Source organism: Microtus pennsylvanicus, chromosome X (assembly GCF_037038515.1).
Source record: "Microtus pennsylvanicus isolate mMicPen1 chromosome X, mMicPen1.hap1, whole genome shotgun sequence".
Classification (NCBI taxonomy): domain Eukaryota; kingdom Metazoa; phylum Chordata; class Mammalia; order Rodentia; family Cricetidae; genus Microtus; species Microtus pennsylvanicus.
Genome location: NC_134601.1, coordinates 82,801,816 through 83,068,145, shown reverse-complemented (window position 1 = coordinate 83,068,145; position 266,330 = coordinate 82,801,816). Strand labels below are relative to the sequence as shown.

General features: G+C 37.4%; 1 protein-coding gene and 1 pseudogene across 1 annotated transcript; both read right to left on the bottom strand.

The window, feature by feature from the left end:
- Positions 1-82,927: 82,927 nt before the first annotated feature.
- On the bottom strand, positions 82,928-83,548 carry LOC142840383 (V-type proton ATPase subunit d 1 pseudogene; annotated as a pseudogene).
- Positions 83,549-100,092: 16,544 nt separating this feature from the next.
- Positions 100,093-265,952, bottom strand: Abcb7 (ATP binding cassette subfamily B member 7). The gene is made up of 16 exons (XM_075957046.1): positions 265,756-265,952; positions 189,827-189,904; positions 187,768-187,854; positions 158,067-158,186; positions 129,955-130,087; positions 128,828-129,096; positions 127,806-127,894; positions 127,629-127,716; positions 126,460-126,634; positions 125,412-125,569; positions 124,436-124,599; positions 124,155-124,284; positions 118,960-119,131; positions 110,553-110,656; positions 108,227-108,334; positions 100,093-101,864 (listed from the first exon to the last, which is right to left on the bottom strand). The coding sequence occupies exons 1-16, from the start codon at positions 265,924-265,926 to the stop codon at positions 101,649-101,651; spliced, it is 2,262 nt and encodes a 753-aa protein (XP_075813161.1). The 5' UTR covers positions 265,927-265,952; the 3' UTR covers positions 100,093-101,648.
- Positions 265,953-266,330: the final 378 nt, after the last annotated feature.

The following is a 266,330-nucleotide window of genomic DNA, read 5'->3' as shown; positions in this document are numbered from 1 at the left end:
TATTGCCCCTGCCATTGTTTCCTCCAACACGGCTGTTCTTGTTGGACGCGCTCCCCTCCCTACCCTTCTTCCCCACCACAACCCTCCCTTTCCTGCTTGCTCTCTCCTTACCCTCACTGCGGTCCCTTCCTCATGTGTCCCCCCCTCCCACCCTGTCCGTCTGTCCCTCCTTGCGGTCCCCTCAGACGTCCGGGAGCGCGCACTGCGCGGCCACCTGTCATAAAGGGCGCGCACCCCCCTTCCCCACCCCCACCCCGCCCCCCACTCACATTCTTGCAGCCCGCCCAGTCCACCGCGCCACTGGTTCCTTCTTCCCCTGGCAGACACGCAGCCGGACAACACTCTCCCACGCCTTTGAGGGCAGTTATGTGTTCAGAGAGGGGCGCTCTGAAGTTTCAGGAAGATATCTGAATGGCTCCACGCATTAAGCATTTATCCATCCAACCTACCCTTAACTTCAGGGACCAAGCCCTGGGAAGGTGGGTTGTGCTGGAAGGGTGGGAACAAGGCAAAGAATTGGAGAGGGGTGAGTTTTTTAGGAAACGAAGCAGAGAAAAGGGGAATCTGAATATGGCCGGGAAGGAAATGGGATCTGACTGCTGTCACTGAAAAATTCCTTAGGTGGTCATTTCCCTTCTGACGTTCTGGGAACCCAACAGAAAACAACACAGGATTGGAAAGCGACCCACTGGGAATATGTAGTATTTGTGAAGCCCTAGGTGTAAGGTTGGGGTCTGAGAGCCCTAGTCATTGCCACTAGAGACCAGGGTGAATGACTAAACGTTGACGCTAGAACACAGAGAATAAAGCTAGCTACTTTGTGTGCACTTGCTCTAGCAAATCATTGCCACAGCCCAGCTTCCTCAGTCACGCAGGGCTCAATTTCAGATTTCTCTGCATCCACTGCCACAGCCTCATTTTCTAAGGTCAGACTGGGATTTCCAGTGTGTAACTTCTATAACCCTTCACAAAGCCTCTAGCCAGTCACCTAACTCCTCCCAAGAAACAGCAGAGACACAGAGAGTGCGAATGGGGTGGAGGAGATATTTTTCCTGGCAAAGTAAAAGCTACAGAGGTTTGTATCGAGTTAAAGGCACACGTCCATGGCTATTTTATCCTTGAGCCATGGAGTGTCGGTATGAGGTTGGGGCAGGCTTTTACATCCTAGACTCACCCAGGAGTGTGTTTTCAGGGAGATTTAGCTGAAGTCTATCACCCCACCTGCTTGCAATACACTTGTTCTTGCCCTTCTTTTATATCGCAGAGACTCATCCACAAATAATGGCTCATTCATCAAGGAATTCAAACTTAGGGAGTGCATACCTATGTGCCAACCACTATATGGTGAGCAACCTACATGAATTCTTATGTTTAATCCTCATAATAAACACAGTTACTGCCATTTTACAGGTGAGACTATTGAGTCAGAAAAAAAATTCACGCCTTGAAAATAGAAAACTTGTCTGATTTACCTTGTATACTGTGCAAATACATTTGCCTCTTCTAGGCATTGAGAGAAATAAAAGAATAAAATAAAATTTAAAACAAAACAAATATTAAGCATGTAAAGTGCCACCATCTTTGGCTGACTTTAAATTGCCAGAATGAATTGCTCTTTGCCCATTTGATTGCACCTTTAACAAACCACATATGCTGTTCTCCTTTTTAAAAGGTAACTGCTAGACAGTGAGATGGCTCAGTGGGTAAAAAGCACTTGCTTGAAAGTCAGATGACCCAAGTTCCATCCTCAGCTCTGACATGGTAGAAGAAGCAAATCAACACCCAAAAGTTTTCTTGTGACTTCTACACATGTGCCATAGCATGTACAAGTGTGTCCACACACATGCACACACAATAAACATACAAAGGTTGTTCATTAGCTATCAGTTATTATCTTTGTGTCTCCACTCAAACACACCCAGGAACACACATTTATAGTGGAACAATTTCAGTTTGTTACTAGTTACAGTGAGGGAGTACATACATCACAAGTCCACTTATGATTGAATCATGCAATTGTATGCTGTAGTTCTAACCCTCGGTAGTATCTCAGGCTGTGGACATGTTTGAAATGGTGTTTCAAGAAGTGATTAAGTTAAAATTAAGGCTATTGCCCTACAATCCAATCCTACAAGTGCACTTAAGAAGAGGACATTCAGACACACAGAGACACATTGAGCAAAAGAGAGTGTGAAACACCTTTAGAAGAAGCCATCTGCTAGCCAAAGAGGCCTCAAGAAATCAAACCTGCCAACAGCTTTCTCTCAAAATTTCAACCTCCAGAATTTTGAGAAAATAATTTTTTTGTTTAAGCCACTCTGTCTGTAGTATTTTGTTATGGTACCCTCAAACAAGCTAATACAGTGGGTAACTATGGTGTAAGAGTAAAGGGCTGGAATTAAAGTGTCTATTAGATAATTTCGGTGTTGGTAAATTGGAGGGAGGTCTAAGGAAAGTGGGGGTTTGTGACATGTCCAATGCTGTCATAAAGGAAGGGAAATGTATGACATGTCATTTTAATAAGTCTTATCTATATAGAGGTCAGACTAAATTCGAAATAAGGCTTCTGTGGGTGGCACAATGACCTTTTTGTCTGTGTTTAGACAACACTATGAAGTGGCTTGTTTTGTCTCTATTGTGTTCTCAGAGGAACTTCATCTGGTGTTGGTATTTTCTAAAGATTGTTTTGTCCAAGAGAAAACCATGGCTTATCTATACAAGCTGGGTCTGGTGGCACAAGTCTGTAATATCAATACTTGGGAAGCTATGGAAGGAAGATCAAAAGTTGAAGGCCTGCTTCAGCTACAGTATGAGTTCAACAATGGCTTGGGAAAGTTATTGAGGTCCTGTCTCAAATTAAAAAAAAAAACTAAAAATGTTTGGGATATAGATAAGTGGTAGTGTGTGCCACATATACACAGAACCCTAGCCTCAATTAATCACCAGTACCAAAAAATAAAAATAAAAATGATGTTAAAGGCTGCTTTTGCTTCTTTCTCACTTGTGACATCTTACACCATCCATTAGCAATGTAGCTTTAAGCAAGTTCTTTTACCCCTTATGCCTCAATTTTTTCATTTGTGATTGAGGGAAAAGAGTAAATATAAGGTTGTTATGGGAGCTGAATGAATACATACAATCATATGATATAGTCATATATTATCTACTATACATTTATTATATAATTATATATATGCATATATATTTAAGGGCTACATATTCTTTAGAAAAATGTTTGACACATAGCCAGCATTTATTAACTATAAACTATTTTCTTTTTCTTTTTTTTAAAAGATTTATTTATTATGTATTCAGTGTTCTGCCTGCATGTATCATTGCAGGCCAGAAGAGGGCACCAAATCTTATTACAGATGGTTGTGAGCACCTGTGGTTGCTGGGAATTGAATTCAGGACCTTTGGAAGAGCAGGCAAAGCTCTTAACCACTGAGCCATCTCTCCAGCCCCCCTATGAACCATTTTCTATGTCTATTTTTCCTCAACAGACAATCAACATGAATTACATGATTACACTTTTGTATTAATACTTTCTTCTGTGCTAGGCTGTGAACTCTTTGAGAAGAGCGAGACTGTATATTGCTCCATTAATAATAGCTGATGATGATGGTTAATTTTGATTGTCAACTTGACTGGACTTAGAATCACCTAGGACACACATGCGTAGATATGTCTATAACTGTATTCCAAATGAGTTTCACCGAGAAAGAGACCCACTTTCCAGCACCATACATGGCCTGGAGTCTCAGGCAGAATAAAAACAGAAAAGGGAAGCAGGGCACCCTCATTCATCCTGCTCTGCTTCCTCATAATCTTTTCACCATGTATTACCCACAGTCATGGAAAGTATCCCCTAAAAATTGAGCCAATCTTTTTTCCCTAATTTGTTTGGAGGGGATTTGGTCACAGTGATGAGAAAAACAGCTAATAAGCTAATTTTTACTGTGCTGTTTCAATGTTGTTGGCATTGATTTAAATGTTATTCCAAGCAAACTTCTGTGACCCCATCCCTATCTAGAGAATAGCCTGGGTATCCTCCTATGGGCCCATATAACATCTGTGTTTACCATAATCTGCACACTAACATGGGATACTAACACTGCTTCTGTTTCTTCTTCACTTTCTAAACTATTCCTTTTTTTGAGCAGAGAGCAAGCACTTTCAACTTCAGTGCTCATGTCTAAGTACAGCGCCCAACACAACAGAAATATTTAATCTAAAGATAATGTGTGCGTTTTCAGCATGTTCTTTGCTTTGCCTAGGATGGATCTCACAACAGGTCGGTCTTTGCACCATTCATTCATTGTTTTAAACTGAGGAGGTAATGGAGAATCTCATAAAGTGATCAGGCACATCCACACTCAGACAGAATCACTGTGAGACTGTAAATCAAGATAGTTTCATTTGTGAGCAAATGGACCCTGTTAGTTTAGAGATATCAGCAATAGATCTATTAGGGTTAGGTAGGATAAAGAGAGTATGAGACTTAGATTTTGACCTTAATTCCATCATAAACAAGCTGTGTCGTGTTCAATTAATCAAATTTCTTTGAGCCTGTGTTTTTTCTATGAAGGATGTAGAGAGCACAATCCATTTAGTCACTAAAAACTAGAGGTTGGTAACAAAATGTAGACTTTACTGCAATTTATTTTGAGGTAAAATTATTTAACTTCTTTCTTACCTTTCTAATGCATATTTAGGTGATTCCAAGCCTCTGGAACTCTGAAACAAGTACTCCAATGTAGCCAAATCCTTTCAAAATGTTAACCAAAAGCCATTAGTACTGTGGTTCCCTGCTGGCTTTATTACCTCCCCAACAGTCCCACGTACCACTTATTCTTAGTAAAGGAAGGTACAGTGCCTGGAAATGTTTGAGGGCACAAGAAGTGCTGCCATCATGCAGATAAATCCAGAAGCATTTGTTCTACCGTGCTGAGTACATAAACAGGATGTTATTCAGCCCAATTTAATGTTATGCCAGAAGGATAAAAGGTGAATGGCAGAAATACATTATTTCTCTATCATATGTAAATATAAGGAAAGGAACCATCACATTATTTTTCATATAATGTACTGCCATGGTGCCCAGAGACTGTATAGTAGTCATAATAATGGCCTCTGGCCATTGGCTTATTGGACCTTTCCCTGGTTAATTTCAAAGAACAAGAAAGTAACTCAAAACATCCAGATCCGGGAGGTCAGCATGTTGAGACCAACATCAAATCTTCCAGTGTCTTGACCTGAAACACCTAATATGTTGAGAGATTCCATTAAATATAGTGGAACCAATAAGCTGCCTCAATACTCCCCGCTTTGTCTTAAAGAACATTGGGAAAGTATGGACCTTGTCCTCCTCACAATGGACAAAAGTTCATTTTTTTTTACTTTTAGCATCCCCTGGGTGGGACAGAGTATCTCTACTCTATGAGTTATTTGGCTACTATTTGTCTGAGTTCTGGTATTAGGTCTCCAGAGTTGAAAGAAATAACTAAAGTACCCTTTTTGTTCCAAAGAGGCCTATGTTCTAGTGTGGGATATGTAAACACAGGAAAGCTGTAAGAATGGGCTATACAGAAAGAGAGCTTAGTGAGAAGTAAGAGTAAGTCAGTACTTCACCGGAACAAAGAGGTTTCACGATCCTTGAACATACAGGAAGTGTAATAGCCTCAGGGAAGTAGCAGTGAGAAGAGCCTGGAGCGTGCATGCGTGCAAGAAAGCACGGGCTTAGGAAGTGCTGAGGCAGGGTCATGAGCAATGTGTTTGGGAATCTGTGACATTTCCAGCATGGCTGAAACCAAAGACTTGCTCCAGGGAACAAGCAAAACTTGGAGGGGATAATGAGACCTACTTGGTGAGGCTTTGGAAGCCTATATACTTTACTTTTAAATTCTCACACCTTGCTTTATAAATGTGTAAAAGAAAAGCCATGGCCACACACTAGATTGGTGGTTACGCCAGTGAGGAACCTTTAGATTCAGATAATAGCAATAATGAACTTTCTGATTTATGGTGTGTTTTTACAGACATCATGTTTTCTTTTCCTGACCAGCTTATTCAATGGCCCTGGTGCAGAGAATCTAGTCCCCTCCCTCCTGCTTCCTTAAAACAAACAGCCATAATTATCAGGTTGTGCTCACTGTCCTAAGCTGTTAAGTCTGTCTTAGTTGCCAGAGGAGGAGAGAATAGCAGGGTCCACAAATCAAGGCAGATAAGAAAAGCAATGATACTTATCAAGTGCGTGGAATGCCTATCCACATTTTCTTAGCTGATTTGAAATCTGTGTTAGAAATCAGCCTGAGAAAGAACAGCTCCTGCTACTTGAAACCTTTCCCTTGCAGGATGGGACTTTGAAACATACAGGAGCAGGCTGAGTGACCCAAAGTTAGAAAATTGAGGTCTGGAGAAAATGATTTCCATCTTCAGCAGCAAATGGCCACAGGGTGAATCCCCTGATGAAGCCAGCACAAACAGTTCAGTATGTTGGGCCCTGTCTCAGAACCCCAGACACTGTTCAAGATGTTTGTGGTCTAGCTGCACTAAGAAATTTAGGAGCAGGGGTAGGGGTGGGGTGTGGGGGGGGACTATCAAGACCCACGCCAGGACCATGGACAGAGATCAGCAGGCATTATTAGCTAGTTCCCAAGGAGATGTGCATGCGTAACCCTCCATCCACCATGCAGCCTTGTGCCTCACTGGCACTGCAGTTCTGGAAAAAAATGTGTGCAATGTGTGGTGTCAGTTTGGGGCTTTCCTAGGTTGCACAGTTCCATAACACCCTGCACAGGGTGAGATCTTTCTTTCTCAGGCAAGTCATGGGCTTTATTTGGTGTAGAAGGTATTCATTCATAGTGCTGGTTGTGCACTCGTGGGAATTGCAATGTTATATCATGGTTTGAAGAGTAGTCCTAAAGTGAAGAAACAGACTAACTTCAGTTAGCTCTATTTCTGGCCTGGGGTTTCTATCCCATTAAAGGATGGACCTCAAAATACTTCTTTTCATGTAAAAACAAACACCTCAAAAAACAATACCTCAGTCTTCTTTACACTAACAACCCCCATGAAGGAAAGGAGAATGAGCTGTTTCAATGGCTTGGAATTAAATAACCTGGAGTCCTTGTGAATATACTCTTGAGCATTTACTGTGTCTTCCCAAAGCTATGTAGTCCCTCTACCAGTAAAAAGGGACCAACTGAATGATCTCTATATTGCAGAGAGCTTATAAAAGAAGCTCAAGAATTATGGTTATAAAACATCTCACAAGGAGCTGGGGTGATAGCTCAGTCAATAAAGAGCTTGGCACTCAAGGATGAGGACCAGAGAAAAATCAGGGTAGGGCGATATATACCTGTATTCCCACAATTCAGGAGGCAGAAGCAGGACTGTTCCTGGGACTTTCTGACAGCTCATTTTAGACAAATTGATAAGCTCTGTGTTTACTGAGATACCCTGTCTCAAAAAAGACGTGATGGTAATGAAGAAATTGTTCTGTAGTTGAGAGATCATACTTCTTTAGTAGAAGGCCAAGCTTATTCCCTGCTTCAGGAGACCAGCACCCTCTTCTGGATTCTGTGGGCATCTTCACACATGTGCACATACCCCCCCCCCAAACACACACAAGTGCACACAATAAAAACCAAAATTAATCTTTAAAAGTTAAAATGGAGAGTGATTGAAGAAAATATCTGATATTGACATCTGATCTGCAAACACACCCGCACAAGGGTATGTACGTGCATGCTCACACCCACACGTCCATGTGAACTCACATATACCTACCTGCATATAATAATTATGTCTATTTATACAATGATTCCTGATGCTCCTGAAATTTTTCTTCCTGCAAGAAGGTCTCCCCAACACTTCTGTGCAGAAGGTGTGAATTCGTTTCTAGCTACACTTGAAATTCTTAGTCTGTTCTCCTTTTACTCTGTTGGTAGCTGCTGATGTTGATAATTGGGATAATGATGATGGTATAATCCGGAGGATAAGGACTGCCTGATACTATGGAATAAACAATACCAGGTAGAAAGACAGGAAGAGATTACTTTACAAAGGAAACAGAATTTCTGCCTAGCTTTAAGGTCTGATGTTCGCTGAACTAGCCTCCCAGATTCATTTACATAAGTATTCAAGCCAAAGTCCCCAGAATATTATGCTAGGGATTACAAAGCAAAATGTGTGCTAAGAAACCCCTACCAGGAATGGTGTGATTCAAAAGAGTTAATGCAGGACAAAGTAAGGGAAAATATGTTTTTATTCCTCCATAATAAATAAACCATTTTTTGGTCCATACACAAGCCAACCTACTGGCTCCTAAGACATGTGGAGTCAACACATACCCAATATGACTATCTGCTTAGAAAAGTCAGTACTTGTCTGTAACTTGGTTAAGTTACAGGAAATTCCTTTTTCTTATTTCGTACCTCCCGAATCTTCAATGGCTCTTTAAAGCCTGAAAAACAAATGTCAAAATCCCTAAGCTAATAATCATGAAACAGCCCTAACCTGTTTTTCCAGCTCCACACAGCTGTTGCTCCAAATACAGGGACATTCTCCATTTTCTATCTCCATGTCTTTGTTCTGGTTATTCCTTCAGTCTAGAAAGCCCTTCTCCTTTAAGATTTAACTGAAATATCATATCCTTTCTATGGCCTTTCTTTGATTTTCCCAGGGCTATCACAAATTACTTCAACTTTGGTGACTTTAAATGACAAAAATTTGTTATTTCACAGTTCTGAAGTCCAGAAGTCTGAAATTAAGTTGCCAGAAGGGCCACTCCTCCTCCAGTGTGTCTAGGGAAGAACCCTTACTTACCCCATCCAGCTTCTGGCAGTTCCTGCTATTCCATGACTTAAGGTAACATAACTACAATATCACTGTTTGTCTTCCTGGCCTCCTTTTTGCTTCCATATTTCTCTCCTTATATTGCCATTTTTATTGGATTTAGCAACTACTGCGTTAACCTAGAGTGCTCTTATCCAAAATATCCACTTAATTATACCTGTGAAATCTCTTTTTCCTCAATAAGTTTATACCCAAAGTTCCAGGAATTAGAACTTGGATACAACTTTTAAATGTTCATTGTTCAACCTATTACTCTTTCCAGAACAAATTAACATTCTTTTTTTGACCTAATACAGCACTCATAAGATTTTCACATTCTTCATTACAGGTGTGTGAATACAATCTCTTTGTCTGTCTGTCTGTCTGCCATACATACCAAGTCCTTCAGGAAAGAACTATCTTATTCATCTCTATATAACACATTGATAATCCCAGTACTTGGCACATGTGGATGTTAATTACTATTTAAATTTTAAAATGGCTGGCCTTCTTTTCTGTTTCAGGATAGAAGGAAACAGCTGTAAAAAACAGAAAGTAGCAATAATGTGCCAGTTTAGCATATAGAAACAAGCAGATTTTCTATAAAAGGCATTTCTAAGTTTTTTCTAATATTATAACCCAAATAAAATGTGTAGTAGGAGCTGCGGGCCTCTTCCCACAGCCCAGCTCCCGGCCACCTGGCTAGCTTATACCCTGAAATAACAACACACAAACTGTATTCTTTTAAACACTGCCTGGCCCATTTCTAATAATGTGTGTAGCACCTCAAGGTGTGCTTACCGGGAAGATTCTAGCCTACGTCCATCCTGGGTCGGAGCTTCATTGCATCTGCTCTGGCAATGAGCTGTCTGGTGTCTGTCTGAAGCATCTTACCTCACTTCCTCTTCCTCCCAGCATTCTGTTCTGTTTACTCCACCCACCTATGTTCTAACCAAAGAGGGCCAAGCAGTTTCTTTATTTTTTAACCAATGACCTTCCTCCATCAAAAATGGGTTTCTAGAGAACTCCCAACTTAAACTATCCTGTCTTTAAATGTTAGTATATCTTTCAATGTTGATTTATGAGTAGCTACAGAAATGATCATTTATCCACACACCTTCAAGCACCCGGTTTTTGACAAAGAAGCAAAAAATATCAAATGGAAAAAAGAAAGCATATTTAACAAATGGTGCTGGCATAACTGGATATCAACATGTAGAAGAATGAAAAAAAAAGATCCATATCTATCACTATGCACAAAACTCAAGTCCAAATGGATCAAAGACCTCAACATAAAACCATAGAAGAGAAAGTGGAAGCACACTCGAACGCATTGGCACAGGAGACTACTTCCTAAATATAACCACAGCAGCACAGACACTGAGAGAAATAATTAATAAATGGGACCTCCTGAAACTGAAAAGATTCTGTAAAGCAAAGGACATGGTCAACAAGACAAAACAACAGCCTACAGAATAGGAAAAGATCATCACCAACCCCACATCAGAATGAGGTCTGATCTTCAAAATATACACAGAGTTCAAGAAATTGATCGACAAAAGAACAAATAATCCAATAAAAAAAATGGAATACAGGCTTAAACAGAGAACTCTCAACAAATGAATCTAAATTGGCTGAAAGACACTTAAGGAAATGCTCAACATACTTAATCATAAGAGAAATGCAAATCAAAACAATTCTGAGAGTCCATCTTACACCTGTAAGAATGGCCAAGATCAAAAACATTGATGACAACTTATGCTGGAGAAGTTGTGGGGCAAATGGAACACTTCTGCATTGCTGGTGGGAATGCAAAATGGTACAGCCCCTTTAAATATCAGTCTGGCAATTTCTTGGAAAATTAGGAAACAACCTTCCTCAAGACTCAACAATACCACTTTTGGGTATATATCCAAAGGATGTTCAGACGTGCCACAAGGACATGTGCTCAACTATGTTCATAGCAGCATTGTTTGTCATAACCAGCACCTGGAAACAACCTAAATGCCCCTCGACCAAAGAATGGATGAGGAAAATGTGGTACATTTACACAATAGAGTACTACACAGTAGAAAATAATAACGACATTTTGAATTTTGCAGGCAAATGGATGGAGCTAGAAAACATTATTTTGAGTGAGGGAACCCAGACACAGAAAGACAATTATCATATCTACTCACTCATAAGTAGTTTTTAAATGGAAATCAAAGAAAACCAGCCTACAAACCACAATTACAGAGAACTTGGACAACAATGAGGATCCAGAGAGAGACATACATAGATCTAATCTACATGGGAAGTAAAAAAAAGACAAGATCTCCTGAGTAAATTGGGAGCATGGGAACCTTGAAGAGGGTTGAAGAGGAGGGGAGAGGCAGGGAGGAGAGCAGAGAAAAATGTAGAGCACAATAAAACTCAATAAAATAAAAAAAGAAATGATGATTTATGAAAGGACAATGCATATGATATTTATAGAGAAATATATGATCATCTATCAATAGGTACAGCTAATAAAATACTGTCAATGATAAATGGAAAACTTCATTGTTCCAGTAACAGTTAAAACCATAGACTTGGTCAGGAATATCTACCATTTTTTCCTAAAAGTATCCACATTGTGGGTGGAGCTTCCCATGAAAATACTAACTAGTTAGGGTATGTATTCCAGACTCATTGAATAGATCAGAAAACATATTTGCTTACCAAATTCTATCTAATCAACAATCCTTTAAACACAAGAATAATCCAACCATTCATTCTATACTGAAACCAGGGAAGCATGAAGAAGACCACCAGGAAGTATATTTGATGATGTCTGCTAGACTCATAACATCCTCATAAAATTTTAGAAGAATATTGTGAAAAGAACTTTGGAACTGACCATAGGGATTCCAGATGCCAGAATCAAGGCACTTAAATAAAAGAGGAGAGTTAAAGGTTTCCTGGCATTCCCAGAGTGGAAGAGGTAGAACAAAGAGAAGAGTGTTAAAGTATCTTCATGCAAAAAAACTAAGGAGTAAGAACAGAATACTTGGACAGGAGAAGGGAAGTAGTCTTGTTCAAATATTCTCCAAAATATACTGAAGAAAAGTTCCCATGGGTGTGAGAGTATGGACTGATGAGCACCAACACTAAGCTTAGTAAGAAGGAATTGGAGCCAAGAAGCTGAAAACAAGAAGCTGTGTACGTTCTTACGGAACTTTGGTGGTGGCCCAGAAGATCTGTAGCATTACCAGTGCACATGCATATAGTGCTTTTCAATTATAGTTATTTCACCCTTATTTTTTATGTAGCTTTTAAAAAATGGAAAGAATAGAGAAATCCACACCCTCACACAGTACTAAAATTCTATGTTAACCACTGCATTTGTTACTTATACAGTCTTTATGAGATATAATGTAGACAAAATTATTATTATTTTCATCATCATTATAACACTTACCAGTTAACAGAAAAGGAAGCCAAGAGGAGCAAGTGGTTTATGCCCAGCCACACAGTTGATAAGTGATAGAATTGAACCTTTACCAGAAGTACGAACTCCTGCTGCCAGAAGCTGCATGCTATTTCATACTGCTGTACTTTTGTAAAGCTCTTTGCTCTGCCTGGAAAGCTTTTTCTTTGGTGATCTGCTGCTCAGTGTCAAGGCTTAGTTTGAATGCCAAGGCCTCAGTGAAGCTTTTTTTGGCTTTTTACACCTTCAAGAAGAATAAATGAGAAAAAAGAATAATATGTTCAGGTTTTTGAAAATAGGACAATGAGTGGCTATTTCCTCAGGGCTCTTATGCCATCTTGTATACTATAAATACCTATTATGCGTTTGGTTATATTTTCTAGGCAAAGAATTCCTAAATCCCCAAGGGTAGGGGACCTTGCTTCCTTTTTTTAACTTCTCCATTATTCAGACATTATTAGAAACATTTCAAGAATGAGGTGTCTCAATAAGTGAATGAACTGAATATTTCATGCACGCTCTTAAACTAGCAATAGCCCACAGAAGACTGCTTTTAAGAGATATCTCTAGAGAACAGCAAGTTCTTCCTTGTACATGACTCAATCAACAAATTAATAAAAAGATTGGACAAATCTAGGACAATTGCCAGGTTCCTCATTCAATATGAGGTCACTATGTCCAGGACCACTGTCTCTGTAAGAGGTTCATTAAGTTTCAGGGTTGATGTGAACCTGATGGCAACTCATCCCACAGAAGACGTCTCCATGTCTCCTTGCCTGAATTCAGATGGCCCTAGAATTGGAGAGAGTTTAGGGGTACAATCAGAAAGGAAAGACAGCAGAATAGGAAAGGAAAGAGAAAAGAGACAACAATGGGTATAAGGATGGCAGAGAACGGAAGAGATACCAGAAAGTGGCAGATGTACCTCCTTAATTCACAAGGTGGACACTATAGGAGTTTGAAGGTGTCAGCTAGTTGATACCACCTCCATGTAAAATAGTATTAACTGAATTTCCCAAAGCATAGACTTGATGCATTTAGTCACACACTCTTACGCACATAGCACTGGTGCTGACCTCCTGGGCTCTTCACCCTTCAGATGATCGGTAGCAAGGTGCAGTAAACACGGGCCACGGTGTGAGGCAGATGCAGATTTATATCCCGAGCTGTGTGGTCTTTTCAAGTCACTCTCTGAGGCACATTTTCCTTTTCTGTCACATGAGGATAATATTTACCGTGTAAGGTTGTCTAGATTCTGAAGATTAGCAGTACTCTAATGAGGTACTTAGGAAATATGAACGCAACAAATGCTAGCTACCGTGATGATGCTGTCAAAAATTAGCACAACAAAAAAAAATCACAGACTTTGGAATCAAATTTTATTTGAACTCTGTTTCTGCTGTTTATTAGCTGGATTTCATATCATCTCAGAGAAATTCACTCCCTCCTCCATTTAAATTGCTACCTGTGCAGAGCTGTATGAGAGTTAGGAGCACAACTTACGGAGTTTTAATCTTAGCTCTGCCTCTTACTGTGCCGTATTATGGAAATGACCTAATCAGCCTCGCTCTTCCTCTTTCTGTGTTGGTGCTAGGATTTAAACCTTAAGCTGCGTGATATTGTCAAGTAATACTCTGAGGTTCATGTTCCTCACCTGCCACATGAGGATAATAATATTTACCGTGTAAGGTTATCTACATTCGGAAGATTAGTGGTACTGTACATGAAGTACTCAGGGAGTAAACAAGCAACAGATGAGAGCTACTATTAGGATACTGTCTTGCATGACCCGAGTTCTGGTATTGTAAGTAAGCATCACCATGTCTGGTGCCCTGTCCTCCACCCTGAGCCCTGGTATTATTTCTCAGTGATTTTCTTTGAATACCATGCACTGTGTCAGGAACTCATTCTGGACATGCAGTATACATTCACTCAATAAACATGCTGATGGGCTCTGACTCTCCTGCTTGTTGAAGGAGACGTGGCTTCTGAACTCTGAGCTACATTTCACTTAGTATGAAAGCCAGGTATACTACTTTTCTGTCTAGCAGAAGTTACAGAATAGTGCCTATCCACAGATATTAAAATTCTCTTCTGCACATTTGGTTGTTCCATCAACATGTTCTAACCTTTGTCTGACCTAATCAACTAAAATTTAAAGTTCTAAGATATTAATGTCTACAAACACATTTGCAAAACAGAAAAGTTTGCTAAAAGCACATTTCTGTACAGACATTCCTAATTGTCTAATTCTCAATAGACTCCTGTTATAAAGTTGAAGGCGTGTTCCCATGGAAACTGTCCCCCAAAATGCACTGAATCAAAAGCTTTTGGTGAAGAAGGGTCAATTCTGCTATGTTGGCAAGGACTTTGTAAAAACTGGGCAATGTGTGAAATGAAGTACATAAAAACAAAATGAGACATAAGAAAACAGTAGAAGGAGTTAGCAACAGGACAAGTTGGTCACACAGCTACGCCTCCCCCCCGTCCAGCCTATAGGAAGGATTAGGAGCCTTTACTTTAGACTCTCATAGACTGCATTCTAACCCGTCTATTACACCAATAGCCTCTACCATCCTTTATTCCTTTCAGTAGAATCTCCATAACACTTGCCACTAAACATATTGTGGTTTTTGCATATTTATTTTTGGTTCCTCTCCCATAAAAATATAAGCAACAGGAAGCATGATTTATGTTTTTTTCTCCACTACTGTATCTTTATCATTTGGAACAATGCATGATTCATAGTAGATACCCAGTAAATAGTTGTTGAAGGAGTGAACAAATTAAAGAATATTATTCACTCTGCCCAAGAAGTATGTTTCTTTCTCCCAACCTCCTTTACTGGGTGAACTCCCATAGATGATACATCATTTCTTCAGGGACTTTCCTGAATCTTACACCTTAGCTTTGGTAGGATTCTCTGCTATAGAAGCCTTTACCTTCCCTATGAAATACAACTAAAGAATAAATTAGATGTTTCCTTGTTTGTTGTCTTTGCCATTCAAGACAGAAGTTCTGTAAAGGTAGGGATTGCATTCATTTGCCAGTACCTACAACAGAGCCTGTCATCTATGGAACAGGACATTTAAGCTCAAATACTTAATGATTATTATTGATTTTGGACATACACAAAAAACTTATGGAGTGGTCCTTTAAGGATTTTTTTTGAAGAGGAACTAAGACTTCTGGTGAAGAATGCCATAAAGAATAACTGTGGAGGCCCACATGGCTGGAAAAACAGGTAAGCAGTCAGGGTAAAATCCACCAGAACACTGGTTGCAGTGCCTTACCACTGTGCTTATTCTTTGATACAGAGTTCGCAAAACTCAAGCCTGAATCAGAAAGAGAATGTGACATGAAGGATAACAATGGAAAACAGGCCAAATATGAAAACATCAGATAGCCTTATTTGGAGATATTTTTTAATTCAGTTTGAAGATGGAAGGATAGCCTGACTCAAAAGAAGAACCACTGCCCAGATGATATGGCCACCAACATCAACATTTTTATGGCAGTGCCATCTTTTAGATATCTACTGGCAGTGGTGGCTGTAGTAACAGCTATTCTGGAATAGAGGAGACCTGCAGATGAGTTCCATAGGAAGGAAGAATATGGTAGATGACAAACCGTGCTGAAGAATGCATCTCCTAACAGTGCTCTAAAAGAACTAAGAAGAGCAAGATGACTCAGAGGATAAGATCACTTGACACATGGGCCCGAAGACATGGCTTCAAACCCTAGATCTTACAGTGAAAGAAAGAATCAATTTCCAAAAGTTGCCCTCTGGACACACATAAACTATGCAACTATGAATCTCTAGTAGGAATCTGTAGATTTGCCTATTCTAGACTTTTTATATGAATGAAATGTGAATGAAATGAAATGTGTGCCCTGGCAATGCTGAAGCAGGCATGAGCCGTCCATATGGCTGTTCCATTGAACTTGTCTATATTGGGTTTCATAGTCTAAGTTGATGAGGACAACTTACCAGGTCTTTTCCTCATGAGAGCACTAGATCTCATTACAGATGGTTGTGAGCCATCATTTGGTTATTTGGAAATGAACTCAGGACCTTTGGAAGAACAGGCAGTGCTCTTAACCGCTGAGTCATCTCTTCAGTGCATGCACCATATTATTTTGTGACTTTCTTCTTTCATTTAACGTGTGTTTCAGGTTCATCCGTGTTGTGCCATCTATTCAAAGCAACATGAAACATAAACTCCACAAAAATACCAGAGAGTCAATTTTGTGTTGGCCAGCTACTCCATAGTGCCTGCCTTGAATATGGTTGATATATCCAGTGACATTTCATTGGAGAAAACAGATTTTCCCTTTCAAGGCAGGTATGAAATACAGATTTATTCTTGGTTAGATATAGGGCTTTGTGTCCACTTCCACTTCTCAGTGCTGGGGTTTTGTCTGGTTTGAATCTGTGTAGATTTTATCCATGTTTTCACTGTCTCTAGGAATTCACGTGTGCAACACCCCCGTTGTGTATGGAAGACATTTTCCTTGGAGTCATCTACCAGCTCTGGCTCTTAGAATCTTTCCACTTCCTCTCCTGCGGAAATCCCAGAGCACGGAGGGTAGTGATTTGATAAAGACCTCTTATTTAGGGCTGAGTCATCTAAAATCTGTCACTCTCTGTACATTGTCCAGTTGTGGATCTCTTTTTTAATTCTAATCTTTTGTGAGAAGAAGCTTTTTGGATGAGGATTGAGTAATGTTCTGCTCTATGGGTATACAATATGTCATCAAGAGTCATTTTATTGCTGTTCCTTTGGCAAAATATTAGTAGTAGGATTTCCCCTAGGCATGTGACTTATATAGTCTCAGGTTCTTGGCCAGTTTAGCAGTGTAATGTATGAATTATGTCTTAAGATGTGGCCTTAAGTTCAATAAAAAGTAGTTGGTTACTCCCATAAAATTTGTGCCACTATTGCACCAACCCAGATAATATCTTGCAGGCAGGTCTCTATGTAGATCACAGGTTTTGTAGCTCAATGAAATTGATGATTACTTTTCTCTTCCAGTAGAGTTCTAAGTAATTTCTAGCACTATGAATGTTAATCTTTAGGGGTGAAGCTTACAGTCGAGCAACAGCTAGATTTGTCTGTTTGATGACATAAGCAAATTCTCTTGTCAGTAATAGGGCCTTACCTTCAGAGCCTTGACAATATCCTGTTATGTTTGGGTAGGTGGTCTATGAAACCCCTTTGACCAACAACTCAACAAAATTTAACCCATTCCTACCACTGGGGATTTTACTTTGTAGAAAAAGTATTAGGCATTATTTACCTCACTGTATGGTGACGGTGACTCTATTTAAATTCATTTCATATATGTGTATATTTTAGGAAGTTTCTATGGTAGTAAGTTTCTATATGGCTTTTTGGAGGGCACTTAGTGTTTAATTGTCTCTCAATTATTCCTTCCATTACCTTGGAATCCTATCTCCTTCTCCACTCAATCCCCCTATTTTAGTTTCTCCGTTATCTTTTTATAAAACTACACTCTATTTCCCCTTCCTTCGGAAGCTCCTCATGCCCCCTCCCTGTTACCTAACTTCTGTAATTATTTACATTGAAACACGCATATATAAAGCTTAACAGCGATCATCCATTTATAAGGAAAAACATGCAATGTTTGTATTTTAGAGGGAGTTTGAGTTACCTAACTCAGGATGTTTTTCTTTTTTTCCTAGCTCCATCCATTTACTTGCAAGTTTCAGGATTTCATTTTTCTTAATAGCTGCGTGATATTCCATTGCAAATATACTACACCTTCATTATCTATTAATCAGGTGATGACTATCTAATCTATTTCCATTTCTTGTTATTATAAATAGAGCAGCAATGAACATTGATGATCAACTATCTCTGTAGTAATATGTAAAAATCCTTTGGATATATGCCCAAGAGTAGAATAGCTGGATCTTGGGGTAGACCTTTTCCCAGCTTTCTAAGAACAGCCACATTGGTTTCCATAGTGGCTGTACCAGTTTTCACTCTCACCAGCAATGAATAAATTCCCTCCTTTCATGCATCCTCACCAGCATGTGCTGTCATTTGTTTTATTAATATTGGTCATTATGACTATGATAAGATAAAATGTCAAAGTAGTTTTAATTTGTGTTTCCCTGATGACTAAAAATGTTGAACATTTAAAAGTGTTTCTCAACCATTTGTGTATCACCTTTTGAGACCTCAGTTTAGTTTTATATTCTGTTTTCAAATTAGGTTATTTGTTTTTTTGAAGTTCAGGTAAGTGTTAGTTCTTTATATATTCTAGTTATATAAACCTTATATCAGCTATATTCTTGGTAAAGATTTTCCCCCTTTCTTTAGTCTACCACTTTGCTTGAATGATAGTGTCCTTTGCTGTATAGAAGCTTTTTAGTTTCATGGGGTCCCATTTAATAATCATTGGTCTTAACGCTGTGTTATCAGTGTTCTGTCCAAAATGTCTTTTCCTTTGCCAATGAACTCAAGCCTATTTCCTACTTTTTCTTTTGTCAAGCTCAGGGTATCTGGTAGTACACTGGAGTAGATGATCCATTTGGAGTTATGTTTATGCAGTAAAAATAGATCTATTTTCATTCTTCTACATAAAGCCATCCAGCTTAACCAGGACCATGTGTTAAAGATGGTATCTTTTATGCGGTATGTATTTTTGGCCATAGGTGTGTGGAATTATGTGTCTTCACTTCTATTCCATTGATCAGCATAACTATAACTGTTGCGGAAGGTCCTTCCGCTCCTTCAGCCAATAGCCGCTGAGATACCAGCCCAGTGGGGTGTGGTCTCTCTCCCTTTAAAAATGCGGCCACTTCCCTCTGCCCTAGCTCTGGCTTCCAGCTCTGCTTCCGGCGAGTAGGTTCCATTCCTGATTGTGCAGAGGGCTGTTGTCTGGGACGGTGATCTGTAAGTTTTTCCCCCTTAAAATAAATAACCTCTCTAATAATCTAATTCCAAACTGGTGTGGGATTGTTTGTGACTTACGCCTTCATAAAACTTTTTTTTTGGGGGGGGGGCTTTCTGTAGTTTTGCATGAGGGCAATGATGATCTCTAAAAATGAATTAAGAAGTGTTCCTTTAGTTTTTACTTTGCAGAACAACTTGGAGGAATATTGTTATGAGTTCTTCTCTGAAGATCTGGTAGAATTTTACAATGATTTTTTTGTTGTTTTTGTTGTTGTTGTTGTTTGGAGATTTTTAAATTACTCATCAGGTCTATATATACTCTTTATCATTATTTAACTTTTGTGGGTTGCATATACTGAGAATTTTACCCATTTCTTTTAGGTTTTCCAATTTGGTGAAGTACAGATTTTTAAAGTATATCCTTATGATTCTCTGGGTTTCTTTTGTGTCTTTAGTAATGGCCCACTTTTCATCTCTAATTGTATTAACTTGGATATTCTTTCTCAGTTTTTTAAAGTTAATTTTGCTAATGGTTTGTCAATCCTGTTGATTTTCTCTAAGAATTGACTCTTTATTTCATTGACTCTTTGTATTATTCTTTTGTTTCCATTCCATTGATTTTAGTCCTAAGATTGATTATTTCCTTATGTAATCTGTTTGGGTGTTAGGTTTTCTTTTTAGTCTGGAGCTTTCAGGAGTACTTTTAAGTTACTAATAAGAGATCTCTTCAATTTTCTTAATGTAGGACTTAGTGCTATGAACTTGCTTCCCCAAACTGTCTCCATTGTGTCATTTTCATTTAATTCCAAAAAGTTTTTAATATGTTTTGGATTTTTTCTTGACCCAATTTTCATTTAATGTGAGTTGTTGAGCTTCCATGAGTCCATATACTTTCTATTGTTTCTATGGTTGATATCCAGTTTTAATCCATGGTGGTCAGATATGATGTTGGGTGCTATTTCAATTTTTTAAAATATCATTTGAGACTTTTTTCTGTCCCAATAGGTGGTCAATTTTGAAGAAAGTTCCATGTGCTTCTCAGAAGAAAATGCATTCTTTAGTGTTTGGTTGGAATGTTCTATAGATGTATGTTATGTCTGCTTGATATATGGTGTTATTTAACTCCAGAATTTCTCTTTTTAGCTCTTGTCCAGATGGTCTATCTATTGGGAAGTGTGAGGTATTGAGATCACACATATCACTGTGTTAGGGTTAATGTGTGACTTTCGCTGTAGTATGTTTCCTTTATGAACGTGTGTGTCCTTGTTTTGATGCATAAATGTTTAGAATTACCATATCCTCTTGGAGGATTTTTTCTTTAATGAATATGTGGTACCATTTCCTATCTCTTCTGATTAGTTTTGGTCTGAAGTCTATTTTGTCAGATACTAAAATAGCTATACTGGCTTGCTTCTTCCTTTAATTTGCTCAGAATATCCTTTTCTATCATTTTACTCCAAGCTGATTTCTGTTCTTGATGGTGAGGTATGTTTTTTGGATGCAGTAGAAAGATGGATCCTGTTTTCTAATCAAACCTGTTAGGCTTTGCCTTTTTATTGGGAAATTGAAGCCATTAGTATAAAGAGTTATTAGTAAGTTGTTTGTTAATTCTTGTTATCTTATTATGTTGTGCCCCCCCCCCCTGACTAAACTGTTCTGGGATTATTTATTACTTGTGTCCTCTTGGGTACAGTTAATCCTTTTTCCAGACCAAACTTTCCCTCTTATGTCTTATGTAGAACTGTATTGGTAAGCATAAACTGCTTAAATATGTTTTTATCATGAAATGGTTTTATTTCTGTTAGTTGTGATTGATAGTTTTGCTATGGTAGCCTGGGTTGGCATCTGTGGTCCCTAAGGCTGTAGAACATCCATCCATTCAGGCTCTTATGGCTTTCCGGTGAAAAATCAGGTAGTACTCTAACGGGCCTGCCTTTATATATGACTTGTCTTATTCCTTTGCAGCATTTAATATCCTTTCTTTGTTCTATACATTGAGCTGACCTGTATGTCATCAGAAGTTTTTTTCTAATCCTATCTACTTAGTGTCCTGTATGTTTCCTGTACCTAGACAGGCATCTCTTTGTTTAGCCTGGGGAAATTTTCTTCTATGATTTTTTTTGTTAAAAATAGTTTTTGTGCCTTTGACCTGAGTTTCTTCTCCTTCCTCTATACCTATTATTCATATGTTTGGATTTTTCATAGTGTCCCAGATTTACTGGCTGTTTTGTGCCTGCATTCTTTTCAGGTTTAATGTTTTGTTTGGCCGAGCTATTCATTTCTTATACCTTATCTTCAATACCTCATGGAAGAAATTCTCTCTTCCATGTTTTATAATCTGTTGGTGAGTCTTACTGTGAAGTTTTAGTTTGACATACTGAGTATTTCATTACCACTTTTATTTCAATTCAGGTTTATATTATTGATTCTATTTCTTTGTTAAATTCTACTTTCATGTCTTGAATTATTTTCATCATTTCATTCAAACGTTTGTGTTTTTATAGTCTTCATTAATGCATTTATTCACATTCTTTTTAAGGTCTTTGAATATATTCATGCTTTTTTGAAGTTCTTGTCTTGTGCTTTGGTTAAATTGTTTTCCTCATGGCCCAATATTGTAGCATTTCTGGCCTCTTAAAGAGGTATATTTTCTTGGATGTTCACGTCTCTGCTCTTGTACTGAATATGGAGATATAATGTGTTGTACTTTATCATCTGGAGTTATGATGTTTGAGGTGTTTCTTGATGTAGATGTTTGGTGTTTCCTTTGTGTGAGTGTTTCATTCTTTAGTCGTTGTTGCCCAATCTGAGTCATAGTCAAGTGTGGTGACTATGGGATCCCTGGTCAAAGAGAAGTTCCGTGGTTGGAAGAGTAAAAAAGAACTGGAAGTGAGCTGGCAGGAAGGATTGAAAGTGGACATCAAGAAGAACTAAGGAGACCCAGGTCCTAACCAAGAAGATGTGTTCCTAGATGATTTCAGTGCATATTGTACTGAGTTCTAAAAATAATCTGATAGAGTCTGACATAGGTGGGCCTTCTGTCTATGTGTTACTTTCATTGGTTAATAAAGAGGCTGCCTTGGCCTTTTGATAGGGCAGAAAATTAGGTGGGCGGAGTAGACAGAACAGAATGGAGGAAGAAGGGAAGTGAGGCAGACGCCATGATTCTTCAACCTGAGATGGATATAGGCTAGAATCTTTCCTGGTAAGCCACCACCTCATGGTGCTACACAGATTATTAGATATGGGTTAAAGCAAGATGTAAGAATTAGCCAATAAGAGGCTGAAACTAGTGGGCCAGGCAGTGTTTAAAAGAATACAATTTGTATGTTGTTATTTTGGGTGTAAAACTAACCATGCGGGAGCCGGGCAGGACGAAAAGCAGGCCTGCTTGCCTTATCACTACAGGATTCAAAGATTTTCAGTGTGAAAATTTCACCTTTGTATGACCTTAAATTAGAAAAACAACAGTCTTTGCTTTTCAAAACTAACCCAAACTTTCTTTAAAACCGAGCAAAACTCCAGAAAAATAAGATGATGGCTTCAGCGCTTGAGGGAATACCAGAAAGATCTCTATAGGTCCTGATTATTTGGAGGACTAGAACTTAATTCTGTCTCTATTGCAACCGTTCAAACCTTGGACTAAAGAGTAGGCACTTACCTCATAGCACTGGTAACCCGACACAGTAGAATACAAATGACAGTTTCTAAATATCTAAAATAGAACAAATTAGAAAACTTTATCAGCAAATCAACAGTTCTCAAAGGTTTGTAAAGTATTGGAACATGTGGCTGGCTCTATTTATCTTTTCTTCTTTCTTCATAGTTTATTCTAACAAAGGTGAAAGACAGACTCTGGCACCAATATCTGCGAACATCTTGCTATAACATTATCTCAAATATATTTCTGAACCAATTAAAAATACTAACATGACTTCTTATCTGTTTCCTACAAGTATACCAGACTGCATTTGTTATCTTTATTATAATCCTACCCTGTGTCCCTGCAACTCCAGAATTATCCTTTCCTCTTTCTATCTTTCCCTCATCTGTCTATTCTATCTCAGAATGCCCTCATACTTATCCACATTTTGTTCTCTTTGCTCAGATTGCCCTTTCCATTCTTTCTGTCTAGTGAAGACCTACTTATCCACTCTCTCAATTCACAAGTCAGTTTCTTCATGATTTCCCAGGGCAGAAGAAGTAGGCAATTTGTCTTTTAGGTTACATACATTTCAATGATAATATATTGTATTATTATCTTTTTTAAATCTCTGACAATTTCACTAAACTCAATGTTTTGGAGTGGATCTAGATTGAATCATCTTTATATTACCAGACCTTAGTACAAAGGCCACTAAAGATAAGGTACCTTGAAAATACTTGTCAATAAGCAATCATTTACTGATACAGTCTTGTAAATGTTTTCAACAAAGTCACACTGGTAAATGGATGGACACAACATAAACACCTGTATTCAGATACCCACAGTGATGGATACAGGATTTAATACTGGAAAACGTTATATAAAAATAAAGGGATTTTTATGTATTAGTTACTTTTCTATTGCTGTGATAAAATGCCATGACCAAGGTAACTTTAAAAAAAAAGAAGCCTAAGAGTCCATGATGGGAGAGTGAAGGCGTCAGAAGCAGGAAGCCGAGAACTCAGATTTTTAACTGCAAACAAGAAGTAGAGAGAGCACATTAGGAATAAGTCAAAGCCTTAAGCTCTCAAAGCCAATCTGCACTGACATACATCCTCCAGCAAGGTTATACCTCATAAAGTGCTCCAAACAGCTCCAAATAGCTAGAGACCAAGTATTCAAATGCTCAAGACTATAGAGTATATTTCTCATTCAAACGGCCACATTTCCCATAATGTTTTTAAAAGCTATAGCCTCTTGTAGCTGGTGTTGAACTCTTGATTCTACCTCTACTCTGCCTCTACCTCAGAATGCTGGGTTACAGGCATGGGCTACCACCTCTTGCTCAGAGAAACATTTTTAACAGATAATTTCTTTTGAAAAATAGAAAAATAGTAATCATTCCTTTAAATGTACAAAAATAAAGCTCTGGGTGAGCTCTAGAATTTTTACATAAAATATATTTAATTTAAGGGATGATAAGTAACTTGATTTCTTCAAAATTATGATTACTACACATACACTTCTCACTAGGTAAACAATTTGAGAGTTCGTATTCATACCTTGTTAAAGTAATTATATATGTTTTAGCAAAGAAAAATTCCATAATAGGTTGGTTGTTTTGATCATGTGAAATATCTTAATTTTCTCTTCAAATATAGTCTGGCAAAAGAACCCTTCACCATTATTCATTATTAACCTGCTGAATAGTAGATGATTTTCCTTGGATGACCTTACAAGTATCTGCTTCAAGTAGCTTTGAAAAAAATCGTTATTTACTCTCCTTGTATAGATATGAAATTAATCTGAAAAGAATAAAAATGAATCATTGCTTTAAGGTGTATTAGTGTGTACCTTCTAAAGTAAAGCCTCCATCCACTGCTGAGTTGAAGAACCTGCAGTAAGGCTACAGCAAACAACAAAAAAAGCACTTTTCCAGGAAAATGTCAGGACTGTTGTAGTTAATAATCTGATTCAGAAGTCGGACTGAAGGTTGGTCTCAATGACCTCTAATTTCCATATCAATGCCAATATTTTATGGTCTATAAAATCAAATCTTCCTAACCTGTGATTTAAATGTATTTACTTTAAATAAAATCTGCCTTACCAGGAACCACATTTGTTAATCAAATCACATTTTCAATGTCTTTCATTAAAAACCTAAAACCAAAGATTCCTTTCATAATAAGAGGAATTAGAAGCAAATGACAAACTTAAAGCACACACTGGGCCTTTGTGGTGGTGGTGGTGGTGGTGGGGAGAACTCTGTAGTAGAACACTTGCAAGTATGTACATAGCAAAGAGTTTCATACCCAGCAACACACACACATGCATGCATGCACACATGCACACATACACACAGAATATACATACACACTGAAGAATGTAAATCACTGAGATGAATGTGGAGGCACACACCTATAATCTCAGAACTTGGAAGGCTGAAGCAGCAGGAAGATCTTTGTGAGTTTGTGGCCAGCATGGGCCACATACAATGAGTACTAAGCATGCCAGAGCTATAGAGAGATTCCGTCTTAAAAAAACCTCACATACCAGGTATGATGATTCAAATCTGCAATACTAACACTTGGAAGGCAGGAGGATGAGGATCACCTCAGGTTTGATGCCTATGTGGTGTACACTGTGAGAACCAAGCTAGCCTGGGCTGTAGAGTAAGACCTTGTCTCAGAAAAACAGTATGGCACGGGGGGGGGGGGGGGGATGGTTCAGTTGGTAAAGTATTTGCCATGCTATCGTGAGGACCTGAGTTTGGATCCTCATACCCACATAAAAGTTAGTCTGGTTGATTCATCTGTAGTGCCAGCACTGGGGCGGGGGGGGGGGGGGGGACGAGGAGACAGGAGGATCCCTGGAACTTACTTGACAATCTGGCTGAAGAGGTGAGCTCTAAGTAGGAGACCCTGAGTGAAAATATAAGGTAAAGGGAAACTAAGGAAGACATTCAACATCAACCTACAGCCGTTCAACACACATGTACATTCACATTTATAGACACCTGTGTGCAAATATGCACACACAGGAACACATAAAAATCATAACACACACACACACCTGCACACACACACACACACACACACACACACACACACAAAGCATGTGGGAACTCTTAAAATGACAGAACTGAAAGTGGGAACTGAAGACCATTTTCTAATAAAATGTTGACAATAATTATCCACATAGGTGAAAAGGTAGAAATATAGCTGAGCATGATGGTGCATGCTTATAATAGCAGCATCTCAAAACCCGAGGCAGCAGAATTGTTGTAAGTGCAAGAATAGTCTGGGCTACTTACTGAGTTGCACGCCAGCCTGCACTACAGTCTTGCCTCAGAAAAATAAGGGACAAAATGAAAAAGAAAAAAGGTACACGGTGATGTCCTGTATTGGGAAAAAAAGCACCAGATCAGAGATTACATAGCTCTAGTATTTTCATTATTTTTGAGGCAGAGTCTCACTATGTAGCTTTAGCTGGTTTGGCACTCTCAGTGTGGACCAGGCCAATCTCAAATTTGTAGACCTCCACCTGCCTATGCCTCCTGACTGCTGTGTTTTAAACATGTGTATGACCATGCTCCACTCCTATTAAATATATTTTTAAGTCTTCTTTTAAACATTACATCCTGAGCACAGATTAAACAGTACATCCCGACCACAGCTTCTCCTGCTGCCAATTCCCCAGTTTTCCCTAACATCCCATAGTCCCGAGATCTACTCCTCCTCCAATTACATTCAGAAAAGAACAGGCCTCCCTGAGATATCAACCAAACAAGGCACAAAGCCTCATATCAAGCCTGAACAAAGCAACCCAATTGGAAGGGGAAGGAGCCCCCAAACAAGCAACGTGTCATAGACAGCCCTGATCCCACTATACTATAATCCTTACTCTCCCTCTTCTGTGGGATTCCCGGAGTTCTGCCTAATATTTGGTTGTGAGTCTCTGTATCTGCTCCCATCATTTGCTGGAGGAAGCCTCTCTGATAATAAATTGGTCTAGGCAGCGATCTAAGAGTATAGCAGAACATCATTAGGAATCATTTCACTGACTTTTTTGCCAGTCATGTTTGGTTCTCTCCTAGGTCTCTGGGTTATTCAACCTCTGTTTCCTGGTCATCCAGGTAGTGTCAGGCACGGACTGCTTCTCATGGCATGGGCCTCAAGTTAGACCAACAATTGGTTGGCCACTCTCACAAGTTCTGAGCCATCATTACCCCAGCACAGGCAGGACAAATTTTAGGAAAAAGGTTTTGTGTCTGGGTTGGTGTTCCAGTCATACCAGTGGAAGCTTTGTATGGTTATAGAAAATGGCTGGTTCAGGATCTGTATACCCCCATTACTAGCAGTCTTCAACAAGGTCAACCTCATAGATTCCAGGAAGTTTTCATCACACTAGGTTTCTACTTCACCTCAGAAATGCTCCCAATTCTGATCGTCTCTCCCTTAATTCCTTCCTGTACTTGATTTCTCCTGTTTCCATCCCCACCCACACCAAGTCCACCAGCAAAATCTATTCAGTTCTTTCCAGGGAGACCCATGCATGAGCCATCCTTGTTACTTAGCCTCTCTGGGTCTGTGAATTGTAACATGATTATCCTTTACTTTACAGCTAGTATCCACTGATAAGTAAATATATACTATTTTTGTCTTTTTGTGTCTGGCTTACATCACTCAGGATGATTTTTTTTTCTAGTTCCATCCATTTGCCTGCAAATTTCATGTCATTGTTTTTGACAGCTGAATAATACTCAATTGTATAAATGTACCACATTTTCTATATCCATTCTTTGAATAAAGGGCATATAAGCTGTTTCTAGTTTTTGGCTATTATGAATAAAGCTGCTATGAACACAGTTGAGCAAGCATCTGTGGTATGACTGAACATCCTTTGAGTATATGCCCAGAAGTGGTATAGCTAGGCCTTGAGGTAGATTGATTCCCAAAATTTCTGGAAAACCACTATAACCGCAAAGTGGCGGTACAAATTTGCACTCCCACCCAGCAATGAAGGAGTATTCCCTTTACTTCACATCCTGGCCAGCACGAGCTATCACTTGTGCTTTTGATCTCAGCCATTCTGACAGGTGTAAGATAAACTCTCAGAATCATTTTAATTTGCATTTCTCCAATGGTTAAAGACGCTGAACATTTCTTTAAGTGTTTCTCGGCCACTTGAGATTACTGTGTTGAGACTTCTCTGTTTAGATCTGTACCTCATTTTTAAATTGGAAAGCCTTCACAATAGCCACAAATAATATAAAATATCTTGTGATAACTATAACTAAGCAAATGAAAACCCTCTATGACAAGAATTTCAAGTCTTTGAAGAAATAAATTGAAGAAGACATCAGAAGATGGAAAGATCTCCCATGCTCATGGATTGTTAGGAATAACATAGTAAAGATGGCCATTTTACCAAAAGAAACCTGCAGATTCAATAACCCCCATCAAATCTCAACACCATTTTTTACAGTCCTTGAAAGGACAATTTTCAACTTCATATGGAACACCAAAAATAAACAGGATAGCTATAAAAATTTGTACAACAAAGGAATTTCCAGAGTTATCACCATCCCTGATTTCAAACTATACTTCAGAGCTATAGTAATAAAAAAACCACAGGGTATTAGAATAAAAACAGACAGATTGATCAATGGAGTCAAATTGAAAACTCAGAACATGAATTCAAACACCTATGGTCATCTGATTTTTGATAAAGAAGCCAGAAATACCTACTGAAAAAAGAAAGTATCTTCAACAAATGGTGTTGGTCTAACTGAATGTAGGTATACAGAAGAATGAAAATAGATCCACATTTATCATCTTGCACAAACCTCAGCTCCAAATGGATCAAACACCTCAAGATAAATCTAGACACACTGATCCTGATAGAAGAGAAAATAGCCTTGAACACATTGGCACAGGAGACAACTTCTTGACCAGAACACCAATGGTACATGCACTAAGATCAAGAATTAATAAATGGGACCTCATGAAACTGAAAAGCTTTTGTAAAGCAAAGGACACTGTAAACAGGACAAAACAGCAGTCTACTGAATGAGAAAATATTTTTACCAACTCCACATATGACAGAGAACTGATTTCCAAAATCCAAAATTGTTATGGGCTAACATTCTTGTACACTGTAAAGATTTGTCACTCATATTAGTTTAATAAAATGCTGATTGGCCAGTATCCAGGCAACCAGACTAGGATTCTGGGAAGAGGAAAGTCAGAGACACAGTCACCAGCCAGATAGAGAGGAAACAAGATAAAAATGCCTCACTGAGAAAAGGTACCAATCCACATGGTTAAACATAGATAAGAATTATGGGTTAATTTAAATTGTAAGGGCTAGTTAATAATAAGCCTGAGATAATGGGCCAAATGGTTTATAATTAATATAAGCCTCTGTGTGTTTCTTTGGGACTGAATGGCTACAGGACCAGGTGGGACAGGAACTATACTACAAATGGTGCCCAAATGTTTGGCAAGAATTTCTACATAAAGCCTGAGAAAGCTTAAAAAAGAATTCTAGACATACAAGAACAGAGTCAAGTGCAGTTTCTTGGTAACTGTCTTTTCTCTGGTATGTTCTGTTTGTTGGCAGCAAGCAGAGGCACTGCTGCTTTAAGAGAGGCTTCCTGACTCAGCATTAGCAACAAAATCCTTGCAGTTCTTTTAACAAGCTCTGCCACCAAATACTTAAATGGTGTTTATGAGCAGCCTGAGGCAGGCTTCTTGGTGGTGGCATGGACCTAGAAGCTCTGCAGTTGTGGCAATAAACATGGTTTCCGCCAATAGTTCAGCCATGAAGTTAGACTCTCAGAATGCTAATGAATGGATGGAGCCAGTTGCCAAAGCTGCCGCTTTAATACTAGCCACGCCGTTTAGTAGATTAAAGATTCATGTAGTCAGAAAAAGATAGAGATATACAGTTAAGACAGATTCAGACAAAAAAAACCCATCTAAATGATGGACAGTGTGTTTAAAAACATATGTAAGCTTGTGAGAGTAAAGAAAGAGGATAAATAAAGTCCTTCAAAATCTCCAATGGGTATAGATGGCACAGATAATCAACGTTTCAGAGGACCTCTGTTGTGATCTCCTCTGAGTTCTATACCCAGAACAGCTTCAAGGCTGCTGGCTGAGATGATCCAGCCTCACAGAATACTCCAGTCAGGACTTGACTATAATCCTAAATTTTCTTTGGGTCCCCCAAAGATTATCAGTGATTGGGGAATCATCAGTAAGCAGCCTAGAAAACTATACCCACATTCCCAAGAAATAGATTATGGATGATTTTCTTTGTTTAGATTGTTGATTACAAATTGTTATAGATTGTGGTCAGGAAAAAGTCTAAACAAAGGAGATTAGATTCAAATTTCTTGTTTTGCAAAGAAAAAGAGAAAAAATTTTGTGAGATAATACTCTTGTGCACTGTAAAGGTTTGTCACTTGTATTAATTTAATAAAATGCTGATTGGCCAGTTGTAGTAGGAGCTGTGGGCCTCTTCCCACAGCCCAGCTCCCAGCTGCTTGGCTAGCTTATGCTCCGAAATAACAACACACAAACTGTATTCTTTTAAACACTGCTTGGCCCATTAGCTCTAGCCCTTAATGGCTAATTCTGATATCCCGATCAACCCATCTCTAATAAACTGTGTAGCACAGGTCTTACCGGGAAAGGTGACCTGGTGGCTTGCTTCATCGTGTATGCCCGGGAGAGGGGAGCATGGTGTCTATGTGAGGCGTCTTTCCTCACTTCCTCTTGCTCCCAGCATTCTGTTCTGTTTACTCCACCCACCTATGTTCTAACCTATGAGGGCCAAGCAGTTTCTTTATTTTTTAACCAATGACCTTCCTCCATCAGCAGTATTCAGGCAGGAAGAATAGGTGGGGTAACCAGACTTGGAGGATTCTTGGAAGAGGAAAAGTTTGAGACACAGTCACCAGCCAGATACAGAGGAAGCAAAATGAGAATGCCTCATTGAGAAAAGGTACCAAGCCATGTAGCTAAACATAAACAAGAATTATGGGCTAATTTAAGTTGTGAGAGCTACATAACAATAAGCCTGAGTTAATAGACCAAATAGTTTATAATTTTAAACAAAGAGCAATATCATATAGAAATGAATACTTTACATTGGTATGAACTTTAATTTATGGATACAAATTTAAAGTCAATTTTGTTGTATGTATATTTCTACTCTTGTTTAAGGTATTATGTTTATACAGCTCATTTAAAAATGTAATGTATAATTTAAAATACAGGCTATTAGATAGTCACCTACAATAATCAAACTTTTAGTCATGGTTTACCAAACTACATAGGTAGTCCTTCTAGATATACAGAGACAAATTCAAGTTAAATAAATAACCTTCAAAGACTTCAAAGACCTACAAAATATGGCATTTAAAACATTTTAAGAATTTAGACTGTTCATGACAATGACAAACATCTGCTCCTGGCAGCACCAATTACTTCAAGAGTAAGATGGGTATCAAAGGGGATCCTTAAGGAGTTTGCTAGCTATTTGGGCAAGAAACTGCTCTTGCCCGAACTGCTTGACTGTATGTTGCATAAACTCGATGTACAGGGCCCACAGAAGAGTGACTGCTAAACTTGCCAAAATAAGACAGGATGGTCCTTCAAGATCCTTGCTTTACAGAGTAAACTACCAGATATTCTGCAGTACACAGAAGAAAACAACTGATGAATTTTACTGGTACAAGTCAAAGCAGATCTTCAAATTTTCTTTCATGAAAAAGTCTGCCAGATTCTCTAGGCCTGTAAGCTAAAGATGAATGCCCAACATTACAGAAGAACTTTGGGTGAGTGTCCAGGCAACACGATGTCTCTGCCAATTCTAGAGTTTTTGAAGCTGCTTACAATGCACTTCCTGTTTATTTAGGTAATATTATATCCTTCTGGAGTCTTTGGTGGTATCAAACCTTAGACAGTTATAATTATAGTTCTCCTTAGTTATGATAAAAGATAAATTAGATATAAAACTTTAGACTCACAACAACAGGATAGATTATAGAATATTTTCTTAATCTTTGCCATATACAAATAGACTAAATATTGTAACTATAATTCTTGTTTGATACCTGTTTTGTTATATGTAATTTTACTATGTTAAAGTTAAAAACATCCTTTTTATTTAGATAGAAAAGGGGAGATGATTTGGGATTCCATGCTGTGAATATGTTTTATAGCTATTGGTTAATAAAGAAGCTGCTTTGGCCTATGGCATGGCAGAATATAGCTATGTGGAAAAACTAAACTGAATGCAGAGAGAAAGAAGGCAAAGTCAGGTAGATGCCATGTAGCTGCCCAAGAAGCAAGATGTGAGGTAACAAACCACGATCCTTGGGGTAAAATATAAAATAATAGTAATGGGTTAACTTAAGATGCAAGAGTTAATTAATAAGAAGCCTGAGATAATAGGCCAAAGAGTATGTAGCCAATATTAATCCTCAGAGTCATTATTTTATAAGCAGCTTCAGTAATAGGCAAGCAAAAAATACCCAAATCAGGGGAACCAGCAAGATGCAGAATATTTCTAGATACAAGGAGGGATTAATCTGGGTCTGATTGGTGGAGGAAAGATTAGTCTGAGGGCTGATTGGTGAGAGCTGACTCAATGACAGTGTAGGGAAAGCTATCTTTAGCTTGCAGAAGGTTGGGGGCATCGGTTGAGCCAACAGAAAGGCTTTGGGGGCCTGCTGAGTCAGCAGAAGACTGTAGGGTGCCTACTGATAGTCACCCATAAGTTGTGGTTTTTCCTGAGACCTGATTGCTCAGCTCTGTCCTATTATAGTGAACCAAAACTGAGGCCTGGACTGTGTCAGGGCTCATGCCTGCTGCCCCCACCCAGGCCTTTTCAGTGATCAGTATTTATTTGGGTGCAGTCTATAGATGATCATTAACTTATGGAGCTGTTTGAAAGTCTTATCAGTGCTCTTTTACTTTAGAAAAAAATTCATTTTTAACTTTTTCATGTGTGAACTTTGCCTATCGTTCTAGCATAAAGAAGAAGCAAAGCAGGGTATGCTGTGGAGTAGCTGTTTAACTAGGCAAAGATATGTTACATTTGTTTAATGATGTAAAGATGGGCTGCTTTGCCTGCCTAAGGCACCTGATTGATCTAATAAAAAGGTGAATGATTGATCTAATAAAAAGGTGAATGGCCAATAGCTAGGCAGTAGAGGGATAGGTTGGGATGTTGGGCAGAGTGAATAATAGAAGAAGGAATCTAAGCTCAAGAGGAGACAAAGAGAGAGAAGAGAACAAAGGAGAAAGAGAGGGAAATGCCTGGAGCCAGCCAGCCAGGCAGCCACTAGACAGATGTGGAAGAAGCAGAAAAAGTAAGACATATAGAATGAAAGGAAGGTAAAAAGCCCCGAGACAAAATGTGGATGAAGAGAAACAGGTTACAATAAGTTATAAGAGCTAGTGGGACAGCATAAGATAAGGATGAGCATTCATGACTAATGAGTTTTCGTGTCATTATTTAGTAGCTGGTTGGTGGCTCAAAAAAAAAAAAACGTCTGTTACAAGGGTAGGGATTTTAAAGGCATTTGGTGGGTGCGCACATGCGCATGCGTCAGACTGTATTTACTGCAGAATTACAGTGCGCGCGCGTGCACACACACACACACACACACCACTACTCTCTCCAGATAGGGAGCCTACAACAGACCAAAGTACAGATACCACAAAAGTCCAGCTTGGTAAACCAATGATTTTTACTGGTGAGGGATTACTTATAGGAGCAGAAAAACTCTAGAGTGCTGTATCACCAAAGCACACCCCAGCAGCTTGCAAAAGCTTCGAACCTGGAGCACAATTCACAGCCTGCAGGCAGATCAATAGATTGGAGAGTGTCCTTTCCAGCGCCTCAGTTTGTCTGAGTATCTTCTAGGCTGTTCAGCTTCTCTCTGCCCCATCTCCCCTATCAGCCTACTTGACTGATCTCTGCTTCCTTTGCATTGCTTGGCTGGTTTCTGCTTCTTCTGGGTAGCAGATCTTGTCTCAAAGTCTTCTTTGCAGGTTGGCTTGTCTGAGATTGACTATCAACTCCCTTTCTTTACTCCTGGGAAGGTAGGGGCCTAGTGAATCTAATCAGTTTCAGGGACTTCCTGAAGATATTTTGAGTTGTTTACTTTTTGTCTTAGGGAGTTTCCAGGCAGGATGGAGTGTTTTGATCTGGTAGGAAACCAACTACAGAACACTAAGCTAAGTAAATGCTTTCCCACTGACCACAATCTACATCCACTCTGCTCTAAGTACAAGGATTTTTATTTTTAGATCTCAAGAGATATTCAGTTAGAGTGAAAGACCCCAGCTTAGCTGCTGTAATGCCATTTTGCAAGGCTTTCACACAAACAAGTATAAGTTCAAGGTAAAGTCGGTACTCCTAGGCTGCCAAACAGGATATCTGTGGTCAGACATCAGGCCTAGGAGGGGAACGAAAAGTTCTGGGAAAAACTACATGTGCCCTAGATAGAGTCAAGTCAGCTATTATCAGATCTTCATGTCCCCAAGGAACTTGTCCCCAAGTGAACCCATCACCTCATTCGAACTGACCAATGGGAACCCTGTAACCATGCATCTGCTTCTGTATGCCTGCTTCTGCCACCTGTTTCCATATAAAAGACCCCCTGCCCAGCCTGAGGGCGCGCAAGTTTTCCAAATAGACTCTGGCGCCCACAGGTACCTGTGTACCGCTCAATAAAAAAAAACCTCTTGCCGTTGCAGCCAGTGGTCTCTGACTGTTCCTTGGGTTCAGGCGTCTCCTCCTGAGGGAAGGTCCTCTCTGAGGGTCTTTCAAGAGCCTCTGGAGATGTTAGATGTCCACCTAGATTTACAAATCAAATTTCACCATATGACTGCTTTTCACTATAGGAGGTGCTAGATAGCCTCATTTCACATACCCAAACTAGAAAACAGGATGAAATTCATTGGTCTAATTTGCATCCTTAAGAAAAGAGCCGGCTAATTCACTGGATGGGTAGTTATTTAATTTGTGTCTGTGCTGTGTGATTATTGTACCTATTATTTTCTAAGTTCAAGGCAGATTCCCATTATAAAAGATCCAATTATTTTAAAAAGGCCCCCTTGCTACTATAAAAGATCCTACAGTTCAATAAAGTGTGATATAAGAAGAAAACATTACTAAATGACAGGTCCTACATGTTGAACAACAAACAGAGTAACCACAAAGAGTGGTCAGTTTTTCCTAATATCTGGAAATAGTTTTTGACATAGCGAAGGTTTTCTTTTTTTTACTCGTTTAAAATGTCCATCCTAACTAAAGACCTAAATTCTCTCTACCATCTTCTTAAACAAAAATAGTTTAGTCTTCTATGCCAATGAAGAAAGCAGAAAGTCCTCAAATAAACAGTGTCCCATTTTTTTTGTAGTGGTTTTAAATGCTTTCGCACAAAATTCTGTTAAACATTACTATTCAACAGAGAGCCAAATAATCTTCCATTTCTCTGGAAGATTCAGTATTCCTTCCTTTTTTATTACCTTAAGCTTATTAACACATTTCTAGGTCTCCAAATGACCAAAAAGGTGAGTTGTGCTGCATAAGGCAAACACTGAACTGGAGACCTAAGTTTAAGAACCAGTTCTATCGGGCTGGAGAGATGGCTCAGAGGTTAAGAGCACTGACTCCTCCAAAGGTCCTGAGTTCAATTCCCAGCAGCCACATGGTGGCTCACAGCCATCTATAATGAGATCTGGTGCCCTCTTCTGGCATGCAACCATACATGGAAGGAATGTTGTATACATAAATAAATAAATCTTTTTTTAAAAAAAGAACCAGTTCTATCAGTAGCCAGCTGAAATGACACAGTAGATAAAAGTCCTTGCTTGCATGGTAAGCCTTTCAGCCTGAGGCTGAGCCCCAGAACCCACACAAAAAACTGAAGGAGACTCCAGAACAGTGGGGGCTTTCTCTTGGACCTCAGATTAGGTACAGGCCACACCCAGACACCTGTTTGTTTTCACAGAGAGACCCTTTATTAAGCAGGGAAGAAAAGTTGAAGTGGCTGCTTTCTGACTCAGGCAGATAATAGCAGCAAATGACCTTGCAGGGGTGATTTTAACGAGGATAAGAACGGGAGGTCAGTGTTAGAATGGGCCAGGGCGTGGTGGTAAAGGAGGTAGGGGATGAGGAATGAGGAGAAGGGAACAAGAGGAAGGGACAGAAATATTTGTCCCACAGGGACAAAGGACTACCTGTGGATAAAGAGGAGACAGATGTGGCACATGGGCAAATGATGGTTTATAAAGGTGTAGGGGGAAACCCTGTGTTAAGGTGAGGCATTTAATATTAATTGGGCATGTCAATTAGGTGAACCAAAGGGGGATTTTGATAGCTGAATCTTGGTAGTCAGCCTCAGGAGGAGGAAGGGACCAAATAAGAGAATAGACCTTGGTGGCTAGCTTTAGAAATGAAATCTAATGTTTTTATGCAAATCAGAGCGAACTGGGGAGAAGTGCAAGGCCTGCCAAGATCACATGCTTGAGTGGACTAGTATCCCTTAAAAAACCTGGATGCAGTGGTACACGCCTGTAATTCCAGCACTCCTAAAGTGAGATTTAAAAAAAGAGACAGGAGAATCAACTGAAAACTCACGTGCCAGATAGCATAGAGCATGCAATTCAGTAACAGAACCAAGAGAGGCCCTGTCTCAAGACAAAAAGCAGTAAGAATCTATATGTGCGCAACACACACACACACACACACACACACACACACACACAAAGTAAATGAACAAAATGGTGATAGTGATACTAATTTTATAAAGTTAATATGAGAACAAATTATGAAAGTTCCTTATAGTCTATACAATTATGTATGGGTATTGGAATTTGTTCTGATTCTTAGAGTAAGCTGACCATCTCTACCCCAGAACACTTGACAATCATTGACTTATGCCCTGATTTTATTTAGATATGCTTGATAAATAAATAATAAATAAGAGTGTATGTGGTATACAAAGTGATATTTTTAGACATGTATATATTGTATAATGATTACTAAAATCAAACCAATTTATCCAATACCTCACCGAGTTTTCTTTTCCTCACTTTGAGAGGAAAACATCTAAGATCTGCTCCCTAGCAATGGATCAAGTATACATTATTACTATAACCCTCATACTGCATATAAGGTCCCATGTAACTACTATTCTGATATTTATTTATTATTAACATGTTTCCTTTATTTTACATACCACAGTTTCCCGTTCCTCCTCTCCTTCCATTCCCTCTTCCCAACTCCCTTATACCCTCTTCCTAATCCACCTACTCCTCCTCTGTGTCCATTCAGAAAATGGCTTCCCATGGACTTGAACATAGTATGACACATCAAGTTGAGATAGGACCTAGCTCCTCCCTCTGTATAAAGACTGGGCAAGGTAATCCAGCATGGGGAACAGGTTCCCCAAAGCTAGCTAAGCAGCAGAGACAGGTCCTGATGTCACTGCTTGGAGGCTTACAAACAGACCAAGCTACACAACTGTCGCATGCCAGCAGAGGGCCTAGATTGGTCCCATGCAGGCTCCCTAACTATTGATCCAGAGTCCATGTACTCCCATGAGCTCAGGTTAGCTATTTCTGTGGGCTCCTCCATCATGACCTTGACTTATATAATGCCCTCCTCCCTCTTTTCAGGAGGACCCCCAGAGCTTGGCCCAGTGCTTGGCTGTGGATCTCTGCATCTGCTTCCATCAGTTACTGGATGAAGGTTGTATAATGACAGTTAGTGTAGTCATCAATCTGATTACAGGGGAAGGCCAGTTCAGGCACCCTCTCCACTATTTCTAGGAGACTTAGCTGGGATCATCCTTGTAGATTCCTGAGAATTTCCCTAGCACCAGGTTTCTCCCTAGCCCTTTATCCCACCTTCTGGTCAAGATGTAGCCAACACCACATCTATCTGCATGTCGTCATGCTCCCCATCATGATGATAGTGAACTGAACCTCTGAAACTATAATCAAGTCACTCCAATTAAATGTTTTCTTTATAAGAGTTGCCATGATCATGCTGTCTTTTCAGAGTAATAAAAACCTTAAGACATTGCTATTGAGTTGTTTGTGCTCCTTATATATTTTAGGTATTAATTCTTATCAAATGTTTGTTTGAAAATGTCATTTGTGTTCCCACCTAAATTAATTATATTCTTTTTTAGAGACAGGGTCTCACTATGTAGCTTGAAATTCACTATATAGGCAAGGCCAGCCTGAAACTAACAGATTCTTATGGCTCTGTCTCCCAAGTGCCAGGATTTGATTCATGCATCACTATGCCTAGCATAAATTAGATCTATTCTTTATTAAATTGAGGTTGTGATTATCCTAAAAGAAGGTTACAGATTTTTAGCCAAAGGCTTCTAGTTTACACATCTGAATGAAATATTTAGGAGACTGGGAATTACTTCTAACCTTCCTCTATATGAAAGACAAAATGCCAACCAACTCAAAGGTAGGATTTTGGATAGTATAGTACAGAAGACTGCAAGAAGATGATGACGACTAACAATATGGAAGAGCAAACCAGAATGACAGTGATGAACTGTTATAGCAGCAGGTAACATTTACTGGCTGTATATTATACACCAAGCACTGTCTTAAGGGCTTGGCGTACATTATCATATTTAATACCCATGGTAATCCCCTAATGTAAGCACTAGTGTGTCAGAACACAGTCCGAGAATGGAGTTGTGTGAAGAGAATTCTGAGCGCTTGTGAGAAAACTCCATTAAAGTAAGACAAATCATGTGACTTCAGATCTTCAAAAACACAGAATTGTTCTAGAAATTGCTCTATGCCCCTCAGGCATAGAGAATGGGGGTGAGTTTACTTCAGATTATTCATTACAATTGGTTATTGTTAATTGTTTATGAGCCTCTATGGGAAAACATATGTTCTCCATGTGCAGCTTGCCTGCCATGGGTGGCTCGTCCACCACACGCATCTTGTCCTTGTGTTTGTGCACTTTACTCACGTGACTCTTCTTAACCTTGAAAGTATAAACCGTCTGCTGCACTGGACGTCATTGGCTCTTGCGTGAGACTTTAGTCCATCTCAGTTATCAGCACCATTCTCCAGGTCCCATTGTCCCACTGACCTTAGAGCAGCAAACAAGTGGTGTCCGAACAGACCTGAAGTCAACTATGAGGTAAGGGAGTAGACACCCTAGGAGAAGGCGGTGAGTGAGAATAACGGAGGCAGAATACAGGGAAGGTTTTGTCTTATGTCAAACTTGTGCATCAGTTTTTTTAAAGGGAGGAGCACAAATATTAAACTCACAACTATTAGATTTATTGCAAGTTGTTCATGGTTATAATCCTGGTATCCAGAAGAAGGAACTCAGATGAATAAGTTTGGTACAGAGTCTAAAAGAATATTGAAAAGGTATATAAACAAGGATAAAATGTCCCCATTCAATTTTGGGTCACTTGGGCATTGATTCAGACTGTTATTAAAATGCTGAAGGAAGAAAGGGAGGATATTAATCATGAGGAAGAGATGCCTAATTTCTTGAATGAATATAAACTGGATAATCAAACCTTAAGTTTGGTAAAAGAGATAAAAAAGATTTCCCCATTCAGGCAAAATTGAAAGTAAAAACAGTGCTACAAATAACTCTTCTGGTAATGACTCCCTCAGCTCCCTTACTGGAGCCTTCTTTAAATAGAGATCCTCCCTCCATTGCCTGAAAATGACCCTGAAGCATGGGGTGGGGAATTTGATAATCAACCTAATCTTAAATTTCCTCCACTTCTTGATGAAGACTTAGGAGAGCCTGTGGAAAAAGCTACCTTTATGCACTAACTAATCTAGTTAAAATTCTAGAAGGAGAGGTAGCATTGGACAGTCCTCAAATATTATCTTGAGAGGCAAGAGGAAGAACTATAGCTATTTGAATCCCAACTAAAAGAAGCATTTGTGTATCATGTGGATACTGCCTTTAAACTTATTTCTTTCCCCCACTGAAATGTCTCTAAAGGTATTACAGCACAAGAGGATAAACCTTTGGAATATTTTTATTTATACCATAAGGACCATCAAATACTAACTCCTTATCTTACTCTTCTTGCTCAGTTAGTAAATCAGGCAAGTACCTGATGTCAATAATTATATAGATATGATCCTTGCAATATAATCTTACCTTAACTAAAATTCGGTTTTTAAGAGTGTTACAGACCTCTATGGATTTTCAAATTTCATTTTCAGATTACTATGGAAGAATAGAAAATTATTATTCACTACCAGCTGGTAAGCTATGAGATGTTTTTTATATAATATGAATTTGTAGTTACAAAAGTTGTCCAACTTTCTCTCATCCCACAGGCAGACACTTATTTTATTGATGGATCATCTAATGGCATAGGAGGGATTAATGGTCCAGATATTCACCAATCTATTAATACTTCTTTTTCTGCAGCTCAACCAGTGGAACTGGCTGTTTTGACTAATCTATTATGGTTAATTCATAAACCCTTAAATATTGTTTCAGCTTCCACTGATGTTGTAGGATTATTCCTAGCAATAAACTCATACTTGTACACTCTAACTTCCCTGGCTTTATTGTAGAAGGAAATAAGCAAGCTGGTGCATTAACCTGTCCTATTTTTATGTCTCCAGAAGACAATTGAGAAGGGGTATGCATCTGTCAATGAAGATGGATTCACAGAAACATTATGGGTTCATCTCTGGCTCCTCCCATCTCCGGCCATCAAGAACAAAACTGGAAGGTGAGGAGACATCGGAAGTCACCAGAAAGATAGCAAACCTCCAGCAAAAAGGCAAAAAGAGATAAGGACCATATCATCAGAAATTAAATCTATCTCCCTGGGCCCTATGTTCTGAAAGAGAAGTTATTCTGTGAAACACACAGAGCTCTATGTCATGAGAGAATCTCTTTCTGGTGATGCTAGTTGCCTCTGGGCACGTGTATTGGTCTCATGTTCCTCATCCTTCTTTGTTTCAGCTCACATATTGGATGTATTCAGCTCCCATTATCTTTATTAATGATACTGTGCTTGTATCTGGTCTTTGGTATTGTAATGGACTCATTCATTCATGAAGGATAGGGGTGGGATTGCGTTTAATTTTTCCTTGGTATTTAAATTACTTCCTATTTGCATAGGACATCATAACATTTGTGTTCCTATGAAAGGCAAATATGGGCTTACATTCTACAAGCTATTCTATACATATTTTTGATAAATATAATAACGTAACCAATAGTACTGGACATAGTTTGTATCTCTGTTCTTGGTGGCAGAGTATTACACATAATGCTTAATGGCAACTAGATTTATCTACACCATCTCAAATCAAAGCCATTCTGGGTATCCTATTATTAAAAACTAAAAAGGCAGGGGAAAGCTTTGAAACATGGGACAAGAATGGATTCTTGTGAGGAGAATTCTGAGTGCTTGTGAGAAAACTCTAAGAAAACAAGACAAGAGTCATGTGACCTCCGTTTCTTCAAAAAATACAGGACTGTTCTTGGAATGTGCTTTGGCGCCCTTCCCAGGTGTAGCAGACAGGAGTGAGTTTACTCCAGTTTACCCATTACAACTGGCTATATTTGTTCATATGCCTCTATGGAAAACAGGTTTTTTTCCACATGCAGCTTGCCTGCCATGTCCTGCTTGTCCTTGTGATTGTACATTTTATTCACATGACTCTTCAGAGTATAAGCTGTCTGATGCTCTGAATAAAGATGGCTACTATATGAGACTTTAGTCTCCATTCTCCCAAGCTTCATTGCCTTTAAAATGATAAATGCTAGTATACCCATTTTATGGATGAAGAAGCAGAAGCCTAGGGAGGGTGACCTGCTTAAAGTCACATTTTTAGTTGAAAGTGAAACAAATGTTGAAAGGGATTTTTCTGGCATATTTGTCCTCTTAAAACTATATTGCCTACTAAAGAAATAAAGATGTCACTTGAAAGCTTCCATGGTCTGGTTCCAGCCTATCTCCCCCTTTGCTTCTTAGGCTTTATCCTCATAAATCTTGTGCTTCAGCCAGCAGTTTATTCACTATGTCAAATCATTTCCTAACTTTCTGTCTTGGTGGTGATAACTTCTGTTTTCTTTCCTGCTACCTTAACAGGTCCAAATGTTACCTATCCTCTTAGTTCTAACTCAAATGTCATTCACTTCGCCTAGAAGTGACTTCAAACTTCTCTGTGCATCTAAGATTCTTCACACTGACCTTTAGCACAGGAAGGGCTTTCATAATGGCTTAGGCAGGGACAGGGAAAAACAATAGAGCTTGTACTTTAGTTGGTTTTCTAAAGCCCTATCAGCCTGCCAGCTTGTCAGAAAAATATGAGACAAAGCATATGAATGGGCCCTGTGAACTGTGTCATCATTGTTTAGCAAAGTAGACATTATTTTCAGATGTCCAAATTTCTATTTTTATCTATCATTAAAGAAAGCTAGAAATGTCAAAATTGGACAAGCAAAGAGGCAAGTAGTAGAAAGCAATGTAGTCAAACAAAATATTGACTTTTTAATTGATGCATAGGTAATCATGGTCCTGAATTTCTATCGTTTTTATGGTAGAGAAACATGGAATGACTAGAAAAGTGAGAACATTTCTTAGAATTAAGTATGTAAACTCATAGCTTGTGTTTAATTTCAAAATCTGTGTTCATTTAAAAACTCTGAAAAGAGGGCTTATGCTCTTTGCTGTTCGAGTGATAAGGCCATAATGCTATAAAATGAAGGGTGGCTACAAGCCCAGGTTTTATTTATGTCTTTGTGTGCAAGTATAAAAACCACCTCCTTGTTAGAGGATGGCACTCAAAACCCTTTAGAGAGACAGTGACATCTGCTATGGGGGAGTCACACTTGGGACAACTTGATTGACCATTTTTGGCATATGCTGGTCTAAATTGGCTCATCTATTGGCTAACAATCTTTTCTGAATTAGTTCCAACTCTCCAGCAGGCACATTTCCATCTGGTTAAGTTTAGAACTCAAGCTGTGTTTTCTTTAAAGGGGGAAAACCCATACCTTACACGGGTACTAGTCTAGGCAAAAGGTTCTTTCTGCTATCACCCCTGTCCTCCTTTAAGATGGATTTTTTCATTTTCCTTTGTTTAAATCCTGGGGTGAATATTGTGCTTGCTGGGATTCTTGGCACCTAGATTTTGAAGAAGAGCAACGGTCGTGTTTTGAGGTTTGCTTTATTTTGAAACGAAGACACAAAATAAGCTAAGAAGAAGAAAATGCACGCATCTGCAAAGACTGGTGAACTTGCAGGTTTGTCAGGTGTCTGCATTCTCCCTGGGGAGGGAGGTAGACCTGATAAACAGCTGCTTACTGCAGACAGAGCCTTCTGCTGTGTGCTTCTCTCATTGTTTTTACCTCATGCACTAGCCTGTGAGACAGGATACCGTAGTGTAAAGCCACACAGATGATTAGAAGAGAGATGACAATAACCAAAGCCATGTGGTGCATGGCATGTACCAGCAGGATAGTAAATCAGAGGCCTGAAGGCTTTGTCTACAATCAGCTCAATAATGAATCTGTTGGTCTTCTCAACACTCTGTTTTGCACTTCTGGGTATAAACCAATTGATTGGTTTAGGGATGGAAGGGAAGGATGAGTTAGAAGCTTGAAAGGCTTTCTTAAGGTTTCTTAAGAATATGTTCACAACACTGCTTGATAAAGCAGCCAAATACACAACTAAGTAATCTGTGGTTCTTTCACAGGGTTGGGGCTTAGTGGGTGTCTCCTAGTTGTTACAACTTTGTAAAAACACTTTTCACTTGCTTTCTCGTCTGCATTAGGCTAGCAATTTCTGGTATGGCTCCAGAAATCTACGAGTGTTCATATTTTTTAATCAAATATTTTTTTAATTGTAAAATAAATTTAGACTCACACAGAGTTTCAAAAATAATGGAGTTATTTTATACCCTTCACCCAGCTTTTTTCCATAACAACATAACCATAGGACATAATCAAAACCAGAAACATGGTACTACTAACTAAACTATAGACATTATTCAGATTTTCATCAAGATTCATTGGGTAGGGTATATTTTTCTACAATGTTGGGACTGTAACACAGAGTCTCACACATAATAGGTAAGTATTCTACCAGTTAGCCCTTGGAGTTATAATTTTTAAATGAAATTTTATTCCCATGTAACTATCGACATTATTGGGAAACAAAAATCATTTTATCACCAAAGAGAAGCCTCCTTTTCTTTTATAATCAGGTGCAATAGGAGTACTCAGTTTGAACTAAGTTTTAATTTCTCTGATGTGGTGGCCTCCATCAGGAAATATTCCCTTGAAGTTATGTTCCTAGTTCAAACAGCCATACCTGACCTCTAGAAGAGCATGTTTTTTTTCTTTAGGTCCCTGGCACAAGCGGGAAGATTTTCTTCATTGCTTGACTTGCCTTAGAAAATCATGAAGTAAATGGTTAATATTCTGAATATTTGAAAACATATATGAAGGATTAATACAAAGAAAAGAAAATACAACACTCATACACACACACACACACAAACACACACCAAGCTTCTGAAAACTTATTTCTCTTTTCACAATTATTAATTTGCTTACACATGTCTCAAACTGTGCCTGGCAGTCTATTCTGTTTTCTCAGATAGTTGTCCTTCAGTCTCTGTCTTCTGCCATTACAACTTCTTAGACAACTGGGCAGCTCTCTTGCTCTCCAAATTTCCATCTGGCAGGTCCAATCTAGCTCCTGCTGTCTGTGAAAGGCTATTCCTTTCTTTCCCTTCTTCCATCAAGTACTCACACTTTTAATCCTATAGAGTCATCAACTAGGTATGGTATCACATTTGACTTTTTAATCTAATACAATATTCTCATCTTGTAGGTGAGGCCTCCAGTTTTAATTAACACAGTAGTGGCATAAGGCTATGTTAAGCTCTCCTAGTATAGACTTCCTTGAAGTAATAGTGGCTCTAAGTTGCAGGGCATATCCTCACTGGTTTGTCACTAAGAAGTTCTTTTCTATACATTTAAACTCCAGGAGAAAAAACTAAACTAGGTTTTGCTTGCAATATAACAACAAACAAGAGCAACAAAACCCTTCCAACTTTACTGCTGAAAACAATACTTATTTATCATTTCCTAGTTTTATAGAAGTTCAGACGTTGTGGAGCTACATTTCTCTGCTTAGAGTCTCATGAGACTGAAATAAGAATGTTGGCTAGGCTGCATGTTTTTCTGGGGACGCTAGGGAATAATTTGCTTCTCAACTCCTTCAGGTTGTTGGAGAATTCATTTCCTTACAGCTGTATGACAGAAGTCCATATTTTCCTGCTAGCTGTTAGCCAGGATTGTTCCCAGCTCCTTCAGGCTGTCCATCTCCATTAGAAACTCACAATATAGATGGTTGTTTTATTCCAGGCCAAATGAAACACATCTTTTTTTACTTCTTCTCCCCCTGCCCCCAGTCAGAGAAAACGCTTTAAAGCATTCAAACAATTAACACAGGGCTACTCTCTCCCTATCCTAAAATCAGATGTGCCACATGATTAGAACCCAATCACAAGAGGAATAGTCACCAACCCTACAGTTCTGGAGATCTTAGAGATGAAATGTACTTGAAGGGACCAGCAGCCAATCTTGCATGATGCATCAACATTCCTGATTTATATAGGACTTGCCCTTTATTTTGGATACAAGGTCTCACCATGCGGGCCTGCATGGTCTGGAACTTGCTATGTAGACTGAGCTGGCCTGGAAATCACAAAGACCTACCTGCTTCTGCCTCTGGAGTGCTAGTAATGAAAAGCATGCACTACCATACTTGAACATTTTCTTTCATTTTTAATCCTTTTTCCCCTTCTCTCTTTTACTAGTTCTTTGAGAATTTTTGTATAATGTATTTTGATCACATTGCTCTACCTGACCTCCTACTTCTCCAAGGCCCATCCTTCCCATCCCACCCAACTGTGTCCTCTTTTTTGTAGGCCCATCAAGTCCAATTTATACTGTCTGTATACTCCTGGATGTTTGGCCTTCACTGTGGAAATCTAACTCTTCCTTTCACAGAAGCTATCAATGCCAATAGTTCCTTACTAGGGTGAGACTTTGGACCCACCTTCTCTTTCCATACTGGAATTTTGTATGGTTTGAGCTTCTACAATTCTTATGCATGCTGTCTCAACTACTATGAATTCATATATGCAATTGCCCTTCTGCATCCAATTTTTTTCTTGTAATCATCCACTTTCTCAGGTTCTTACAGTCTTCTCACACCCTCTCCCACAGTGATCTCTAAGCTTGGGAAGAGGGTGTGATATAGATGTCTGATTTAGGGCTGAGAACTCCAAAGTCTCTTATTTTCTGTACCTTGACCACTTGTGGGTCTCCATGTAAATCACCATTCACTGCAAAAAGAGAAGTCTTTGTTGAAGGTTGATGGATGCATTAATCTAAGGGTATAAAGATGAGTCACTAGAAGTCTAATACTGCATCCATTTAGCAGAATAGTAGTAGATTATTCTCTAGGACCTATGACCTGTCTTGCCGCAGGTTCCTGGCCTTGAGAAAGCTAAAGAAAGATAGGTTCATCTGGCTGCAATAGGCCTGCAGAACATCAAATAGACAGGGCCAGAAAAGAAGCTCCCTATGACATATCATAGTCAAAACATTAAAACCACTGAATAAAGGAATGTTATTGAAAGCTGTGAGGAGAAAGGTCAAGTCACTTATAAAGGCAGGTCTATTAGAATAACACCCGATTATTCAGCAGAAACCTTTAAAGCCAAAAGGTCTTGGAAAGATGTACTACAAGTCCTGAAAGACCACAACTGTCAATCCAGGCTATTAATACCCAAATTAAAGTAAATGGAAGGTGAAAAACCTTTACATAATAAAAACGGATTAAAGGAATTTATTATTACAAAGCCAGCTTTTAAAAATCATTTGAGAAGCCAATTCTTCATCTAGATTGAAGGGTGGACAAAATATAGCATAGCTTCCCATGAGATGTTGTCAACAGGTAGCAAGTAAAATCCCACAAAAGTTATTTCAGCTTTCAGTCTTTGAGAACACGCATCAGAACTTGCAGTGACATGAACTTCTAAACCAGAAGCAAACTGCAATCTGCCTTAACACACTTCAGCAAGCTGTGAAAACACTGAAATTTCCTATGTGTGAATGACACGGAAAAGGTCATGTTTCTACATTTACTCCAGGTTATGTCAATATATTCAAAGATTTGAAGCTAGGAAACCTCAGGTGAGACAAAGCATGTGGCATTTGTCTTTCTGGGTCCAGGTTACTTCACGTGTGCATGACATGAAAATATCAAAACAAACTATAGAAACCAATATAAAATGTGCTAAGAACTTAGATCTGATATCTCTGCATGGGTGGTCATGTTATTGTGATAGTCAGCATGCCGTGGACACACAGGACACTATTTAGAATGTAGACATACTATCTAAGACTTGTGTGAGTTGCTGGAGTGGATGTGGGGAAAAGGGAACCCTCACTCACTGTGTTGGGATTAAAAACTCACACAGTCACTCTAAAAAATCAGTGTAAATAAGTCTTAAAAAGCTAAAAACAGATCTACCATATGACCCAGATACACCACTTCTTGGCATGTGCCCAGAAGACTCGATACAGATACAAGTATACTCTATTCGGGATACTAGGAAATGGGAACAACCAAGATGTCCTTCAGATGACAAAAGGATAATGAACATTTAATGCATATCCAAAATGAAATACTATTCATCTGTAAAGAATAATGAAAATTTCAGGTATATTGATAAAACTAGAAAAGATTATGTTGAGAAAAGCAACCCTGACAAAGAAAGATAAACGTTGCATGTTCTGTCTCATCTCAGGCTCCTAGCTTTCAATTTTCAGATACGAGTACATCTGACCTGGACTATATGCAGAAACCAGGAAAAAAAGGGAATTATTTCTGGAAGGAGGAGAGCAATAGGGACGGGAATAGCACAGAACAAATGATCTGAAGCAGTGAGTGGGAAAATAGAGGGGGGCTAATTGGGAAGAGGAATAAATAAGAAAAATAATGGGGGATGGGATAAAATAACTAAGTATGGCTAAAATTTTCATAAGGAATCAAACTATTAACAATCTACCTAAAATACCTATAATACACATGAATCAGTGGGTAAATAGGCATATGTAGTTTAAATGAAATTTTCCCATCTTGGCTGACAATGAACACTCCCCCGCCCACCCAAAGCCATAGACCACATAACAAAATCCCCAACATTAGGTATGAGGAGTTCTCTTTTGAATTGTTTGTTAGGAATATCCAGGAAACTCCCAAACCATTGTAGGCTATTGTTGTTGTATTTGGTTGCTCCCAGATGTGGAAAATAAGTCATTATTGCTAACGACATTATACACTTTGGACACAGGGCCCAGAGGCTGCCAGTTGGATCTGACCTGAAAGTCTCCTCCCTGAAGACTCTCTTTCATGGCACCAGAAGGCAACATACAAGCTTCCAAAGGAAGGAAGGTTAATGGTCATACCCTGCGATGATGCCTATGAGTCACAACAATTATTGGCATGGCATGATAACCTTAAGGGTGCAATAGTGGCACACATACCTTGGAAGTAATCGAAAGCTTTGTGTTTGGACTTAAAACCCATTTAGCAAGAAAGAAATCATGCCTGATACGAAGAACCTAGCCAACTGCCCAGGGGTAGTGAAATTATGGATCTTGGATGAGAACTTATAGCCACTACTTGACTAAACCAGCATGATTATTGATTTCATCTAATTATTTTTCCTTATACCCACAAGTAAGTGTAGTTCTCATTCATCAACGAAACTTCTTTTTGCAACAGATGGAGACCATTACCCACAACCAATCAAAATGTAGAATTGTGTAGCCCATTCCCAATGGATATATCTAAAATGCAACTCCTACAATTATTATAAAAAGATGGGCATAAAACACTAGAGTAACATGGATTTTGCTGAGGAAAATTATCTTCTAGAAATTTCAGAACTTTCATACATAAAGTCTCACCAACATGGTTATCTAAACTTTACCTAAACAAAGACAACACCAATGCACTTGCTAACATAGGCAGGGGAAAGTTCAGAGGTCAATCCTAGGCATAGAACTATAGGCGACTAAAGAATGCTGAGCTTGGAAAAAATAGTTTTTCCCAGGTAAACAGATTCGTTATTTAATACCACCAAATGTTCAGCTCTGAAAACACATACTTACAAATAGTATCACAGAGACTGATCAGGTTGTATTTATATAGGTGTGTAGGTGCTTGTTTGTAGAGGAAAATAAAAGGGAGAAAAACAGTGGTATTTGTGATTAATATTATGATGACAGGGAAGAAGAGGGGAGGCAATTTTGGTGAAGGTAAATTCTGTTGAGATATAAGCGAAGACACAGCAGCTTAACAACTAATGTACTAAATCATCAGTAGTTACATAAAAGCATAACCGTTAGTTATGAAGATAAACTAACATTTTAAGACACCATAAACTATCCCAATAAAATGTTAGAGAGACTAGAGAGATAGCTTAGTGGTTAAGAGCAGTTCCTACTCTTGCAGAGGACCTGAGTACAGTTCCCAGCAACCTCAACAGGTATATCACAAGGGAGGGCATGGGGAAAGGAAAAGGGGAGGGAGGGAGGAAGGGAGGGAGAGGGGGCAAGAGAAATGCTAAAAAAAAAAGAAGGGCTGGAGAGATATCTCAGTGGTTAAGAGCCTGGATGCTCCCACAAGGTGGCTTACAACCAACTGTAACTCCAGTTCCAATGCCATCTTCTGGCCTCCATAGGCACAAGACATGCATGTGGTACACATTTATAAATATGGACAAGATACTTATACGATAAGACAAAGTAAATAAATCTCTAACATTTTTAATTTAAAAAGAAATTTAAAAAACATTTACAATAAATGGCAAACACAAAACACCTTGAGCCAAAAAATGGGAAATTTTATTAATTTGAGTGTTTTCTCTCTCTTTATCTTTCTCTCTCTGACTAGTTTAACTATGTATTGTGGTTTATCTTTCCAAAGAACCATATTTTTTGCTTAGTTGATTTTATTTATTATTCTTTTAATTAATTTAATTTCTATTTATTACTTTTAATACATTTTAATTTCTGCAGATATTTATTCTTTCTTTTAATTTACTCTTCTTGGAATTTTGTTTGTTCTTAATTTTGTAAGACTTTCAAATATATCATTACATTTTGTACATTTTGTTTGTGATCTAACTGTTTTTTTGTTTGTTTCTTTTGATGTAGGATCTCATGCAGTCCATGAGTCCAGGCTGGCCTCAAACTGCCTCTGTCTTCCAAGTTCTGAGCTACATGCATGGACCAAACATTCATTGCTATAAACTTCCCTCTTAGAAATTCCTTAGCTGTACTTCAGAGTTTTGATAAACTGTACCTTTTACTTTTCATTTGATTCTATAAAATTTTATATGTGTGTGTGTGTGTGTGTGTGTTGTGTGTGATGTGTGATGTCTCGGGGTGGCCATGTCACTGCTTCCATGTTGAGATCAGAAGACAGCTTTGTATTTGGTTTCCTCCTTTTATGTGGGTTCCAGGGATTAAACTCAGGTTACCAGGTTTGGGTGGCAAGTGCCTTTGCCCACTAAACCATCTTGTAACCCCGAATGCAGAGATGAGAGTGGAGTAATAAAGCCACCCCTGATTATTATGTTTGGACTTATGTGACATTTTACATCTATTCGTGTTTGTTTTATGGAGTTGGACCCCAAGTATTTTGTGTACACCAACTGACAAAGTGTTGTGTGTTCTTGATGAATTGTTAACTTCTTACTATGTAGCAGCCTTCCTTATTTCTTTAGACTCACTTTGATTTGATGTCTACTTCTACTTCATCAAATGTCTCAGTAACCATGCAAGCTTGGTTTTGATTTCTATTTACTTTGATAGATTGCTTTTTATCCTTTGACTTCCTGTCTGTCAGAATCTTTACCATTGGGTTATGTTGTTTTTAAAAACAACAGATAGCTAGATCTAGTTTCGTCAATGCAGTCAACTAGTCTGCATTTCTTTATTACTTGAGGTCATTATGTGTAAGGCTACTAATGATAAGTATTGCTTACTATAGTAGTTTGATTGAGAATGGAACCCAAAGGCTCACAAATTTGGGTGCTTGTTTCCCAGTTGGTGGAACTGTTTGGGAAGGATTAGAAGGTGTGGCCTTGTTGGAGTTGATGTGTCACTGAAAGTGGGCTTTGAGGCTTCAGAAGCCCACCACAATCCCTGTTAGAACACTCTCGCTGCCTCTTGCTTGTATGTCAGATGTAAGCTCTCAGCTATTGCTCCAGTGTCGTACCTGCCTAGTGGCATGTTCCTTGACATGATGCTCATGGACTAAGCCTCTGTAACTGTGAGCCTAAATTAAATGCTTTGATCATAATATTTTGTTACACAAAAAAAAGCAACAGACATTAGTAATTACTGAAATGTTGTTCGTTGTTCTTCTGTTTTGTTCTTATTCATTAATGTCTTGTTAGATTTGAATTCAGCATTTCTTGCATACCAACTCTTGATTGTCTTTATCTCTCTTTTATTTTTAAAGTAAGTTTTGTTTGAATATAGATTCCATCATTCTCTGGATTCTCATCCTAAAAAGAAAAAAATCTCTGTTATGTTTAGTTTACAGTATTCTAAGGGTGAAGGAAATAGAGGTAGGGAATATAGCAGGACGTTTCCATTTGAAAAGTTTTGAATATAGTTCAAGGTTTCAGTTAATAAGAGCTTAAATTACAGAAGCACAATGAGAATATAGAGGAAAGGACAAACTGGAGGTCACACAAAAAGAAGGGTCAGGATGAAAAAGCAAGGCTAATTAAATGGGCTGCTTTGACAAAATATTATGTTTTGAGTTATTCTGAAGCTGTCAAGAGGAGAGAGACTAGGACAGTGGGGCTGGTTTTAATCAAGTCAAAGAATAAAGGAGAGAATTGTCTTGTGAATAATCCACATATATAATGCAAGACAGTGATTTTATCGTTCCAAATATGTCCCATTCTGAATGGGTCTTTGCTCACTCAGAGGAGTAGCATCAGGCACTAAAGTTTGAAATAAGACAAGCATCATACCAGTGTTAGTTGGGTACTTCTTGGTTTTCTTTGAAGCTTTTATTTTACAGATATTCCACAGGATGATTTTTGTGCAAAGTTCAAGTATTTTAAATAGTTCTCCATGCAATTTATAATAGGTCTGAGTATCTCTTGAGCATGAATACAGTAGCAAGGAGAACAAGCTGGAATAAGAACAGGAATTAAAATAGAGGTCAGAGCCTTATTTGTTCACTGGAGGTAGGGAAGCCACTTGACAGGCTATTACAGGAATTAAAAGGTAAGGAACTCTACAATCAGTGCTACACTGGGAATCAATTTCATGTGACATTCAGTTACTGACTGTCATAGCAAGAGCCTTACAAGATGCTATGGAAGTTACAATGGTGGACAAAACAGTGCAGAAACAAAATGCAGCATGCAAGTTTGGAAAACTGGAAGGGTGTCTGATGCTTTAATAGAGAGAAAAAAAAATGCTACATTTGTTTGTCATAATGGATCATTTGATTCTGTTGGTCTAGCTCCATACTTTCTTGACTGCTTTAAACTTTATACTTTATTTTAATAGCTCTCAAGCTATGTAAAGAAAATAAATCAAGAAATAAGAGAGAACTTTATTCTCCAGTCTAGTTGTTTCATTGAACTTTTCATCTTAAGAAGCTCAATATGTGCTGGGAGACAATGCTGCCATCTGCTGCGGCCCCAGGCCATGCTGGGAGACAGTGTCACTGCCCACCTCAGATCACAGTGACAGCAGAGGCCTCCAGAAAATATCTGACCACTGGAGCCTCAGCCTTGGTACCTTCTGCACCTACAGCAGCGGTCACCAGAGATGTGACACCACCTGCACCTGGAGGAGTGACCACCAGAGCTGTGGCCCTGCCTGCATAGAGAGAATAGACCATCTGAGCCTTTGGCACATCTACACCTGAAGGAGCATCACTGGAGATTCATTGCTGCCATACCAGTTGAAGGAGAGGGAGCCCCCTGAAGCACAGGTTCCACCCACATTGATTGGAGGAGGAGATGGGTAGACAAGAAGGTAAAAATACACTAAACAACACAAAGAGCAATACGGCATCACTTGAAACTATAGCAAAAAGACCTGAACCACCCAAAGCATAAAAGGCAGAAGAAAACGTCACTAAAAATAAATTTATGAAGATAATTGAGGCCCTTCCTTAAAGAGTAAATGCAAAACTCCCTTAAACAAATGGAAGAAAACACAAACAAAAAATTAAACGAGATCAAAAAAAAATCCCTTAAAGAAAATCAACAAAAAGCAATCAAACAGGTGAAGTAAATGGTTCAAGATTTAAAAGCTGAAATAGAGACAATAAAGAAAACACAAACCAAGGGAAACCTGGAAATGGAAAATCTGAGTAAACGAACAGGAACTACAGACGTAAGCATAAACAACAGAATACAAGCGATACGATAGAGGAAATAGATTAATTGATCAAATCCAACAAATTGTTAAATCCAACAAATTCTTAACACAAAATATCCATGAAATCTGGGGCACTATGAAAAGATCAAACCTAAAAATTATAGGGGTAGAAGAAGGAGAAAAACTCCAGCTTAAAACACAGAAAATATATTCAACAAAATCCTAGAAGAAAATTTTCTGAACTTAAAAAAGACACACACACACACACACACACACACACACAAGAAGCTTACAGAACACCAAATAGACTGGATCAAAAAAAAGTTCCCTGACCACATAATAATTAAAACTAAACGTCTAAACATACAGAATAAAGAAAAATATTAAGAGATGTAAAGGAAAAAGGCCAAGTAACATATAAAGGCAGACCTATCAGACTTGCACCTGATTTCTCAATAGAAGCAATAAAAGTCAGAAGGTCCTGGTCAGACATTATGCAGACACTAAGAGACCATGGATACCAGCCCAGACTATATCCAGCAAAGCTTTCAATCACCATATATGGAGAAAACAAAATATCCCATGACAAAACCAGATTTAAACAATACCTGTCCACAAATCCAGCCCTACAGACAGTACTAGAAGCAAAACTCCAACTCAAGGAAGTTAGCTATATCCACAAAAACACCGGCAATAGATAAACCCACACCAGGAAATCCTTAAGAGAAACACACAATATTAAGAACAACAACAAATTCAAAAATAACAGGAACTAGCATTCACTGGTCATTAGTATCTCTTAATAACAATGGACTCAATTCATTATAAAAAGACACAGGCTAACATATTGAATATGAAAACAGTATCCATTCTTCTGCATACAAGAAACACACTTCAACTACAAAGATAGACATTACCTCAGAGTAAAGTGTTGGGAAAATATTTTCCAATAAATGGTCCTAAGAAACAAACTAGTATAGCCATCCTAATATCTAATAAAATAGACGACAAACTAAAATCAGTCAAAAGAGATGAGGAAGGTCATTTCATATTCATCACAGGAAAATCCATCAAGATGAAGTCTCAATTCTGAACATCTATGGCCCAATAAAAGGGCACCCTTATTTGTAAAAGAAACATTACTGGCTGGGTGATTGTGGCACATGCCTTTAATCCCAGCACTTGAGAGTCAGAGGCAGGTGGATTTCTGTGAGTTTGAGGCCAGCCTGGTCTACCAGAACAAGTTCTAGGACAGGCACCAAAGCTACACAGAGAAACCCTGTCTCAAAAAACAAAAGAAAAAAAAGAAAAGAAAAAGAAACAATGCTAAAGCTTAAGTCCTACAAGTCTCACACACTAATAGTGGGAGACGTTAATACCCCATTTTCACCACTAGACAGGTCTGCCAGACAGAAACACAACAGAGAATGAAAGAACTAACAAACGTTATGACTGAAATGGGCCTAACAGACATATGTAGAACATTCCATCCAAGAACAAAAGAGTATATTTTCTTCTTAGCACAATGGAACCTTCTTTAAAGTCAACCACATACTCAGTTGCAAAACAGACCTCAACAGATACAAAAAAATTGGAATAACCCTCTTTATCTTATCATATCACCATGACTTAAAGCAGTAATTCAACAACAACACTAATTGCAGAAAGTCCATAAACTTGTGGAAAATGAATAATGCTCAACTAAATTACCACTGGGTCAAGGAAGAAATAAAAAAAAGTAAGCATTTCCTAAAATTTAATGAAAATGGCATTACAACATACCCAAATTTATGGGACACTATGATAACAGTCCTAAGAAGAAATTTCATAGCACTAAATGCCAACATGAAGAAACTAGAAAAATGCCACACTATCCAATTAAGAGAACAACTGAAAGCTCTACAACAAAAAAGAAGCAAAGTCACCGAAGAGGAGTGGATGGCTGGAAATAATCAAATTGAAGAATGAAATCAATAAAATAAAAACAAAGAAAACAATACAAAGAATCAATGAGACTAAAAGTTAATTCTCCAAGAAAATCAACAAGATAGACCAACCTTTATCTAAACTAACCAAAAGACAGAGAGAGAATATCCAAATTACCAAAATCAGAAATGAAAAGGGAATATAACAGCAGACACTGAAGAAATCCAGAGAATCATCAGGTCATACAGCTGTAATAAGGATTGATTTTTGCACCAATTCTATCATTGCTATTTAAAATGATTACAGGGATTCACTTTCCCATTTTTCTCTTTTCTTCCTTCCTCTCTCTCTCTCTCTCTCTCTCTCTCTCTCTCTCTCTCTCTCTCTCTCTCTCTGTGTGTGTGTTTCTCTCTGTCTCTCTCTTTCTTTCTTTTTGTGGTACACAGGAATAAACCTAAGGCTTTGAATCCACCAGGGAAACATTCTACCACTCTCAGTTGGGAAATTATTTCAAATTTGTCTTAAATATTAAGCAATAAAATTATTCTCTACTAAAAAAAATTAAAAACTCATACTCCACAAAATTGGAAGATTTAAAGGAAACGGACAATTTTCTGGATAAGTACTACATACCAAAATTAAATCAAAGCTATATAAATTAAGTAGACCTATAGCTCCCATGGAACTAGAAAGGTATCAAAAGACTCCCATCCAAAAAAATGTCCAAGGCCAGATGGTTTCAGTGCAGGATTCTACCAGAGTGCCAAAGAGCTAATACCCATACTCCTCAAATTGTTCCACACAATAGAAACAGAATGCACATAGCCAAACTCTTTTTACAAGGCTATAATTACCCTGATACACTTAGTAACACAAAGACATTACTAAGAAAGAGAATTACAGACCAATCTCCCTCATGAACATGGTTGCAAAAATACTCAATAAAATACTCGCAAACTGAATCCAAGAATATATCAAAAAATCATACACTATGACCAAGTGGACTTTATCTCAGAGATGCAGGGATGGTTCAACATATGAAAATCTGTCAATGTAATACACCATATAAATAAACTGAAAGAAAAAAACACATGATCATCTCATTAGATGCTGAAAAAGCCTTTGACAAAATTCAACACCCTTTTAAAATAAAGGTCTTGGAGAGAGCCGGGTTACAAGGAACATACCTAAACATAATTAAAAAAATATACAGGAAGCCAACAGTCAATATCAAAGAAACACAGTGATCCCCCTAACATCAGGAACAAGACAAGGTTATCCAATCTCTCCTTATCTATTCAATATAGTACTCAAAGTTCTAGCTAGACCAATAAGACAATAAAAGGTGATCAAGGGGATACAAATTTGAAAAGAAGTCAAACTTTTGCTATTTGCTGATGATATGATAGTATACATAAGTGACCCCAAAATTCTACTAGGGAACTACTACAAATGATAAAACACCTTCAGTAAAGTAGCAGGATACAAGATTAACTTTAAAAAAAAATAGTAGCTTTCCTATATACAGATGACAAGTGAGCTGAGAAAGAAATCAGAGAAACACCACCCTTCACAATAGCCACAAATAACATAAAATATCTTGGAGTAGCTCTAACCAAACAAGTGAAAGACCTGTATAATAAGAACTTAAAGTCTTTGAAAAAAATATTGAAGAAGACATCAAAAAATTGAAAGATATCCCATGCTCTTGGATAGGTAGCATAAACATATCAACTTTATATTTACAAACAAAAACTCCAGGATAGCCAAAACAATCCAGTGCAACAAAAGAATTTCTGGAGGTATCATTATCCCTGACTTCAAGCTCGACTATAGAGTTATAGTAATAAAAACAGCTTGGTATTGGCACAAAAACAGACAGGTGGACCAATGAATCGAATCAAAGACCCTGATATCAATTCACACACTCATGAACACCTGATTTTTGACAAGGAAGCCAAAACTATAAAGTGGAAAAAGACAGCATCTTCAACAAATGGTGTGGACATAACTGGATGTCAACATGTAGAAAACTACAAATAAATCCATTCCTATTGTCATGAACAAAACTCAAGCCTAAATGGATCAAAGACATCAACAAAAACCAACCACACTGAACCTCATAGAAGAGAAAATAGGAAGTATCTGTGAATTCATTGGCGCAGGAGACCACTTCCTAAATATAACACCAGTAGCACAGACACTGAGATTGACAATTAATAAATGGGACCTCCTGAAACTGAGAAGACTCTGTAAAGCAAAGGACACGGTCAACAAGACAAAACAGCAGCCTACAGAATGGGAAAAGATTTTCACCAACCCAACATCTAACAGAGGAATGGGGCATCATTTAGGGGTTGAGAGGCTGGGGGAGAAATTTTATAAGCTCAGGGATCATTTTGAAAAAAAAAGAGGGAATTGATGGGATAATAGATTTATAATTGTGAATTACTGTTTTTAAACAAATATATTGGTATCGATTCTTGTATATTGATACAAAGTTAAATTATATTGACTATTGTATGCATGCTTGTTTCTACCTCTGTTTAAAACATTTTTTATGTATTGACATATATTGCATTGATATATATAGTATATATTTACTATATTGCAGTGTACATTTCTACCTCTGATTAAGATGCTTATATACTGTTTGTGTATTGATATATATTTACCATATTGCAATGTATATTTGTACAGTGTTTATATTTGGAGGTCATTATCCTCATTTGTTACATAGTTGTTTATTGTCTTAGTCTTTAAGTTAGATAGATATTGAGAATTATACAGATTAATAGTCATCTAAGTTTGTCATTTATAATTAGACTAATCAGGTTCTTTAGATATATAGAGATTATACTCAGTATAGATAAATAATCTTCAACCTCTTCAAAGAGCTGTAGAAAATGGCCTTTAATCTAACTCAGAGTTTCGTGATAGTGAGACACAATTGCTCCTGGCAACACCGCTCTATTCCCGAGAGAATGTTGAGCACCAAAGACACTCCACCTGGAGCCTTTCTTTTTGGCAGAACTGGCCTTTGGGCAAAGAAATGTCCATACCTCAACCACTGACAGAAATACAGAGTGTGCATCAATGGATAAAACAGGACTGTCATATCCTGCCAAGACAGGGTAAGATAGTTTTGAAAAGTTCCTTGCCTTTAATAATGGTATGTCAGTTATGTTAGGCCTTAGCCAAAGTTGGTTGACTCAACATTGCAAACGAGACTTTGGGTGATTGCCCAGGTAGTCAGTTGTCTCTGTCAATTGTTGCACATTTTGGATATATCTCGTTTGTTAAGTAATATTTATTCCCTTCTCAGATCTTTGACGGAGTTGAAGATTATATAATTGTAGTTACTCTCTACATTATTTAGACTCCTTGAGATAGAATGTTTAGCAAAACTTTTGTTCTCAATATTGTTTGTTATATTTATTATTTGTTATTATTGTATATAGTTGTATTTGGTTTAGTTCTGTCTTATTTAGACAAAAAGGGGAGATGTAGGGATAAGTCCCGCCCCTTAGGGGGCGTGTTCGCCTAGGGCTAATGTTTACCTATAAATCTGGCGAGCATGCTCCCAGCGGTCGCTTCTGCTTTCCTGGTCTCCGCTGGAACGGTGATTCTGTAAGTCTATTTCGCCATTAAAGCTGTATATATTTTTACAATCTGTCCGCCGTTACAACGAGGAAAAAAGACAAGATCTCCTGAGTAAATTGGGAGTGTGAAGGGCAGGGAGGAAGGTGGAAGGGGAGGAGGAAAGGGGAGTGGGGAAATGTATAGTACATTCCTATCCAAACAATTAAAATTAGAAGGATTTTTAAAAAAAGGAGTCTAATTGGGTTCCAGGCTGTCCTATGTGCTTAGAGGATGATGACATATTTGCATACATTCTCACTCTCCTATGGCAGCTCTGTAAGGCTCCAGGAAACAGACACAATCCAAAGTATGCAATGAAGTCATCTCTCTAGGGATCCTCAGAAACAATCAACAGCAGAGCCTGAGCCAGGACTGGAATGCACGCTTCTTAACTCTCACTTTAAAGTTCACTTCCATTATTTTCATAGATGATACTTTTAAAAAGTTAAGTTAAACCACAGCTATTAGGAACTGTTGACTCTAATTTGTTTAGGACAGTTTGTTTTAAACCTTAATCCCCTGAAACATTTAAAATGATATTACATCAGCATTTACTGGAAGCAGGTTCCTGAGCCTCAGCAGTCTATAGTCTAAATTCATAACAAGTTTCACTATTAACTGCGACTTTTAAAAGTCTGAGGTGTGTGCTATTCTCGGCGAATTTACTGAAGGGCAGGGTAAAATCTAACCTTAACAGCTGCTTTCTCTTAAAAGTTGGATCCCATTTTGATGCAGGGAATTATTGTCCAGATGCTTTTGTTAGTCATGCTCCCATGAGACTACTCACTCAGACAACAAATTGAGTTTCTATTACCTGCTGGGTGTGATATAAATTATAACCTGCCAAGGATAGCTGTAATTAAAGAGGAATAGGAAACCTACCTCTGGGTTACAAAACATTTGACCCTTTCTTAGGCTGACAGTTCTTGAACATGCTATAATTTGTGTATGCTTATGGGTGTATATATACTATATATACATATACAAACATACTTGAAATATTATTTCTGATGATATATATTGGTATATTTTGATATAGCACAGACACAATAAGACTTAACTGAACAAAATGGCAATTCCAAGTAAGAAGGAGGAGAATAAAGTATAAGTTTCATGTTTTTGCCTCTTTAGAAGAGAGACACACTTTATATTTGTTTTTGTTTTGTTTTTTTCTTTGAGACAGGGTTTCTCTGTAGCTGGAGCCCGTCCTAAAACTAGCTCTTGTAGACAAGGCTGGCCTTGAACTTACAGAGATCCACCTGCCTCTGCCTCCCAAGCACGGGATAAAAGACTAGTGTGGACCTTAAATTATCCAAATGTGTTTTATTATTAATAATATGTCTTACCTGCTAAAAGTGAAGAATATTTACTCTTGTTTTGCCATTTTATAATGAAATCATTTAAGAATAGGAAAATACATTTATTTTTAAGAATGAACTTGCATTTACGCAGCACTCATATGTGATACTCGAAGTCCCAGGTGAGACTCTGACTCTGCCCAGAAGCTCTATCCATATTGGACAAGAGGCTAAATTTCTAACAATGCTTGGAGCTGCAAGTCACAAATACGCATTATACAGTCTTCCAATGTTTTGTTCCCATGACCCGTTTCATAGTCTTAAAACTTCTTGACAATCCCAAATAGCACTTGTTCATATGGATAAATCAATATTGTCTGTATTGAATAGTAAATTTTAGAAAATTTAACTTATCTGTTTATTACTTTGGTTAAAATAAATCTATAACCTAACAAAGATACAGAGTTTTTAAACATTTAAATAGAACATTTCAATGGGAAAGATGATCATTTACAACACATTAGTAAGAAAAATGTTAATCTTTTACTGTTTTTCAACTCTTTTACTGTGTAGCTTGATTTCATGTCTACTTGTGAATTCAACCTTCTAATTTTTTTTTATTCTTTGGGGGCCTACCACCAAACTCCCAAATAAATACACACAAACGTATTCTTACTTATAAATGGTCAGTCTTAGTTTGGTTTATTTATAGCCAATTTTTTTATAAATTATTCCATCTACCTTTTGCCTCTGGGCTTTACCTTTTGCTATTCTTTATACCTTTCTTTCCAATACTTCTTATTCCATAGCTAAATGTATGGTTAGGTGGCTGGCCCTTGGTGACCTCCTCTCCCCTTTTCTCACACCTCTCTCTTTTCTTCTTTTTCTCCTTCTATTTATTCTCTCTGCCTGACAGTCTTTCCTATCCCTTTCCTGCCTAGCTATTGGCCACTCAGTTCCTCATTAGACAAATCAGGTGTTTTAGGCAGCCAAAGTAGCACAGCTTCGTAGAGTTAAACAAATGCAACTTAAAAGAAGGCAACACAACTTTGCATAATTAAAAATACGTTCCACAGCATAAACACATGTAACACATCCTAAACTAACATTTCACACCATAACCATTTCCTGTTTTGTTTGAAGAAAATTGAGATTTAAATAACTATATGGTTGGAAAAGTGATAAACATTATAATAGCTTTTCTAATAATTTTGGATATTATTTTTGATTCTGTAACAAACTTGACAATTGGTAATGGTTTTTAAATTAAAGATTACAGCATGAACTCTGATATCCTATGAACCATAGTTCAGATTCTATTACAATTCAATATAATGGTCTGTCTTGTGCCTTGAGTGGAATTTTTACCATGTGTGACTTTGCAATGATATATATTAATTATATAGAAAATATTGGAAAATATTTCATGGCTTTAGGCAGGTCTTCCAAATTCTGATGCATTAACTTTTAAAATTTCCGTAATACCATATGTGTTACCATCAGTGATCTCTTCAGAAAAGTCAGACTCATAGAGAGAGGTAGACCCAGATTTTTCAATGTTCCACTTTTCCCTGAAAGGTTAAATGTTATCATTAGTGGCAAATATTATCTCTTCTTTTCCTTACAGTAACATGGCTACTTCATTCATTTTGAGGCAATGCCTGCTGTCTAGCCATGGTTCTTTTGCCAGTTTTCTTTTCAAATGAAAATGGTGTTCCATTTAAAAAAAAGAGGCTATCATTCAGCTTTCTGATCAAACAAGTGCTTTTCCATGAGACCTATGTCATATTTCAGTACATAATGAAAGTGTCATCCCACAGAATTTTTCTTAATTTAATTAAAGCAAAAGACTTAATAGAATAACATTGTCCTAATCTGGTCTATTGTTGTAATAAATACCATGACCAAAAGCAGCTTAGGGAAGAACGGGTTTATTTGGCTTACATGCTCCAATCACAATCAATCATTGAAGGAAGACAGGATAGGAGCAAAGTCAGGGGTGATGGGAAAATTGGCTTACTGGTTTGTTCCCCATTGCTTGATGGGCTGCTTTCTTATACTACCCAGGCCTATTTATTCAGAGGTAGCACTGGCCTCAGTGGGCTGGGCCCATCCACATCAATCATTACTTAAGAAAATACATATATAGACTTGCCTACAGCCCCGTCTGATGGAGGCATTTTATCAATTGAGTTTTTTCCCCTAGGTGACCCTAACTTGTGTCAACTTAACAATAGCTAACCAGCACAAATTCCAATTGTTTTGTCAAGGACATTATTAAACTAAACTATAATTTAAAAAATTTCCTGTAAATACACAGGGGTGAAAAATACAGTGACTAGTAGTACAATTTGGTGCAATTGTCTTGACTAAAGGACCAGAATCTTTTCCACCACTGTTTTTGCATCATCATACTGTCAATGATAACATAGCTGTTCCAGGATATGCCATACGATTCAAAAAGTGGAGTAGCTTTCATATTCCAACAGCGTGTGTATTTATTTCCAAGCAGTAACATCAACTTCAGCTATATTTATGTATTTTTTCCTTTTGTAAGCGAAAAGGATTCTCTGAATGGCATTCTTCACATTCTTGGATAAATATTTAATTGAATGAGTTACTATATTATTGAAAAATATCTTACTTACTTCCATTCATGTTATGTCTAAGATGTATAAAGCCCTAGGTGTAATACCCAATATCACATAAACCAGGTCTGATGATACAAATCTATAGTCCCGACACTTAGAGGTGGAGGCAGGAAGATCAGAAGTTCAAGATCAACCACAGCTACTTACTGAGTTTGAGACTCCCTTGGCTAGACCTTGTCTTAAAAATTTACTCTTTTTTTCTATAAATTCAAGTGACTAATCTCAAAATTATATCAAATTCAACTAGCATAGTAATTCTATCAAAACATATTCTGTTATAAAATGTACAATAGAAAATATGGTGTTTATAATAATTTAATTTACAGCTTTTTCCAATTTCGTATTTTTTTCTTTTTAATTTTCTTTATTTCTTGACTCAAATAACTGTATTCTAATATATTAGTTGAAAGATGAAAACAGTTTTGTTAGACAGGGTCTCATTGATCTGAAATTTGCCTTTTTTCAAGACATGTTTTTTCTGTGTAGCCCTGGCTGTCCTGGAACTCACTCTGAAGATCAGGCTGACCTCAGACTCATAGAGATCCATCTGCCTCTGATTCTCAAGTGCTAGAATTAAAGGTGTACATCACCTTGCCCGTCCATGAAACAGTTTTTTAAGTCCTTTTTAGTTGTTGGTTTCAACTGTGGGTTAGAAAATTGGTTCTTCTTATCTCCTTTAGTAAGCAAGAGATCTATAAATAAATATAAGAAAATAATGAATATATAAAACATTATATCCATATAAAATAATTTTAAAATAATTTCAGCTAAAATATTAACACTTTGCATTTTTGAAAAGAAAATCGAAAGAATATTATCTGAAAACAAGACAAAGTATGTATTATATGTTCAGATGGGTATGAGAGAAATTAGAGTTCTAAAATTTTAAAGTACTAATTCATTAGGTATTAGGGAAGTTAAAAGATTATAGATTATCTATAGTTTTAACTATAGATATCTGCTAATAAAATAGTGGGTATAACAAGAAAACAATAATTATATATGTATATGACTATATCCATATTCATATTTTACCCTAAATCTTAAACCTATCACCCTTAGAAAATTCTAGAAAATATAATAACTAACATTAGGAGAACAATGATACCATCCTTTATTGGGTAGCTTATACAAAATGTATACTTATGAAAATAAAGGTGAAGGAAAATTAGACAGCTATGTTCTGAGATTGCTTAGAAATCTCCTGAAAGTGAGTGATGAACACTATGATTGTTCACCAGATTCCCCAGATTTACTTTTTTCCTCAATACTACTTGCTTTGAGCTAAAATTTAGCTTCGGTTTAAATGTGAACTGTCAATAAGATCAGAACAGCAATAGAAAAATGGAACCTTTACACTTTGTATCAGTTAGCTTTCTGTCACTGTAATTAAATACCCGAGTCAATACAAATTATAAAGAAAATATAGCCATTTCGGTTAATTGTTCTAGAGCTTCCAGTGCAAGACTGAGTCACTGACCATGGCTTTTGGATTTTGATGAAGTTGGCGCATCGTGGTGGGTGCTTGTGGTAAAAACAAACCACTCACCTAATCCAGGAAACAGAAAAAAGAGGAAGGGACCAAGGTATCACAGCTCTTCTTTAGGGGCATACCTCCAGTAACCCAACAAGAGCCCACTTAGCTCCATCTCTTAAAAGTTAATTGCACCCCCTAATATCACCAACCATGCCCTTAACACATGGATTCACCCAAACAAAGCCCATCCCTTGCTTCTACCAGATAACATACAGAGTTTTTAGTCTTGGGCTAAGGAATGAACCTTAGTGCTAGAATTCTTGCCTAGAGTTCCCATTCATTCTCTATTTTCATTTAATGTTGGACAGTTCAGGAGACACATATCTGGGCTTGTCTGTTAAGGTATTTCCAGAAAGATTTAATTGAAAATGGAAAATTTACCCTGAATATGACCAGCACCACTCCATGGGCTGGGTCCCAGACTGAACAAAAAGGAAAGTTGTGTGTGTGGGGGGAGGGGTTGAGTATCTGCTTTGATCTCTCTGCTTTTTGGCCACAGATTCAGTGTATCCAGCTGACCTACACTCTAACCACTGCAGCATCTGTACCACAGTTGTTTGTATCTCCTCAAATCATGAATTAAAATTGACATTTCCTTAAGTTACTTTTATTAGGTACTTTTGTCACAACAAGAAAAGCAATTAATGCACTTGCTGAATGTGTTTCTAGCACAGAAAAAATGACCTACCTGAAAATGGTCCTAAATGGCACAATTAAAATCAGAATATGCCATGGCATTGTGAATAAATAAAAAAGTACCATCTGGTGTGAAAACACACACCATAAGTTCTTTATGGTAAGTAAAAAAATCTTTTTCCATTATCAACAAAATAGAAAACCTGGAACTCAAGCATTCCTATACAGTCAGAAAAGTGACTTAATGAGATACCTTTTATAAACTGCTTTTTTCTTTTTCTTTTTTTTTGATGACTTATGAAACAAACAAACATTTCTTTTTGATAACTTCAAAGATACTGAGGGGAAGTTTCCTTTCAGAACTCTCAATGCTTCCTCTTCCAGGAATATAGTCCTCACATTAAAAATACCAGCTTTAGTAGACATTTATTATCTAAATTAGATTTCCAACACTGAAAGTAAGTTCAAAATGTTACCTCATCTTGATTTGTAGAATCATGCTCCCTAAAATACTTATGAAGATACATGCCAGCTGAGGTCTTTAAAGCTCTAGGGGAGTGGATTCTATTATATTCTTTAAAATGACATTTTAAAAATCTATTATCACTGTTTTATACAATTCCCATGTGTATAACAATGAAGCCTCAACATACATGATTATTTGAATGACACTTTAGACAATAAACTAACGTTGAGTACTGTTTTTATTTCATCTGTTTTCTTTTAAAGCATTGAACACACAGGCCAAGGACACAGTCCCTGACTCCAACAGGCATTTCCTGGTAATCCACCAGTCAAGTAGGCTGGTGAAGCAGGGAAACAAGCTTAGCTTTTCACTCTCCCTCCTGTCCTCCATATCCAATCCTCTAGTCTCATCCCCAGCTCTGGAGCAGACTACCTGCTGTGGCTTCTCCTCACTCTCTGTACCTATTCTCTGGGGACTAAGCAAATATTTGGTGGAACATCCTGCTTTCCTCCCTTCTGTGTAGCCTCTCAGCCTCATCTCCTGGCCCATCCTCATCCTAAGCGTCAGTCCCCAACACCTAGTACTGCATTCTACCAAGAACCCCCAGTGGCCACACCTAGCAGGATCCGAGATGCCGTCCCTACTAGGCAACAGACAGACACCACATTCTTCTAAGAACCAGAGAGGGCAACAGAAATCAAGAAACAAAACACCTACCCAACAAAGATAAGACCAGATATCACTACCTGGAATTACAATCTTCCCAAACCCAGATGCTAAGAAGACAGCATAAGAACACAATCAATGACAGCAGGACACTATGTCCTGACTAGCGCCTAGCAACCCTACTACAGTTGCCCTGAGAAACCAACATAATTGAAGCACAAGACAAGGACCATAAAATAGCTTCTATGGCTATAATAGAGTTCCTTAAAGAGGAAATGAAATCTGTGAAAACATATACAAACATTAGAAGGAAATGAATAAAAAAGATCAAGGCCTGAAAGTAGAAATAGAATTAATAAAGAAAATACGAATTGAGGAAAATCTAGACAGGAAAAAATTAAGACCTCAAACAGGTACCTCAGACGTAAATCCCACCAACAGAGTAGAAGAGATGGAAAAAAAGAATCTTAGGCATTGAAGACAAAATAGAAAAATGAATACCTTGGTCAAAGAAAATGTTAAATCTAAAAGAAAATCCAGGCACAAAGCATCCAGGAAGTCTGGGACACTATAAAAAGACAAAATCTAAGACTCATAGGAAGCAAGGAAGTACAGAAACCCAGTTCTAAGGCACAGAAAATAATTTTTTAACAAAATCATAGAAGAAAATTTCCCTAACCTAAAGAAGGAAGTTCCTATCAAGTTACAGGAAGCATATAGAACACCAAATAGAATGGATCAGAAAAGAAAATCCTCTTGACATATAATAATCAAAACACTAAATGTATACTGTTGAAGAACGGCGGGTTGCGTCCCCGGCACCCGGCCGCCTGCATGGCTAGCTTATGCCTTGAAATAATTACACAGAAACTGTATTCATTTAAACACTGCTTGGCCCATTGGTTCCAGCCTCTTATTGACTAGCTCTTACATATTGACCTAACCCATTTCTAATAATCTGTGTAGCCCACGAGGTGGGTTACCAGGGAAGATCTTAACCTGCGTCTGTGTTGGGTGGGAGAATCATGGCGACTCACTGACTCAGCTTTTTTCTCCCAGAATTTTGTTCTGTTTACTCTGCCTATCTAAATTCTACCCTATCAGAGGGCCAAGCAAGTTTTCTTTATTACTTAACCAATGAAAGCAACAGATAAGATACAACACCCACCTCCATCATTTCCTCTTTTTCTGTTTAAACAAAAAAGAAGGCTTTTATTTTAACATAGTAAAATTACATATAGCAAAACAGTTATCAAGCAAGAATTACAGTTACAATATTTATATTTATTTTATCTTTTATCATAACTAAGGAAAACTATAACTATCCATTCTTTAACTCCATCAAAGACTCCAGAAGGATATAATATTTTCTAAGCAAACAAGAAATCCAAAACTCTAGGAATGACAGAGACATCTTGTTGTCTGGACAGTCACCCAAAGTTTCTCTGTACCGTTGGGGCATCCATCTTCAGCCTTCAGGCCCATAGTATCCAGCAGACATTTCCATGAAGCAGGAAAATTTAAAGACAGTTCAGTCACTATCTGCTGTGTCCTGCAGCATGTCTTGTAGACTCTTTCATAGGTCAGAAACCCCGAAAGACCATCTCACCTTTAGGCAAGTTTAGCAGTCCTCTCTCTGCGGGTTCTTTGTGTCCAGTTTATACAACAGTCCAGGCAAGAGCAGTTTCTTGCCCAAATGGCTATCAAACTCCACAAGGAGCCCCTTTGATGCCCATCTTCCTTTTGAAGTAGATTGGTGCTGCCAGAAGCAGACGTGTCTCATTGTCATGAAAAGCCCTAAGATATTAAAACATTAAATGCCATATTCTGTAGTCTTTGAAAGATATGAAGAATGCCTATCAAACTGAAATATATCTCTATATATCTAGAAAATCTAACTAACATGACTACAAGCTTGACTATTATTGATGATTTTCCATCAACCACCTATATTTCCTAATTATACATTACATTTTTAAAATGAACTATACAATCACAATGTATCAACTGTATCAAGATCAGAAATACAGGCCGGGCGGTGGTGGCGCACGCCTTTAATCCCAGCACTCGGGAGGCAGAGGCAGGCGGATCTCTGTGAGTTCGAGACCAGCCTGGTCTACAAGAGCTAGTTCCAGGACAGGCTCCAAAACCACAGAGAAACCCTGTCTCAAAAAACCAAAAAAAAAAGATCAGAAATACATATACATATATTGACCTTAAAATCCATACCAATGCAGATTATTCATACCCATATCATTTCGCCCTTTAACTGTAAAAGAACATCTATAAGCAATATTTGGGAACATGGGCACAGTTTTTCAAATGGGCCTAGGCAGTTTCTTTATTAATAAAAAATCACTCCCACATCAGTATACAACAAAAAAAGACTATTAAATAAAGTCTTCAAGGAGAAAAACGCCTAAGTAACATATATAGGTAGACCTATTGTACCTGAATTCTCAATGAAGACTCTAAAGCCAGAAGGGCCTGGACAAATGTGCTGCATATTCTAAGAGATCACAAATGCCAGACCAGACTACTATACCCATCAAAACTTCCAATCTCCATAGTTGGAGAAAGAAAGACATCCCATGACAAAACAAAATTTAAGTAAAATCTATATATAAATTCAGCCCTACAGAAGACACTAGAAAGAAAACTTCAACCTGAAGGGGTTAATCACACCCAAGAAAACATAAGGAATAAATAATCCCAAACAAATAAGTTAAAGGGGTCACCATAACAACAAAATAACAGGAATCAGCAAACACTACTCATTGATAACTCTCAATACCTATGGCTTCAACCCCCCAATAGACTAACACATAGACTAATACATAGACTAACAGAATTGATTCTAAAACAAGATCCATCCTGCTGCTGCATCCAAGAAATAAACACACTTGAGCATCAAGGATAGATATCTCCTCAGGGTAAAAGAATGGGGGAAAATATTTCAAGAAAATGGAACCAAGAAGTAAGCCAGTGTAGTCATTTTTTTAATATCTGACAAAATAGACTTCAAACCAAAGCTAATCAGAAGACAGGGAAGGCCACTACATACTCATCAAAGTAAAAAATCTACCAAGAGGATGTTGCAATTCTTAACATATTTTCACCAATCACAGGGGCACCAAAGTTCATAAAAGAAACAGTTTAAATCTCATTTTGACCATCACACAGAAATGGCAGGTGATTTCAGTGCCCTACTCTTGCCAATATACAGGTCATCCAGACAAAAACTAAGTGGAGAAATGCTGGAGTTAACTGAAAACATAAGCCAAATGGGTCTAACACATATCACAGAATATTTCATCCAAACTCAAAAGAACATTCCTTCTAAGCATCTCATGGAACTGTCTCCAAAGTTGACCACATGCTCAGACACAAAGCAAGTCTCAAACAAATACAAGAAAATTGAAATAACAATAGAAACAATAAAAAGCTTACAAACTCATAGAAACTGAATAGCAATAACTCACTACTGAATGAAAAATAGGTTAAGACAGAAATTAATAACAAATTTAAATATTTCCAGTATTGAATGAAAATAAAAACACTAAATATCCAAACTTATGGGACACAATAAAGGGAGTTCTAATAGGCAAGTTCATAGCACTAATTGCCTACATCAAGAAATTGGTGAGATTTCATAGTAGGAACTTAACAGCACACCTGAAAGATCTGGAACAGAAAAAGAAGAAATCATACCTAAAAAGAGTAGATGGCAAGAATCAATAAAACTCATGGATTAAATCAATAAAATATAAACAAACAAACAAAAACAATACAAAGAAACATTTTTTAAAAGTTTGTTTTTGAGAAAATAAGTAATACTGACAATTTCCCAACCAAATTCACTAAAAGGCAGAGAACAACACACAACTTAACAAAATTAGAGACAAAAGGGAGACATAACAATGTACACTGAGGAAATCCAGAGAATCATTAGGACATACTTAAAAAACCTGTTCTCCATCACATTGGAAAATACAAAAGAAATGGATATTTTCTACTAAAGTTAAATCAAGACCAGATAAGCAATTTAAACAGATCTATAACTCCTAGTGAAATAGAAGCAGTCATTAAAACTCTACCTACCCCCAAAAGCCCAGAGGCAGATGGTTTTAGCACAGAATTCTACGAGACTTTCAAAGAAGAGTTAGTGCCAATACTCCTTAAATTAGTCCACAAAATAAAAACAGAAGAACCATTGTCCAATTCATTTTATGAGGCCACAGTTACCCTGATATCCAAACCACACAAAGGCACACCAAAGAAAGAAAATTACAATTTCCTTATCCAATGGAGTACTACACAGCAGAAAAAAATAATGACATCATGAATTTTGCAGGAAAATGAATGGAGCTAGAAAATATCATTTTGAGTGAGGTAACCCAGACACAGAAAGACCATTATCACATGTACTCACTCATAAGTGATTTTTAATCATAAAGCAAAGAAAACCAGCCTACAAATCACAATCCCAGAGAACCTAGACAACAGTCAGGACCCTAAGAGAGACATAAATAGATCTAATCTACATGGGAAGTAGAAAAAGACAAGATTTGAGTAAACTGGGAGCATGGGGACCTTAGAGAAGGGTTTGAAGGGAGGGGAGAGGCAGGAAATGAAACAGAGAAAAATGTAGAGTTCAATAAAAATCAATAAAATAAAAAGAAAGAGAATTACAAACCATTTTCCCTTATGAATATAGATACAAAAATTCTCTCAATAAAATACCTACAAACCAAATCCGAGAATACATCAAAAAGATCATCCATCATGATCAAGTATACTTTATCCCAGCAATATAGAAATGGTTCTACATATATAATTGATAAATGTAATCCACCATATAAACAGGCTGAAATATGAAAACAACGTGATCATTTCATTAGATACAGAAAACACCTTTGACAAAATCCAACACCTTTCATGATGAAAGTCCTGCAAAGATTAGGAATACAAGGCACATACCTCAACATAATAAAGGCAGTTGACAGCAAGCCTATAGCCTACATAAAATTGAATGGAGAGAAACTCAAAACAATTTCACTAAAATCAGGAACAAGTCAACGTTATCCACTCTCTCCATATCTGTTAATACAGTTGATGTCTTAGCTAGAGCAATAAGACAATTGAAGAAGATCAAGGAGATACAAATTGGAATCTAAGAAGTCAAAGTACTGTTATTTGCAGATGATATGACAGTATATGATGGAGGAAGGTCATTGGTTAAATAAAAAGAAACTGCTTGGCTTTCATTGGGTAGGAGATAGGTGGGAGGAGTAAACAGAACAGAATGCTGGGAGGAAGAGGAAGTAAGCTCAGACTCGACAGCTCTGCTCTCGGTAGCAGACACCTCAGAGAGAGACACCATGCTCCCAGCTCCCAGGCAGATGCACACTATGAAGCTTCGACCCAGGATGGACAGAGGCTGGAATCTTCCCGGTAAGCGCACCTAGGGGCGCTACACAGATGATTAGAAATGGGCTAAATTAATATGTGAGGACTAGCCTAGATAGAAATGGGCCAAGCAGTGAATAAATGAATACAGTTTGTGTGTTGTTATTTCGGGCATAAGCTAGTCGAGCAGGCGGCTGGGGTGTTGGGGATGCAGCCCCACTGCTCCTATTACTACAAGTATATGTAAGTGACCCTAGAAAACACACCAGGAAACTCCTACAGCTGAAAAACACTTTTAGCAAAGTAGCTAGATATAAAATTAAGTCACAAAAATCAGTAGCCTTTCCATACAAATGGCAAAATGGACTGAGAAAGAAATCAAGGAAGCATCATCTTTCACAATAGCCTCAAATATTATAAAATATCTTGGAGTAACATTAATGAAACAAGTGAAAGACTTGTGTGACAAAAACTTTAAGATATTGAAGAGCAAAATCTCCCATGCTCATGGATTGGTAGTATTAACATAGTACAAATAAATGCCCATCCTACCAAAAGCAATCTACAGGTTCTGAGCAATTGCCATCAAAATTCTAACACAATTCTTCACATATCTTGAAAGGACAATTTTCAGTTTCATATGGAAACATACACACACAACAAACAAACAAATAAAAAACAGGATACCAAAACAATCCTGAATGATAAAAGAATTGCTGGGGATATCACTGTCCCTGATTCAAGTTGTACTACAGAGCTATAGTAATAAAAAGAGTATGACACTGGTATAAAAATAGTCATGTTGACCAGTTAAATAGTACTGGACATACATGTATTTCCACACACCTATAGACACTTGATTTTTGATAAAGAATACAAAAATACACTGGACAAAGACAGCATCTTCAACAAATGGTGCTGGTCAAACTGGAAGAATGAATAAAAAAAATCCAGTCTGTAAAAGTATCCAAATAGATTCACACTTATTACCCTGCAAAAACCTAATTCCAAATGGATCAAAGACCTCAACATGAAACCAGATACTCTGGACATGATAGAAGACAAAATGAGAAATAGCCTTGAACACAATGGCATGGGAAACAAATTCCTGAACACCAACAACATGGGCATTAAGATCAATGATTAATAAATGGAACCTCATGAAACTGAAAATCCTCTGCACAGCAAAGGACACTGTCATTCAGACAAAGCAGAAACCTACAGAATGGGAAAAGAATTTTTTTTTTACCAGTTACACATCTGATAGAGGGTTAATATCTAAAACATATAAAGAACTCAAATAAACTTCGATATTGAGAAATATAACCTAATTTTAAAAATGAGGTACAGATCTAAACAGAGAATTCTCAAAAGATGAAACTCAATAGCCGGGCGGTGGTGGCGCACACTTTTAATCCCAGCACTCGGGAGGGAGAGGCAGGCGGATCTCTGTGAGTTCGAGACCAGCCTGGTCTACAAGAGCTAGTTCCAGGACAGGCTCCAAAACCACAGAGAAACCCTGTCTTGAAAAACAACAACAACAAAAAAAGATGAAACTCAAATGGCTGAGAAGCACTTAAATAATGTTCGACATCCTTAGTCATCAGGGAAATGTTAATCAAAACTACTTTGAGATTTCATCTTACATTTGACAGATGACCATGATCAATAAAATAAATGACAGTTCACGCTGGTGAAGATGTGGAGTGAGGGAAGCACTCATCTGTTGCTGGTAAGAGTGCCAATTTGTACAACCACTATGAAAATCAGTATGTTAGTACCTCAGGAAGATGAGAACTGATTGGCATTAAGATCCAGTTGTACTAATCAGGCATATACCCAAAGGATGCTTCATTCTAACACAGAGACACTTGCTTAATGATGCTTATTGTTGTTTTATTCATAATAGTTCGAAATTGGAAACAATCTAGATGTCTGTCAATGGATGGATGGATGGATAAAGAAAATACAATTTAATTTTACTGTAACCTTTTAAAAAATGAATGTCACAGTTCAATGAATGTAAATAGAAAAAAATCCTGAGTGAAGAAACCCAGACCCAGAAGTACAAATATTATATGTATTTGCTTAAATGTCGATGCTAACTGTTAAGTCAAAGATTAGAAAGCTACAGTCCTTAAAACCACAGAGTTTAGGTAAATAATAAGGTACTGAGAGAGGAACAGATCTCCTTAGGAAGGGGAAATAGGATAGTTACCAATGAATGAAGGGTGGGAACTGGAATAGTAGGATGAAGTGGGCACAAGGAGGAAAGAGGGGATATGGAAAGGGACATCTAAAATTAAGGGGCATTTGAAGAGTTGTATAGAAACCTATTACAGTAGAATCTTCCTAAAATATATACATATATGAGAGTGAGCTAAGTAAAATCATCAAATAACAGGAAAGACAGAGCTCCAAATGCGCATCTCTTACCACCATATGAAGTTTTAGTACTGGGAATGGGTTACATCTGATCAAGTTGTGGACCAAAGAGGTCCCATGTGAACTTCCCAAACAACCCAGGCTTCTGCCAAATCTAAAAGGTTGCTCTCTACAAATTTATGGGAAGGCCCTAATGCTCAAAATAATGCATATACAACTCATGTGGAACATGGAGAAATTGAGGTGGTGCCTGCCTGTAGCCTTTACCCCTGTTGGCTAATGTTCTTGATACCATAAGGTACTCTTCATGCTACCAAAGGAGAAAGGTATATATCCAGTTACCAAATCTTGGAATTACAATGGTGTCCTGCTTGCAAGATACAGTGGTGCAATGGTAGCACAAAGCTTGTGGGAGTAATAAGCAAATATCTCAATTGACTTAAGGCCCACTCCATGAGATGGAACCTATTGAGGCTTGGGTGACCAAGAACCCAAGCCTGGAGTTCAAGAACATGTAGATCTCTTGTAGAGCCCAAGAACTCTGAAGCCCCAGCAGCCTACTATGAAGTGAGATTCCCCGGTATATGCTGTGAATGCGATTGGTTAATAAAGAATCTGCTTTGGGCCTATTGCAATGAAGAATAGGGCAAGACGGGACTTCCAAGCAGATAGAGGAGGCATGTCAACATGGGACTGGCTACATCCATGTAAAACCTGAGAAAGCTTGAAAAGGAATTCTAGACACAAAAGAACAGAGTTAAGCATGGGTTATGTTTGCTGGTGGCAAGCAGGAGCTCCGTGGCTCCTTTAATAGAAGGCCTACTGACTCAGCATAAGAATTGGAGGCTTCCTGATTTGGGCAGCATAAACTGTCATTCTCTGAGGAGGCTGAGCACGTAAATGGGGTTTGTGAACAGCATGCTACTAGTTGCTTAATAGTGACACAAACCTGCTGCAACCCTGGAACTGGGGCAGTGTGCATGACTCTCAAAGGCAGCGAACATGCCTCTGCCACGTTGGACTGGGCAGAGCCAATAGGCAGGACCACAGAGTTGGTCCTAGCCACGCCCACTTAGCATTTTTAAAAAAGTGTTCCTGCTCAGAAAATTATTACAGATACTCAATAAAGACAGATTCAGATAAAAATGACCCCTGAATAAGTCAATGTTGAATAAATGTACATAGGCTTGGGAGAGAGAAGAAAAAGAGTAAAAAGACAGTAAAAGTAATATAAAAGAGTACAGACAGTCATAGATTAAAGGAGTAAAAAAATAAGTCATGTAAAGATGGAATATACACAGAGTCTGGATTATGAATATTATTGTGTTTTCTTTGAATAGCTTAAACATATATCTGGCTAAGCTATTGACCAAAAATATTACAGTTAATAAAGTTTGTGTGATTATTTTAGGTCTGGGCAGCCAGGGACAAATGAACAGCCTCCTCCAACACTACTAGACCTGCACAACTGCATACCTGAGAATGGTGATTAACACACACGAGCTCTTGCAAGTCAGCTCTCCTAACTGAACAGATCTTAGGTCTTTGCTTGCTTCTCAACAAGACATGGGTTTACAAGACATCACCCCACCTGGAAAATTCAGCACTCCAGGTGGTATGTTCTGTGGTCTCCAAAGGGTAATATCACCTGCCCATTCCATAGACTGCAAAGCTAACTGTGACCAGAAGAGGCCCCTGGCACACAAAGAAGGGATGTTTACAAAGTGAGCATAGCTCAGTGGACATGAACATTTGTTAAATAAAGTCTTACAAAACACCATAAAGCACTGGAAAGACAGATCCACAGGGTCAGTTGACTATTGTGCCCAGCATATTACAGGCAGGCTCCATTGGCTAGGAACACAGAAAAAAAAGTTTCTCCAACATGTCATCATTTTCTTCTTTTTTCTCACGTTTACCTTTCCACCATTTTTCTTTTTAAATGCACCTTTAACAGTATGTTTTCTTTATCATACTAAAATTTGTATTTTAATTTTATCCACCCTCCTACAGTCATTAATTTCTCTACACATTTTTCATTATTGCATAATTTTCTTTCTTTTCCCTTCTTTTTTCTTCATGGTTTTCCACTTTCTCTTCTTTCTCCTATACACACTTTTAGTAGTATATTCACATTCTTACTTTTTATACTTAAGAACACCTTCATGGGGGCTGGTTGGGGAAAAGGCTCAGCTCATAAAGCATCTGCCCAGCAATCTGTACTTCAGATCCCCAGACCCTACATAAAAAGTCATGTGAAGTTGCAGCCCACTTGAAATTGCAGCAGGCAGAAACTGGGGCTTTCTGTAGGAAGTTGGCTGGCCAAACTGGCTGACCCAAGGAGCTCTGAATTCAGTGAGAGACTCTGAGTCAATATATAAAGTAGAAAGTGATTGAGAAAGACATTGGACATTCAATCTTGAGCTTCTACACAAATGAGGACATGTGCACCTGCCTGCACACATGAAAATGCATACACACCATACCCCACACACATAAAATAGAAAATGAAAAGACCAAAAAATCCTCCCATTTTAATTTTTCTATTTCCTTCTCACATTTGCTTATTTTTTGCAATTTTTCTTCTTAATGGAAAACCCTTTTTCTGTTTTCTAACTTTTTGTTCTATCTTCTCCCTTCTCCAAATATTCTTCTTCTGTCTTCTTTTTCCATTCACTTGTTTACCCTTATCTCTCTTCCATTATTTTATACTAAACAAATTTTAGCTCACTTTGAATTAGTTTTACAATTTATGGTTTATGGTCTTAGGTATTATATTGGTGTGATTTAATCAATGTAAGTGTATTTCTACAAATTTCATGTTTGATGTTGCTATTACAGAAGTTTCTCCTCTCAGGGTGGTACTGGAAACTGAGCCCCCAAGTGTAGGATGCTCAATACCAACAAACATAAACAATATAAGAAGAGATGTCTAAACAAACAGGGGTGCAAATTGTAACCCAAGAACATGAAAAAGTAAGGTAACATGACTCTCCTTTAAGACCAGAACCCCTCAGTTGCTAAATTGAAAAATACTGAAATATATATAATGCTGTGAAATATCTCAAAAGCTTACTAGTCAAAATCATTACTGACTTTAAAGAAAGAGCAGATGAACTCAGTTCAGAACCTGAAGGGGAAGGTTAGAAACATAAAAGAAAAGTGCAGAAAAAATGAGAAATCAGCAATATGGATAAGTTAGCAAAACAGAATAACAATTCAGCAAGTAAACTGAGATTTTAAAAATACTAAAATAATGGCATTGACAAGGGAAGAACTGAGAACTATAATTGGGAAGGAAGTTGGGGAGTCCACAAAGGGAAGGGGATGGATAAAGACAAATATAATGATATGAATGAAAATCTCACAAACCCATTATTTTATATGATACCTTTAAAAGTTAAGAAAAAGCATCACTGCCAATCTACAAGTAGGAAAGGGGCTAGAGTATAAAATTTTTAAGGATTATTTCCTTATCAGTTTTTATATTTCCAAATGTAATCTGTGGCTCAGTTCATAGAGTGTTTGTCTATCATAAATGAAATCCTGAGTTTGCTTCCAAATATCAAATAAAACATACCAAGATGTTGCACACCTATGATTCCAGGACTCAGAGAGTCAGGAGGATTGCTACCAAACTGATCTATATAGAAAGTTCCAGGCCAGGTCTACATAGGAAGACCCTGCCTCAGAACAAACAAACATAGGATATAATTTGCATGGTGTCGGTTATTGCTGATGTATATAGTATTGCTGAAGGCAATTATATCACATTTTCTTTGTTTCTTCTTAAATTTCTTTTCAGTTTCTTTTTTTTTCTGCATGATCTTAGTATTTATTGCATCCTTCCTGGAACTATGTATCTCATGCAGGCATTGATTTTGTGGCAATCTTTCTGCCTCCATGTTGGGATTTACAGTCATGAGACAACATGCTTGGCTTGTACTTTTGATAATTCTATTTTTTTCATAACCTTATTTCCTTGGCTCCTCATCAGCTTACACCTACAGAGAAACTGCCTCCTGACTCCAGGAAACAAGTGACACAGGCCAAGTGACCCAAGCTAGTTTTGTTAATTTTCTTGTTGTCATGACAAAATAGCTGATAAAACAATTTGGGGAAGGATTTCTTTTGACTCAGTTTAAGGGCACAGTCTACTGGGGCACGATGGCATTGCAGTAGGAGCACAAGGCACTGGTCACATAGTAGTCACATTTAGGAGGCAGAGAAAGATGAATGCTAGCATTCAAGTCAGTTTCTCCAATCCAAGACCCCAGTACATGAAATTATTGTCTAGAGTTAGAGTGGGTCTTTTCATCTTAATTAACTCCGAATAGACAGTCATTCACAGACTTGCCCAGAAGCTTGCATCTTAGGTGACTCTATTTTCTGTCAATATGACAATCACTATCAACTACCATGACTCTATCCCCTCTCAACTTGACATACAAACATATCCCTTTTAAGCCATAAATTCCCACTCCTTGTCACTATAGTCTCATGACCAACATCTCGTAAAACAATTGTCTAAACTAGGCAGTGGTGGCACACGCCTTTAATCCCACTCAGCACTTGGGGGGCAGAAGCAGGTGGATCTCTGAGACTTAACCCAGCTTGGTCTACAGATCAAGTTCCAGAACATTCAGGAATATTATACAGAGAAACACTGTCTTGAAAAGCAAGCAAACAAAAAACAAAACAACAATCACATTGCCTAAATTCAAAAGTCCCCGTAGTCTTTTACAGTTCCAACATTGTTCAAAAGGAACAAACTTCTAAGACTTCAGAAATCTATCAACTGTTAGCCCTTATAAGCATCAAAAACAAGTCACAGAGTAAAGATTCTAATTCGATAAGAGAGAAAGGACAATATAGCAAGGAATAACCATATACCTGTCCTCATTAAGTCAACGAAAAACACAATAGTGAAAATCAGAAAAAGATTATTCAACATGGCCGCATAAAGAACAAAGGAACCTTTCTCCTGAAAGGTCATTTGACAAACTATAAACCTTTTTCCAGGAGACAAATTCAACCTCTCACTGACCCCAGGGCCTCAGATATTTCTTTCTCCCAACATAAAATTCTTGGAGAAAATTCCGGTTTCTTTGGGTCCATTGTTTCAATAATCATATAAGCAAAGGTTGGGGCACAATGGTCTCTTTAAATATTGTCATTCCTATCAGGATGACCTATCAGCAGGATCATGGCACAGCTGGTCTTGTGCTTCTGTATTCAGTAAGGAGAGAGACATGAATACTGGTGCTTAGCTTGTTTTCTTTCTTTCTTTTATTCAAATGTGGACCTTAGCCCAGAGAATGCTGCAATGCACATTGATATAAGCACTTTTTAATTAACTGTATCTTAACTGTAGCGGGTCTTTCTTATGCTGCCAGTTCCCAAATAATGTCATGGAGACTTCTTATTAATTATGAAAGCTTGGCCTCTGCTTAGGCTTGTTCCCGATGAGCTCCTAGAACTAAAATTCACTCATTTATATTGATCTACGTTCTGCCACGTGGCTCTTTACCTCTCTCCTCCATTCTGTGTGTCTGACTCCCTCCAAGTCTGACTGTGGAAATCCCACCTCTTTTCTTCCCAGAGTTCCTCTCTCTCCCCAGAAGTCCTACCTATTCTCTCCTGCCTATCTATTGACCATTCAGCTCTTTATTAAATCAATCAGAAGGTGCCTTAGGCAGAGATACATCTTCCCAGTGTACAAAAAGATTATTCTACAATACTTAACTCCCTCACATGCCCAAAGACTTATCTCCTAGGTGATTCTAGATCCTTTCTAGATCTAGAATCTCAATACTCTCAAGTTGACTCTCAATACTAAGCATCACACATGGTTACCTCTTTTCAAATTTGATCACAGATGATACCAACCGGGATTCATTAGGTTAATTGTCAGTGTAAATCTTACGGATTTCTTATCCTCTTCAAATATAGTGTGATGAATTTTCATTGTAACTCTTGGATCTGATATAAAGAGCCTGTGCTGTCTGATGCTGCAGCATAATCATAATGCAAACGTTTCTGTGAATGAGGCAAGAGGACTGTGAGCTTGAGGGCACTCTACGTAGTGAGTCTCAAGTCACCCTGCGTCATACAGTGAGGCAGTGTTTCAAAACAGTGACAAATCAAAACTACAATAGGAAAAAGCCCCATTTCCTCAGATATGGAGTAGCAGTTCTCACATGGCCTTAGTAAGAGAAGGGAAAATAGACATGAAGCTGCATGTGCAAGCTCGGGGTGTTGTTCGGGTTACTTTTAGCTTTATTGTCACAGGACAGCTAAACTGTATAAGCTAGTAATTGCTCCAAAATAGTCAATGAAATAAAGCCCAAGAGAACATATTAGATCACTCATTCCAACTGATGGTCTCATATCCTAGTAATTATGGAACCTAATTAGCTTTGCGGTTTGCTGCCATCTGAACAAATGAATCCTCAAGTGGTTTCTTCTCATACTCATCACTTCTTCAGAAATTAGGACCTGTTAGGCCAAGGTTTCTCATTCTTCCTGGATTCTTCAGCTATGCAATCTGAATTAAGGAGCTAAAAACCATTCTGTGACTCCTATAGAACTCAAGGTCCATTGGGCATTTAAAATTTAGACCAGGTCCTGCATCTGCTCAGTGTGAGTTTGCTTGCTCTGGGCTTGTTACTCAATCTCTCTGGCCCTCTAGTCTGTCAAAATTCTGGAGGTTAGAAATCCAAAGTCAGTGTGTGTGTGTGTGTGTCTTCAGCTTCTTGGTAGTCACAGACATTTCTTGGGTTTATCTTTACAATTTTTCCTCCATGGTATTTACTGAGTGAGAGACATTACTGAAAACTCCTTCACGCAAGCCCCAATTACTAGAGTATGAAAACAGTTCATAGTTAATCAGGAAGAATTTTATTGGAAATCTCTACCATATTCATGTTGTATCTAGTCAATAAAATTAGCATGACACTTAATTTGCACAAATATTTTTAAGAGTCAAATGTTAACCATCACTTCTTAGACTACTAATTACAATTTAAAACATTAAATTAGAATGGCAATAAAGAGATATGCAGAGACCACACAAACGAGTTCTGTTCTGAGCTATAGAATAAATTAATGCATTTTTTTGTTTTGTTTTGGGCCTTTTAAAGAGGGGAATTTTATTTTCACAGAGGGGTATTGCTGAGGAAGAGGCTGCAAAGCTACTTCTGCATGCTCCAAGGACAAACACTCTAATCTTCCCGTGGGCCATGGCTTTGGGGATGACCCACAGAGGGGAAAGAAGGTTCACACTACCCCAGGGGTTCTCAGGTTAGGAAAAAACATGAAAGTGACACATTTCTTAAACATGTCAGTGGCTGTAAACAGGGCGGGGGGGATCTTTGCTCTGCAGGGGATCTTTGACAATTCCTCATCAGGGGAGAGGTCCCTAATTCCTTTTTAGGCCTAAGAGAAGTTTCAGAGAGAGTCATGGGAGTTGGGCAACCCCAGGACAATGCGCCACACCTCACCAGGTCAGACAAGTGAGCCACGGGCTTCACCACAGCACACAAAGACAACGTTGTACTAACATTGTACTAACATTAGGTCAGTACGCTAGAAGATGGGGATAGAGTTCTCCACCTTGGCATGATGGAGCACTGGCCAAAGCATTTAGCAAAAGTGCCGCAGTCCATGCCAGAGGTGCGGCGAGTTGCAATTGAAGTGCAGGTGTCAGCCCAGCAGAAGGGAATCCTAGGATGGGTCAGTCTCATTTAGGCAAGCCCACCGGACTTTAGACCCCTAAATGCCTTTTGCTTCTGCTGTGCCTTTACATGTTTGCTGGGGCTCCCTTTCTCTGGTATCTAGCATGGTGTGAGTGGATGTGGAGATACCACTGCCTGTGATAGAATGTGTTCATCTCTTGGAAACAGCCCGTTCTACTGGGCATTTTTACTTGTGGATTGTCGAGAAGACCCCTCCCTAAGCCGTACTGTCTGACTTAATAATAGTAATAATAGCTTATTCAGAGTTTTGATGAATAAAATATTTCACAGTCAGGATCTGTGAGTCTCACCTAGGGAGCTTCGGAGATTGTAGTTCAAGTTAATGACTAACAGTTGAGTCCCAGCTAGTTTAAATTCTTTTAACCTTAATGTCAGGAGATGTGCTCACAGGTCTCAGAGTGCATCACAGTGGACACAAAGCTTTGAAAGTAACAAAATTAGACTAAGATGCTTCGTTAAATAATTTTGAGGTGAGAAACCCAAGAACACAACCTAAAGTTTTAGAAAAGCACATCGCTGAATGAGGAACTCTTTAAGATCAGGGAACAAGAACAAAGCAGCCCAATTATTACTGGCTGCCGTGCTCTCCTTGCTAGGTTTGGTTGATGACCAATTGTGATAATTAATTCCTTATAACCATTTATATTCTCAATCTATTGATGTGAAAAAAACTATTAACGAATGGATATGTAGCCTAAAGATTTAAGTAGAGCCGACTGATTCTTTTTCATATATAAAAATTTAGGTTTGTGATTCCTTTAAGATTCTTTACAAAATTACCTTTCAAGATAAGTAATAAAGTAATTGGCCCTTTCTTTGTAACTGAAAAAGGCAGCCTGCCAGTAAAAGACCTAACAAAAACACCTTGATTGCCACATGGTTAACCTATAACAAATTGCTTGGGTATGAATGGATGTGGGTTCTTGGGATGATTTGTTTTCCACCTGTAATACATAAAATGTTTAATCAGGTGAGGGAGATGGAAAACATGTTTTTACCTATAATCACTCACTTGAGAAATGGAATGCAACTGTTTTGACTCTTGTACCTGCTTGCAAGGTTCTGTTGGGGTAGAAAAGCTGTAAAACAACATGAGATAAAAGAGAATAAAGGGAGAAAAAATAAAAAAGGAAACCATCAAGAGAGCTTGTGAGTGCCTTTTTCCCTAACCCAGGGTCTTGTTACCTGCACCCTCAAAAAGCAGTTTGTATTCTGGGTAGGAATCAGCTACGTTCTTGACCTGTTCATGGAAATCAGCCCAAGCCAGCTGAGCCAAGCCCTCAGGATTGAGTCAGCCACGGTGTGGAAAGAGGTGGGCATAGTCCTTCTTGAACAGTTCTGTGGTGATAATGAAGGTGTAACAGTCTGCTTCAAACTCTTAAGACAGAACACCTGGCATTAACTCCGGTCTTCCCTAATAAAGTGCAGAATTTGTAGAAGGACTCCAGATAGGCTTTGTAAAGCGTACTTTGGATTATCTCGATGTTCAGCTCATCAAGGTCCTGCTTTGAGATGCAGTCCTGGAAAAAAAAAAAGACACCAGGGGTGTGTCCACCAGAATGGCCCTGTAGAACTCTGTAGGTGTCTGTGTGATGTTCATGACCTTCGTCTTCTCAAAACTGCCTAGTGAGTGGCACTTGAGCACAAGATCAGTGATTGAACAGCAGTGCAATTTGCCTGTGATGAGCAGGATCATGTTGTCAATCATGTAGCTCTAAGTAATGAAGTCCAGGACCACTGCTCCCTCCACCGCCAAGTTGTTTCTCTGGGAGCTATATTTTAACATGGAAAATGGTTACTTGAAGGGATTAGTGTGTGGCTTGAAGGCTGGGATGCTCAGTAAGGCAGACTACCTCAACCTGGTGCCTAGGACGCTAGAGGACTTGAAGCTGCACCTGCAGCCTATACAGTATGACAACTTCCTGGCTCACGAAGCATCACCTATAACAGTGTATGTCATCAATGACAACAAGCTCAAGAAGAAGATGGAAGTAAAGCTCTACTACATGAAAAAAATGAATGCATTGTAAGTCATCTTAAAATACGAAAAACAATATAAGACCTCAAAGACTTTGTGTATGACCATTTGAAATTAATTGAAAGGCTTCATTTGAACATGTTATTATCCTTTTTACTTTTTGTTTTTCCTAAACTCAGACCACAAGAAATGGCAGGACCATAGGAAAACTAAAATTCTGTACTGAAATATGACTTCTGAAAATGATATTCATCAATAAATATAGAAAGCTATTTACATTTTTCTCTAAGTGTTCAACCTAACAAGTCTACATTTGGAATAAAGTGTATCTTCTTAAGAACACCTTTCTACAGTGGTTGCACAAGATTGCATTCTCACCAGCAATGGATGAGGGTACCCCTTCCTCCACAGCCTCTCCAGCAAAGGCTATCCTTGGTGTTTTTGACTTTAGCCATTCTGACAGGTGTAAGATGATATCTCAAAGTTGTTTTGATTTGCATTTCCCTGATTGCTAAGGAAATTGAGCACGACCTTAAGTGTCTTTTGGCCATTTGAACTTCTTCTGTTGAGAATTCTCTGTTCAGTTCAGTGCCCCATTTTTTAATTGGGTTAATTAGCATTTTAAAGTCTAGTTTCTTGAGTTCTCTATATATTTTGGAGATCAGACCTTTGTCTGTTGCGGGGTTGGTGAAGATCTTCTCCCAGTCAGTAGGTTGCCTTTGTGTCTTAGTGACAGTGTCCTTTGCTTTACAGAAGCTTCTCAGTTTTAGTAGGTCCCATTTATTCAATGTTGCCCTTAATGTCTGTGCTTCTGGGGTTATACCTAGGAAGCGATCGCCTGTGCCCATCTGTTGTAGGGTATTTTCCACTTTCTCTTCTATCAGGTTCAGTGTTTTCTGGCTGATATTGAGGTCTTTAATCCATTTGGACTTGAGTCAGTGTTTCGGTTTCTCAGGAAATTCGGGATCAACCTACCCCTGGACCCAGCAATACCACTCTTGGGAATTTACCCAAGAGATGCTCTATCACATGTCAAAAGCATTTGTTCAACTATGTTCATAGCAGTATTATTTGTAATAGCCAGAACCTGGAAACAACCTAGATGCCCTTCAATGGAAGAATGGATGAAGAAAGTATGGAATATATACACACTAGAGTACTACTCAGCGGTAAAAAACAATGACTTCTCGAATTTTGCATGCAAATGGATGGAAATAGAAAACACTATCCTGAGTGAGGTATCCCAGACCCAAAAAGATGAACATGGGATGTACTCACTCATAATTGGTTTCTAGCCATAAATAGGGGCCACAGAGTCTACAATTGGTGAACCTAAAGAAGCTAAGTACGAAGGTGAACCCAAGGAAAAACATATAGTTATCCTCTTGGATAAGGGAAGTAGACAAAATTGCCGGGGAGAAAAGTGGGATGTTGGGGGTGGGGTGGGATGGGGGTAAGGGGAGATGGGGAGAGAAAAGGTAGAAGGAAAGGAGGGGGGACTTGGGGAAACAGGAGGATCGGGATAAAGGAAGGTTGGATAGGGGAGCACGGAACCACAATTCTTAGTTAAGGGACCCACTTTAGGGTGGGCAGGAGACTTGACCCTAGAGGGGCTCCCAGGTGCCCAAGCTGAGGTCCCCAGTTAGTTCCTTGGGCAGCTGAGGATAGGGAACCTGAAATGACCCTATCCTAGAGCAATACTGACGAATATCTTGCATATCATCCTAGAACTTTCATCTGGCGATGGATGGAGATAGAGACAGAGACCCACACTGGAGCACAGGACTGAGCTCCCAAGGTCCCAACGAGGAGCAGAAGGAGGGAGAACATGAGCAAAGAAGTCGGGACCACGAGGGGTGCACCCACCCACTGAGACAGTGGAGCTGATCTACTCGGAGCTCACCAAGGCCAGCTGGACTGGGATTGAAAAAGCATGGGATAAAACTGGACTCTCTGAACATGGCGAACAATGAGGGCTGATGAGACGCCAAGGACAATGGCACGCGGTTTTGATCCTACTTAATGTGCTGGCTTGGTGGGAGCCTAGCCAGTTTGGATGTTCACCTTCCTAGATATGGACGGAGGGGGGAGGACCTAGGACTTACCACAGGGCAGGGAACCCTGACTGCTCTTTGGACTGGAGAGGGAGGGGGAGAAATGTGGGGGGAAGGGGAGAGGGGTGGGAGGAGGGGGAGAAGAGTGGGAGGAGGGGGAGAAGAATGGGAGGAGGGGGAGGGAAATGGGAGGCTGGGAGGAGGTGGAAATTTGTTTTTTTTTTCTTTTCTTTATTCTCCTTTTATCAATAAAAAAAATGTAAAAAAAAAAAAGAACACCTTTCTAGCAGAGATTTATTTGGTGAGGACGTCTGCTGGAAAATCAACTTGTTTTAGGAAAGTTTAACTTGGGCAATTCTAATTATTGCATAAATAAAAGTTCCATTCCCAAGTAGCTAATGCCTCCACTTTTTTCTCTGTATTTTACACCTTTGGTCATTTTGTTGCCCACTTCTACCAATGGGCAAAACCACTACCACCACCACCACCACCATGACAACCACCACCACTAACAACACCACCACCACCACCAACAACAACAACAAAATCAACCAAACAAACAAAAACAATACAGGAAAGGGAAGTAGTGGGGAAGTAGTTTTCTTATGTTAATGATTCTGGTGAATGGGGTTTACTGATTATTTCTGGATTTCTTCTATCTTTCAGGATCAAGTACCATGAGTTCATTTGATAATTGCTTTTGTTATCACTTTTATTGTATGAATGTTTGAGATACTGCATTAAAAGGAGACAACATATATGGCTAGAAAATAAATAAAGTACATTAAGGAAGATAAACATGGTATTATATATTTAGATGAGTTTTCTACAAACAAGAGATCAGATTATGTTTTGAGAAAAAAGTAAAGACAAGACAAGTACCTTTTAATATTAAATCTTATTAGAGAAAAAGAGGGAGGCAATCGGCTTTTTATATATTCACAACACAATGATATTCAATGTTGTACATTAGTAACATTTAATGACGATAGATTTGTTTATAATAGGTAAGCAGCACCTAGGCTGTATTAACTTGATGCTAATTAAGCAGTACCTGGAAATAACTTACTTAGCCCTGTCTTAAAGGTCAAAAATGGAGTGTGACAATAGAGAGTACTTATATTTTAATATGGTATCTGAAAGCTTTGACAAGATATAACAGGACAGCAGGGACAAGTTACTCTTATTGAAAACACAAAATGTTTTCTCATTAAATGTTATGAATTAGTCAGTTTTTTTATTACTAGAATGAAATACTTAAGATAGTGACCTCTATAAAAATATAAGGTTAATTTCGCTTACAGATTAGGAGGTTCAAGGGCATAGTGCTTGCATTGTCTCAGTACTGAGGAGGCAGCTGATGTGTGAATGGCAGCGGTGGAAGCCTTTGTTGGAATAAGCAGATTTTACCTTGATATAGGAAGCAGGGGCCAGGCTTGCTCTATTTATAGCAGTCTTCTCCCAAAGGATTCCAAGAGAACTTAAACTCTCAATTTCCTCTGTGAGTAGGGCTGAAGTACACTTCTCTTCTATTTGCCTTTGTTTCCTAAAAATTGAAGTGGGGGATTTGAAGTTACTTGAAGGTATGTTTTATAAATAACATTTTATTGAAATACAGTAACTTCCATTCATTTCTGTATTGTTTATAACTGTATTGTGGAATAATCTTAGTACACTGTAAATTAGTATTGCTCCCATTGGTAATAAAACATTGACTGGCCAATGGCTAGGCAGGGATTTTGGGGAAGAAATAATGGGGAAGAAGGAGGGCAGAGTGAGAGATGTCACCAGCCAGAAAGGAAGAAAGACATGCAGGGGATGTAAAAGCCACAAGTCTCAGGGTAGCACATAGATTAATAGAAATGGGTTCATTTAAGTTGTAAGAGTTGGTTAGTAATAAGGCCGAGCTATCAGCTGACTGGTCAATTATAATTAATAAGTTTTTGGGTGGTTATTTGGGAAGTGGTTGGTGGAACAGAGTTGATTGTGGTCCTGAGGAAAAACTCTACCTACATAACTGCATTTGGACTATAAAGGTAAAATTAAATAGTTGTGAAAAAGACCAGCTGGTCAGTAAAGTTTCAGTATTACCTGCTCCTTTCTAGAAAAAGTTTTGAACCCTTGACCAAGCTATCTTTGATTTCTTCCTACTGTGATTTCTTTCTACACAACTATGAAAATATTACATACTTTACAACTGCACCCTATCCATAAAATTTTAGTTTCTAATTTATGCAATAGTTCTCCTTTACAGACAACTTGACTTTGTTCTTCACTTTTCATGACTACTGTATAAAGGGTATGATTTAAAAAAATCTCTAGAGGTTTTTCTATTAATTTTTAGTTTTGAGATTATAATAATAAACTTACATAATTTCCCTCTCCCCTTTTCTCTGTTCAAACTCTTCCATATACCCCTCATCACCTTACACTGATTTTTGGTTTTCTTTTAGAACTGGCCTTGAATGCACAATCTTCCTGCCTTAATCTCCAAAGATCTGTAAATAAAATGTGCATTGTTATACTCTGATCCTAATTTTTTTTGATACAGGGTCTTACTAAGTAGCCAGGTTACCTTCACACTAGCTATGGTCCTGTCTCACCTTCCTGAACGCTGGGATTACAGGCATAGACTGGTACAGGGATCTCACCAGAGATGACCACTCACAGAGTCTTTACTCCAGCTGGCTGGGATCCCACCCAAGTGTTTGGGTACCTAAGTGTGGCTCATAGGTTTTTAAGGTCAGAGACCTCATCTAGGCATCTCATGTGGCAGCTTCAGGAGGCCCTTTCCAGAGTAAGCAGCTTGAAGCCGAGCAGTTTAACAGAAGCTGAGATAATCAGTTTCCTGGAGGTTAGTTGGAAGGAGTTCTACACAAACAGGCAGCTAAGATTAACAGATGACCGGAGGGGGTTCAGCACAAACAAGCAGTTTTAACAAAGGCTAATTTAGATAGGCCATCCTGACCTTCGATACCTAGAATAGAGTTGGATAGTTTTTCATGCGATTCTCCATCAAGGAGATCAGATTCTGGTTAAACTTGGAAAAGCCTCATCAAGAATACAAGATGGAGGAACCTCTGCACTGTTTTGCCCCATCACACCACCACCATACCCTGTCAAATGACGATTTTAAGCATTGTAAACAAACTTTGTGATGTAGCATTTAGAGACTCCTATGAATAAAGTAAGGAGAAAACCCTATTTGGGAACTCCGATTTCTTATTTCAATGGCATGACTTTTAAAAGAAATACTAGCAACGTATTACAGTATCAGGATATGTACAAAACAAATTTTGTATCTTGAACAACAGACAACGTGGGTTATTGGCAGCAAGCCGTCATATGCTCTAGCAGTAATCTCCCCACAACACACTCTAACCCAATCCCCAGCCAGATACCAGCACTAAGATATCTTCCAATTCCACAGATCTGTATAGTACAGACTTTAGAAGAATATAGTAGGTGTGTGTTTGTGGCTGGTTTTTCCTTCCTTCTTTCTTCCCTTTGTTCTTGGAGTACCAGAGTCGCAGCAGCAGCACATGATGGGCTGTTACTGAGGGAGCTCGGAGCAGCTGTAGGCAGGGGAGAAGGGCGCCTCTCCACTCCAAGAAGATGGGACAAGTCATAGTGACATATGGTGGAGTGAGCAGAGGGTGAACTTGAAAAATGACAGGAGCCCCACCCAAGCCTGGCTGAAGGGCCAGGAGCCACACAAGTACCTGCTGTATGTTCCCTTCACATTCTTTATGAATTATATGAGTCTGTGTGGGTCAATTAAAAATTATATAAAACTTGTAAATACACTAGAAAAGATCACAGAATTGTCATCTATGTACTACAAGTTGCTAGACCAAAGTATTAAGGGACAAAATTACACATCCCTCATTTTTCAAAACATTTGACATCTTTGAAGCACCTGTGGGCTGCTTTCCACTAGCAACCCCCAAAAAGAAACCAAACAGACCAAGCTTCCCTCAACCCCAGAGACCTTGAGCCACAAGGGGCCCTGCCAGATGACAGTGGCTGTGGTTATATAGCTTGGCACAGCTGGAGAACAGACGGCAGAAACACAGCAAAAAGGGAAAATGTCTTTGATAAAACTGTGGCATTAAAGAATGAAAAAGGATGGAAGCATGCAGCTCTGCCAGTCAGGCTTTCCAAAGCAGGGACACAGATGACCTTGGAAGCTGACTCCAAGATTGCTGGGAACCCGACCTGTCAGAAAGCTGCATGTCAATGGTGGTTAGTTTCTTTGATTTAGCATGTTTACAAGGTTAATCAGTGCTGTGTTGCATAGCAGTGATCCATTCTTTTTCTATTATCAAATAATTATATGTAGGGTTGTAACATAACTACATTTAAATTTTTTTGAGATTGTTTAACAAAGCAATTGCACTTCTCTGTTCCCACGAGCAGTGTGTAAGGGTTCCAATTTGTTCCCATTCTTGCCAATGTTCTCATGATCTGTTTTTTGATTATAGCCATCCTAGTGAACATGAAGTGGCAACTCACTATGGTTTTGATTTGCATTTCCATAATGGTTAATAATGCTGAACATCTTTTCATGTGCTTATTGGCTATTTACATATCTTCTTTGGAAAATTTCTATTCAGTTCTTTCTCCTATTTTTATCGAGTACAATCCTGGATTCCTTTCTATTGCTGTGACAAATATCATAACCACTTTCACTTACATACCACAGTCATTCCCAGGAGGAACTCAAGGCAGAAACCTGACTAACATAGTCTGCTGGACCCTCCTACATCAATCATTAATCAAGAAAATGCCTCCAAGACTTGCCTCCTGGCAATCTGATGGAAACATTTTCTTAACTGAGGGTCCTCTTCCCAGGTAACTCTTTCTTATGTCAAGTTGACAAAAACTAACTAGCATGTGGCTTTTTAGAGTTATGTTATTACACATCATTTATATACTTTATACACAATCTTGTATAATATATATTAGTCACTTTTTTTTTTACCATTTCTAGGGTTGTCTTTTTACATTTTTACTAGTATCATTTAAAGCACAAAAGTTAGTTTGTGGGGCTGGGTAGACAACTCAGTCAATAAGGTGCTTTCTTTCTAAGCATGATGGCCTGAGTTCACCCCTCAGAAGCCATGTTTTAAAAGCCACAGTTGATTTCCAAAGTGACTGTACAAGTTTGCACTTCCATCTGCAATGGAAGAATGTTCTCCTTACTCCAAATCCTCTCCAGCATATGCTGTCATCAGTGCTTTTGATCTTAGCCATTCTGACAGGTTTAAGATAGTATCTCAGAGTAGTTTTGATTTGTATTTCCCTTATGACTAAGAATGCTAAGCAGGTCCTTAAGTGTCTTCTGGCCATTTGAGAATTGTTGGGGGGATTCTCTGTTTAGATCAATACCCCATTTTAAAAATTGGAAGCTAGGTAACAAGAAGAACCCTAAGAGAAACATACATATATCCCTCTGGGAAGGAGAAGTAAAGAAGGTCTGAGAAAATTGGGACCATAGGAGTGGGGGAAGAAGGGAAGGCAGAAGGGGAGGAGGAGAGAAGGAGAGAGGGAAGGAGAACATGAGGGAATGGGATGGTTGAGATAGGGAAATGACAGAGAGGAAGAGCAAGAACAGAGATATCTTAATTGAGGGATTCATTATGGAGCTAGCAAGAAACCTGGCACGTGTGACATTCCCAGGAATCCACAAGGATGACCCTAGCTAAGACCCTAAGCAAGTGGAGAGGGTGCCTGAACTGGCCTTTCCTAGCAATCAGATTGGTGACTACCTTGTCATCATAAAACCTTCATCCAGAGCCGGGCGGTGGTGGCGCACGCCATTAATCCCAGCACTCGGGAGGGAGAGGCAGGCAGATCTCTGTGAGTTCGAGGCCAGCCTGGTCTACAAGAGCTAGTTCCAGGACAGGAACTAAAAGCTACGGAGAAACCCTGTCTCGAAAAATTAAAAAAAAAATCATCCAGTAACTGATGGAAGCAGATGTAGAGATTTACAGCGAAGCACTGGGCTGAGCTCCCAAAGTCCAGTCAAAGAGAGGGAGGAGTGATAATATAAGCAAAGAAGTCAAGGCCACGATGGGGATACCCACAAAAACAGCTTACTAATCAGAGCTCACTAACTCTGGACTGGCAGTGGAGGAACCAGCATAGGACCAAACCAGGGCCTCTGAATGTGGGTGATAGTTGTATGGCTAGGGAAGTCTGTGGGGCCACTGGCAGTGAGACCAGATTTTATCCCTAGTGCATGAACTGGCTTTTTGGACCAATTCTCTTTGGAGAGATACCTTGCTCAGACTAGATATAGTGGGGAGGGCCTTGGTCATGCCTTAAAATGATGTGATAGACATTGTTGACTCCCCATGGGAAGCCTTACCCTCTCTGAGGAGTGGGTGGGGCTGGGATGGGGAAAAGATGGAGGGAGCAGGAGGAGGAGAGGGGGTAGACATGGGATTGGTATGTAAAATGAGAAAACAAACAAATTTTAAAGAAACCACAAATGGTGGTTTCCACTTGCAATCCCAAGTCTTGGAGGTGACAACACAAACATCCATGGGCCAGTCAGAGTAGCCTACTTAAAAAGTTCCAAGCCAACAAGGAACCTTGCTCCAAACTAAAAAGGATGCTATTTTAGGAACAACACTAGAAGTTATCTTCTGGCTACCACATGTACCTGTACACACATGTGCACTTCCCTACCCAAATGCACACACAGACTATGTTCTTGAACACACAAAATTAATTTTGGTCATCAGTTTTTCTTTTGGGTAAATTTTATTGCTAGTCTCACATCCATAAAACCATTGCTTAACCCCAAGTGATGAATATGTACTCACATTTTCTAATTAAGAGTTTTGTGGTTTGGGCATTTACATTTTAGTTTCTGATCTTTCTTGATGATGGCATTTCATAATTATTTTGGCTCTACCTTCATTCTTTTGTATGTAGATATGCAATGTCTTGGCACTCTTTGTTGAAGAGTTCATTTTTTTCCTCATTGAATGACTGTGACAATTTTGCCAGAAATCAATTAACAATTAATATAAGGGTTTCTTTTTGGGACTCTACACTTTATTAAAGTAATTTCTATATTTCTAGCTGTACACCAATAAAATATTTTGGAAGTTTTGCCACTGGGAATTGAGGGTCCTCCAACTTTGTTTTCATACCCTAAATGCTTTAACTAGAATGTTCAGGGAAATATTTAACAAAACGGTTAAGTAGAAATAAACACTCTTCTTGTCCCATTCCTGACTTAGGAGCTCAGAATATAGCTTTTCATCATAAAGTAAGATGGAGTGCTAGAGATAGCTCAGCAGATAAAGGTGCTTGTCATGCAAGCCCTGGCAGCCTGTTTTCAGTTCCTAGAACTTATGTGAATGTGGGAGGCAAGAACTGAAGAACTGACTGTACACAGTCGTCCTCTACCCTCCTTACTCTGCCCTCATCATGCACACATACTCAATATTAATAAATAAAGAGAATCCATGGGCTGGAGAGATGATTTGGCAGTTAAAAGTACTTGCTGATCTTCCAGAAGTCATTTTTCAGCACTCACATCAGGCAGCTCACAACTGCCAGCCACTTGAGCTCCAGGGGATCTGAAACCCTCTTCGGGCCTCTCTGACCAAATGTGCATATACATACTCATAAGTAATAAACATAAATATTAAAAAGATTTTGAAATATGTTATTGTGATCCTGTCAGGTTAAGAAAATTGTCTTCTGTGCCTAGTTTATTAAGCACTGTTTTCAGGAAAGGGTGTTATATTTATTAAATACTTTTTCTGAATTTACTGAAGCGACCATATGAATTTGGTTATTTATTCTATTAACATCATTTGTTACAATGATTTTTAGATGCTGGATTACTCTGCAGATCTGAGATAGACACCACTAGGCATGTTGTACAGTCTTTGTTAAATGTTATAGGACTCTGGTTTGAATTTGCAATGCTCCCCAAATGCTCCTGTTTTAAATGATTGTTTCCACAAGCTGGGTGGTGGTGGCACACGCCTTTAACTCCAGCACTTGGGATGCAGAGGCAGGCCTCTGTGAGTTCAATGCCAGCCTAGTCTACAGAGCGAGTTCCATGACAAGCTCCAAAAGTACACAGAGAAACCCTGTCTCAAAAAAAACCCAACCAACCAACCAACCAACCAACCAACCAACCAACCAACCAACCAACCAACCAAAATGCTTGTTTCCTAGCTGGTGCTCCTATTTTCGAAGACGGTGGAACCATTAGGAAGTGGGGACTAGCTAGCAAACAGGTCACTAGGAGCCAGCCTTTGAAGGTTGTAGCTTGGCTGCTGGTCCAGACCTGGAGTTCTGTTCTGCTATGATGTGAACAGCCATTGCTGGCACAATGGACTGAAACCCACTGCAACTGCGAGCGAAAATAAACTTTTCAGTTCTTGTTTCTGTTGTTTATTTTACTCACAAAAATGCAAAAGCAATACGGGTTCATTTGATAGTACTTTTTTGGTAAATTTATGTACTTATCAGAGACATTTTTCTGTGTGTTTTCCTTCGTTGTGCAGCAGAACGAATTGTGAAAAGTTCCCTCTTGCAATTTTCAGCAAGTTTCGAAAGTATTAGTCAATGCTTCTTTAAATGTTTGGTGGAACTCAGCTGATGAAACTGCCTAGGCCTTGTTTTTCTTAGTGGGTAGTTTCCATGACTCCATTTGTTAAAGATCTATTCATATTGGATATTTCTTCTTGCATTAGTATCTTTCTACACTTTCTCATTTCTTCCCAGCACTCCTGACTCTGGCAATTAATTTCATTATTTGCCATTCACTTAAATTCCACACATGAGACCATGCAATATTTTTATTTGTCTCTGGTTCATTTAAGCGCACTGTTGTTCTGTAAGTTCACTCATGTTTACAGTAAATGGCAGAACCTAAACATACGTCATGAAATTTAGAAAAACTCATGGCTTTGTTAAGTAGGTTTCTGTTCTGTTTCATTAACTTCTAATATTTGTTAATTCATTTATGATTATTTATTTTGTAATAAAATAGTTTCTTAAAATGGAAGTTTATTCATTCCAAATTTAAAAATATAGGCTACTGTGATCCCTAAAAATTATGCAGTGAGATTTCAGCTGAGAGAGCAGAAGGCTGACCCACCAGAATGAATGCATTCTGATGGAGATAAACCCAGTTAACAAGGCGCTGGGCCTATCACCTTTTGTTTATTGGTTGATTCTTACAGTAGATCTCTTGTGAAGCCATAAGCACTCTTCCTTGATATTCGGCAGAATATGGATTATGGGGCACATTATCCCCACCATGTACTGTGATATTGGGTCACCCCTCCTCCCACTCTGTGAGACCTCCAGTAGGAAATTTAGTCATGTAGTCAACAACCTTGGTTCCCACAGCTGTATCTCCGTTCTATTCCCTGAGATACATTAGAAGTCCCTTTTCACAATGTTCTCTGAGCCTTGCATGCATGTATGCTTGTGTAATAGGGTTTGATGGGTATTTTTTAAGATGTCCCATTAAAGATGAGCACTCACTTAGTATTTTGACGAGTTACCAGTTTTCTTTTCAATCACTGACCATTTTAAAAAGAAGCTTCTCTAACTAAGGCTGAGAACAACACAAATATCTAAGAAGGCAGTTTGACAGACTGTCCACTTAGCAAAGCAATAATAATAAGTTCCCCTAGGGCCTATGATCTCAACTAGCCCTGGGTTTTTCTACAAGTTTACAATATCTGGCATGAATTTCTTCTTGTGGAGTAGGTCTTAAGTCTAATTAGAAGGTAGTTTCTTAGTTCCATAGAAGTCATGTCTTTACTGTACAGGGGACACATCTGGCTACAATATTCTTGGTTGAGACTTTTTTCAGCAATTTGAATGTCAATACTCTGTCTTCTGGAGTTCACATGCCTGGCCAATTTTTACTTGTTATAAATCTGGGATTTCTTTGTATGTGATGACTACTGTTCTCTCACACTCCTACTATGGCAGCAATTACTATTATAGCCTCCATGTTCGGGTCACATTCTCTTGTTTGCTTTTGTATTTTACAACATTCTTCTTGTAAATTGGGCATTTTAGACCTACATTTACAGCAATTATAGAAACTAATTTTCTTCTGGATGGTCTGTAGTTTCCCCAATGCCTGTGTCCAACATTTCCAACCCCTAAACTGACTGATCCCAGGAGAGCTTTTTTCCTCTTTCATTTCTGTTCGACTTTCTGGCTATTCTGTTTTGCTTCTGCAAGTTCCTCTTAATTCAGTAGTATTAACTTGTAGTTCACAACTCCTTTGGGGGTCAAATGACCCTTTCTCAGGGGTTGCACATCAGATATCCCGCATATCAGATATTTACATTACAATTCCTAACAATAGCAAAATTACAGTCATGAAGTAACAAGGAAAATAATTTTATGTTGGGGGGGTCACCTAACATGAGAAACTGTATTAAAGGGTTGCAGCATTAGGAAGGTCCTGTCCTAATTGAACTTCTCAAAGACCTCCACACTGCTTTTGATAATGTCTTTACTAAAGGAGTTCGCCATCTTTCTTTCTTTTTTTTTAATTTATTTATTTATTAAGGATTTCTGCCTCCTCCCCGCAACCGCCTCCCATTTCCCTCCCCCTCCCCCGATCCAGTCCCCCTCCCTCATCTGCTCGAAGAGCAATCAGGATTCCCTGACCTGTGGAAAGCCCAAGGACCGCCCACCTCTATCCAGGTCTAGTAAGGTGAGCATCCAAACTGCCTAGGCTCCCCCAAAGGCAGTAAGTGCAGTAGGATCAAAAGCCATCTTTCAAATGAAGTCAGTTCCCACAGGTGGAGCTATGGAGTTCTTTGCCCTAATCACGTGTGATTTCCCCTTGACCAGAAATTCCACCGTACTGAATTGCACTGGAGCAAGGTCAATGCTGAGTGAAATCTCCACCCTATGAATAAGGTGGAGAAGAAAAATTTAGCATGTCATTGTTCTCACAAATGGAATGGAGTTTCCACACAACCATGGTTTAAATGTACACCCAAATTTTCATGTGCTGAAAAAAGTTCATGTTGATGATATTGGTGGCGGGATCTTTGGGAGGTAAAATGAGATGATGACGGTGGGGTGTCCATGGTGGCACCACTGACTGACTTTGTAAGAGACATTAGCTAGTACGCTTCCTGTTTCTCCTTATAGTACCTTCTACCATGCGACGACACAGCAAAAGGGCACTCACCAAATGCCAATCAGATGTTGGCACCACATGATTAGTGCCATAGGCTAATAAAATTCAAATCTTTATAGCTTACCTGCTTAAATTTTGCTATAGCAGCAGAAAATGGGCTATGACACACATAAAGGAGAAAAACAGGATGTAGATAAAAAAAAAACTGCAGACAGCTCTTGATGACAGAATAAAACTGCAGCCTCAAGTTGGGAACTGGGGATGAGGAAGTCCCATGTATCCCCACTACATGTCTTTACCACACCTGCTCAGAGCAGAATGCTCAGGGTAGAGCTTCCAGCACAGAGCATATGGAACATAGCATTTCTTAAAGGCCACAGTCTCTTGCTGTTCTTAAGATTAGACTGTCTTAAATGTTTCTCCATTTCCTATAAGCCCATAGGACATTTTTAGGAGCATTCAACAGACTATTTTTTCTTTCAATTAACTTTCAAAAAGATTTATTTATATTTTTAAAATATGTGCGTGCATGTGTGTCTGGTGGGTATGTGCACATGAGTATAAATGCCTTCAGAGGCCAGAAGAGGGTGTTGAATTTCTAGAACTGGAGTTAACTGCCTGATGTAGGTGCTGGGAACTGAACTTGGGTTCTCTGCATGAGAAGGTTTCTTAACCACTGAGCAATCTCTCCAGCCCTTATAACAACTTTCCAAAAAGCAGTTAAATTGTTGCTTTGTTGGGGAGGCCTGTGGAAGTCATTAATTCTCCATTCTCAACCATGAGCCTTCAATTTATTTCCAAATGTGTGGAAATATGGTACAACACAAGAACTGGGGTTTTCACTCCTGCTTAGCCTCTAGTGGAGTGCTTTCTCTTGAAGTTCAGCTTTCTCAGTTACAGAATAAGAAAAAATATACTAAATGACCTTTAAACCCCTTCCAACTTTAAAACCCCATGGTTTTATGAAATAGGAAGAGAAAGACACCAGTGAACATTTTACTGTATCTATATGAGAACATGAAATATGGAAACAATCTGTATATATTTTTTAAAAAGTTCCAATCTGTTTTTAATTAGAACACATACTTCATTTCCAATTTTACCTAGCTAATCAAAAATGCAGGCAAGACATTTCCCCACCCCAAGGTTTCCCTCCTAATCATACAATTGAGAAACTGGGGATAAGTAAGAAACTAGGGCCTTTTCACTGGTTGGCTATCAAAACTATGACAGCTTAATGATAAATAAAACCACTATAATTTGCTACCATTTTACCTATATCATAACTCTGCAAACATTTACTTTCTTACTGAAAAAAAAGCCAAGTTTTTACCTGCTGTCTAAAGCTGCAAGGCCATATTCCCAAAGTTCTTAGTAATTACCTGTATTTATTCCAAGTGTGTAAGGAACAAAATGTCAGTTTCCCTGAGCATTGCAGAAAACTTATTTCCATCAGACACTCATTTCTAGGCACAAAGATAGCATATTTATTCAGTGATGATTATCTGCACAGGTTGCTACAAACAAGAGAATTGTGGTAAGGTAAATCCTTGGCTGAGATGTTTTGTCTCAATCAGCTTTATCCAGAATGTCTCACTCAATGTTGTAATTTAGCATACAGTTTACTTCCCAGATCAATACACTTAGAAGGGAAAAGAAGGAATTTTTCTATAATTAAAAACAAACTGTAATTACAAACATATTAAACACTTTTAACTGCTAATTCACAACAGAATATCTTGTAATCAAGTTACAAGATGAGGGAATTAGAAATATATACAGAAAAGGCAGCTACTTGGTGATATATTCAGCAAGTAGGAAGGATAGGAACAAGATGGCAGTATGGAAAAGAAGCGATCTAGAAACAAGGAATTATACAGCTTTTAAATACTTGGCCTTCAGAGTAAAACAAGTTTTAAAAAATAGCCATCTTCAAAAACTGAGATCTGTCAACATGGAAGAGAAAGTCAGAATATTCATTGTAAGGTATATAAGAGGTGCAAATCCCTGCAGAGGTATGCATATCTTGAGACTGTTCATGTTCAGATGTGAAGGTCTTCCTGATTCTCACAAGTGACCCTGGCTTGAGCTGTTAAAAATTTTCAAATGAGCCCATCTGCACAAGACAGTTCTATGTTAAGGATGATCAGTAAAGCATCTGGCCCAGTTTTATGATCCTAAATTACCTTGGCTTCAAGCTAATTTTTGTAAAGTGGGATTTCTTTAAGAAGAGAATAAATTTTTTAATCTTTAAAAAAAAGAGATGTTAAGAAATGAACCCCCATTATCTTGCTCTATTTTCAAAGCTCAAATTTTAAAAGTATAACTTACTCTTCCCAATATATTAAAAAAACAATGCTGCAATGCTGCTTTCATTTTTAATTTATACACATTATCCTTTTTGCGCAATTATGTAATATTGTGATGTAAAAATTAGTGCATTATAATTAACTGCCCTTTTCTTGGCATTTCCCATGACTGAATCATCCCAGGAAGCTTGTCTTTCATCTTCATCTGTCTATTATTTCCCTCTATAGAACCACCTGAGGATGATGTAATTTTTAAAAAGATGTCTTTAAGACTTAGTTATTGCCTCTACTCTGTCTTTTTTAGATAATTTTAGCTTTGTTAGCCGAAAGATAGGTTAATGACTACAAATGCCTAAGAACCACCTGCAAACATATGAAAAGAAAATAGTTTCAAAATCTTAGTGGGAATATTATCCCTACCCTGAAAATATTCCTACTTTCTTGGAGTAAATGTTCCCTATATCACAAAATAACTTTCTATGAACACTGTTATGTACACTTCAAGAAGAATTCTTACTAATGATTATTACACTCTGCTTGTCTGTGTGAGTTCCATCATCTCCATCAGCATTGCTGCAAATGAAGGAATTAATAGTGAAGCAAAATTTTTATCTAAATTTAATCACATCTGCAGTAATGTAACTGATTTATTCAAAGGATGTACTCTTCCCCCTCGAGAATAGCACTGATAACTACATCTTGAGAGCAAGATATATCAACAAAACAAACCACAAAACATAGCAGTGTTATTTTCAATTTAAAAAGCAAGATCCTGCAAAAATTACTTTGGCATCAAAGATTAACTGAAATAATGGCTTCAGATCAGCAAAGTATTATATAACAGAAGGTATTTATTCACCAATTACAATAACACAAATCAAAAAATATTAATCTCTCCCACACTAAACTATCATTTAAAACACATTAAAACCATAATGTAACAAGCAGTTTAGGACCTTTCCTGAGAAACAAAGCCACATTATAAATGATTATGTGGCCATTCATGAGATACACATGTTTCAAAATGAATGGGTATTATCAAACAAATTAAATTCCTACTGAAACAAGAGAAGAACTTTTTGTTTCCTTTTTCAGTTTTAAGAGAAAGGGTCTTACTATATTGCCCAGGTTAGCCTCAAATTCCTGGACTCAACCTCCTGATGCTGAGACTCCAGGTGTACTTTACTATGTCTGAATTAAGAGAACATCTTTTTAAGTGAATGTGTATTATCATTTTAATAATTATTTCCAACAGGTAAAATGTTTTTTCTATATCACTTAGTCTCTCTTTTACATTAGACTTAACAAAAATTCATTAAATTATAAATAAGTAAGAAAAAATGTTACAATAAACTGCAATTGTGAAGTGTCAATACAGATTAAGAGATCTGGTCACCTAAAGAATATACCTATAGATGGAATTCTTTCCTATTTATCAAATGTTTTTAATAATTTTAAGGGGACACTAACTTATATACATATATTAGCATGTACATAGACATTCACATGTGTGGATGTACAACATCCTATTTACTTATTTCATTGTATAACTTCAGATAGCAAAAGCAGTGCATTTAAGATAGAAATAGGAAAGACCATTAACTCCTTAAACTTTGGGGATCATTGCCAGTATAATAACTTTCAAATGACATCAAGGTTTCTGAGACTTGAAATAAAAATTAATAAATTTTGGTCCAAAACAAAAACTTGGGTGGGGGGTCAAAATAAAATCCCAATCACTAAAGAGTTGCAGTGGCGATTAAAGATAATATTCTATACCAATGTGAGTTTTTCTCCAAAAAGGACATAACAATAACTCTTACTATAGGTGTCAAAAAGGAAAATGCCCAAAGTATAAGTACAGTTCATTTTGGTAAGATCCAACATTAAATGTATTTGCAAACTAATTTTCAGACTGACAAAGAACTATAATTGGAGGGAGGGAGGAAGAGAAAACCTACACTCTTCTCTTTTTTATTCCTGTTTAAGAGAAAAAAGCCACTCTCTCTAAAACTTGTCAGCACAAAGGAGGTTTAAATACTGCATAAATTTGGAAATCACTCTACTTCATCTGGTTATCAATAGCAAATGAATATGCTTCAAACATGACTATAGGGTCAAATCAAATGGTAACAAGAATTATGCACTGAACACAACTGGGGCAGGAACAAGAAAAATAACTGGGGGGATAATTATAGATGTCACATTCAAAAGGTGGTGAAAGACATAAAAATCAAACCCTCCTTCAAATATATATTATTTAATAAGATTAAAGGAATGAGAATGTAAAATTTGAAAATTTATGAACAAGTTTTGCTTCAGTGCAAATGTATACTCTAAAACCAAACAAGACAACAAAAAGAAAGACAAAAATAGTCTTGTGTTCCTTAGCAGGAACAATTGCCACAGCCTTTCACACTGTTAACAATTTCTTCTTGGAGCTTCTTCCTTTCCTCTTCTTTGGAGAGCCTTTCTTTCTTTGCTCCCCATCCGGGGTTATCATTATTCTGTACACGACTGCTCTGTGTATGCCACATCTCTGAGTAGATACTGCTAGAGTTAGCAAGCAGACCATGGTGGGTACCACGTTCAGCTACCTTCCCCTAAAAAGTAAACACAAGGTACATGTCAGTTAACCAGCATAATACCTAAAACTATATAGTAACTTATAATGAAAGATTTTTGAAGGACCTGTATTCATTAAAAACACCTCTTCTAATTCCTCATTCATAGCTCCACTGGAAAGAACTGAGGTAGGAATGCTTCTCCACTGCTGTACTACCCAGACTCAGTTAACAAAAACTACGAGATTCCCAATCCTACAAACATCATAGTACATAAAGAAATAAAGATTTACTGTTTTATTTTTCATTCTGAAAGGCATAAAGAGAAGATTAAAATTCTAAAAAGGTGATATTTTCTGTAATCAGCAAATGTTCAAATCAAAAGCACTGTTATTTATACAGAGATTTAAAGGATTTAAAAACAATATTGTTAAATCCATGTGAATTCTGAAATAAAATTTCATGAAATAAAGAAGACTTCATGAAAATTAAGCTTACTTCTTCCAGTAGCTCTTTTTGTTAACAGTGCCTATTAAACACAACATTCATTGATTTGGCATGGACTCCAGGCTCTGATCCAGAATTATTTCCTATCTGATGGCTACTGTTAAACATGATGAGAGACAAAAAGAATTTGTCACTTTCATGGGCATTCTTATAGACAGAATTGTTCCAAATAGACACTTTCTGTAACATTAGTGAAGTCAGTCTGTGCCAACGCTCAAGTACTGGATTTGTACACATCTATGGCTATATTGCTTCTAGATTTATGGCATTATTTATGAACTTATTAAGGAAGTTGAAGAGTCAATACTCCAATCATCCCATAATTCCTCTGCTGAATTTTTCACTCTTCTAATAACACCTCCTGTATCACAAATTCTTGCTCTGTTTATTTTGTTATGTCTATGCACGTATTTTATGTTGTTTACTTTATGATTACATGTTTCATGATGAATCATGTAGACACTGAGATTATATACATATTTTTCTTACAGTTTTTTCTTCCTAGACTTAGTAACTGCCTCATTTGCTTAGTTTCATTCCATACTTGCTTTGTCTCACTTTCTATGTATTCTCTCTCATATATTATATGCAATAAGGACATATTTTTACCTGTACATAAAATCATATTCTATCTTGTCAAACAATCTGAGAATGAGCTGTACATACTGATATTATACTTCTAAATATCTCATTAGTACATATCTTTAAAAGTAAGGGACAATTTTACATGCCTGACATAATTATATCACACCCAAGAAATTTAGCAATGCCATGATACTCTTATCTTAACATATGCTTCATTTTCAACCTTTAGTAAATATTACAACAATACCCTTTTTTTTCCACCTAGGAGCTGAAGAAAAGCAAAATACTGAATTTAAATAGTTTTCCCTTTTCAAGAATAGTTTATTGAGTACAATGCAAAGGAGCTGTGGTCTGAGCAGTAACGAGAATACTGCCTGCATCTACACACTGCATTTCTAGCAGTGTCCTACTCTCTCTTTATGACACTGACATTTTTTAAATGTCCAGGTCTAACTTGCTTAGAGGTTTTTTTTAATATAAAGACTGCCCTTCAGTTTGGATTAATCTAGTTTTTCCTGATTATTAAGTCATGTGGGGTCAGAGATGGCTCAGCTATTAGGAGTCCTTCTTCATCTCTGAGAGAACTTGAGCTGGGTTCCCAGTACCCAGCTCATAATGGCCTGTAACTGCTGCTTCAGGGGATTCAAGACCTTCTAATGGACTCTCCTGGCACCAAACTCATGAGCACAACCTCTCTATCCCACAGACCTACACATATACACATAATTAAAAATAAAAATAAAATATTAAAAAGAGTAATATGTCTTCAATGCAGCATCATATCAGAAGGTAAGGAGGTTGGTTTGCTCCATTACTGATATGAAACTTGATCTTGTGGTTAAAGGTATCTAGAAAATGTCTGTATTTAACCATCAAGTTTTATGCTCATAATAAGTAACCTATGGGTTTTACTTTCAAAACGATTGAAAAATCTGTTCCTCAATAGTCTTATCAGCCAGTGGTGCTTGTTTTCTAAACACAATTATTACAATGGTGGTGACAAAATCTGATTTTCTAAATTTATCATTCCTTCTATAGGCTGGCTGGTGGTATTCTTAAAGAAGGGCTTTTCTTTTCCTCTTGGCACTTCTTGTTTTAAAAGTATTATCATGGATGCAAAAATTAGTTTTTTATTCAGTATGTTACAACTCATTAGCACCATTATTCATTTGACTGCTCTAATTATCCCACATTTGGCCAGTGGGAGGTCAAAGTGGTTCCTGTGTCCTTGTGACATGTGTTCATTAGTTCCCCTACCCCAGATCAGCTTTTATCGAAGAAGGTTTGGGTCCTTTTAGTGAGAAATAGTAATTTAGTGTCCAAAATCTGTGTGCTGGGAATGCTCATTACTTTCAGAATTTCATTGCTCCCAGGTTTTTGCAGTAGACAGAATTAGAATACTTTCTGCATAAGGAATTTATATGGGTAATTCTGTTAAAACATAAACCTTGTGAGAGTCTTCCTATCCTCTGATGATTTTTTTTACTTGCAACTTTCTTCTCCCAAGTAAGATCTCTGTTCTAAGAGCAGTGTATTTACTCAGTATATGCTGCTCAGTCTTACTTACATACAGAATAATTTCAAAATGGGTACTTCCATAGAATTACCAACTCTTCCCTTTGGACTATTTATCCTTATAATACACTTGTGTATTATATAATACATGGGGAAGTTGTTAAGTAGGTAGATTAAAAGAACTATAACCTGGTGATATGATGTAATAAATATAATTATACATTTATATTTAATATCCTAATTAGTTTTTTTTGTCAACTTGATACAAACTTGGCACATCTGGGAAGAAGGAACCTCAATTGAGAGAGTGCTTCCATAAGATTGGCTTGTAGGCAAGTCTGGAGGGCATGTACTTGATTGATTAATGTGGAAAGTCCCAGTACTGCGGTGATGCCATCGCTGAGCAGGTAATCTTTGGGTGTGTAAGAAAGCAGGCTGAGCAAGGGAAGGGGAACAAGCCAGCAAGCAGCATCCCTCATGGCCTCTGCATCAGCTCCTGCCTTGGCTTTCCTCAATGAAAGACTGTAACTTGTAAGCCAAGTAGATTCGTCCTTCCCCCAAGTTGGTTTTGGTCAGTGTTTTTATCACAGCAACAGAGAAGAAAATTAGGACATTTAATAAGCGTATATAATTAGAATATTACATTGAAAATTACATGGATAGATTCTATTCTTTTTTGTGTGGTTATCAATGACAGTTTTGCTTCCTGTTAGTATTCAATTTTTGTTTTTGTATCCTTGATTTATTTTTGTTTTAGTTAGTATACAAGATAAAGTGCTTCGCTGTGACGTGTTAATACATATATATTAATCTCTTCCACATTTTTCCCTCCAACTAATCCTTTCCAGCCCATTAAAAATAGTAATGTTCCTTCTGCTTTCATAACATGTCAATATGTTTGGGACTGTGCATACATACATACATACAAACAAACATACACACATATACATATATATTTATATGTATGTATAAACTTTTTCAACACATAAAATAGATCAAAAGCAAAATTAATATAAACATACATATTCAGGAAGATCTTATTTGCTTATGTCTTGCAAACCATTTTCATCTCCATTCTGCAGATAGCCAACTGTTTTAGTTTCTATTTTATCCTTCTTGAATTTCTCTTCAGAATTTAAGCACATATACATATATTCTCCACCCCCATCCTTCTTGCAAAAGACGGCATACATGTTGTTTGTACGCCACTTTTTTTCATTCAATCATATATCTCAGAAACCATGCCATATGCTTCCTTTCCTTTTCTGAATAGCACCTATCATTATTTTAGAAATGTTCAATTTATCATGACTTCTAGAAATATTAAATTTTAAAATATTTATTACAGTTCTTTGTATTGTCTATGTATTTTATTGAACCCTTTTTCATTCTGTTTGCTTTAGATATCTTCATTTATTCTCTTCTAACACTTTATTCTCTCCTAACACCAAAGAATAGAACATTAAAAAGCTAACTGGAGGCTGTGTGCATGGGAATGGCCTTCTCAATTGGCACACTTTGTGATAGGATGAACATTTGGATACCTGGCCATCTTATTGCAGCCTCAAACATTAATTGCTGTGTCTAATCTTCCATGATCAATCAGATGTCTCATAGGCATGACATCTTAACAGAAATATAAACAAATTTTGACAATGCCTGAGGTGGCAGACAAACCCCCAGTTGAAAATGAGGTCATAAAATTAACCAATTAGAGGGCTAACAAACAAAAATACCAAGAAAGTTTATATAGCTACATATGCTATGGCCATTAATACGTTAATTGTAATTCAAAACCCATGGGGCAATGTTGTGACATTTCTGCACAGACATATGTAAATACGGTATTTACTAAGAAATCTTAATATTTTCTATTATTGAATAAAAGCTCTGAGAGCATGACTGCATATAATTTGTTAAGCTTAGTTTAAAAGGTACAAAATTTCAGATTTTATTTTAGATTCTTAAATATCAAAGATATAGTAAGGTTTAAGTTACCATTTAAGATATTTTGGTTTAACCATATTGGGAAAAACAACTTATTTTCTAAAGAATGTCAACATTTAGGAACAAACTAACACATTTAAAGTCACAAACATATAAATCCCTTATAGAATAAAGGGTATAAATATCACAATAATGAATACTGTCTAATTGTTAGTGGAATGAAAAAAAAAACCTTTGTGGGCTGGGAATACAGTTCAACAGTAGAACACTTGATAGCATGTATAAGGCTCTGAGTTCAATCTGTAGTATCACAAAAAAGTCCCTCTTGATAACTCGAACTTTAGAAAGCACACAATTGCTTCCCATCTCTTAACTCTCAGTACACTGGCTTCCAAAACAATAAAAAATAGAAGTATTGATTAGAAGAGAACGATAATGACAGCAAAAGCTCTGTATGTGATATGAAAAACTGAACAGTGTTAGAAATAATCAAATGCTAAGAGGTGAGGGAAAAAGATCCTTACAGACAGGAGTAAAGGACAATTATTAAAAATGTTCAGATCTGCCAATCACAACGATTGCTGAGAACATTTAGATAGTAAGCTTGTATAGTAATTCCCTCAAAAGTGATAAAATAGTATATTTTTACTTTACCTACAATGAAAACAAAATTAAATGGTCACTTTAAAAAAATGATCATTTTTATTTTACTGTAAATTTTAAGATATTAATGATATACACACACACACACATATATATATACATATATATATATATATATATATATATAAAACAATGAAAATACAAAGACACTGTGCAAAGATGTATTCAGGGCAAAACTGAATGAAGCAAAATTATTTTATATAGGCAATCATTGAAAATATGCTTCTATCTTGAAGATTTAATACTTTCCTGATCAAACATTTGCTTTTAGTACTTTAATAAAGAGTGAGTTAATATAGTTTATCCTTCTTGGAAATTTAATGCATTATTTCCTACAAAAGTGACAAAAACCAGAATACTATTAGGATTTAATTTCATCAAAAGAACACAAATTCTGCAATATTTCATTGGACACAATAATTAAACTTTGGGTACCTATAACTATTTCTAAGATTCTTCAAATACTACCATTTTTCCTTTTATAGTTTCTATTAAATTTATTCTTTGATAAGTTCATATAGATATATAAAATTTACTGATTACTTTCACCACTGCCCTTTCTTGTCTTCATTTTACCTCTGTTAAATCTCCTCTTCCCTATAAATGTGTTTCCTACATTCATGTCTTTTTGTTTTGTAATCCACTGATTTTTACCAGGACAGCCTATATGACCATTGGCTTAGAAGTATCCACTAGAGTCTGGTGGCTTCACCTTGGGTACACAAGTGAAGACAATCACAACCCTCCCCTAGAATCCATAAGCAGTTAATAGTTTCTTGGGGGAAGGATATGCCCTGTGACACCCTCCTGTATTCATGACTTGACTGCTGACTGGCTCAGTCTTGTGCACACCCAGTGCAGGAAGCTGCAGTTGCTGAAAGATGATGATTACAATTGCTGTGTCATGGCCACAAAATAGCACCTCACAGTCTTTCTCCTTTTCTTCTGGTTCTTTATCCCCCAATCCAACACCCCTGACCCATTCCTCCATGTTCCCTAAGCATTAGAGGTAGTGGCATAAATGTGCTGTTTAGGGCTGAACACTCAACTGTCAGTTATTTTCTGCATCTTCAGCAGCCATAAGTCCTTTCATTCACTGCCTATCATTGCAGAGAAAAACTTCTCTAATTAAGGCTGATAATGAATTCTCTAATGAATACTATCTTTTAAAGTTCATTTCTTACCTGGCTCAGGACAATGATTTCATCTGCATCAACCACTGTTGACAATCTGTGTGCAATGAAAATCGAAGTTCTGTGCTTCACCACATCCCTCATGGCACTAAGAATAGCCTACAAGTTTGACAAGAGTAGGAGGAAACCAAACCAGAGCTTTCATTAGGTTAATGGAAAGTAAACCAATGCTATCTTTACTAAAGGAACTTAGGAATCCATATCAACACTAAATATTTCACCTCTAATACTAAAAGAAACAAAAGGACAAAAAACAAAGAAAATTGGAAAGTAATCATTAGAATACTAAAATAAAAAATATCACTTAGGCAACATGTCACTAAAACATGGGACAATATGATTTTAAAAAGACAAACTCTGGTGGTATGAGGAACATGGTCATCTATAATCTTATCAATAAGAAGAAAACTAAAATGAGGAAATATGCAAGTAACAGGATGCAGATAAAATACAAAAAAAAAAAACCCTCAAAGAAAGGAGTCTGAAAGCCTGCAGGAACATTTGTTTTTCCTTAGTTCAAAGGCAAAACACATCCAAAAACTTTTTACTTGAGGCAGTCTTTTTTTTTTTTTCCAAAAGCATTTTGAGTTCTTGTTTGTTGTTTTTTTTTTTTTGGTTTTTTTTTTTTTGTTTTTGTTTGTTTGTTGTTTTGAGATAGGGTCTCAGTATGTAGCTTTGGCTGCTACAAGACTTACTATGTAGATCCAAATGGCCTTACACTGATAGAATTAAAGGTGTGCCTTTTCACATTTTGAGTTCTTAATACATTCTAGAAAACAGATTTTGTTTACTGCCTATAAAGTGTAAGACAGTTACATGTGTAATTCAATTATCTATAGAAGTCGTTGGCTAGAGAAACAGTGTGGGTAATAGGGATATGCTTACTGGCTTCCCACAGGTATTTCTAAACATTTCATGTTTTAAAAGCATAAATTACAGGGAACATACAGTTTTCTGAAAAGGAGACCTTATGTTTTTACTAGGACAGACTAATGATCAACCTTATGTTTGTAGAGAGTCTCTCTCCTTTCTTACCTATAAAAGCTCAAATTCTGACTTCCCTTTACCTATTAAAAGGACTCACTGAAATTTATCAAAACTTCTTCTTCTGAGGAATTCTTTGTAAATGCTGAATGGGATATATTCTCTAACATAATTATATTATGTGACTCAAAAACTGCTGTTATAAATTTTATCCTGTTAGCTTATAACTTGTACAACATATATTTAGGCATGAAGTTCTCATAAATAGGTTGCTATTCTCTTGTGAATGGGATCTAGTCCTGTTCAATATTCATTCAAAATGTAATTCTCAAATGAATCTACTTTGAACTGTTTTAAATATGTTGCTAATAAAATAATAATGTTCCCTCAAATTTAATTCCACATGTAAATATTACATCACATTGCCTGTAAAGCTGAAAGAAGACCTCTAAGTTAACATTAGGTTCCTACCACATACTCAGTGAAAAGTAGCAAACTGCAACATTTGCCTAGCTTTAGTTCAAGACTAACCTACAGGAAATTACCATTGTTGCTGAAACTTTTGTATGTAATGTGAAGATGTTATGAGACACAGTGTACTAGTTGGGGTAGTATCATGGCATCATTGTCACAAAAGTTTTGCTGTTACATAACACTTTTGTGAACTGAAACAAATGGTACTATTCTAAGGGTTGGATGGCCTGACTTGCACTTCAATAGTAAGTGAAAGGCATTCTGGTTAGACTGTGTCAGAGTCACTTACATGACTTCTATTAAGGAGTGCTAAACAATAAGACAGTTACTAAAACTTTCTTCCCTCACTAGCATGTCAGGTAATATGTACAGCTTTGCAAGATACAGGAGTGATATAGTAATAGCATAGCGTATCATACACTTCCAAAAGGAAGCACATTTGTAACAATGTATTATCTGGTTCAATGCAACCTGGCTTTTGTAGAATTTACTAACACTTGCCATATAAAAAGACGGGGTTGGCTATTTTACTTTATAATATCTCCCACTGAAATACATTCAAAACACTAAGTCAGTGGTTCTCAACCTGTAAGTTGCAGCCCCTTTGGGGGTCAAAAGTTCCCTTCACAGGGTCACATATCAGACTTCTTGTGTAACAGGTACACATATATTACAATTCATAAAAGTTGCAAAATTATGAAGTAGCAACAGAAATAATTTTATGGTTGGGGGTCACCACAACATGAGGGTATTAAGGGTCACATTAGGAAAGTTGAGAACCACTGTTCTAAGTAATGCGGACATTGCACTGAAGATTCCAAGGAAAAAAGTTTATTTTGTTATTTTCATTGTCATTTACCTCTTCAGTTATTGAGTCTAATGATGAAGTAGCTTCATCATAGAGAATAACTGGGGGGTCCTTCAAAATGGCTCTTGCAATTGCTACTCTCTGTTTTTCTCCTCCTGAAAAAGAATATTTTCATTTAAGGAAACACAATACAGGAATATTCTGTTTCTAGTATTCCTGTTGATTATAACCATCAAATTATACCTGTAACATTTACCTAAATTCTTTATCACTTGCCACTTAACTGAATTGTTCAGTCTAAGTCTACATATGGTATCCTTTGACAAACTATATTCCCTGGAATACAAATTCAATCTTAATGAATCTCTGATTCATGTCAGTGAAATGAATAAAAATGATAAGTAACAACTTTGATTTTTTCAATTGTTCTTACCAAAAGCATGTTTATCATATATGTTACTTTCTATTATGGATATTTCAATATGCAAAACCCTTAGATAAAAAATTCATTAGCAATGAATCAACAAATCAAAGGACAAACCCAATATCTGAAACTAGAAAACTTAAAGACATGAAACCATGAATACCTAATTTATGACTTAACATAAAAAGTCCCAATCTGCTAATATTTAAGTATGTTTTGAGATAAGCTGTTATTTAATAGCATTTTTCAAAGTAAGAGTATATACCAAATACATTTTACCTTCTCTTAACTACAAGGGCAAGTTATATAAACTTTTATAAGGTACACTGAAATGATAAACATATATTACTAAGCTATGACCAAACAATAACCACAAACAAACTTAACTAGAAAATCTTTGCTTAAAATATTCTTAACTTAAATAAAAAATTTCGGTTTTGCGAGCTGCCCAACCAGCACGGAGGCCTGATCTCTCGGCCCCAGGAGAACCAGCCTTGGGCTTCTGTCCAGAGCCCTCCCCACTTGGGCCCCCCCGCCCTCTTTTGGCGCGAGGCATTGGGAGCTGGGTCCCAGTCCTCCCGGCGCCCGGGCGGGCTCCACTGCCTTTGTTTCTGTGGCCTGACTGCACCAAGGAGGGTAGGCGCTTTGTTTGCGAGCTGCCCAACCAGCACGGAGGCCTGATCTCTCGGCCCCAGGAGAACCAGCATTGGGGTGAGTTTCTGGCCCGCGGCGCCAGCCAGGGACGGGGATCTCGGGGGTCCCTTGGCCTCCTGTCTTTCTTGGGCTCTCTGCAGGACCTCTATTCCCTGGTTACTGCCTCTTTCTTCCTGGCCCACCCAGCTTCCGTCCAGAGCCCTCCCCACTTGGGCCCCCCGCCCTCTTTTGGCGCGAGGCATTGGGAGCTGGGTCCCAGTCCTCCCGGCGCCAGGGCGGGATCCACTGCCTTTGTTTCTATGGCCTGCCTGCACCAAGGAGAGTAGGCGCTTTGTTTGCGAGCTGCCCAACCAGCACGGAGGCCTGATCTCTCGGCCCCAGGAGAACCAGCATTGGGGTGTGTTTCTGGCCTGCGGCGCCAGCCAGGGACGGGGATCTCGGGGGTCCCTTGGCCTCCTGTCTTTCTTGGGCTCTCTGCAGGACCTCTATTCCCTGGTTACTGCCTCTTTCTTCCTGGCCCACCCAGCTTCCATCCAGAGCCCTCCCCACTTGCCCCCCCCCCCCCGCCCTCTTTTGGCGCGTGGCATTGGGAGCTGGATCCCAGTCCTCGGGGCGCCCGGGCGGGCTCCACTGCCTTTGTTTCTATGGCCTGCCTGCACCAAGGAGAGTAGGCGCTTTGTTTGCGAGCTGCCCAACCAGCACGGAGGCCTGATCTCTCGGCCCCAGGAGAACCAGCGTTGAGGAGAACCAGCATTGGGGAGAACCAGCGTTGGGACGAGCCAGGGTTGGGCACGGAGACCTGATCCCTTGGTGCCAGGAGAGCCAACATTGGGGAGGCCGCATTGGGTAGGCAAGGAGACCTGATCTGGTAAAAGAAGACCCATAAGGGAGTATTTGGAAGAAGAGATGGGCAGACGTCAAGGCAAGAATTCGCCCAACAAATTGAAAAGCAACATGAAGCCACCAGAATCCAGCGACCTCACAACGGAAGGACATGAACACCTTAATCAAGAAGGAGAAAAGTTTGACTTCATGAAAGTGATTGACGCCCTTAAACAGCATGTAAAAAACGCCCTTATAGAAATGGATGAGAAATATAACAGAAAGTTTGAAGAATTGAATAAATCAGTGAATGATACCCTAGAAAACCAAGGAAAAACAATCAAACAGATAATGGAAACAGTTCAAGACTTGAAAACTGAAATAGAGGCAAAGAAGAAAACACAAACAGAGGGCCGGCTGGACATGGAAAATCTAGGTAAATGAATAGAGACTACAGAAACAAGCATAACCAGCAGAATACAAGAGATAGAAGAAAGACTCTCAGATTCTGAAGATACCATAGAGAAAATAAACACTATGATCAAAGAAAACAGCAAGTCCAACAAACTCTCATCACAAAACATTCAGGAAATATGGGACACAATAAAAAGACCAAACCTAAGAATAATAGGAGTAGAAGAAGGAGAAGAAGTGCAGCTCAATGGTCCAGAAAATATATTTAATAAAATTATAGAAGAAAACTTTCCCAACCTAAAGAAAGATATACCTATGAAGGTGCAAGAAGCATACAGAACACCGAATAGGCTGGATCAAAAAAAAACATCCCCTCGCCATATAATTATCAAAACACAAAGCATTTAGAATAAGGAAAAAATATTAAGAGCGGCAAAGGAAAAAGGCCAAATTACTTACAAAGGTAAACCTATCAGACTTACACCTGACTTTTCCATGGAAACCATGAAAGCCAGAAGGTCCTGGATAGATGTACTGCAGAAACTGAGAGACCATGGATGCAAGCCCAGATTACTATACCCAGCCAAGCTTTCGTTCACTATAAATGGAGAAAATAAAATTTTCCAGGATAAAAACAAATTCAAACAATATGCAGCCACAAATCCAGCCTTACAGAAAGTAATAGAAGGAAAATCACTAACCAAGGAATCCAATAATGACCACAATAACTCAGACATCTAGAGACCCTTCATCAACACAAACCAAAGAAGGGATACACACAAACTCTACGACTAAAAAATAATGACCGGAGTTAACAACCACTGGTCATTAATATCACTTAATGTCAATGGTCTCAACTCACCTATAAAAAGGCACAGGCTAAGAGATTGGATAAGAAAACAGGATCCAACATTCTGCTGTTTACAAGAAACACACCTCAACCACAAAGACAGGCACCTACTCAGAGTAAAGGGTTGGGAAAAGGCCTATCAAGCAAATGGACCTAAGAAACAAGCAGGTGTGGCCATACTAATCTCTAACAAAGTTGACTTCAAACTTAAATCAATCAGAAGAGATGGAGAGGGGCATTTTATATTCATAACAGGAACAGTTCATCAGGATGAAGTCTCAATCCTGAACATCTATGCCCCTAATATAAAAGCACCCACGTACATAAAAGAAACATTGCTAAAATTCAAGGCAGCCATCAAACCGCACACACTAATAGTAGGAGATTTCAACACTCCTCTCTCACCAATGGACAGGTCAATCAGACAGAAACCTAACAGAGAAATAAGACAACTAATGGAGGTAATGAAACAAATGGACTTAACAGACATCTATAGAACATTCCACCCAAATAGGAAAGAATACACCTTCTTCTCTGCAGCTCATGGAACCTTCTCGAAAATCGACCACATAGTCGGTAACAAAGCAAACATCCACAGTTACAAAAAAGTATTACTAACCACCTGTGTCTTATCAGATCACCATGGATTAAAGTTAGAATTCAGCAACAAGGCTACCCCCGGAAAGCCCACAAAGTCATGGAAACTGAACAGCCAACTACTGAACCACACCTGGATTAAGGAAGAAATAAAGAAAGAAATTAAAGTCTTCCTGGAATTCAATGAAAATAAAGAAACAACATACTCAAACTTATGGGACACTATGAAAGCAGTCCTAAGAGGAAAGTTCATAGCACTAAGTGCCCACTTAAAGAAAACAGAGAAAGCTCACATTGGAGACTTAACAGCCCACCTGAAAGCTCTAGAAAAAAAAGAAGCAGACTCACCTAGGAGGAGTAGGAGACTGGAAATAATCAAACTGAGGGCTGAAATCAATAAAATAGAAACACAGAGAACAAGCCAAAGAATCAATGAAACAAAAAGCTGGTTCCTGGAGAAAATCAACAAGATTGACAAACCCCTATCCAAACTAATCAAACGGCAGAGAGAGAATTTGCAAATTAATAAGATCAGAAATGAAAAGGGGGACATAACCACAGACACAGAGGAAATTCAGAGAATCATTAGATCCTACTACAAAAGCCTATACGCCACAAAACTGGAAAATGTAAAGGAAATGGATACTTTCTTAGATAAATATCACTTACCAAAGTTAAATCAGGACCAGGTGAACAATCTAAATAGACCTGTTAGTCGCGAAGAATTAGAAGAGGTTATCAAAAACCTCCCTACCAAAAAAAGCCCAGGACCAGATGGTTTCAATGCAGAATTCTACCAGAACTTCCAAGAAGACCTAATACCTATACTCCTTAATGTATTTCACAATATAGAAACAGAAGGGACATTACCAAATTCCTTTTATGAAGCTACAGTTACTCTGATACCAAAACCACACAAAGACTCAACCAGGAAAGAGAATTACAGGCCGATCTCACTCATGAATATCGACGCAAAAATCCTCAACAAAATACTGGCAAACCGAATCCAAGAACACATCCGAAAAATTATCCATTATGATCAAGTAGGCTTCATTCCTGAGATGCAGGGCTGGTTCAACATACGAAAATCTATCAATGTAATCCATCATATAAATAAACTGAAAGAAAAAAACCATATGATCATTTCATTAGATGCTGAAAAAGCATTCGACAAAATTCAACATCTATTTATGTTAAAAGTCTTGGAGAGATTAGGGATACAAGGGTCATACCTAAATATAATAAAAGCTATATACAGCAAGCCGACAGCTAACATCAAATTAAACGGAGAGAAACTCAAAGCCATCCCGCTTAACTCAGGAACACGACAAGGCTGTCCACTTTCGCCATACCTCTTCAATATAGTGCTGGAAGTTCTAGCAATAGCAATAAGACAGCATAATGGGATCAAGGGGATTCGAATTGGAAAGGAAGAAGTTAAACTTCCGTTATTCGCAGATGATATGATAGTGTACATAAGCGATCCCCAAAACTCCACCAAAGAACTTTTACAGCTGATAAACAGCTTTAGTAATGTGGCAGGATACAAGATCAACTCCAAAAAATCAGTCGCCCTCTTATACACAAAGGATATGGAAGCAGAGAGGGAAATCAGAGAAGCTTCTCCATTCACGATAGCCACAAACAGCATAAAATATCTTGGGGTAAATCTAACCAAGGAAGTGAAAGATCTATTTGACAAGAACTTTAAGGCATTGAAGAAAGAAATTGATGAGGATACCAAAAAATGGATGGACATCCCTTGCTCTTGGATTGGGAGGATCAACATAGTAAAAATGGCAATTCTACCAAAGGCAATTTATAGATTCAATGCAATCCCCATCAAGATCCCATCAAAATTCTTCACAGATCTGGAGAGGACAATAATCAACTTTATATGGAAAAACAAAAAACCCAGGATAGCCAAAACAATCCTATACAATAAAGGATCTTCTGGAGGCATTACCATCCCTGACTTCAAACTCTATTACAGAGCTACAGTAATGAAAACAGGGTGGTACTGGCATAAAAACAGAGAAGTCGACCAATGGAATCGTATAGAAGACCCGGATTTTACCCCACAAACCTATGAACACCTCATTTTCGATAAAGGAGCTAAAAGTATACAATGGAAGAAAGAAAGCATCTTCAACAAATGGTGCTGGCACAACTGGATGTCAACCTGTAGAAGAATGAAAATAGACCCATATCTATCACCGTGCACAAAACTCAAGTCCAAATGGATTAAAGACCTCATTATCAGCCCGAAAACACTGAACCTGATAGAAGAGAAAGTGGGAAATACCCTACAACAGATGGGCACAGGTGATCGCTTCTTAGGTATAACCCCAGAAGCACAGGCATTAAGGGCAACATTGAATAAATGGGACCTACTAAAACTGAGAAGCTTCTGTAAAGCAAAGGACACTGTCACTAAGACACAAAGGCAACCTACTGACTGGGAGAAGATCTTCACCAACCCCGCAACAGACAAAGGTCTGATCTCCAAAATATATAGAGAACTCAAGAAACTAGACTTTAAAATGCTAATTAACCCAATTAAAAAATGGGGCACTGAACTGAACAGAGAATTCTCAACAGAAGAACTTCAAATGGCCAAAAGATACTTAAGGTCGTGCTCAACTTCCTTAGCAATCAGGGAAATGCAAATCAAAACAACTTTGAGATACCATCTTACACCTGTCAGAATGGCTAAAGTCAAAAACACCAAGGATAGCCTTTGCTGGAGAGGCTGTGGAGGAAGGGGTACCCTCATCCATTGCTGGTGGGAATGCAATCTTGTGCAACCACTGTGGAAGTCAGTGTTTCGGTTTCTCAGGAAATTCGGGATCAACCTACCCCTGGACCCAGCAATACCACTCTTGGGAATTTACCCAAGAGATGCTCTATCACATGTCAAAAGCATTTGTTCAACTATGTTCATAGCAGTATTATTTGTAATAGCCAGAACCTGGAAACAACCTAGATGCCCTTCAATGGAAGAATGGATGAAGAAAGTATGGAATATATACACACTAGAGTACTACGCTGCGGTAAAAAACAATGACTTCTCGAATTTTGCATGCAAATGGATGGAAATAGAAAGCACTATCCTGAGTGAGGTATCCCAGACCCAAAAAGAAGAACATGGGATGTACTCACTCATAATTGGTTTCTAGCCATAAATAGGGGTCACAGAATCTACAATTGGCGAACCTAAAGAAGCTAAGTAAGAAGGTGAACACAAGGAAAAACATATCGTTATCCTCTTGGATAAGGGAAGTAGACAAAATTGCCGGGGAGAAAAGTGGGATCTTGGGGGTGGGGTGGGAGGGGGTAAGGGGAGATGGGGAGAGAAAAGGTAGAAGGGAAGGAGGGGGGACTTGGGGAAATAGGAGGATCGGGATAAAGGAAGGTTGGATAGGGGAGCACGTAACCACAATTCTTAGTTAAGGGACCCACTTTAGGGTGGGCAGGAGAATTGACCCTAGAGGGGCTCCCAGGTGCCCAAGCTGAGGTCCCCAGTTAGTTCCTTGGGCAGCTGAGGATAGGGAACCTGAAATGACCCCATCCTAGCGCAATACTAATGAATATCTTGCATATCATCTTAGAACTTTCATCTGGTGATGGATGGAGATAGAGACAGAGACCCACACTGGAGCACTGGACTGAGCTCCCAAGGTCCCAATGAGGAGCAGAAGGAGGGAGAACATGAGCAAAGAAGTCGGGACCACGAGGGGTGCACCCACCCACTGAGACAGTAGAGCTGATCTACTGGGAGCTCACCAAGGCCAGCTGGACTATTACCAAAAAAAGCATGGGATAAAACTGAACTCTCTGAACATGACGAACAATGAGGGCTGATGATACGCCAAGGACAATGGCACGCAGTTTTGATCCTAAGCAATCTGCTGGCTTGGTGGGAGCCTAGCCAGTTTGGATGTTCACCTTCCTAGATATGGACGGAGGGGGAGGACCTAGGACTTACCACAGGGCAGGGAACCCTGACTGCTCTTTGGACTGGAGAGGGAGGGGGAGAGGAGTGGGGGGAAGGGGAGAGGGGTGGGAGGAGGGGGAGAAGAGTGGGAGGAGGGGGAGAAGAGTGGGAGGAGGGGGAGGGAAAGGGGAGGCTGGGAGGAGGTGGAAATTTGTTTTTTTTTCTTTACTCTTTTATCAATAAAAAAAATAAAAAAAAATAAAAAAAAATAAAAAATTTCTAATAGACCACACATTGCTTGACAGCAGGCCCATTTAGCCATACATATTTTGGCACAGGAGCCATGCAGTGTATACTTAATAAATTTTGTAAATAAATAAATTATTCAAAAATCCAGCCATTTTAAAGTTATGATTAAATATACCATCTCATGATTAAACATTTGCATAGAAACATATAAAAACCTCAAAATTTCTTTCAGCAGTGAGCTAAGAAAGATAAGAAAATGAACAGGACAAGTGTAAGGATGTTTAGACATCTAAACCTCACCTAGGAAATAAGATGAGAGATACACTATTCAGTACTAAACTAATTAACTCTACTTTTACTATATTCCAAGTGAGTAAGTCTTGGCTTTCCTTAAAGGTTGTGGATTATACATTACCACTGATATATATGAGATTCCATCAATAATATAAACAGTCCCAACAAATTGGTTTGAGGAGAATATAAAAGTAGAAGCTTTAAAATCTTTGCTCACCTGATAGTTTGAGTCCTCGTTCCCCAACCTGTGTGTCATATCCATGTGGCATTCGAAGAATTGCATCATGAAGACCAGCTAATTTTGCTACTGCATATACTTCCTCTGGTGAAGCACTGATGTTTCCATATAAAAGGTTGTAGTAGAGAGTGTTATGGAAGAGGACAGCATCCTGAAGCAGATTTGTATAGACACACCCGTTGTATATGTGTTCATTATACAAATTTATATAAATTTTAAAAAGTATAAAGACATAAAGTAATTGTAAATAGCAAACCACAACAATCCACTTTACTAGACCTGCAGTCTCAGGTCTCTTTCTGGAGCTAATTACCATGTATAATTTGTTATGTTCATTCCAGACTTATTTTGAGACATTTATATGCTTAACCATATGCTTTTTTTTCCAATACAAGGGAACCCAAATTACACATACTACATTGTAAATTGCTTTTTCTATTTAACATATACTGGATATTTTCTATTCTAGATAATAGAAACATACTTCATTCTTTTAATCGCTATATATTTCCTACTATAATGTGGTTAACATGTTGGGATAAAAGCATTATATAAATGGCTTTACACACTCAAGTATTTATGCAAGAATTCCGGAATCCTAGATGTTAACTGATAGGTCAAAAGTGAAGTTTATATTTATTTTGTAATGTTATTGCTCAGCTGTCCTACAAAAACAGCAGCTAGTAATAGATGAGCATGTTCTACTAAATGGCATGTAAGGTTTCTAGATCTCCATAGCTTTAGCAACCCTGGTACTCATTTTCACTTATGATTTTAGAGTGAAATGTACTTTTTGTTTACATTAGAATTTCCTTAATTACTGATGAGGTTAGATATATTTCCCTGTATTTATAAGAAGCTTTTACTTTGGCCTTGAAACTCAGCAAATAAAGAATTTGTGCATCGTGTGTACTTACTAGAGGAAGTTCAGTGCAAGCTGTCATTTGGTAATTCGCCTTGTTTTGACATGGCATACTAAAGCTAATTTATTTCAAATGAGCACTTATCTCCTATTCTTTTTTCAGTCTCTGAATGGTTGAGAGCAAGGTGAAATAAAATAGCTCTAATTGTTAATATTCACCAGGAGACCCAGTAAAGGTCTTCTTTTACAGTATTTTCAGGTTGAGAATTTCAGATATTATTTCAAGTAATATTCTGATCACTTATATATCCACGACTAACATAAATTTCTCATACTAAATGTACCAAATAAGCTCAAAGTCCTACACACAGAACTATTTTTATAGTACTTTATATTCAGAAAAAATTAAATACTAACCGAAAAACAGAAAAATATAACCAAAAAATGGATAAAATAAAAATTAACTAAACATGTGTAGTGATTCACCCTCGTAATCCCAACACTTGGGGTCAGAAGTAGGAGCACCATGAGTTTGATACTAGCCTGCAGTACAGAGTAAGACCCTATTTCCCAAAACAAAACACAAATGAACTATTTTCATGATTTTTGCTAAATACTCTTGTCACACACTAAATATGAGTAATTATGTGAAATAATGCAATTGTTAATTTATTTTAAATAACCACAGAACTATCTGTAGGTATGACATAACATGGCATGCACCAGACACATAGACACATAGACACACACACACACACACAAAGTTCACAAATTTAAGAAACTAAATAATGTATTAACTTTATCGTCTAGAAAAACACATTAATGCTTTGGTGTCTATTCCATTTTTTTCTCTAATTGCAAGTATTAATCTATGTTGTATAGCCAGAATATTTTGTTTGATATCCTTTATAGCAGGCTTTCTTGGACCGCCAGCTCCCAAATAAAAATGCGAGTCTTAATATTAGTTATGAATGCTTTGCCTTACCTTATGCTTGTCCCAGTAGCTCTTATATCTCAGTTTAACCTGCTTTTCTTCATCTATGTTTTGCCTTAGGGCTTTTCACCTTTCTTTCATTCTGTATGTCCTACTTTCACTGCCTGGCTGGTTGGCCTTGAGTGCTTCTCTCTCTTTCTCCCTAGTTCTCTCCTCTTAAGACTAGATTCCGCCTCCTAATTATTCTCTCTGCCTGCCAACCCTGCCTAACACTGTACTGCCTATCTATTGGCCATTCAGATTTTTATGAGACCACTCAAGTGCCTTAGGCAGGCAAAACAGAACATCGTTACATGTTACAAATGCAGGATAAACAAATGTAACACATCTTTACATAGTTAAACAAATACAGCATAAACAAATGCAACACATCTTTGCTGTGGGATAGTGGATTTGTACTTTGTAAAGATTTGTCACTTGTATGTTAATAAAATGCTGATTGGTCAGTAGCCAGGCAGGAAGTAGAGGTGGAGTAACAAGAACAGTAGAATTCTGGGAAGAGGAAAGCTCAGTCTGCAACTTTCACCCAGATGCAGAGGAAGCAAGATGTGACTGCCTTGATAACAGGTACCAAGCCACATGGCTCACAGACAAGAATTATGGGCTAATATAAGTTATAAGAGTTAATAAGAAGCCTGAGCTAATAGGTCAACCAGTTTATGATTAATGTAGAACTCTGTGTGTTTCTTTGGGACTGAATGGCTGCAGGACCAGGAAAAACAGAAACTTCTGTCAACACAACACACCTTCACATATTTAAAGTAATAGTTTGCAACATTAAACTGATCTAATATTTCTTTACATAGTCGTATTGACTGTTCGTGATACTCAATATTCTTTAAAACTTTAATGCTGAGCTGGAGAAATTTCTCACTGGTGAAGAGCACTGGCTGCTCTTCCAGAGAATCTGGGTTCAGTTCCCAGTACACATTCACATTCATTTGTAACCTCAGATTCAAGAAATTCAAATCTCTCTTCTGGTCTCTTCAAGCACCAGGATGCATGGGGTACAAAAACTGACTAAATGCAGGCAAAATATCTATATTTGTTCAACAAACCAATCATAATATAATTTGATAAAACTTAATGACTACATGGCACTTGAAACTATAATACTTCAAACATTCAGTTATCACTGAATATTTATATGGTATCCACCTTGGACAATTATAAATAATGCTGTAGATAACATTGTATTAAAGACCCATGTTTGTATCTTTTAATTTCTTACTAAAATTTCCTAGGGTCAGAGTTATTAGAATACTTTTGCAGAACTTTATATGTATTGTTAATTTTCTTATGATGAAAGCCATATTCTTTCATGAGCAAAACAATGCTGCCCATGTTACAGAATTATATCTAAATTAGATATTCTGTTTTTCAAAATCTTTATCTGTTGTGGAATATTAGTTAAAGATGAGTTACATTCTTTTATACTATGTAATGTTTATTTAATGATACAAAGATGTGTTGCATTCTTTTATGTTGCATTTGTTTAACTCTATGAAGCTGTTACTTGCTTGCCTAAAACATCTGATTGGTCTAATAAAGAGTTGAACAGCCAATAACTAGGCAGAAGAGGGACATGTGGAGCTGCCAGGCAGAGAAAATAAATAGGAGAAAAAGAAGAAAGGGAGGAGGAGTAAGAAAAGGAGAAGGAGAGGAGGATGTTTGGGGTCAGTTACCCAGCTACACATACAGCAATGGAATAAGAAGGAAATAAAAGATATACAAAAATAAAGGTAAAAAGCCCAGAGGCAAAATGTAGATGGGATAATTTAAGGAAAACCGGCTAGAAACAAGCCAAGGTAAGGCCAGGCATTCATAAGAAGTCTCTGTGTGATTATTTGGGAGCTGACTGGAGGGCCCCCAAAGAGAAATGAATAAAAAGAAGGAACTTCATTTATCAATCTATTAGGTGAAAGTGTTATTTCATTTTCACCAAATTTTGTGTTACTAATGTCTCCAATAAGGATAAATTGCTTTTCCTCCTTTGTGAATTTAAGGTTTTATTTTTCAAAAGGATGCGTGAAATCATTATATAGCCCCCCAAAATGGCAGAAATAAGACATATGAATTAGAACACTTGACCAAATGAAGTCACAGTCCAGAATGCAGTTCACTTGGCAAACAGTATAGGTTACTGTTTCTTAACACAAAGTCAGTCTTAAAGTATCTATCAGAATCATCTAAGATGCATATTAAAAATATAGATTTCTGGGCTCACAATGTACTCCACAATCAGAAGCCGAGCATGTGAAAAAAGAAATGGAATTTCTACTATCTTCCTAGTTGACTCATATGACTAAAATTTGTGATTTTTAGCAAAAGATGGGATAGAAAGGAGTGCCATATGCTGGAGCACTTGGGGACCTTTTATAATTGGCATACCCCAGTCAGATCACTCTTTTTGTTTTAGTTTTTAAAAGATAGAATCTTACTCTGTAGTCCAGAGCTGGCTGGAATGCATTATGTCCCAGGCTGCCTCAATCTTAAGTCAATTACTCTATCATAGCCTCCCAAATGCTGTGATAACCATTTCCTTCCTGGTGACTTTCTTATAGGTTTTCTCCTCTCCCTTCCCCATATGATCTGTTCTCCCAGAGATCTGATACTTGGTTTCATAAATCAACTTTACCAGTGGACATCAGACAAGTACTCTAGCATTCAGGTACAGCTTCAAACTACTTTATGTACTTTTAAGATAAAACTATATACACTTCTTGTTTTCTCAGGCTTTACTTTGAATTTACTTCTCTGTTTCAATGTCACTCACCAAATATTTTTAAATGATTATTATCAGTCAAGCACTGTATGCCTGATAATAAAGTAGACCAGTAGCAAATAAGGCATAAAACTTGAGGTTGGTAGATAAATTACATTGTAATTATAGATTTAATTTGTTAAAAGATATTCAAAAGTATTAGTTTTAATTTTCTGAACATTTATATTGTGGGTATTGTGTCTGGTAAATATATATGTGTGTATCCTCTATAATAACTATTTCTTATAAATATTATCTTTATTCTAGAAATGAGGAAAGTGAGACTAGTACCATAGAACTGATTAGTCTTAGAGCTATGGTTAGAAACCATGTCTGGTTGATTGAGGACAATCTGGTTTACATGGTGAATTCCATGTCAGTCAGAAGTACATGGTGAGATGCTGTCTCAAAACACAATTCCTTTTGGTAGTAGAACTTCACTTGAACAGTTTAACATTATCCACTTCATTAGCATATGCTGGCTCCTTGGATTCAAATTATTATAGTAATATATCCACCAACCCTCTAACAATTACATTTTTGTTTTAAAATACCTGAGGTACTACTCCCACTGCCCTCCGAAGACTTTCCAGGCTCACATCTTGTATATTTTGACCAGCAAGATAAATGCTACCCTCCTGAGGTTCATAGAAGCGAAACAGCAGCCTCACTATTGTGCTCTTTCTGAAATTGGAGATGAAGAAAGGCTAATCAGCATCTGTCGTCATTAGGAAAGCTCAATTTAAGTATAGTAATTATTTCACTATGATAAAAAATTCACATCCACAATTATCAGACAATAATGTAGAATTTTATAAAAAACTAAATTACTCACCCTGACCCACTACCTCCTACAATGGCCACTTTCTTTCCTGCAGGGACTTCAAAAGATACTCCACTAAGGACTTTCTGTCCTTCAATATATCCAAAATGCACATTATCAAAGGCCACTGTGGCTGTCTGTGGTGTTATTTGAAGGGGAGATGCCATTACTTTGTCCTAGAAGGGAACAAAAAAGAAAAACAACATACTACTTATACTACTCTTTAGACAATGTTTTTAATTAACAGGGAGAGCAAGAAAAATATGGGAAAGGAGGTTTATGCAAATGGAATAAGGTCACTTCCAAGTATGATTTTTTTTCATTACTCACTGCACAAAAATGAGCAGATAAGAAATTCCTATATATGCCAGATGCTGGGAAGACTCACTCTATCCATTCATCCATGTATGTATGTATGTATGTATGTATGTATGTATGTATGTATGTATCTATCTATCTATCTATCTATCTATCTATCTATCTATCTATCTATCTATCTATCTTGTTTTTTTCACAACAGGTTTCTCTGTATAACAACAGCTCTGGCTGTCCTAGAATTTGCTTTGTAGATCAGACTGGTCTTGAACTCACAAAGATCTGCCTGCCTCTGTGTACCAAGTACTAGAGTGCTGGGATTAAAGGTGTGTGCAATCACTGCACAGGAAAGATTTTCTTGGTGAGGAGTTGGGGAAGAGATGACAATGAGGAAATTGTTTGTCTAACCTAGTGATGTAAGAATATTCTCCTAGAACAGTGGTTCTTAACCTTCCTAATACAACCATGTTGTGCTGACCCCCAACCATAAATTATTTTTGTTCCTACTTCATAACCATAATTTTGCTCTTGTTTACGAATTGTAGTGTTAATAAGTGATATGCGGGATATCTGATATGTGACCTCTGTCACAGGTTATAAGTCACAAGTTGAGAACCACTGTCCTGGAGCAACCCAGTATTAGTGAGACAGTACTCCATGATACATTACTTACTTTAATCCGCGTGTCTACCTTGAGCAGAGTAAACAAAGTGTTCATATCTATGAGTGCTTGTCTTGTCTCTCTATATACAGTTCCCAGGAAGTTAAGGGGTAATGAAAGTTGAAAAAGCAGTCCATTCACCATTACTAGATCTCCGACGGTAAGGGCACCTTATTATGCAGTTGGAAAAAGAAAAGGTATAAGCTCTCTAGCTTAAGAAAGAGTTTTAAAGCCAATTTCTGTGACACATAGTTCTAAATGTACATAATCAGCAACATTTAAGCTGACACAAGTTATAGAGCATATGAATGCATGAATTAGGCAATGTAGGAACCTGGTGTATATTGCATGGAGAGGGAAAAGCATACCTAACACACTGTGTAATATATGAAAAAGAATGATTTAAGTAATGACAGAATAAGAAGGTTAAAAATATTTCCTTTTTCCTCTAAGGCATAAGCAAAGATTTCTTGTATAGTATTTAAAAAGAAAACTCATAAAAGTACATATATTAAAATTGGAGTGAATGGCTAGCATGACAAAGAAAGATGATGCATCTCATATTATGAAGACTAGGCACAGACATTACTTGTAAATGAAAAAAACCCAGTAGAAAAAGCTACTGAATTATAAAACAAGACCTTTAAACTAAACAGTAAATTAATAACATTGTTTTCCAGGTTTATAAGAAAAATTAAAGATACCAGATACTAAAAAGGTTGATATCTCAAATTAATAAAAGCATTATTATTTTTTTAAAAAGGTATCATAAAGTAAACATTTTACATGGTTGATTTTTAAAACAAATTCTCCTAAAGAATCGTATTATAGAACCATAAAATGAATAAGCAGTATTTTCATTCAATAAGTAAGTCAGTGTTAATAAAAAGGAAGTAAAAGAATTATCAATCAAGAAAATACATTCTGATGGGAAAAGAAAAACACTCTGAAAATGTCAAAGTGCTTTACTGAGCACACTTTACAACTAATACAAAACACTTATTTCTTCCATTAACTCATTTATAATAGTCTCTAAATGTGATAACCATCAATCCATTACCTGCCACAATTCCGTGACTGGCAAGCACCATTATAGCTGTTAATCCAACACTGAAAATAGCACTTTGGCCAAAGTTCAGCATAGCCAGAGTAGAGGTACTTTTCAATGAAGCAGTCTCGTATGTCTTCAAAAATCTGTCATATCTCTGTGCTTCATATTTTTCATTATTAAAATACTATAAATATATAAAAATAGTAACTATGGGCAAATTTGAATATATACTCTTCTATGCAATTGGTGTAAGTTTTATCATACTTAATATATAGATATACTTTGGTATTGAAGATCCTATTATAAAATAAAATTCAACTTTGAAGAAAACAATGGGTCAGAGGAGTAGGAAGGGAATAAGAAGGGATAATGGGAAGGGGACAGGAAAGGATAATGGGGGGGGATATAATCATAATACATTATATACATGTATGAAACTGTCAAACATAAAAATATTGACTTTCAATATATTGGATTATGGTATTCCTGAAGGTTTTCATGTAATGGATTATATTCAAAATTCATACAACAAACATTTCTTAATTAGTTAATAAATTTGAACCTAGACTTGATTTAAACATGCCTTCTAGGAGTGACACTTCCTTCACAAAGCCTTAACCTGAGGCCTTAAATTCCACCTGCCCTCACCATATCATGACTTTTTGAATAGTCATTTGAATACTTCCTTTAACTTTTCTAGCAGATTATAAAATTATAAGAAGTCAAGGGGGACATTGTAATCTTTTTTACCATCTTCTCCTATCATAGCCTAGTGCTTAGTACAGTGCTTCGCATATGAGAGCAATTCAGTAATTATTAAGTGAATAAATGCAAAAATGAATGAAAAATTTAAGGAAAAGCACGATGCTAGGCATTATGAAGGATAAAAAGAGGATCAAGAACTTGCATGTCAACTTAATTAGCTAATATTCATTTGTAATCAAGATGCTAATCATATATTTATGATCACTTACAAACTCAGAAGGTAAAATTCTGATATTTCCAAATAAAAATCAAAGAGAAAAGAACATTTCTAAACAAAAGAAAAATGAAGGAGTATTATTTCATCACACCTAGAGATCCTATCCTAATCTGATATTCTTACAGTGCCCATTAAATTAAATGACAGAACAAATCCTAGTGTGAAAGGCAGCCGAAAAGACACTTAGACAGATTACCTTCACAGTTTCATAATTCAGCAGTGAGTCAATAGCAGCGTTACCTGCGTCATTATCTGCTTTGTTCATTTCAATTCTAAATTTAGTTCTGTAAGACAAAGATTTACACAGCCTGAAACATATGCTATACCATAACTAACTTCTGCAGTCTTGACTGGCCTCTGGGAAATACCATACCTCCAGCGTGTAACCGCAACTGTGAATGCTGTATATGCACCAAGTGTTCCTAGGGTTACCAATGCAAACTGGGCACCACATTTGTAATACTGGAAAAAGAAGTCAAGAGAAGTGAAAAGTGATTGAATTGTCTCTGGCTTTCATCATTTACAATATGAAAAGTGAGAGATCCTGGCAATATTCTCTATTATGTACAATAAAATTGAATAAAATAGAAATTTTAAAAATGGAAAAATAACTAGTTTAGTAAAAGGTGATGATGAACCATGCTTAATTACATTTTGAATCAAAATTGTAACTGCATATAGCAGTTTATAGTCTAAATTTTAATATAAAACTTGGCAAAACAGAAAGCTTATAGAGAATATTATTTTCTTTGAAAGTATTATTTAAGATACTATGCACTTCAAATAAATAAGAAATATTCCTTATTTTAGAATTATTGTTTTAAAAACAATACAATGAAACAAAATTTAAAAAAGAAAGTAATTACTGTTCTTGTCACTTTATAGCATAACAACAGCAAACTTCAGTCAAAGGATACTTATAAAAACTATGATGCTGAAAAGTTACATTAATCAATAATGGATTAAAAATCAAATATCTTAAACAATCTACTCAAGGTAACAAGGAAAGAAAGTCAAATTGCACCTGTCACAATTATACCATCAAATTCTAACATTGAAACTGTGTAAGCCTAAAGAGGAATTAATTTAAAGTTTACAATGTTATAATGTGTTAGGATTGATAAACAAATCTAAATATTTTGATCACACAATCCAATGTGTGACATACAAAATTCTTGGAAAAAAAAACATTAGAAGCACTAATAAATGATCTAGGTGTCTAAAAAATAATACATAATTTGGAAAGTCCTTTGACACCTGTGGCAAAATAATGAAACAAACAGCAAAATGTTTCTGGCATCAAGGTATGCAAGAGCATAAAACAGCTTCAACTATTTATTTGCTATTAGTAAGATTGAAAGATAAAAGGTTACTATGAAAAAACACATTACTTACCAGAACACTACAGACAAGCGTCATCTCAAACACGATAGGGAGAAGATTAAACACTAAAGCACTGAGGACAAAACTAATACCCCTTGTTCCTCTGTCAATAGCCTTAGATAAAGCTCCTGTCTGTCTGCTCAAATGGAAACCCAGATCCAAGTTGTGAAGATGGAGAAATACATTTTTGGCTATTCTTCGGATTGAATTTTGGGCTACTTTTCCAAATACTGCATTTCGAACTTCATTGAAAAAGGCAGCTCCAGCTCTTGATACACCATCTAACAAAACAAAAGAAAAAAGTAGGAGGGGGTATAGAAACATTAGAATTGGAGCAGTGTAAGTGGCAAAGCTGCACGAAATCTTTATACGATGAATAATTCATCCAATACATATAACACAGAATATTTACACTAAAAGAAGCATAGAACTCATCTACTCTAATGAGTATTAACCTTTCCATCATCATAAATCCCTTTCAGTGTTATTTGACCCTAGATTTCAGATGCTGAAAGAAATTCCAATTAAAATACTTTTAATATAGAATAGCCCAGATGGCCTCATTGTGGATAAGTGTACAATATCTTAATTCAATCTCTCAAATAACAAATGCAAAAGGCTTAGATCCTGAAGAGTCAAGTGCTTTTAGCAAGCTCCTGTTTCTGTCTCTAAAGTGTTAAAGAGCCCTTTCAAATGTACAGCTCCCCACTTCATTTGAAAAAACATTCTATTATTTTCTAATTGCATTTGTATGTCATGGTTACTCAATATATTTTAACAAAGCACTAATGTTCATATATCATTAATTATCCACTTCTATTTAATATTAACAGTAAGAAAATAACTGGCCTTTCTAGAAAGATAACTTATAAAAAAGCCTAGTGAAGGTAGTGGTAATACAATTAATGTCTTATTTTATATTATTCTTTTTTAAACATGGAAAATGCTACTGTCACAGAAGTTTTGCAAAGCATATCACAGAAAGAATTTTCAAAAACAGATCAAAACAAATCTCACATAAAATAATAAAAATCCAAAATGCTAAGTTATATTTGTGGTGAAAAGGTCATCTGCTCAAATATGATGAACCTTCTTGAAGAAAGTCAACACCTGTAGACAGATTAAAGAATCATACATACAGCCAATCAGAACTGCTGTTGCCATGGTTGCAACTGTATTTGGTGCATCACTCAGGTTCAGCATGTTTCCCGACATCTGGTTGAGGCTGTCTACAGCATATTTAAACATGAAAGGAACCACAATATTCATGGCCTAAAAATATAAAAACATCAATTACCCACCATACACAAAACATTTATTATAAAAGTACAAATATTTTCCTTAAATTATTATTTGTGGTAATGTTTACTGGATACATTTACTGGAATTGAAATGATTTTTGAAATTTACAAAGATAAAAATCTTTGGCACTAGAAGCTCTGCTATTTTAAGATTTTTACACCACACTGCCATGTTAATATTAATTTACAAACTACGTGAATTAGTCAAATGCTCCTGCGTGCACAAAAGCATTCTTTATCAGCTGCTAAAAATGTTTTCTATAATCTGAAATCCTACAGAACTCATGGCACTTAGCAGTAAACTGTCTTGCATTATAGTTATCTGTGTATATATATTTCCCTTTCCTTTTATAGTCTTGAGGGTCTGCATTATATCAGTCTTTTTCATCCTACTGCAATAGAGTATAATATTTAGTATATAGGTAATAAATACTTTAAAGTTATTTTTCACTAATGTAAAGTTGAAATTATATAGCAAAAGGGATCATAAAAGCTGAAAAGTGACAAGAATGATTTACTATTGGGGAAAGATTACCATTGATAGATATGTTTAGCCCACAACAGTCTTTGTTCTAATATCATTCAAAAGAAAATCAAACATCAAATGCCTTCATTTGTCCTATATTTCTTTTAGACTATCCTAAAACAATTCTAATACAGAAAGCAGCAGGATATGTTCAGGAAATTTACAGACTAACAAAGGACTTTTGAAAAGATTAAATTACAGACTTAAAAACAAATGCAAACAATGAACAAGGACTATGAAACACACTGAAAAGACAGCACCTGCCCTATTGCCATGATACCCTCTTGACAATGGGGATGTAGTATCGGGAACTCACCAAGGCCAGCTGGCCCGGGTCTGAAAAAGCCTGGGATAAAACCGGACTCGCTGAACATAGCAGACAATGAGGACTACTGAGAACTCAAGAACAATGGCACTGGGTTTTTGATCCTACTGCACGTACTGGCTTTGTGGGAGCCTAGGCAGTTTGGATGCTCACCTTACTAGACCTGGATGGAGGTGGGTGGTCCTTGGACTTCCCACAGGGCAGGGAACCCTGATTGCTCTTTGGGCTGACTAGGGAGGGGGACTTCATCGGGGGAGGGGGAGGGAAATGGAAGGCGGTGGCGGGGAGGAGGCAGAAATCTTTAATAAATAAATAAAAAAAAAAACAAAAAACAAAACCAAAAAAAAAGAATTAACCATTTTTAAGCTATGTAAATCTTACCAAACAAGATCTCAATTAACTGTGATAACATTAAAAAATAACATTCAAATATAAACAGCTTCCTGCAAAATTCAAGATGTCGAAGGGGAGGGGAGAAGCAGGGAGGGGCGCAGAGAAAAATGTATAGCTCAATAAAAATCAATAAAAATCAATAAACATCTGGTAGAATATGCTTTTAAGAATGTAGAACGATGGTATGGTGCTGTGCTCATATTTTTAAGGTTTCTAACTATTCATGCTTCCCCACTATCTTTTCACTTTCTAAAGCTCAATCTGATTCTCTTATTCGTAATACTTTTAGAAACTTGCAGCAATTTGACCACATTTTCTAACACCCATTTTAATAGACTATATTTCAATATTATCACTCTCATGATACACTTATTAACTTTGTGCATGATCTAGTCAATATTTGAGGAAAGGCAGATACCACAAGGTTTAATGATGTGAATGATATGCGGCAGAGGGGAGATTAAAATTGAAGCCTGGCACTTGAAGTCAGTAAAATCTCCAGTATGCCACAGCTGTATCAGCAACTTACAAGGCAGGACCCATATATTTTATTTCTTTTCTACCCTAAAATGAATGTTTTCAAATGCACTATTGAAGACATTTACACTTATAAATTATAACTTGGGCAATTTAAATAAATTTGAGATGATTCTAGATTTCCCATATAATGAGGTCAAATTTCTTATTCTGCATTCCAATACATTTTCTTCAGTAGAAAGAAAAGTGATAGTTAAAACAACCACATGATTCTCCTAATTCACAGCTTATTATACCGTTGCCACAATGATGGTGAGTAATAACAGAATTCGGCATATTAAAGTTGTACTATTTTACTTTCTTAAAAATGTTTTTGGGTTTGGTCAGTTTGGGGAGCATTCCTGTAAGTATGCAGAACACATTAATGTCATCTGCCCTGTGTTGTTATTAGCAGAAGAAACAAAGCTAAGAATAAGCACTAACACTAAATATAAGTGAAGATTGGCAGTTTCCTCATAAAAATACTTTCAAGAAGCAAAGAAATACATGTACTTAAAAATGACAGAAAGATATTAATAAAGTAGGAGAGCTTATCTGCCATGTAGATCTTTCATTTTGTCTGGGTTTTCTGGCCTTATGATACAGTGGGGATGAGGTGTGGCAAATGCCTTTCCAAATTATTCTACCTTAAGGACAACTAGACTTAAACCATCTAGACAAATGCGAGCCATTAATTGAAAACTTTGATTTAAGACAGTTGTATCATCACAGGAAGAGCATCTACAGGGACTGTGATCTACCTACCCTTCAAACAGCAACTCTTATGATATTTAATATACCTACAGTTCTGTGTCAAAACCAGGCAGTTAACATTGGTGCATTACTATCAAAGAAAATAGAGAACTCTTTCTGTTTTCAACATATGTAATCTGAATTCATGCCTGTGTGAATATTATTATGTATGTGTTTCCATGCATTTTATTTCATATCTAGATTCAAATAAGCACCACCACAATCAAGATCCATTGTCTTGTGGAGGTTGTACACACCTTTAATCCCAGCACTTAGGAGGCAGGAGGATCTCTGAGTTTGAGGCCAGCCTGGTCTAAAAGGACAGTCTCCAAAGCTACAGAAAAACCCTGTCTCAAAAACCACAACAAAAGATCCATAATTACTCAAACACCTCAGAACTTGTGTTTCATTGAATGTACTCTCTTCCCATCCTGTTTGAAAATTCAATTTAATAAAGATAAATATAGAAGAGAACTCAAGTTAAAATGAAATGAATTGAAAAACTCAATAACAGTTAAAAAAAACTTGGGGGAGTCTCACAAGTAGAAAAAATCAAGTAGAAGATAAAATATCAGTAGAAAAATTAGATCATATATACATGATGCACTTCATATTATATTATAGAGTGATAGTGATAAAAGCAGCCATGTGGATCAATGGAACAGTACAGAAAATCTAGAAATAAACCAACACATCTAAGGGCACCTAATATTTAACAATGGTTTCAAAAACATAGTGTAAAAAAGAGAGCCTATTCAACAAATGGTGCTGGCAAAACTGGATATATAGTTATAGCTCCCACCCTGTATACAAATAATTAAAAATGGACTACAAAGAACAAGGTATGGTGGCATAAGCCTATAATCCCAGCACTTGGAAGGCAGAGGCAGGTGGATCTTTGTGAGCTGAAATCAAGTCTGGTCTACAGAATGAATTTCAGGACAGCCAGGGCTATATAGAGAGATCCTTTCTCAAAACAAACACAAAGTAAATCAAAGACCTTAATAAAAAACTTGAAACACTGAAACTACTAGAGGGAAAACACTTCAAAATAAGGCAGACAGAAAAACTTTCTGAACAGAAAATCATTACAAGTATTGACAAATGAGATTGCATGGAATTACAATTTCTACACTGCAGAAGAAACTTTGAGAAGAGTAAACAACTTACAGAATTGGAGACAATCTTTTCTAGTTACACTCCAGACAGGAAGTTAATATCTAGAATATATCATATATCAATAACTACAAAACTAACACACACAGTAATCCAAACTACCAATTAATAAGAGGTTAATGAATGGTTCTCAAAAGATACTTCAGACAGTTTAGTATCTAAAGTATAAGTTGCAAAAATTACATAGCAACACACGAACCAAAGTACAATCAATAAATGAGTTAATGAAATAATCAGACAGTTCTCAAGATGAGGGATACAATGAACAATAAACATATTAAGAAGTGTTTGACATCCATAGTTATCTGAGAAATGCAAATTAAAACTATGTTGAGATTGAATCTCATTCCAGTCAGAATGGATATCAACAAGAAAATAAATAGTGGCTTGGTGGGTAAAATAACACAGTTTAGCAGCAAACATTGATGGCTGCCTCAAGAAAGGAAGAAGGAAAAGACTGATAACTAAGACTTTCATGTGTTGAACGTGGAAAATCTATGTCCATATACACAAACATGCACACACACATACTTAAATTGTTTTTTTTTTTATGGAGGAGGGTCATGTGTCTATGTGTTACTTTCATTGGTTAATAAAGAAACTACCTTGGCCCGTTGATACGACAGAAAACTAGGAAGGCAGGGAAGACAGAACAGATGCTGGGAGGAAGAAGGGAAGTGAGCAGACATCATGCCTCTCCTGAGACAGAAGGTTAAGAATCTTCCTGGTAAGCCACCACCTCGTGGTGCTACACAGATTAATAGAAATGGGTTAATCAAGATGTGAGAGTTAGCCAATAAGAGGCTGGAACTAAGGGGCCAGGCAGTGTTTAAAAGAATACAATTTGTGTGTTGTTATTTTGGGTATAAAGCTAGCCATGCGGAAGCTGGGCAGGAATACAGCCCACCGCTCCTTCTACATTTTTTCTTTTTTTTTCTGAAAATGCTAAATGACTGAATTGTTTTTTTTCTAAAGAAAACAATATATGCAAGGGAAGATGTGGGGGGGCATTTATTCACAGCTGGGTGTGTCAACTGGTATGGTACAGTCATTCTAGAAATCAGTATGAAGCTTTATAAAAGTGTATGTAAAATAGAACTATCATATGACCCAGGTATCACACCCCAGATATATACACAAAGGAATCTACATTTTACCACAAATAAACTTACACATAAATATTTATTGCTCTCTATTCACAACAGCAACAAAATCAAATTAGCCTAAATGTCTATCAACAGATGAATTGATAATGAAAATGTTTTATACCATAGAATTTTCTGCAGCAGCAAAGAAAAGTTAAATTATAAAATTTGTAGTTAAATGGAAGGATTTAGAAATTATTTTAGTAAGTGACTCAATCCAGGCTCAGAAAGGCAAATATCACTTGTTGTCATTCATAATTAGATTGTAGCTTTTAATATTTATGTATGTGTATAAATGTGGGAATAAGAATAGAGATGAGTCATAAAACTAAAAGAGCAATCATTTGAGGGGAAAAGAGAGATATTGATGCAGAGAAATGGTCAGCAGTGAAAATACACATACAAATATCATACAGATTGAGATGTTATATTATATATGCATGTAATAGCACTTAGCGAAAAAAAAGCCATGGATTTTGAAAGGAGTCAGAAGGGGTATATTGGAAAGTCTTGAGAGAGGAAAGCAAAGGGAAAATGGAATTAAATTATGTCTTCAAAATAATAATAAAAGAAAATAAAAAAAACTAATATATTGTATTGGCACAAAAACAGACAGGTGGACCAATGGAATCGAATCGAAGACCCTGATATTAATGTACACAGCTATGAACACCTGATTTTTGACAAAGAAGATAAAATTATACAATGGAAAAAAAGAAAGCATCTTCAATAAATGGTGTTGGCCTAACTGGATGTTGATATGTAGAAGAATGCAAACAGATCCATATCTATCCACCATGCACAAAGCTCAAGCCCAAATGGATCAAAGACCTCAACATAAATCTAGCTACACTGAATCTCGTAAGAGAAAGTAGGAAGTAGCCTTGAATGCACTGACACAGAAGACCACTTCCTAAATAAAACACCAATAGCACAGATACTGAGATCAACCGATTAATAAATGGGACTTTCTGAAACTGAGAAGTTTCTGTAAGGTAAATGACACAGTCAATAAGTCAAAATGGTAGCCTAAAGAATGAGAAAATATTCTCACCAACTCCATATCTGACATAGGGATGATCTCCAAAATATATAAAGAACTCACAAAAAAAAAAGAACTCAAGAAACTAGACTTCAAAATACCAAATAATCCAATTAGAAATGTTTTAAAATTAAAAAATTACAATACCCAAACGATGTTCAATAATACCACAATGACATGTGCTCAACTATGTTCATAGTAACATTATTTGTCATAGCCAGAACCTGGAAACAACCTAAATGCCCCTCGACCAAAGAATGGATAAAGAAGATGTGGTGCATTACACAATGGAGTACTACACAGCAGAAAAAAAATAACATCTTGAAATTTGTGAGCAAACATCTAGAAAACATCATATTGAGTGAGGCAATCCAGGTCCAGAAAGACAAATATAATATGTACTTACTCATAAGTGGTTTTTAGAGATAAAGCAAAGAAAAATCAGCCTACAATTCACAATTCCAGAGAACCTAGACAATAAAGAGGACCCTAAAAGAGAGATACATAGGTCTAATCTACATGGGAAATAGAAAAAGAGATGATCTCCTGAGTAAATTGGGAGTGTGAGGATCATGGGAGAGGGCAGAAAGGGAAGCAGAAGGGAGAAAGCGAAGGAAGCAGAGAAAAATATATAACTCATCAAAAACAATTTAAAAAATAAATCGGAAATACAAAATTGTAATTGTACTCTGCTACTATGAATAAAAAAACAAACCCCATGCAATGTAAAGTTACCAGAATATAAAACATAAGGACCTGTGGCTTCAAGGAGCTAAGCTACTTTGCCTGGGTTACATATGTAACTATTTCTGGTGTTCCTTGTTCCTTTTGTAGATCCAGATTTTTTTCATTTAGCATTAAATTGTTTGTGCCTCAACAAAGCAGTAACATTCCCTGGGCAGAGATTCCCTTAATGAAATATTATTTCACATTAAGTATATCTGAAAATATTTTTGTTTTTCTTCATATTTGGTTTTATGTCATCAATAGCATTATGTATCAGTTACTAGATGCCAAATGCATATTGGTGCTCCTGATGCTACAACTTAACTATTATTACTATTCTAACAATCAAATACTCATCACTCATATATCCATATGTCCATGAAGCCTGATAGCACCTAACTTGTTCTGAATTACTTCATGTTTTCAAGGATGCTATCAAATGAGTAATAATGTATATTTAATATTGAGAGGTTCTTTTCCACTAAGAATTTTTTGAGATTCATCCAAGTTTATTTAGACAGTATTATATTCCGATTTTTATTTCTGGGTTGCATATGTTTCTAGTTTGATTAATCCTGTCTTTTTTTAGCATGTAGCTATATTATAGTTAGTGGCTATTATAAATAAATATCTATGAATATTTGTATACAAAAATGGAGTACAGATCTAAACAGAGAATTCTCAACAGAGGAATCTCAAATGAAGAAAGGCACTTAAGGATTTGCTCAACATCCTTAACCATAAGAGAAATGCAAATCAAAACAACTCTGAGATACCACCTTATGCCTGTCAAAATGGCTAAGATGAAAAGCACTAATGATAGCTTATGCGTGAGAGGATGTGGACTAAGGGGAACACTCCTCCATTGCTGGTAGGAATGCAAACTGTACAGCCATTTTGGAAATCAGTGTGGTGATTTCTCAGAAAATTGGGAATCTACCTCAAGACTCAGCAATCACTCTTGGGCATATACCGAAAAGATGTCCAATCATACTACAAGGACATCTGACCAACCATGTTCATAGCAGCATTATTATAATAGTCAGAACCTGACAACAACCTAGATGCCTCTCAACCCAAGAAGGGATAAAAAACAGGTACACAATGGAATAAAAAACACTGACATCTTGAAATTTGTAGGCAAACAGATGGAAATAGAAAAAAAACACTCTGAATAAGGTAACTAAGTCGCAGAAAGACAAATATAATATGTACTCACGCATGTGATCCTATCTCCTAATCTACCTGGCTCCCTGATTAACATGGCATCTCTGCTCCCTACTTCTCTTGTGTTCTAGCTAAGATGCTATCTACCATGTTGTTAGTAAAGCTGGGCTTAACTCTAAGATGTTAGCACTCTGTTCTTGAATCTCTAAAACAGTGAGCCAAATAACCTTTTGTTTCTGAGGTAGCAGCCTTGGGTATTTTGTAGCAATAGAATTTTATACAAATAGAAAATGGAATGGACTAACAGTGCACTAATGATGTATAAACTATAATGAAAGGACAAACCAATGTCTTCTAGCTGTTAGGGTTCTTGAATGGTTTAAAATAAAGGGGAGTTTTGAGAGTGGTGGCATTTTTCTGCATCTTGACTGGCAGAGTGTGCATGCGTGAACGTGTGTGTGTGTGTGTGTGTGTGTGTGTGTGTGTGTGTGTGTGGAGGGGAGGGAAGGAGGGAGAGAAGAATAGGGAGAATGAGCATGTGTTTTAAAAGTCACAACGCTGTTTATGAAAAACTGTCCTGTCACAGGTCACAACAGACCTGGCTTCCTAGGTACAGAACATATATAAAAATAAGAATATATCATATACTTCAAAGTTTCATGTCTGTCTCCTTCCTCAAAGGAAGAAACTGATTAATTTTACTAGATTACAAATATGTAGAAAGATTTATCTAATCTGTAATTGCATGCAATAACTTAAGTATAATAAAAATAACGGGCCTTGTCCTTATAAAAGGTATCCTTTCTTAGACTAGAAATTTAAACACACTTAATCTGCTATATTCTTTAATTTTCACAGATTGCTGTATCTATAAGAAACTGAGAGAAAATGGGAAGTACACTTGAACGCACTGGCATGGGAGACCACTTCCTAAATATAACCCCAGCAACACAGACACTGAGAGAAACAATAAAATGGGACCTCCTGAAAGTGAAAAACTTCTGTAAAGCAAAGGCCATGGTCAACAAGACAAAATGAGAACCTACAGAATGGGAAAAGATCTTCACCAACCCCACATCAGACAGAGGTCTGATCTCTAAAATATACAAAGAACTCAAAAAATTGGTCATCAAAAGAACAAATAATCCAATAAAAAATGGAGTACAGGCCTAAGCAGAGAACTCTAAACAGAGGAATCTAAAATGGCTGAAAGACACTTAAGGAAATGTTCAACATCCTTAGTCATGAGAGAAATGCAAATCAAAACAACTTTGAGACTGCATCTTACACCTGTAAGAATGGCCAAGATCAAAAACACTGATGACAACTTAAGCTGGAGAGGTTGTGCGGTAAAGGGAACACTTCTGCATTGCTGGTGGGAATGCAGGCTGGTACAGCCCCTTTGGATGTCAGTGTTGTGATTTATCAGAAAATTGGGAAACAACCTTCCTTAAGACCCAGTAATACCACTCTTGGGTATATATCCAAAGGATGCTCAATCGTGCCACAAGGACATGTGCTCAGCTATGTTCATAGCAGCTTTGTTTGTCATAGCCAGAACCTGGAAACAACCTAAATGCCCCTCGACTGAAGAATGGAGAGGGAAAATATGGTACATTTACATAACGGAGTACTACACAGCAGAAAAAATAACGACATTTTGAATTTTGCAGGAAAATGGATGGAGCAAGAAAACATCATTTTGAATGAGGTAACCCAGACATAGAAAGATAATTATCCCATGTACTCACTAATAAGTGGTTTTTAAACATAAAGCAAAGAAAACCAGCCAATAAATCACAATCCCAGAGAACTTAGACAACAATGATGACCCTGAGAGAGACATACATAGATCTAATCTACATGGGAAGTAGAAAAAGACAAGATCTTCTGAGTAAATTGAGAGCATGGGAACCTTGGGGGAGGGTTGAAGCAGGGAGGGAATAGGCAGGGAGGGGAGCAGAGAAAATGTAGAGCTCAATAAAAATCAATTAAAAAAAAAAAGAAACAACTCAGAAGGGCAGGTGTCTCACACCTATAATCTCTACTTGGGGGGCTGCTAAGACAGATCACAGGTTTGAGGCCAGTCTGGGCTACATAGTGATACCCCATCACAAACAACCAAAACAAATTGAATTTATTTAATTTCTAATACAAAAGTATAAAATTGGGTATACTAATTAAGAAAAAATTACAGAAATGATAATATGATCAGGATGTATCTCTCAGCTGCTCCTGCACCATAAATGCAGACATGCTTCTACCATGTTAATGGACTAACCTCAGAAGGTGCAAGCAAGCACCTAACTAAATGCTTTTTAAAAATAAGGGCTGCCTTGGTCATGGTATCTCTTCATAGCAGTAGAATAATGACTAAGACAGATGTTCGTACCAAGGACCAGGTTATTGCTGTGACAGGCCTGATCATGATGTTTGTTGGAGGAATATGGAAGACTTTCAGACTTTGGACTAGAAAATTAGTTGGACACTTTAAGTTGGGCTTAAGGGGCCACCCTAGTAGGAACACAGAGACAGTGTTGACTGAGATTTGAATGGTGGAGACCCTGCACAAGAGGTTTCAGAGGGGAAGAAAGTGACCTAGAGTGTATTCTTGTGACATTTTGGTGAAGAATGTGGCTGTTTTTTGCTCTTGAACTAAAGATGGGCCTAAAGTTTAATTGAAGACTTTTGGATTAATAGCATTGACAGCGGAGATTTCAAGATAGCCCAGTACTGAATGTGTTGCTTGGTTATTGGTTATCACTCTTAATCAGATCTTTAATGAAAAAGAGCAAGCTGAGTAATGACAAAACAAAATATACAGTTTGAGTTGAGGAGTACCCAGAAATATAATTTTGGAGCCAAGTCCAATAAAGTTTATTAGAGATAAAAAGTTTATATGGAATAAAGGTATTGGTGAGCTCAGGGTTAAGACCCCACCTAGCTAAGCTTTCCACTTGTGAAATGGAATGAAAAGAAAAGCTTAGTCAGTGAAGGAAAAAAACAAAAACAGAAAGCTGATACAAAGGTAATTGGATTAGGAGGTCAAATTCCAGCCCCAACAAGCAGTCAAACTTGGCAGTTTGGGCCATAAGGTTCTGGCTTTTGAGTTCTCAAAGATACAAGAAGGGGTTGTGGAATCTCCTTCAGAGCCTAAGGAAAGCTCCTGAGGCCAGGCTTCTGCCAGGGGAGTCCCTGAATGAAGGCCTAGAAAAACACTGCATGAAGCTCTAGGATGTGTTGGAGACCCCAAGATGTTGGATGGTGTGGGATAATTCTGTCAATTATGTTTTAAATAAATGCTGATTGGCCAGTAGCCAGGCAGGAAGTATAGGCGGGACAACCAGACAGGAAGTAGAGGTGAGGCAGTGAGAACAGGAGAATGCTGGGAAAGAGGAAGCCCATTCCTCCCAAGTCCTGTCCAGACACTGAAGAAGGAAGATGTGACCTGCCCCGCTGAAAAAGGTACTGTGCCATGTGGCTAACATGGATAAGAATATAAGTTATATGAGTTAATAAGAAGCCTGAGCTAAGGGGCCAATCAGTTTATAACTTATATAGACCTCTGTATGATTTTCTTGGGATTTACCAGCTGTGGGAGCTGGGCAGAACAGAAACCCCAACTAGCAGGCTCTCATGTTACAGTTGGAGATGCCAGAGTTGTGGGATACCTGCCAAAGAAAGCTGCTAAAAGGGAGTACAACCAGCCCAAGAAAGAGATGGGGCTGCAGTCAACAATGTTGAAAGGAATTGTAGAACTGAAGAGTGTTGGGCATAAGAAATGGAAATGCAGTGTTCGAGAGTATGTCCTGCTTTGATTCAGTTCTTACTAAGCTCTCTTTCCTCCCTTTTGAAACGGTAATATATATCCCATGCGATTCTATGTTGAAAGTATGGAGTCCACTTTTTTATTTTGATTATATAGGGGGTTACATTTAAGAGATTGCCATGAGTCTCAGAAAAGACTGAAATTCTGACTTTTAAACAGTGTTAAGACTGAAAAACTATAAGGACTTTTTGAAGTTGGACTAAATGTATTATGATATTGCTACAAGCCTATGGGGAATATGATAGTATAAGCATGAATGGCCACCACATACTCATATATTTGATTGCTTAGTCACCAGGATCAGGTGTGGCCTTGTTGGAAGAAGTATGTCATTTGAGGGTGGGCTTTAAGATTTCAAAATCCCTCGCCAAATACAGAATCTCTCTCCCTGCCTAAAGATCAGGTGCTGCTCCTCCATGTCTCCATGCTACCTTGCCATGACGGAATGGATTAAATTTATGAAACTATAAGCCAGCTCCAATTACAAAGTTAAGATCTATCTTGGTCATGATATCTCTTCACTTCAAAGACTAGTGACTAAGACAGTTCATATCCCAACAAAATTCATGTAGAAATTTGGTTGTCATTGAGGCATTGTTAGGAAACAGGACCTTTCCAAGGGGAACATGATTCTGAGAAGGATTTGTACAGGCCTTGTGGAACTCTTTTTAATTCTGGAGGCAGCTACTGTGGAACTGTCCTAAGAATGAATCTCTATAAAGCAGAAACTGCTGGTGACTGTTCTATACTTGCCCTCCCACTTTCTACTAGAGTTGTTGCAGCATGAGGGCATAGCCAGAAGCTGGCCAGATACAGATACAAGCACTATGCTTTTGGAACTCTAAGCCTTCAGAACCTTGAATTCAAATCAAATGTTATTCTTGTTTTTTTTTTTTCTTTTTGAGACAGGTTCTCTCTATGTAGTCCTGACTGTCCTGGAACTCACTCACTATGTAGACCAGGCTGGGCTTGAATTCACAGAGATCCACTTGTCTCTGTCTTCCTAGTACTGGGATTAAAGACAAGCGCCCAAACACTGGGCATCAAATGTTATTCTTTAGGAATTGCACAGTCTCAGATATTCCACTACATCAACAGAAGCCGAACTAAGGCATCATAAAGGAAAGCCAAATGTATGCTGTATCTAATCTATATGATGTCAAAATTCCTGGCCAATATGGACAGTTTCCTTAGTTATTCACATTCCAGGATTAATCATGGCTTTCACTTTTCTAATCATGAAAATACTAACTATGTCATGTAAGAAATCTGATTTTTTTCTGACTTTTAATATATGAAGTCTTCAATAATTAATTTTGTTCAGTGTGTCCTCTGTTAACTAAGGGCACTGAAAGTACTGCTGCCAAGAAAGGATGAATATCTGAAAAAGTGAAAGAGAATTTTGTTCCTTTGTTAACTGCCTCTGTAGTCACAAAAAGAGGGAAAAAGAGAAAAATAAAGATCAGTTACATTAAAGGGAGATTTGATGAGCAAGACAAAACAATGGAAAAGAGAGAGGGAGAGAAAAGGTTGTTACACAATTTGTAAGGATGATTAGGTCACTGTAGGACCTTTATACAATTAAAATCTTTATTCTCATTAAAAAGAAAAAGCAAGGCAAACATAAAACAAAAACAAAACAATTTTCCAAGCTCAAATGTAAAACTCTTTTATGCTTTATAAAGTAATTAATTCATTAAAATTAGGTTTGAAAAATAAAGTGCATGTCTTAAAAGAATTTTATCTCCTAGATGAAGAGCTACAGGCAATTAATGGCTGTTTACAAGGAAAGAAAATCAGTCTTCTTGAGGGATGAGCTCTGACAGGTTATGTAATCCCAAGTGATCAGCCCCAAACACATGTTCATATGAGCACCATTAAATAGAAACAGCAGGTTGCATTTATATACATACACACATGTGAGTATGCATGCATATGTAACATCAATAATTAATGAAGAAGTCATGAAGTTGAACAGGACCAGGGAACACTCAGAAAGAATTGTAGGGGAAAACTGTTGAGTAGAAATGATGTAAATACAGTACTCGTATAAAATTCTTAACAATTTTCACTGTAAAAACAACTACAGACTTCTATCATGTAAACAAAATTCTGCTGAGGTAAAACACCATGACCAAAAGCAACTTGGGGATGAAAAACTTTATTTCACTCAAACTTCCATATCACAATTCATCACTGAAAGCATGCAGGAGAGGACTCTGGAGGCAGGGGATGAATAGTGTTGCTTACTGGCTTGCTCTTCATGTCTTGCTCAGCTTGCTTTCCTATAGAGCCCAGAATCAGCAGCCCAGGGGCAGCACTAGCCACCGTGGGCTGGGTCTTCCTTCCCCATCAATTACTAATTAAGAGAATGCCCTATAGGTTTGCCTACAGTCTGTACTAATGCAGGCATTTTTTCAATTGAGGTACCTTCCTCTTAGATGACTCTAGCTTGTATCAAGTTGACATAAAACTAGCCAGCATACTTGCATATAAATTTTACTTTGGGGGACTAGCAAGATGGCTTAGAGGGTACAGACACTTCCTACCTCATTTGACATTACTTGAACTCCTGTACTCGAACACAGTGGAAACAGAGAACTCTCCAGCAAGTTGCACTCTGACCTCACAAGCATGCACATACATGTACACATGTGGCATACACACAAACAAACAAACAAACAAATAAATAAATAAATGTTTTTAGAAGTTAACTTTGGGTATTAAACAGTAGCCAGAGCAAAAAACAACCCATTGAATCAGACTTGAATATGGACTTTGAGAAGGTGATCCAAGATATAAAAATAATTTGTATGAATAAGACACACAACAATTTCCATATGAAAGTAGAATATATACTTGTAAGAAATTCACTCAGTGTTTCACTCAAGATAATAGTTTGATCGGGAAAGTATAAACATGACAGAGATGAGACAAAAATAAGAGTCTGTATTTTGTTGTCAAGTAACAGATACCTAAAACACACTACAGACAAGTAAAAAATCTATGGGTCAAAATAGCCACAAGAAAACCTTTTATTTGATATTATATCTCAAACACCAAAAAAAAGGAAATGGAAAAACAATTATCTTTTATATCCTTACCTCTAATAATCAAATCTAATAAATATATTTTCTTACATAATTCCTCTAGGAGATAAAATTTAGGAGTATATCAGACAAAAAAAATTTTAACAAAAAATTGCAAGATGTAAGCATATTATAAAAGTTACATGAAGCTTTTTGCTTTATTCATTAATTTGTTTGAAGAAACATTAGGATTTGGATTAACTCCTAGTTTCCTGCCTGACACATAAGGAACATAAAAATCATTCATGCTCACAATTTTAAATTAGACTGAAAAGCTACAACTTTTCTTGGTTGTGATCACAGGGCAATCTTTCATCCCAAAACTTGAGAGACAAATATATGTACACATTCATTACTTTGAGGGAGAATCTGTATCTATAACCAAAAAAACAAACAACACAAACAAAACAGGTAAATTTAGCATGTAACTGGTGGAGAGAGGGAGGGCTAGACCAGGAGATTAGACTACTGGAGGCGGGGGCTATGGTTTTATGACTTGTAAGTCATATTTCTATGGAAATATACTGTGGGTGATTACAGAAAAATGTTTACTTTGGCTCATAGTCTTGGAGCTTTCTCTTACGTTTGCTTGGCACCACTGGATTTTGGCCTATGCTGATCCTGTGGTGAGTGGACATAGTGGCACAACCTGCTCAATTCATAAAGTCCAGGAAAGAGGGGGAGAATGGAAGGGAAGGAAGGAAGAGGGACCAAGATCTCAAGGCCTCATATGTCCAGAAGATTTCCAAATAAACTCTACCTCTTAAAAGTTCGACCACCTTCCAATGATGTCATTGGCTAGGGACCAAGACTTTAAAACACAAGCTTTACCAAAAAAAAAAAAAAAAAAAAAATTCCTTCATTATTTAAAGTAGGGTGGGGGGGGGCATGTAAAAGTTTTCAAATATGCCCAGAGTATTTTCTCATTAACAAACCTTTTCCTCAAAGGAAATTATTTCACCAAAGACTAACTGAAGAAAGAAAATACCCACCTCTGTCTCTTGAGCCTCACTGTCTAACCTAACTACAGAGGTGAATGCTTCGAAGCAATTGTAAAAGTCACATCAAAGGGCTAGAAACTCATTCCAAATCTGAGACCTGATCATAGGATTACAGAAATATTTTCTCTAAACCACTTAAATGCACATCAATAGAGCTCCTTCAGAATTACAAAGGACTACAACTGAAGAAACTTCAACTTTGCAAACCCATTTTAAAAGGAGAGATGGCTCAGCAGTTAAGAGCACACATTGCTCTTGTAGAGGACCTGTGTTCCAGTCCTAGCATCCATGTGGGGATTCACAAAAATCTGTAACTCCAGTTCCAGGAGATTTAACTCCCTCTTCTAGCCTCTGCAGGATTAGGATTACACATGCTACACATTTCCATGCAGATAAAACAGTCATATGCATAAAATATCAACAAAGAAATCTTTTTCTTAAAGGAGATTCCAGCAAGTTCTAAAAACAAGGGGCTATAAAATAAAAAACATAATTTTAAGGAAAGGGGGCTGGAGAGATGATCAACAGTTAAGAACACTTGTTGCTCTTCCAGAAGACCTGAGTTCAAAATCTAACACCCTCTTCTGGCCTTCATGGACACATAGATACATGAGGCATTACACCCACATAGATTTACATTTTTAAAAAATACTAAAACAAGAAGAGAAAAAACAGATGAAATTTTAGCTGATACATAGAACAGATAATTTCTAAATATAAATATAAAACTTCACACTAAAGGCCTATTTAGCTTAGTACCATTTTAAAAAATCAATACATTATGTTCAGATTTCCAAAACAAAATTAGAATGCATGTTAAAAGGCAATAAAAATCTAACTAGACAAAGTAAGCATTAAAACAAGACTAAAGTTATTTTGTAGTTATCTGACAAGTAATTTATTTTCATTTTATCTTTTTGCAATATTGGATATTGAACCTAGGCCTTCCATATGCAAGTGCTCTTTCACTGGACTACATCCTCAGCTTTTGAAATTTTTGATATAGTACATTGTTGGGAAGATCCACCCAGCCCCACTCCTCCCATTCCAGACCCCGTCTCTGAGAAAGCCCACCATTGGAGGCTCCAGCCATGGAGGGCAATTAAAGCCTCTTCCTCATGGTTTCTCTTATTCCACTGGGAACACCAGGTAATGCTTTGCTCAGATTTAGTGCATCATCAGAGAGACTAAATATCAGGGTACAGAAATTTCTCATACATCACTAAGTTACCTGGCTTGCCTTACTTAAACTTACAGGCCCTCTTGCTTCAGGCTCTCAAACAATTGAAATTATAGGCCTCTGTTGCCAGGCCAAGCTTCAAATAAGAAATTTACATTTCCTTTAATATGCTAAAAGATTCAGTGTAAAAAGCAGATTGCCTATAGAGAGAAAGGACCACCCCAAAAGGAAGAATTAAGAGGATAGACTAGAAATCAAACACACTATAAAAGAAATAAAAAATGTATTTAATGGGCTAATTGATAGGCATGACACAATAAAACAAACTGGTGAACTTGAAGACATATTTCAACAGAAGCTTTGCAAACTGAAAAAGAGAAAACAAAGATAATAAAAAAGTACAAAAGAATATTCAAAACCATGGGACAGTTTCAAAAGCTGATACATATATAATGAGAATATTATAATAAAAATAGGAAAAGGAAAATAAATATATGATGTCTTAATGTTTAAATATTTCTAGAATTGTTAACACCAAATCAGATATAAAGGAAGCTCACAGAACAAGCAGAATGAATAAAATCTACACCTTGGCCTATCATATCCAAATCGCCAAAAATAAAACACAGAAATAAAGTTAAAAGGAGCTGAAGGAAAAGGCATTTTGCCTGTAGAAGTCACAGGTAAAAATAACATTGGACTTCTCTTCTGAAAACATTCAAACAAAAAGACAGTAAAGAAAACTATATAAGTTGAAGAGTTAAGAAAAAATCTCTACAACCTATAATTCTATACCCAGTGAAAATTTTCTTTAAAATTGGAGGAAAATATTTTCTAAAATGCAAAATTTGAAAGGAATTAATTAAGACCTGTGGCTTCTAAGAACTATTTTTAAAAATTTATCAAAAAGAAGAAAAGTGATATAGGCCAAACTTTAAATGTACATAAAAATAGATATCTGTTAGAGAGAAAAGCAACTGTATGTAAAACACAGACATTTGTTTTCATTATTTGACCTAAAACATAACAGAATCTTCAAAGTAATACAATCTGTTGAATAATCAGAGCTCATGGATAAACAACATGAATGACAAGAATCCATAAGTAATAGAAGGACTACACTGGAAATGCTATTCTTTGCACTAATCATCTAACAGTACAATATTATATGAAAGTAGCCTTAGATTAGTTATACAGGTTTAGTGTAAGCTCCACAGTCATCAGAAAAAAAATGTTAAAAGACACAGAAGTGAAAATCATAAAATGCTCAAATATAGAAGACATAGATTAAAAAGAAAACAAAAGCAAAAGCCGAAGCACAGGACATTTGTCATAGTTACTTTTCTATTGTGACAAAACACCAAGATCAAGAAGGCAATTTATGAAAGAAAGCATTTAATCTGGAGGGCTCACAGTCCTAGAGGGTTAGAGTCCCTGACCTCCAAGGAAGGAAGTACAGCAGCAGGCATGCATGCTGCTGAAGCAGTAACTGAGAGCTTGCAGGAGTCACAAGCCACAAGCAGGAGACAGAGATACAGCACTAACTGGGAATGAGGTAAGATTTGGAAACCTCAAAGTCGACCCCTTGTGACACAACTAACCCTTCCTAAAAACAGTTCCACAGATGGGAACCAATAATTCAAATATATAAGCCTATTAGGGCCATTCTCACTCAAATCGCCGTAACAGTAAATAGAAACGTTACAGATATGGTTAATTTTAATAACAAAATTATACCAAAAGATGGTCAGAGGGGATTTAAAAAACATTGTGACCCAACCTTGCTTTAAGTATAAAGACAAAAATGGATTAAGAGAAAATAGAGCAATATACGTCATAGTAATATTAATAAAAATAAAGCTGCAATAATTTTATTGATCTTTAAAAACAATTTTAATATTAAGGAAATGTAACAAAAACAAAGAGGATCATTGTCATAATGAAGTGGCCAATACTACAGCACATTAACAATAGCAATATGCACATACTTTAAGAATGTCAAAACGTTTTGGTGAAATATGATGCATAGCAAGAAATAAAAAGAACCCTCTATTACAGTTGGAGACTTACAAAACCACTTCATTAGTAATTAATCGAAGTAACAAAGTAAGTTAAGAATTTGGTTGAAAAAGCATAGATTGGTAGTACTTTTTTCAAGTCTGTCTTGACCTTTGGGCGTTGGTGGATCCAAGTTGATCTCCTGAAACTTGTAAGAACCGTCTTTAAGAGGCAAAAATGTCAGATATGTTAGCACTATTATTGTTTGTAGCTGTGTTGAAATCAATGCTGTAGAAGAGACAAGGAGACTCATATTTTCAGTCACATAAAAGCTTGGAAACCTAAAAATAATTTTGACTAAAAGCAGTAATATTGTTGGACAGGGGTGACACACGCCTTTAATCCCAACGCTCAGGAGGCAGAGGCAGGCAGATCTCTGTGAGTTTGAGTACAGCCTGGTGTACAGCGTGTATTCCAGGACAGGCTCCAAAACTACAGAGAAACCCTGTCTTGAAAAATAAATAAAGAAATAAAGCAGTAACATCTTAAAAAAAAAGAATTTGGTTGAAGTAAACTATCAATCATTTGGATGTAAATAATATACAGAGTACTAATACCTCAACCAACAATATCAGAATACAGTCTTCTCAAGCTCATAAATTCATTCACCAAAATAAACCACATTCTAGGCCAAAAATAAATCATAACAAATTAAAAACAATATGTATCATATAAAGTTATGTTCTCAGATAACCAATAAAATTAAATTTTGATATAAATAACAAAATGATAGCTGGCAAACTTCAAAGATTGATTTAACCAATACATTTCTACTAGCACATAAGTAAAAAAATTTCAAGAGGAATTTTAAGGTATTTTGAGCTAAACTGAAATAAAATAACAGGCTATAGATAAAGCTTAGTAAGTAGAGTGCTTATCCAGCATGGAGCTTGGGTTCTATCCCCAGTACTGAAAAAACTGACTGGTGTGGCATACAACTGTAGTCCCAACACTGGGGAGGTGGAGAAAGGAAAAGTTCAAGCCCAGCCTTGGTTACACTGTGTATCAGAGGCCAGCCTATGCTACGTGACACCCTGTGTCCAAAACCCAAAACAAAACAAAAAATGGAATTTATAATTTATCATGATTTGTAAGATACAGAGAAATAATAAAGAGGAATTTATATAATTCAAAACATACATTATAGAAGATCTAATTTGGATGACATTCAAACTGATTATAATGTTTGTGAACCCAACACTAAAAAAAAATTCTAGACTATATGGAGGTTAGGGAAACTAGCATATAATGGGGCCTACATTAGTAAAGATATTTGTCTCAGTTAGGGTTTACTATTGCTGAGAAGAGACACCATGACCAGGGCAACTCTTATCAAGAAAACATTTAATCGTGGTGGCTCGCTTACAGTTTCAGAGGTTCAAGCCATTATGATCATGATTGGGAGCATGGGTGTGCAGGCAGATGTGGTGCTGGAACTGAGAGTCCTACATCTTACAGGCAACAGGAAGTCGACTGTCATTAAGGGAAGCTTGAGAAAGAGGCCTCAAAGTCCAGCCCCACAGTGACATACTTTCTCCAACAAGGTCATACCCCTAATAGTGCCACTCCCTCTGGGGGCCATTTTCTTTCAAACCACCACATTCCACTCCCTGGTCCCCAAAGACTTATAGCCATATCATAACACAAAAACTGCTTTCAGTCCAACTTCCAAAGTCCCCATAGTCTATTACCGTCTCAACAATGTTTAAAAGTCCAAAGTCTCTTCTGAGACATATGGCAATCTCTTAACTGTAGTCCCCTTGTAAAAATCAAAATCAAAAGATCATGTACTTCCAATATACAATGGCACAGGATATATATTACCATTCCAAAACACAGGGAAGGGAGCATAATGAGGAAATGCTGGACCAAAGCTGAAGAGTCCAGAAATAGAATATAGAAATAAAGGATCTGGTCCAGGAATATAGAAATATGAAGTTGTAAGCCCAAACACATTTTGGGAGGAAATGGCAGCCACTGTTAACCTTTAACAAACACTATCTGCCTTAAGAGCAGACATCCTGGCAGCCACTGTGTACAGAGATAAACTTTTAACAATTGTCTCCTGCCTCCCAGCTTCCCAGCTAGGCAGGTACTGCAGATAATGGTTAGTTTCTGTTACCGCTATAGGACCCTCTCCTTGTATTCCCTTAATTTTAAACTATCCCCCTTGGCCACTAGACTCTCTGTCTTGCATTCTTTCAGGGATAGTGAAAAGTGGCTTTCACAAACATCCTAATTAACATTCTAATGTCCTATAATCAAAAGTTGTAAAACTTAAAATGTAATGTGACTTTAAGCCTGACCTCAAGGTTGTAAAAACTCTTTGGCTTTCACTTGGTACTTGCTTTTACCATAAGAAGAGGCCAAAGATCAGCCCCCATTGTCAGAATTCCAGAAGCCTGATATATGGCTATGGTCACAGGTATAACTGATAAGCTTTGTGTGCCCCATTGAGATTTTTTTTTTCAGGAATAAAGCTTGGTTCTGGTTTAATAGACTTTGGTGGTCTGTCTCCCATCATTGCACCACCCTGGACCCAATAAAGCAAGACTAAAAACCAGCTGGGCAAACTTCAAACTATGCATGCCAAAACGCCCTCCACATCTCCAATTCTATTCAGCTTTGTTGACTACTTTGTATTGGGCTGGTTTCACTTCCTATTAGCAGTTCTCAGCAGCTATCCCATGACTGTGGCATCTCTAACATCTGGGGTTCTGTAAGGCAATTCAGGCTTCAACTTCACACAACTGCTCTCTACAAGGCCTTCAACCGGGTACACCCCTGACACATGCCTGGCCTCAGTGACTGTCCTTAAGTGGGGAGGCAACTTCTATAACCTGTTTCTTCTATCCTTAACTCTAAAGGCAGAACCACATGGCCAAAGCTGCCAACTTCTGCTGCTTACAAGGGCTGAAACTTGGCCCCCTTGTTTAATTATATCCCTATCAGCTTTCTACATTCCTTTACTGCCTAAGTTTGGTTGTCCTGAACTTGATCTTTAAACTAGACTGGCCTCAAACTAAGAGATCCACCAGTCTCTGCCTTCCCAGTGCTGCGATTAAAAAGGTGCATCACCACATCTGGCTGTAAACTTTTCTTTAATTCCTTTCTACAAATTGGAAATATAGCTGGGTGGGATCTTGTCCTGAGGTCACCACTCCCTTTATTTCATTTCTTAATTTGTTATCATCTTGAACAAAGAACTTAGCTCCATTCCACTTTCTGGGGCTCATTTTTTCCACAATTATTTTTTCCTTGCTCAGCTTGTTCCTTTTCATTATATAACTTTATTAGAGTTAACACTAGTAACCACAAAACAGTCTATACTAAGTTGTTTTGAGATTTCCTCTTCCAACAGAATTAATCTAAACTCTTCATTTTACCTCAGGCAGACTCTTTGGAAAAGGACAAAATGTAGCCACTTCCTTCCACAAAATATCACAAGGATAATCTCTAGATAGCATACTAACATCCTTCGCTGAAACCTCTTGAGTGAGCCCTGGACAGTTCAAATAACTCTTAGCAATACTGTCTTCCATGATTTTACTAGCATGGCCCACTAAGCAGTACTTAAAGCATCCCACTATTTTCATAACCCAAAGTACCAAAGTCTAAATTCCCCAAACAAAAACATGGTCAGACCTATCAAAAAAATATCCCACTCCTGGTACCAACTTCTATCTTAGTCAGGGTTGACTATTGCTGTGACTACAGCCAACTCTTACAAAGAAAACATTTAACTGAGGGTGGCTTGCTGACAGTTTCAGAGGTTCAGTCCATTATGACCATGAAGGGGAGCATGGTAGCATGCTGGAGCAGAGAATGTTATATCTTGTAGGCAACAGGAAGTTGCCTATCACACTGAGGGAAGCTTGAAAAAAAGAGACCTCAAAGCCCACCCTCACAGTGACACACTTCCTCCAACAAGGCCACATCTCCTAATAGTACCACTCAATGTGGGGGGCTATTTTTTTCAAACCACCACAGTATTCATAAGTTAAAATATATAATCAGTTTTGAAGAAAAATAATGAGATGAAAAGGTACAGCATCCATCTTTGCATATAAATAACAAAACAGCTAAGAAGGAAAACAATCATCATTTTTTAACTATTTGGAAGATTAATTGCTTTTAGAAACTGGAAAATATTATCTCAAATTGTCATTGCTACTACTACTATGCCCTAATACCCCAAATTTTTCCTCATAAAATGAGAAGTTTCTTTCTCAAGTGACAGCTCATGCTGGTGAGAATGTGGAGCAAGGGGAACACTCCTCCATTGCTGGTGGGAGTATAAACTTGTACAACCACTATGGAAATTAATATGGTAGTTCCTCAGAAAGTTGGGAATCTATCTACTGCAATAACCAGCTATACTACTTTTGGGTATATACTCAAAGGACACTCCATCCAAACACAAGGACACTTGCTCAGTTATATTCATTGTGGCTTTATTCATAATACCTAGAAAATAGAAACAACCTAGATGTCCCTTAACAGAATGGATATATAAACTCATTTACACAATGGAGTACTACTCAGTATTAAAATAATGACTTTGTGAAATCTGCAGGCAAATGCATGCAACTAGAAAAATCATCCTGGGGTAACCCAGATCCAGAAAACTAACACAGTATGTATTCACTTATAAGTGGATATTAGTCATTAAGTAAATGATAACCATCTATAATCCACAGACCAAGAGAGGTTAGGTAAAGAAGAGAGGTATAGGAGAGAAGCATGGATCTCCCTGGGAAGGGGAAATAGAATAGATTCTGAGGGTCAGCTGGAAGTGGGTGGGAATGGGAACAGGAGAAATCAGGTGTAGTGAGGGATGGAAGGAGAGGCTACTGGGAGAGATGACTAAAATTGGGGAGCATTTCAGGGTGAATAGAAACCTATTACAGTGGAAACTTCCCGGAATCTATGAGGGTGACCCTAGTGAAGATTCCAAGTAATGGGATATGGAGTACTAACTGATCATATTTTATAGCCAGGCAAGGTTTCCAGTGGTGGAAATTGTTACATTTGGTTGAGTTGTGGGCCAGGAGGTCCCAAGAATATCTCTAAACAACCCAGCCTGATGCTAGGACAGAAGGTCACCGTCTGAACATTGACAGTGTGTTTGTGTTTCGGGGAGGTCATTGCTGAGGACAACTTCCACTAAGCTCACAGAATATTGTACTGACTACTCTTATGCAATTTGAAACAAAAACTAAGGGTACCTTAAAGAAGAAAACCTTAATTGAGAAAATGTCACCATGAGATCCAGCTGTAAGGCATTTTCTCAATTAATGATCAATGGGGATGGTCTCAGCCCATGGTGGGTGGTATCATCCCTGGGCTGGTGGTCCTGGGTTCTATAAGAAAGCAGGCTGAGAAAGCCAAGGGAAGCAAGCCAGTAAGAAATACCCCTCCATGGACTCTGCATGAACTCCTACCTCCAGATTTCTGCCCTGCTTGAGCTTATGTACTAAATCCCTTCAGTGATAAGCAGTAATGTGAAACTGTAAGCCAAATAAACCCTTTCCTCCCTAATTTGCTTTTTGGTCATGGTGTTTCATTGCAGCAATAGAAACCCTAATGAACACAAATTCAGAGATGTCGAGCTGGTGGGGGCTTGCAGCCTTCACCCATACATTCTAGTCTCAAGTGTGAGAAGGTACTGTACAGAGTATGGAAGGAGAAACCTGGACATCAACCCACTCACAAAACCCTCCACCTACAATCTGTCCTGCTTCTAAGATGTGCTGGGGCAATGGTGGCACAGAACATGTGGGGGTAGCCAATGTCTGCTATAACTTGAGGCCCACGTCATGAGAGGAACCTCATGCCCTACACCGCCTGGATGGCCAGGAACCGGAAACTGGATAGCCCAGAGAAGGTAGAACCAAACACAACTGAAAAAAGTCAATGAAATGATTCCTAATTATATTCTCCTATACTCATAGATGGGTACCTTGTACAGTCATCCCTCTGAAAACAGAGACCCACAACCAGACATTATGCAGTAAGAGTCTAAATTAGAGATCTCCTTTGGGTCCCTCCCCTTGGACATCAGGAACCCCATGGGGGGGGGGACTTTATGAGTCATAGGGAATGGACGACACCAGGAGAACATGGCCCACTGAATCAACTAAGCAGGGCTCAAATGGGTTCACAATCAGAGAACTTGCATGAGTCTGCACCAGGTCCTCTGTGTGTATAAGGTGGGAGTCTCTGACTCTTGACTGCTCTTGGAACTCTTTTCCTCCTACTGGGGTGCCTTGTCCAGTCTCGATAAGAGGACTTTTGCGTTGTCTTATTGTATCTTGTTTTGTTTTGTCTAGCTATCTTCCATCTCTTGGAGACCTACTCTTCTCTGAAGAGGAAATTGAAGGGGAGTTGCCCTGGGTTAAAGGGGAGGTGGATGGGTGCTAGAAGTTGAGGGAAGGGAAACTGGTTGGGAGGTATTCTACAAAAGAAGAGTCTGTTTTCAATTTTTTAAAAAGTTAAGAAAAAGAGAAGTGTTTTCTATATGCTATTTTCTAGAGGCACTCATCATAATTTCCACCAATCTCTTCCTTCTTCAGATCTAATAGGAACCAAACATACTCTTAAAAGAGTTTGTCTGTACATTCTTGTTGACTTCTAGTTAATATGCAAGAATTTGGAACAGGGCCAGGCAGTGGTGGTGCACGCCTTTAATCCCAGCACTCGGGAGGCAGAGGCAGGTGGATCTCTGTGAGTTCGAGGCCACCCTCGTCTACAAGAGCTAGTTCCAGGACAGGAACCAAAAAAAAAAAAAAAAAAAAAAAAGCTATGGAGAAACCCTGTCTCAAAAATCAAAAAAAAAAAAAAAAGAATTTGGAACAGCAATTTCCATTCTATGAGTTCTATTTGTTGAGTGAAGATCCAAATATTAGCATTCTAAAAATATTTTAATCTACAACTATGTTAGTTTCGCTAGATTTCACACCTTGATATTGACCTGTCACCAAGCAACAGAAATCTGTATTTTTGAAGGACTGGTATACACTAAAAATAAATCCTAATGTAAATGTCATTACTGGAGACTCTTCCCTATAGCTAGACTAATTAGTCATGTTCTAACCTGCCCTCTTCAATTCTCAAGAAAGTCCACAAAACCATCTGCCTTTTACTTGTTAACAAGGTACTTGCATTCAGCTAATGAAGAAATAAAGGCCAATTCACTAATTTTGCCTTGCATAAGAGCTTAGAATCAGTTTTGTCCTTAATAATTTGTATGTAAAAGATAATCCACCAACCAACACTGCTAAAATGAACATAAAAGTGAAAAATTTCAACATTATCTACCAAATTAATCGCTAATATAGCCCTCTATTCAGCTTAAACAAATACAGTGAAGTATGGACTCATGATCTGTTACATAATAGCCTGATTTAAGAACACACTTATTTCAGGAATGGGTCAGATTTAGTGTGAGGGTCCTCAACAGAGCTCACAGCTGAGAAAGAAGAACTGAAAATAAAGAGTTAGGTTATGGTTTTACTTTTATCTTTTCAATTACTTACTTTACTGTTTCCTTTGTATAGAACGTAAGTTCTGCCCTCTGTTTGTTTCTTTGGTAATCAACTTAATTTGTAATCTTTCTACTATTATCTCTTTACTTCTCCAACAACTTCCTGCCTCCTGAACTTGCCCCACAATTTGCAGCACTGAATGTACTGCTCTCTAGTTCTGCTAGCATTTCAACATGTCCAAAAGTAAAATTGTCACTCTACAAACAAGATTTGACTTACTACCTACTTCTGTTGAAAGCATTATCATTATTGCATTCCTAACATCACCTTTGAATTTTACTATTTCACTCCTAATAATCAATCTGTTGCCATGTCTTAATTATATCGTACAATATCTCTGGCATCTTTCCCTCCCACAATCACTTTTCTACCATGACTTCTGTACAGTACAGTCTGCTGTTACTTGTTACCCAGACTATTACACTGGTCTCATAACTAGTTGATAAATATCTGCCATATGAAGGCATGAATGGATGGATGGTATGTATCCTCAGAGTAAATCTTTTATTACCTTATTCCATCTTCTAAAATAGAGTCAGATTAACTTCTTAAAGTATACTTCTAACCATATTAATATAATACTCAAAAGTGAAGTTCTTATTTTGCAATTATAAATTACTTGCTTTATAGTAAAGGGATTTCATATTAGGAAATCATATTATTTCTCTAAGCTCACTTCCGCTGAAGTATCATCCTTTCAATGGAGCCAAGATAGGCTATGCACTTCTGCACACATACTATATGTTCTCACTAGGCCACTGTTCAAATTATCTCTACTTATCTAACAATCTGACTTATACAGGACTATAAAGGATGTCATTTCCTCTGCAAGATCTTTCCTGGCTCCTCACCATGGTGGTTCCCCCCCCATCTTTCCTCTAAAATACCACAACACTTGAATAGCACTTCTTTGAATCCTTTATGACCCATCATGTCTTACAGTAATAAAACAAAATTTACCTTACTCCTGTATGATTTAAGGAAGAAATTTGCTTTATCTACATTCTCATTTACATTTGAATACCTATACACTGGTTTCTCTTCAGAATGTATGAATATTTTACCTTTTACATTTGAATACCAACAGTGAACAACTAAAAATAGTATTTTGTATATGTTCTCAAATACTTCAGGGCAGGGGACAAAATTAACAAATAAAAGAACACATACATTTAAAACTTAAAGGGGTCTGTATACTGAAAGCATTCAGTTTTTGGGGCTCTTATTTTTTTTTTCATTTATGCTTTCTTACAACCAATATTTCTGCATCTTATATACTTGTTTTAGGAGTGAATTCCATTAAGATAACACAGACTTTTGATTCAGAAAAAAAATCTCCTAGTGTCATACAATTTCTGCTCAATGAATGAAACAATTATGTAAAATAAGCAAAGTCCCAAAAGTTGGCCATGTTCCACTGACAGTAATTTACTTGCTAGAAAAAGTTACAGTATCTTTTAACAAAGCATATTCTTACCTTTGCACCACCTAAAAATCCCAGGGAGATGGCAACTCTGGCTCGTAGATCTGGCCTGTCTTTGGGCCACACATAAGAAAGCATTGCTTTAATAATTTTCCTAGTATCAACATCTTTTAACTGTGGAAAGAGAGAAAACAAAGCAGTAAGCAGGAAGTAATGCCACTTTTCCTATATATTATAACAAAATTATTATAATATATTCATTCATTCATAATTTTGGTTATCTGTGTGTGTGTATTGTGTGTGTGTGTGTGTGTGTGTGTGTGTGTGTGTGTGTGTGTGTGTTTTGTGTGTGTGTGTGTGTGTTAGTGCATGCAAGGAAAAGCATGTATATGGAGGTCAAAAGACAATTTTCAAGAATCAGTTCTTTAGTTCTACCAGGTAGGCCCCTGGAATTGAACTCGGGTCCCTGGGTTTGGCTGCAAGTGTCTTTATCAACCAAGCTCTCACTAGCCACAGTCAAACTTTAATCTTGTAGAATTATATAAATATCTAAAAAATGAATGAAAACATTACAGACATATTTTCCATTCTGAATCTAAGGATGACCCCAACTAGAAATCCTAGTAAAAGTAGACTGAACTGGCCATCTCCTAATACCAGGCAAGACTTCAAGTGGAGGGAGTGGGAAACCAACTCAGCTACATAACCTTCAACCTATAGTCTGCCATGCCAATGGAATATACTGGGGTAAGAGTGGCCTAGAGATTGAAGGAGTAGCCAACCAATGACTAGTTGAGTCTAAAATCCATGTCAGGAGAGTAAGCATACCCCTGACACTGACTCAAGTGCCAGGATCCACAGGCTGGATGACCCAGAGACCTAAAATAGAACCAAACTGGAGAAAATGTCAATACACTGAAGCCTAATGATATCTTGCTATACACATATACTAGTGCCTAGCCCAATTGTCATCAGAGAGGCTTCATCCAGCAACTGATGGAAACAGATGCAGACCCACATCCAAACATTAGGTGTAGGTCAGGGAATCTTGCTAAAAAGGGGGAGGGGGAGAAAGGATTGTAGCAGCCAGAGGGGTCAAGGACACTACAAGAAAACTCACAGGGTCAACTAACCCCTGGGCTCACAGTGGCTCATAGAGACTGGATCGACAACCAGGGAACCTGTATAGGACCATTCTGGGAACTCTGCATTTATGTTATAGTTGTGTAGCTTGGTCCTCTTGTGGGGCTCCTAACAGTGGGAACAGGGGCTGTCTCTGACTCTTTTACTGGCTTTTGGGACCTAACTCCTCATACTGGGTCAACTTGTATAACCTTAATATATGGGGAGGTGCTTAGTCTTACAGCAACTTGACATGCCTTGCTTTTTTTGATATCCATGGGAGGCCTGTTCTTTCCTGAACAGAAATGGAGAAAGGAAAGAGTGGATTGGCAAGTATGAACAGAGGGGGTTGGGGGTGGGAGACTGGGAAGAGAGAAAGGAGGGGAAAATGTGGCTGGGACATAAAATAAATAAATGAAGAAATTTATTTAAAAAAATTTGGAGAGAAAAGAAGCAAGTTCAACTGCTTTTTCAATGTCACTCATTTCTTTTTTGTTCCCATTTGAATTATCTATGCTTCTTTTTAAACAGATTTTTATTGAGCTCTACATATTGCTCTGCTCCTATCCCTGCCTCTCTCCTCCCCTTCAACCCTCTGCCAATTTACTTAGGAGATCTTGCCTTTTTCTACTACCCATGTAGATTTGAAAGACAACATCTCATTTCTAAACTAGGAATATAGCTCAGTTGGTTGAGTTCTTGTCTAACATGAAGAGATCCCAGATCTGATTTCTATCACCACATGAAACTAGGCACAGTGGACCATGTCTATAATTCCAATTCCAGCACTCAAGATGTGATGGAAGGAAGATCAGAAACTCAAAATCATCCTTGACTACACAGAAAGTTCAAGGCTAGCACCCCAGCACAAAAACACATATCTTATAATCATTTTTCTTCATCTTGTCACTTTCATCTATTGTCATCTGCATACTGCTAAAAGAGTCATTCAGTAGTGGCATGGAAACATAGGGCATACATATTTTTAAACTAATACTCAATAAAATATAGAAAAACCAATTCCAAGAACACATCCAAATAAAATCATTCACCATGATCAAGTCAGCTTCATCCCAGAGATGCAGGGATAGTTCAACATAAAAAAATCTATCAATGCAATCCACCATATAAATACACTGGGGAAAAAAACATATGATCATCTCATTCGATGCTGAAAAAGCATTCAACAAGATCCAACAACCCTTCATGATAAAGGTCTTGGAGAGATCAGGGATACAAGGAACATACCTAAACACAATAAAAGCAATATACAGCAAGCTGACAGCCAACATCAAATTAAATGGAGAGAAACTCAAAGGAATTCCACTAAAATCACAAACAAGACAAGACTATCCACTCTCTCCATATCTCTTCAACATAGTTCTTTTTTTTTTTTTTTTTTGATTTTTCGAGACAAGGTTTCTCCGTAGCTTTTTGGTTCCTGTCCTGGAACTAGCTCTTGTAGACCAGGCTGGCCTCAAACTCACAGAGATCCGCCTGCCTCTGCCTCCCTAGTGCTGGGATTAAAGGCGTGCGCCACCACCGCCCGGCTTTCAACATAGTTCTTGAAGTTCTGGCTAGAGCAAAAAGCCAACAAAAGGAGATCATGAGGAATCAAATTGGAAAGGAAGAAATAAAACTTTTGCTATTTGCAGATGATATGATAAATTCTACTAGGGAACTTCTACAGCTGATAAATACCTTCAGTGATATGGCAGGATACAAGATCAACTAAAAAAAATCAGTAGCCCTATATGCAAATGATAAAGAAGCTGAGAAAGAAATCAGAGAAACATCACCTTTCACAATAGCACAAATAGCATAAAGTATCTTGGGGTAACACTAACCAAGGAAGTGAAATGGTGTAGGAGGTCCTTCTGTTTCTGTGTTGCTTTTATTGGTTGAATAAAGAAACTGCTTGTTGATAGGACAGAACTTAGGTAGGCGGAGTAGACAGAAATGAATGCTGGGAAGAAGGACAGAGTGGCAGATCTCTGGTCTGAGACAGATGCTGGTTAGAATATTACAGGTAAGCCACAGTCACATGGTGATACACAGATTAACAGAAATGGGTTAAATTAAGATGTAAGAATTAGCCAATAAGAAGTAGAGCTAATGGGCCAGGTACTGTTTAAATGAATACAGTTTCTGTGTGATTATTTTGGGTGTAAAATAGCTGGGCAGTCAGGACAACGAGCAGCCGGCTCTTCCTGCAACAGTGAAAGACCCATTTGACAAGAACTTTAAGTCTTTGAAGAAAGAAATTGAAGATGATACCAGACAATGGAAAGATCTCCCATGCTCTTGGACAGGTAGAACCAACACAATAAAAATGGCAATCCTACCGAAAGCAATTTATACATTCAGAATCCCCATCAAAATCCCAACATGATTCTTCGCAGACCTTGAAAGAACAATAATCAACTTCATATGGAAAAATGATAAACCGAGGATAGCTGAAACAATCCTGTACAGTAAAGAAACGTCCAGAGGCATCACCATCCCTGACATCAAGCTCTATTACAGAGCTACAGTAATGAAAACAGCTTGGTGTTGGCATAAAAACAGACAGGTTGACCAATGGAATCGAATTGAAAAAAACGGATATTAATCCACACACCTATAAACACTTGATTTTTGAAAAAGAAGCTAAAATTATACAATGGAAAAAAGAAAGTATTTTCAACAAATGGTGCTGACATAACTGGATGTCAACATGTAGAAGAATGAAAATAGGCCCATATCTATCACCATGCACAAAACTCAAGTCCAAATGGATTAAAGACCACACTGAACCTGATAGAGGAGAAAGTGGGAAGTAGCTTTCAATGCATGGGCACAGGAGACACTTCCTAGTAGCACAGACACTGAAAGCAACAATAAATAAACGAGAATTCCTGAAACTGAGAAGCTTCTGTAAAGCAAAGGACACAGTCAATAAGACAAAAAGGCAGCCTACTAAATGGAAAAAGATCTTCACCTATCCCATATCAGAGAATTGTAAGAACCAAGTTAACATTTGTGTGTGTGTGTGTGTGTGTGTGTGTGTGTGTGTGTGTGTGTGTGGTAGACCCAGGTGTATGTATGGATGTCTGTGCTTGTACACCAATGTATGGAGACCAGAAGCAGCTGTCTAAATCTACCCCTAACTGCCTTATTCCTTTGAGGTAAACCTGAAATTTACATTTTTTTCTGCAAGGTTGGCAGTTAATGTTATCCAGCAACCCTCTTGTTTCTTTTTCTATAGCACTGGGAGATGAAAAAGCAGGCCACACTCAGGTTTTCATGGTTGTAGATCAAGTGTTCTTGACCACTAAGCAATCTCTCCAGTCCCCCAAATTCATACTTTCTGAAACCAAAATAGGAGATCATACATAATAATTTTCTAAAATTACTATATTATTATAGTTGGTGAAACAATCCCCACTCAAAAATAAAATAATAGCTCAATGTCTAGAAAAGAAAAAAGATGTTCTTTACTGGTAGGGGTATACAGCACTAAATATATTATTAGTGGGGAAAATGCTGAAATTATATATCTGGAAAGCAATTTCATATCTAACTCAAGCTTTTAAAATAATTCTCTCCTCTGTGCCCCAAAATCCACTTCTGAGAACTTCTGCTAAAAATAATCTGAACACTGTGTTCCAAGTTGAATCTATTTTACCTGAAAACTCTCTTGAATCTGTCAACTTTTTTCCATTTCCAATCACTAATACAATCCTAGTTATCATTCTTAGGAAAACAAAACAAAACAAAACAAAAAACCACTGCAGTAGCCTCCTAACTTTTTTTCCCTGTATTCATTCTATTCCCTATCTAGGAAATTCACTCAATAATCAAACATCGCTTTAGTTTAAAACCCTTAAGCAATATCCTATCATTCTTCGACTAAAGAACAAAGTCTATAACATAGAGTGAGTATAAGGCTCTGCTTGGCCTGACATATAGCCATGTATTATACTATCATTATTATCATTATTTTCAGTGTTCAATAGGTACTGGCTGACTTTTAGTTCCCTAAACATGTCTTTGTATGTATATGTAAGCTATGTTCTCTGTGTCTATGAAAAAAGCGCCTTAAAATAATATAATCCTATCCCTTCCCCCAAGTCTTTTAACCTGTTAAACCATCTTCAGCAACACAGAAGCATTTATTCAATGAAGTTACCTCTAACATTAATCAAAATCCTTTTTCTGTTTTCTCTTACAGATCATGGTTCCTTCCTTTAGAGTTTCTACTTCAGTCATCTTGCTTTATATAAGCAAGATGGCCTATCAGGTAAAGACACCTGTCACCAAGCCTAATGAAGTGGGTTTGATCCCTGGAAGCCACACAGTTAAAAGAGAATCACCAACTTCTGCAAGGTGTCCTCTGATCTTCACAGAGGCACTATGGTGTTCACCATGCCCAAACAAATAAACACAGAAACAAACAGTTAAAAAGTCATGCTTGGTTATATAGAGTCTGTGGCAAGTGTAGGATACATGAGATCCAGGAAGAAAGGAAGGAGGAGGGGGGATGGATGGGAGGGAGGGAGGGAGGGAAGGAGGAAGGAAAGGAGGGAGGATAGGAGTAAGTAGGAAAGGAATAAACATAAAAAGACAGAAAGAAAAAAGAGAGATGGAAAGAAGGGGGAAGAAACTCTGTGTGTGTGTTCCAACAAGATCACACCTCCTAATCTTGTGACTCTCTTTGGAGGCCATTTTCTTTTCAACTACCACAAATATCAAGTCTTTTCTCAAATGAATAATTTAAATATAAATGTGTTATGTGAGTACAGGTCTATACATATGATAGTAGGAGAATTTCTTGGTGAAAAGAAAAGAGCCGGTAAGAGAGGGAATAGAAGTTTATATAGAACAAGTACAAGCCACCTACAGTGGCATAAATATATGAAAATCTTATAATGAAACCTATTATTTTGTATGCTGAGAAAAAATGAAATTTTAATTAAAAAAGGAAACACTACACCAGAGTGAACTAAAATTTTAAAAATACTAAATAAAGAAACAAAAATTTAGCTATATCAATGTTTAGCTATATGCCTGGACCGTTTTGATAGAAACAAAATTAAAAACCCAAGATCTGTCTCTGGGTTTTTATTATTCATGTTATATCTGGCATCCAACACTTGGGGTGCAAATTCATGAAAAAGCCATTTGTTGTGGTTTTACAGCCACAGGCAGAGGCCGGAGCTACATGTAGCTGGAATCACTATCCTACCAGCTAGGTTTTTCATTTTTCTTTCCTGGTGGGCTCTCCCTGAACCCCCTTCTTGGGCTGCTGCCAAACTAGCTAGCTGCCTTGAAATCCAGTCAGGCTTGTACTGTTCTATGCAGCAGCAATAAGCCTCACATCATTACCAGCATCCTAGGCAGATTTGGTAAGACAATTGGGAGTTCTTAAAGGAAGGCATGATTTAAAAGGGAGAGGTTTTTTCCCACTAATAAATAGGGAAAACCATTACAAAGGAGGGATTTGAGTCTCTGCATAATAATATACTACACAGTTTGAAAATGGAATGATTAAATGAGAGTATAAATAATTTAGATGGGATTTATGTAATGTCAATTGTAAACAGTGTCAGCATTATCATTTTTGTTTTATCATTAAAAATATTGGTTAATCTGTGTGCTAAGATGCAGGCTCTAGAAAAACTTAACAAAACAGATCATAGAGATATTCAAATTCAGAGAGACGAATTTAAATGGAGAACCAATTTCAGCATTGCATTACAAGAATAGTGAGGAACAGCCTAAGGTTTTCAAACAAACAACCTTAAGATATCCAGTGACCTTGTAGGAATTGCCAAATGCTAGAGGTCTCATAAGAGCTGAATTGACTCCTGTGCCAATGTTATATTTAAGGAGATTCAAGGAAGCAATAGTCTCTTCTGGCATGCATTCATCTTTTGTGAAGCAAATGTTAAACTCACAGTCAGTTTGTAATAGAATTATCCCCAAAGACTGGATAGACTTGGTCAAAGCTGTTTTAGAGCCTGGTCCACAATTACAGTGAAGTAGCTAGTTCAGAGAAGAGGTTAAGACTATTGAACAATGGAGCAAAACTAAAGGTATGGATATCTCCCAAGATCATATTCTTAGAGGAGATTATGCTACTATAGAAAAGCAATCCTTATATGATGGTCTTTACCATGCAACAGCTTTGAATGCTTGGGCCAAATATGAAGAAGTAGGAAAGAAGAATGAATCATTTACTGAGGTCATACAGGGCCTCAAAGAAACATTCATGAATTTCTTACCAAGATTGACATCAGCAGTAAATAGAATGATACCAAATTCAGAAACTAGAAAAATAATAATTAAATCTCTGGCTTTTGAAAATGCTAGTTATCAATGCAAAAGGATAATTAGGTAATTAAAGGCAAGGTTAGCACCTTTGGATGAATAGATCCACGATACAATTAATAATGAATCTGATGACCATGATGATACTTGGAAAGGAGAGGTGATTTCCAGTTGAAGAAAAACTGAAATAGCAAGTATTTCAATTCTAGCAAAGTCACCTTGGATTTTAAACAGGATGTTCCTAGAAACAATGTTTTTTTCCCCTAAACATAATTCACTCAGAATGCCACCTCCCTTCTGGATTATGCAGAAGATGTTGCAAAGGCAAGTAGACATTGGACTAATAAAAGTAGATCAACAAGGGATATTCAAGGTAATCCTTTGCCATTGGGAAACTATATGAGGGGGTCTCTTGGAGATCCCTATAGCAAATCTGGTTCAATTGTATTCTGCTATCATAGAAGAAGCTTCTTCCCAGATCAATTAAAGAACATAATGCCTATTATAAGAAACCACACTGCTTTGGATAATAGAACAGCTATAGAACAGAAAAGAGAACAAAAAAATCAGGAGAAATCATAAAGCAAGTATCTTGGCAAACTTCTATAAATGAACAAAGACCAAGATTAAAAATATGAATAAATGAGATGGTCACTGAAGGTTTGGTAGACACAGGTACAGATATAACAATAATTTCCTAAGAATCTTGGCATCCAAATTGACCTCTTCAGAATGTAAATGTTGAGCTTTTAGGGACTGGAACTATCTCAGGTAAAGCAGAGCAAGAGATGAGTTGAATGCATAGGGCTACACTGACAGAGAGGAATATTAAAACCATATGTGGCTAACATAGCAATGAACTTGTGGGAACATGATTTGTTACAGCAATGGAATACTCAGATTAACATTCTCCCAATATAGAAATATACTATAAAATAATGTATGTTTCTGGGAAAAATATTACAAGATATTATAAATAACAGTCACCAAGCATTCAGCTGCTGACTTCCAAAGGCACCAATAGCCCTACCTTTAAAATGGTTGACAGATAAACCTGTATGGGTTAAGCAATGGCTTTTAACAACAGAGAAACTGCAGGCTTTAGAACAGCTGGGATAAAACCTGATGAACTGATCAATTTAAACAAAACTTTAGATGGTGACAAGGACTTAAATAGTCCTAGGAAATTATCAGCTGACGCTTAAAAGAATTGGCTTTGATTGAAGAGAAATTACATAAGGTATATGTGGATCAGGTGGATCTGAATCTTAACTGCATTCTGGTTATATTACCCTCCAAACATTCGCCTACAGGAATTTTAATCACATGGATGATATTATCTTGGAATGATCTTGTTACCACATAAACCAAGTAAAAAATTAAAACCTAATGTGGAAAAGATCTCTGAGTTAATTCTAAAAGGAAAATTAAGACTTCGTCAATTAGCAGGAATATAACAAGCAGAAATTGTAGTACCTTTTAATATTGATGAAAGTGAAAAATTATGGGCAGAAAGTGAGCCCTACCAAAGAGCTTGTAGTAATTTTTTGGAAGAGATTAACCACAACTATCCCCAAAGCAAGAGAATTCAACTCATAAAGAGAACTAACTGGATCCTTTCTCACATTGTACGGGACACACCAATAACTGGATCCCCTACATTCTATACTGATGCAAATAAATCAGGAAAGGCGGGTTACAAATCAGAAAATTTAAGTGGACCAAAGCCCTTAATCATTCTGTCCAAAAGTCAGGATTATATGCTTCCTCTTTGTTTGGCTAGTGACTGTGTCTCTGCCTTTCCTCTTCCCAGAATTCTCTTAGTCTGGTTGCCCCAACCATACTTCCTGCCAACATAAGTGACAAATCTTTACAGTGGACAGAAGCATTATCCCACAGCACATAACACATCCTATATACATAACAATTCCATATGGGTCTGTCAGGTCCTCTCACACAAAGTAATACAGAAATTGATCAATTATTGATTGGAAATGTGCTGAACGTCTCATTCATAAATATCACGTCAATTGATGTGGGAGTGATTTCTTATTAATAAAGAAACTGCCTAGACCCATTTGATAGGCCAACCCTTAGGTAGGCGGAGTAAACAGAACGGAATGCTGGGAGAAAGAAGCTGAGTCAAGGAGTCACCATGATTCTCCCACTCCAGACAGACGCAGGTTAAGATCATTCCTGGTAAGCCAGCTCGTGGGCTACACAGATTAAAAGAAATGGGCTAGTCCAGGTGCGAGAGTTAGCCGAGAAAAGGCTAGATATAATGTGCCAAGCAGTGTTTAAAAGAATACAGTCTCCATGTAATTATTTTGGGTAAAGCTAGCCGTGCAGGCGGCCGGGTGTGGGGACTCAGCCCAGCCGCTCTTATTTCAACAGTCAATAGCAAAGGTTTTAAAAAAAGACTTTTCCATTACTGTTGGAGGCCCAAAGAGGCCAAAGGTCAGAGAGTTTGGGACTTGTTTTTAGTTCATTCAAGGTTATTGTGCTTCTAATTAGAACAAAGGTCCCAACTCGTTGTACCTCAGAGTTCTGCTCTATCAAGACTATTGTCAACAGGTGTGGCTAGTTGCCAGCCCTCATGCTCATGAAATAGGGAAATACCTAAAGCAAAAGTCTCAGGATCCAACTAAGTTCCAGTTCTCTTTATGGAAAAAACTTGGGATTCAAACCAGGGAGTGGTTTGCCTACAGAGTGTTTGGTCTAGGGTGTGAGTCAAGGGAGTGAGCCAAGGGCTTGAGCAATGTGCCCCATGACTTTCAATTTGTTTGTTAATGAAGTCTTTTGTTTAACTCCTACATTATTGGGGTCAGGGGTGTATTAACCAGTTGAAAATTAACACGGGTGAAAAATTCCCTCCCTATACTATCCTACATGTTTCTGCAGTTTATTATTTTCATTTGCATCTTTGTATTCTTTACTATATTTCTAAATTCCCATGCCTCCACTCTGGAAGAGGGTATTTTTATCGAGGCTGGCCCCCAAACATAGCACATGACAACAAGCACGGAAATTATAAGGAAATGTCCTACTTGTTCTTTATACAGCCAACACCACTACCTGCAGGAGGTAGCCCAAAGGGTACTCAAAGGAATGAAATCTGGCAAGTGGATATGCTCTATTTTATAGAACTTGGAAAAGTAAAATATGTGCACCATACCATTGGTACCTCCTACTCAGGTTTTCAATGGGCAACTGTTCTGAGTTAGAAAAAGACAGATTCTATAAGCACACATTTGCTAGAAGTTAAGGCCATTATGGGTATACTTGTGCAAATAAAGACAGATAATGTTCTAGCATATTTCCCTAAGAAACTGGAACAGTTTTCTTGCTTATTATAATATAGGTTCTTTTTTTTATGACAGTGGGACATGTCTACTCTTGCAACACCAATTTACTTCAGAGAAAAAAATGGGCATCCAAGAAACTCCACGTGGAGTTTACTTTCTTTGTGGCAAAAAGTAAGCCACTGGGCAAGAAAATGCCCTTGCCTCAACTGCTGACAGTATAATGCCCTAACTGGACAAGCAGAACAGAAAAAGAAAGTGACTGCCAAACACTGTTACAATATCCTGCTTCACAGAAAAGTCTCTCAGATATGCTAGTCCTATAAGCTGAAGATGACCAATGTTGGAGAGGAATTTTGGGCCAGGCAGCCAGCTGTTTCGGTCATTTTTTTACATTTTTTGGAAGTTGCTTACTTGCACTTCCTTCTTACTCAATTAAAATATTATTTCCTTCTTGGGTCTCTGAGGGATTTGAAGACTAGATAGTTACAGTTTTCCTTATTTATCAGATGCAGAAAGCAAGTTATGATAGAAAGTAAATTAGGTGCAAAATGCTGGATTCACCAAGATAGGATCGATATGGAATATTTTCTCTGAATTTGCTAAATGCAAATGGCCTAGACATTGTTGATGTATTTACTGTAGGTATATATTGTATATAGTTATTGTACTTATTGTATATAATTTTCCTATGTTAGTTATAGCCTTCTATTTATTTTAGACAAGTAAGGAAAAATATAGTGGCATATTATTTATGTTTTAATAAATAAAGCTTGCCTGAAGGGTAGAGTGCAAAGCAGCCATACTAGTAGGCCATACAGGCCAGGCAGTGGTGGCACATACCTTTAATCCCAGGACTTGGGAGAAAGAGGCAGACAGATCTCCATGAATTCAAGGCCACCCTGGGTTACACAAGATTGATTCTGTCTAAAATAGAAACAGAGCTCCCACAAAGGTGATCCCAGTACTTGGGATCACAACACTTTAATCCCAGCAGTAGGGAGCTGGAGACAGAAGTATTATGGCTGGACAGAGAGAGGAATATAAAGGGGAAGAGACGAGAACTCAGGGGAGCGTAGAGTCTGAGGATTTGTGGAGACAGGTCTCTCTAGTGGTTGCCTGCTTTCTTTTTCTGATCTTCAGCTTGAACCCCAATATCTGTCTCTGGATTTTTATTATTCATGCTACATAATAACATAAACACATTAATAATAGTAGTTCAAATGTAGAGAATAGCTGATAAATTTTTATATTCTTTTTACTTGTTTATATTAATTCATATATAATAAGAAAAAATTAATTTCAAAAAGAGAAAAGTTATACAATTTAAAGTAAATTTGTACAGCAATGAGTGGGCAGAAGCTAACATACAACAAACCCAGGGTACTTTTATATCACAAACACAGGGTACTTTTATATTATGATTAACCTCATAAAGCTCAGCAAACTACTTGTGTTTTAGACAGTTAATTGTGCAAAGAGTAACAGACATAAAACTGCTCATAGTATACAAAAATAGAAGAACTGCCATCCCGAGCTGTTTCAAATCCTTAATATGGCAAAAAAAGGTCTAGTTCCCATGTTTTATTTTATACATGCACACATACTCATAACTGGTAAGGCATTTTAAAACAGAATGAGGCAGTGATTTTAAAATTCACTTTTTCCAATCAAACGTTCACAAAATAAATATAATTTAATGCATTATAACACAAACTGAAGCATTTCAACTACTTTTCCATTTCACAAGTTTTGTCTGCCTTATTTTTCTTGATGGAGTAATGGAAAAAGGGTCCTGTTTCCACATATCTTTAGAAACATTCCCTCCTGTCAAAACCTTCTACAACACACCCCAAAATTTTTTTCAATAAGGACACAGAGAAGTTACGGCTAAGAGCAGGAAAATTATTCTAGTAGGCTTAATAGTGCATAAAATGTCACCACTTCATTTAACAAAATGGGTTCTGAAGTTGTGTAATCATGCATTATGAGTCCATTAAGCTGTAAAGGACATGACTTCAGTTAGAGTTTAGATAAACCAGAAAGTTTGAAAAATGTCTTTTTTAAAAAGTAGAGACCAAATCAAAATAAGCATTTTAGAGCCTGAGAAACAGTTTTAAAAAAATTTTAAAACAACATATTCCTGCTGCACCACAGAAAATAAATTTCGGGATCTTCATATAGATCCTAAAAGATAATATACCACGTTCCAAAAGCACCCATTATTTCACATTAGACAACCAGTAGTAATCCTGAAAAATAAATGGGTTTTATCTACAGCAAGAAAAAAAGATCAGTAACTTGAGACTAATTTATCACCTTTATATCAACTATGCATTGTCACCCCAACTCAGCTGAGTATAAGTGGATAATGCCAATAACAGCATACATACCCTTTTAACATCACATTCTTAAAGAAATGTTTGGAAATGTAATTATTAAGATGATGATGATAAATTGGTCTTTGAAAAAATGTGAGATGGTGCTTGCCACTAAGTCTGACACCTGAGTTCAATCCCAGGAACCTATATGGTGAAAGGAGAGAAATGACGCCACAAGTGGTCCTTTGACTTTCACATATCCTGTGGGACACAGACACACAGACATACATACAGACAGACAGACAGACACACATACACACACTAACAAAGGGATTTTTTTAAAAGATGAAAAAATATTTATTCATTCATTTTTTTTTACATACCAATCCCACTTCCCCCTCCTTCTCCTCCCACCCAAACGAGTAACTGTGTAATAGAATATGGAAAAGAGTCTACGGCCATATCACCCTGAATGTCCCTAAACTTGTCTGATCTCAGAAGGTAAGCAGAGTTGGGCCTGGTTAGTACTTGGATGGGAGAATATGAAAAAGAAATCAAGTAAAAATTAAAGGAAATGAAAGGGTAGATGTTGCTGAAGTAACTGATGCTATTCTAACAGTTTTTCTTTTAGAATTCCTTATACATATAAGCAAGAACCATAAAATTCATTTTCTAAAATAACGTTCACAATGGAATTTAGAAGCAGTATTTTAAAACATAATATTTGACGTAGAAGCAGGAGAATCAGGAGTTGTAGACTAGTCTAGGTATCCTAGCGAGACTCCATCTAAAAAATAAAAAACCAAAACAAAAAGTACTGATGACCCTAACATGAGAGCAATAGCTTGAGTGTTATAGAAATGTATTTTAAAAGGTTATGAAAGTAGGAGTGCATCTGCTTTCCTCCACCACTAAGAGACTGCATCCAATGTGGCCTTCTTCCTGTAGCTAGATAGCCTCAAATTTAAAACATGGAAATGATTCTTAAGCCTCATTACATTGCAAAACTAGTGCTGAGTCTTAACAGGCACTTAGAAGCTGCTTTTACTTTAAAAAAGGAAAAAAGCAAAAAAAAAAAAAGTGTTGAATCTTCATGTGGGCCCATAGGATAACTGAAAACAGGATGAAAGTTGGGTAATCCTACAATCATTTTATGTCTCCTGCACTTTGTCTCTGACTCCTAAGACTTTGTCAGCTCATCCTCCTTCAAAGTTGAAGACACAGACATTAGATTCATTGTCCTAAACCTATAGTAACCTTGGATTAAGAAAGAATAATGCTTGAAATAGACCATTCCACAGCCTCATATGAGGGTAATTGTCCATAAAGGTGAGGCTGTACCCTGAAATAAAACAATCATTTAAGGAGAACCAGATGAATCACTTTAAGTAATGATACTAGTAACAACTTCTTCAGACAATCTTGTAGATCCAGAACTGAGACAATGATCAACCAAATCAAACTCAAACAAGGACCAACTTATTATGCATACTTCTTGCTTTTCATTGCAATTCTTCCTCTAGTCAAACCTAAAGCTTCTGTCGGTATCCTGAATATACTGCTTCTGCTCCCAAAGTATTCATTAAACCTCTTTTCACTACTTTTCCCCATTACTACTCTCTTCACAGCTCATTAGGATATGTAGCCACAGCTAGATAACTGAGATTGTTGGACCTGGGAATGTGCCCTAAGCCCCCACTTACAAGAAAATGAGATTTCTTTAAAAAGCTTTGTGCCTTTAAAAAGCTTTGATTTATTCTTTGGGAATTTGATACAATGTATTTTGATTATGTTCTTCTCCTTCCCCAACTCCTCACCAATATTCCCCACACTTCCCTATATCTATTCAACCTCATATTTCTCTCTCTCTCTCTCTCTCTCTCTCTCTCTCTCTCTCTCTCTCTCTCTCTCTCTCTCTCTCTCTCTCTCTCTCTCTCTCTTGCTCTTTATTTTAAAAAAACAAACTGGCCCTGTCTAAATGTTTTAGCTGACTATTCCTGGGTATGGGGCCTGCCCTGGAGTGTGGCTGATATACCAGGTAACACTATACTGAAGAAAACTAACTTTCCCTGTCAGCTAAGGATGAGACTTCATGCCCACCTCCCCTCCTCCACAGTGGGACTTGGTCTGCCTTGAGTTTATATAGGTCAAAATCTCTGTGAGTTTATATGTGCAAATTGCCTTGCCATGTCTGAAAACACAATTTCTTTGAAGTCAGCTAACACTCCTGGCTGTTATACTCTTTCTACCCCACTTTCTGCGTAGATTACTGAACCTTGAGAGAAGAGGTGTGATATAGACATCCCATTAGAGCTAATCCTTCCGATGTCTCTTAATCTTTCTGCACACTTACTAATTGTAGGTTTCTGTTTTAACTGTCATCTGCTGCAAAAAGAAGCTTCTCTGATGGGTGTTAAGCAATGCAGTGACTTATGACGACATCAATGTGTTCATTTTTTTAGAATAATTTCTCCAAAGTCCCAAAACCTATCTAATCAGTTTCTTGGCCTTACTGATATTGCCAAGTATGGGTTTCAAAGGGACGTCAAAGCTATCTTTTAAAAAGTGTTTGGTTACTTCCATAACATCTATACCAAACTAGTGAGTACATCTTGCCAGGCAAGTAATTATTGTACCTCAGAGAGTTCACAGCTAGGCAAGCATAATAATTACTTGTCTCCTCTGGTAGAATTCATAGTACCTGCCAATACTAGTCAGTAAGAATGAGGCTTCCAACAGAGTAGATTTTTCCATGTTTTATTATGATATATGTATATGATTCTTTCAGCAACAGAATCTTAATATCAAGTTCTAGGGGGGCAATCACCAGCAATACCCTATAATGTTTGGAGGGGTCTATTGCACCCCATTGGCCAATAACTCAAAATGAGGTAATGGATTTCTGGTATTGGAAGTTTTGTCCTCAGCTGGTGGTGCTACTGAGATTACTAGAATATAATGGCACTAACTGCATCGATGGAATAATCTATTGATAAGTTCAAAGACTAAAGAGCTATTACAAGGCAAGGCCTAAGGGACCTAGGTGTCTGTAGGCATGACTTTAGAGGGGATATCTAGTTCCCAGTCTCCCTTTCTTTATTTCTTAGCTTTTTAGCTGTCATCAGGTAAACAGTTTTTCCTCCATTGTGTTCTTCTGCCAAGTTTAACACATTTAATAACTGTACAAATGATATTACACCATTTTTGTAAGCCTTTTACTATATTTTAACTTTAAGCTTTTAAATATACAAATAATACACAACCATATACATTGATCCAAGCCTACATATGGTAAGGATCATCAATATCACAGTCCTCCACTTTCTTTATCTCCTCTCAGTGAAAAATCTTCAGACAAATGGAGCTTTCATCTCCCACAATGACAATTTTGCCTTGGGAATATCTCCAAAAGGACTTTCTTATGGTTCTTCTTGGGAGAGTGTTACTGTTTTCAGAAGTGTGCTCACAGTAGTTTGGTTTAGTTCTTCTTCCATCACAAACTTCCTTCTGATGAGATAATATACCATAATATTTCTCTCTATTAGTGACATTACAGTGCATGTTTTTAAGTGTGTGTGTGTGTGTGTGTGTGTGTGTGTGTGTGTGTGTGTGTGTGTGTGTGGTGTATGTGGTGTGTGTAAGCACATGGGAAAGCCAGAGGTTGATGTCCAGATAGCTCTAGTTTTTTTTAATTGTTTTTTCATCTTCTTTTTTGAGATGGTGTCTCTTTCTTTATTTATTATATATACAATATTCTGTCTGTATGTATGCCTGAAGGCCAGAAGAGGGCACCAGACCCCATTACAGATGGTTGTAAGCCGCCATGTGGTTGCTGGGAATTGAACTCAGGACCTCTGGAAGAGCAGGCAATGCTCTTAACCTCTGAGTCATCTCTCCTACTGAACCTGTGATTTGCTAGTTGGCTACAATGGCTAGAGTGAGTCAAGACCTTCCTGTGTCCACTCAACGGCACTGGGTAATAGGTGCACATCCTACCACAAGCTTTTCTAAAATATGGGTGCAAGGAATCTATACTCATGTCCTCATGCTTAAGCATCAAATACTTTACCCAGTGAGCCATATTCATATCCCTAAGGTTTTCCATTTTTTATGTATTTTATAGATTTTAGAAATTCATACATGAGTACTGTATTTACAACATCCTCAATTCTCCTCCAACTTCTTCTGTGCCCATTTCCCTCTCAAATTCATGACCTCTTCTCCCTTAATTATGAAATCCCAGTGAAGGAACATTTTCCCCTTTTCCTCCTGTGTTTTTCTTTTCTCTTGTCCCCTCTTCAGACATGTGCTTACTAAAAAGTAGGAATTTTTTAGTTTCATTATATCTTAAGAGACCATCACTGTACCTTGCTGACCAAAACTTCATTATGGGACATGGGATTATGCATAAGTAAATGTGAAAGTGTATGAGTTAAGAATATAACTGTAAAGCCACAAATGATACTTCATAGATAGAATAGTATTCAATGTAACAGTGTGACCAGCAGGAGAGAAATCTTAAGACAAAATGTACTATAAAAGAAGACCTATAATTAATAACTATGGAAAGGGCACAAGAATTTAAGAATCAAAACATCTAAACTAATTCATGTAGGAAAATGTTCAGATATTAAGTATAATGATATTAATAAATTCTATATGTATTTTGCTTTTCAGGCAGCTTTGTATTGGTTGCAAAAAGAAGTTGTCAAGCACAAATAGCAAATGCTTCCACCAGGAGTTCATTTATTTCAAGAGAATGCAGCCCACTGAGTTCTGACAAAATGAGAATAAGAAATAAGAAAATAGTATTTGGACAAAGGTAGCAGAATTGTCCTTTCCTTTGATGATGAAGAATTTAAGAATTCTGGTTTTGCAGATACCCCTAAATTTTTCTTTTTATTTAATATGCATTGGTGTTTTGTTTGCATATGTCTGTGTGAAGGTGTTGGGTACCCTGAAATTGGAGTCACAGACAGTTATAAGATGCCATTTGGATACTGGGAATCAAACCAGGTTCTCTGGAAGGCACCCAGTGCTCTTAACTGCTGAACCATATCTCCAGCCCCAAATATCCCTAAATTTTAAAAGCAAGAAATGTACTAACTTACAGAACCAAACTGAATGAAAATAAACTAGCAACAGATAAAACTTTTAGTGAGGAAAGAAATTCTCACCCCACCCCCATCCTTCAAAAAACTTGGATTAGTATCTGCTCTGTAAAATCTAGCATATAGGCTGAATGTCATCTCCCTAAAGAACTAATTTAGGACTACTTCAGGGACAGACAAACCATTCAGGGAAGAAAACTGTCTTCTCAACGCAAGCAAAAGGCAACTTCAATTAAAGGAATAATTAAAACAGATACTTCAGTACTGTTAGAGATAACAGCAACTTGATAAAAGCTAGGTCAAAGACAAGCAAGTTCAGTAGATGTCTAACAGAAAGCTCCAGAGAGCAAGCAGAGAAGTCCCCCTACATTATTATAACTGTAATGAGTTTGGAATAGGAGAGAAAAATATAAACTGTCAGAAAAGGCTTTGTAATTATTGTTATTTTCTCTTTACCTTGGGGTTTATTTTCTAAGCTCTGTTAGTCTGAATTCTCAATAAAGAGCTTATGCAGTGGTGATTAGGACCTGAGGAAACAGATTAGCCTGCACATGAGATGGTGTACTTGATAGTCCATTTAGTAACTTATATAAAAAGTAACTAACAAGCAGATTGATGTTCACATTAGCCAGTCTGGTGTAGGAGTTACTTCTGTTTATGTGTTACTTTCATTGGTTAATGAATAAAGAAACTGCTTTGGCCTGATAGAGCAGAACTTAGGTAGGCAGAGAAGACAGAACTGAATTCTGGGAGGAAGAAAGCAGAGTCAGGAGAGAGCTGCCATGGAGCCACGAGGTCAGACATGCTGAATATTTCTGGGTAAGAGACGACATTGTGGTGATATACAGATTAATAGAAATAGGCTAAATCAAGATGTGAGAGTTAGCCAATAAAAGGCTAGAGCTAATGGGCCAAGCAGTAATTTAATTAATATAGTTTCTGTGTGGTTATTTCGGGTGTAAGCTAGCTGGGTGGCCAGGAAAAACAAGCAGGCTCCTCCTCATGCAACACCAGTCAGTTAGTTTTTATCCCAACAGTAAGTCAAGTTGATAAAGCGATCCTTAGGCTGCCTGATTATTTCTGAAATCAAAGCCAGAAAATGCAATCCCCGTATTGTCCAGATATTCTTTCCCACTGTTTGTTGTCACACTAATTTTAACAAGCTTAGACAGTATTTTTCCAATCTTCCACTTTTCATTACTCCGGGTTGCCTTTTCATATCTTCTCGTTATATCAAGATTTAAGGCCAATGCTCTCCTATTGCTCTAGAAAGCATTAATCTCCCTCTTATTATCACAGGCTTCAGACTATATCCAATCAATGTGGAAATATTTCTAATATAACAGACTATGAGGTACAGCATTTAGTAAAAAATAAGTAGTCATTTTATCGAGGCTTGCATTATTTTTGTCCTTATTAAGTGAACAGCCAAACTAAATCCACTAACCATGTGGTGAACATTATACCGCTAAATTGTCACAGGCTAATTTATCTCACTGAGAAGTCGTCTCTAGAAAAAGAGTCACATACACACTTCAGACCCAAACATATTTGTGTCAAGTGTCCTCCAAGGCATCCAAGGGGAATGACCCTGCTAACTCTGTGATGTAGAGGGAAGAAAACAGCAAAACAGCCCAAGAAAAAATAAAAAATAAAAAAAAACACTGTGCCCTTGAAAACGTCTAGAAGGTAAGCTATTTTCAACAGAGGTTACTATTGTTTATCCCATGATATAAAAATGCCTGCAGTGGGAAAGAGATACCAGGAGCTCAGCCATGGGAAGCTCAGTCACAGAAAGAAAGCTCAATCAGGATTCTGGCTGACTGCCTCAACTTCCTTAACTGGTTTTTGTTGGCTACCGTGTTTGATTTGATGCCATATCTCTATCTATTACTATTTGTTCATTTACTCTATAGCCTCACCTGAGTGGGCACTCTGTTCTATCCACAATGTTCTCTATTGGGAACTCCAGCTGCCTGTCTTAACAGGCTCTCCCTGTTGATTTTTGCTAAATGTTCTGAACATGATCTGACATCTGACAATATTTTGCTATTTATGTATGTGCATATAAATGTTTATTGATCATCTATGAACCTATATACCTACCTATTTCCTTCTTGTCATTTTTTTTGATGTCCTATTTATTTTTATTTTATGTGCATTATGGTGTTTGCCATGGATATCATGTCCCCTAGAACTAGCCTTACAGTCAGTTGTGAGCTGCCCTGTGGGTGTTTGGAAATTGAACCTGGCTCCTCTGGAAGAGCAGTCAGTGCTCTTAACCACTGAGTCATTTCTCGAACTGCCACCTAGTCTTTTGTAGTGGCTTGTTATAAACTTAATGAACTCACCCATCATTCTCCAGACCATACAGAACAAATAGATTCTCCTTTAGAAAGGCCTAACTAAACATTTAAATGTAGGAGTAAAGATTTCAGTCCTGGCTGTCAAGAGGGTTTAGTGTGTAAATGTGCTTGCCACACAGTCCTGGCAATCTGTGATAAATCCCGTACACCAAATAAAAATGAAAAGAACACACTCCATGAGGTAATCTTCTGACTTCCACATGTGTACCATGGCATATGCATGCCTGTATGCATTCACACATTCGTACAGAAATAACAAATCATTTTTTAAAAAATCTTGAATCTTTAAAATTCTCAATATTTTATTATAAAATGAACAATTCATCTATTTTTAAAAGCAAAATTTCCAAACACTGAAACTAACATGCCTTTTTCACAAACCCTTTATGACAGCCACATGAGATAAATAGATCATTTAAATATATTCTGAGCCCGCAGCGCCAGCCTGGGAGAGGGAGCTCAGAGGTTCCTTGGCCCCCTATCCTTCTTGGGCTCTCTGCAGGGCCTCTACTCCCTGGATACTGCCTCTTTCTTCTAGCAAACCCAGCTTCCATCCAGAACCCTCCCCACTTCGGCCCCACCGCCCTCTTTCAGCACATAACATCACCCAGCCCAGCCTGTCCGGGCACTGGGTCCGAATCCTCGGGGCACCCAAGCGGGTGGGAGTTCCTTTGCTTCTATGGCCTGCCTGCACCAAGCAGGGTAGGCGCTTTGTTTGCGAGCTGCCCCATCAGCACGGAGGCCTGATCTCTCGGCGCCAGGAGAGCCAGCTTTGGGGAGAGCCAGCGTTGGGGCGCCAGGAGAGCCAGCGTTGGGGAGAGCCAGCGTTGGGTAGGCAAGGAAACTTGATCCAGTAAAAGACGATCCTTATGGGAGCATTTGGAAGAAGAGATGGGCAGACACCAAGGCAAGAATTCACCCAACAAGCAGAAAAGCAACATGAAGCCACCAGAATCCAGCAACCTCACAATGGGAAGACATGAACACCTTAATCAAGAAGAAGTAGAAAAGACTGACTTCATGAAAGTGATTGACGCCCTTAAACAGCATGTAAAAAACGCCCTTATAGAAATGGATGAGAAATATAACAGAAAGTTTGAAGAATTGAATAAATCAGTGAATGATACCCTAGAAAACCAAGGAAAAACAATCAAACAGATAATGGAAACAGTTCAAGACTTGAAAACTGAAATGGAGACAAAGAAGAAAACACAAACAGGGCGGGCTGGACATGGAAAATTTAAGTAAACAAACAGAGTCTACAGAAACAAGCATAACCAACAGAATACAAGAGTTAGAAGAAAGAATCTCAGATTCTGAAGATACCATAGAGAAAATAAACACACTGATCAAAGAAAACAGCAAGTCCAACAAACTCTCATCACAAAACATTCAGGAAATATGGGACACAATAAAAAGACCAAACCTAAGAATAATAGGAGTAGAAGAAGGAGAAGAAGGGCAGCTCAATGGTCGAGAAAATATATTTAATAAAATTATAGAAGAAAACTTTCACAACCTAAAGAAAGATATACCTATGAAGGTTCAAGAAGCATACAGAACACAAAATAGGCTGGATCAAAAAAAAACATCCCCTCGCCATATAATTATCAAAACACAAAGCATACAGAATAAGGAAAAAATATTAAGAGCTGCAAAGGAAAAAGGCCAAATTCCTTATAAAGGTAAACCTATCAGACTTACACCTGACTTCTCCATGGAAACCATGAAAGCCAGAAGGTCCTGGATAGATGCACTGCAGAAACTGAGAGACCATGGATGCAAGCCCAGATTACTATACCCAGCCAAGCTTTCGTTCACTATCAATGGAGAAAACAAAATTTTCCAGGATAAAAACAAATTTAAACAATACACAGTCACAAATCCAGCTTTACAGAAAGTAATAGAAGGAAAATCACTAACCAAGGAGTCCAACAATGACCACAATAACGCAGACATCTAGAGACCCTTCACCAACACAAATCAAAGAAGGGAAACACACAAACTCTACGACTAAAAAAGTGACCGGAGTTAACAACCACTGGTCATTAATATCACTTAATGTCAATGGACTCAACTCACCTATAAAAAGGCACAGGCTAAGAGATTGGATAAAAAAACAGGATGCAACATTCTGCTGTTTACAAGAAACACACCTCAACCACAAAGACAGGCACCTACTCAGAGTAAAGGGCTGGGAAAAGGCTTATCAAGCAAATGGACATAAGAAACAAGCAGGTGTGGCCATACTAATCTCTAACAAAGTTGACTTCAAACTTAAATCAATCAGAAGAGATGGAGAGGGGCATTTTATACTCATAACAGGAACAGTTCATCAGGATGAAGTCTGAATCCTGAACATCTATGCCCCTAATATAAAAGCACCCACGTACATAAAAGGAACATTGCTAAAACTCAAGGCAGCCATCAAACCGCACACACTAATAGTAGGAGACTTCAACACTCCTCTCTCACCAATGGACAGGTCAATCACACAGAAACCTAACAGAGAAATAAGAGAATTAATGGAGGTAATGAATCAAATGGACTTAACAGACATCTATAGAACATTCCACCCAAATAGGAAAGAATATACCTTCTTCTCTGCAGCTCATGGAACTTTCTCAAAAATCGACCACATAGTCGGTAACAAAGCAAACATCCACAGTTACAAAAAACTATTAGTAACCACCTGTGTCTTATCAGATCATCATGGATTAAAGTTATAATTCAACAACAATGCTACCCCCAGAAAGCCTACAAATTCATGGAAACTGAACAGTCAACTACTGAACCATAACTGGATTAAGGAAGAAATAAAGAAAGAAATTAAAGTCTTCCTGGAATTCAATGAAAATAAAGAAACAACATACTCAAACTTATGGGACACGATGAAAGCAGTCCTAAGAAGAAAGTTCATAGCACTAAGTGCCCACTTAAAGAAAAGAGAGAAAGCTCACATTGGAGACTTAACAGCCCACCTGAAAGCTCTAGAAAAAAAAGAAGCAGACTCACCTAGGAGGAGTAGAAGACTGGAAATAATCAAACTGAGGGCTGAAATCAACAAAATAGAAACACAGAAAACAATACAAAGGATCAATGAAACAAAAAGCTGGTTCCTGGAGAAAACCAACAAGATTGACAAACCCCTATCCAAACTAATCAAATGGCAGAGAGCGAATTTGCAAATTAATAAGATCAGAAATGAAAAGGGGGACATAACCACAGACACAGAGGAAATTCAGAGAATCATTAGATCTTACTATAAAAGCCTGTATGCCACAAAACTGGAAAATGTAAAGGAAATGGACACTTTTTTAGATAAATACCATATACCACAGTTAAACCAGGACCAGGTGAACAATCTAAATAGACCTGTTAGTCGCGAAGAATTAGAAGAGGTTATCAAAAACCTCCCTACCAAAAAAAGCCCAGGACCAGATGGTTTCAATGCGGAATTCTACCAGAACTTCCAAGAAGACCTAATACCTATACTCCTTAATGTATTTCACAATATAGAAACAGAAGAGGCATTGCCAAATTATTTTTATGAAGCTACAGTTACTCTGATACCAAAACCGCACAAATACCCAACCAAGAAAGAGAATTATAGACCAATCTCACTCATGAACATCAATGCAAAAATCCTCAACAAAATACTGGCAAACTGAATCCAAGAACACATCAGAAAAATTATCCATTATGATCAAGTAGGCTTCATCCCAGAGATGCAGGGCTGGTTCAACATACGAAAATCTATCAATGTAATCCATCATATAAATAAACTGAAAGAAAAAAACCATATGATCATTTCAAAAGATGCTGAAAAAGCATTTGACAAAATTCAACATCCCTTTATGATAAAAGTATTGGAGAGATTAGGGATACAAGGGTCATACCTAAATATGATAAAAGCTATATACAGCAAGCCGACAGCTAACATCAAATTAAATGGAGAGAAACTCAAAGCCATCCCACTAAACTCAGGAACACGACAAGGATGTCCACTCTCGCCATACCTCTTCAATATAGTGCTTGAAGTTTTAGCAATAGCAATAAGACAACATAAGGGGATCAAGGGGATTCGAATTGGAAAGGAAGAAGTTAAACTTTCGTTATTGGCAGATGATATGATAGTGTACATAAGCGACCCCCAAAACTCCACCAAAGAACTTTTACAGCTGATAAACAGCTTTAGTAATGTGGCAGGATACAAGATCAACTCCAAAAAATCAGTAGCCCTCTTATACACAAAGGATATGGAAGCAGAGAGGGAAATCAGAGAAGCTTCACCTTTCACGATAGCCACAAACAGCATAAAATATCTTGGGGTAACTCTAACCAAGGAAGTGAAAGATCTATTTGACAAGAACTTTAAGGCATTGAAGAAAGAAATTGAGGAGGATACCAGAAAATGGAAGGACCTTCCTTGCTCTTCGATTGGGAGGATCAACATAGTAAAAATGGCAATTCTACCAAAGGCAATTTATAGATTCAATGCAATCCCCATCAAGGTCCCATCAAAATTCTTCACAGATCTTGAGAGGACAATAATCAACTTTCTATGGAAAAACAAAAAACCCAGGATAGCCAAAACAATCCTATACAATAAAGGATTGTCTGGAGGCATTACCATCCCTGACTTCAAACTCTATTACAGAGCTACAGTGATGAAAACAGTGTGGTACTGGCATAAAAACAGAGAAGTCGACCAATGGAATCGTATAGAAGACCCGAATTTTAACCCACAAACCTATGAACACCTCATTTTTGATAAAGGAGCCAAAAGTATACAATGGAAGAAAGAAAGCATCTTCAACAAATGGTGCTGGCAGAACTGGATGTCAACCTGTAGAAGAATGAAAATAGACCCATATCTATCACCATGCACAAAACTCAAGTCCAAATGGATTAAAGACCTCACTATCAGTCCAAACACACTGAACCTGATAGAAGAGAAAGTGGGAAATACCCTACAACAGATGGGCACAGGAGATCGCTTCCTATGTGTAACCCCAGCAGCACAGACATTAAGGGCAATATTGAATAAATGGGACCTACTAAAACTGAGAAGCTTCTGTAAAGCAAAGGACACTGTCACCAAGACAAAAAGGCAACCTACTGACTGGAAGAAGATCTTCACCAACCCCGCAACAGACAAAGGTCTGATCTCCAAAATATATAGAGAACTCAGGAAACTAGACTTTAAAATGCTAATTAACCCAATTAAAAAATGGGGCACTGAACTGAACAGAGAATTCTCAGCAGAAGAAGTTCAAATGGCCAAAAGACACTTAAGGTCATGCTCAACCTCCTTAGCGATCAGGGAAATGCAAATCAAAACAACTTTGAGATATCATCTTACACCTGTCAGAATGGCTAAAATAAAAAAACTCCAATGATAGCCTTTGCTGGAGAGGCTGTGGAGGAAGGGAGGAAGGGGTACCCTCATCCATTGCTGGTGGGAATGCAATCTTGTGCATCCACTCTGGAAATCAGTGTTTCGGTTTCTCAGGAAATTCGGGATCAACCTACCCCTGGACCCAGCAATACCACTCCTGGGAATATACCCAAGAGATGCCCTATCATATGACAAGAGCATTTGTTCAACCATGTTCATAGCAGTATTATTTGTAATAGCCAGAACCTGGAAACAACCTAGATGCCCCTCAATGGAAGAATGGATGACGAAAGTGTGGAATATCTACACATTAGAGTACTACGCTGCGGTAAAAAACAATGACTTCTCGAATTTTGCATACAAATGGATGGAAATAGAAAACACTATTCTGAGTGAGGTAACCCAGACCCAAAAAGATGAATATGGGATGTACTCACTCATAATTGGTTTCTAGCCATAAATAAGGGTCACGGAGTCTACAATTGGTGATCCTAAAGAAGCTAAGTAAGAAGGTGAACCAAAGGAAAAACATATAGTTATCCTCTTGGCTATGGGAAGTAGACAAAATTGCCGGGGAGAAAATTGGGATCTTGGGGGTGGGGTGGGATGGGGGTAAGGGGAGACGGGGAGAGAAAAGGGAGAAGGGGAGGATGGGGGGAACTAGGGGAAAAAGGAGGATTGGGATAAAGGAAGGTTGGATAGGGGAGCACGGAAGCACAATTCTTAGTTAAGGGAGCCACCTTAGGGTTGGCAAAAGACTTGAACCTAGAGTGACTCCCATGAGCCCAAGCCGAGGTCCCCAGTTAGTTCCTTGGGCAGCTGAGGATAGGGAACCTGAAATGACCCTAGCCTATAGCAATACTGACGAATATCTTACATATCATCATAGAACCTTCATCTGGTGATGGATGGAGATAGAGACAGAGACCCACACTGGAGCAATGGACTGAGATCCCAAGGTCCCAATGAGGAGCAGAAGGAGGGAGAACATGAGCAAAGAAGTCGGGACCACGAGGGGTGCACCCACCCACTGAGACAGTGGAGCTGATCTACTGGGAGCTCACCAAGGCCAGCTGGACTGTGACTAAAAAAGCATGGGATAAAACCGGACTCTCTGAACATGGCGAACAATGAGGGCTGATGAGAAGCCAAGGACAATGGCAGGGGGTTTTGATCCTACTTAATGTGCTGGCTTTGTGGGAGCCTAGCCAGTTTGGATGTTCACCTTCCTAGATATGGACGGAGGGGGGAGGACCTAGGACTTATCACAGGGCAGGGAACCCTGACTGCTCTTTGGACTGGAGAGGGAGGGGGAAAGGAGTGGGAGGAGGGGGAGAAGGGTGGGAGGAGGGGGAGAAGGGTGGGAGGAGGGGGAGGGAAATGGGAGGCTGGGAGGAGGTGGAAACTTGTTTTTTTTTCTTCCTTTTCTCATTAAAAAAATAAAAAGATAAAATAAATAAAAAAATATAAATAAATAAATATATTCTGAGATGGCAATTGTTAATGGCAGTATTTGCAAACAATATACAAGTGGAAATAAATTTTAAAAAAATCAAGCTGTATATGTTTCAGCTAGTTTCACTGCAAAATCTATCATTTGTTATGCTAGTAAATATTCTATTAGTAAATATTCTATCTAGTGGTTTATATATTCTGTCATCTCAACAGTTAAATTTTAGATCCCAAGGACTTTGTCTTGTTAAGTACTGTATCTCCCACATGTAGCATAAAGTTTGGTACTTAGCAAGTACATAACATGAACTTTTTAAAATTAAGTTTATTACTGTATGTGTGTTTGTGCACGTGTGCACACAAAAGCACATATTCACAAGAGCCAAAGAATAACACAGGGGATGTCAGGCTCAACAGCAGGCAACTTTACATGCTGAGTCATTCTATCGGCCCAGACACATACTTTATAAATGAATGCACTGTGGTTGAGGAAGGTCTTACAATTTCACACTGTAACAATACCTAATATTTACTGAGCACCTCCTATATGCTGATCACTATATAGTAACTTTAACATGGTGAGTAGAATTAACTCATTTAAATTCCTTCTAGTATGTTTTTTAACTCAATTTTACAGAAGAACCTGAAGCATCCAGAGTTTCAGAAAATTGTTTAAGGTCATTCCATTAGGAAGTGATGGAGCCCAGATTCAAATCCTATGTGGTTCTAGAACTGAGGCTCTCAACAATAATTAGATGCTATGTCTCTTTTTCTTTTCCATTTGACCACTAAACCCTATTATTTTATGATTCCATTTAGCCAACAAAATTCAAGTTATACAAACATAACAAAAGAAAAAAGCTGAAGACCAAAACAAAAATGATTATGATTGCTTTGTTCTATTTTATTTAAAAAGAAATACTTAAAATTTATCCTGCATCATTTTTAAATGCACCAATATCAAAATTTTATCATTAGATGAGAAAAACTTTCAACATTTAAATAATACAACATATATAAAATACTTGTTTAGTTGGAGCTTAAGAGAAGTGGCTGACTTCTCCTTTATTAGTCAACATATTTTCAATCATAGAGCTTATTAGCAACTATCCTTAAGAGTCCTTAGTGACAGATGATCCTGAAAACTGGAAAACTCATGCCAAAGAGTAACACATAAATATACAAATATCACTAGTTGGCTGAATTTTTAAAAATTCTATCATATTATACTGTGTTAATTCTAAAGACAGTCATAAGGGCTAGTGATATATACAGAAATGGAAATATGAATACAATGTGCTTTGAGTTACTTGAAAGTACAGAGCAACACTAGACATTAAGAAAACAAAGTTTTCTTACCAATTATTCACTATCAGTAAAATAATTCCTATTTACAAAGCATCCATAATTTACAGAGCTCTTTGCCTAAAGTTTTCTTTCCTTAACTCATTGCTACTTAGAGATATGTCTATATGAAAAAAAAAATGAGTGAGTGGGGGGGGAGGAAGGGGAAGGAGAGACAAAGAGGAAGAAAGAGAGAGGCGGGGGGGGGGGAGAAAAAAAGAGGGAGAGAGATTAGGTTGAGGCAAGTCCCAAGAAAAGGAAGAGATGGAGATATATGTAACAGTACTCTGGCGACATTTTCACTCACATAGTGCAAGTATAGTCCAAATATAAGTCTTTTTATTTCAGTGGCTCTACTGATTAACATGTCTTTAGGATAATAACAATGATAATGTCAAAGGATATCAAGAATAGCTAAATCGGATCATGTGGATAGATTTACCATGAACTGATATTCTAAGATCTAAGTATATACAGGCATAACAATGACCTGCACACACAAATTATAATTGCTAAACAAAATTTACCTATATTTATAAGGCTATAGTATATAACAAAGTCAGTTAATGCTACTTTAGAGAACTAAAACATTTAAAACAGCATGGTAGCATACGTCTATAAACTAGTGCTTCAAAGATTGAAACAGGAAGATCCTGTATTTGAAGCCAGAATGAAATACATAGCAAGGCTCTGTCTCAACAAGCCAAAGCAACAGTAAAAACAACCACAATAAAAAATATAAAAATAAAAAAAATAAAAAATTTTTTAATTCCGTCAACCATGAATTTTTGCTATAAGTCATAGAAAATCTCATCTATATAATATTTACCAATTTATATAGGGTTTTTTGTATTAGAAAGTATCATTAGATGAACCAATCAAAAAGTATTAGAATATGATAATCTTATGGACACATTTTCTACTCAAGTACAATAATCACTAAGAATTTCCAGGTACTTGTCATTCACTCCTTTTAAAATTAATTTTTAAAGTTGATATAGAAATGTTTGGTATTCACTCTTACCCCTTCTTTTGGGTCTGTGTGGAGTCCTCCTCCTGCGTGCCCATGCCAACATGTTCTCTTTTCTATCAGTGGCCATGCCTGAAGAGCCTAGGTAAAAATGATACCAAGCAGTCTAGTTATTACCTATTATGGAATTTCAGATGTCTTAATCTAATCTATCACTAAAATAAATTCAAAGGCATTATGTCAACTCTGGCATAGTAAAGCAAAACATTTCCAGAATTAACATATAGCTAAGTTTATACAAGGAATATTTAAATATAACAAATATTCAACTTACTTTTTCTAAATAGCTTTTAAAATTACTTTTAGTGACTTACCTAATATTACAGTTTTACTTCATTCTGACTTCCTTGCTGTCACTCATTATGCTATAAGCAAGCAAGCAAGCAAGCAAAGCTAATATAAAGATTTATATCTCACCTGCTTTCCTTACATACATTTTTATAATTAATAAAATTAAGTTTATACAACTGGTCCTTAATCTTATTATTGTCCCTTACATACATATTTAGAAATAAAGTATTTTAAAAACTTAATAGTCAGTCTACCTTATGCTCTAATATTTTGCATACATGTTTTTGTTTGCTCTACTACACAGAAAATTTCTTAAGATCAAGAACAATATTTTTTGGATTTTTTTTTTACCTCTTATGCTACATACCATGGTATCTTATATAAAGGTAAGGTAGGCTTCAGTGTTTTCTAGGTTCATTTACAAAATAAAAGCTACATACACTCTCCCAAGTAGCCTTACATAATATCTTACCAACTAAAAATTTTTCAAAGGCTTTAATGTCACTGCTAAAGTCAGAGATTACATAAAGTAAAATCATTTGGAAAAATGTAACAGTTAACAAGATTAAAGTCATTTAGAAAAATGTAAGAGTTAACATGATAATGACAATTAGGCTTTACATTTAGATTTTTTAATACTGAAAGTCTTCATGATTAAAAATACCAAATGAAGTAAATAGATTTAATGATGTTTTTGCAGTATTCATAACAATCAATAATTAATGAACAAGAGCATAGTTCTTTACAAACACAAATATGAAAATAGAATCATAAAAAGCAAAAGTGCCTTCTTATTCTTACCAGTGAGACACAAAAAGTAATAGTCAAAAATGTGTTATCGATTTTTAGATCAACACTCTCAATAGCATTTTCTAAGAAGAAAACATCAAAAGGTGATTTTTATTCTGGCAGCATCTTTTTCTGACATTTTTCCTCTAAAAGGCTAAGCAACAAGTTTTAGCAAAGGTTCTAGCAAATATCACACAAGATAATGAGGTCTTCAACAAAACAGAAGACTGAAATATAAAAAAATCTAGTGGCATCCAGGACAATGGGTGAACATATTTTCTACATTAAAATTCAATTTAATAGTGGAAAATAAATTTACTTATACAGTCTCTGCACAAATTAGAACAAAGCTTTGTGCCTAAATTGTAAATAATTGTTAAACAGGGGAAAATAAAGTTCTTAGGATGCAGATCGTCTCCTAACTTTTTGTTCTTTTTCTACCATGAAATTTTACACATTTTATTTTGAAGCAGTGACAATTATGAAAGATATCTTTCACGTAAATTAACAATGAAAAATAACCCTCATCAAAATTTAAACTCAGCATCACTAATCCCAGGGGCTCTAACAAGCTTAAAATCCCTTGACATTCTGCTATCTGAAAATCTTCTGAGGTAAAGGAACTTTACACTAGTAAAAACTGGCAACAGTCCATGTATCATATATAAATTAGGATAAATTTGAGTGTCAACAAGCTGCCATTACATTTATAAAAGCTTTCTGAAAATGTTGCTCTAGTTGGCACTGATCTCAAGGGACTCAGACAGATTTCTGCAGTGGTAGAAAAATACCAAGATTTCTTTCTGCATTCCTAGTAGAAACATACCTTCCTGCCAGTATTTATAAAAATCATGAAAAGGGAAAGTATTTGAGAAATGTAAAATAAGTAGTAAATATGCAGCATAAATTGGGAAATGTTCCATGGGCTTGCACACTTCTCCTACTAGATGTAGAAATGTTGGCTAAATCTTACCTTTGAAGCATCTAATAACTGTCTTGAATTGTCTTTTCCCCATCTCTGCCATGTAGCATTTCTTAATGGTTCTGTATTCTATTGAAGAGATTAAAAGTGAGGATAGAATTTCAGAGTAGATATTTAAAATTCTAAGATTATTCTTTTGTTCAAAAGCACACATGAAATTAAAGCCATTGTCAATGTTAGAAAGATGGTTAATATATGCCTGGAAAGACAAAAAAATGTGGAAAAGGTAAAAATTATGTTACTCATTAAAACATCCAAGTGGCTTTTCTTTACATATCCTATCTCCTCTATATAGTGGCATTTCATTTTGTTTTTTAATAAAGCTTGCCTGAAGATCAGAGAGTAAAACAGCCCAACTGGTTAGCCTTACATACCAGACAGCGATAACACACACCTTTAAACCCAGTAGCCACACTAGTTTGACATAGAAACTGGGTGGAGCATGCCTTTAATTCCAGTGGTGCATGCCTTTAATCGCTAGAGAGAAATATAAAACTGTCTCAGCCTCATTCTGAGATTCCTGGAGGCAGGATCGCCATTTCTGACTGAGGTTGAGGTAAGAGCCAGTGGCTAGCTGCTTTGCTTTTCAGATATTCAATTTGAACCCCAATTTCTGTCTCTGAGTTTTTATTAATCATGCTTCACCTCTAGTTGTCTTTGTTTTTATTTGTTCTTCTTTTTCAAACCTTTGTTTTAATAACACCCCAATGTCTTCAACGTCACTTCTCTTTTAAACTGCTTTTATACACCAACCTATGCCCAACTACATCATACTGCCACACCAGAGTTAGAGTGACCTGCCAGGTAGTTATTTTCTACTTCTGGTTATGAATTCCATAAGAAGAAACAGTTACAGAGAGAGGAACTTGGCTAAAATGACACAACCAAGGTTTGGATATACTATAACACAACCAGAGATATGGCTATTGGAACACAGATTGCAGAGACAGATGTAGAAGTGAGACACAGGAGTTTGAAGCTGAGATATGTTTCTCCACATATCCTGAGTTAATAGTTTGAGAAGACACTACCCCTCCCATTGCCTGGTCAAGGTACACGGGGAATGGGAAAAGTGAGGTGCTGAGCATGGAACAGCCAATGGATGCTGCCAAAAGAAGCAATCCAGTAACAAGTAAGTGGGCCTTCCACATTTCCTCAAAGCCTTAGTCACAGAAAGTTCAATAAGTAGAAAAAACAATCTATAAATCTTCAGAAACAAAATTGTAACTAGTGGATGATAATTCTCAATCTGGAGAATTATGGAAAATCCTAATATAGACATAAAAATCTAACTTGTTTGAATTACTGAGATTAGTAACCTTCCCCACCTCCCCCACCTGGAGATATTGGTACAGAAGACAATCCAGGAGAGAGAAGCCACATCATATAGACTAGGAATGATAATGACTAAGGTTATAACATCTTCTATTTTATCCTTATTTTTATCTTTTTACTCTAGATTTTTATACTATGATAATTATTTTGTTCTAGCTTGTATCATGCCTGAAACAGGCTCTTAGGACTGTCCCTCCCCACCTCTGTGTATGTTTCTTTGTTGCATTTCCTTGTGCCACTGCCAGAAGTTCCCAACTCCTTAGTACCAGAAAGCAAACATCAGAAGAGATTTCAGTCATATATTCAAAAGCAACACAGTACTCAAACAAATAAACAAAATGCAGAAATCTACTCAAGACCCAGATGAGAAAATTGATGAAAGTGTTCAGTAATTTAAAGGGTAATATTAAAGCATGGAGCAAGGAAAACTGAAACTCTGGAAAAGAAACACTAAAAAGTGTTGGAAATAAAGATCAATCTATCAATCAAATAAAAAAAAACAGCAGAGCCTATCAACAATAAATTTGGTCATCTAGAACAAACTTCAGCGATGGAGAAGAAGATCAAAACAATAATATATTCAGACATGCATTTTAATTAGCATGACCAAAATTTCCAAGAACTCTAGGATAAGTTCAAGAGAACAAATCTAAGAATTTACCATGTGGAAGAAGAAGCTGAAATAGGACTAAGGGCATATGCAATAGATTCAGTGAAATGATGGCAGAAATTTTCCTAAATTAGGAAAAGAAATGGACATCTAAACACAAAAGGCATTTAGAAACTCAAATAGACATGAATAGATATGACCTCTCTAAAACATATCATAGTCAAAATATCTAAAATGGAAATCAAAGAATCAATATGAAAAGCAATAAATGGGAAATGCTAACTCACTTAAGACAAGCAACAGAACAACATCAAACCTCATTATCAACCTTAAAACACAAAGGTATGGCATGAGATATTCCAAGACCTGAATGCAAATAACTAAAAAGTTATTTTTAAAATAGATAGAAATGTTAAAACATTTCAAATCAAACACGAAGACAATTCACACCAAACAAGCCAGCATTACTAAAATCAGTACTTAATAGGAATATGATACATAGAGAAAGAAGACAGACAATCTCATCCATGACAATATGGGAAAAACTAATTTTGTGGGGAAAATAAATGAACAAAGGATAGCAAGAAAGAAACACATTGTGTTCATCAAACTACCAAACACCCAATACTAATAAGATAAGAAAACACTACTTATAATCTGACTAAGTGGAACAATGACCAGCAAATCCATAGGAACTATCAAATCCCTCTTGATAACAGTATTAAAGACTTATGACCATAACCCATCATTTAAAAGATGTAGTCTAGGTGGCTAGATTAAACTAAAAACAAGATACAATCATCTGGTCTCTTCACAACACTCATAAGAACATCCACAAACTAACAGTCAAAGGATAGAAAATTAACCTACTAAGCAAATAAGAATCCAAAAAGAAATCTGGGTACATCTTTAATCCTAACACTCAGTAGGTAGAGGCAGGTAGATCTCTTAGTTCAAAGCCAGTCTGAACTACAGAGTGAGTTCTAGAACAGCCAGGGATACACAGAGAAATCTTGTCTCAGAAAAAAAAAATTCCTTACCCATCTCCCTCCCATCTCATTCCCAGCAGCCAGCTAGCAAGTAAGAGTCCTGCTGGCAGGATGCTCCACTTCCATTAACATGCACCGGACACTGTAACCTACAAAACCCACTCTGCTGCCCAAACCCATTGAACCCATCACCCTCCATCTGGCCAAACAACCCCCACAAGATAAGCAGCTACTAGAGATACAAGCACCACCTTAACCAATCAGAAGAGGTAAGTAATTGATCTCCCAACTAAACTGCCCTAGGCCCTAAGCCCCAGAGCACATTCCCTCCACTTCCCTCTCCCATCTCACCCCTAGCAGCCTGTTAGCAGGAAAGATTCTATCATTGAGGAAGAATATGGCATTTTTAGGGACGATACAGTCTTTACAGACTAATAATGAACAGCTAGTTGACAGGATTAATACCATCTAAAATCAAAAGTTACCTGAAAAAAATTAATATTAAAAAGAATAACATTAATTTGACAGACAAAATTGAATCCATGTCAAAGGGTACTGAGAATTCTGAAAGAATTCATACTGTTGAATTTGAAAATCAAAACTTGTTAAAAAGTTATGATAGGTTGGCAGATAGAGTATCTCTCCATGATGGCAATCTGTATGCTACCCAAATGATGTCTATGGATGAGATGTTATCTCTAAAGGAGAAACTTCAGACCTTGGAATCACATGTACAGAAAGAGGACCAGAGGCTAGGTGCCTCAATGAAATCACTAGAAATATATACAGGCTAGAAGATTCAGGCTTTACAAAAGACAATAGCAAAAAGATTTGAAATGATGAAAGAAATTATTGGAGCTGATGAACAGGAAAACAAGACACAAGGACAGGATTCAACATCGCCAATAGCTGTCAGAGATGACTTACCCAGGGTTTTAGCTTCCTACCCTGTAATTTACTCTGATGAAGCATCAAGATCTAAAGTCCAAAAAGGATCCAAAGAAGGTAGATGGATACTATAGGAATGAATGATCTAAAAGAAATTAAGCTGTTGTAACTTATTGCTTGCATTCTGCATTTGTTAGGGAGATGATAAAGACAAGGACTTCTAGCATTAAGGTGACACCACATGACTGGCTTCAGTTGGTTTCAGCAGTCCTGGATGATGGGCCCCAAGTGATGATTAAATGTTATTTCAGTAAAGAGGCTAAAATTTTTAAACAGGGAAAAGCAAAAGGACTTGAGACTTCCCAAGATCAAATTCTTGGTGATGGTACTTATACTGACCCCACAGGTTCAAGCTCTATACGATGAACAAATCTTGTCTCTATGCCACAAAGCAGCCTTAAATGCTGGGACACGATTCAAGAACCAAAAGAACAAATTGAATCATATACCAGGGTTAAACAGGGCCAGAGTGAACCCTTTAGTGACTTTTTACAAAGATTAACTAAGGCTGTACAAATAGGAATAACAAACCCAGATGCTAGAAGAGTACTTATTGAATCTCTGGCTTTTAAAAATGCCAACATAGAATGCAAAAAGATAATTGGGCCTTTAAAGGTTAGATCAGCACCTATGGATGAATGGAACCTGCATACAGTAAACATTGAGACATTTGATTATAATACTGAATCCTGGGTAGGAGAAGCAATTTCCAAAGGAATGAGGAGACATCAAGATGCCAAATGTTTTAATTGTGGTATAATAGGACAGCTGAGAAGGGATTGTAGACAAGGAATTCCTAAGAATAATATCTCCTCTGGGAATGGCAAGAATAGGAGGACTCAGCCCTCGGGTATATGTAGAAGGTATGGTAAAGGCTGACATTGAACCAATGAATGCAGATCAACAAAAGACAGACAAGGCAACCTGATACCATTGGAAACTCCTTGAGGGGCCTCTCACAGATCCCCAAGCCAAAAGTGGTCCAGTCATTCCCAGTCACTGTGAACATGTCTCACCAGGAAAATTAAAAACTCCAGAGCCTTCTGTAAAAGACCATACTATTATAGATGATGGAAAAAACATGGAGAATAAATCAAAAGTTCTGATAGGGAATAGGAAATGTATATTCTGGCAAACCTCTATAAATGATCAAGGACCAAGGCTAATAGTGCTTGTATTGTAATTGTTGGTTAGATAGACATAGGTGCAGACGTGAGTATCATTACTCCAGAATCTTGGCATCCAAATTAGCCTCTTCAAAAGGCACATATTCAATTACTAGGAATTGGAACTAAATCTCAAGTTAAACAAAACACAGGATGGGTTGACTGCTTAGCAACAGAAGTCCATAGAGGGAAGCTGAGGCCATATGTGCTAATATTGCAGTGAATTTATGGGGTTGTGACCTTCTGCAGCAATGGAATACCCAGATTAACATTCCTGCAATTCCAGGAACTCATAATTCTGGGAAGGATATTATAAGGAACTATACACAAAGGTCACCAGCCATTTAGGCTGTACAAGAACAGAAAGCAACTAGCAAGCCTTCAGAGGTACTAAGAGCCCTATATTTAAAATGCTTAACTGAAAAAACTATATGAAGAAAAGCTGCAAGCTTTAGAACAGCTGGTACAAGAGCAACTAGATGCTCGCCTTATTGAAGAATCAACCAGCCCTTGGAATTCTCCTGTATTTGTTGTTAAAAAGAAATCTGGTAAATAGAGAATGGTGACAGATCTAAGAGCTGTCAACAAGGTAATTCAACCTATGGGACCTCTACAATCTGGAATTCCTCTGCCTTCTCTATTACCATAAGGGTGACCTCTTATAGTTATTGATTTAAAAGACAGGTTCTTCACTATACCTTTATAAGAAAAGGACAGAGAAAAATTTGCCTTCACAGTGCCTACTTATAATAATTCACAACCTACTAGGAGATACCAGTAGACTGTCTTCCACAGGGAATGTTCAATAGCCTCACCCAATGCCAATACTTTGTAAGTTTGTCATTGGATATAATACATAAAAAATTCCTAAATCTATAATTTACCACTGCTTGGATCATATTTTGCTATCTGATTCAAACACAGATAATTTAGAAAGAATGTTTAAAGAAGTAAAGAAAGTTTTGTCAAAATGGGGATTACAAATTGCCCCTGAAAAAAATACAGATAGAAGATTCTGTCAATTACCTAGGTTATATAACAGGTTTACAGAATATTAGAACACAAAATGCACAAATTAGGAGAGACCAGTTGCAGACTCTTAATGACTTTCAAAGATTGTTAGGAAACATTTTCAGTCTACGACTGGCTTTTGGCATAACACATGATCTAATAATTCATTTAAACAAAACCTGAGATGGTGATAAAGACTTGAATAGTCCCAGAGAATTAACAGGTGAAGCAGATAAGGAATTGACAACTGTTCAGGAAAAATTACAGGGGCACATGTGGATAGGGTGAATCCAAGTCTTAGTTGTATTCTAGCCATATTGCCTTCCAGAATTTCTCCTACAGGAATTTTAATGCACAGGGATGATATTATCTTAGAATGGATTTTCCTTACCACACAAACCAAGTAAAAATTAAAAACCTATATGGAAAAAGAATCTGAATTAATTATAAAAGGTATATTGAGATTTTGTCAATTAGCAGGTATACACCCAGCAGAGATTATAGTGCCTTTTACTACTGAAGAAATAAAAAAAGTTATGGGAAGACAATGAACCATGGCTAAGAGCTTGTGCTAATTTTTTGGAGGAATTAATAGCAATTATCCCAAAAGAGATAGACTTAACCTCATAAAGAGAACTTCTTGGATTCTTCCCCGAATTGTATGTGATACTCCAATAAATGGAGCCCATACATTTTATACTGATGCAAGTAAATCAGGGAAGGCAGGTTACAAATCAGAAGAATTAGCTAAGGTGGAACAAAGCCCTTATAATTCTGTTCAAAAGGCAGAATTATATGCTATTCTCATGGTGCTATGGGATTTTAAAGAACCTCTTAATATAGTTACTAATTCACAATATGCAGAAAGAGTTGTTTTGCATATTGAAACCACTAAATTTATACTAGATGATACAAAATTTACTTTATGATTTACCCAGGGGCAAGCCAAAATCATGAATAGGCTTTGTCCTATATACATAACACACATCTGATCCCATATGGGTCTGCCAAGTCCTCTTGCAAAAGGTAATGCAGAAATTGATCAATTATTGATTGGAAGCATGTTGCAGGCCTCAGAATTTCATGAAAAACATCATGTCAGTAGCAAAGGTGTAAAGAAAGAGTTTTCCATTACATGGCAACAAGCTAAGGAGATTATAAAGAGATATCTAAATTGCTCTTTTTATAACCAAATGCCATTGCCTGCAGGGAGTAACCCAAAGGGTATGCAAAGGAATTAGATCTGGCAGTTGAATGTGTTCCACTTTATGGAATTTGGTAAATTAAAATATGTACACCACACCATAAACATGTATTCAGGTTTTCAAAGGGCAACTTATTAAGCTCAGAAAAGGCTGATTCAGTAATCACACATTTATTAGAAGTTATGTATACCTGCACAAATAAAGACAGATAATGGTCCAGCATATGTGTATAAGAAAATGAAACAGTTTTTTGCTTATTATTATATTAAGCATATTACAGGTACACCAAATAATCCTACAGGTCAGGCAGTTATATAAAGATCAAATCAAACTATAAAGGATATGTTAAACAAATAGAAAGGAATAGAAAATATCCCAGTAATAGATCACATAATGCTTTATTAACCTTGAATTTTCTTAATGCTAATGAGAAAGGGACAATAGCAGCAGAGAGACAGTGGATAATAGTAAAGTCTTCTGAATTAAATCGGCCTGTGTATTTCAAGGATGTGTTGACCTCACAATGGAAACCAGGAGATGTGCTATGTTGGGGAAGGGGTTTTGCTCTTGTTTCCACAGGAGAAAATAAAACTATGGATACCATCAAAATTAATAAAGATTCGCTTTGAAAAAGAGAAATCTCCTGAGAAAGAGAAATGACAGCTCATCCACAACAGTGACAACCATACAGGTGGTAAGGAAAGCATATAGGGTTGGGGAGGGTTCTATTCTTGTCTTTTCAGGAAAATACTCATCTTCAAAAAGTCAAGAGACCCTGGACATCTAGATGCCTAAGGAGGAAAAGGTAATTATCCAGATAGGATCACCAAGCAAAGAGAATTATGACTTACGACGACATGCCATCTGAGGGTAAGAATCTCAAAACATAGACTAAAATAATATCATGATTCACCTAAAAATCAAAGCTGGCTTTGGAGTTCGACACTGTCCTTCTCTAAATCCAAGTATGTTGTTAAAATAAAAGTTCAGAGTTTCTGTCTCATATCAGGAACCATGACATAGGACAGAAAGAAAAAAGAATTTAGAAAAAATATTACTTTTTTCATACCTATTTTTGTCTTTATCATGCCTTTAATTGAGTTTACATGTCTATATAAATAATGTCTAAGTTTTCCACAATTAACAATAAATTTTCCTGCAGTAATCTTTGAGGTTTCCAGGAAGAAGATGGGGCCCCACAACAATAACTCTGTCTGGTTGATATGACATCCTGATGCTGATAGCACTACTATAAGACCTGTTTGGGGTATCAGCTGCTCAAGATGGTTTCAACTTGGTTAGCTGAAATGGTGCACATTTTTACAACAATCTGGCCAGAACTCCAAATAGGATCCTCAGAAAAACCCTACCAAATACTCAGAGACTATTTGCAATTATACCAGAAAGGAATCTTGGAACTTAACCAGCATTTTACTTTCACAGGATCCCATAGAAAGAACATCGCCCCCATGAAAGCTCGAAGTAATTCTAGAAGACAACATCCCCTCTCCCAACAAAGTTTGTCCTCAGGGTTAGGGACATCATTTAGGGGTTGATTATAATTGGTATAGGGTTGAGGGTTGGGGGAGAAATTACATAAGCTCAGGGACCTCTTTGTGAAAAATAGGGTGGGGGAATTGGATGGGATAATAAATTAGAGTGGCTTACTCACACTAATAATAATAATAGTAATAGAGTGAATAATTGTGAGCTATTATTTATAGGCAATTTACATTGGTATAGATTCTTGTATATTGGTACAAACTTAAATTATATTGAATATATTCCTATTTTTGTATACAATATTTGTATATCTAAACAAAGTTATTTTGTCATATTGTATGTTTGTATGCTTCTACCTCTGCTTAAAACATTTTTGTATATTGATACGACTTTAAGATATATTTATCACATTGCAATGTACATTTCTACCTCTGATCAAGATACTTACCCACTGCTTACATTTTGAGGTCATTGTCCTCATTTGTTACACAGTTGTTTATTGTATAATATTCTAATATGAAGTCTTAGTCTTTAAGTTATATAGGTATTAAGAATTATGGATCAATAGTAATCTATGTTTGTCAAAGTTAGACTAATCAGGTTCTTTAGATATATAGAGATTGTATTCTGCTTAGATAGGTAATCTTCAACCACTTCAAAGAGCTGTAGAATATGGCATTTAAATAACTTAAGGTTCTGTTGAAGTGAGACACGATTGCTCCTAGTAGCACCAAACTATTCCTGAGAGAACATTGAGCAACAAAGACACTCTACTTGGAGCTTGTTTTCTTCTTGGCAAAACTGGACTTTGGGCAAGGTACTGCCCATGCATCGACCACTGACAAAATGCATGATGTCTAGACAGGACAAGCAGGACACAAGAAAAAAGACTGTCAAACCTTGCCCACAAAGGGTAAGACGGTTTTGAAATTTTTCTTGTCTCTGAAAATGCCTGTCAGTTATTCTAGGCCTTAGCAAGAGTTGGTTGCTCCAACATTGAAAATTAGACTTTGGGTGATTGCCCAGGTAGCCAGTTATTTCTGTCATTTGTTGCACATTACACGTCCTGCTTACTCAAGTAATATTATTTCCCTTCTCGGATCTTCGATGGAGTTGAAGACTTGATAGTTATAGTTACTTTCCTCTCATGACTTGGCCAACTTATCTATGATACAAGATTTAAACTCATTACGACAGGATGATTACTGAAACATTTATCACGCTTCTTGCTTGATATATTTGTTCTTATTGTATATAATTTTGTATTGGGCTTAGAACTCTCTTATTTAAACAAAAGGGGGAGGTGCTGTAGGAATTCCTACCACTGGTAGCTTTTAAGTTACCCACCCACTTGGGCATGGCCTTTTATACTATATATGCTGACATAAAGTGCGCATCTGGTCTCTCTATTCCGGCTTCAGTATTTGGTTGCTGTTCCCTGTTCGAGCAGAGCATTGTGATCCGTAAGTCTACCCCTAAATAAATAACCCTCTATTATATTCAATTCTGAGCTAGTATGGGATTTCTTTAAAGCGACCTTTTTCAAAAACTGAGGGAATTCTGGAAAGGGAAAATCTGGGTAAACAAACAGGAACTACAGATGCAGGTATAAACAATAAAATACAAGAGATGGAAGAAAGAATCTCAGGCTTTGAAGATACAATAGAGGAAATAGATTCATTGGTCAAAGAAAATGTTAAATCCAATAAAGTCTTAACACAGAACATCCAGGAAATCTGGGACACCATGAAAAGACCAAATCTAAGAATAATAGGGGTAGAAGGAAAAGAACTCCAGCTCAAAGGCACAGAAAATATATTCAACAAAAAAATCACAGAAGAAAACTTTCCTATCCTAAAAAAGGAAATGCCTATGAAGATACAAGAAGGTTACAGAACAAGAAATAGACTAGACCAAAAACAAGTTCCCTCACCACATAATATTCAAAAAACTAGACATCTAAATATACAGAATAAAGAAAGAATATTAAGAGCTACAAAGGAAAAAGGCCAAGTAACATACAAAGTCAGGCCTATCAGAATTATACCTGACTTCTCAATGGTGATGCTGAAAGACACAAAGTCCTAGATAGATGTTACACAGACACTAAGAGACCAAGAGTGCCAGCCTACACTACTATACCCAGAAAAACTCTCAATGAAATAAATGAAGAAAATAAGATATTTCATGAAAAAAAAAACAAATTTGAACAATACCGGTCAACAAACCCAGTCCTATAGAAAGCACTAAAAGGAAAACTCCAACACAAGGAAGTTAGCTGCACCCACAAAAGCACAGGTAGTAGATAGCCCCACACCAGCAAATCCTAAAGAAGGGAAACATAAACACCACCACTATTAAAATAACAGGAATGTTAATAATGGTCACTAATATCCCACAATATCTATATTTTTACCTATAAAAAGATACAGGCTAACAGAATGGATATAAAATCAGGATTCATTTTTGCTGCATGCAAAAAACACACCTCAACATCAAAGACAGACATTACCTCAAAGTAAAGGGTGGAGAAAATAATTTCCTATCAAACAGACCTAAGAAGCAAGCTGGTGTAACAATCCTAATAGCTAAGAAAATAGACTTCAAACTAAAGGTAATCAAAAAAGATAAAAAAGAACATGACAGATTCATTACATCCATCAAGATGAAGTCTCAATACTGAACATTTAAGTCCCAAATACAGGGGCACACACATTTGTAAAAGAAACATTACTAAAGCTTAAATCACACATCAAAATCCATATAATAATAGTGGAGACTTCAACACCCCACTCTTACCAATGGACAGGTCAACCAGACAAAAACTTAATAGAGAAATAAGGGAACTAACTGATGTTATGACTAAAATGGGCTTAACAAACATCAACAGAACCTTCTACCCAAACACAAAAGAATATTCGTCTTCTCAGCACCTCATGAAAACTCATCTAAAAGTGACCACATACTCAGTCACAAAGAAAATCTCAACAGATACAAAAAATTGGAATAAACCCTGTATCTTATAGGATCATCATGGCTTAAAGTTAGAATCAAACAATTACACAAATTATAGAAAGCCTACAAACTCATGGAAACCAAATAATGCTCAAATGAATCACCCTTGGCTCAAGGATAATAAAAATAAAGAAATTAAGGACTTCTTAGGATTCACTGAAAATGAATGTATAACATACCCAAACTTATGTGACACTATGAAGGCAGTACAAAGAAGAAAGTTCATAGCATTAAATGTCTACATAAAGAAGTTGGAGAAATCTCACACTAGCAAATTAACAGAACACTTGAAAACTCTAGAAGGCAAACTCATCCATGAGGAGTAAACTAGAGGAAATAATCAAACAGGGCTGAAATCAATAAAATAGAAACAAAGAAAATAACACAAAAATCAATGAGACAGAGTTGGTTATTCAAGAAAACCAACAAGATTACAAACCCTTATCCAAACTAACCAAAAGGCAGAGAGAGAACATCCAAATTAATAAAATCAGAAACAACAAGGGGGGCATAAGAAAAGACACTGAAGATATCCAGAGAATCATCAGGTCATATACTTCAAAAACCTGTACTCCACAAAACTGGAAAATTTAAAAGAAAAGGATAATTTTCTGGATAGGTTCCACATGCTAAAATTAAGTCAAGACTACATAAACAATTTAAATAGACCTATAACCCCTAAGAAAATAGAAGTAGTTATTAAAAGTATTCCAAAAAAAAAAAGGCCAGGGCCAGATGGCTTCACTGCAGAATTTTACCAGAGCTAATACCAATACTCTTCAAAGTGTTCCACACAATAGAAACAGAAAGAACATTTCGGAACTACTTTTATGAAGCAACAGCTACCCTGATAACCAAACACACAAAGATGCAACAAAGAAAGAGAACTACAGACCAACCTCCCTCATGAATATTGCTGCAAAAATACTCAATAACATACTGGGAAACTGAATCTAAGAACACATCAGAAAAATCATCCACCATGACCAGCTTCATCCCAGAGATACAGGGTTGATTCAACATATCGAAATCTGTCAATGTAATCCACCATATCAACAAACTGAAAGAAAAAAAAATGATCATCTCATTAGATTTTGAAAAACTTTCTGACAAAATTCAAAATTGCTTCATGATAAAGATCTTGGAGAGATCAGGAACACAAGGAATATACCTAAAAATAATAAAAATCAATTTACAGCAAGCCAACAGTCAACATCAAATTAAATGGAGAGAAACTCAAAATGATTCCACTAAAATCGGAACAAGACAATGGTGTGGGAGATCTTTCTGTCTATGTGTTGCTTTTATTGGTTAATGAATAAAGAAATTGGCTAGGTCTGATAGAGTAGAATAGAGGTAGGTGGAAAAAACTAAGCTGAATGCTGGGAGAAAGGAGGCGGAATCAAGGAGAAGCCATATAGCCCTGGCGGAGACAGACACTGGGAACTTTACCCAGGTTGTCACAGCCATGTGGCGTTACACAGATTAATGGAGATGGGTTAAATTAAAAGAGTCAATAAGAAGCTAGAGCTAATAGGTCAAGCAGTGATTTAAATAATATAGTTTCTGTGTGATTATTTCAGGGCTCAGCAGTTGGAAGCAAATAAGTGGCCTCCTAACAAGACGAGGCTGTCTACCCTCTCCATACCTATTCAATATAGTACTCAAAGTTCTAGCTAGAGCAATAATACAGCAAAAAAAGATCAAGGGAATACAAATTAGAAAGGAAGAAGTCAAACTTTTGCTATTTGCAGATGATATGCTAGTATACAAAAATGACAACAAAAATTCTACAACTGATGAACACCTTTAGTTAAGTGGTGAGATACAAGATTAACTCAAAACAAAATCAGTCAGTAGCCCTCCTATATACAAATGGTATATGGGGTGAGAAACAAATATGAGAAACATACCCCTTTATAATAGCCACAAATATAAAGTATCTTGGGGTAACTCTAACCATACAAGTGAAAAACCTGTATGACAAGAAATTTAAGTCTCTAAAGAAAGAAGCTGAAGAAGATATTAGAAAATGAAAAGATCTCCCATGGTCTTGGGTAGGTAGGATCAACATAATAAAAATGGCAATCTTACCAGAAGCAACCTACAGATTCAATGCAATCTCCATCAAAATCCCAGCACAGTTCTTCATAGACATTGAAAGAATAATACTCAACTTCATATGGAAAAAACAAAAAACCCAGAATACCTAAAACAATCCTGTACAATAAAGGAACTTCTAGAGGTATCATAATCCCTGACTTCAAACTCTACTATAGAGCCACAGTAATAAAAATTGCTTGATACTGGCATAAAACTAGACATGTGGATCAATGGAATCCAACTGAAGACCCTGCTATTAATCCATATACCTATGAACTCCCAATTTTTGACAAAGAAGGCAAAATGGTACAATGGAAAAAGGAAAGCATCTTCAACAAATGATGCTGGTATAACTGGATGTCTACATGCAGAAGATTACAAATAGATTCATATCTTTCACCTTGCACAAAACTCAAATCCAAGTGTTTGACCTCAACATAAACCCAGTGGCCTTGAATACACTGGAACAGGAGACCACTTCCTAAATTAAACACCAGTAGCATCGACACTGAGAATAACAATCAATAAACAGGACCTCCAGAAACTGAAAAGTTTCTGTAAGGCAAAGAGAATGTTCAATAAGAAAAAACAACAGCCTATAGAATGTAAAAAGGTCTTCACTGACTCAACATCTAACGGAGAGCTGATCTCCAAACATATAAATAACTCAGGAAATTAGACATCAAAATATAAAAAAAAATCCTATTAAAAATGTGGAATATATCTAAACAGAAAATTTTCCACAGAAGAATCTCAAATGGCCAAAAGACATTTTTAAAGGAATTGTTCAGCATTCTTAATCATCAAAGAAATGCAAATCAAACGACTCTGAGATACCATCTTATACATGTCAGAATGGCTAAGATCAAAAATACTGATAACAGCTTATGTTGGAGAAGATGTGGAATAAGGGGAACACTCTTCCACTGCTGATGGGAGTGCAAACTTGTACAGTCACTTTGGAAATCAGTATTATAGTTTCTCAAAAAAACTGGGAATCAATCTAAGACTCAGTGATACCACCACTCTTGGGCATATACCTAAAGCATGCTCAATCATACCACAAAAATATTTCCTCAACAAAGTTCACAGCATTATTATTCGTAATAGCCAGAACCTAGAAACAACCTAGACGCCCCTCAACCAAACAATGGATAAAGAAAATATGATACATTTACATAATGGAGTCTTACTCAGCTGTAAATAATAATGGCATCATGAAATTTGCAGGCAAATGGATGGAACTAGAAAAAAAGCCATCCTAAGTGAGGTAACCCAGACTTGGAAAAACAAACACAGTATGTACTCACTCATAAGTGGATACTAGATATAAAGCAAACAATAACCAGAATACAATCTACAGCTTCAAAGAAGGTAGGTAACAAGAAGGACCCTAAGAGGGACGCATGAATCACCTTGGGAAGGGGAATTAGGCAATTAACTTACTACCCTGCATTTCCTTATTATCCTAAACTGTTGGCAAAAATTTTTAAGAACTAAAACTTTGTATTACATTGTTAAATGAGTTGTACAGGTAAAATCCCTTGAATAAGTGTAGAAATGTATGTACAGTATGTTCTAACAAAATTAATCTCAAATTTGTATACAATATACAAAAGTCCAATCCAATGTAAAACATTTAAAACCAGTAGTTGATTTTTAAAAGTTGATTCAATAATCTACCTTTTTATCTTATCATATCTATATCCTCCCTTAATTCTTTCCAGAGTAGATTCAATAATCTATCCTTTTACCCTATCATATCTGTATCCACCTTTCTTCTTTTCAAAACAAGAACCCTGAATCTAACCTTCTTTGTTCAACTTTTCTTTTGACCATTTTCCATAACAACTTGTAACCAACATACTAAACAAAGACAAACATTCATAATACATTGTTTGGATATAGGCATGGGTAATAACTTTCTCAAAAGAACTGTAATTATTCAGAAAGTAACTTCAAGAACTGCCAAATAAGACATAAAATTAAAAAGCTTCTGCACAGAAGGAAAAAAAGTAAAATGAGAATCCAAAGAATATGAGAAAATCTTAGCCAACCAGTCATGCTCTTACAAAGAGCTGCAAAATTTAGGCACCAGAAGAAAACCATCTTCTGATCATTAAATTGGCTAATGGAGAGAAGAGAGTTTTCAATAGATTAAACACAAAAATTTGAGAATGTAGTCAAAAATCCTTACTCAACATGAAAATACTGCCTTTAGAGTCCACATTATCCAGTAAAAAATGGCTAACATAAAGAAAACCAATGACAACACATGCTGGTAAGGATATAGAAAAAATGGAACCCTTAGTCACGGTTGGAAATGTGAAGTGATACAGCCACTATGGAAATCAGTATGGCAGAAATCAGTGTGATATAGATATACTTCTCTCAAATATGTTGAGACCAGAGCCAAGGAAACACGCCCTGCCCCTAAACAACCCAGGACTTGAAATCTAACCAATCCCTGAGCACAAAATCCAACGAATCTCTGAGCTTGTCCTAAACTCAATATGAGATCCTACTAGTTGCCTGAAAATCTTCACTCTGAAAAGCTCCTCCGCTAAGAAGCCCTATATAAGCCCTGTACCTGTTTAGCTTGTGGCTGCCCTATTTCCACACTGGCAGAAGCAGCCACTCTCCTGGATTCCTCCCTCCCAATAAAGCTCTTAAGTGAGGTTTGTTGTAAGAACTTTCTTTTTTGCTAGAATGGAAGTGGAACAGAGATGCAACAACTTTGCCAGAATGGAGCAGAGCTATAATGGATATCACCACAGCCTGGCAGAACTGCTACATCTACATAGGGAAACTCCCTTTGTGGAGCTGCAACATCTTTTGCCAGAGCAGAGTGGAGTAGAGCAGAGCTGCAACTGCTCTAGCCAGAGTGAAGAAGGAGAAAAGCAGAGCTGTAACACTTTGCTGGGGAAACTTTCCCCTGCCAGAACAGAGCTGTAACACTTCTGTTGGGATAACTTTCCCTTCCTTGGCTTCCAACTGTCCAGGATACCCTTCCCTTCAGACCTATAACATGCACACACGCACGCATGCGCGCGCGCGCGCGCGCGCGCACGCACACACACACACACACACACACACACACACACACACACAAGACTTGTGCTGCTTAGTTTTTGTCTACTTGACACAAATAGTCACCTAGGAACCTCAGCTGAGGACTTGCCTCCATTAGACTGCCCTATAGGCAAGTCTGAGAAAATTTCTTAACTAATGGTTGATGTGAAAGGGACCATACTATTGTGGATGCTGTCATCCTTAGACAGGTTGTCTTTGTTTATGTAAGAAAGCATAATCAACAAGGCACAGAAAGCAATTCAGTAAATATCATTCCTCCCTTGTCTTTGCTTCAGTTCCTGCCATGCTTAAATTCTTACTGACTATAATTAGGACATGTAAGTCCAATAAACCCTTTCCTCTCCAAGTTGCTTCTGGCCAGTTTTTATTACAGCAACAAGAAGCAAATCAGAAACCCTAATAGAAAATTTTATAATTGGTATTGCTGTGAAGGACCAGACTATGCTGTATTCCCTTTTCTTTGGGAGGGAGGCTGTTTCTAGAAGGATTTTTAAAAGTTTGAGATAATAAAAAGCTATTGAATGCTCAGTGCTTAATGGGATGGTTTATGGGAGCTTGGAAGATAAGAACAATGTGAAAGCGATGCAAATGATGGAGGCCTGACTTAGGAAGTTTGATAGTCCTTCAAAGAGTGTGTTGAGGCTGTCTGTGTGGTGTTTTGAAATAAGACTCTGAGTAAAACCTTTGTTTTTACTGTGACATTAGATGCTAGTCAGCTGGGTTAAAGAATCAGCTGGAATTATGAATTCAGCATCACTGAAGTAAAATTTTCTGGGGAGTATGTCCTCAGGGTCAGAGAACACAGAAGGTATGGTCCAGAGTAGCCATGGCTACATCTAAAACTGGCAGTGGAACTTGGTAATATCTAAGAGGTTCCCAGTGATAGTGGTTTTGGCAGCATGGATACTTCACGATTAAAGTAGTCATGGGCAAAAGCTAAGGCTTGACACCATGAGGCAGGGTTGGAGTCCCTGAAGAGAGGTCAGTAGGCCACTGGTTAAGGGGAAGCCTTAGTTGCAATTGATACCCCAGGACTCAAGGATATTGGAAATGCCAGGGCTGTGAGATGACAACCAAGAACAATGACAGGTGCGGAGTATAGCTGGAGTGAGTCTGTGATACAGATGCCAGAGATGGACAGATGGGCTAACTAAGCCCTTTGGAACCAAGGAGACCATGAGAAAATCCCAGACATCAGACACTGCTGAATTTGGCATTTGTTTTGATTTCATTTGACTGTGCTCTGGTTATTCCCTTCAGGGATAAGGAAGTTTTAATTTGTTTTTGTTACAGAAATTTGCAGTTAAGAATTTTGGGTTTTTAAAAATACTTTGGACTTTAAAAGTGTTGAAAAATTTAAAAACTACAAGACTTTTAAAATTATACTATGTTTTGTACTGTGATGTTAACATGAGATCTTGAGGATAAACAAGAAAGGAAAGGTTATGGTTCAGTGGTTATATGTTTTAAGTGTCAAGTTGACAAGGGCTTAATTTTGCCTGTTAGTTTTTCTCAACATAAACTAGAGTCATTTAGGAAAAGGGAACCTCAACCGAGAAATTTCTTCCATCAGATTGGTCTGTAAGCATGTCTGTGAGGAATTCTCTTAATAAATGGTTAATGCGAAAAAGTCCAGCCTACTTGTGGGTAATGCCATCCCTGGGCAGGTAGTCCTGGGTTGTTTAAGAAAACAGGTTGAGCAAGCCATGGAAAGTAAATCAGTAATCAGCATTCTTCCATGGTTTCCTAATAGTCCCTGTGATGGTTTGAAAGAAAATAGACCCCAAAGGGAGTGGCACTATTAGAAGGTGTGACCTTGTTGGAATAGATGTGATCTTGTTAGAGGAAGTGTGTCACCGTGGAGGCAGGCTTTGAGGTCTCCTATGCTCAAGCCACACCCAGTGAGACAGACTATTTCCTGTTATCTGCAAGTCAAGACGTGGGACACTCAGCTCCTTCTCCAGCACCACATCTGCCTGCACACCACCATGCCACACCATGATGTTGTTAATGAACTAAACCTCTGAAATTGTAAACCACTCCAATTAAATACATTCGTTTATAAGAGTTGCTCTGCTCATGGTGTCTCACAGCAATAGAGGAGACAGTCCCTGCCTCCAGGTTCCTCCTCAATGATCTACAGACAGTGATTATGGTGTCTAAGCCAAAACAAAAGTACAAACAAAACAAAGCAAGAAACCTTGATCCCCAAGTGGCTTTTGGTCACTGTTTTACCACAGCAATAGAGAAACAAACCAAGGCAGGACTCTAAGTCCTACCATAACATACTTGCATACCCATTCACAATAGCCAAGAAATGAAACCAAGCTAGATGTCTAGTCATAGATTAATGGATAGCGAAAATATGGCACATACATATTCAACAATAAAAAAGTGAAATCATAATGTTAAGTGAAGTCAGCCAGACTCAGAAAGACAAGAGGCATATTTTCTCTCACATGTAGAACCTAGATTTCATTTCTGCTTCATCTCCACCCAAAAAAAAAATATGTCTGTGGTATGCCATGAAAGTAAAAATGGGACTATAAGGCAGGAACAAGAAATGACAAGTGAGGGATGGAAAGGAAAAAACATTAAGAAATTAAATATATATAACATGATCAGAAAGGTGCTAATAATGGGGTAAAGGGACCAGTAAGATGGGGTCATCCCTGAGTTCTTGGCCAGGAAAGTCCAAGACAATCCCAAAACATTACAGGCTACTGCAGTTGCCCTTGGTTGCCTGTTATGGATTGAAGGTAAAGTCCTTATTGCTAAAGACATCATGCACTTTGAACACAGAACCTAGAGTATCTGAGCTTAATCTGACCTGAAAGCTTCTTCCCTTAAGACTAGCTTTCATGGTACCAGAAGGTACCATGCAAACTACAAAGGTAGGAAAATAACCAATAGCCCTACCCAACTATTGCTCCAATAAACCACAACCAGATCAGCATGGCATGATAAACCTTAAGGACACAATGGTGGCAGGCATATCTTGGTGATAGACAATAGCTTTCTAATTAGACTTAAGCCCAGTTAACACAAGGAAAATAATTCCTGATACTGGAATCCAAGCCTAAGGCTAGAGAGATAATAAATCTTGAAGGAAAACCTATAATCACCACTTTACTAAACCAGCAAAACTCTTAGCTGCATTCTAAATATTTATTTTAATACATAGATAAATACAAGTCTTAAACCTTATCAAAGAAGTTTCTCTTTGCAACAGATGGAGATTATTACAGAAAACCACAACTGATCAAAATGCAGGTAACAACTGATCATGGGGTGCCCAGCCCCAAAATATACATTTGCAACACAACTCTAGCACCTAAGGCTCAGGAAACATTATGGAAGAGATGGTAGAAAGACTCTAAGATCCAGGAGTGCAGGAAATATGCAGTGAAAGTACATCTCCGAGAAATTTCAGGAAAGCTAAGGTACATGAAGTCTCAATAACATAGCTACCTAACCAAAATCTGAGCAAGGAAGACACCAACAGACATGTTAACATGGAAGGAAGAAATCTCATAGGGGCCCAACTGTAGAACAAAACTATAGGGAACTAAGGAATGTAGAGAATGGCAGAAATAGACATCTCCAGGAAGAGCACCCAATTGTTTATAAGATTCCAAGTGGTCAGCCCTGAAAACATACATGCTATAACATTAAACAGACTGGACAGTACTCAGATATTTATGAATATATAAATACACACACATACATATAAAAAGAAAAAGAAGCCATGATTTTGAGAACAAGGAGGAATACATGGAAGGGGTTGGGGAAAAGAAAGGGGAATGTCATTTTATTATATTTTAATTTGAAAAACAAAATATTAATAACAAAATAAAAATGAAACAGGAGAAAAAGGAGACAGTAAAGGAGGTGAAACATTCTAAATAGAAGAGAATGAAAAAAGAATTTCTCCATGGTAACACCATATGGACATCCCTAAAATTGACAAACATCTATCTGAAACACACATCAACTCAGCGAGAAAAAAAAAAAATGTTTCTTAGGTCCAGTTTCTCACAAAAGGCAAGCAATGGGCTTTACTTAAGCTGTAAGTGGATTATATGTCAATGTTATACACTGCAAAATGCCGAAAGATCCAAATCAACAACAAAAACAAAAAATTTGGCATATGCAAAGAAGTAGACACAATACTGAGAAAATAAGTTCACTTGTATTATAGAATTCAAGAACTGGTAACTGATCTCTTTATACACACACGCGCGCACGCGCGCGCGCGCACACACACACACACACACACACATATATGGTAGTCCTCGAATCAGGAAAATTATTGATATTGTTATATGCAAACTATCACGGCAAACTTCTTATTCTAAGTTCTCTCCAACAGTTTTACCACAGTAACCAAGCCATCCATCCTCAATGTTTGTTCCAGTTTCATGCCTGTTACTGTGATAAAATACCCTGATAAAAAGCAACCTTGGGTAGAAAGGAGTTTACTTCAGTTCACAATTTCAGACCATGGTCTATCATTGTGGGGAAATTAAATCAGTAACTTCAAACAGTTAGTCAAAACACATCCACAGTCAAGAGCAGAGGGAAGATCAATCAGGGAGGGGGACTTGATGGGGGAGGAGGAGGGAAATGGGAGGCGGTGGCGGGGAGGAGGCAGAAATCTTTAATAAATAAATAAAAAGAACAGAGGGAAATTAATTCATGAATGTGTACTTCCTTGTACTCAGTTGAATTTATCACCCATAGAGTTTAGTACTTCATGCCTAGGGAATGATGCCACTCATAGTGAGCTGGGTCTTCCCACATCAATTAACTAAAACAATTCCATACAGGCATGCCCACAGGTCAAGAGACTAATGTCCCAAGTGATCCCAGGTTATGTCAGGCCAACAATTAAAATTAAGTATCACAATCCTCTTCTGGCACTTCATTACTTTCCTCGCTCTTCTTCTCCATATTTACATCTTAAATGAGCTTTCCATCTTCCTGGTTCTTGAAAGTTATTAATTCAGGAAACCAGACATCAAAGAAAGCAATAAATCACACATACTACTGAAGACAACAGGTGTGACAAACATACACAAATACCAAAGAAATTCAAAATGCAGAAAATGACAAGCTGCCAGTCAATTTGAGGAGACAGGTAAGTTTAAAATGTCTACACTGAATATCTATGTTCATTTCACCTTTAGAGGGAGAACATTCTAAAGAACTGCATTGTAGGGACCTGTGATTTGGGCATATTGCGCACTCTCACGTTATCAACACTTATCTACTAATCATTACACACAGTTTGATTTATGTAGCTGCTCACTGAGCATCTATAAAATGAATACAATACTAAAACCAAAAACTTACTCGACAAAACTAATTCTATGTAAATAAACTCAAGAGAAAAGCCTAACAAAAATCAAAATCTATTTTTGTTACATTCGTGTTTTTCTTAAAGATTCAACCTTTTCAAAAATAGTCCTAGCAATATTTATTGAGTAATTATTATTGTTTACCTTTTATGAATTAACTTTTATAATTCAACTCATGTTCACAGTTTATGATACCTGAAGATTTAATTAATAGTAAAAGAAATTTAAAGAGTTGAGTGTGTGGTCACTGATAAACCAACTGCCTGGGATACAGAGGCCCCAAGTTGGATTCTGAGCATTGTAGAAATAAAAGAGAAAAAACACAAAATCAAAAGAGATTTAAAACAGCTTATTATCAACCCATCAAGGATTTGAGTCATTTACATATTCTACATTCCTGAAACTTTAGGAACAAAAGTAAGCTTACAATTATGTATCCTTGATGCTTGTAATTTTTAACTATATTCATAAGTCATGTGTGAATACTGTTATTATCTGATCATTAATCATCTGTGATCAAAATATAAAACATTTAAATTTATCTCACAGTGCATTCTTAAAGAGAAATAGCTGTGATATGAACCTATTACACATTTAATCAACTTGAAAGTATTCAAAGTGTGATTGCCATAAAATTTGGTTTTCTTTCCAACTGAGAAACTAGTTAGAGGTCAAGAGTAAGGGAGAACATAGAGCAAAAAGAAAGGGAGGGAGAGAAGAAGAGTGGCAGGTAGAGTTCCTAGAGTTTGTAATTACAATTCTCAGACGAAAGCAGAAGGAAAGGGGGATGTTTACTGTGTCGGGTACTCAAAAATGCTTGATGAAGGAACAGCAGAACGGCGGCACAGCATCAAGAATTGGACAGTCACCAATAAATTACCAGTCCATGACTATATAGCAAGTGCTGCATTTTTGTTTTAATAATTATTAAAAGTGGTAAAGCCTGAGGTACATAAGAACTCAGACTGTGGCAGCATGCACAGGGTGTACACGGGTTCAAGTCAGATGGGGTCCCAGGGCTGGGGGTGGGGCGGGGGTCCCAGGGCTGGGGGTGGGGGTGAACACAAATTCCCACTCCTAAAGAAGAAGCTATCTGCAACTGAAAATTGATTTACAAAGAAAAAATTAGTTTTCTCCATGGAGTCTCACTGTGTATATTAATCACACTTCAGGGTAGGTCCCATGCCCATTGCTTTGTTTGGTCATTTTTTTTGTCTTATTGCCCTTTTGTTTGTATATTCTGGTTTCCATTTCTTTGTGGTTTGGTCTGTGTGTGTGTGTGTGTGTGTGTGTGTGTGTGTGTGAGAGAGAGAGAGAGAGAGAGAGAGAGAGAGAGAGAGGGAGGGAGGGAGGGAGGGAGGGAGGGAGGGAGGGTTCCCAAAACCCACACAGCAGCACACATGCATCTGTAACTCCAGCTCCAGGGGATCCAATGCCCCTCTTTGGCCTCTGCAGGCACTACATGCACATGATGCACAAAAATATATGCAGGCAAAACACTCATACACATACAATGAAAATAAATTAAAATAAACTCTTTTAAAACTCTTTAGTAAAAAAAACAATATGGAATTACTACCAATAGTGATGGTGCCGTACTAACCTTGCTTATTTTATATTGTGGCATTTTTGCACTTTTTGGCCATCACCTATCCATTTCCGGTTTCCTTGTACCCGTCCAACAACTGTCATTCTATTCTGTGTGTCTACATACATTTTTAGCATTCAATATAGGAGTGAGATTATGTGGTATTTTTCTGTGAGTCTTTCTCCTCACATCTGTGGCATTAACACCACCAGCTGTCCTCTGACCTCCACATGTATATCATAGCATGTGCATGCACCCCTGCTGTAATGGTTATTTTTGATTGTCAACTTGACTACATCTGGAATGAACTACAATCCAGAAATGAATGACACATCTGTGAGAGATTTTCTGCTTGGTTTGAAGTGGGTGAATTTGCTTTTAGTCCAGAACATTGAGAAGGAAGAATCATAGCTTTGATCTGGATCTTAAGGTTAAAAGACAAAGGCCTTTGATCCACATCTTGAGGCAGGAAGCCACACCTTTAATCTGGGCCACACCTTCTGCTGCAAGCCTATAGAAAGACATGGAAGGATGCTCTCTCTCTCTCTTTGCCTGCTTGCCTCTGCCTTGCTAGCATATCCGTTCCTTCACCAGTATTGGAACCTACTTCTCCAGGATTCAAGCATAATTTACAGAAGGCCAGCTGAGACATCCAGCCTTGTGGGACCAAGCAACTACTAGATTCTCGGACTTTCCACTCACAGCTAGCCATTGTTGGATTAGCTGAACTACAGCCTATAAGTTATCCCAATAAATTCCCTATAGATGATAGATAGATAGATAGATAGATAGATAGATAGATAGATAGATAGATAGATAGATAGATAGATAGATAGACAGACAGATAGATACACTGACAGACAGATTCTTAGAGAACCCTGACTAAATAATATGCCCATATACAAGGAAATAAATGCAATAAAAGAAAAAGAAAGTCTCCACTAGTACCTGTAGTGATATTTTATTTATGTTTTAACAAATAACGCTTGCCTGAAGATCACAGTGCAGAACTATAAGCCACTAGAGGCCAGGCAGTGGTGGCACACACCTTTAATCCCAGGATGTGGGACAAAGAGGCAGCGGTATCTCTGTTAGTTCAAGGCCACCCTGGACTACACAGGATTGAATCTGCCTAAAAGAGAAACAGAGCTCACACAAAGGTGATCCCAGCACTTGGGATCCCATGCCTCTAATTCCAGTACTAGGGAAGTGGAGATAGGAGTAATATGGCTGGGTAGAGAGAGGAATATAAAGCAGAAGCAGACAGGAGCTCAGTGAGCCTGAGGTTTGGTAAGAGAGTTGCAGTCTGAGGTTTGGTGGAGACAGATGGAGTCTGGAGATGCATTCTGAGGACAGGGTTGCCCCTTTGGTTGGAGCATTAGTAGAGGTAAAAGAACTGTCTGTATAGTGGCTGGCCTCTCTGCTTCTCTGATCTTTAGCATTAACCCCTATATCTGACTCTGGGTTTTTACTATTAAAACCAATTAGAATTCATGCTACAAGTACCATCACAAAAATCCAACATACAAGTCTATTTAAAGATTCCCTCTCTCCCTCAAGTATTTTTCCTTTTATGTTCAAATTTTTACATTTTTGAAACAACATCAGCAAAAAAAATCGAATTTAGCAAAAATTCTTCACAGGATTTGGAATGCTTGATTAGGTGAATTTCTGGGAAGTAAGCTGCTTTGGTCCCATTAGCATATTTACCTGTATAATATGATTTTGTCAAAATGAAATTTACTCATTACTCCTTACATTTTAACTAATGGTATTAAGAGTCCACAGTGCTTGCTAGTAGAGTAGTAACAAATTATAAAGCATTTGTACATTAAAACAAGTCACCTGCCTGAAGGCACTTGGTTCATTTGCTAGAATCACAGGAGGAAAAGAGATAAGACAAGAAAAAATGAGTAAATAGTAATAGTAACAACCTTCTTCTTTTAAGGAAACTAAGGAGCAAACACAAACGATCATACTGAGTGAATTTACCGAGAGTCCACTTAACAATCAATTATTTCACTAGGCTAAGATCCCAAGAATTTCAGAAAGTTCATATAAATCTCACACTACTCATTAGGAGGTGTGGCCTTTTGGAGTGGGTGTGATCTTGTTGAAGGAAGTCACTAAGGAGGCAGGCTTTAAGGTCACATATACATTCAAGCCACATCCAATGAGATAAACCACTTCCTATTACCTGGGAGTCAAGATGTAGTACTCTTAGCTCCTTCTCGAGCACCTATCTGCATGTAAGCCACCATGTCCTGCCACGACAATAATGGACTAAATCTCTGAAAATATAAGCCACCCCAATTATTAAATGTTTTCCATTATAAGAGTTGCCGTGGTCATGGTGTCTCTTCACAGCAATAGAAACCCTAACTAAGACAGACAGAATAGAGACATTATCACACATTTTCTGTCTGCAGCAGAATCCTGAGATAGTGTGAAAAAAGTCAAAGAATAAAGAATTGGACTTTTTTTTCTGCTATTTTACAGTTTCAAATTTGGCTAATGTGATAGCCTTACTCTTTGTGTTTACTTGGAAAAAAATTCTCAAGCAACATTTCTATTCTCATTTCCCTAGCTGGGCAGTTTCAATCAGTGGTAGTTCTAACACTTTGTTTAGTTATATTTTTCTACAAATGCTCATTTATGTTTGTTGCATTCTATGGATATGTGAGATTGCTACTAATGACTAAAATGCCTGGAAAATTACCCTAAATTCATAGAAGATAGCATTTTTAATTTATATGGGTCATTCTACAAGGCTTACTATGCAGGTCATATCCAAAACACCTCAGTTCTCTTTATAAGCATTCTAGCAAAGACTGATACTGGGCATGCTTTTGGTAAAAAATTCAAGATATAATTTGTTTATAAGAGGTGTAAACTAAGACATTCCTGATTTGCACTAGAACGAGAGAAAACATTAAAAACAGATATTTGGCTTTGTGAATTTTAAATTGTTTCTCATTGATCTATACACAGACTTTTCAGTATGCTAAAAACTCCTTTCTACTAAAGAAACAGGCAAAAAATCTAGGCCTTTGATGTAATTTCTGATACCAATCTGCTACTCCCCTCAAAATGGTGACTTCTCTGTCTCCTTGCTAGCCCATGTTTTGTTTCTCTTTTTATATGTGCATTGATTTCTCTTTCTTCTTTTTAATTGATAGTTTAGTGTTGCTAATGGCACTCAAATCTGAGAAAGGTGCTAACCCTATTCCATTATCTCCTCATAGCTAATGGTACAAGGACATGGAAAAATGGAACTGTATTTTTCTGATAAAAGTATTAACACCCAAACCAACTGAATCAACTTCTCAGATTAAAAACATGGGGAAGTTTTTCAAAATATATTTCAAATTCATCCTCAAAACAAACACATTTAAAAATGTCTTAATTTTGCTCCCTCTCATTTTTCTGTAGGTCTATTTAAACCCTGAAAATCTGTCACTTTTTTCTTCTAAAAATATCAACTCTTCTTTTCAACTACACTTCAAAAATTCTAAAAGGTGACCATAAATCATACAATAGTTAGAACACTTGTTTTCACATAATGTCAGGAAGAAATCTGACAGCTCTCCTGGAAGCATTTTAAGAGCTGAATTTTTAAAGCTGCCTTGAAAAGAAGTACCTAGAGCCTTTAAGTCTCTTTAGAATGCTTTCACAGTAAACAGACCTTGGACCAGGGAGATGGCTCAGCAGGTAAAAGCACTTGCCATGCAAGCCTAATGACCTGAGTTTGATCCCCTGAACCCATGCATAAAGTTAGGTGCCATGGCTCACATCTGTAATTTCAGCACTCCTACAATAAAACAGGAGGTAGAGACAGAAAAATTGCCCAGAAGCTCAAAGGCTACTTAAAGTATGCTGTACAGTGAAAGAAATAAGACCCTGCCTCAATTAGGTAGAAGGTGAGAACCAATTCCCAAAAGCTATACTTTGACTTCTACATGTTTACCACAGTATCTCCCTCTCCTGCCTCCTCCCCCCCCTCACACACACACACACACACACACACACACATTAAATTTCAAATAAAGAGTAAGCAAATAGTGCTGTAAACTGTCCACACAACCCTGGAACTCATTTTAGCAATACAAAAAATGGGTTTTGTCTTAGACATTTGACAGAATGATTTCAAAACACATGCTCCTTATGCTTTTAGCCTAAAACAGACAGATGCAGAAATAAATGTCATAGTAAGAAAAATATTATGATCAGATACTACCATCATCTACCCTAAAATCCTTGCTAGTTCAGTTCACAACAGTATAGCAAATCTGTTGATTTATTACATTTCATACTCTCATTTGATCTTGGCTTACTAAGGTATGTTTAGAAATAGCTATTTTATAATCACTTCAGTACAAATAACTATGGCCACTATTCCTTAAGTACATACTACTTGGCAAGCACAAGACACAATCCTACATTTTATCATTTCCTTCTTATATCCCTACAATATAGAGTCCTGTTGTTGTTGTTGTTGTTGTTAGTGTTCCCATTTCACAAAGAAGAAAACCAGGATCAGAGCCTGCTAGCTTAAAACTATACAGTCAATAAGTAGCAGACTGAATATATCTATCCCTAACACTATCACTACTAGCAATATCAGCAATTCACTGGACTTAGCAAGTTTAGAATTTAGTAACTGTCATCTTGCAACACATAGGCTGATTTTTCTGTTAACAATGCACCTCTCACTAAAGTGATAATTAAGCTCACAAAAACTGTCAGATATGAATCAACTTTTACTAAACTCTGGTGCCTAATGAAAAACTAAAATCAACCAGAGGAGAATATAATGAAAAAAAGGTATTGCTAATTCTCAGAAAATAGTTGTAAAATTTGTGCTTCCATACAAACCGCACCCTCCACAGACATACAGACTAAATTTCTGAATTGGCTTACTGGACCACAGGAGAAAACATGATCCTTGTGCTCAAATAACTGTGGTTACACATTCAGATCTGTTTGTCAACAAGGATAGATTCATGGGCTTAAGAAACTAAAGCCGGACAGACCTTCTGTGGATCTTTTGTTGAAATTAGCTAAAAACATATGCCTGAGGCAAGAAGACAGAGTAAGAAACCTAGGAAGAAAGAGGCTAGAAGATATGAATCAACTTTTACTGAACTCTGGAGCCTAATGAATATAACTCAAATAAGAGTTTTGATCAGAGAAAGGAAATAATAGCTATGAAAATAAATAAAGGAACAAAATAGTCTATATTAGCATATATTTAATAAGAGGGCAAAAAAACGAAAAAGCTGAAATTAAAAGAAATATATATAAAAAAATGTCAAAAATTAAAGATGAAAGAACTTACATTAGAAGTGTCCATAAAGTGCCAAGAAGAAAAAAAATTTTTTTAAAACCTATCTCGTAAATACACCTACAATAAAATTTAAAAATATCAAAGGGAGTAGCAGGCTAGAGAGATATTTCAATGGTTTAGAGCACTTATCGCTTTTCCAGAGAGCCTGGGTTCAATTCCCAATATCATTGTAGTGGTTCAAAATCATCCATAACTCCAGTCCCAAGGAATTGATGCCTTCTTTCCAGTCTCCATAGGTGCAGGCTAAACACCCAAGTACGCACACACGCGCACACACACACACACACACACACACACACACACACATTTTTTAAATCAAAGTAAAACAATATATTCTTAAAAACTTTATGAAAGTAAGTATCACATTAAGGAGAACCAGAAGGATATCAGCTTTTTCCATTGTTATACTGGATGCAAAAAAAGATAATGGAGGGAAGTTTTCAAATTACTGAAGAAAAACAATGTTGAACTCAAACATTTTGCTTGTTTTTTGAGACCCTGTTGCTTCATCACCCAAGTACTGGGATTACAAACATGTGTCACCATACTTGGCTGCAACCGGAATCTTAACACAACTAAACTGTCTTTCTAATGTGATCGCACTGTGGTAACAAATTTACATGGATATGTTCAGTTTTTTTTAAAAATATAAATCAAGTTGTACATTTAGGATATCTCCATTTTCTACACACATACTTCAACAACGCTAAGATCTTAAGAAAGGATCTCAAGATAGTAGGACTGTAGTAGAGGCCTCAACTACATAACAAGTTGAAAATCAGCCTTAGATATAAGAGACACGATCACAAAAATTACATCAAACAAACATGCACCAAACAAACAAAAAAGAATGACATCTCTGCAAACAAAGGATACCTACCACAGAGAGACCTTCTTATAGAACAGATCAAAAGTAAAAGTGTAGGGGCAGGAGAGATGACCCAGAGTTAAGAACATTAACTGTTCTACCAGAGAACCCACATAATGGTTCCCAACCAACTTCAATTCCAGTCCTAGGGGATCCAACAACCTCTGCTGGCCTCATCAGGCAACAACCATGCAAGTGGTGCATTGACATTACAAAATATTCATTTACATAAAACAAAATTCAAATAAAAAATAAACTTTAAAAGAGTAAAAGTAAATGTTTTCAAAATAAGATAAAAATTAAGAAAATAATACAAGATATAGCATAAAATAAATTGTATAAATTCAGAATAAGATTAGAGAACTTGAAAAAAGATTAGAAAATAATACTTTTAGAAGCCCCAATCAGGAAAACAAAAGAGCAAGTAAACAATGAATATTTCCATAAGAAAGGGTAGGATTTCATTAAACTCAGTGATAACATTTGTCTAACAACAGAGACCTTCAGCACTACAAAAAGATGAGAAAAGGAGGGAAATGTAAAATAAAAAAGTGAAAAATCAGCAAGAAACTGACCAAAAACAAGCATTCCAGATAAACTGACACAACTGAATATAGGCCAAGAGGATCCAGAACAATATCCATGAGGACAAAAATTAAAGTATACTTCCTAATTTCAAAAACTACCAAACTACAGTAATCAAGACAGAGTGGTATAGTTTGATAGGATAAAACTGAGAGTCCAGAAATAAACATGTAAACATTTAGGTTAGTTGATTTTTCTATCAATGCTATGAACATAAAAATAGACAAATAGTCTTTTTATCATGTGCTCCCAGTATAACCACATCCACATGGAAAACTCTCAAAATACACTGCGTACCTAACTGAAAGAACATGAAACATAAAACTCCTCTTAGAAAGCAATGGAGAACTTCTTCATGACCTTGGTATAATATTCTGTCCCTTTAAGAGACAAGCTATGTCCACTCCCTTCCTGCTTGCAGACTCAGAGCCCCATCTTCCTTCTTCCTGTCCCCTCTCCCTCTCTCTTCTTTCCCTCTTTCTCTCTCTCCCTCCTTCTTCTCTCCTTTTTCCTTCCTCTCTATAAGCCATCTAATAAATGTCTAACTTTATTTTGTATGGTATGTTTATCAGTCTCGCCTGCCCACCGGCCGCAGTCGCATGGTGCCTGCCGCATGGTCTCATGCACCGTCCCTGCTTAGGACCCCAACAGCTTGCAGCAAACCCATCTGCATGGTGTGCCTATCTGTCTGCCCCTTGCCCACGCGCCGCCCACATGGCTAGCCACCGGGGACGCCCAGGGGACCAGCCACCTTGGTTTGTGAACCTGCCGCCACCGGGCCTAGCTGCAAATTCATAAAACTTGAGTTAGGCAAAAATTTATTATACAAGATACCAAAAGCATTAGCAATAAAAGGAAACAACTGGATAAACGATATATGCAGTGGTGGTGCACGCCTTTAATTCCAGCACTAAGGAGGTAGAGGTAGGGGAATCTCTGTGAGTTCGAAGACAGTCTAGTCTACAAGAGCTAGTTCCAGGGCAGCTAGGGCTGTTACACAGAGAAATCCTGTCTCAAAAAACCAAAAGAATAAAATACAAAAAAATAAAACTTGACCTTGCTCCCCTCCAGGCTTTCCTCTCAGGACTCCCAGGGCTCAGTCCAGTGCTAAGCTGTGGATCTCTGCATCTGCTTCCATCAGTTACTGAATAAAGGCTCCCTGATGATAATTAGGGTAGTCACCAATCTGATTACAAAAGATAGCCAGTTCAGGGATCCTCTCCACTATTGCTAGGAGTCTTAGCTGGGGTCACCTTTGTGGATTCCTGGGATATTGCCTGCCACCAGGTTTCTCCCTAACCCCGAAATATTCCTTCCCCACATCCTTCCTTACTTTCCCTCTTGGTTCCACCTCAAACCTACCTCCTGTGCCCAGCCTGCCAAACCTGAAGCTCCTTCAAGTTACCATCCCCCATTCACCTACACCACCCCACACCCTCACCCCCAGTTTACCCAGGAAATATTTTCTATTTCCCCATCCCAGTGAAATCCATGCATACCTCTTTGGGCACTCTTTGTTATGTAGACTCTCTGGGGATGTGGATTGTAGGTTGGTTATCCTGCACTTTACTCCTAATATCTATACACCATGTTTGTCTTTCTGAGTCTGGGTTACCTCATCAGAATGATTTTTTTCTAATTCCATCCATTTGCATGTAAATTTTATGAGGTCATTGTTTTTTATAGCTGAGTAATACTCCATTGTGTAAATGGACATTTTTCTTATACATTCTTTGGTTGAGGGGCATCTAGCTTGTGGGAGCACATGGACTTTGAATCAACAGTTAGGGAGCCTGCATGGGACCTACCTAGGCCCTCTGTATGTGTATGACAGTTGTGTAACTTGATCTGCTTGTAAGGCTCCTAGCAGTGAGATCAGGAACTTTCCCTGACATTTAACTGGCATTTGGGAACGTGATCCCTTGTTGGAACACCTTGCCCAATCTTGGCGCAGAGGCAGGAGCTTGGTCCTACCTCACCTTGAGGCGCCATTCCTTGTTCAAGCCCATGGGTGCTCTTGCCCCTTTCAGAAAAAGATAGTAGAGGGGTGGATGGGAAGGGGGGTAGGTGAGAGTGGTGAGGGCAGGGAGGATGGGAGGAGAAGAGGGAAGGGAAACTGTGGTTGGTATGTAAAATAAAAAAACATTAATTAAATAAAAACAATTTAAAAATAAAATAAACTACCTTAAAAGGAATCTGATAAAACAAATTAAAACTTATGTGCTTCAAATATGAGACAATGTCACAGGAGAAACTATGGATGCAAAATTATATCAGTGATAAGGATATATCAAAAATATAAAAGGCACATTTCTCCCTGGGTCAAGAAAGAAAGAAATTAAACACTTCCAAGAATTCAATGAAAATGAAGGCACAACATACCCAAACCTATGAGACACCATGAAAGCAGTGCTAAGAAGAAAGTTCACAGCACTAAGTCCCACATAAAGAAAACAGAGAAAGCTCACATTAGTGACTTAACACACACCTGAAAGCTCTAGAACAAAAAGAAGCAGACTCACCCAGGAGAAATAGAAGACAGGAAATAATCAAGTTGAGGACTGAATTCAATAAAATAGAAACAAAGAAAACAATACAAAGAATCAATGAAACAACGAGCTGGTTCTTTGAGATAATCAACAAGACAGACAAACTCTCATCCAAATTAAACAAAAGGCAGAGAGAGAACATCCAAATTAATAAAATCAGAATTGAAAAGGAGGACATAAGAACAGACACTGAGGAAATTCAGAGAATCATTGGGTCATACTACAAAAACCTGTACTCCACAAAATTGGAAAATGTAAGAGAAATGGACAATTTTTTAAATACATACCATATACCAAAATTAAATCAAGACCAGGTGAACAATTTAAATAGACCTATAACCTGCAATGAAATAGAACCTGTCGTCATCAAAACCCTCCCAACTAAAAAAAAAAAAAAGCCCAGGGCCAGATGGTTTGGGTGCAGAATTCTACCAGAATTTCCAAAAAGAGCTAATGCCTATACTCCTCAAAGTGTACCACCTAATAAAAACAGAAGGGATGTTGTCAGACTCTTTTTATAAGTCCATAGTTACCCTGATACCAAAACCACACAAAGACTCAACCAAGAAAGAGAATTACAGACCAATCTCACTCACAAACATGGATGCAAAAATACTCAATAAAATCCTGGCAAACCGAATCCAAAAACACATTCAAAAATTTATCCACCATGATCAAGTCAGCTTCATCCCAAAGATGCAGGGATGGTTCAAAATACGAAAATGTATCAATGTAACCCATCATATAAATAAACTGAAAGAAAAAAAACCTTATAATCATTTCATTAGATGCTGAAAAAACACTCGACAAAATCCAACAACCCTTCATGATAAAGGTCTTGGAGAGATCAGGGACACAAGGAACATATCTAAGCATAATAAAAGCAATATACAGCAAGCTGACAGCCAATACCAAATTAAATGAAGAGAAACCCAAAGCAATTCCACTAAAATCATGAACAAGACACAGATGTCCACTCTCTCCATATCTCTTCAACATAGTTCTTAAAGTTTTAGCAATAGCAATAAGACAACAAAAGGAGATCAAGGGGATTCAAATAGGAAAGAAAGAAGTCAAACTTTCATTATCTGTAGGTGATATGATAGTGTATATAAATGACCCCAAACACTCTACCAGAAAATTCCTACAGCTGATAAATACCTTCAGTGATATGGCAGGATACAAGACCAACTCAAAAGAATCGGTAGCCCTCCTATACACAAAGGATAAAAAAGATGAGAGGGAAATCAGAGAAACATCACCTTTTACAATAGCCAAAATTAACATAAAATATCTTAAGGTACCACTAACCAAAGAAGTGAAAGACCTGTTTGACAAGAACATTAAGTCTTTGAAGAAAGAAACTGAAAAAGATACCAGAAAATGGAAAGATTTCCCATGCTTTGGATAGGTAGGATCAACATAGTAAAAATGGCAATCCTACCAAAAGCAATCTATACATTCAATGCAATCCCCACCAAAATCCCAACACAATTCTTCACAGACCTTGAAAGAACGATAATCAATTTCATATGGAAAAACAAAAAATCCAGGATAGCCAAAACAATCCTGTTCATTAAAGGAACTTCTGGAAGCATCACCATCCCTGACATCAAGCTCTATAAAAGAGCTACAGTAACTAAAACAGTTTGGTATTGGCATAAAAACAGAGAGGTTGACCAATGCAATCAAATCGAAGACCCAGATATTAATCCACACACCTATAAACACCTGATTTTTGATAAAGAAGCTAAAATTATACAATGGAAAAAAAAACTATCTTCAACAAATGGTGCTGGCATAACTGGATGTCAACCTGTAGAAGAATGAAAATAGATCCATATCTATTGCCATGCACAAAACTCAAGTCCAAATGGATTGAACACCTCAATATAAATCTGACCACACTGAGCCTGATAGAAGATAACATGAGAAGTAGCCTTCAAGGCATGGACACAGGAGACCACTTCCTAAATATAACCCCAGTAGCACAGACACTGAAAGCAACAATAAATAAATGGGACCTCCTGAAACTGAGAAGCTTCTGTAAAGCAAAGGGCACAGTCAATAAGACAAAAAGGCAGTCTACTGAATTGGAAAAGATCTTCACCAACCCCACATCAGACAAAAGATCTCCAAAATATATAAAGAACTCAATAAATTAGATACTAAAATTCTAAATAACCCAATTAAAAATGGGGTACTGAACTAAACAGTATTCTCAACAGAAGAATCTCAAATGGCCAAAAGATACTTAAAAAATGTTCAACATCCTTAGCCATCAGGAAAATGCAAATAAAAACAACTCTGAGATACCGTCTTACACCTGTCAGAATGGTTAAGATCAAAAACACTAAAGATAGCTTGTGCTGGAGAGGATACAGAGTAAGAGGAACAGTCAGTCATCCATTGTTGATGGGAATGCAAATTTTACAGCCACTGTGGAAATCAGTATGGCGGTTTCCTAGAAAACTGGGAATCAACCTACCTCAGGATCCACCAATACCAACCATTCTTGGGCATATACGCAAAAGATGTTCAATCATACTACAAAGGCATTTGCTCAACTATATTTATAGCAGCATTATTTGTAATAGCCAGAACCTGGAAAAAACCTAGATTCCCCTCAACCAAGGAATGAATAAAGAAAGTGTGACACATCTACACTTAGAGTACTACTCAATGGTAAAAAACAATGACATCTTGAATTTTGCATGCAAATGGATGGAGTTAGGGAGCATTATCCTGAGTGAGGTAACCCAGACCCAAAAAGATGAATATGATATGTACTCACTCATAAGTGGATACTAGCTATAAACAAAAGACATTGAGCCTACAGTTCATGATCCTAGAGAAGCTAAGTAATAAGGTGAACCCAAAGAAAAAGATATATAGACCTACCTGGAAACTGGAAATGAACAGGATTGACTGGCAGGGTTGGAAGCATGGGGGTGAGGAGAGAGGGGAGGGGAGGAGGAAAGGAGGAGGGGAGAAGGGAAGAAGACAGGAGAACTTAAGTGAATGGAATGGTCAAGATGGAAAAAGGACAGAGATGAGAACAAGGAGGGAGCCATTATAGGGTTAGCAGAAACCTGGCTCTAGAGAAATTCTCAGGAATCCAAATGGATGACCCCACCTAGGACCCTGGGCAACAGAGAAATGGGGGCCTGATCTTGACTTGCCCTATAGGCAGACTGTTGATTATCTTAAAATCACCAATAGAGCCTTCAACCAGCAACTGATGAAGGCAGAAGCAGAGACCAACATTGGAGCACTGAACTAAGCTCCCAAAGTCCAGTTGAAGAGTGGGAGGAATGAGAATATGAGCAAAGAGGTCAAGACCATGATGGGTTCACTCACTGAAACAGTTTGCCTGAGTTAATTGGAGCTCACCAACTCTAGCAGGACTGGGAAGAAACAGCATAGGACCAAACTAGTCCTTCTGAATGTGGTTGACAGTTGCACGGCTGGGGCAGACTGAGGGGCCACTGGCAGTGGCACCAGGATTTTTCCCTACTGCATGTACTGGCTTTCTAGGATCCTATTCTCTTTGGATGTATACCTTGCTCGGCCTAGATATAGTAGGGAGGGCCTTGGACCTTCCACAAGGCAAAGTGCCTTACCCTCTCTGAGGATTAGATGGGGGTGGGGTGGAAAGGTATGTGGAGGGAATGGGAGGAGGGGAGAGAGCGGATTGTGGTATTATTTTTAATCTAATAAAATTTTAAAAGAAGCTGCTTTAGGTCTATGGCAGGGCACAATACAGCCAGGTGGAAAATCTGATATATAAAGAGAATAGGCAGAATCAAGGAGACGCCATGTAGCTGCCGAAGGAGACAGATGCTGTAGCTTTATCCGGTAAGCCACAGCCTGGTGGCTATACACAAAATAATAGAAATGGGTTAATTTTAAATGTAAGAGTTAGCTAATAAGAAATGTTTCAATTGATATAGTTTCTGTATGGTTATTTGAGGTCTGGGTGGCCAGGAAATGAATGAGCAGTCTCCATCTACAAAAAAATAAACCTCTATAAAACTTCAAAAAAAGATACATTTCTAAGATGAGAAAGGACAATCAAACATGAAAAAAAAAATCAATAGATGTTTCTCCAAAGAAACTCAAGAAAAGCCTAATAAAAGATGCTCAAAACCATTAGCCATTAGGAAAATGAAAGTTGAAAACACAATAAAACACCACTCTATGTCTACCAGTCTGGCTAAAATACAAAGAACTGACAAATACAGTAGTCCTTCTTTATCTCTAGGGGGCATGTTTTTACTGCCACTGCCAAACCTTACACAAACAACTTCATTCTTATAATAGATCTTCACCAATTCAGCATACATGTAGTTTTATTCCTCATTAAGTTATAAATTTTTACCTTTTACAGGTAGTACTCTGAGGCTTGACATATTCTTGGCATATTCAAATTGCCAGAAACACTATTCTAGTGCTTTGGAAGTCGTTACTATCTAAGAGTTACTCACAGATAAGCATGATGACACTCCAGCCAGATAACCCAAGAAGCAAAGTGACTATCCCAGAGTTATGGTTTGAATATAAAATGCCCACAACAGGTTCATGTGCTTGAATACTTAGTCCCCAGAAGGTGGGTATTGTTTTGAGAGACAGTGAAACCTTTGGGGCACTGATGGCTAAAGTAAGAGCAAGCATTGCAGGTTATAGATAGGTACTACTTCCTGCCCAAGCTTTCTGCTTTATGGTCTATGCCATGTGAAAAGCCACCACTGCAAGCTATAGCTCCTATGGGCAAGATCTAGTTCCACCACTAGGCTTTGTCATGATGGACTGAATATTCTCAACCATGAACCAAAATAAACCTCTCCTCTCTTGAGTTGCTTGTGTTGGGTATTTTGTCACAGCTAAAAGGAAAGTAACTAATACAACAAAAGAGATGATTTATACAGTAGCATGATAGCACTAGACTTCCTTACACTAATAAGGATGACACAAAACTTATTATCATTTATTTCTGGAGTTTTACATATAGTAATTTCAGAATGAAGTGATCAAAGATAACCGAAACCACAAAATTAGAGATGTAAATGAGGAGGTATATAGACATGAGGTCTGAGAGAAGATGTATTCTGCAGCTATACATATTTGAATGTATACACAAATATATACACAAAGTCTGAGTACATAATTAGGTTAGTCAAATATATGTTTAGCTGCCTTTCTTTTACTTTTGGCTACTTTAGAATTTCTTCTTTATAAGTTTTGACAAAAGGTCTGTATATGTATTCTTCCAAACAAATTATTAATAATTTTATGAATTAAATATAATTTTTATATTTTCTATTATCAAGGAATTTGATTCAAAAAAACAGTTTTTTAAAAACACAGCTTCCCTAGACCCTTTCCTCTGCTTTCCTTCTCTTTCCCTTCCTTTCATCCTGAGAAAGGGTCTCCCTATGTAGCCCATGCTGGCCTTGAACTCACTTCACAACACCACCTCAACCTTCTAAACCACCACCACTACTGGCTTTCATGAATCTCTTTAAGGATTTGAAGGCAATTCTGGTTAATCGAACACCTATACTCAAGCTCACATTTGTGAACAACAACTATGCACAACTGAAGATTCATCTTCAAACCCTTTAAAACCTTTAATACTAACCATGCATGGTGGTTCATGCCTATAATCCAGTATTAAAAAACTGAGATAGGATGTTGAGTGAAAGGCCGATGTAGGTTACAGTGACATTCCAAGTTAGTATGGAATATATAGTGAGACCTTGTCTGAAAGGCACTCTCTCCTTAAAAAAGAAAACAAATCACTCTTCCATATAAATTCTCATATGACTTGTTATTAACTGAAATACCCTGGGATTACTACTCAAGTTGTTTGCCAATCTGACATCAAATAATCTTTTATTCCTTCCAAGACTTGATTCTTTTTTTATAGTGCAGAGGTTGGAACCTAGGTCTTTCTTCATGTATTTAGTAATTGTTCATTTCATAGTCCTCATTAACTAATATTTTATCTTCTAATTGAATTTTTGGTGTTTTGAAAAAGGTTCATAGGTACAAGTTCTCCATATTTTATAGACATCAACTACCTGAGCCTTATTAAGTTTTTAAACTTTTAGGTTTTCTAGTCAGCTAAGACAAAGACATTTTATACACACAAGCATATAAATTTTACCTCATCAAATTTATTCTTTGTTATTCCTTTGTTCTTATGCTTTAAAAAAATCCATTCTTTCTCTAAGAGAAAATAGGTTTATCAGTTCTCTTTATTATTTCAAGGTTTGATCTGATCATTATTTACTAATTCATGAACAGTTTGGTGTTAGTATTAAAATCTATCTCTAGTGTTATGAATATTAAAGAATGTACCGGCATTTATGTTTTATTTACCCCTAGTTCATTTAAAATTTGGTCACATTAACCAGGCAGCCTATTCATAAGCCAGTATCACACTATTTACTTTATTATACAGTCTAATAGCTGATAGAATCAATTTCTCCTTCCAAAGGCACCTGCATTATATAACTTCCAAAATTGTCTTGACTTATCTCAGCAGCTTACTCGTACAGAGAAACTATGAAAATAATTTCAAGATCATCTTAAAAATATTTGAGATTTTTCCTAAGGCTTTGTAAAATCTACTATTTTTTTAACCTACAATGTTGAATAATATAGCATTTTTCTCCATGTATTCAAAGTTAATTTACTTCAGTAAAGTTTTTAGCTGTGGTCAAATGGGTCTCAAACATTCTACATAAATTTACTATTGATGCATATATTCATAATTTATATTGTAAAAATCCCCTTCATTATATTTTCTATGAACTAAATGTCACCTTCACATGACATGGAATTACTTAAAAATTTCTGTACTAGCCTCTACTGATTATAGATTTACTTATTAAACTCTAAATATAAATTGGATATGGTAAATGATATCTAATTCCAGCAACTTGTGAGACTGAGGCAAGAAGATCCTGAGTTCAAAACCAGCTGGGCACACAAGGAGACATTGTCTCATTCTCAAAACAAAACAAACAAATAAAACTTTTTGTCTGTAAGACATTTACTCACAGATCATGTTCAAGAATCAGTTGAGAGTCTTTTAAAAAATCTCTTCATTCCTCCCCATTTCAACCCCAAGGCAAAACTTTTTGAAATCTTGAATAGCTCATAATTACATAAGAATAGGTTGCTATAATTACTAAAAAAAATAGTCAGCTTACTAATGTTTAGGCCCATAACTTTCAAGATTTTTATTTATGTGTATGAATGTCTTGCTTGCATGTATGTCTGTGCACCATATGTGTGCCTGCTGCCCAAGGAGTCTAGAAAAGGGTGACAGATCCCCTGGAACTAGAGTTTCAGTCAGTTGTAAGCTACCATGTAGGTTCTGGGAACTGAACCCAGGTTCCGTGGAAGAACAGCAACTGCTCTTAACTAGTGAACCGTTTTTTTAGACAGTCTCAGATACTCCAGGTTGGACCATGTAATAAAGGATGATGACCTAAAGCTTCTCATCTTCCTGCCTCTACCTCTGGAGTGTAGAGTATACAGGTAAGTGGTGCTACTATGCTCAGTTTAGGCAGTCCACATAATTGAACCTGGGGCTCTGGCATGTTAAGCAGTACTCTACCAATTAAGCCATATCCCCTGCCTTCCAGTGTTTCCTTATAGTATCTTACCCTGTGCTATCATACTCCCAAATCAACACAAAGCTTTCATACACGTATTTTTCTGTCTAGAATTCACTCCTTTTTCTTCTTTGCCCAATTAACTCTTACTTATCCTTCAACTAAAGATCATCATCTCCAAGAAGGCTTTCCTAGTTTTCTTCATAAGGTCAACTCTCTGTATTATCAAGTCTTATAATAGTACATATTTTCATTTATAGCACCTGTCATTCTTACAATTTTGCATTTAAAATTTTGTTCTTGCAGTGATAGAGATTAAGCCCTAGGCCTCATACATATTAAGCATACCGCATAACCATAACCCCAACTCTGGATCTTTATTTTTGGCATCATTTCATGCCTATTTGTATGTTTCGTCGTCCATTTACTGATGTGAGATGTCCTTCTGTATATGTGTTGCTTTATTGGTTGATGAATAAAGCTATTTCAGCCAATGGCTAAGCAGAGTAAAGCCAGGTAGGAAATCTGAACAAAGAGAGAGAGAGAGAGAGAGAGAGAGAGAGAGAGAGAGAGAGAGAGAGAGAGAGAGAAGACTCCATGTAGTTGCCAACAGAAAAAAATGACAGTACATTACCGGTAAGTCACAGCCTCATGGTGATACACAGATTAATAGAAATGGGTTGATTTAAGATATAAGAGCTAGCTAGACATATGCCTACACCATTGACCAAACAGTGTTGTAATTATTATAGTTTCTGTGCAATTACTCGGGTCTGGACAGCTGGGAAGTTAAGTTTACAATTTAGTTTACTGAGTCTATAAAGGGAAGGACCAAGCCTGTCTCCTGTGATTCCCAGATGACTGACTACCTTTCTTGGCACACAATATAGTCTTGCCATGAATATCTGTCAAATAAACAGTCAAAGAACAACCACTAAATCAAATTGATATTTCTATTACTAACAAATCTTTTACAAAGTAGTTCAACTTCTCAACTTTTGAGATGGTTTCAAGTATAAGAGGAAAGCTTCATAACACTGGATTACAAAAACAGTGAAGCCTAGAAAAGGAGTGACAGCTTTACCAATCCCTGAATTCCTATCTTATGTTTATATTGCAGTAGCCTTGGATCAAAATTTCAAGAACTCTGAAGTTAATATACATAAACATCTCCTCATGTAAACCAAATTTGAACTTCCCAAAATGATGTGGTGGAAGAAGCATTCTATTCTAAGGTAGGAGTTCAGCTTTGTTCATTCATTATGTTACTATTCTAGCAATACATACTCTTCAGTTTCTTGACTGTACAATTAGTAAAGCAGAATGGACTATCTCAAACTTAAAAAAAGCAACTGCCTTTGCTGGCAACTAAAACACAAGTTAACAAGACACCGTAAATGTCATCCAAATAATATTAACAAAGTTTAGTTAAATTAAACTTGGAAAGAATAAAAGTTGGCTTTCCAATACAACTACTACTGAAATCTGTGTTTTTATTCACCAAAGTTCTATTTTAAGTAGAATTTTTACTAGGCCTTGTACAATTTCAAAATTAGTAAATCAAAAATGAAAGTAAGCTTAATAAAGACAACTACATTATGTTTTCAGCTGTTTTAATGAATTTCAGCTATGATAATAACCTAAAAGCCATATTAGCTTTAAAAACTCATTACTTGTTGTTCACACAATTTTTCTACAATAACTGGCAACTTAAACTGTTAAAGTACAAAAGCTAAAGTTGTTAGAAACAAAGAATAATGTTGGTGTCACATAAAGGAACACATGAACAAAACAAAAGCAGCTCTCAGCTCACTTGGTTTTTATTCTACTCAGGCGGTGACTGTGTCTTTTTGCCACAGGTTGGTATCTGACCTCAGTATCTTTCACAATTAACTGGTTTAAAAAAATGGCTCAGGTGGGCTTAATGGCACATGTCTTTAATCCTAGCACTTGGGAGGCAGAGCTAGAGGCAGGTGGATCTCTGTGAATTATAAGACAGCATTGTTTGTGTGGTGAGTTCCAGGATGGCCAAGGTTACATATTTATTCTTCACATTTCAAAAAGTCAGAAATGAAAAATCAAGGTAGGAGCAGGGCTTCACTCTCTGTAGACCTCTAAGGAGATTCAAGGGTGAAAATGAGAACTCAGGGAACAGAAGTAATTTGCCCATGTGTTTATGGGTTCATTTCTAAATTTTCAATTATTTGCCATTTAGATTTATGCCTACCCTCCTACCAACATCACACTGTTTTAATTACTGTAGGTTTGAAGATGGTGTAAATCTTAAAAATATTAATTTCTTATCAGGTATATAAATTGAAAATATCACACTGTCTTAGTTATCAGATTGATCTTGAGGGTATTGTAGCGATTGTTTACAAGTAACCCTTATTTTGCTTAATAATACCCCAAAGCACAAGCATGAGGATAATGACAAATTGCATATACCAAAGAAAAGCTTTAGAGGATTTCCTATAAGTGAAAGGGTAAAGAAATTGAAACAAGGACCCTCCACATAGGCCTGCCTTTTCCTGTAACTCTTTCTGTTAGACCAGGCTGACCTCAAACTCACAGAGATCCACCAAGTACTGGAATTAAAGGTGTGCCACTACACCTGGTGAAATGGTAAAATTGTAGTAAGTTGACTCCACAGGGAATGAACAGTATCTTCAACAAATAGTGCTGGGACAAGAAGTCTGCATGCAGAATAATGAAGCCCTACTACCTCTCACCATATGTAAAAAATAACTGAAAGAATCAAGAAGGCAAACCCATGAAGAAAGCAGAGAAGATCCTTATGATTTTAGATTAGGTAATACAACAAACACACAAAAAGAGTCGCAACATCATTACTCATTAGAGAAATTCAAATAATAAACCACTTACCATCTACCAGGATGGCAACACTAAAAAATAAAGCAATAATAAATACAAAGAAGTTAAGAACTGTTGTCAAGGATGTGGGGAAACAAGAACCTTCATACAAAGTGGTTCAGCTGCTGCAGAAAACAGGCTGGCAGTTACTCAATAAGTTGAACACAAAATTTCCCTAGGACTCTACAATTCTACTCTGAGGTATACACCCACAAGAATGGAAACCAGGTGCTCAAAAAAATATGTGAACATTCTTGCTATAATGGTATCACTTACAGTGGTGAGAAGGCTCAAAATAGCAAACGTCCTCACTGGAAGAAGGGATTTAAAATTTGTAGAATACTATGCAAAGAAAAGGCCACACCTGTGTTTTCAGGTCTGTCTTTCTGAATACCTCTTTCCTTCTTTTAGCCCTCTTGTTTAAAAATCTACATTACAAATATCATTTAATAAAAACCTCAACCCTGCTTCAAACCAAATAGCCTGCAGGCTGGAGAGATGACTCTGCAGCTAAGAGCACAGGCTGCTCTTGCAGAGGACCTGGGTTGGGTTTCCAGCACCCACAGTGTCTCAGTCATGTTACACCAGTTCCAGGGAGTTCAGTGCCTTCTCACCTTCACAAGCACCAAGCACACACGTGGTGAACATACATACATGCACACAAAACACTCATACAGAAAGAAAGAAAGAAAGAAAGAAAGAAAGAAAGAAAGAAAGAAAGAAAGAAAGAAAGAAAGAAAGAGAAAGACTTAAAAATCTGTAAACTAGGCTGGGGATGTATCTCAGTGACAGTAGAATTCTTACTCAGTGTGTTCAAAGACCTAGTTTTACTCCTCAGAACTGCTACATAAAAAGGGAGTATATCTATAGTGGGATGAGGGGGTTGGAGCATGCAGAGAAAATGCTCAGCACATAATAAGTTTTTCTGTGGAGCAATTGAAATATTTTGAAACTAGACAGAGGAGACAGTTACACCACATTATAAGTTTGCTAAATGCTTGAATTATTCAATTTAAAATTGGTAAATTTCATATTATGGAACTCTTACCTCAGTAATCTATGAAAGAATTGCATTTATCAGGGGCTGAATTAAAAGAACAAAATAACACTTCTGAAAACAGAGTTTATCGATAATCCTATTTTTTCTTTTTTACTTACTTTTATTCATTTTATATACCAAACATACTTTCCTCCTCCCCTCCTCTCACTTCCCCACCTTTCCCCCAACCCAGCCTCCATCCACTCCTCAGAAAAGGTAAGCCATCCCATGGGGAGTTAAGAAATCTTGGCACATTCAGTTGAGGCAGGACCAAGTCCCTCCCACCTCCATCAAGGCTGAGCAAGGCATCCCACCATAGAGAATGGGCTCCAAAAGCCAGTTCATGCACCAGGGGTAGATACTGATCTCACTGCCAAGGGTCCCACAAACAGACCAAGCTATACAACTGTCATTCACACTCAGAAGCCCTAGTTCAGTCCCATGTAGGTCCGGCTGTCAGTCTAGAGACCATGAGCTCCCATGAGCTTGGATCAGCTCTCTCTGTGGATTTTCCTGTTACGATCTTTACCCACCTCCAGCCCTTGCTCACATAATCCCTCCTCCCTCTCTGACTGGACTCCCTGACCTTGGCCCAGTGCTTGCTTGTGGATCTCCATCAGTTACTGGATGAAGTCAGCTTCCATCAGTTACTGGATGAAGGTTCTGTGATGACAGTTAGGGTAGTCACCAATATGGATAATCCTATTTTTTTCAAAAACAAATGTTTCTAAAGGTTATGCTCACACTTCTCTTTAGAATAAATGGTTTCAATGATCTTATGTGAAATTAGTTAACACTAGTAAGCAACAATTTTATTAAACTTTTATTAATAAGGCCAGGAAATGCATTTATTTGGGGACAGTAGCAGTCTCTGGGCCTTATGAACCAATTATATTTTTAAAATGTATTGTCAAGACTGGCGTGACTGCACATGCCTGTAATCACAGCACTTGGAAAGTAGAAGCAGGAGGATCAGAAATTCAAGGCTAGCCTGAGCTACATAAGACCCTGACTCAAAAATTTAAAATGTAGTCAGGTATGATGGTGCATTGGTGAAAGCAGAAATATCAGATCAAAGGCATCATCCTCACAGTGAGTTTAAAACCTGGGGCTTCTGAGACTTTGTCTTAAAAGAAACTGGAAGGGAAGGAGAACAGTACAAGGGCATAACCAAAGGACACAGAAGCCAAACTTAAAGTCCTCAGTAGTTCAAAATTGGAACAACAGAGCAAGATAAGTAATGAATGTATTAGATTATTGTCACAGAATATGGCTTATTAACATACATGGGTCAATCCTAACATAAATAAATAACAAATAAGGCGATAGCTCTTCCTTACAAATAAATAAGAAATATTTATCCTTACAGACAAATAAGGAAATAGCTATTCCTTACAGAAGAATTCCAATTAACAAATATAAAAGGAATGAGAAAAGTGGAAAAATATTAGACAAACACCACAGCAATAATTGCTGTAGATAAGATCCACGATATTTGCTAAAATTACCTAGTAATACTTTAGGGATTTCAAAGAATATACAAATACTAACAGAGAAATTTAAAAATAATACTTTCCGGGACATCCAATCTTAACCAAGTAAGGGACATTACCAGTGATAGGTATAGCATTATCATGATCCCTTGATATGATGCATTGAGAAAGACACTGCATAATGCTTTACTACTTAAGGTATTATAACATGGCTTCAACCTATGCATGGCCATGGGTTTTACCAGAATACTAATTGAGCTGGTAAAATTGGCAAACTTAAAAACACTTCACATATTCATATTACACTCTCTGTAGCATAACTATTAATAATTTCCACCTTCCTAAAACCCTCTCCCTTGGCCTCTAACATTCCAAATTTCCTCACTTGATTCATCTCTTTGCCACAGCTGATTCTTGTCTTTCCTTTTTAGATAGTGGTAGTTTAAGTGGTTAGCTTCTTGGCTCTGTTTGTTTTCTTATCCTGTAATCTCCAAAAATTATCCACTATGAAAATACACTCCCGTGACAATGACTCTCAAACTTTACCTTTAAAGTCTAGACCTCTTGAGTTATCTACCCCATCTATTTTACTTAAAGTCTAGATATATCAAACTAGACTTGAATTTATTTTCTTCATCTTCTCTAAATTGCCCCCAATTATTCTTCCCTATCTTAACTAACAGCATCACTATCCACCCAAGCTGTCTAACCCAGATACTTGGGAATTAGTCTCCACTCTCTTTTCTTCTTTACCCTCTGCAAATCACCTAACAACTTTTGTCAACTTTACCTCCTAATGATCTCTTTTATCCAATACTGTAATGACACTTTATTGTGTTCCTTTCAAACAAACTCTCCATACCTTCAATTTTGTTCCCCTTCCAAACTAAAACTTTTCCAAAGACATGCTATTACTTCTTGTCCCCAAATACTTTTTTTTCCTATTCATCTACCAGGCCAACATCTACCAATATGTATTCAACGCTCATCTAAAAATTCATCATCTGTAAACTCGTCCCTGTCTTTTCTTAACTAAATATGGTTCTCCGTTCTGGGATCCCCTAAAACCTTGCACACAGCTCTTTTAAAACACTTGTCACACTCTATTTTAATTGTTGGTTTACTAAAGTGTTTTCCCTCAAAATCCTGATTTCTTGGAGGGCAAGTTATGATTCATTCATTGTTGTATCCTCAGTGCCTAGTTATGTCTGCCAAATGACAAATGCCTAACATATTTGTTTAAAATGGTTTAATTTGATCTCCAGTACCCACAAAATGTCTTACATGATAATGACATGCTCTTTTTTAAAATGTAGAGCTGGGTTATGTCCTGGTAAACACTAGAAACAAAGAGTTCAGAATGATTTTTACTACCTTTGTATGTATGACAATATTCTTAACTACTAGTATAAAACAGATAGTTTTACAACAGGTTTATTCAAATACCTATAAGCTTCATCCAGGAAATAGATAATAGATCCACCGCTCGTATTGCAACAAAAAACAAGACATCCTTGCCTAGGGTGTGGTTACTTGGTGTTTTGGACTTCAAGATGGCCTATAGAGGTAAATCTGCTCCATCCTGCCCACAGGTCAGAGAATTCAAGCATACTCCTGTGCTCCTTCTTTTAAAATAGAAGGTTTGACATAGTAAGTGGCGGCTGCCTACAAATACTTGGTCTAGGGTGTGTTCACTGCTTCAAACATCAAATGCTTTACTCAGGAATCAATGGCTTGATGTCTCAAGTATTGAAACTAGCTGTTCTGGTTGTCCTTTGTGTCATGTTAAAGCAGTCTTTTACCTTCTTCACCCCCTCTTTTGTATTGGGGTATAAAAGTGTATGAAAAATAGACTCGGAACTCGAAATTCAGCATTCAGTATTCACTGAATTGCCCTCCTGGCACTATCCTACATTTCTGTTTCTTTCTTGTCTCTGTTCCTCCTACCTAACATTTCTAATCCTCATATCCCTACTCTAGAACATACGAACCCACTGCGGCTAGGATAGCGGCAGAAGTCACCCCAAAAATGTGGCTCACAACAGTTTGGAAATATTATGACCCTGTCATCTCAGCACTATGTTAGCAGAAACAGGATGATCACTGGAGCTCACTGTCTTCCAGCCTAGCTTCAAGTTCAATAAGAGCCCCTGACTCAAAGAATTAATATTGGAAAGTGGCAGAAGTAAACAGTCACTGTTGTCTGGCCTCCATGTGCATACATAGGTGAATGCACTCCAAAATATTCATACACATATATACAAAAAATAAAATTTAATTTTAAAAGACCTGGCTTGTAGTTTCAGTTATGTCACTACTTTGATGGCATATAACTGGAATGCTTAAGGAAAATTTAAAACATAACCATGGTAGCCAAAACATATAATGATATGATGGCATACTATAGACAGTCTCCACAAAACCTTTTCTAGGATTATATTTTATTGCAGAACCATGGTAAATAAGTCCAATAGCAATGGCAAATTTAAAAATTCCAATTCACAAAGTACCTTTCACATATTTCATCTCACTTGACCCTCCTAAAAACTGTGCAAAATAAAGTAAGTCTATTCAAATGCCCATTTTATGATCTAAAACATTAAGACTAAGATAAAGTAACTAAGGCAAGGTGATACTCCCCTGTTGAAATTCTGTCTGCTTTTCAAGATATAAGAATGTTTGATGGCAAATCCTGACAACTCTCTTAATAACAGGGAGTATAGGCCTTTGTCACTTCTGTCCTATATTACTTCAATATCCTCCTAATTGATGATGTCCCTGTCTCTATCCTCTGCCTGTTTCTAATCTGTCCTTCACATTGCAGCCAGAACCATATTTCTGAAACAAATTTGACAATGCCATCCCCTATTTAGTATCAGTCATCCCTCTGTATCCTTGAAGGATTAGTTACAAGATGCATCTCTCCAAATAATCTAAATCTGAGAACAGTCAAGCCTCTTGTATAAAAAGGCATAGTAGTATTTGCATATAACCTATATACTTCTTCCCACATCTTTTAACTCATGTTCAAATTACTTATAATAATTCATATAAAAGTGAACGTCAAATAGTTATGATACTTCATTATTTAGAAAATGATAAGAAAATGTTTCTGTATTAAATAGCTATTTAGATATTAGGAGGCTTGAAGGTTATCAAGGATGGGCCCCCTCCCTCATAATCAGAAGCTTATAAAAAATTTTAACTATAATTGCAGGATTCTGATTAATGGTCAAAAGAATGGGATCGGGATCCGAATATTGTACATTTGCACTCCAGATTAAATCTTTTCCCCAGATGTTTTTTACATATTTGTTTGTGGGGGGGCAGAGGATAACTTGCAGGAGTTAGTTCCTTCATATCATGAAGGTCTTAAAGATCAAACACAGGTTTAGTCACTGAGCCATCTAATATGTTTATCTATTACTGAATATTTTTGATCTGTAGTTAGTTGAATCCACGGATGTGAAACCCATAAATAGCCATAGATACCAAGATCTTACTAATAGCCTGTATACCACAGGGACTCCTGTGTGACAGAAAGACTGCTCAACTTTTGTGTGGTCAAATATGATGGATTCTCATCAATCTAATTTAGCACTCTTAATTACGTCTACTGAGACTAAGTAACAAATTTTCATTTTAATTAATTTAAAGTGATGTTTACGTAACTTTGTAAACTAGTACCTAAAGTATTGGACAGTAAAGCTCTAAGAAGTTGGGGGCCTTTTTCCAGATCCTGATGAATAAATACGTAGAGACAGGAAGAAGCAAAAACTGAAAGCATTTTACAAAGAGCTGCTATTACTGTAAGTACAGGTTATAACTAAGTGCCAGCACGTTGAGTGCTGGCAAGGCTTCCTCAGGTTTTATTCTTTGCTACTCCAGAGGTGGGTTTATACAGTTTGAGGGATTTTTATTTAAGAATTTGTTTTATATATAAAGAAATACACGTACATATAAACAGTTTTCTATTAGGCAGATCCAAAAGCAGAATGTCTACACTGTGATGTAAAAGAACCCACTGATATGAACAAAAACACTGGGCCCCAATCCTCAAAGAATTTCTCAATTCTTCCAATGAAGTAAGAAAGAAAAACTCAGTGAAATAAGGAAGCAGCAGAATACTTTCAGAAAAGCTTTAAACGTGTTAAAGAACACCTTATGTAACACACACACACACACACACACACACACACACACAAAACCCTGGGATATATACAGGGATGTTAAAATGTATTATTAGTAAACAAAACCCAATTAGACTTCAAATAAATTAACATGAATACAACCTATTTGAAAAGGTCAGTTAACTAATTGAAAAGTCTAGTTATTTTTCTATTGTAAAAATAGATAAATTAAACTGCCCAAATATCTATAAGGGGAAGGTGAAGTTTGTCTTCTAGCCTAGTTTCCTAACCCATCCTCTCTCCAGAGGTTTAGATTATATCCTCCTAACTTGCTATTCTTTGCTTCTGTGGCATATGCACATGTGCACACACATAATTATAGCTGAATTATGCCTGCCTTCTAAATTCACATGTTGAAGTGCGAATACCCCAGTATTCAGAATATGACTTCACTTAAATACACCTTCTAAAACATAATTAACATAAAATGATAGAAACACAGACACACAGAGAAGAAAGACCACAGAAGACAAAAGAGACCTGTGTGTGATACTTTGTTATGGCAACTATTGCAAACTAGCATGCACAGATACACATATGCAGGTATGCAGTTGCAAAGTCAATATAGTTAGAATAGTTAGAAAGACTTCAAACTTGAAATATAGATGGACTTAAAATATGAAAATATGTACCAATAATCAGGTATAGCAAAGTTATTCAATATCAATAAAAATATTTGATAAGTAAACAAAAAGAGAAGAATCAGCTAGCTCCTCTTTCCTAGACTACTTTGAAAAACGGGGGTTTGAAAGCCAACTAACTCATGGTGCAGGAGAATTGTCTGTATTCTGTCAATCATGTTTTAAATAAACACTGACTGGCCAGGCAGGAAGTATAGGTGGGTCAACTAGACAGGAAGTAGAGGCTGGGTTATGAGAACAGGAGAATTCTAGGAAGGAGGAAGCCCATTCCTCCCACTCCTGCCCAGACTTCGAAGAAGCAACAGGTGATCTGCCCCGCTGTGAAAGGTACTGAGCCTCATGGCTAACATAGATAAGAATAATGGGTTAATATAAGCTACAAGAGCTAATAAGAAGACTGAGCTAATGGGCCAATCAGTTTATAACCTATGTACACCTCTGTGTGATTTTCTTTGGGGCTTGCCAGCTGTGGGGTACTGGGCAGTGCTGAAACCCCAACAAGCCGGCCCTTCATGTTACAAACTCAGATAAAACATCAGTACTGGAGAAACTACACTTATACCCCGAGGATATACTTTCTCCACTCTAATACCCTTTCCCCTCTGGAAATAGTAAAGAAAATCTGATCAGGAGACTAATGAGCATAACAAGGTATAGCCTGCAGGTAAAATTTTTAGAAAGAGTAAATTTTATGTACTACTCCTCAAAGAGATCTATCCTGTAAGTCAATTTTTTTTTTAGCAAAAGATACCTAACAATAAAATATATCCAAAAATTTTGAACAGGTGATGATGCAGTTCAGTGGCAGGGTGCTTGGCTAACATGTACAAGGCCCTGGGTTCAATCTCTAGCACTACAAAAAAAATTAAGATAAAAAGTATATGTGCTTTATACTCATATAGAAGAACTCACATTCAAAGTCATACTACCCCACAATACTGTATATCAATGACAAAAAGAAATGGATTTATTTATGAAGTACTTGTCAAAAAATGAGACTCTGATTCTAAATAGCACTGAAGTAAATATTATTTATTCTATTAAGATTTCAATTTAACTTAGTTAAAGATTTCATCCATCATTTCACAAATGAGTGCCTACTACATGCAAGAAAATATGCCAAGCTCTATGGATGACAAAAGATGAGAAAAAATGTAGCTGTCTAGCCTCGTTTCCTAAGCCATCCTCTCTCCAGAGGTTTAGATTATATCCTCCACAAGACATATATGATAGCTAGTTAATTTCTGTTACAGACACTCAGATCAACAACAAAAAAAGAACAATGTATTAGGAGCATATACAGAATAACACTATAGAATAAACTGACCCTCAAGCTAAGATCTGAAAATAAGGAAGAAGAAGTCAGAAGGGGCAAACCACCAGATAGCCAGAAATGGGAAAATGAAGAAAATGAAAAGGTGCAAAGATCCAAGAAATAAAGAGCAAATCTGATTGGACAGCAGATGCGGGTATGTACTCGAGAAATAGTTAATATAGCTATCAAGTTAGTTAACTGGAATGCTTTAAATACCCAACTACAGTATAAAGACCAGTGAAATTTATAGGCAGGAAAGAGACGTGACAAAGGTTGTGCTTTGGAAAGAAGGGAAATATGGGATAGATAAGAAAAGCAAGTCCATGAAGCTAGGAAGAAAAGTTATGTGAAAACGAGAAGGGTCCAAAACTAGGGCAGAAGCTGAAAAACTGAAAATGACAGAAGCTATTACCTACTTCACAGTGTTATTGTGAAGACCAATTGACATAACACAAAAGACGTGAAAAGCATATTTTATTAACCAGTAACAAATCCTACATGAGTGAAAAGAGCAAAGATTTTAGACACTAGATTTTAGGAAAAGAAAGGGAAAGAAACAAAGTATCCCTTTTTAATGATTAAGTAATACTGTATAGTATACACAGAATATGACAGTATGTTCTATCATAACAAAACAATATTTTGTAAAATTTATATTATTTTTAAAAAGAAAACATCTTTTAGAAAACTAATTATTTTCCTATGAAAATTACTAAAATCTTGCAGTCAGGGATGACGGCACATGCCTTTAATCTAGAGCTCAGGAGGCAGACGCAGGCAGATCTATGAGTTTGAGGCCAGTCCAGTCTACAGAGTGAGTTCCAGGGCAGCTAGGACTACACAGATAGACCCTGTCTTGAAAAATAAAAACTTAAGAAAATCTTAATTTCAAAAATCTTATCTAGTCACAGTGAGTATGCTTGTGTGCAAGGCTTGGCAGCTGTGGTGGCAGTGCTGGCACCTCCCACCATGGACAGTTGCAACTTTGCCCTGTTCCAGGAATGGGACCTCCAGTTGCTGTGATTTTTTTCCCTTTAATAAAAATATCAAGCCGGGCGGTGGTGGCGCAAGCCTTTAATCCCAGCACTCGGGAGGCAGAGGCAGGTGGATCTCTGTGAGTTCGAGACCAGCCTGGTCTACAAGAGCTAGTTCCAGGACAGGCTCCAAAATCACAGAGAAACCCTGCCTCGAAAAACCAAAAAAAGAAAAAAGAAAAATAACAGCCAGAGCATGCCTGGGATGGTGAACTCCACTGGAGCAAAAGCGAATCCAGACCAGGGACATTGCAGAAGCAGAACTGGGTCAGCGACCTAGGCAGGAACAGGCCTGAGGCTGGGAGCTCTATAGGAACAAGACTGAGCCAGCTTCCTAGGCTAGAGGGGGCCTGAGACAGCAAGCTCCAAGGGAGCAGGAGCAGGTCCAGACCAGGGACATTTGCGGAGGCAGGACTGAGCCAGCGACCTGGGCAGGAGGAGACCTGAGACAGTGAACTCCACAGGAGCAGGTATAGGGGAGCAATTGCTGAGCAAGTGGGCCAGAGCCAGAGACCACTGCAGGTCCAGGCATGAATTTGGGACCTTTGAGGGAGTAAACCTAAGCCAGGACCTCTGTGGGTCTGGACATAAGTCTAAGACCTCTGAAGGAGTAGGGCAGGTCCAGACGCACCCCAAACTGGGACCTCAGAGGGAGAAGATCAGAGCCAGAAACCTTTACAGGAATAACCACAAGCCAGGGACCTTATCAGGAGCAGATCCAGACTAGGGACATTTATAGAAACAGGTCTGAGCCACAAACCTAGACAAGAGCAGGCCTGAGACAGGAAACTCCATGAGAGGGGAGCAAACACTTGGAGCGCAACTCCAGGAACACAAAGTGACCAACAGGGTAACAAGAACCATGGCACTGACTGTACAATGAAATGAGAAAGTCCCTCAAAGAAATGGAGGAAAAGACCAACAGAAAATTAAAAGACATAAACAAATTCCTTAAAGAAAACCAAGAAAAAGCAATCAAACATATGAAAGAAAATATTCAAAACTTGAAAACTGAAATAGAGACAATAAAGAAATCACAAGCTGAGGGAATCATAGAAAGAGAAATCATGAGAAAACAATCAGGAAACACAAATGCAAACATAAACAGCAGAACACAAGAGACAGAAGAGAGAATCTCAAGCGCTGAAGATACAATAGAGGGCAATCAAAGAAAATATTAAATCTCTAACAAAAGCTTAACACAAAATATCCAGGAAATATGGGACACCATGAAAAGACCAAACCTAAGAATAATAGATATATAAGAAGTTCACCTCAAAAGCACAGAAAATGTATTTAACAAAATCATAGAAGAAAATGTTCCCAACCTAAAGAAAGATATGCCTATGAAGATAGAAGAAGCTTAAAGAACACCAAATAGACTGGATCCAAAAAAAAGAAAAGAAGTCCCCTCGCCACATAATAATCAAAACACTAAACATACAGAATAAAGAAAGAACATTAAGAGCTGCAAAGGAAAAAGGCCAAGTAAGATACAAAGGCAAACCTGTCAGAATTACAACTGACTTCTCATGAAAGCCAGAAGGTTATGGTCAAATGTTATGCAGACATTAAGAGACCGCAGATGCCAGCCCAGACCACTATACCCAGAAAAACTTTCAATCACCATAGAAGGACAAAACAAGATATTCCATGACAGAACCAGATTTATCCAATACCTAGCCACAAACGCGGCCCTACACAAAGTACTAGAAGGAAAACTCCAACCCACGGAAGTTGGCTACATCAACAAAAACACAGACAAATGATGATCTCACAACAGCAAATCCCAAAGAAAGAAAAACACACAAACCAACATCACCAACAACAAAAACTAAATTAACAGGTGATAGCAATCACTAGTCATTAATTAATATCCCTTAATATAAATGGACTCAACTCACCTATAAAAAGACACAGGCTAACAGATTGGATATGAAAACAGAATCAATCCTTCTGCTGCATACAAGAAAACACACCTCAATCTCAAAGACAGACATCACCTTAGAGTAAAGGGTTGGGAAAAAAATGCCAATCAAATGGACCTAAGAAACAAGCTGGTGTAGCTATCCTAATAGCTAATAAAATAGACTTCACACTAAACTCAATCAAAAGAGACCAAGAAGAACATTTCATATTAGTCAAAGGAAGAAAATCCATCAAGAGGAATCTCAGTACTGAACATCTATGGCCCAAATACAATGAAGGGCACACACATATGTAAAAGAAACACTTCTAAATTTAAATCATACGTTGAACCCCACACACTAATAGTGGGAGACTTCAACTCTCCACTGTCATCACTGGACAGGTCAGTCAGACAAAAAATTAACAGAGAAATAAGGGAACAGATGTTATGACACAAATGGACTTAACAGACATCCAAACATAAATGAATATTCCATCCAAACATAAATGAACATACCTTCTTCTCAGCACCTCATGGAACCTTCTCAAAAATTGACCACATACTCACTAACAAAACAAACCTCAACAAATACAAAAAAAATTGGAATAACCCAATATACCATGGTTTATCAAATCACCATGGTTTAAAACCAGAAGTCAACAGCAATACTAATTCCAGAAAACCCACAAACACATGGAAATTAAACAATGCTTACCTGAGGCATCAATGGGTCAAGGAAGAAATAAAGACAGAAATTAAACATTTCCTAAAATTCAATGAAAATGACCACACAACATACCCAAATTTATGGGACACAACGAAAGCAGTGTTAAGAGCAAAGTTCATAGCACTAAATGCCTACATAAAGAAGCTGGAAAAATCCAAGACTAGTGAATTAACAGAACATTTGAAAAGTTTAGAACAAAAAGAAGCAAACTCACCCAAGAGAACTAGATGGCAGGAAATAATCAAATTGAGAGCTGAAATCAACAAAATAGAAACAAAGAAAACAATACAAAGAATCAATGAGAGAAAGAGTTGGATCTTCGAGAAAAATGACAAAATAGACAAACCTTTATCCAAATTAACCAAAAGGCAGAGAGAGAAAATCCAAATTTACAAAAGGAGAAATGAAAATGGGAACATAACAACAGGCACGGAGGAAATGCAGAGAACCATCAGATCATATTTGAAAACCTGTACTCCACAAAATTGGAAAACTTAAAAGAAATGGACAACTTTCTGGATAAATATCACTTAACAAAATTAAATCAATTCCAGATGAGCAAATTAAAACAGACCTATAGCTGCTGAAGAAATAGAAACAAGTCATCAAAAGTCTCCCACCAATAAAAGTCCAGGACCAGATGGTTTCAGCTCAGAATTCTACAAGATTTTCAACAAAAAACTAATTCCAATGCTCCTCAAATTGTTCCACACAATAGAAACCGAAGGAACATTGCCAAACTCTTTTTATGGGGCTACAATTACCCTGATAACCAAACCACAGAAAGGCATTACTAAGAAAAAGAATTACAGACCAATCTCACTCATGAACACTGATGCAAAAATACTAAATAAAATACTGGCAAATCGAATCCAAGAACACATCAGAAAAATCATCCGTCATGATCACATTGGCTTCATCCCTGAGATGCAGGATGGTTCAACATACAAAAATCTGTCAACATAATCCACCAAATAAACAAACTGAAAAATGAAAACCACATGATCATATCATTAGATGCCAAAAAAGCTTTTGACAAAACACAACACCCCTTCATGATAAAGGTCTTGGAGACAGCAGGGATACAAGGAACATACCTAAACATAATAAAGGCAATATACAGCAAGCAAACAGCCAACATCAAATTAAATGGAGAGAAACTCACAGTGATCCCACTGAAATCAGGAACAAGATAAAGTTGTCCACTCTCTCCATATTTATTCATATAGTTCTTGAGGTCCTAGCTAGAGCAATAAAACAACAAAAGGAGATCAAGGGGACACAAATAGGAAAAGAAGTCAAACTGTCACTGTTTGCTGATGATATGAGAGTTTACTTAAGAGACCCCAAAAATTCTACCAAGGAACTTCTACAACTCATAAACACTTTCAGTAATGTAGCAAGTTACAAGATTAACTCAAAAAAAATCAGTAGCCCTCCTGTATACAGATGATAAACGGGGTGAGAAAGAAAACAAAGAAACATCACCCTTCACAATAGCCACAAATAGCATAAAATATCTCAGAGTAACTCTAACCAAGTAAGTAGAAGACTTGTATGACAAGTACTTTAAATTTTTGAAGAGAGAAATTGAAGAAGACACCAGAGAGATCTCCCATGCTCTCGGGTAGTCAGAATTAACACAGTAAAAATGGGAATCTTATCAAAAGCAATCTACAGATTCAATGCAATACCCATCAAAATCCCAGCAAAATTCTTCACAGACCTCGAAAGAATGGTACCCAACATCATATGGAAATGCAAAAAACCCAGGATAGCCAAAACAATCCTGTAATAAAAGAACTTCTGGAGGCATCAGAATCCCTAACTTCAAACTCTATTACAGAACTACAGTACTGAAAACAGCCTGGTATTGCATAAGAACAGAAAAGAGGACCAATGGAACCGAATCAAAGACCAGGATATTAATCCAGACACCTTTGAACACCTGATTTTTGACAAAGAAGCAAAAAAAAAATCAAATGGAAAAAAGAAAGCATACTTAACAAATGGTGCTGGCATAACTGGGTATCAACATGTAGAAGAATGAAAATAGACCCATATCTATCACCATGCACAAAACTCAAGTCCAAATGGATCAAAGACCTCAACATAAAGCCAGCCACACTCAATCTTATAGAAGAGAAAATGGGAAGTACACTTGAACACACTGGCACATGAGACCACTTCCTAGATATAACCCCAGCAACACAGACACTGAGAGAAACAATTAATTAATGGGACCTCCTAAAACTGAAAAACTTCTGTAAAGAAAAGGACATGGTCAACAAGACAAAACGACAGCCTACAGAATGGGAAAAGATCTTCACTAACCCCACATCAGATAGAGGTCTGACCTCCAAAATATACAAAGGACTCAAGAAATTGGTCATCAAAAGAACAAATAATCCAATAAAAAAAATGGAGTACAGGCCTAAACAGAGAACTCTCAACAGAGGAATCTAAAATGGCTGAAAGACACTTAAGGAAATGTTCAACATCCTTAGTCTCAGAGAAATGCAAATCAAAACAACTTTGAGATTGCATCTTACACCTGTACGAATGGCCAAGATCAAAAACACTGATGACAACTTATGCTGGAGAGGCTGTAGGGTAAAGGGAACACTTCTGCATTGCTGGTGGGTGATGGAGGAGGGTCATATGTCTATTGGTTAATAAAGAAACTGCCTTGGCCCTTTTGATAGGACAGCAGCTTAGATAGGCAGAGTAGACAGAACAGAATGCTGGGAGAAAGAAAGCCGAGTCAGGTAGTTGCCATGATTCTCCCACCTGACAGAGAAGCAGGTTAAGATCTTACTGGTAAGCTACCACTTTGTGGTGGCACACAGATTATTAGAAATGGGTTAATATAAATGTGAGAATTAGCCAATAAGAGGCTAGAACTAATGGGCCAGGCAGTAGAGGCACCAAAGCCACAGAGAAACCCTGTCTCGAAAAACCAAAAAAAAAAAAAAAAAAAAAGAATACAGTTTCCATGTAATTATTTTGGGGAATAAGCTAACCAGGCGGCCTGGAGCTGGGTGGCAGGAACTCAGCCCGCCGCTCCTTACAGCAGGTGGAAATGCAAGCTGCTACAGCCCCTTTGTATGTCAGTGTGGCAATTTCTCAGAAAATTAGGAAACAACCTTCCTCAAGACCCAGCAACACCACTTTTTGGTATATATCCAAACTGGTGTAGGAGGGTCTTCTTTCTATGTGTTGCTTTCATTGGTTAAATAAAGAAGCAGCCTTGGCCTTTTGATAGGGCAGCCCTTAGGTGGGTGGAGTAGACAGAACAGAATTCTGGGAGAAGGAAGACAGGCAGAGTGCAGCCCACCATGAAGCTGCCAGGTCAGACATGCTGAATCCTTCCCGGTAAGCCATGGCCTCGTGGTGACATACAGATTATTAGAAATTGGTTGAATCAAGATGTGAGAGTTAGCCAATAAGAGGCAAGAGCTAATGGGCCAGGCAGCAATTTAATTAATACAGATCTCCATGTGATTATTTCAGGCATAAGCTAGCCGGGTGGCCGGGACAACAAGCAGCCCGCCAGCCTGGGTGTAAACCAGTTGGGCAGCGGGATGCAGCCCACCACTCCATCTACAACACAAACCACAAGGACATGTGCTCAACTATGTTCATAGCAGCATTGTTTGTCATAGCCAGAAACTGGAAACAACCTAAATGACCCTCGACCAAAGACTGCATAAGGAAAATGTGATACATTTACACAGCAGAAAAAATAATATCTTAAAATTTGCAGGCAAATGGATGGAGCTAGGAAACATCATTTTGAGTGAGGTAACCCAGACACAGAAAGACAATTATCATATGTACTCACTCATACATGGTTTTTAAACATAAAGCAAAGAAAGCTAGCCTACAAATCACAATCCCAGAGAACCCAGAAAACAATGAAGACTCTAAGAGAGATTCTAATCTATATGAGAAGTAGAAAAAGACAAGATCTCTAAAAAACTAGGAGCGTGGGTACCTTGGGAGAGGGTTGAAAGGGTGGGGTGAAGCATGGAGGGGAGCAAAGAAAAAATGAAGAGTTCAATAAAAATCAATTTAAAAAATGCTGAGCTAAAAAAAAATAAAACCTATCTACCTGAACAAAGATCCAAAGGGAATATAGAAAATTTAAGAGGTAGAATTTCAGATATTTTTACTGTTTTATTAAATATTACTTTTTTGGTTTGGGGTTTTTTTTCAAGACAGGATTTCTCTGTGTAGCTTTGGTGCCTGTCCTAGAAGTAGCTCTTGTAGACCAGACTGGCCACAAACTCACAGAGATCTGCCTGCCTCTGGCTCCTTAGTACTGGGATTAAAGGCATGCACTACCACTGCCCAGCTTATTAAATATTATTTTATAAAATTAAATAGGCAGAATGTACTAAGGATAAAATACATAGGATATATTTTCATCTGTTACATATCTTACTTTAGAATCTGAAAAAGTATGCATTTTTTTTAATTTTACTATATTATTATTTTTTCTGTGCCCGTGCATGCGTGCATGCATGCGTGTGCGTGTGTGCATGCATCCGTGTGTATGTATGTGTGTACACACAGTGCATATGTGGAGGGCAGAGACAACTTGCATGAATGGATTTTTTTCCTTCCACCTAGGGATCAAACAAGTCATCTGCCATCTCACCAAACTTCATATTTATTTTTGAAAAATCTACAACTTTAAGGGAATATCGAACTACATAATAAGACCTTTACTTAAAAAACAATTTGATATTGGTTTCCATTCCATTTCTAGCATCACTACTAAGAGACAGGCTCTCTTTGTTCTGTCACTAGTAGGGAACTTGATTAGAGCCCTATTAACCTGCATATCATACGAGAGTATCAGGGGTTCCTTTTTTGTTAAATGTATGTCAAGGAGGTACAAACATCAGAAGATAGCTTCATTTGGTGAACTCAGGTTAGGTTATCAGGCTGACACCGCAAGCATTTCTACCCACTGTGTCATCTCACCCACCCAATCAGGGGTTCTTAATCAGGATGACAGGGTGCATAAACCCCTTGAATCTACATTAGAAATTAAGCATGTACGTACATTCGTTTCTCTAAGGAAAGTACATGGATGACTTCTATTAGATTCTAAAAGAGACTATGTTGGTAAAGTTTAAAAACACTGTCAGAAACTCTTCTTCTTCTCCATAATCTTAATAATCAATTCAAAATAATGTTTCAATGGCTAAGAAAATGTTACTTATTCAACTTATTCTGAATGCATCCTCATAATTTATCTTCTCAATCACAGTGACATTTCCACACTAAGACTTTCTGTTACCATTCCTTGTCATTTCTTGTCCCTGGAAGCCTCATTCTTATTTACAACTTTTATAACACTGCTGCTATTCTACTTTACTACTAAGGAATCATCCTGACTTTCTCTAGGCCAAGGATTCTCAACCTGTGGGTTGTGACCCCTTAGGGAGTCACATACTAGATATCCTGCATATAAGATATTTAAAATGTGATTCATAAAAGTAGCAAAATTACAGTTATGAAGTAGCAGTGAAAATAATTTTATGGTTGGGGGTCACCACAACATGAGGAACTGTATTAAAGGGTTGCAGTATTAGGAAGCTTAAGAACCCACTGTTCTAGTCAGAACAGAGATTTCCACAGAGAATATCCTGAGACTTTATCTTCTAGGCCTGGAGATGCAGGAAGCTGAGTAAACCCCTTACTTCAAATGGTAACTAAGTAACTTTTACTTTTACTCTAGTTCCTTCCTGGGGAGAAATAATAAGCTCATCATCAATCTCCATTTTCCTACTGGTCTTGGCTCTATCGAGTCCCGAGGAGATACAGAATATGAAATTATCCTATTTTAAGTTCACATGATGCTAGGCATGGTAACACACACCTGTAATCCCTTAATTTATGAGGCTGAAGGAAGAAGACCTTAAATTCAAGGACTATAAGACCTTGTCTCAAAAAAATTATGTGAATAAGCATTTGGTCTATTTTGCTCCTACTAGGCCCACAAAGGAGAAGGACAGTATCCTCACCAATATCTAGAAATCAAGTCCCTTACCTTACCTGTATTTTCTGTACCATGAAACCTGCTTACTACTTCTTCAAAACCCTTTAATAGGACTGCCAAGATGGCTCAGTGGGTGCTTGCTACCAAGCCTGATACCTGAGTTAGATGCCCGGGACCCACAGAGTCAAAGAAGAAAAACAACTCCTGCAAGCTATCCTCTAACCTATACACACACACACACACACACACACACACACACACACACATTGTAAAAACACACATGTATGTATGCAAACACAGAAATAAATGTAATAAAAAATGTTTAATAGGACAATATCATTCCTTAGTTTATTGTTGCGGTGATAATCATTAAGAGTCTTATTGAAATCAAAACAGACTATACTCAATTTAGTTTACATTTTCAGAAAGGGTCTCATATAGCCCAGGCTAGCCTTAAACCCTGGTCATTCTTGCCTCCACATCCTAAGTGCTGGTATTAGATAAATACCACCACTCCTGCTCTACATGTACGCTTAGAGAATCCATCACTCTCATAGAAAGAGCTATATCTAATTATTGTATATTGTTTAATGATGATTTACATATTATTTATATATCCCTAACAGAGTTAAGACTAGAATCTAACTCTTGTAACCCATATTTTACCTATGTTATTTTACTAAATTAGCTCACAAAGTGAGTTGTACTATTGAATGATATAAAGTCATTTCTATCTTTAGAATACCTACTTAGAGCTGGAGTGGATGAGGGTTAAGAACTCCTAGTGCTCTACCAGAGGACACCTCTGGCTTCTAAGGGCTCCTGGACTCACATGCACATATGCTACCCACACAGACACTCGTAGACAGACACACCCACACCCACAAACAAATAATTTAACATAATAAAAAGACATTTAACTTATGATTAATAACTATTTGTTATGCTTTTTAGAAGCTAGCATTGTATATACAATGTATGGATGTATTAAAACATGGAGGAGCATGGAAAACAATGGTGCTGAGGGTGATTTAGTATGTGGCCTGGAGACCACATTTGTGGTATTTTGGTAAAGAATATGGTTACTTTCTACCCTTGTTCAAAAAGTCTGCCCAAGGCTAAATTGAAGCATTTTGGATTAATTGTGCTGTCAGAGGAGATTTCAAAACAGTCTAGTGTTGATTGTGTCATGTGGTTATTACTGGCCAGTCTTATACAGATCTATAATGAACAGAAGCAAGTTAAGTAAGGTAAAACACAAAATGTACAGCTTGAGGAGAAAAGGGGCACCAGGAAGTGTAAAGAGATTAAAGACAGGCCTGGTGCTAAGTAGAATAAACAGAGTGGTGACCTCAGAGCATGATCCCACCCACCTAAGCTTTCAAGCTTGTGAAAGAAATTAAAGTGAAAAGGAATTAAATAAAAGCCTGGGGCCATCTTGGGTGGTGCACACCTTTAATCCCAGCTTTTGGGAGGCATCTCTCCACACCAATAGAAACCCTAAGAGAGCACATAAAGAACAAAAGCCAGCAAACATGTATACCCACGCATACATACGTATGTTTGTGCGGAATTAAAAGGCTGAGGCCACTGGGAAGTAAACAGGGCATAAAAACAGAGCCCTTGTGGATGTGATTATAAATGAGGCCACACACAGCTAGCTTCCTTGTCTCTTCCACTGGGTGAATAATATATAGCTGAAAGGTACCACCTAAGAGCCAGAGAATTGGCCTAGATATGACACTCTATCTGGTGGTACCCTGGTATGTGGAAAATAAATCCCTACTGTCTCGTCTGGCTCAGCAGGCACCTGTAGTCACATGCACATACCTTTACACACATACATACACATGCAGATACACACATACATGCACACACACATGCATGCACAGTTAATATAACAGAAACAAATCTTTTTGAAAAAATTACAACATTTGCAACTAGACATAGAAACATTTGAGATGAAATATTGCTCTTAAATGAAAAGACAATTAATTGGGAAGGGATTGGCAGAATTACAGCTCAGAAGCGAAACTGTAGGTAAGCTGATGTGCCTGAGAAAAACCAAAAATCTAAGAAGTAAGATAACCAGAAGGGGCCTGCCAGGAGTCAGGAAAAGTCTCAAACACTGACCTTTGCGATCATCTCTTCAAAATAACTCAGTTTTGAGTATTTATAACAATTTATGGCCGGGGTGTGGTGAAAACAATAGTATGATCCGCCAGCAACTACTGTGGGTAACTGGGCAAGAGAGAAAGAGATCCCTGCCCAAACCATTATTGTCCCAGGATGACTGCAGGCATACAAAAGACCATGTTCCTGAGAAGCAAAGTAAGAAGGTTAACAGAGGAGTGGGCAATAATAAGGCAGAAACAGCACTAAAATAGCCTGCTGGTCTCTACACAAATAAGTGAATATAGGCTCCAAGAGGGAGAAGGCCAGTACACAGAATTGGTGTAAGCATTATCTAAAATGTTTAGCTTCCAAAAAAAAAAAGCATGGCACATGATAAGAACCAGTAAAATATGACCTGGAAAAAATAGTCAAAAGGAAATGTCTATGGATATGAAGAGACATTATAAGATTTGAGAGAAAAAGCCTTCAAAACTATAGTTATAAATATGCTCCAAGATTAAAGTTAATTATACTTAATAAGTAAAGAAAGATGTCATGAAAATATATTGTAAGAGAATATCAATAAATCATTTTTTGCTTTGTTTGTTTGGTTGGTGTTTGGTTTTTCAAGACAGTGATTCTCTGTGTATCCCTGCTTGTCCTGGAACTTAATCTGTAGACCAAGCTGGCCTCAAACTCGGAGATTCAACCATCTCTATCTCCCAAGTACTAGGATTAAAGGTGTGTGCCACCATGCCCAACTAATAACCTATTTTTTAAAGGAAGAGAAATACTGGAGTTGAAATGTACAATAACTAAAGAAGTTTTAGCAATTATAAAGACAGATGAACAGGATTATACAATCTGAGTAACAAAAAACAAGAATGATGCAAAACAGACAGAAATCCAGAAAAATATCAGTAATTATATATCACACCAATATATTATAGCAGAAAGTGGAAGAAAAACTATTTGATGAAAGGATAACTGATTAACTTCCAAAGTTCTTTAATGACCACAGCAATACACTCATTCAAGATGATTAGAAAGTAGAAAAACACAAAAAGACCCTCAGACACCTATACTAAAAGTCAAAAATAAGGTGAAATTCTTCAAAGACTTCTTCCTAACAAAGAACCCACACACACACACACACACACACAAAAAGAGGAAGCAGCAAACAATAAGTTATCATATGCAAATATTCTTTTTTTAATATTTATTTGTTATATATACAACATTCTGTGTGTATGCCTGCAGGCCAGAAGAGGGCACCAGACCTCATTACAGATGGTTGTGAGCCACCATGTGGTTGCTGGGAATTGAACTCAGGACCTTTGGAAGAGCAGGCAATGCTCTTAACCATTGAGCCATCTCTCCAGCCCGCAAATATTCTTAAAGAGGAAAAAAAAAGCTATCAAGATACTATTCAAACCCTGAAGTAAAATAAAGATATTCCCATAGAGTAAAAACTGGGAGAACTGGTTAGTAAAAAACCATTCTCAAAAGAGCAACTGAGGGAAGTTCTCAGGACTGAAAAAAGGTGACCTCAATAATAATTCAGATTTATACACACAAAGACCAGAGCATCAGGAAAAGTAATTATATAATTATAAAACAAAGATAAATGCATACTTTTTCAGCTTCCATATTTAATTTGTTGTAAAAGGCAACTCTATAAAATTACTGGCATATTTATGTAATATACTGTTAAAATTTTAGCATATAAACAATGTGCTTGTACATGACATCACAAAGGAGATGAGTGAGAGTACCGCTCTACTGGGATTGACTCCAGATAGTAAGTCAAATACACAAGAACAAGGGATGAGAGATAGCTATTTCCTGGGACTGTGCCAGCCTCACAGGCCAGAGAAGCAGGTAAGCTAACTGCAGATCTTCACCAGCCACCCACCAACTCAGTAGCAGACCACCTGCTGAAGCTCTTCTCATTTGCTGCCCCATTCCTGGTGGTTAAGCAGATCCTAGTAGAACACCCTGCTTTCTCCCCTCCAGTGGACCTCCTCGGCAGCCTTCAAATAGCTCATTCGCATTCCTAAGTGTCAGCTTATAATACCTAGAAACACTTTTTACTCCCAGTGGCCTCACCTATCAGGATCTCAAAAGAATTTTCTACCAGGCAGCACACAGCAACTAAGAACCAGAGAGGCCAACAGAAACCAATGAAAACACGCACCCAAAAAGATCAGATATCAGCACCTAGAATCAAAATCTCCTGAAACCTAGATACAAAATGAGTAACAGAGAAGACAGCATGTCTTCACTAGAGCCCAGAAACCCTACCAAAGTAGCCTCTGAGTATTACAACACAGCAGATGTTCATGACAATGACCTTAAAATTGCCTTTATGAATATGCCGGAATCCTTAAAGAAAAAATGAAAAAAATCCCTTAGAGAAATCTATAAAAACACAAACAGTGGGGGGAATGAATAAAACAGTTCACGACCTGAAAATGGAACTAGAATCAATAAAGGAAACCCAAAGTCAAAGAAATCTAGAAATGAAATATTTAAAAACTTGAACAGAAACCTCAGAGACAAGCCTCATCCACAGAATACAAGATACAAAAGAGAGAATCTCAAGCACTGAAGATATGACATAAAAATGGATATATCAGTCAAAGAAAATGTTAAATTTAAAAAATTCCTGACACAAGGCAGCTAGGACACTATGAAAAGATAAAAGCTAATAGGAATAGAGGAAGGAGAGAAATCCAGGTACAGAAAATATTTTCAATATCATAGAAGAATAAAATCACTCTACTTTGTTTTTAAGACCAGTAGCACATGGTTTTACCTTAGGTCTCTGGGCTACCTACTGATTCTTAGTTCTTGGTAAATCCAAGCAGTATTGGGTATGGGTTCCATTTCGTTGAATAGGCCTTAGGTCAAACCAAACTTTGGTTGGTTACTCCCACAGCTTTGTGACACCATTGCCCTCGCATAGTATTTTGTTGGTAAGATAGCATTGTAGATCAAAGATTTTGTGGTTGGGTTAGTGTGTATGTTTTCCTTTTGGCAGCATGCAGAGTGCCTTCCCATATAAGAAACTAGAACATAAGGGTAAAGTTTCTATGTAGGTACCAGCTCTACTCTCCATATTCAATGGTGTTGTCTTCATTAGTGGAGCCAAGTTTATAGAAAGCAGTCTTGGCAAGAGCATGGGTTGTCTGGGATTTTCCTGAGATCCCTTTGGCCAACAATTCAATTGGATGTATCCCAGTACCGGTACTGGAAGCTTCTTTAGTGACAAGAGATGGCCAACTGGGACTCTGTCTCCCCCATTACTTAGAGATTTCATTAGTTATTATCACCTTCATATTTTTGGGGAAGTTTCCACTGCACTAGATTTCCATACCACCCCTCAAATGCCCTTCAATTCTAGCTGTCTATTCTTCTCATCTCCACTTCCCTCACCCTCCACACCTGGTCCTCCTGTTCCTATCCCCCACCTCCCTGCTTGCCCACAGTCCACCCATAAAATCTACTTCATTTCTCCCTACCAGGGAGATCCATATACCCCCCCAGTCCCTTTCCTCTATACTTGATGATGTACTCATAGATTAGCGCCTTATTCAGTCATCATCAGAAAAGCTTCCTCCGGCAGCAGATGGGAACAAATAGACACCCACAGATAGAGAGACAGAGAGACAGAGACAGAGAGAGAGCTCTAAATGGATGTCTCCATCCAATCCCTCACTCAGAACTCAGGAAACCCCACAGAAGAAAAGACAGAAAGAGTATAAGAACCAGAGGAAGTCCCTCTACACTAACTGAACCAAGCTCATACAAAGTCACAGATACTGAAGTAGCAAGCACAGGGCTTATATGTCTCTGTACCAGGTCGTCGGTGTATATATTAGTTTTCAGTATTTTTATGGGACTCCTGAGTGTGAGAATAAGTGGGTCTCTGATACTTGTACCTTCTCTTGGGCTCATTTCCTTCTTCTGGTTTGCCTTATCCAGCTTCTATGTGATAGTTTTTGTTATTTTATTTTGTTACATTTTACTATCTCTCAGAAGCCTAGTTCTTTTCTAATAAGAGACAGAAAGGGAATGGATTCAGATCAGAGGGGAGATGGGAAAGAACTGTGAGAAGTATAGGGAAGAGAAACTATAATCAGAATACATGAGAAAAGAATCTATTTTCAATAAAAGGGAAAAATAATTTTTAAAAAATTCCCTAACCTAAAGAAGGGGATGCCTATCAATAAATAAGGATCATAGAGAACACCAAATAGACTGAACCAGAACAGAAAAGTCCCCTCAACACACAATAATTAAAACACTAATTGCACAGAACAAAGAAAGAGTATTAAAAGCTACAAGGGGAAAAGACCAAGCAGCATGTAAAGGCAGAGCTACTAGAATAATACCTGACTTAAAAATGGAGACTCTAAAAGCCAGATAGACTTGGACAGATGTTCCACAGACTCTAAAAGACTTCAGATGCCAGCCCAGGCTACTAAACCCAGCAAAATATTCAATCAAAATAGATAGAGAAAATGAAGACATTCCATGACAAAATCAAATTTAAGTAATATCTATCTACAAATCCAGCCCTACAAAAGGTCACAGAAGGAAAACTTCAACCCAAAGAGGTTAACCACACCCCCCAAAAATAACTCACAAGGAATAATTCCAAATCATCAAATCAAATAAAGGGAAACAGACACACACCACCACAACAACAACAGCAAAATAATAGGAATCAACAAACACCACTCATCTGTATCTCTCAACATCAGTGGTCTCAATTCCCTAATAAAAAGACACAGACTAACAGAATGGATGGGAAAACAGGATCCATCCTTCTACTATATCCAAGAAACACACCTCAACATCAAGAACAGACATCACTTCAGGGTAAAAGAATGGAAGAAGATATTCCCAAACAAACGGACACAAAAAGCAAGCTATTTTAATAGCTAGTGTTGGCATAGCTATTTTAATCTAACAAAACAGACTTCAAACAAAAACTAATCTGAAAAAAATCTTACTCAGAGGCAAATAATACCCAAAAGCCATTGAAATTTTTAACATCTATGCCCCAAACACAAGGACACCAACATTTGTAAAGGAAATATTACTAAAGCTTAAATTACACAACAACCCTTACACATTGCTAGTGGGAGACTCCAATAACCCACTCTTGCCAATGGACAGGTCATCCAGACAAAAACTAAACAGAGAAATGCTGGAGCTAACTGAACTTACAAAATAAGTGGACCTAACAGATATCTATAGAACATTTTATACAAACACAAAAATTTATCTTCTCAGCACCACACAGAACTTTCTTCAAAAATGATCACATGCTAAGACACAAAACACATCTCAACAAATACATAAAAATTGAAATAACCTCCTACATCCTATCTGACCACCATGGATTAAAGCTGGGCATCAACAACAACAGAAACAACAGAAAGTTTAAAAACTCTTGGTAACTGAACAACTCACTATTGAGTAAAAAAAATAGGTCAAGACAGCAATTAAGAAAATTGAAGACTTTCTAGAATTCAGTGAAAATAAAAACAGAACTTACCCAATGAAGGCAGTTCTAAGAGGCAAATTCATAACACTAACTGCCTACATGAAAAACTTGGAGAGATTTCATACTAGTAACTTAATGGCACAGCTGAAAGACTTATAACAAAAAGAAATTACGCACAAAAGGAATAGATGGCAAGAAATACTCAAACTATGGGGCTGGAGAGATAGGTAGTGGTTAAGAGCACTGGCTGCTCTTCCAGAGAACCTGGGTTCAATTCCCAGCACCCACATGGTGGCTCAGAACTCCAGTTATAGGGGATCTGCCATCCTCACACTGACGTGCACACAAACACCAATGCACATAAAAATAAATAAACAAATCATTTTAAAAAGAAAAAAAATAACAAAACACAGGACTGAAATAAAAATCGAAACATAACAAAAAAAAAACACTATACAAAGAATCAATGAAATGAAGAGCTGGTTCTTTGAATCAGTAATATTAACAAACCCTTATCCAAATTAACTAAAAGGCAGAGAGAGAGTATCCAAATTGACAAAACTAGAAAAGGGGGCATGACAAAAGACACCCAAGAAATCCAAAGGATCATACTTTAAAAACCTCTACTCCACAAAATGAAAACTCTAAAAGAAATGAGTGATTTTCTTGATAGGTACCACTTACAAAAGTAAAATCAAGAACAGATAAGCAATTTTATAAGGCCTATCATCCCTAGGAAAAATAGAAGCAATAATTGAAAATCTCCTAACCAAAACTAAAGTTCAGCATCAAAGGGTTTTAGCACAGAATTCTACCCTCAAATTACTCCACAAGATAGAAACAAAAGGAACACTGCCCAATTCACTTTATAAGGCAGCAGTTACCCTGATACTCAAGATAAAGACTAAATAAAGGAAGAAAATTACAGACCAATTTCTCTTATGAACATACATGCAAAAATTCTCAATAAAATATTTGCGCACCAAATGCAAGAACATATCAAAAAGAAAATCCACTATGAACAAGTGGACTTCATCCCAGAGATGCAGGAATAGTTTAACACAAGCAAATCAATAAATGTAATTTACCACATAAATAACCTGAAAGACAAAAAAAAACACATGATCATATCATATACAGAAAAGGCCTTTGACAATTCCAACACCCCTTCATGATAAAAATTCTCACACACTTACTGATACAAGGGACATACCTCAACAAAATTAAAGCAGTTTATAGCAAGCCATAGCCAACACCAACTTCAACAGAGAGAAACTCAAAGCAATTGCACTAAAATCAAGAAGTAGACAAAGTTGTAGACTCTTTCCATATCTGCTGAATATGTGATAAGTAAGGTTATATAACAAAAGGTATAGATATATCTTGGTCCTCCCTTTTTCTCTCTTTTCTCAAGGACATAAAATTAGGGGCTGAATGGAGCTGTGCTACAGTTTGTAAGAGTATTTGATTATCATGTGCAAAACCCTGATCTGGATACCCAGAACTGAATAACCTAGACGCGGTGACACACGCCAGAGGAAGGATCAGAAGTTCAAGGTCATCCTTGAATTACACAGTGAGTTTGAGGACAGCCTGGGCTACATAAAACCCTCTTTCACAAAAACCTAAAACATAAAAACTATATAAATTAATAATTATGATAAAATATAATTACAAATACAACTCTTACAAATATATAAAATAAAACAGAGAAGGGTTGAAGGAACCCAAAGTATACATGGGTAATATCTCTGTATCTTACTAAAATAAACATAAAATTCTTTAGAAAAACAAAACATGTAGGTAAATCTTTGTGATCTAAGATTAGGTAACAGACTCCTAGACACAGCGCCAAAAGTATAATCAAAAAAAATTTTTTTAATTTTCCATCACAGAATCAAAAGATTTTGGGGGAGGGTTATGCTGGGAATGAACCCCAGAGCCTTGCATACACCAACATGTGAAAATTTAAAACTTTCATACTTGATAGAACACTATCCATAAGCTAAAAAGAAGGGCCACACAATAAGAAAAAATATTTGTAAACATTCTGTATAAGGGACTTGTATCTAGAATATATATTTTAAAACTTACAAATAAATAATAAAAAATAAAAACATCAGCAGGAGGTACAGCTCAATTGTGGTGGTTTGAGTGAAAATGGCCCAAATGGAGTGGCACTATTAGAAGGTATGGCCTTGTTGGAGTATGTGTGGCCTTAGCAAAAGTGTGTCACTGGGGAGCAGCTTTGAGGTTTCAGAAGCTTAAGCCAGGACTCGTGCCCTTAGCACCAAAAAGAAACCCAATAACCTTAAATAGACAAAGGACATAAATAAGTATATCTCCAAAGAAGATATATAGTCAATAAGCAAGTGAAAAAAATACTCAATATCCTCATTCATAATGAGAATGCAAACCAAAATTAAGATATAATACCACTTCATATGCCCACTGGAATGGCTAGAGTTAAAAATCATTTAACAAATTTGGTGTGAACTGATAATTTAAAACATACAGACACTCTAAAAATTAGTATGAGGTCTGAAAGTGTGACTCAATGGTGTGCTTGCTCAATATGCATGAGGCCCTGGGTTAAATTCATAGAACTGCGGCACTGCTAGGGCATGGAAAAAGATTTTAAACCGTCTGTAGTGACTCAAGCCTGAAATCTCAATACTTAAGAAGCTGAGGCAGGAAGATCTGTATTTCAAGGCAACCCTGAACTACATAAGATCCTGTCTCCAATAACTAGAAAGAGCCAGTATGGTGGTGCACACCTTTAATCCCAGTACTCTGGAGGCCAAAGCAGTTGGATCTCTGTGAGTTCCAGGCCAGACTGGTCTATACATCAAATTCCAGGCCAGGCAGAGATACATAGTGAGACACTGTCCAAAATGAAAGAGGGGGTTGAAAGGTGGGCAGAGAAAGAGAAAGTGTGCCAGAGAGAAACAGAACACACCAATATGGCAGTTCCTTAAGTTTGTGTACCTAAATGAAACAAAAAGTTAATCCCATGCAAAACTTATATATTAATATTCTAAGCACTAGTGAAATCAACCCAAAAAATCCTGGGGCTGTAGAGAAGGCTCAGCACACAAAGTGCCTGCCACACAAGCCTAGGGACCTGAGTTTAATTCCCAGAACCCACTTAACGGTGGAAGGAGAGAACTGATTCCACAAAACTTTCTCTGACCCATACACGTACAACAACAATAAACAAAAATCTTGCACATCATGCTAGGTGTGGCAGTATGTGTCTTTAATTCTAGCACCTCCATGATGTCAAGGACACCATGATCTACACATCAAATTCTAGGCCAAAACTACTCAATAAGTCCATTTTAAAAAAATAACAAAAACAAAAAACCTTGTATATCCAAACAATAATTTGGTCACAATAAATAACGTGATATTTATATCACGTGCCAAAATATGAATAAACCATGAAAAAAATCAATGAAACAGTCAAAAGAGATCATATACTGACAGGTATGTTTGTGCATGCCTTGTAATTCCAGGAGGCAGAGAGAAAAAGAATCAGTTCAAAGATAGAGTAGGCTACATAAAGAGTTTAAGGTCAGCCAGCCTGGGTTACATAAGGTAATGTCACAAGGAAATAAAACATCAAACAATGAGATCACATATCACATAATTTCATTCATATTAAATGTCCAGAATAGACAAATATATAAAGAATACACATAAGTTAGTGGTTGCTTAGGGATGGTTAGAAGGGAAAAGGTATAGAAAGAAGATAGCCAAAAAGTAGCAGATTTCTTTTTGAGGCAAAATTGAATGTGGCAATGGTGGTACATATCACTGAATATGTAAAATCCACTCATCTGTCCTTCTACATGGATGAATTATATGGTATATAAATTATCTCAAAAATATTTTAAGAAGCAAATGAACATAGGGTATTGGTAAATGTCAGGGTTAATACAAATAAGGACTCTTTATGCTAAAAGGTGCTGAGAAAGTACATGATACCTCAATTTCTACTATTTTAAATATTAATGAAATAAACCCCTATTTATACAAAATTTATGGACTGGGAATGTAGCTCAGTGGTATAATGCTTACCAACCTTGCGAAAGGCCCTGGGTTTGATCCTCTGCACTGCCAGGTGATTTATAAAATTATGTAGTACAATGGTTAGCTGTATAATGAACCATACAGTCTAAATAATACATAAAAATCCCCTGGTTTTAAGAATAATTTTTACACTTTAGATGTTCCCCACCATTAATAGTCTTCTATTCATTATTAGTGGGTATCTGTACAAGTCAACATTTACTGTGTCCTTAGTGTCTACTAGGATCTTATTTCATAAGTCCCTGACACAAGCAATAAAGAAATGAACAGCCTTGAAGCTTTTCACTCATCAACACTTAGTTTCCTCACTTGCAAAATTTGAAGGGATAGATATAACATTCTTTACAACAGCATTGTTCAACAGAATTTTTATTTTATGCTCTCAGTAGGGACCAGCCACACTTGGTTATTGGATATCTGAAATGTGGCTAATACAACTGAAAAATTAATTTTTTAAAATTTTAATGGCCACATCAAACTAGTGACTATGGTTCTAGAGCATAATTCAGAAAAAAATGCATCTTATAGTCCATCCCAGTAATCACATACATGTGGGAATATGTGTATGTATATACAAGCAAAAGTTCACAAAATAATTCCTACCTTAATATACAAAAAGCACTAGTTTCAGCCGGGTGGTGGTGGCGCACACCTTTAATCCCAGCACTCAGGAGGCAGAGGCAGGCGGATCTCTGTGAGTTCGAGACCAGCCTGGTCTACAAAGCTAGTTCCAGGACAGGCTCCAAAGCCACAGAGAAACCCTGACTCGAAAAACAAAACAACAACAAAAAAAGCACTAGTTTCTTTTCTACATTATTTAATTTCATCTTTAAAAAGTGCTGATTTAACCACTAACATTTCATAACATAATAGTTAGACTTCTTTCAACTCTAAAGTATTATGTTGTACATTAATAACAAATATTTGGGATGACAGCTATACCAATTGCTGTCACTTCTATACATCTACCAAATATCACACCACACTCCATAAATATATAAAACTGTCAATTTAAAATATTTTTAATTTTAAGGATTGTTTAATTCTTGTCACCTTTTGCCTGTCATCCCAACACGCAGTAGGCTGAAGCAGGAGGATCACAAATTCAAGGCCAAACTGGACTACAAAGCAAGATCTTATCTTTTAAAAAAAATCAATCCTTGAAGGTCTAACTATATCCTTCTCTTGGCCTCTATTATCTGAACAGTGTTTATAATTATAATGGTAGACATTAAATATCTGTTAACAAAGAATCAAAAATAAGCAAAATTGTTTTCCGAACAAAAATGACAATGTTAAGATTATACTGATAAACATGTGTGGCAATTAAAATACTGTCAATATATGAGAAATAAATATATAAACTAAGTACAAGTACTACAGACGATTTTAAAAGACTATTCTAGAATGAGATAATGGAAGCCAATATTCCGAAGTACCATAACCACTGTCACACTCCTAAGGGAAAAATCTTCAGGCTTTCCAATGTTACCTGTACACAAAGAACATAACTGAATAGTCATAGCAAAAGATAATCAAGCTTATAGCTTAGAGAAGTATGCATTTTGGAGAAAAGATAAATATGACTTTTTTGCTTATCAGGGATCACGACTGTCAGTGAGGGAGAGTACCAATTCAGTTTGCTACTTCTTTATTGATGGCGTACTGTCATCTTGAAGTGCACTCGAAATTGTTCCTTCTGATTTGATAAAATCTGAACCACAGGCAATTTAGCACCAAGTTCCGTGCCCAACTTTTGAAATTAGCCCCGTCTTTCTTACACTTTAAAAAAAAAAACTGCCCGCAAAACCCTATAAGACTGGCACTCCAGGTGCCCGGTGCCTGAAACCTCCGGGCTCTATGCGGTCCCCAAATGTTTTCTGTCTCTTTTCCTCGAATTACTAACCCTAACTTCCTACACTCGCTGCTACTGGACCTTCGGCCTGACAATCTTTCCTCCAGGCGCTCTCTCTGCCCTAAGGTCACGAGGGCAACCCTTTCCCTACTAGGTCCCTTGCCCCTCATCCTACTCTTCCAAGCGCGTGGCAACACACCTGGTAGATTTGAGCGCTTCCTGACGCGCCGCTCTGCTGCGACCTCCATCGCGGGCCTGAGCCGCAGATGGAGACTAGAGGCCGGGTCAGAACAGCCAAATGTTTGTGTTTTTCGAAAGCCGCCGCCGCGGCTGCCCAGCGCCAAGAATGTGCCGCCGCGAGCAGCGCCATCTTGAGCGAGTAAAGAGGAACCGAGAGCGGAGGATTGTGGGACACGGGCGGGCTCAGCTCAGCGGCTTTCACTGCCTCCCCTCCCCCCTCCCCCGCTGCTGTCTGACACCGGAAACAGCCTGTGTCTGAAGATGCCTACACTTAGATGTAGCTTTTTTTCTTTTACCTCTGGGGCTGGGCTTTGTTGGTTTGTTTTGTTTTGTTTTGTTTTTACACAGCCCAGGAAATCGGAATACTATTATTTTTCTTTTCTTAGCGTTACCAGATAAAATACAGGATGCCCACTTAAATGTTATTTGAGATAAATAACAAATTATTTATTGATATAATCATGCCCCAAGTATTTTTTTAGTAAATGTGACGACCCTATCTTGTTTGTCACTCTATTCATTTCTTGTCTCCAA

Coding starts and splice junctions, on each gene's coding strand:
- Abcb7 (XM_075957046.1), bottom strand. CDS start 265,926: ATGGCGCTGCTCGCGGCGGCACATTCTTGGCGCTGGGCAGCCGCGGCG. Junction 130,088..158,066: donor GATTTTTAGGTGGTGCAAAG/GTAAGAATATGC, acceptor TTATATTTTTAG/GCCATGAATATTGTGGTTCC. Junction 101,865..108,226: donor AAATCATTGTCCTGAGCCAG/GTAAGAAATGAA, acceptor TTTACTTTTTAG/GGGAAGGTAGCTGAACGTGG.